The 275,712-nt window shown below is 41.1% G+C and overlaps 4 protein-coding genes and 1 pseudogene across 47 annotated transcripts; 3 read left to right on the forward strand and 2 right to left on the reverse strand.

Annotated features, from left to right (window-relative positions):
- Positions 1–1,658: 1,658 nt before the first annotated feature.
- On the reverse strand, positions 1,659–91,949 carry CAB39L (calcium binding protein 39 like). 9 transcript variants are annotated; one of them, XM_081547566.1, is made up of 10 exons: positions 91,769–91,813; positions 65,556–65,674; positions 51,497–51,637; positions 47,682–47,846; positions 41,874–41,992; positions 32,772–32,940; positions 27,239–27,298; positions 22,423–22,488; positions 12,896–13,039; positions 1,659–3,943 (listed from the first exon to the last, which is right to left on the reverse strand). In XM_081547566.1, exons 3-10 carry the CDS (start codon positions 51,596–51,598, stop codon positions 3,764–3,766), a joined length of 1,005 nt encoding a protein of 334 aa, XP_081403692.1. In that variant the 5' UTR covers positions 51,599–51,637; positions 65,556–65,674; positions 91,769–91,813; the 3' UTR covers positions 1,659–3,763. The 9 variants fall into 9 exon arrangements, with proteins under 9 accessions (XP_081403692.1, XP_081403699.1, XP_081403693.1 ...); XM_081547573.1 differs by lacking the exon at positions 65,556–65,674 and adding an exon at positions 87,453–87,521; XM_081547567.1 differs by having other exon boundaries at positions 65,556–65,693; positions 91,551–91,813.
- Positions 79,614–79,892, forward strand: LOC145528720 (large ribosomal subunit protein eL37-like; annotated as a pseudogene).
- SETDB2 (SET domain bifurcated histone lysine methyltransferase 2) lies at positions 91,923–176,617 on the forward strand. 10 transcript variants are annotated; one of them, XM_081547525.1, is made up of 25 exons: positions 92,050–92,591; positions 93,386–93,493; positions 97,698–98,050; positions 102,620–102,745; positions 103,756–103,821; positions 106,843–106,939; positions 109,130–109,693; positions 116,078–116,194; positions 118,778–118,947; positions 120,441–120,660; positions 121,171–121,270; positions 122,630–122,723; positions 124,859–125,184; positions 128,597–128,685; positions 129,256–129,338; positions 139,994–140,115; positions 158,305–158,412; positions 163,922–164,055; positions 168,644–168,678; positions 170,148–170,215; positions 170,975–171,103; positions 171,559–171,607; positions 172,578–172,709; positions 173,930–174,001; positions 175,934–176,617. In XM_081547525.1, exons 3-25 carry the CDS (start codon positions 98,035–98,037, stop codon positions 176,071–176,073), a joined length of 3,057 nt encoding a protein of 1,018 aa, XP_081403651.1. In that variant the 5' UTR covers positions 92,050–92,591; positions 93,386–93,493; positions 97,698–98,034; the 3' UTR covers positions 176,074–176,617. The 10 variants fall into 10 exon arrangements, with proteins under 10 accessions (XP_081403657.1, XP_081403658.1, XP_081403653.1 ...); XM_081547531.1 differs by lacking the exons at positions 139,994–140,115; positions 158,305–158,412; positions 163,922–164,055; ... (5 more) ...; positions 173,930–174,001; positions 175,934–176,617 and adding exons at positions 100,209–100,415; positions 101,628–101,705 and having other exon boundaries at positions 91,923–92,074; positions 92,444–92,591; positions 129,256–132,675; XM_081547532.1 differs by lacking the exons at positions 139,994–140,115; positions 158,305–158,412; positions 163,922–164,055; ... (5 more) ...; positions 173,930–174,001; positions 175,934–176,617 and adding exons at positions 91,923–91,972; positions 100,209–100,415; positions 101,628–101,705 and having other exon boundaries at positions 92,444–92,591; positions 129,256–132,675.
- Positions 176,618–184,250: 7,633 nt separating this feature from the next.
- On the reverse strand, positions 184,251–236,016 carry RCBTB1 (RCC1 and BTB domain containing protein 1). 22 transcript variants are annotated; one of them, XM_081547554.1, is made up of 16 exons: positions 235,928–236,016; positions 235,294–235,409; positions 231,482–231,684; positions 230,409–230,558; positions 216,999–217,074; positions 216,722–216,888; positions 216,051–216,201; positions 210,368–210,534; positions 206,081–206,239; positions 203,249–203,356; positions 202,623–202,765; positions 201,441–201,631; positions 197,737–197,863; positions 195,904–196,055; positions 193,646–193,776; positions 184,251–186,505 (listed from the first exon to the last, which is right to left on the reverse strand). In XM_081547554.1, exons 6-16 carry the CDS (start codon positions 216,845–216,847, stop codon positions 186,365–186,367), a joined length of 1,596 nt encoding a protein of 531 aa, XP_081403680.1. In that variant the 5' UTR covers positions 216,848–216,888; positions 216,999–217,074; positions 230,409–230,558; positions 231,482–231,684; positions 235,294–235,409; positions 235,928–236,016; the 3' UTR covers positions 184,251–186,364. The 22 variants fall into 22 exon arrangements, with proteins under 22 accessions (XP_081403680.1, XP_081403673.1, XP_081403675.1 ...); XM_081547547.1 differs by having other exon boundaries at positions 216,722–216,891; XM_081547549.1 differs by having other exon boundaries at positions 230,409–230,570.
- Positions 236,017–254,338: 18,322 nt separating this feature from the next.
- On the forward strand, positions 254,339–258,827 carry ARL11 (ARF like GTPase 11). Of its 6 annotated transcripts, none has more exons than XR_014070581.1 (4): positions 254,339–254,464; positions 254,883–254,963; positions 255,266–256,150; positions 258,327–258,827. XR_014070581.1 is itself a non-coding variant. In XM_081547574.1 (2 exons), the coding sequence occupies exon 2, from the start codon at positions 255,284–255,286 to the stop codon at positions 255,860–255,862; it is 579 nt and encodes a 192-aa protein (XP_081403700.1). In that variant the 5' UTR covers positions 254,339–254,464; positions 255,266–255,283; the 3' UTR covers positions 255,863–256,923. The 6 variants fall into 6 exon arrangements, 1 of the variants encoding a protein (XP_081403700.1); XR_014070579.1 differs by having other exon boundaries at positions 255,266–256,124; XR_014070580.1 differs by having other exon boundaries at positions 255,266–256,107.
- The last annotated feature ends 16,885 nt before the right edge of the window (positions 258,828–275,712 follow it).

Here is a 275,712-nt window from a genome sequence, read left to right on the forward strand (position 1 = left end):
CTGGGACTGATACAAAGGGGTGTCTGAAGAGGCTTAGCGCCGGCTAGGCTGCTCATTTTGCTGTACTTTGCTTTAATTAGGTAGTCATATAATGGCACTTTCCTTTCAAAATAATTCTTTTTAGTATTTTTATTTTTTAATTTTTTGGCCACCCCAAATGGCATATGGGATCTTAGTTCCCCAACCAGGGGTCAAACCCACGCCCCCTGCACTGGAAGCACAGTCTTAACCACTGGACCGCCAAGGAAGCCCCATAGCAGCACTTTCTGTACATCAAAAATAAAATCACGAGCTTCCCTGGTGGCTCAGGGCAGTAAAGAATCAGCCTGCCAATGCAGTTGATCCCTGACCTGGGAAGATCCCACATGCCACAGAGCCACTAAGCCCAAGTGCCCCAACTATTGAGCCTGTGGTCCACAAGAGAAGCCCGTGCACTGCAACTAGAGTGACCCCCACTTGCCACAACTAGAGAAAGCCTGCTTGCAGCGATCAAGACCCAGCACAGCCAAAAATAAATAAATAAAATTATGTAAAAAAAAAAACCACCCAAACACCCAAAATACAAAATCACATCCGTGTTCACAGCCATCTTCTGTCTTTTCAATCTTCTTAGGAAGACTAAGTCTAGCTTTTCCAGGTCTCTTTTTGTTTCGGGCTTTATCTAACTATGGGCCCTCATTAAAATAGCCAAAACCTTCCTGAAAGAACAGGCATGAAAAGATGGTGGTGATTCATCCATACGTACAATATTCTTTTGGATAACACAGAAAAAAACAAGTAAAAGATATAAATCTTAAGTGCCTCTAAGACTAGAAAGACCCGTCAAGTTATTTTAAAACAACTATCACTTCATATTTTAAAAATCCTAGTGATTTTTGAATTTCATTTTCCTTCACATGATTCCAGTCACTTTCAGGTCGTATGTCGTGTCCAGATCGCACCGTGGCTCAGAGCAGCTGCGTGTCACACGAACCAGCAAGTGCAGTTGCTGACAGAGGCATTGGGAAGCTCGCTGCCCACCCCTCTCCAGTAGGTACTGCTCCCCAGAGTCCTCCAAAGACGGGCACCCACAGAGGCTGGCAGTCAGAACGATTGCTCAAGGACCGCGTGCCTCTTGGCCTTTCCTCCCACGATAATAATCCTAACATTTGGGCAAACGCCTGGCTTGAGCCAGAGCCCCGTCCAAAAATGATATGCTCTCAATCCATCCTGGCTTCATTCTAGAGCCTTCACCCCTAGGAGCCTACCAGGAGGCAGTGGGGGAGGGCACAGCATGAGTCCAGACCCCCGGGACCACCCCTCCTTCACAGCCCTGGGGATGAAAAGAAGAATAAGAGAAGGAATTAGGCCTCTGGCCACCGTGGCTTTGTTCCCCAGCTCTGGTCCATGTTGTCTGGGATAAACTCCTTAGTGCCTTGGTTTACTCAAATATAAAATGGGAATAGCTCTGGCTGTGGTGAAGCAACTGTGAAATGTCTACTGCCTGACAGGCAGCCCTTGGTCAAGGGCAGTGAGCCTCACGGGGTGGAGGAGCGGGGAATGGGACAGCTGGGGGCTTGGGGCCTCCGGGCGCCTGGTGCTTTCCCTGTTTGGAGCGGTGACAAGAGCACAGGGGCGGGACACGCAGAGAGAAATGAAACCGACCAAGGAGTCTGTGGCACTTTTTCATTTAGTCAGTCTTTATTTAAATGTGTGCTTTTGAAATGGCTTATTAAATACGACCTTTTCGAAACTCAAATCTCACAATATTTACAGTGACTTTTATGCAAACGTACTTTAACAATGAGCTTTTGGCTCCCTCTTTCTCACGTTAATAATTTACAAATTTGTATCCCAGCAAAACCCCAGCTACTTCATTTACTACGAGAGTTTGCTAGGAAAGAGCTAATTCAAGCTCAGAGGAAATAAAATATGTTTTACTGATCAAAAAAAGAATTCTAACAAGGTTTTGCTTTCCACTTGAAAGCACGTGTCCCATGATGTGTGGGACAGTATTTAAGCAAAGAAATAAATTTCCAATAGTCATTGCTGTGCCTTCTTTCTTTCTTTTTTTTTAATATTTACACTCATCTCTTTTAAACAAACAAAACCAGAAAAGTCAGATTCAAAGAGACTCTGGACTGTCAGGGAATGTTATAAAAATAATCTGACCTCAGTGATGCAAGATTGAAGGCCATCAGATGGTCCAGCACTGGTCAGTGCTGCTACAAGAAGCTCCCGCAGATCCGACAGCATCTGCCTCAGAATTCAACGCTGGGGCTGGGGGCGGGGATAAACGTAGCCAAGAAGGATGAAACCACGCCAGGTGATGCTTCAAATGATCTACAAGAGCATGGATCCCGGAGAGAGATCTTCCTCTCTCTGGCTGGAGAAATATCTGGTTCAAGAACATAGCACCCTACATTGTAAAAAGTGAAGATTCCTATGGAAGACACTAATTCATGATCTGGAAACAGAATCATTAAAAAAAATACAGACTAACAATTGTACCTTTAACGTCTTGTAAATATAGCTTTAAAATTCTATTTTGTACACTTGATGTCTGAAAACAAACTGTGACCTTTATTTTAAAAAAACACAAATTAATTCTTAAATCATCCTGGTATGCAAGAGAGTATTTGAGACCAACATTTTTACAGAAACCTTTTCAGTGAAGAATCTGATGTGAAATTACAATGACAGATTAGATATTAGAGTGAAAAATTTTTTTAGTCCTTTGAGGATGTTTCATGCATGTAATCATTTGTCCTTCTAACTGCAGTGTTCCCTTATGTATAAGTGGTCTAAAGCCCTGTGTGACCCTCTGGACCTGTGGTTTTGCACACACTAGGCATCTCGATGCAATGATTCTTACTCTGTAAAACACTTTCACCACAAAACTTCTTTCCCAAGTTAAGAGGTATGAATGAAATAGTCCAAATATTAACTAACGCTATAGAAGTCTGTGAAACAGCAATTACTTCTGCTAGAGCTGCGGTTCTTAAACTGTCTGTTACAAGTTTTCAAGTGAGCAGGTCCTACCCCGGTGGGTCCTCCATGCCTGTGATCCTTGTTAGACCATCCTGTTTATACCTAGTTGGTTCCATGCTAACCTGGTCAGAGTAGGGTGTGTGTGTGTGTGTGTCTGTGTGTTTGTACCATGAGTCAGGTGTGCAGAGGAGATCCATCGAGATGGAATGTGGGGTCATAAGCAGAAAAAAGGTTATCAGTTTCCTAGGAAGCTAAGAATGAATGATTACAGTTAAAAGATATAGGCAGGGAATAGAATATGTAATGGCTGAAAATATGGATCTTATTTTCTTAGTGCCTTAAGAAATTTGTGGGCCCAACTACAGATGGGCAGAACAGTTTTGTGCATCTTGCCCCAACTCCCAATTCTCCTCTGAGAATTTAATCCTCTTTGAGGACTGGGTGACACCCGTCCTTCGGGTTCCCATTACTTGGTGGCTCGTGGTGACTGAGGGCTCATCTGCAAGCCCACAGCCTTGCTGCCTTTCATGAAGAAAGGGTTAAAGTTGCTCTTATCAATTTTCCAATACAATGGCTCTGATTTCATATAAATAATCACAGGTTAAAATGAATATATTATTCTAAATTAATTTTTTTTCATTCAAATGATTATATTCCATCTACCCTGAATGACAGATTGAGAAAAAACAGGCACCACCACAGCCTTCCCAAGAATGGCTAATTTTTGAAATGACACTTTTCATACGAACTGAATAAATGAGACAGTGACGGTGGCAGGAAACTCGGTGGGACTTCAAGGGGCCACTTTCTTCAAGTCACGAATCTGTTTAATCAGGTAGTTCTTCTCATCGGTGAACTGCTCGTCGTCAGTCCTTTCTTTTTGGAAGTTGCTCAGAAACTCGATGAGTTTGGGTTGGTTTTTCAGAAGAATCTCCACAATGGGCTGTGTTTTGTGAGGACTGGCCACAAACACCTGAAACACGAGAAACAAACACCAAGGGCAAGGAATGCACACCTGGAAAACACGAGTCCCTCCTGCGTCTCATTTGTTACTTGAGTTATCAACACAGAAAGCCCCAGAATTTACTCCCTTTTGGAAGAAAATCATGGTGTAAGTGACATGAGAGGCCATGAATCAGATTTTCTCTTTCTTCTTGGGTGGATTGTATGTTCCTTGGGATTTATCCATTTCATCTAGGTTACCTAATTTATTGATGTACAGTTATTTGTAGTATTCTCTTATGATCTTTTATTTCGATAAAGAGGTTGAATCAGGAACCAAAAACCTCTCAACAGAAGTCCAGACAGAACCAGATGATTTCACAGTAAATTCTACACATTTTAAAAGAAAAATTGACACCAATCTATTTCAAATTCTTCCAGAAAATAAAAGAGAAGGGAATAATTCCTAACTCGTTGTATGAGGTTAGTTAGCATTACCCTATTACCAAAGCCAGACAAAACTATCACAAGAAAACTACAGACCAATATCCTTTATGAATGAAGATACAAGAGTCCTCAACAAAAGACAAGCAACTGAAGTCGAGAATAATATTAAAAGGATTACACACTATGACCAAGTGGGATTTATCCCAGAAATACAAGCATGGCTCAACATAATGAAATCAATCAATGTAATGCACCACATGTACTGCACTGAACTGCATCCTCTCAAAAGATGAGTGTTCTACACCATTGCATGTTCGATGCATGAGACAAGGGCTCAGGGCCGGGGCAATGGGATGGCCCAGAGGGATGGGATGGGGAGGGAGGTGGGAGGGGGGTCCAGGAAGGGGAACACATGTAAACCCATGGCTGATTCATGTCAATGTATGGCAAAAACTATTACAATATTGTAAAGTAATTAGCCCCCAACTAAAATAAATAAATTTATTAAAAAAAAAAAAAAAGATGAGTGTTCAAGCCCTAACCCTCGGTACCTGTGAATATGACCTTATTTGGAAGCAGAGATGTAATCAAATTAAGATGAGTTCATACTGGGCTAGGCTGGGCCTGAATCCTGCTATTAATACCAGTATCCTTAGAGGAAGAGGAAATTTTGGACACAGAAACACACAGACATATGCAGAGGAAAATGCCATGTGAAGATGGAGACAGACAGGAATGCTGCAAAATCAGCTTTACTTCAGACACAATGAATAAACTTGAATTAAAAAGAAAAACAAAAAAGATGGAGACAGAGACTGGGGTTATGCCTCTATAAGGCAAGGAGTGCCAAAGACTGTTGGCAACCACCAGAAGCTAGGAGAGAGGCATAGATTTCCCTTGAGAGCCCCAAAAGGAAGCAAGCTTGCTGACCTTGATTTTGGACTTTTAGTCGACAGAATGCAGAGACAATGACTTTCTGTTGTTTTAGGACATTAGCCTATGGTACTTTGTTAAAGCAGCTCTAGGAAGTCAATATGACACATGAGTACATTGAAAGAAAACCATATGATCATTTTAACTCATACAGAAAAAGTATTTGACAAACTCCAATACCTTTTCATGATAATTTAAAAAAAAAGCAAACATTCAACATGGGACAGCTGGAAATCCACATGCAAACAAAAAAAAAAAATAAAGTTGGACCCTTATTTCACACCATAAACAAAAATTAACTCAAAACTGATCAAAGACCTAAATATAAGAGCTAATAAAACTTTTAGAGGAAAATATATGGGTACATCTTCATGACCTTGGATTTAACAGTGGTTTCATAGCTACATCAAAAGCATGAGCAAGAAAAGAAAAAAATGGGCAAAGCGAATTTCATCAAAATTTAAAACATTTGTGCATCAAAGGATACTATCAAGAGAGTGAAAAGACAACACAAAGAATGTTAGAAAATATTTATAAATCATATATATGACCAGTGTGTATTATCTAGAATATATAAAGAATTCTTCCAATGCAACAACAAAAATACACACAACCCTTTTTAAAAAGGGGCAAAGGACTTGAGTGGACATTTCCCCAAAGAAAATATATAAATTATCAATATGCATGTGAAAAAAAAAGTCCAGCATCGTTAGGTCACTAGGAAACACAGATGAAAACCGCAACGAGACTAGTGCTTGCTGTGTGCTCAGTCGCTCAGTCGTCTCCATCTCTTTGCGACTCCATGGACTGTAGTCCGCCAGGCTCTTCTGTCCATAGGATTCTCCGAGCAAGAATACTGGAGTGGGTTGCCACTTATTCCTGCAGAGTATCTCCCCAGCCCAGGGATCGAACCTATGTTCCCTGTATTGACAGGCAGATTCTCTGCTGCTGAGCCACCCGGGAAGCCCATTTTTTCTGTGCATATGGCTAAATGTGATAATTGAGAAAACTGGGCTTCCCAGGTGGTGCTAGTGGTTAAGAACCCATCTGCCAGTGCAGGAAAGCAGGAGACAGGGGTTCAATCCCTGGGTCCACAAGATCCCCTGGAGGAGGGCATGGCAACTCATACCTATATTCTTGCCCGGAGAATCCCATAGACAGAGGAGCCTGGGACTACAGTCCATGGGGTCGCAAAGAGTCAGACACAGCTGAAGCGACTTCTCACTCACACACCACATATGCTCAAGTTCCAGCAGCTCTGAGAGTGGTGAGCCGAAAGGCACTGACCACCCCCACCCTCTACATGGTTTAGTAGAAAGTGGCAGTCTGGTCCTTTGCTATTAAGGAGGCTAACAGGGAAAGGAAAGAAATACCAGCTCATAGTGGATTCCTAAATTTACATTGGGCACATCTCTGGAAGAGGCAGGATCATAGAGACAAAGGTTTCCTGAACCTAGTATCCTGGAATTACACTTAAAACAAAAATACTGCATGTTTATTTATTTTTTCTTGGAGTATAATTGCTTTACAACGTTTTATTTCTGCTGTACAGTAGGATGAATCAGCTCTATGTATAAATACATCCATCCATCCACACCCTCTTGAGCCTCCCTTCCACCTTGTCCAGATTTTTTTCATTTTAATCTAACTGTAACTTTTAAACATTTTTTTATTTTTAGTTATTTATTCGGCTGTGCTGGGTCTTAGTTGTTGCATGTGGTATCTTTGATTTTTGTTGTGGCACGTGGGACCTTTAGTTCTTTAGTTGTGGCATGTGAACTTTTAGTCACAGCATATGGGATCTAGTTCCCCGACCAGGAATTGAACCTGGGCCCAGGGCACTGGGAGCGTGCAGTCTCAGCCACTGGACCACCAGGCAAGTCCCTAACTTTAACTTTTTTAATTTAACATTTTGCAAGTGAAGAAACAGATACGAATTGCCCAAAGTCACTGGTGGCAACTGAGCCACAACAAACACCCAGGTGTCTTGGGTTCCAGCCAGTCCTTTCCCATCATACAATCTTGTTTGTCAATAGCAGAGAAAACATGAAGTGGCATCTCATTCAAGTCCTTGAACGATTCAAGCAAGCTAATGAAAACTGGCCATTAATAATCTGGTGAAGACATTTTTAGGCCACATTTTCTGTATCTTATGGAAGGTACTTGGAGAAAGAGACTATTAATAAAGAACTGTGAAAAAACTGAAAAAAAAAACTGTGAAAAATAACTTGATTTTTCTAAATAACAAAATATTATTTTTGGCAAGTAAACAATTCAGTGTGCACTTCAGTGGAAGGAACAAAGTCACGGTCCAGGGTACGTCCAGTTTATACACATGCAAGTAAACAAGTGGCCAACTATTTTTAAATGTACCTACTCTGTCCAATAATGAGACGATCCAAATTCTGATCTCAGAGGATGGAAGTAGGTTATTTCTATTTTGCCACCCACTGAATACTTCTATAATACTGCATTTTGGGACAAAATTATATGAAGCATGTTTTCATCTAGGATGGCACAGTAAAACTCTGTGGGAGCTGGAATGACAAAACACTGGCAAGCCTTCTGTAATTTCCTCAGTCAAAAAGGAAGGATCTTAGGAGGGTCTATCATTTTATACTGTGCAGGCATTTTCCTGTCCTACAAGAGCCTATTTTTATTCCATGCAATTTGTGCTCGTTCCTTATGAAATAGTACAAACACAGAAAAGAGCACGGCAGTAACATTGCAGATTTCAAGTTCCCACCACCAGCTCCATCATTCTTGCCATATATGCCTTCAGAATTTGAATAAAATAAAACATTACAGATAAAATTAAAGGCCACTAGACACTTCTTGATGTCATTCTCTTTCCTGATGTCTTTCTCCCTCCTGTGAGGTGACTGCTATCCTGAATTTGGTATTTATCATTTCCATGCAGGTTTTTAGACCCTAACTACATACATATGAATCTATACATAGTATAGTTTTTCATGTTTTTAAACTTTAAATCAATAAAATCTTTTTAATATTTGCTTAATTCCACTCAATGTTTCTGAGACTAATCTACATTGATCCCATATAACTCTCTTAATTTTAACCCATTACTGTATGCTATTATATGAATATATCACAATTTATTGTCCTAGATTTCTGCAGATACCCTTTTTTTTTCATTTTGTAACATGCTAAACAATGTGCAATAAACATTTTGGTACATAATTCCTTATGCCTGTGAGCAAGATTGTCCCAGGAAATGAGATTTTAGGAATGAAGAGTATGGACACTTTCAGTACTTCATTTTGCTAAACTGCTCTCCAAAGTGCTTGTATTAATACTAATTTACAGTGTAAAAACCTACTTCCCCCCAAACTTACCACAATTTGATATTGTCAGACCTAAACATTTTTGGCAATATGAAAAATGTAACGTGACATCTCATTGCTATTTTAATGGCCATTTCCATGATTGCCACTGAGATGAGCATCTTTACTTCTTTGTTGGCCAGTCAGGTTTCCCCTGGAGAAGGAAAGGGCAACCCACTCCAGTATTCTTGCCTGGGAAATCCCACGAACACAGGAGCCTGGTGGGCTACAGCCCATGGGGTCATAGTGTCGAACACAACTGAGTGACTAAACAACAAACAACAACAAAGACAGGTTTCCTCATGTGTAAGTTACCAACATGTATCCTTTGCCCGTTTTTCTATTTGATCGTTTGCCTTTTTCTAAATGATTTGTCAACTCTATGTGTCACATGCTGTCCTGTTGTCTCACTTTGTTTATGATGTCTTTTCAAATAAGTGTTAAATTTAAATGTCAAACATGATTTCCTTTTATGCTTTGTGATTTCAAATTCTTTTAAAAAATTCTTCCTTCCCCAACATCATAAAAAGTTTATTTTCTCTTTTAAAAGTTAAAAGATGCTTTGCTTTTCAAGTGTAGATCTCTACTGATAATTTATTTCTGAATATAGTGGATGGGAGTTTTCTATATTAATAATCCCTTATCCTAGAACTATACACAGAAGAACTATACAAAAAAGATCTTCATGACCCAGATAACCATGATAGTGTGATCAGTCACCTAGAGCCAGACATCCTGGAATGCGAAGTCAAGTGGGCCTTAGGAAGCATCACTACGAACAAAGCTAGTGGAGGTGATGGAATTCCAGTTGAGCTATTTCAAATCCTAAAAGATGATGCTGTTAAAGTGCTGCACTCAATATGCCAGCAAATTTGGAAAAATCAGCAGTGGCCACAGGACTGGAAAAGGTCAGTTTTCATTCCAGTCCCTAAGAAAGGCAATGCCAAAGAATGCTCAAACTACAGCACAGTTCACTCATCTCACACGCTAGTAAAGTAATGCTCAATTCTCCAAGTCAGGCTTCAACAGTATGTGAACCGTGAAATTCCAGATATTCAAGCCAGATTTAGAAAAGGCAGAGGAACCAGAGATCAAATTGCCAACATCTGTTGGATCATCAAAAAACCAAGAAAGTTCCAGAAAAGCATCTACTTCTGGTTTATTGACTATGCCAAAGCCTTTGACTGTGTGGATCATAACAAACTGTGGAAAATTCTTAAAGAGATGGGAATACCAAACCACCTGACCTGCCTCCTGAGAAATCTGTATGCAGATCAGGAAGCAACAGTTAGAATTGGACATGGAACAACAGACTGGTTCCAAACAGGAAAAGGAGTACGTCAAGGCTGTATATTGTCAACCTGCTTATTTAACTTATATGCAGTGTACATCATGCGAAATGCCGGGCTGGAGGAAGCCAGGCTGGAATCAAGATTGCCGGGAGAAATATCAATAACCTCAGATATACAGATGACACCACCCTTATGGCAGAAAGGGAAGAAGAACTAAAGAGCCTCTTGATGAAAGTGAAAGAGGAGAGTGAAAAAGTTGGCTTAAAGCTCAACATTCAGAAAACTAAGATCATGGCATCTGGTCCCATCACTTCATTGCAAATAGATGGGGAAACAATGGAAACAGTGACAGACTTTATTTTTTGGGGCTCCAAAATCACTGCAGATGGTGACTGCAGCCATGAAATTAAAAGATGCTTTTTCCCTGGAAGGAAACCTATGATAAACCTAGACAGCATATTAAAAAGCAGAGACATTACTTTGCCAACAAAGGTCCGTCTAGTCAAAGCTATGGCTTTTCCAGTAGTCATGTATGGATGTGAGAGTTGGACTATAAAGAAAGCTGAGCACCGAAGAATTGATGCTTTTGAACTGTGGTGTTGGGGAAGACTCTTGAGAGTCCCTTGGACTGAAAAAAGATCAACCTAGCCAATCATAAGGGAAATCAGTCCTGAATATTCATTGGAAGGATTGATGCTGGAGCTGAAACTCCAATACTTTGGCCACCTCATGTGAAGAGCTGACTCATCGGAAAAGACCCTGATTCTGGGAAAGATTGAAGGCAGGAGGAGAAGGGGACGACAGAGGATGAGATGGTTGGATGGCATCACCTACTCAATGGACATGAGTTTGAGTAAGCTCTAGGAGTTGGTAATGGACAGGGAAGCCTAGCGTGCTGCAGTCCATGGGGTCGCAAAGAGTCAGACATGACTGAGCGACTGAACTGAACTGAGAAACATTTATTAACAGTAAGCCTTTCTTTACTGATTTATAATTTCTCCACTACCAAACATCAAATTTTCATATTTGCACAGGCTCACTTCTGGGCTTTACTCCGTTTTGTTGTTCTATTTATCTATCGCCAATACAATATTATTTCCATTTATGATAAATTCAGAGGAAGTCTTATATATAGTTGGGTGGATTTCTCTACCTTGTTTTCTTTGAAAATTGTCACAGATAATCCCAGGCCATTGCTCTGTCATACAAATAGAATGACCCCATGTCATTGACTTGACTAGAATCAGCTAGTCAAGTTCCAGAAAAAGCCCTGCTAGGATTCTGAATGCAATTAAGTAGAATTTATAAATTAATATGGGATTTGAATGGCTCTAGTGGTGTTTTGCACAATAAAGATCTGCTGGTCTGATAGATGGACTAAAATTTTTTTTTACCTTTCAAAGAAACAATTACACACCTTAAAAACTGCTGTGTCTCTGACTTATCACAGAATATACCTTACAAAGATTAAAAAAAAAAAAGAGGTTGGAACTCTCTCAACCCTTAATTCTACTCTAGATACTGATCCTAAGAAAATAATCCTAAAAATGGAAACAAATTAGCTCAATACATAAAATGCTCATTGTAGCTACAAATCGAAAACAGCCTAACTATAAACAACATGAGAATATTTAAGTAAACTAGAGTAAATATACTCAGTGAAAAACTATGATACCAATAAAACTATTGACTATTTTAAAAAGCTATATATAACAACAATGAATTAGTGTTCACATATGCTATAGCATTAAGTGATAAAATCAGTGTATCAATACTGTGTACAATGTGAATTTGGCTGCAGAAAAAAACCTTTACATACATGCACAGGAAAATAAAATTTACTAAAATCTTTACAAGAGTTAAGCCAGGGTTAGTGGATTATAGATTAGATTTCTCTCACCTACCCTACTTTTTTTTTTAATTTACTTTTAAAAAGATGTGACTTCCCTGGTGGCTCAGATGGTAAAGCATCTGCCTACAATGTGGGAGACCCAGGTTCGATCCCTGGGTTGGGAAGATCCTCTGGAGAAGGAAATGGCACCCCACTCTGATACTCTTGGACAGAGGAGCCTGGTAAGCTACAGTCCATGGGGCCGCAAAGAGTCGGACATGACTGAGTGACGTCAGTTTCTTTTCACTCTTTTAGAAAGATTTCTTTCTTTATTTATTTCAGGGTGTGCTGGGTCTTCATTGCTGCGCCTGGGTTTTCGCAAGCTGCAGTGAGCTGGGGCTCCTCTCTAGTTGCGGCGCATGGACTTCTCATTGCAGTGGCTTCTCCTTGTGTGGAGCATGAGCCCTAGGGCATCCTGGCTTCTGCACTCGTGGCGTGTGGGCTTAGCCTCTCCACGGCATGTGAGATCTTCCCAACCTGGGAGCGAACCCATGTCCCCTGCATTGGCGGGTGGATTCTTAACCACTGCACCACCAGGGGAGTCCCTACTCCACTTTTAAACAAATCTACTGTTTCAAGTTTCTAGGAGATGAGTTTATTACTCTCACATCACGGAAAAAATATTCAAAAAAGCAGGTATTATATAGACTAGTTTTCTTTTAAAATGCATTAAAATATTTCTAAGCAAGGAATAAGAGTAGTACACCTTGTTTCTTTTGGTTTCATTCAAAGTTCAAAGGAACATTTAAGGCAGAAGTGAAACAGTCAAATTCTGACACTCAGGGTTTGGGTTTTAGCTCAATCACTGATTATCTTAGTAACTTCTGGATAACAGTATCCACCTATTTTCTTACTGAAAAAGATGCAAATATTTCAAGATATAGATTCGTCAGCAAATCTTTTTGAAACAGATGGGCAACCACTCAAATAACTCTAGAATTTCACCTAAGTCAGGCAAAACCGACAGACTGCTTAGTTCATGTTCTCTCGAGTCAAAAGGAAGGTCCAAAATAGGGATTTTGCCATTTGAAACTGGAAAAGGAATGTCCACATTATTTCTGCAGGGTGCTGTTTACCTTAAAGACGTGAAAGGCTTCAAACTGGATGTTGGGGCTTTTATCCCGGAGGAGGTTCATCGTCAGTTTGAGGTTCTCTGGCTTGCTGATGTACTTGGTCATGATGGCAAAGTTGTGCCGGTCCAGGATCAGTTCACCTAGCAGCTACAGAAAAACACAAAATCAAAGTAGAATCTGAGAGCCCTGTTATTCAAAATATATCCCACTCCTTCCTCACTAGAAAACAAAATGCAAGTTATGAATGTTGACATGAAAAAAAAATCAGAGTCCTTAAGTGCATCTTAAAGCACAGGCATGGAAGCTGTAGTTATTTTTAAACTTTTCATACAGTCTTGCTAAAGTCAGTGCTTAATGCATTTCTGAGTCTTTTGGTTTTTTTTTTTATGCCAGTCATTGTTGCAGCTTAAAAAAAAAGCTCTTTCAGGCTTCCCTGGTGGTCCAGTGGTTAAGGATCCACCTTGCAGAGCAGGGGACACCGGGTCCATTCTTGGTCCAGGAAGATCCCACATGCGCAGGGGCAACTACATCCTCACACCTTAGAGCCCATGCTCTGCAACAAGAGAAGCCACCGCAATGAGCAGGCCACCTACCACAACTAGAGAGGAGCCCCCACTAGCCACAACTAGAGAAAGCACACGCAGCAACGAAGACCCAGCACAGACAAAAAAAAAAAGCTCTCTCTGCAGCTCTCATCAAGAGTTAGCCAGAAATTAATTTACAATTTTTATCCCTTGCTTTAATGTGATTCTCACTAATGTATTTCTCCTTAGGTACTGAGATAGGATAAGAATAATAAAACTAACTCAACAATGATACCTTCCTTATCTGAATAAATATACTTTGGTAGTTTACTGGAAAAACAGACTATATTAAGTGACTCTTATCTTCTCCCTAAATTTTATGACAAAACTTGATACAGAGCCAGAAAAAAAAAATTCATTGACCCTGAGTCCATATGAAATTTAATACGTACAGCAAGTTTTTATCAAAAAGTAAAACAGAACATTTTCTGGGGACAATAATTCCTAAAATGCAGCATTACTCTATGTTATGAACTGCAGGTTTTTGTCCCTGTAAATCTGTATGTTGAAATCATAATCCTGGTGCACTGGTATTAGGAGGTGCTTTGGCAGGTCAACAGGACATGAGGGTGGAGCCAGCATGCATGGGTTTGGTGCTCCTACACAACAGACCCCAGGGAGCCTTCTTGCTCCTGGCCCCTTGATCTCAGACTTCCTAGCATCCACACTGTGAGAAATAAACGTGTGTTCTTTAAGCCACACAGTCTATGGTATTTTTGTTACAGCAGCCCAAATAGACTACGACACTTCAAAACAAAATAAAAATGCCAAAAGCGAGAATAGTTGAACACTCTCTGGCAGGAAATGGCTGAACTTTTATTTTCACCATAGTGGCAGCAAAAGACTCAGTGCAGCCAAAAAAACAAATAAAAATATTTTTTAAAAACCCAAAACAAAACCCACTGTGACTGGACTCATTGCTACTCCATACTTCCCTCCACTCTCTCACTTATTTTTTCTCATTCTTCTGCTTCTGTGGCATTAACTCCCCTTGCTCCAATTTTCCCCCAGCTTTAGCGAGGTATAATTGACAAAACTGTACACATTTAAAGTGCACATCATGAAGATTTGATATGAGTACATACTGTGAAATATTTACCACAATCAATTTAATTAACACATCCATCATCTCATGTAGTTACCCTTTCCTCTTTTTGTGGTGAGACTAGTTAAGATCTACTCTCAGCAACTTTCAAGCATACACTACAATATTACTATGAATTTTTTTTTTTTTTTGGCTGCAGAGCGTGGCGTGTGAGATCACAGTTCCTCGCCAGGGATGGAATCTGCACCCCTTGCATTGAAAACTTGGGGTCCTAACCACTGGACCATCAGGGAAGTCCTACAGCACAGTACTAATAACTATAGCCATCATGCTGTACATCAGATCTTCAGAATTCATTCATCTTATAACCAGAATCTTGTACCCTTTGACCCACATCTCCCATCCCCCTGCCCCTCACCCTATAACCACCATTCTACCTTCTGTTTCCATAGCTCAACCTCAACTTTTCTCCTCAGCTGAATCTCCTCTCCTGTCTTTGTGCTCTTTGCTTTTTCCTAGTTGTACTTACTCTGCTTTGCAGAATAGAGTTACTAGTAAACTTATTTAGAATAAGCTCCACAAGGGCATGTGTCAAATCCTGCTCATATCAGTAGCCTTGACAACCCGTGTGAGGTATGTGGATACTGTTGGGGAAATAAAGTCCAAACAACACAGAATCCTCTCCACAAAGTGTAGAAAAGAAAGAAAGCAGTTTTATTACTGAATATGTGTATCCAGAGCATGACGCTATAGGTACTCTCATTTATACAGGCAAACAGTTATAATCCAGTACATACATATATTCTCAAGATGAAAGATAACTGGTCACTCCTCTGTAAGAGACCTTTCCTGGCAGCTCAGACAGTACAGAGTCTGCCTGCAATTCAGGAGACCTGAGTTCGATCCCTGGGTCGGGAAGATTCCCCTGGAGAAGGAAATGGCAACCCACTCCAGTATTCTTGCCTGGAAACTCCCATGGACAGAGGAGCCTGGCAGGCTACATATAGTCCATGGGGTTGCAAAGAGTCAGACACGACTGAGCGACTTCACTTTCTTTTCTTTCCCCTACAAGAGGACTTGACAGCACTCTTTCATAGTCCACTCTGAATTCATCCGGCCATGGAAGTAGCCATTTGTTTTACCTACTGCTTTTATCCAACTAATGACGAGGATAATAAATCTTTTCTTGTCGCTCTGACAAGCAAATGGTTACAGCTTGGAGAGCAGGACCAAGGTTAAATTCTCCTGTGATGAAGAGGCGGAAGTGCTATCTTCCTAGATGATCACATTCCAGGGGGATGGCTCCCAGACTCTCAAAAACATTATTCTAGGTTGTAAAACTGACTAGAAGCTTCTAAAGATACATATACAGATATACATATGTATATATTTATCTGCATATATACCCACACATATGGGCTTCCCTGGGGTCTCAGTGGTGAAGAATCTCCCTGCAGTGCAGGAGATGCAGGTTGCATCCCTGGGTTGGGAAGATCCTCTGGAGAGGGCATGGCAACCCACTCCAGTATTCTTGCTGGAGAATCCCATGGACAGAGGAGCCTGGCGGGCTACAGTCTATGGGGTTGCAAAGAGTCAGACACAAATGAAGCCACTGAGTGTACACACACACACACACACACACACACATATGTATATATAGCTTCTGTGTAACTATAGATTCTATGTAGATACATATTTATTTAAATATAATATGTATAATATATACATATATATCATATACTCCTACACATATCAAAAGATCTTTTGACAATAGAGGACTTCCCTGGTGGCTCAGAGGTTAAAGCGTCTGCCTCCAATGCGGGAGACCTGGGTTCGATCCCTGGGTCGGGAAGATCCCCTGGAGAAGGAAATAGCAAACCACTCCAGTATTCTTGCCTGGAGAATCCCATGGACGGAGGAGCCTGGCAGGCTACAGTCCACAGGGTCGCAAAGAGTCGGACACGACTGAGCGACTTTCCTTTGACCATAGAGAAATTTCATTTAAAAAATTTAAAATTAGTGCACACATACATTCAATAAATATTTATTGCAGTGACATTTATGAGTTAAATTCAGATAAAGTCACTTCAATTTTTATTACATGGGGATGCCTACATATAAATTCTATCAATCTATACTCCTTGTATAATTTCACCACTTTTCAGAAGCAAGCAATTGTGTTAAACCACTTGGCCAAAAACACTGAGTCTTTTAGTCATTAGATATTAGTCTATTCATTAACACTGGTAGTAAAAAAGTGTTGCATTTCATAATAATACAAAGTGTTATAAAGAAGTACTATACTAAGTAAATGGCAAAAGATTCATATTTCTGCTTCTTTAAATTTCATGTTACAGGCTTAATAGCACACAGTGAAACCATGTACCATATGTAGAAATAATGAGAGCTTTTAAAAAAAACACTTTATATTTTAATGAAATTGACCAGAGCCTTCCCCAAATTCAAAATTCCACCAAGCTTCTTTTGAATTATAATCTTTCCTGCTAGTAATTAAATACTAGCCTCTGAAGAAGATAAGAAATAAATTCCTAAGCTGTGTCACCTGAGTGAAAGGAATTTCTCTGTTAATTACTTTTTATTGACACCAGGAATCTAAGCACCTCAAGATAGTTCAAAAAATTTAGAATATGATTAACAATAAGCAGCAGGTAGCAAATAGTTTGGAATCAGAAAATAGCCTAGTTTTCAGTCTATTACTTACATGGTACTGTGAGTAAATACACTCTTACAATAATCTAACCTCTCTTGTTTTCTAAAATTACGAAACATCTACATGCAAAATATTACAGAATCCAGAGATATAAACATTGTTACATCAAAACAGGACACACTGCTACCACAGATCTAATTTCTCAAAGGAAAACCCACCAGTGCATGGGGGAATTCTCCAGAACCATGTTCTTCGGCTGAAGAAAAGAGCAAACAATGTTTGAGGAGCTCATTCCTTGAATACAGTGATACAAGACCATCTAAGCAACACCTCTGCCTAGTATTTAGCATTCAAAAAGGCATCTTCAGTAATGACTTGGACAATTTTTGCATTCTTGATATGCCTTATCTGCATTTTACTAGTGCTTTTCAATGTCTAACCAGTGCTTGGTTTTACCACGTTGTAAGTCAAATATTTGTGAGAAAGTCAACTGTAAAGGATTTTAGGCAGGAATAGCAGCTCATGTAGTATGTGTGGATAGACTAACAATGGACAAGAAAGAGGCCTTATGAGTGGGCCAGGGCATCTGTAAATAAGTAGGTAACAGTCAGTTTGAAAGAGAAGAGCTTTCTTTTTTTTTTTAATGCATTTGCTTGCTGTGCCCGGTCTTCTCATGCAGCATGCAGGGTATTTCACTGCAGCGTGCGGGAACCAGTTCTCTGACCCAGGGATCAAACCTGCACCCCCTGCACTGAAAGGCAGAGTCTTACCCACCGGACAGCAAGGGAAGCCCCGAAAAGGGGAGGGTTTAAAGGAGACTTTCTATACCAGATACTGTACAGAGTCAGACGCTCTTTGCCAGTGTCACTGGGAACAGTGCTGAGGTCTCCAGCTCCAGAATCATGTAAAAAGAGGAAGAGAAGCTGGATGATGGAGAGCTGGGTGGTGAGAAATGTGTCTTTCTCACCTTTGCTACCCACCAAATGTGTATTCTGGGTTGTACTAATCATATATTTACTGGGTGAAGAGGCTTAGATTTTTAAATGCAAATGCATCCTGGTAGGAAAAAGTCTAACTCATACATGCGTGTGTGTATGATCAGTCACTCAGTCGTGTCCAATTCTTTGCGGCCCCACAGAGTATAGCCCACCAGGCTCCTCTGTCCATGGAATTTCCCAGGCAAGAACACTGGAGCGGGTTGCCATTTGCTTCTCCAGCGGATCTTCCTGACCCAAGGATCAAACCCAGTTCAGTTCAGTCGCTCAGTCATGTCCAACTCTTTGCGACCCGATGGACTGCAGCACACCAGGCCTCCCTGTCCCTCACCAACTCCCGGAGCTTGCTCAAACTCATGTCCATTGAGTCGGTGACACCATCCAACCATCTCATCCTCCATCATCCCCTTCTTCTCCTGCCTTCAATCTTTCCCAGCATCATGGTCTTTTCCAAGGAGTCAGTTCTTCGCATCAAGTGGCCAAAGTATTGGAGTTTCAGCTTCAGCATCAGTCCTTCCAGTGAATATTCAGCACTGATTTCCTTTAGGATTGATTGGTTTGATCTCCTTGCAGTCCAAGGGGCTCTCAAGAGTCTTCTGCAACAACACAGTTCAAAAGCATCAATTCTTTGGTGCTCAGCTTTCTTTATAGTTCAACTCTCACATCCACACATGACTACTGGCAAAACCATAGCCTTGACTAGATGGACATTTGTTGGCAAAGTAACGTCTCTGCTTTTTAATATGTTGTCTAGGTTGGTCATAGTTTTTCTTCCAAGGAGCAAGCTTCTTTCAATTTCATCTGCAATGATTTTGGAGCCCCCCAAAAATAAAGTCTGCCACTGTTTCCATTGTTTCCCCATCTATTTGCCATGAAATGATGGGACTGGATGCCATGATCTTAGTTTTCTGAATGTTGAGTTTTAAGCCAACTTTTTCACTCTCTTCTTTCACTTTCATTAAGAGGCTCTTTAGTTCTTAGCTTTCTGCCATAAGGGTGGTGTCATCTGTATATCTGAGGTTATTGATATTTCTCCCAGCAATCTTGATTCCAACTTGTGCTTCATCCAGCCCGGCATTTCGCATGATGTACTCTGCATAAGCAGGATGACAATATACAGCCTTGACATACTCCTTTCCCTAGATATTTCTCCCAGCAATCTTGATTCCAACTTGTGCTTCATCCAGCCCGGCATTTCGCATGATGTACTCTGCATAAGCAGGATGACAATATACAGCCTTGACATACTCCTTTCCCTATTTGGAACCAGTCTGTTGTTATATTTCCAGTTCTAACTGTTGCTTCTTGACCTGCATACAGATTTCTCAGGAGGCAGGTAAGTGATCTGGTATTCCTATCTCTTTAAGAATTTTCCAGAGTTTGTTGTGATCCACACAGTCAAAGGCTTTGGCATAGTCAATAAAGCAGAAGTAGATGTTTTTGCTGGAACTCTTTTGCTTTTTCAATGATCTAACGGATATTGGCAATTTGGCCTCTGGTTCCTCTGCCTTTTCTAAATCCAGCTTGAACATCTGGAAGTTCATGGTTCACATACTGTTGAAGCCTGGCTTCGAGAATTTTGAGCATTACTTTGCTAGCTTGTGAGATGAATGCAATTGTGCAGTAGTTTGAACATTCTTTGGCATTGCTCTTCTTTGGGATTGGAATGAAAACTGACCTTTTCCAGTCCTGTGGCCACTGCTGAATTTTTCCAAATTTGCTGGCATATTGAGTGCAGCACTTTCACAGCATCATCTTTTAGAATTTGAAACAGCTCAACTGAAATCCATCACCTCCATTAGCTTTGTTTGTGGTGATGCATATCCTGCTGTGGCAGGCAGAGTCTTTACCACTGAGCCACCTGGGAAGCCCTCTAACTCATACCCTAGTCCCAATTATTTATTTAGAATAGATCCGTGCCTTCCAGAGACTGAACTTTGGGGACAATGATGAAGAATATTTATTAATGAAATTTACTTCAATTTTCTTTAGCAAATATATCCAGTCCGTACCATGTGATGGGTTCTGCTCCAACCATTTTACAAATATTAACAAGGGAACAGGACCAGGTGGGGTTGAGACATCCTGAGAAGAGAATGAGGGCACATGGGTAAGAGGGGATGACAGGACAGTTGGAAAGAAAAGCAGGGAGAAGCCCAAGAAGGGAGATATCTGGGTAAAAAAAATGTCGGCCCTAGAGACCGTCGATCTTAGAAAAATCTGCCGCAAGTTCTCGTCACTGTGGGAAATGGTACGAGGATCAACTCAAAGCCTATGACCCCAGCTTTCTTGATCCAAATTTGTTCAATCATTTTAGTTCACATCAACCTCTCTACTTTGGTCCAGTATCTGACAGATTCCCACTGAAAAGAGGAAGGTCTTGGAAAATTCATGAGCAATTAGCTATACATTGGCCCTTTAGAGCATTCAAAGTCCTCTACTTCTGTAACACAGAGTTTTCCTGGCTTGACTCTTTCAGTACACGACTGTCCCAACAGGATGTGCCCTCGTCTTTGACTGCTATTTTTAATTAATTCATTTATTTGCTGCATAGGGCCTTAGTTATGTCATACAAGATCTTTCACTGTGGCACACTGACTCTAGGTATGGAGTGTGGGCTCAGTACTTGTGGTGTGTGGGCTTAGTTGCTCCATGGCACGTGGGATCTTAGTTCCCTGACCAGGGATTGAACCCATGTCCCCTGAACTTCGAGGTGGATTCTTAACCACTGGACCTGCCAGGGAAGCCCCTTCAACTGCTTTTAACAAGCTTTCTGGACATGGGAGAACACAGCATAGATGGCCTTCGCCTGAAGTTCTGTCTCATTACTTCACCCCCAGTACAGAGAGCAGCATACCCATGGTATTTTTTTCAACGTGGATCACGCTGTACGGGTTTCTCCACAAGGAGAAACTCAATAAAGAGTGCTGAATGACTGGCTGGAAATAGTCCACTGACCTCCCCCTCAACGGGTAAAGCTGGAGCAGCAAGGGCACAGGTACAGGGGAGCGCGGTCAAGGCTGACACAGTCACAGGGAGAGCGAACTGACAAATATGTGGTACAAGACAGATTTAATTTATCGCTCTAGCTTAAAACTGCATCCAATATTTATAAACAAGTGTAATGCTCTATAATGTCAATATGTAAAAATAATATATTTTAGAAATAATATATAGAATATTAATATGTAATAATATATAGATTTAATTTATCTGTTGAGCTTAAAACTGTATCCAATATTTAGAAACAAATGCACTGTTCTATAATGTCAGCATGTAAAAATAATACATTTTAGAAATAATAAATAAAATAATAATATATAATAATATAAAATATTTAGTAAGCTCAAGCATCATACAAATGGCTTGACAAAAATCAGCAAATTATTATCTGCCAAAAACCTTCATTTGAAGCTCTGAGTAGGATCTGAAGGGCAGAGATGCAGCTCCAGCCAATGCCTCACTCCCTCAGGAGCTCTCCCTCTTCATGTGGGCAAAACGGCTGCCTCCAGGCACCTTTTCACTGAGGAAGGGGAGATCCCTCAGGGATGGATGTGGCTCTACTCTGCAGGGTCCCTGTCTGATGAGGAACAGGCATTTCTACAGGTATTTCATCGTAGATAGAATCTAATATCACAAATGCTGTTTGGTTACATATAAACATAGATCCCTCATTCTGTACTTACCCTGTACTTAATACTTTTACTGTTACTTCCAAAAAGTATTTGAAGCAGAGCACTTAGCTTGTTTTGCTACAAAGTACTGTGCCCCGTAGGTAAAGAATCCACCTGCAATGCAGGAGACCAGGGTTCCATCTCTGGGTCGAAGATCCCCTGGAGAAGGAAATGCCTACTCACTCCAGTATTCTTGCCTGGAGAATTTCATGGACAGAGGAGCCTGGCGGGCTACATGGGGTCACAAAGAGTTGGACAAGACTGAGTGACTAACACACACAGTCATAACATAGAAAATACCTCTCAACTTACAAAAAAAGAGAATAATTTTTCTGTATTTACTTGCCCACAATTTTTTGGTTTGTTTTTTTGTGGTGCAAAATGGCTTGAGGGATCTTAGTTCCCTGACCAGAGATCAAACACCTGACCCCTGCAGTGGAAGCTCAGAGTCCTAACCACTGGACCAGCAGAGAATTTCCTACTTGTCCACTATTAAACCAGTCATTTACGAACAAGAATGTCAACTTCTCGAGACTCTAACTTAAAGAAATTTGACATTACCTTCAAAGATTGTCTTTTAGTCACATAATTCTCAGACTGAAGCAGTTTCTCATAGTCTTCAAAAATCTAATGAAAAGAAAAGAAATATTAATAATGTAAACCCAGCAGTGATTTCTCTGTGTTAAGTCTGTTTGCTTCAGAAGTAAATCCGCAGTCCTTCAGCCCAGCCCAGACGTTGTGCTGTGTATGTCCGGGTGGATTGCCTTTGTCCATGGGGAGGTTTCCCCATTTCTCCATCTGCACTTACTCATAGAGATATCGGGGGACGAGGAGGCGGGTGATACCAGAGACATGCTTCCCTCTGTTTTATTTTAGTTCTGCAAAGTAGAAATTGAGTAGAAAAAAGGAGTAATTGAGTCCTCCCAATAAAGCACTTTGACTAAAACATCTATTTTATTTTATTTTTGGCTGTGTTGAGTCTTTGTTGCCATGCGTGGGCTTTCTCTAGTTGCAGTGCGTGGGCTCAGCAGCATTGGTGCCCGGTCTTGATTGCCTCTTAGCATGTGGGATCTTCCCAGACCAAGGATGGAACCCATATTGCCTGCATGGGCAGGCAGATTCCTAACTCTAGACCACCAGGGAAGTCCTGAAGAAAGCATCTATTAACTCATCTAATGAGCTGCAGGATAACTCATTTTATGCCATTTTAAAGAAATGCGTTTACGCAGTCTTGCTGGTAGCTATTAGTCTTTGGATAATTTGAGAAAAGATTGAAGACACTTAGCAACTCATAAAGAATCAAACTGGCAAATTCACAGCATGAGCAGGCAGAGGAATAGGGCCACTTCTGCCACATGATGGCCATGTGAATCCCAACTGGCCTCTCTGGAGCACTTCCACTCTCCCCAGAAGCTGGGAGACACTGGTGATGGGGGCCCGTTTCCTAGTGTGATTGGTCATCAAACACAGTCTAGGCCCTTCGGTTGAACACAGAGTGCCGGCAGCTGGGAAAGTTCAGTGTCAACCTCTGGTCACACATAGGCACACTCAGAGGCCACTTAGGTGGGAGGGCAAGCCTGGAAGAGAGCTGAAAGCAAGAGTTTAGAGTCTGGGGAGGGTAGCAAATGGTCCTCGGAAGACCAAATGCCAGGTATGAGTGATGAAGACAAGCTGTGTACACTGGTGAGAATGCCCAAGAGAGAATTCAGAAACTGAGAAAACAAAATCACGGAGCTCACATTAAAGTCACAGTAATTTTTTTTTCTTTTACTTGAAGGTTTTATTATTTATTCTGATTGTCATGGAACACAAGAAGGATTTTGTGGGTCACTAAAGGCATCAGACAAACATCGTGGTAAATTTTACTTGTAACCATAAAATGTCAATGCATGCATATAAGGTATTATTGACTCCCTAGGCTCCCAGTTTCATTATTTTAGGTCATATACCATGTCCTCCAGCTTCAGGTTTACCACTAAAGAAATAAGAAACTCAACAAGTATGAAATGTTTAAGGAGCATGAGTTCTTGAAGCCAATGTTCAGGTCAGTGAAATAGGCTCAGTATCTGTGAGACTACTAAATTACACAAGATGTGACTATAAAGAAAAAGTTAGGTAAATAAGGGTCAAAGAGAATGAGCTTATGGTCTCTCAAAATTGTTGCTTATTATCCTTGAGTGCAAATTGCACAACACATTATTTCACTCATTCTATAGAAAAGATGAGTAGTTGATATACAGGTTTTGTCATAAGCTATCTTTGTCCTCTTATTTTCATTTATTATAAATATTACATATAATGAATTTGAGAAAACTATGCACTATCTCCATAGTGAAGGACAGGGAAGCCTGGTGTGCTGCAGTCTATGGGGTCACAAAGAGTTGGACATTACTTAGTGACTGAACAACAATGAGTCTTTAACATTCCATCCAGCATCTACAGTTACTGAACAAACTATAATAAGTTTGTTTCCTAAATTCAAAAATACATGAGTCTCTTTTAGTCTTGAAGCTTTTGGATACATCTGGCAGTAATCTTTTTCTCCCTTCATATTTTACACTTTGATCAAAGGTCTCCAATTGATTTCATAGATTTTCTCTTGATAATTTTAGGATATGAAAATCACTTTTGATTTCATGATTACATTGATAATTCTTAATCTCAAAGGAAGAGTAGCAAACAATTTATGAAGAAGAAAGCCATAGTGTGATTTCTATGATTTGGATGTGTAGAAACACAGGATGTGGGCAGGGTGTTCCATAGCTTCCCAGAGTCATCTGTTTCCGTTTATCTTTTTGTGTGGCTAACTACAAAATTTTACATTACACAGTGGCTTGCATTATATTTCAACTGGACAGTACTGGTCTAGAGCAGCTAAACTAACACTGCAACAAGCCATGTAAAGTTTTGTCTCTAAGCCTGTGCTATGTTTTACTTTAATTCATGGCGAATAGATGGGGAAACAGTGGCTGACTTTATTTTTGGGGGCTCCAAAATCACTGCAGATGGTGAGTGCAGCCATGAAATTAAAAGACGCTTACTCCTTGGAAGGAAAGTTATGACCAACCTAGACAGCATATTAAAAAGCAGAGACATTACTTTGCCAACAAAGGTCCGTCTAGTCAAAGCTATGGTTTTTCCAATAGTCATGTATGGATATGAGTGTTGGACTATAAAGAAAGCTGAGCATCGAAGAATTGATGCTTTTGAACTGTGGTGTTGGAGAAGACTCTTGAGAGTTCCTTGGACTCCAAGGAGATCCAACCAGTCCATCCTAAAGGAGATCAGTCCTGGATGTTCATTGGAAGGACTGATATTGAAGCTGAAATTCCAATACTTTGGCCCCCTGATGCGAAGAGCTGACTCATTTGAAAAGACCCTGATGCTGGGAAAGATTGAGGGCAGGAGGAGAAGGGGACGACAGAGGATGAGATGGTTGGATGGCATCACCGACTCAATGGACATGGGTTTGGGTGGACTCCGGCAGTTGGTGATGGACAGGGAGGCCTGGCGTGCTGCGGTTCATGGGGTCGCAAAGAAGCGGACACGACTGAGAGGCTGGACTGAACTGAACTGAATGCTGTTTCTATTGATGGTACACTTAGCAAAAGCATTGTAGCTCTTGGTTGGGTTTGTTTATCCAATGTTCATTTAATACCACCAAATATATGGTACTGAGTTAGGTATTAAGGATGTCTAAGTAATCATGATAAAAATTAATCCATGGTACTATCCTGAAAACCATAAATCTTGTCAACTTCCTACAACAACCCTATGAAGTAGCTATTATTAATATCCTCATTTTTTGGTAGGCACAGTAACTTGTTCAGAATCATATAATTAGTAAGAGACACAGCAGGATTCTGAAGCAAAGCAACTGGACATAAATCTGTACTGCATTCTGAGCCCCTGTGTTTGACAGATAAGGTTCCTGCCTCCCAGGGAGCTTATGAACCAGACAGAAAGATACAAAGACACACCATAATAATATTATACAATGTGGAAAACGTGTGAGAAAGAAGGAGAATGGGAGGAGGGGAGAGAGAGAGAGTGTGTGTGTGTCTGTTTGGGGTGAGGGGGTTAGGGTGTATGTTAGGGAGAGCTTCCTGGAAGAGTCACATGATGAAAGCAAGCAGGACCATGAGGGCGTTCCCAGGGATGTACCCTCCCGAGTCTCCGACTTCTTGTTTCTAGGAAAGGCTTACCCTCCAAGGCCCGGGTTCCAAAGAGCACATTTAATCAGAGAAGTGAGAAAATGCAGAAACCAAGGACAACAGTCAAGCAAGACAAAACAGTAACAGTTGAGCCAAAAACAAAGTCAGGGATCTTTAGGTCCTCCATAAAGTCTATAGATAATATCCTGAGCCATATCCTTGAGTTGTTTAAGAGAGACTGAAATCCCCACCAGGTGGAAGAAGTTAACTGTATACTGAACACAAGTACAGAGACCTCATACTGGTTGAAATGAAGGGGTTGATGATGTTAACCCCTGATATGCCACCTTGTCACCTTACTACCAACCAGTCAGAAGACGGTCCACTCACAACCCTCACCCCTTCCTGGAAAACTATTTGGGATTTGAGTCTTTTGAGCATTAGCTGCCCCACACTCCAAGGAGTGTGGGGCATTTATTGCCTTGCAGTAAATCCTGGACTTTCCTTCACCACAACCCGGTGTCAGCAGACTGGCGTTGCTGCATGCCGGGTAAGTTTGGTTCAGTAACAATGATAGCTGATTATCAAAAGGATGAGATGGATTTACCCTTAGAGAAGGGAGCTGGAAGACAGATGTATATTTTGGTATTTCTACTAGTCAGTGAAACTAGTTATCAACCATGTAAAATGATTCATTTTATTAAAGGTGGGGTGCCCTATATGGCTTAGATGGTAAAGCATCTGGTGCAATGCAGGAGACCTGGATTCAATCCCTGGGTCAGGAAGATTCCCCTGGAGAAGTGAATGGCAACCCACTCCAGTATTCCTGCCTGGAGACTCCCATGGAGAGAGGAGCCTGGTGGGCTATAGTCCATGGGGTCGCACAGAGTCGGACACGACCGAAGGGACTTAGCACGTACATATACACCGCCTCTTAAGGGCCACATGGATGCTCTTAAGTCAAGGTCAAAGTGAGCTGGTGCTGGTTGTTTCCTGGAGCTCCAGAGCACAACAGGAAGAGAAAAGAAAAACAAGGACGCCCTGATCTCCTGCTATCCTCTATTTTTCATAGTTTCTTAATGATCTGACTTCTGGGTAATAAACCAAGCAAGTGGATGGTTGGTTTCAATTTCTCTCATAAATAGAAGTAAGTGCTAAGAGATCTAAGAAGGAGAGAGGGAAAGGAAGAATGAAATAAAGACTTAAAAACGACTTCTACTTACAGTGTCATAATTTTGTTCTAAGAAGTCTGCTACCAACACTTTATGTCTAGTTAGCAAATCCTAGAAAAAGAACAGTCAATGAAACAAAATTATTATAGGTAATAAATTTTACAAATCTATTTTTTCTTCTAAGATTTTCTAAGTCAATTAATTTGAAGCATAACAATTTCAGAATATTTTCATTTACATCTCAGAATTATTTCCATTTCTTAGTTTAAGATGTGAAATACAATTTGTTTCATGCTAAAAACAACAGAGTGCTTTAAATTCGTATCATTGTTAGATAATAGAAATAATTTAACTAGTGAAACAAATGTTACCAAAGAGACAAGCTTATGTTATATTTCTTCAAGCCCATAACTCTACACTGTAAATATTATACAATAAATATTCAAATAAAGCTTATGATGATCTTTTAAAATGTCATTGATAACTATTAAAAACAAAAAACTTTGAACGGACTAAAACCATATCTCACAAGGTAACAGATTTTCAATGATTGACCTTTAGTTTTCTTCTTAATCACTTTTGAAATGGAGGTGTCTAGGATTCTCAGAAGCACAAGAACGACATTTAAAAAACTACATTTATTTTACTTATTTATTTGGCTGCACTGGGTCTTAGTTGTGGCATGTGGGATCTCTAGTTGCAGCATTCAAACTCTTAGTTATGGCATGTGGGATCTATTTCCCTGGCCAGGGATGGAATCTGGGCCCCTGCATTGGGAGCGTGGAGTCTCAGCCACTGGACCGCCAGGGAAGTCCCACAAGAATGACATTTATCTCAGCATTGTCCTAGTCCTGCGCTTAGGTCAGTGGGCTGTGAAGTGTTGTGCAGTTACTAAGTAGCTCAATGCACTCTTTCAAAGTTGAGGACAAGGAGCCTGATCTAATTATAGACATAACTCCCAGGAAACTGAACAAAAGCATAAAGGAACGTTTGATTGAAAATTCACACCTAAATCATAACCTTAAGTCACCTTGAGGTCAAAAGAAAACAAGCCCCAGCTAATCCTCTTAATATGCTTAAAGGCTAAATGCCTTGCCTAGGTGCTATGCAGAATTTAATTAAAAACAACATGAATTTTCAAGTTTTCCAAAATAAATTCTTAGGCTTTAATACATATTTAATTAAAACTTCTAATTTAATTAAAAGTATATACAAGATACACAACATAAACTTACAGAGAAAAAGAAAGCAGCCGCAACGGTAAAACTCACTCCTCTTTAGAAAAATATTTTTAATTGGAGGATAATGGCTTTACAATATTGTGCTGGTTTCTGCCGTACATCAACATGAATCAGTCATATTCATATGACTGATATGAACCTCCCTCCCATTTTCCCATCCCATCCCACTCCTCCAGGTTGCCACGGAGTCCTGGGTTGTAAAACTCACTTATTTTTATTTAAATAAAAGGTTAAATATTTAAAGTAATTTGCACTACTGTTTTCTTTTTTCTTTTTAAAAATTTGTATTGGCATATAATTGATTTACAATGTTGTGTCAGTTTCTGCTGTACAGCAAAGTGAATCAGTTATATATGTACACATACATCCACTCTCTGATTCTTTTCCCACATAGGTCATTACAGAGTATTGAGTAGAATTCCCTGTGATATATGGTAGGTCCTCATCAGTTGGCACTACAATTTTCAAGCCCCCAAATAATGAAACTGGCTATTAACTTCATTTCCTATTACTTATCATCACAACCTGTTTGACCACTGGGCCTATCACTGGAGACATGTACTTGTTTCCCCAGGAGAACGTAACAGTACAGCTCTGGAACTGGGATTTTAAAATGGGAAAACGCTCTAAGGAATTCATCCCAGTCAAAATTCAAACTAGTTGCTACATCAGAGACCCCCTAGTTCCATAGCAACCTTTTGGGGTCCCTAGTCTTTTTCTAAGTGGATATTTGGAATGCCCAGTTTTTACACCCCCAATCTCCTGAGCATTACTGGTGGTTTTCTGAGCTGACTCAGGTTAGAAAGGTCTCTGCATGGGCTACAGCAGGCACTCTCGATGGCTGCACCCATGGAGCTCCACATCTCTTATGCCAGTCATCAGCCTTGACTACAAGGATCACAATCTGCCGTGGCCTCAGGCCCTACACCTGCAACGATGGTGACACCGGAAAGAGTACCTGGCGGATAAGTGCTACCAGCAAAGGTTTTCCATTCACGCTACATTAGTGTTACACCAAAGAAAGAGGAATAAGGAGGGGTTCTGTGAGGAGCAGCTCTTTCAAATTCTAAGGGAAAAAATAACTTTAAAATCCAACAATAGAATATGTAATAGGGTAGGGAAAAATTCCTCCAGCACATATGTGTGTGGATAGACAATAAGTGAGTGTGTACACATTATATATACCTAGATATACCCTCAAATTTATACACATAATAATGCATGCACAAAACTGGAGGGACTGTACCATATCCAGGGGATCTTCCCACCCCAGGGATGGAACCCAGGTCTCCTGCATAGCAGGCAGATTCTTTACCATCTGAGCCACCGGGGGAGCCCCATATACATATATGCGTGCTAAGTCGCTTCGGTTGTGTTCAACTCTGTTTGACCCCATGGACTGCAGCCTGCCTGGCTCCTCTGTCCATGGGATTCTCCAGGCAAGAATACTGGAGTGGGTTGCCATGCCTTCTTCCAGGGTATGTTCCCGACCCAGGGATCAAACCTGTGTCTCTTACATCTCCTGCATTGGCAGGTAGGTACTTTACCACTAGTACCACCTGGGAAGCCCTCATATACATATATAGGGTGGGCCAAAACGTTCACTTGGATTTTTCTATAATATCTTATATATGTGTGTCTGTGTATATATATACACAGTACATAAACAAATACAGTTGTTGCATTATTAAAGATCAAAGAACTGAGCGGGAAAAAAATAGCTAGGATCCCCCCAAAAAAGGAAAAAGCAGGAAATTGCCAAGAAAACTAAAATTCAAATTTAAAAAAATTTTAAAAAGTATTGAAAATAGTGTACTCTTTCATCCCACCTTCTAACAATTCTGTTTTGACAGGACTAGCTTTTGCACGGTCTAAGTCTTCTGCTAAAAATTATTGATATTGGTATTTTAGTGAATTCTGCACAGCCTGGAAGAACTCAGGGTGAAATGACAGAGACACACATTCCATGGCAGGGACCCAAGACCACAACAGCTAGCAGCAGCTGCATTGACAAAGGGTTTACTATGTGCTTGAGAGTGTGCTTCGCACTCTACATAGGTTATTTCTAATCTGCACAACTCTGCAAAAACGGGGATTACGTTCCTCATCTCACAGATGAAGAAAATGAGGCCCAAGGGTTAACTAACTTGCTCAAGGATGTACAGCAAATCAGGTGCAGACAGAGATGGAATTCAAATCACTTTTTAGCATGTCACTTCTTGGGGGGGGGGCGTGGAAGAGACTGTGGTTATAAGGAATCCTTTTGGGGAATGGAAAATTTGCAGACAATGCCATGAAAAAATATAATACAATAATGGTAAAACAACAATAATTAAACTGAACAACAGTCATCCTACAGGTCAAAAAAAAAAAGGCTAAGCCTAGGAAGTTAAAAACAAAAGCCCAAACCAGCCAACCAATCAAGCAAACAAATCCCTCTGAAAGCAGTTACTTAAAAAAAAAAGTGGGACTTCCCTAGTGGCCTAGTGGGTAAGAATCTGCTTGCCAATGCAGGGGACACAGGTTCGATCCCTGGTCCAGGAAGATCCCACATGCCTCGGAGTAACTAAGCCCATGTGCCACAACTACTGAGCCTGTGCTCTAGAAACTGTGCTACTCAACAAGAGAAACCACTCCAATGAGAAGCCCTCACACCGCAAGGAAGAGTAGCGCCCACTAGCTGCAACTACAGAAAGCCTACACAAACAGCAATGAAGACAAAGCACAGCCAAAAATAAAGAAATTAACTGATTTTTAAAAAGTGATTTGCGTTCATTACATTATATTGACCACAGCATTTTGGTAAAATGTAGAAAATTGGCATTTTCAATATCAGTAGCATATTAGGGGGAGAAGGCAATGGCACCCCACTCCAGTACTCTTGCCTGGAAAATCCCATGGACAGAGGAGCCTGGTAGGCTGCCGTCTATGGGATCACACAGAGTCGGACACAACTGAAGCGACTTAGCAGCAGCAGCAGCAGCAGCAGCAGCATATTAGGAAAGTTTTTTTTTAATGTTATTTAGATTCTCAGGGACTTAAGTTCAACAAAAATATGCTCAAGTACAAACTGTCGTAATTTATCTTTGTGCTTCAATATTGTGCTGAAAATTAAATTGGGTTGATCATATGATGTCAAGACATTATTATCATGTTTATTTATCCTATTAAATGAAAAATCTTTGGGGAAATTTTCAGAAATAAATGCTGAATTGAATTTGCTTTTTTCCCCTTCATTAGAGCTGCTGTCGGTGTACAGCTATTTGTGAAGTCTTATCTATGGTTTTTCAAAAAAGGAACTAACTTGTTTCCATGATGGCGAAGGGTCATCAGATAGAAAAGGGAAAAAAAAAATGGCACTACAGTATTTACTACTAGAGAACACCTTCTTAATTGTTTTGGCACAGATATTTGCTAGAAAGGAATGGAATGGTCCTTTGTGTTAAATGTCCTTCTTCATATTTGACACACCAAGGCCCCTCCTACCATGTGTTCTAGGATATACTCTTGGGGGCTTCATCTGTAGCCACTGTACAACTGTTGTTTGGCCAAGTGAGACTTTTTATGTGCCCAGTTGCTTCATGTCATGTGGGATCTTCCCCAACCAGAGGTTGAACCAGAGTCCCCAGCACTGCAAGGTGGGTTGTTAATCACTAGACCACCAGGGAAGCCCCACGACAAGCATGTTGAGTTGCTTTTTCCACAATGTGATAGACGGGTCTAGTAGATTGCATTCTGTTTACTGAACTCTCTTACGATCCACATCATACACGGTTGGCTATGCTCAGGTCTAAGAAATACAATTTTCTGCTTTTTATTTTTTTTTAAATAAATTTATTTATTTTAGTTGGGGGCTAATTACTTTACAATATTTTAATAGTTTTTGCCATAGATTGACATGAATCAGCCATGGGTTTACATGTGTTCCCCTTCCTGGACCCCCCACCCACCTCCCTCCCCATCCCATCCCTCTGGGTCATCCCATTGCCCCGGCCCTGAGCCCTTGTCTCATGCATCGAACATGGAATGGTGTTCTGTTTCACATATGATAATATACATGTTTCAATGCTATTCTCCCAGAACGTCCCACCCTCACCTTCTCCCTCAGAGTCCATAAAATTGTTCTATGCATCTGTGTCTCTTATTCTGTCTCGCATATAGGGTTATCGTTAACCATCTTTCAAATTCCATATATATGCATTAGTATACTGTATTGTTGTTTTTCTTTCTGCTTTTTAAAATTAAACTGCCTCTTAGAGCCAAGTGACTTAAGTACTGAAACTAAATAACCCAGCTGATTCTGGCAGGGGCTGGGGTGGGGTGGGGAAGGGACAGGGAATTACCTTAAAAGTAGCAAAGGCATCTGAAGCGATATCAAATGTTGACAGTTCGACATACTTAAAGAAATCTTGGAATTGGTTAGAAAAGAGGATGATTTTGGCAAGTGGTTCATGTCGAATACATTCTCTCAGCATAATACCACAACGTAAGGCGATCTGTGGAACTTCATAGCTAAAGCACAAACAAGAGAGAAAGAGAGAACTATGTATCAAAAGAACCGTTTCAATACTGCTGTTAATGGAAGTATAGGTACCATTTGTCACAGTTCATTCAAACACCACTCACTGAATATCCACTAAATATCTACAATGTGCCTGGCACTATTTCAGATGCTGGGGATACCTTAAAAGTAGCAAAGGCATCTGAAGCATATCAAATGTTGACAGTTCGATATACTTACAGAAATCTTGGAATTGATTAGAAAAGATATAACAGTATCTTTTGTTGGGGATACAACAGTCAGCAGACAAGGTCACTGCCTTTCTAGAATTCACAATTTAGTGAAAATGTATCTGGTGGGAGAGGAAGCAGACTGTAAACAGTGACCAGATAATTTCATATACTTCAGGGCTATGAAACTGAAGAAAATAAAATACGTATGCTAGAGAGTGTGACTTCTTGATTTGTTTTACTTTAGACTAAGTGGTCCTGGAAGGAGAAAAGCATTCCAGGAAAAGGAACTAAAAGTGCAAAGGGTCCAAGGAAAGAACCAGCAGCTTTGTAAGCCAAGGTAAGTGTGGTAGGAAGCCTTTGGAGAGTTTAACGTAAGCAATTAACACAGCTGATCAGATACTTTAAAAATGATCATTCTGGCTCCCTGTGGAGAATTCTGTAAAACAGGAAAGAATGGGCTGCGGAGCTAAAGGGCAATCAGGGAGACTAGCTAGTGAGGAGGAACAGCAGCCCAGCTAGAGACGCTGGGGGCTTGGGTTGGGCGATGGTGGTAGAATAGAGGACTGTGGGCAGGTCACGGATATTGATCAGAGGAAGAGTCAGCAGAGCTTGTAGATGTTGGGGTAAGTTGAGGAATAAATTTGGGCTGAGGGAAATTGAAGATTCAAGAATAACAAAAGAATATTTACATGAACTTCAGATTCGAGAATAAAATCTCTTTCCCACGATTTAGGAAACAGGCTACTTGGCAACTTCAAATTTATAATTATTTTAAGGAAAACAGCAAAGAAAGGTCTCTGAGAGAAGTCATTAAACCAGGGCGGTATTTATTCATTTTGTCCCATTTTTATGTGGAATAATATTCACAAATATCATCTGAATATTCCCTGAAAAACTCATGTTAACATTAAATGCTAACATATTCAGATAGGTACAATTCTTTGTAGAATATTAAAAAGTGCCAATTTATAGTATTAGCAATTTCTCTTATCAGAAGTATTTGAAAATCAGCCTATTGGCATGCATGGAAGAGTTATAAGGTGGGTTTTATTAAAGATGTCATAAAGAGGGGTACATTTTCTGAAATGTGAAGAAGAACAGTCATTTACTAATAGAGCACTGAAGAAGCAATTGAAAAAAAAAAACTGTTGACTTAGAGAAAAAACGTAAGGGGCACACGATTAAAATCCAGACTTATTAGTAAGATATTTATGGACGTTCATAATTTTGCTTTAAACTTAACCTTTCCATTTCATCTCCCATCACCTCCCTTAATTCTTTGGGGTATGGCCTTCTCTCAACCTAGAATGCCCTGCTCCATAAGTTTTCACCTCTAAGATTCTTTCTCATTTTTCAAAACTTAGTTCAAATGCCACCTCCTCCTTGAAGTGTTTCCAATCACCTACCATTCAGACTCACCCTCCCCTCCTTCAGACTCCTACAATAGCTTGTCTGTAATTCCACTTTAACACATTTCTCATTCTTCAGTATGGCCCATTGCAATAAATTGTCATACATTTGTTTTCTTTACCTCATCACAAACAGCTTAGTTGCTAAGGATACGCTTTACTCATCCTGTTACTTTCTCTCCTCCTCTGTGAATCTCCATGTGGTATCTGTGTCTTATTTACTGGTACCTGCCTCTATCCACACCCTAGTCTCCAAAGAGTGCTTAGTATAATGTCTTTCACAAAGGTGTATAAAGAATTTAGTAAACTTCAAACTCTGATTAAACTTCTTAATACTAGGGGTCTCTAATGAGACACAAACTTTGGCTTATAGGAAAAACTGTATGATCTCTGCTGCTGCTGCTAAGTCACTTCAATCGTGTCCGACTCTGTGCAACCCCATAGATGACAGCCCACCAGGCTCCCCCATCCCTGGGATTCTCCAGGCAAGAACACTGGAGTGGGTTGCCATTTCCTTCTCCAATGCATGAAAGTGAAAAGTAAAAGGGCTCTAGCCATTCTCATTTCTTAATTCATCAAAAGGAAACTATAAAAAAAAGTTTCTACTTGCAACTTCCGTGTATAATTAGTTCCTTTTTTTTTGGTTTCATTTGGTGAAGTTTATCAGAACCATCTGTGATGCACAGACTATTTATTCTTGAGAACCAAGAGAGTATTTTTAAAAATGCTACTCTGGGTCAGAACACTGGTCATTCCATCCTAGTAGTTTGTGCCCAAGAGTGGAATGGTCATTCCTCTGAGCTGACAACTTCTTAAAGTTAGGAATATATTGGGATATATAAAGAAAGTCCTAATTTTTCTCAGTACCCTTTAAGGAACTTGTAATTCACATGTTTAAACCTGACTATCCTCCAGGATACTGACTTTTGATAGTTTATTGCTTGCTATATAAAGAAGTGCTCCATAAGTTAAGTACCTTAAGTTTCAAATCCCAAGAACATTAATATCCTTAGGTTTGGTAAAGAATCAATATTTACCTCATCTATTTTATTCTACTTGTGGATAAGGGTCTCAAGGACAAGGATCATGACAAATCACTATGTTCTCCACAACAACAAACTTAGTGGCAGGTTGCTGATAAAAGTTATTCCAATGAATGTAAATCATTATTTTATAGAACTGAACCATATCTTCCTTCTGATTTGCTGTTTAGATCATATGCACACATGCATGCTCAGTCCCTCAGACATATCCGATTCTTTACAACCCCAAGGACTGTAGCCCACCAGGCTCCTCTCTCCATGGAATTTTCCAGGCAAGAATACCGGAATGGGTTGCCATTTCCTACTCCAGGGGATCTTCCTGACCCAGGGATTGAACTCGAGTCTCCTGCATCTCCTGCATTGGCAGGCAGTTTCTTTACCACTGAGCTATCTGGGAAACCACATGGGAAGTCTGGACCATATAGTTAACTGTGTCAGTGTGGAGAAGGCACGCTATTTTACATGCATGGTTATTCAAATAATAGCACAGAAGATCTGTTTCAAATTTAATAAAAGCCAAAGTGTAAGAGCACTTATCTCATCTGGTGGTGAGCTACAATAAATAAATATTACACATAAAATGACCTGAAGAAAGATCCTGTGCAAGACTATCTCAGTTTAAGAATGCAGATTATATTATGTAAGGAGAAAAATGACTTTTATTGCTCCTGATAGAAGAAACAAGGGCAGCCAGCACTAGGAAAAGCATCAAAACAAAAGTGGCCTTTTCAAGCTGACCCATGTCCTTTTGATATCACTCCCATTAGTTTATGAACATTTCCTTGCTTTCTGGCCATCCTGTACATTTCCTAACACGGACCTGGAATTAGCCATTTCTACAAAGGACTCTGGCTCCTTTGAGTTAGAAATGGTTCTTAGAAACTACAGCCTGAATGCTAGGGATACTCATTAACATTGGGTCATTACTGCTTCTAGGCCTTTTCAATGGACAGTGTTAGCTTGCTATTTTTTAAAGTAAGTACATGTTTCTAGATTAGAAGCAAAACTTCTTGATTATATTGAGGAGGCCAAGTGTTTGCTGAAAGATATTTAATAAAACTTTTCCTAGTGTTTTTTTATACATCCTATGTAGAAGTACTTAAAAAACATTGATGCTTGATTAAAAGTACAATTATATAAGATGTATGAAAACACACTAAGTTCACTAGTTCATAATGATACTACAAAAAAAAACCAGAAAAAATAAGTGGGGGTGGTTGTTGGGAAGATAGAGGAAATAAACACAGCAAAATATCAATGGTCATGAAGGTTGGGACATGGGATTTCTTTGTTCTGTCTTTTGTATATGGTTGAAAAAAGTTTTGCAATAAAATTTTTAAAAATAAGATTATTAGGAGAAATTTATTATTTTAATATTGGACTTGGAACATCTTCCACTGGCAGTGGTTCTTTATGGATCACTGAGAGCAGTTTAGCAACCTCGTTCTCAAATTCTCTCAGTATCCTGGAATGTCATTTGCATGGGCCAGGAGAAAAGTTTGTCTAAAGTGAGAAAGTCCTTTTAAATAACCTTTTCATAAACTTTGGGCTCCAAATCCTTTCACCACATTTTGTATCCCATATCCAAATGATTCTCCTTGATAGACAAGAATCAACTTCTTTCTGTCTCACATTCTTTATGGTTAAACTGAGGTCCAATATAGCATGTTACTACCATATTCCTAAATAACATCATTGTTTGATATATGAATGCACTAGTCAAGTTATGTTCTAAGTTTTCGAGCAACTTTACAAGAGATAATTCAGTAAAAATGCTGACCTTTACCAAACGGCTAACTAAACTTCAGGCATTTCAAGGTAACCTAGAAAATGGTAATGGGGAAAGTTGATTCAGGTGCAGTGGTTCCATTTAAGGCTTCTTTTTGTCTACTCTGTCCTCAGGGTCTTCTATAATTTCCTCGCCCTTCCTATCTGAAGCGCTTCAAGTCTTTTTAAGGATGTATTAATGGTTAAGATAGAATTTAGAATCAGATCTGGACTGAAAAATTGGCTGTCACTCAGTTGTATATATAACCTTGAGCAATAGCCTTACTGTAAGATTCAATTTCCTCATCTGTAAAATAATGAGGATAATACGTAGTCCTCAGAGTATTGATAGAAGGATTAAATGAAATAGCATAAGTAAAGACACTGAATGTAATACCTGGCACACAGCAAACACTCAATAAATGGTATCTATAAAGCAGGACGTGAAGGAATGAGTTTAAAGTTTGAGTTACAAAATAAAGGAAGAATCATTATAATAGAGACAAAAACTAGAGAACTCATCACCAAATTGTTGATAATTGTTTCTTTGGGAGGGAATAGGGTATACACCCCTTTCTATATTATAGATTTCTAAAATGTTTGAAGTTTTAAAAATAATAAATTTTTTAGTTATTTGGCTGTGCTGGGTCTTAGTTGCGGCATGCAGGATCCTTTGTTGCAACATGCAGGATCAGGAGAATCCCATGGACAGAGGAGCCTGGAAGGCATGCAGCCCATGGGGTCGCAAAGAGTCGGGACACGACTGAAGGCCTCAGCATGCACACCCACACGTGGACTCCTTAGTTGCAGCATGTGGGGTCTAATTCCCTGACCAGGGGTCAAACCCGGGCCTGGTGCATCGGGAGTGTGGAGACTTTGCCACTAGACCACCAAGTCCACGAAGTCCCCTCCTCTTCATTAATCTGAATTCCTAAAGCTTAACAATAATAATTTTCATGTGTTTATAGCTTCCTTTGTAAGAAGACACTAAATCCATATCTTTAGCAGAGGCACTCTATCTGGTGCAGCTCTTTCACAAGATAAATACAAGGCAATTGCCATCATCTGACTGCTATTCAGTGACAGCAATTACAGAAAGGAGATCCTCCAAATAAATAATTCCCACTCTGAGAATGCAGTTCGTGGAGTTGTGTGTCTCCTTTCACATAATGACCTCACTGCGGAAGATACCATCTTAAACCGTCCACACCACTTCTCTTCCACATCAGCTGACGTGCTCTCCAATATATTTTTAGGAGGACAACATATTTCAGCATTGTCAAGGGATCACTTATTTACAAGCTAACTCCATTTTATTTTTTTAAAGGAGATGAACTTAAAATAATTTATTTAGTTTTGGCTGCACTGGGTCTTCATTGCTGTGCCTGGGCGTTCTCTAGGTGCGGCAAGCAAGGGCTACTCTCTGCTTGCAGTGCTCAGGCTCCTCATTGCAGTGGCTTCTCTTGCTGTGGAGCACGGGCTCTAGGGCGTGCAGGCTCAGCAGTTGTGCTGCACGGACTTAGTTGCTCCATGGCATGTGGAATCTTTCTGGACCAGGGATCGAACATGGAGGGGTCCCTGCACTGGCAGGCTAATTTAACCACTTGACCACCAGGAAAGTCCTGCAAGCCGACTTCAAATGACTATTAATTTGTCTTCACTTGTTGAAACACAAATCTGATATTTTTCTCCCAAAACAATCCAATGGCTTCCCATTTCCTACAGGATAATGTCAGATGCTTTAGCTTAACACTTTAGAATCTCCAGATGGGGGTACAAATTGACCATTTCAGCCTTTTCCACCAATGACCAGGTGTGCGGATCACATCCCATTAAATCTTGTAGATCCACCTGAGCTGGAAATGAACACTTCCTTTTACAGTATTATTCTGACATTTATGTATGGTCTTAATCATATTTGTTCAAAATTTTACTCAGTGTGAACTGCCGCTCTTAAGAGGGATAGTAATAATAATTTTTTAGACTAGTAGTTACCAAGTAGAGTACCATGTGCTCAGTGCTAAACTCTGCAGAAACTACCTCACTAAAAGACTCACAATGACCTACTGAAGTAGGTATTATTATTGTCTTCATATTGCAATGAGGAAATCAAGACTTAAGGAAGTTAGGTAACTTGCCCAAAGTCTTAGCAAGTAAATAGCAGAACCCTGACTGGACACGCAAATCTGTCTGACAATGCATATAATGTAACATTATTTCGTGCAAAGGTAATATTATGAATTTTACTCTTACTTTACAGATAAGGAAACTGAGACTTGGTGGAAAGCTTCAGAGACTCGCCCAAGGTCACAGAGATAAGAAGTGCAAGAGACCAGAAAGAGGAATAATCAGAGAACAAAAAAGAGTTCTTATAAATTAAAAATAGGGTAGTTGAAAGGAAAATTCAGTTGAGTTTATCTTCAATGGAAGATACAATTAAGAACATCTTCTGACTAGTGAGACAAAAAGACAAACAGAAAACAGAAGAGTTAAGAAATCAGTCCCAGAGATTTTGCTTTGACTAACAGGAGGTCTAGAAGGTAAGGACAGCGAATATGGAAGGGAATAAATTTTCAAAAAAACCCTAAGGGACAGAGAATGTTAGCTGTCTGCAGAAATTCTTTTTCCTCTTCTTCCTGGGCACCAACTACATTTCTCAGGTTCTCGTAAGAATTAAGAGGCCAAGTGACTAAGTGCTCTCAAATGGAATGTGAGTGGGAGTAACACAAGCCATTTCCAGGCCTGGCTCATAAATCCTCCCAAGTATTTTTGCCTTCCTGTGGGCTAAACTGGCAATCAACAAAGTGATCTTAGGAAGCACAGTTTGAAGGAACCCCTGCTGACCTAGAACATCTGTTCTTCTCTATTATGTGAGAAATACATTTATTTTGTAGTGGGGCCACTACATTGTGGGGTCTATTTGTCATAAAGCTTAAGGTTTCTTATAATTCTAAACTACCTTAATACATCATATAAGTATATTGCCCTTTCCAGAATTTAAAGACTTAATTCTCCAGTAAAAACAATATTTTGTATGGAAAAACAAAGTAATAGTACATTACGTAGCTATAATAATATAAACGTGACTTCTTAATAAACAAAAAATTGTGATAAAGGATATTGGGAGGGTGAGGGGAGGGAAAATGGAGTAGTAGTGGTGGTGGAAAAACTAAATTGTCACCTAGTCCATGAGAAATTTAACAGATATTTTTTAAAATTGGCAAATCAAAACTTGGTAAAAGCTCCTAATTCATAATACAGAGGTAAATACCAGATGAACAAATAAAAAAGATGAAAGTGGTTGTCTTTGGTCAATGGGACTGAAGAATGGAGAAGGAAGAGGCAAAGAGCTGCTGTTCGTTGATATCTCCGGTTAATTCATTTGGCTGCACCGGGTCTTAGCTGTGGCATGTGGGATCTGGTTCCCTAACCAGGGATTGAATCTGGGCGCCCTGCATTGGGAAGGTGGAGTCTTAGCCACCGGATCACCAGGGAAGTCCCTATATCTGGTTTTTAAACTATGTGGCACGTATTATTTTGATACAATTAAATGTTTTAAAATGCACAAGGACTTGGGAATTGAAAACAGATGAGATGGACTAGGTATGGAATAGCATGTGAAGTTCAAAACGGTAAAGCAGAAAGCAGAGAAGAGGAGACAAAAGACAAAAGGCTGCTATTCCCAAGCCTTGCTCCATCCATATTTCTGATTGTAGGAGTTAGAGTAGCCTTACAATGCCCAAGAAACCTTTGTAAATGACCAAACATAAAAAGTCATGATCGGGGATTTTATTATCTGACTAGACTTTAGGTTTTTGGCTGCCCTGTGGTCCCATATACATACAGTGATATTTATTCTGTCCCCACATGAAAGCATGTCACCTGAGTAGAAGCTAACCATCGAAAGGATATTGTATGCATGTGTCCGTGTCTGTGTATATTTGTGTAATGAGGGGATTCAATCTTATGTAAAGAGGGTAAAGTGTGAATGTAAAAGTGTTAGTTGCTCAGTTGTGTTCGACTCTTTGCAACCCCATGGACTGTATCCCACCAGGCTCCTCTGTCCATGGAATTCTCCAGACAAGAATACTGGAGTGGGTAGCCATTCCCTTCTCCAGGGGATCTTCCCAATCTGGTGATTGAAGCCGGGGCTCTCGTAGGAAGATTCTTTACCATCTGAGCCACTAGTGAAGCAAAGAGGGTAAGTGGGCAGCCAGAAAGAGGGTGGATTGGGAAGTGTAAACTATTATGTAATAGGTAGAGAAGACAGGAAAGGGGAGGAAAGAGAGGGAGTAGGTGGAAGGAATTTTACCTAGAAAGCATTTTGTTGCAGCCTGAACAATCACAGAGACATAGATTTGGAGGGCTGACTTCAAGCATAGCAAATATGAATCCAAAAGGGAACTGATCATATCTCATATGATGCTAATGCTATCTACTTTTAACAACTTTTCCAAACTCAGACCTACTTTAAAGGAAAGCATGTACCTACCCTTTGAGGAGCATAAACAGGATGTGAGGATGAGCGCTAATGTACTCCACGGTAGGAATCCGAGTGCCTATCTGTCTTCTCAGGATGTTGTTAAATATATGGGTCACATCCTTTTTTCCCTGTTAAAGAAACAAACAACCATTAAGTTGTATATTTTAAATGGGTGAACTGTATGGCATGTACATTATTTCAAAAGCTGTTTATATACAAACACACACACACTCAGTCCATTTAATATGATAGTTTCCCACTTGTGCATTCTTTGACTTCATTTGTCTAAAGATGGGTACAAAAATAAATAAACAACCAGAGTCAAGGCCAAATAAAATCAATGCCCTACACACATAGAAAGCATTTCAAATCATTAAATGCATGAAGTACAGTCAAAGCTTGTGTCTAAAGGCTTTATGATCTCAATTTTTACAGTGATAAAACCAAAGGTTAAGGACTACTTTTTAATCAGGGTTGGGGAACAGAAAAAGATCTCAAGGGGATAGAAAGTTTCAAACACTTAGGACTATAACCTGGCTTATTGAGAAGCTGATTCTAGAGTGCTTTTTTTGCTTTTGTTTTTTTAACATAGCAATAAATAATCATTAGTGATTAAATTATCACAGTAGGAAGTTTTCTGCATTTTGGAGCTGCCTTCTAATTCAACCTGAACAGTTGACTGTATCCACCCTATTTTTGCAAGGCACACCTGCCTTTAAAATGAATGCATGGACTCTTACATACAATATGTTTTCATCCTTTGATCTCTTATCACACTGTGTTTCAAAACATCAAAGATTCTAAGGCTGTGTCTTGAATACTGGCCAAACCTCAAAAACCATAGCTCTGAGTTTGATCCTGAGCCCATAAAGCATAAAGCTTGCAATCTCAGCCATAACTCTTTTTTTTTTTTTCCTTTGGAACTCATAAGAATATGCTGAAGTAATTTTTTTTCCTGTCAGCATCTTTAAGGCTTAAAGGATTAGACAAAAATTTATGGTTATAAAGTAATGAGATTTTCTTTTTAAACAATTTTAACCCAAAGATCTATCTTCTAATGAGCCCTTGTTCACATCACAGCAGGGTCTTCCAGTATTTTCCTCACCCCACTGGACGGACTACTTTCCTCCTGATTTCCAAAGAAGGAAGTGGGTTTGTCACACAGATTGCTAAATTAGTCTCTGCTACTCAATCTAAACCAATGCCTTGGGCCACCATCATTGTTGTCAGCTCTGGATTTTAAATCCCTGCTCCTAGCTCCTCTCAACTTTTGTTCATTGTCTTGTCTTCTACAACCAGTTATTTCCTCAACTAGCTCTTTTATATATGGTTTATCCCAAGTGTAGAAAACTGCCTCTTCTCCTTCATTCAACATATTATTAGTACATAGTTCTTTTATCAAGGCCTTAAGGGTAACGAAGGATAATTGCAGCACACTGCAGAAACAACTTCCAATTGAATCCCACACATCACTATTGTTAAAGATTCCTCAGCATTTCTGATTATTTTTTTCCTTAAGCCCCTTCCTCTGTCATGGTTCTGGAGCCATCAATCTCCCTTATTCCATACCCTTTTCCTATCTCTCTTCTATTTCCTTCTACTATCAAAGTTAGCCAATGAGAGGACATTTCTCAAATTTCTGTTATTTTACTCTGCAAAAGGAATCTAAGCTCTTTTCTTTCAGTCTTTTCCTTCCAAACACTGCCTGGAGACCTCACTTTTCACAGTGAATAAAAAAGCCCATGTAGGTGTCTTCTAAACAAAGGGTCTGTTTTTCTCTGTAAGCAATGCTCCATCTTTTTAGGCTATCTAGCAAAAGCTGCAGCCCATCCCTAAAGAGATAATTTTCCTTTCCTGTTATAAAAATACACCAAAGATTTTACAATCAAATGACTTTACAATCAAAGAGATGTGAGTTTGATCCCTGGGTGGGAAGATTCCCCAGAGAACGGCATGGCAACCCACCCCAGTATTCTTGCCTGGAGAATCCCATGGACAGAGGAGACTGGAGGGCAACAGTCCATGGGGGTCGCACAGAGTCGGACATGATCGAAGTGACTTAACATGCAAAACACACTTTTTAATGTGGATACTTTAAGCTTGAGAAGAAAAGTTGCTGCCTGTGAGCTGATCTTTTACACTTCCAGTCCATAGAAATGGATAGTACATTTCTGCAAGTAGTCTAATAATGCTAGTAATGGTGCATTCTTTCTGAAAATACTGTATGTAATTGGTGGAATACTTAAAACTAGACTGTTTTCATCTTTAACTGTTTTTCATTCATTCATTCAACCAAGAAGCACTTATAAGTATTTATTTTCTGTGGGCTTGATTGAGGAGGACAGCTTCACCTACTGAATATCACAATCATTTATAACTATGTTCTAGGTGACAGTTGAATGAACAAAGTCAAGAGCTGTCTGGTCAACTACACCTCAATAAAGCTGGAAAAAAAAACTGCCTGCAATTATCATGATAGCAAGCCTTCATAGTGATAGTATTGAGTCACCAGGGAAAATTATTACATCTAGTACATCATTTTGGAGGACAGGCACATCTACAATGCATTTTATAAAGAAAATGTAAAGTAAGCCACAAAAGTACTACTTATCTACTTATCTCTCTCCATTTGAAGAGTTAACTTAATCTTCAGCTACACGGAAAATTCAAATATTCAGAAAAATAAATATTTTTCCCCAAGGATTTTAGAGAGTATAATTTTACTCTACTTGATAATGTAGAAGTCCATTTTTAGCCAATTTAATGACTTAATTCCCAAATAATTTTAAAGTAAACTTTCTTACTGTTCCTCTTTTGTTACCTAAGTCAATGCAGCACAAAGATGTGAAACATACAAAGTTTTTCTTTGGTCTACTCCCATCTCCTCAATTCTTGGTGAGCACTTTGAACCTATGCTATTCTGTGGTTGCTCAAGGCTTCACCAGGTCACCGGACCCGACAATATTTCACCCTTGATTCAGTCTTCAAAACATAACCAACCTTGGTCATAGTCCTTCCAGCATCCCACTGCAAATTAGGCTAATCTCATAAACTAACTCAAGCTAAATTAATGATGATAATAGCTTAATACACTGCTGCTTTCAGGGAAACACGCAAAACAATAGGAAATTTATAGAAATCTAACACCATATTCTAAGAGCAGGGGAGTTTCCCATTTACGGTCACTCACCAACCAAATTTAAAACTAAAATAATAAACAAAGAAACAAACATCAAGGGTTATAACAAAAATAAACCAGATTATATTTAACTTAAGTTTGAGAAGGAGAGAAGATGAGAATATACTATTTGGCATCTATATATTTGCATATGTATTTAGTGTTCTTCCATAACACATATATGTATGTATATTTTACTTAGTTTAATATTTAAAAACAATGCTGTAAGTTCATATTATTCCTATGTTATAGATGGTTAAGTTTAGTCTCAAACAGGCTATGTTGCTAACTATCAAATGGCAGAGCAGGGCCTCCATAAACAATCCTAAATCTAAGTCAAGAGTTTCTCCACTATGCGCAGTTCCTTCAAATGTCCTTAATACCTCATTTTAAACTAAATTAAGGAAACATGAAAGTACATAAACACAGTGATAAAACTACACTTTAATTTCACTGCTACTGCTAAGTCGCCTCTGTCGTGCCCGACTCTGTGCGACCCCACAGACAGCAGCCCACCAGGCTCCGCCATCCCTGGGATTCTCCAGGCAAGAACACTGGAGTGGGTTGCCATTTCCTTCTCCAATGCATGAAAGTGAAAAGTGAAAGTGAAGTCGCTCAGTCACATCCGACTCTTCGCGACCCCATGGACTGCAGCCTACCAGGCTCCTCCGTCCATGGGATTTTCCAGGCAAGAGTACTGGAGTGGGGTGCCATTGCCTTCTCCGTTAATTCCACCAAGTCTGGTTTAACAAAAAAAAAAGGAAATGGAGAGGGGCTTCCTAGGCGATCCAGAGGCTAAAACTGCACACTCCCAATGCACAGGGCCCTTGTTTGATCCCTGGTCAGGGAACTAGATCCCACATGCTGCAACTAAGACCCGGTGCAGCCAAAATAAATAACTAAATATAAATATTTTTTTAAAGGGAAATAGGGAGCAAGATGGGGCGGGAGAATGACAAGCCAGGCAAGAAGAAAAAGTAAGAAAGGAGATAATTGAGCAGAAAATGTCAAAGTTAGAGAAACAGATAAGGGAGGGAAGGAAGAAAAAGACACATGTTTCTCCCATCCAAGTATTAACCAGGCCCAACCCTGCTTAGCTTTGGAGATCGGACAAGATTGGGTGCATTCAGAGTGGCATGGCCATAGGCAAGGCAGGGGGCTCTAAAAGGAAGGCTGAGTTGAAATCTGGGCCCTATGGGGCCCTCAGTCAGTGTTGTTCATAGTCAAACACACAGAGCAGTCTTGCCCTGCATTCCTCCTCCTCAGCTCTAGTTGGCCAAAATCTTCTCCCATCTAAGCCATCCAGAGAACTGTGAGCTAGTATTTCCACACATCCGCAGAGCCCCGACCTTATCTTGGTCTATCACTGTAATGAGTTTCCTTTTACTTCCTCGGTGACAAAACTAAAGCAATTTACTTCAGAAATCTCCATTCTCTTCTATCTCTGAGAATTAATGGAGATCCAAGCGCTTGCCTGACAGTATGTAAAGCCTGATAGCAGTTAACAAAACAACAATCAAATCAAAATCAAGATTTCCATCATGAAATGTGTCTCACAACCACACATTTTATTGAGAAGCCACTGTTCTAAGTTAGATATACCATAGATAATAAAATGCTTACACATATTCACCCCTTATGTTTCTAGATCTAAATTGTTTTACATATTACTTAGGTAATTTGGTATAACTCCTTTCAAAAATGAGAGAAATATCCTATATTAGTAGCATTTAACAAAATTCTTAAATCATTGGTATAAATGTTTTAATTAAAGAAACAGGCCTGGGAGATCCTACATTTGAATCTCTGCTTAGGCTCTTAGTGACCTAGTGACTTCGGGGAAATTACTTAATATCTTTAAACTTTAAGGTCTTCATCCATAAATCAAGGCTAATAATTTAGTACTGATCATATACAGGTTGTTTTAAGAATAAAATGAGGGACTTCCCTGGTGGTCAGTGGCTAAGACTCCGTGTTCCCAATGCAGGGGATCTGGGTTCAATCCCTAGTCGGGGTTTGATTCCTGATCAGGGAACTAGATCCCACATGCCCCAATTAAACCTGGCAAGCCAAATAAATAAATATTTTTTAAAACTTAAAAAAAAAGAATTAAACAAGAAGAGTACTTAAAAACTGTACAACGTTCAGTAAGCACTCAACAAGTTATCTTTTATTATCGACCATTAACTTCACTACTTAGCTGCACAAAACTTAACTATGGTATACCTTTTGCTTTTTTTAAAAAAAAAAAGATTAAGGTGATTTTAGAAGTTTTAGTGGGGAAAATGGGATTTTTAAAAAATATATGAATAGTAATAATTTGGCCATGTGATGCAAACAGCCGCCTCATTGGAAAAGACCCTGGTGCTGGGAAAGACTGAAGGCAAAAGGAAAAGAGGGCCGCAGGATGGGATGGTTGGATGGCATCAGCAACTCCATGGACATGAACTTGGGCAAACTCCTGCAGAAAGTGAGGGCCAGGGAGGCCTGGCGTGCTGCAGTCCACGGGGCCGTAAAGAGTCGGACACAACTTAGTGACTGAACAACAACAACAGTAACAAAACATGACAGTCAAATATTGGTAGTCATGTGTATAAAAATTGAAAAGCACAACTGTCATCCTTTGGCAGATAGTGTACCTCAAAGTCTATCAGCTGCAGGTCGGTTATGAGTGTCACCAGCAGCCCGGTGTTGTAGAGCTCCTGTGAGAGCTGGGCCACAGCTTCCATTGGGGGCTCCTTGTCAGTTGTCCCACACAGAATTTCTTTCATCGCTTGCAGTGATTTTGACACTTCTTCTGAAGCCTAGGGACCAAAACATATGCTAATAGTTAAGAGTGAAAAAAAATTTCAGGCTACAAACAAACAAAAAACACTTCTTGAGCCCTGCTTATTTATTTACTTTTAAAATTCTGTATAATTATTATTTTTTATTAATTGAATGATAACTGTTTTACAGTGTTGTGTGAGCTTCTTCTGTACAACACCGTGAATCAGCTATATATCCCCTCCCTCCTGAACCTTCCCTCCACCCACCAACACCCCACCAACCCCATCCCCCGCCACCCTCCAGGTCATCACAGAGCACTCAGCTGAGCCCCCTGTGCTATATAGCAGCTTCCCACTAGTTACCTAAAGATTAAAGAACTCAATACAGTTACAAACAAACAAAAGCCATGTAGTAGGCACTGTATTTGGGTTTTTTTTCTAATATTACTGAAATTAATTTATAAAAGAGAGATCTTTAGTATTTCTACTTGGTTAATATAATTGAAATGATCTTTCTTTAAATCATATTCATAGTGAACTTTGCTAGCAATTAATTATAAATTTAACTCTTGGAAATTAAATTCAATCCATGTTGAAGACTTATCAGTAGCAAGTAGTCTTTTTTAAAGCATTTGTTAATGATTTTCAACAAATCCCTATGATTCTGATTTTTTAAAAATGGAATAGGTACAAAATCGTATATTGTCAAAACCCATAAGCTTTGTCAATCCACTGATCTCTTACACATAACCATTATCTTTTTGTTATCTATGAAGCTTAAAAAAAGAAAAAAGCAAAAAAATCTCACTACATTCTAAAGAAAAATAGGAGACGGACTTCCCTGGTGGTCCAGCGGCTAGTACTCCACCCTTCCAATGCAGGGAACCCAGGTTCGATCCCTGGTCAGGGAACTAGATCCCACATGCTGAAACTAAGAGTTCACATGCCACATCTAAAAACTCCACATGCTGCAACTAAGATTCAGTGCAGCCAAATTAATTAATTAAAAGAATAATAGGAGAACCTATAGAGGAAGAAAGTATATCAGTGAGTAGGGCCTGAGAGAATGAGGTGCTGAAAAGATTCTGAAATTAGATAGTGGTGATGGGTACACAACCTTCTGAATAAACTAATAACCACTGAATTGCACACTTTAAAATGGTAGATTGTATAGTATCTTAATTATACTAAAAAAATTATAGCAAAAAATTTTAAAAAGCAGGTAAGGAAAACGAACAGGCAAATCAGTTAACACTTTGCTGAATATTTTAAAGTAGGTATAGTTTTAGTACTTTCAAGTATTGTACTCTAATCATTATAATTAAAGAAGGAAATAAAGAATAAGGCAAAATAATAAAAAACTAACTCATAGTAGTTATTAATTAAAAAATTAATTTCCAGATACATTTCATGATATGACTGAAGAAATCCTTAATTTATTAAAGGTAAGAAGTTTTCTTAAATTGTGATATATACCTATAGAAGATTACTTTAAACATATATAGACTTTAGAATAATTATAAAGCAAACACTTGTATGGCCAAAACAGAGGTCAAAAAAGAGAACATTTTTAGCATCCCAGAAGCCACCTGAATGCCCTCTTTTCAGTCTAGAAGTAAATCTTTTTTATGTCTTTGATGACAATCACTTATTTACTTTTCTTTACAGGTTTTTTAAAAATCTATGTTTGTTTCCCAAAACAACATAGCTTAGTTCTGCTGATTTGGAATAGTCCCTGTACCCTCTTATGATTTGTTTCTTTCACTCAACACTGTATTTGCAAGGCTCATTCTTTCTGCTGTATGTCGCAGCAGTTCTTTAAATTCACTGTTCTATAGTATTCCATTGATAGCTGGACCGCAACTTCTCAGTTTCACTGTTGATGGACATCGAGGTATTTCCACTGATGGGTTACTATGAACAACAATACTATGAACATTCTTGACAACGCATCCTGGTGCACGCGTGCAAGAACATCTCTAGAGTTTACACAAGGAGGGACTTGCAGGGTCTTAGAGCATGCACGCAGGGCAGTGTGGGGTTGCCGGTGTGATCGGTCGTGTCCGACTCTTTGCGGCCCCATAGACTGCAGCCCGCTAGGCTCCTCTGTCCATGGGATTCTCCAGGCAAGAATGCTGGAGTGGGTTGCCATTTCCTCCCCCAGAGGATCTTCCCCACCCAGAGATCAAACCGCATCTCCTGCGTCTCCTGCATTGCAGGCAGATTCTTTACCGCTGAGATCCCAGGGAAGCCCCAGTCACTTTAGAGACAAACTGAATATGTAGGATTCAATGTCCCTTTGAGGGAATAACTAAGATACTAAAAACAGCTTCCTCTGAGGAAGCGCTGCTCAGTAGGACTTTGAAACAATGTTAAGCAGAGGCTGCACTGGGTGTTCCTGGAGGGCCAGCGGTGACCACTCGATGCTTCCAGTGCAAGGGTCAGTCCCTGCTTGGGGAACTAAGAGCCCGCCTGCCGCTGTGCTGTGGCCAGAAAGAGAGAAAAGGCGGCACCGTAGTAGAAACTGTCAGATGATCTTTAAACACAAACTTTTTACCCTTCATGTATAACATTATACACAGTATAACACGTTAGACGTTTAACCGTAAAACCCTTTAGATGGTTTTTTTTCATGCTGAATTTTTTCCTCCTAGTTTTATTGAAATATAATTGACATATAGCCCTGTATAAGTTTCAGGTGTACAGCATAATGATTTGACTTACATACATCATGAAATGATTATCACAATAAGGTTATCCATCACTGCATACAGATACAAAATTAAAGAAACAGAGGAGAAAAAAGTTTTTTTCATTGTGATGAGAACTCAGGATTCTCTTAACAACTTCCACATATAACATACAGCAGTGTTAATCACATTTATCATGCTGCACCTTATATTCCTAGTACTTTCTTACCTTTCAACCGGAAGATTGCCTACATCCAATTCCTTCTTCCCAACACCCCTGCCTCTGGTAACCACAAATCTGATCTCTTTTTCTGAGTTTGTTTGTTCATATGTTTTTGAAGTATAATTGACCTATAACACTATGTCAGTTTCTGTTACACAACATAGTGATCCTACATTTCTATACATTTCTAAAATGTATAAGTCTAGTTATAATCTGTGGCCATACAAAGACACTACTTAGTTATTAACTATATTCTCCACACTGTCTCTTTCATGCCCACGCAACTGGAAGTCTGTACCTCTTAATCTCCTTCAACAATTCCTTCCCCCAACCCCAACTCCAACCCCACCTCCCCTCTGACAATAATTGTTTTTCCTTAATATTGTTTTGTTTTTTAGATTCCACATATAAGTGAAATTGCACAGTGTTTGTCTTTCTCTGACTTATTTCACTTAGCATAGTGAACCTCTAGGTCTATCCAAGTTGTTGCAAATGGCAAGATGTCCTTTCCTTTTTATGACTGAGTAATATTCTGTTACTCCTTAAGTCTAGAGGATCCAAGGTTGGTCTGAGGCTCTAGAAAATGAATGAAGAGTTCAAGACAACAGATTCAATAATTATCAATGGCATAAGACCTGAAACCAATTTAAACACATTCACAAAGACCCTGCGAGTGCATCATAGACCATGTTTAGGATTCTTCATTAAGCTTTTACATTGGCTTTTGGTCTATTCATGTATTTTAATAATAACATTATTGTTTTAGCTCATACCTTATCTGTCTTTTTGTCTTGCTTTTCCAAAATGGCCAAGTTGTCTCTCAGAATTTTCACGATTTCTGCTGGATTTTTTTGTGATTTACTAAACAGAGGCATTTTTTCATCTGTAGAAATCTCTTCATGTAATATAGAATGCTAAAAACAAGTAAACAAACAAAAATTATGATTCTAATTCTTAACATGATTAAATTGTTATACCAAAATGTCATGTTTTCAACAATCAATTCAGTAATATGGAACATTAAAATCGATCAAACTAAAACAAGTTTTAAGTTTCATGCCAAATTTAAGTTAATGTAAAATATTTCAAGAAAGATATTTTTTAAGGTTTATCTAAAAGTTTTTACTCAGAGTTTAATATCTTTCTTATAAGAGAAATTACAGATTTATGCAAGAATAGGAAAAGGAGTATTCTTAGAGAATAAGCTGATATTTAAAACTAGATATTTTGACTAAAGAGAGTGAAGAAGATGGTGATATTAATGATGATAAATAAAATAGAACATGTAAAACAAAAGTCAGACTAGGATCCACAAGCTCTGGTAAAGCAATATTTTAAAACATTCCACTCCAGAGCAATCACAAAATTACAATGTAAAATTATTTAGGATTTTTTTTTTTTTTTTACTCTTCAAATATTCAGCTGGCCTTACTCACTGATGAAATGAGGATTACCATGATGGGTGGGAGGGGGGAGGTGAGGAAGAGGGGAAAAGAAAAATCAGTTCTTCTTTTTGAGAACGTCTATTTGCATAGAGAAGAAAAAGCCAAATATAGCTGTTATCACCCTATTTATACTAAAAATGTGCTAGGGAAAAAGATCTAAATTAAAGGCTCCAGTTAGGAGAAACATATTTATTTGCTTTACATTTACTAGCAAAAACATGTCAAACATTACAGAAATATGATGTAATTAACCAAAAGCTCCCATTAACCAGTGATCCAGAGGTAACAACTATTATCAGCTTTTATACATATTCCTCCTGAATTTTTCTCTCTATATATAAAAATATATTTTTAAAACCAAAATATAATAATACTAAGAACAGTATTTTTCAGGCTATAGTATTTTTTTAGGCTTTCCCTGATGGAAGAAAGCAAAGAGAAACTAAAGAACCTCTTGGTGCAAGAGAAGAGTGAAAACGTTGGCTTAAAACAACATTCAAAAAACTAAGATCATGCCATCTGGGCCCATCACCTCATGGCAAATAGATGGGGAAGCAATGGAAACAGTGACAGACATTATTTGCTTGGGCTCCAAAATCACTGTAGACGGTGACTGCAGCCATGAAATTAAAAGGTGCTTGCTCCTTGGAAGAAAAGTTATGACAAATCTAGACAGTGTATTAAAAAGCAGAGATACCACGTTGCTGACAAAGTTCTGTCTAGTCAAGGCTGTGGTTTTTCCAGTAGTCATGTATGGATGTGAGAGCTGGACCATAAAGAAGGCTGAGCACCGAAGAATTGATGCTTTTGAACTCTGGTGTTGGAGAAATCTCTTGAGAGTCCCTTGGACTGCAAGGAAATCAAACCAGTCAGTCCTAAAGGAAATCAGCCTTGAATATTCATTGGAAAGACAGATGCTGAAACTGAAGCTCCAATACTTTGGCCACCTGATGCGAAGAGCCAACTCACTGGAAAAGACCCTTATGCTGGGCAAGATTGAGGGAAGGAGAAAGGGACAACAGAGGATGAGATGGTTGGATGGCATTACCAACTCAGAGGACATGAATTTGAGCAAACTCAGGAGATAGTGAAGGACAGGAAAGCCTGGCGTGCTGCAGTCCATGGGTCACAAAGAGTCAGACACAACTGAGCGACGGAACAACAACAACATCCATTATACAGACATATAATTACTAGAAGTATTTGGTAATTTCTTATTCAATTTTATTTAACCAATACCTCTATAGAAAGACTTCTGGGTTAACTTCATTTTTCCTCATATTTTTCTTATTAACAATAATGCAATTAATCAATGAAGAATATTACACACAAATGTATAACAGCAACTGATAGCAATACTCTAACCAGTTATGCATCCAGCATAAGCTTTGTTATGGTTCTAAACACTACATCCCCTAGATTCCTACTTCCCAAATCTGCTTCCCTAGGATTTCTGTCAAATCTCTGTGGTACCTGATATCCCTCCAAAAATTTTGTTCAGTATTTGTTGTTTGTGATCAAGAATTATAATGCTGGCATTCAACGTATCTGCTAAACAAACATGAGGTATTTAAATCCTAATCTAGTTCTGACTTGGTAATGGATCCACTATGATTCAGAAGTTATCATGCTTGTCTACATGTCATTTAAGTTTTTAATAAATGTTTTTTTAAACTAACTGTGAATTCATCTTGTCATAACATTTAACTCATATTTTTTCTATCTCACTCAGGAAGACATCAGGACAAATGTTGCCAAAGGCTCTGAGAAAGCCCACATACATTCTATCTGTTAGTACCAAGTAAGTTACCTTATTTTATTTTTTAATACATCCCCATGACTTACTTAGTTTATGACTGAAAGTTTTTACCTTTTGACCCCCTTCACCCACTTCACCCACACTCCACCCTCTGCCTCTGGCAACCACCAATCCATTCTGTGTAGCTATAAGCTTGGCTTCTGTTTCTTAGTTTTTTAGATTCCACATATAAGTGAGATCATATGGTATTTGTCTTTTTCTGATTTACTTCACTTAGCATAATACCCTCAAAGTTCCATCCTGGTTGTCACAAATGGCAAGATTGCACTCTTTTATGGCTGAATAATATTGTTTTACACACACACACACACACACCTCACACACACAGAACATCTCTTTATCCATTCATCCATAGATGGGCACTTAGGTTGTTTCCATTATCTTGGCTATTGTAAATAATGTTGCAATAAAGATGGGGTGCATAGTTCTTTATGAATTGGTGTTTTCATTTTCTTCAGATAAGTGCCCAGAAGTTGAATTGCTATACCATATGGTCATTCTATTTTTAATTTTTTGAGGAACCTTTATATTGTAAGGTTGATTCTTAAAGAAAGATAAAGCATCATATTTGAAATTAGATAGGCCAAATACAGTGAGCTCTCACTTATTCATCACTGGCCCACACCCATTCTGAGTCTAATTCTTAGCATCTATCAAGGCCAAAGATAAAGAGTGTAAGGTGGAGTTCTGAAAATGGTGCCTCCTTGGGATAATGTGGTACTAGTAATTTTTCCATAAATTCTACCTCAGAGTTTTTAGAACATGCATTATATTTCAGCAACACAAGAAGCAGGAACAAGAGAAGATGCCATGTTAGGTCCAACAGACCGACAATGCCCAGACGAATGCCCGCGGGGCACTGAAAACCAACTTGCCCTCCAGGTTAGTGGTGACAGTGGGCCACGCAGCAACACAGATATCAGATGACCGACACGGGCCCTGTTGTACTTTCCTCATTTACAAAGAAAGTAAACAGAATAAACAACAAATAACACAGGTTCTTTTTTTTTTTTAAAGCAGTACAAGAAAAGGGGATAAGTGTCCTGTGGACTTCAACAGGAAAGGTTACTTCCAGAATTAATTATCTGTAGGAGACAGAACAGAGATAACTGGGGGTGGGGAGGCAGGAAAGGAAAGGACTTAGACAAAAATAGAGGAGAACTGGTCAAGATAAAAGATCAACACATAATATACACACACACATACAGAAACACCCCCAGACGTAGCATGGCAATCCAGATCTGCGCAGGGCAGAAGTGACCCCATAGAACATTGACTGAGGACAACTGAAAGGTACACAATTAGTCCATAACATATTCAGTCAAAAAATATTTACTGAGTTCCTATAAGGTTCAAGGCCTTGCACTACTAAATGCAAAAGTTAATAAGCCTCAGAGAGTTCTCGATGCAGTGGGAGACACAGCCACACAAAAGGGTTTTGCCAGAACACCAGAAAAGCTCAAACTAAAATGATGGAGATAAGATACTCTGTGTGTGTGTATGTGTGTAGTATATCCTGCATTGGAAAAACCTGAATGAACGTTTTGGCCAACCCAGTATTATAGAAATATGGAGAAGATACAGTGTTATATCCTATAAAAACACGTATTACAACAATGAAAAGAAGTGGAGGAAGCCAACAAGTGCAAAAGGAACTAAAACATGGAGTAGAAGCAACAAAGATAAAAGAGCTTAAGCAGAAAAAAAATCTAAATGTGATCATTCAAGGGATTTTTCTGGCTGAGATTAATAAAAGATGAGACCCCCAAACTCAGTGTGCTGCAGCGTGCTGCAGACCATGGGGTCGCAAAGAGTCGGCCATGACTGAGTGACCGAACAACAACAACAGAACTCAGCGTGGCTTTCGGAAGAAACCAATGTTTTTCTCTTAAAGCTCATTCCTACAAAAGGACTGTAACAACAAAAAGGATTGAAATTAAGTTGTCTTTGGACTTTCATAAAACTACATGTCATGAAGCCATGGAGAGAATCTAGAGTTCTGACAGGAAAGTCTATAACCTCATAATTAAATCTCTGGCCAACATACTTATGTGCAAATAGACTGTGTACACTTCATAAAATTTTTACCAAAAGTTGAGATGGAGTCAAACCCACAGCTCAACAAAACCAGAAATAGTTCTTGAAAGGGAGCCTTGGTGTGGGAGGGTGAGAATCTCCAATTCATTCATGTGGGAATAAAAAGAAGAAAGTATTGAACTAAATAAGTCAAAAAGGAAATTGTCTCAAAAATCTCAAAGAAAAAGAAGAATGGAAATAACAATGAAATTAGAAATATTATCAATAACCTCAGATATGCAGATGACACCACCCTTATGGCAGAAAGTGAAGAAGAACTAAAGAGCCTCTTGATGAAAGTGAAAGAAGAGAGTGAAAAAGTTGGCTTAAAGCTCAACATTCAGAAAACTAAGATCATGGCATCTGGTCCCATCACTTCATGGGAAATAGATGGGGAAACAGTGTCAGACTTTATTTTTTTGGGCTCCAAAATCACTGCAGATGGTGAGTGCAGCCATGAAATTAAAAGACGCTTACTCCTTGGAAGAAAAGTTATGACCAACCTAGATAGCATATTTAAAAGCAGAGACATTACTTTGCCAACAAAGGTCCATCTAGTCAAGGCTATGGTTTTTCCAGTGGTCATGTATGGATGTGAGAGTTGGACAGTGAAGAAAGCTGAGCGCCGCAGAATTGATGCTTTTGAACTGTGGTGTTGGAGAAGACTCTTGAGAGCCCCTTGGACTGCAAGAAGATCCAACCAGTCCATCCTAGGGGAGATCAGTCCTGGGTGTTCATTGGAAGGACTGATATTGAAGCTGAAATTCCAATACTTTGGCCACCCCATGTGAAGAGTTGACTCATTGGAAAAGACCCTAATGCTGGGAAGGATTGGGGGCAGGAGGAGAAGGGGACGACAGAGGATAAGATGGTTGGATGGCATCACTGACTCAATGGACATGGGTTTGGGTAGACTCCGGGAGTTGGTGAAGGACAGGGAGGCCTGGCGTGCTGCAATTCATGGGGTCGCAAAGAGTTGGACACGATTGAGCAACTGACTGAACTGAAATGAACTGATCAGAACAGGAAAAGAAAATCTCTGGTACTTTGGGTGCCTGTTTTTTTCTGGTGATAGACCTTTCTGCTCTCCTTCCCATCCCACCTCACACACACCACCACCTCCCCCCAACTCGAGCAAGAGGGTGAGAACGTGACCCAGGCAGGGCCAGAGTATTTCTTCCACTGCCCTGGCTCCAGCAATTGGCTCACAGATGGATTGTGACACCACCAAGCTAATCAAAATATGCTTCAACTCGGCTTTTCCCCCTAGGTGTTTTAATTTAGTTTAAATAAAATATTTGGGGCATCTAGAAGAAGAACTAGAAAACAATGTAACAAGTTCCTGTGTATTTACCACCCAGCTCAAAAATTAAAGCAATGCAAGCTACCACCTTGGTAGCTTCAGTTCTCTGATCCCATTCACCTCTGGCTCATACTGTATTTATCATGTACCCATGCTATACATACTTTCACACTTTTACTAATATTATAGATAATACGTGATATTGTTGTGTGTGCTTTGAAGCATTACAGAAATGGTACTACATGGTCAGTTTCTTCCCCCCACCTCAACATTATGTTTATGAGATTTGTGTATTGACACAAATCTCACATTTATCTTACATGCTATAGCGCATCCCATTGGCTTCCCAGGTGGCACTAGTGGTAAAAAAAAAAAAAACTTGTCTCCCAATGCAGGAGATGCAAGAGATGCAGGTTTGATCCCTGGGTCAGGAAGATCCCCTGGAGAAGGGCATGGCAACCCATTCTAGTATTCTTGCCTGGAGAATCCCATGGACAGAGGAGCCTGGCAGTCCATAGTGTCACAAAGAGCTGGACACAACTGAAGTGACTTAGCATGCACTTAGGACTATACCACAATTTGGGCTTCCCCGGTGGCTCAGTTGGCAAAGAATCTGTCTGCAATGTGGGAGATCTGGGTTCCATCCCTTGGTTGGGAAGATGCCCTGGAGAAGGGAACAGCTACCCACTCCATTATTCTGGCCTACAGAATTCCCTGGACTATGGGGTCGCAGAGTCGGACACAACTGAGCGAATTTCACTCACTCTCTGAGTTCTAATTGTTTATTTTTTAAAAATATTTATTTACTTACTTGGCTACTCCAGGTCTTAGATGTGGCCTGGGGGATGTTTAGTTGTGGCACGTGGGATCTAGTTTACCAACTAGGGATCGAACCTGGGCCCCTGTCTTGGGAGAAAGGAATCTTGGCCACTGGACCACCAGGAAACTCCTTCACCTTTTAAAATAGTGACATATAGTAAGAAACACACTTTATATTGTGACCCAGAGTGAAGGAGTGTATCAATGGTTGTATAGTTGTCTCATGAAACAATACCTGAACTCTGGATAGATTCCATTCTATTCTATCCTACATCATTAAAAAAAAAAGTCCTGATCATTATCCATTAAATTAATTCACTACCTGCTAGTTGGGCTTCCCTGGTGGCTCAGACAGTAAAGAATCTGCCTGCAATGTGGGAGACCTGGGTTCGATCCCTGGGTTGGGAAGATCCCCTGGAGAAGGGAACGGCAACCTACTCCAGTATTCTGGCCTGGAGAATTCCACGAACAGAGGAGCCTGGTGGACTACAGTCCATGCGGTGGCAAAGAGTCGGACATGGCTGAGCGACTTTTACTTCACTTTCACTAACTGCTAATTAGTATGCAAGATGTCATTATGGGTTAAACTAGATGAAAGGTATACAGGATCTCTTGGTATTGTTTCTTATCTATAGTAATCTCAAAATAAAAAGTTAAAAATAAAGAATCTATCACTATGGAAAATTGACAGCAATAATCCAACATAAGGATAGTTACTGTTCCTGAGGTAGAAAACTAACAAATGAAAGATGTACTTAAAGATGTACAAGATGTGTCTATTTATCTATTCAATCCTTCAGCAAGCCACTTTTTCACTGTATACAACCACAGAATCATTTCTGGAATGTGGCTCTATTAACATTAATTCATATTATCTGAATGAGATTTGTCATCTTGATGTTTTTCTGTATTACCTATAATGAGCATATTTCTTCTTTCCTGAAATAATAAACAGATGTGTGAGGGAAAAAAATCCATATTAACTAAGCAAGAAACTCCAATACTTTGGTCACCTCATGCGAAGAGTTGACTCATTGAAAAAGACCCTGATGCCGGGAAGGATTGGGGGCAGGAGGAGAAGGTAGTGACAGAGGATGAGATGGTTGGATGGCATCACTGACTTGATGGACATGAGTTTGGGTAAACTCCGGGAGTTGGTGATGGACAGGGAGGCCTGGCGTGCTGAGATTCATGGGGTTGCAAAAAGTCAGACACAACTGAGCTACTGAACTGAACTGAAGCAAGGAACTGAATAGAAAAACCCATTTTGTTTTTGAATAGAAAAATCAAATATTAAACATTTAAATATCATTAAAATGTCAATTACTCCTAAAGTCCGTAATTTGATACAATTCCAGTCACAAATCCAAGAAAGTTTTTAGTAAATAAATTCAGTCAAGAATATAAAAGAACAAGGATAACAAATTTTAAAATGGAAGATTTCTTATGGGGGAATGAAATTAAAAGTGTTATAAAGTGCTATAAGTAAAACAGTAAGACAAGAAAAACAGACAAATGGAACAAAACAGGTCAGATACAGAAGTGACTGTAAGTGACTTTCAAACTTCTGGATATAAAATAATTTCTCTAATTTTACAAGTGATGAAGTAAATCTCAAAAAAAAAAAAGGACTGACAAATCAGTTAATATAAATATGCTACAAATTTAATTAAAACTTTTTGAATTTTTATGGATAAAATAATAATAATAACATTATAGGCAAACCACAAATAAGAGAATTCTGTGACATGAATATGAAAGACAGAAGGCTAAAATCATTATAAAAGGAGATCTAAAACAAATAAGAAAATCATGAAGAAATAATGTATACATATTAGAAAACCACAAAGGAGGAAATATAGTTAAACACATAGTAAATGTCTATTTTCTATAATGGGAACACTGAAAAGTTAAAAATGAAGGACTATTTTGCTCATGATGTAACATAGTTTCTCTGTTGTTTTGAGAAAATTCTGTCTATTGATGGTGAGATGCAACAGGCTCTCTCTTTTCTTATTGGTGGGATTGGGCAACATGGATCTAGAGCCTTTAAATATCATAACCTCTGACTCAGTAATTCTGTTTCTATCAGTTTGTCCTAAGAAAATAAACTAACAATGGTTATGTTTACAACTCTTTTTTTTTTTCTTTCACATTTCAACATCTCTAAAATGTGCATGTGTCTTAATAATTGATGGAACCTTATACTAACTAGCAGGGGTTTTTTGTTCATTTGTTTGTTTTCTTTCTTAGTGGTACATAAAGTGTATGCCTTACAACCAATGACTTCTTAGATTTGATGGAATACAGTATATGGCTATGAAAATGTTTACGAAGAATGTGAAATAAAATGTACAGGCAGCTAAAAGCACCATCCCGTAATATAGAGTATAATGACAACTATATAAAAACAAGCAAAACTACAAATACACAAAACTTATGCAGAAAGAAATAATTTTTAAAAGTTAACAGTGATTGCCTTTAGGTAGCTGGATTATGAATACTTAATTTTCTTCTTCCTTCAAATTTTCTCTGTTTTTCTTCAAACTTTGTTTAATAGATCATGCAAATGGTTTTACAATGGAAACACCTTCTCATAAATGAAAGTTTTAATGACTAAATAACCATTTCTTAAAGTTCAAACTGTGGAATATCTGATCATCATGTCTTTTCAAAGCATTAGTCAAACAAATGATTTCTGTTACTCTGGCTATGAAATTTCATTTAAGAGTTGTACTTGGCTTAGATCCTGGAGAGAAAGCCAAAAAAAATTATTCAGCTCTGCTCCCCGGCAACTCAGGCCCTGTAGACTTTTAGTAGATTTTGGCAGCATTCCTTTTCCTAAGACACAGTGAAATATTTCATATTCCTAATTTACGTGTGTGTGCCTCTACAGATGACCCAATGTCAGTCACTCCAATGACTCATCTAAACATGTTTATGATGTAAGTGGAGAGGAGTGCATTTGAAGGGGGAAGGAGAAGCTAGGAGAAGAGGTCATTTGGGGCCTTAAATGCCCTCATGGTATCCTTTGAAGTATTTTAAAGGGGAATAAATGGCTAATGTCTGTCTAGTCAAAGCTATAGTTTTTCCAGTAGTCATGTATGGATGTGAGAGTTGGACCATATATAAAGCTGAGCGCCGAAGAATTAATGCTTTTGAACTGTGGTGTTGGAGAAGACTCGTGAAGTACCTTGGACTGCAAGATCAAACCAGTCAATCCTAAAGGAAATCAGTCCTGAATATTCATTGGAAGGACTGATGATGAAACTGAAGCTCCAATACTTTGGCCACCTGATACGAGGAACTGACTCATTTGAAAAGACCCTGACACTGGGAAAGACTGAAGGACAGGAAGAAAAGGGGCCAGCAGAGAATGAGATGATTGGATGGCATCACCGACTCAATGGACATGAGTTTGAGCAAACTCCGGGAGTTGGTGATGGACAGGGAAGCCTGGCATGCTACAGTCCACGGGGTCGCAAGGAGTCAGACATGACTGAACTGAACTGAACTGAAATAGCTAATGAGTATTTCTAGGCTTTTATGTCTAACCTCCAACTGTACTGTTCAATAACAGTTCTAACTTCAAAGGTTTTCCATGAAATCTTAAGGGAGTGGGAAATTTATTTCTGAAGACAAGAAAAGTCTCAGGATGTCCATGGGTAAAACCACATCTTTTGTCCATCAACTGATGAATGAAAAAAGAAGTTGGGGTACCTATATACAATGGAATACTACTCAGACGTAAAAAGGAATGAAACTGATTCAGTTGTAGTGAGGTGGATGAACCCAGAGTCTGTCATGCAGAGTAAAATAAGTCAGAAAAATGAATATCGCATATCGATGCATATATATGGAATCAAGAAAAATGGTACTGATTAACCTATTTGCAGGGCAGGAATAGAGACACAGACATAGAGAACGGACTTGTGGACACAGCAGGGGAAGGAGAGGGTGGGACGGACAGAGAGCAGCACTGACATATGTACACTACCGTGTGTAAACTAGATAGCTAGTAGGAGGCTGCTGCAGAGCACAGGAGCTCAGCCTGGGGGTCTGTGATGACCTACAGGGGTGGGATGGGGGTGTGCGGGAGGGGAGCTCAAGAGGGAGGGGATATATATATATATATATATATATACACACATATATATGGATATAGCTGATTCAAATGGTTGTACAGCAGAACCCAACATAGCACTGTAAAGCAATTATCCTCCAATTAAAAATAATTTTTTAAAAAAATGAGCCTTTTTTTCCTTCATATAGGTTTCTTTTACAATCAGCAATAAGTTAAGAGGGGAACATTTCCAAAAGTCTTCCATAGAGCTTGCTAATTTAAACTTAAGTCACGGTTACCTTCTCTCAACTAAAAAAAAAATTAAACAACCACATTAAATTTCAGGAAAGTTCAGAAATTCCCATTCTTTTACCTCTTATTCCAAATACGACTCACAGATAGAAATAATGCAATGAAAAAGTACATCTATGGGGGAAAACAATTGGGCCAATAAGTTTCATTTTTAAAAATCAGTGGAATGGGGACTTTCCCGGCAGTCCAGTGGTTTAGAATATGCCTTCAAAGGCAAGGGACATGGGTTTGATCCTTGGTCAGGAAACTAAGATCTCACATGTCTCGGGGCAACTAAACCTGCACACTGAGTAGAAAGATGCCGCTTGCCACAGAGAAGATTCCATGCAGAGCAAGTAAGACCCCACAGCCAAAAATAAATAAATAAATATTTTTTAAAAAAATCAATGGGATGGAGATTACAAGAGTATATATATATATCTCAACATTCAGTGAAACAGTCTCTTAAAATGGGTACATTTGAATAAATGTAAATTTTAAAATAAAAAAGTATACATAAAAGTTCTACTGTATTTGTTATATCCCAAATAGGCCTCTCCCTACTGCAGAATCATAACTTAGAATTGCCTTCCCAGATATAATAAATTACAAAGCGTTTCATTATTGTTATTATGCCATTATTTGTTGAGTTGAGGTAAGAGTGATATGTAATATTTATGTAATAAGTAATATGGCTGAAGTTGACACCTTACTTCAGAATGTCCCATGTACTCAAGATACCAAGCTTGTAAACTGACCCCCTCATCACCATCCCTACTCATTCAGGGTTGTCTCTAAGTTACACCATGGTCTTCTCTTCTTTTAACAGTTAGGCCTATTCTGTACTACTATTACTTTGTTTGCTTCTTAAAATTCAATTCTTGACAGGCCATCTCTTTCTCATAATGAAAACTGTGTGCCCCTAACCCCCTTTCCTTTTTGGGGTACCTTGGAAAAACTACTCAGTTCCATTTTTGTAAACCAAAGAAAGAGTTCAGTCCCCATGTGGTAAATATTTATTAGCTACCTACTTATGTGCCACATACTGGGCTACATCTTAGAAATGCCTGATAAGTATAAAAGCAATGGCTAGAAATATTTCTCTAACAAGGAAAAGAAAAATCACTGATTTTAATGTAAGATTAGGTCTCATAAACAGTGCAGTTAATCTTAGAAGCTCTTAAAAGTACATAGAAATGCTATTTATAAACATATTGCTTTTCTTCAAGTATTAATATTTAGGAAAAATAAAAATGTCTTATTCAACCCTTAATTGTTTTTAGATTTAGTTTCATCACTTTTTGTTGCTGTTGTTCAGTTACTAAGTCATGTCCAAATCTTTGCAATAACCGATTTTCTAATATTTTTCAGGTGGCAATGGTTTTTCTATAGCATGAATAAAATGTAATCTTAAACTACAATAAAATCAAGCAATCATTTGTTAAATCATTTCCCAGGGAAGATGGTTCCTAAATTCCCAACAACCCACTCACAAATAAATTTCTAAGTTGGAATCTGTGGATGACTTATTCCCTATTTCTATATATTTACAATCCTCTAGGCTTAAGAAATGGTGCCACTACTAAGATAATATCAATGAGATACTAGTTTAAAATAAAAGCTTATTCTGAAGATTGTGAAGCTATGTGCAATTCTTCCATCAGTCTAAGCACTGAGTGTGGGGAATTCTGTAAAGAAGTAAAACTTGGTTTGTGATATAAATATAATTGCTATTGGATTTACTTTTGACTTCAAGAACAAGATACTAGTTCAGAAAAGGTTTCCACAGACCAGCTAAGTTTCTTCTTATATACAGGCCAACAGGTTTAAAACAAAACAAAACACACACACACATACAAACCCATGAAACAAAACCTGTTCTACAGGCTTCTGAACACATACAGGAAATATTAGGAAAAGTACAGCCAGTTTATATTATACCTAGAGTACAAGCCCTTTTAATTGTTCACTGACACTCTGCTTAAGTTTTCACTTCTGCTAAGTTGTTCTGCTTAAAGGACTCACTTGAATCAATAACTAAGGACATCTTTTTTGAGGCTGGCAGAGTAGATTAGAAACTTTGCTTAGAAAGATGCATCTTTAAGTGATGACTCACTTTAGCACCTAACAATATATACTTCCTTCTTCCCACAGAAGAATGATTACATGCCTTCCATCGATGCCTTTAAAAAGACATGTAAAATTAGCATACAATTTCCCCTGTTAAGATTGTAAAATGAAGTTTATTGGAATGTGAATACATATTTCAAGAGTTTACTCTTTTTTTCTCTGCTCTACTTACATACATAAATGCAACTGGTTAAAATAGTTCTTCACCAGAACAACAATATTGTATGAGAGTTTGGTACCATCTATGAGAACAAAATAACTGTTCTCACTCCTTATTCCTTAATTTGAAAGGTGCATTCATTTTGTATCAAATGGTAAGTTTGAGATGTAAATTATCTAATTTTTATTTTCACTATAGAACTTTGAGTCTAACTGAAGCATTCAACATTCAAATTTCACATCCCTTTAATTAATGGCATCATTAACATTCCTAAGTGAATTATGAGGGAATGCTGCAATTTATAATAATTGACACTATCAAACATCACAATGATCATATTAAATTTACTGACAATAAACAGAAAGAGGTAACTTTGGAATTTTCATTCAGTTGAAAGAGAAACATGAAAAATGGTATCCTGCCACTGTTTTATTTTTGGAAACACTCTGTAAATAAAAACCCATTTCCAAAATAAGATATTCCATGGATACAGAATAGTTGGTAATGATTCAAGTGCCTTAGGCAACAGAGAAGTATTGTTTTGTAGTTGTTGTTTTTTTAAACCTCTCCTAGTAACAGCAGTTCATCATGCACAAAGAAACGAGGTAACAGCTTGGTTTATAAAACAAATTTATAAGCAGTAACTGTAAAACCTCAACTAAATGAAAGTTTATCATATTAATTCCATTTCTGTGAACCAGGATAGGTAACCTGGTTGATACTCACCCAATGTTATAGAAAAGTCCAGGCTTGTCTAAGCAGCGAAAAGTCGACCCATGGTGAGGTGCTGAAGACAGCTCTCTCTGGGGCTCAAAGCGCTTTAGATGAAGTAGCCTTTATCTTCCCTTTAACAGAGGGTGCTTCCTATTACCAAAGCATGGCAGAGAAAAGACCGTCCACGATCTGTCTTGCCTTTCTGTCTCTCTCTTTGAAGAGTAACAGTTAGCACCGGAAAACATTAGCAGAAAATGCTCACTGAACACTCACACGGGGCAGCTGTAAATTTCCACTCTCTTTACTTGCTCTCAGGTTCCCAGCCTTGCTTGTCTCTTAATCTGTCACAGGCAGTTCTGTTTCTGGTCAAACCAGCTTGCTTGTGCTTTCTCCTCTCCTCTAATGCATGCTTTTAGACAGACACATACCACACAGTCACAGCTCCGTCTTTCTCTCCCTCCCTCCCAATCATGCAATGTCACAAGAATGTGTGTAAAGCAATTAAGTTGATGCAAATTTAATTCTTGGCCAAAAAAAAAAAAAAAAGTCTAGGGATAAACAAAATTTTTTTCTCATCACATTTTTTCCCCTCTAAGTACTATACTTGCATGGGGTTTTGTCAACAGATTAAATTGCCCTGACCATCTTGTTTCAAAATGTAAATAACAAAGGCATGTTGATAGTGATAACAGATTTATCTGCCGATATGCTAGTTCCTCTGGGCAGATGCTATTTTCAATCATAATAAGAAAGTGTAGGAAGTAAATACACCAATATTAGCAATTTAATCTTGAGATTTAAAAAGCAAGGGAGATGGAGGGTCAGTGATGCAATGGATAATGCATCTGACTATAGATCAGAAGATTCTTAAAAAAGCAAGGGAGGTGTTAGAATGAGTATTTATAATTTCAATGTAATTTTGTGAAAAAATTTTTTAAAATATGGCAAATTTTGAAATTTAGCATCAATATTAGTTATACAAAGGAAATTACATAGAACATAGAGAAACAACACCAAACACAAAATGGTTTATACCATTTATGTGCAAACCAAACGTAATTATTTGGTGTCGACTGTCTCCCCATTCCTCCCCACCTCATCACACACAAGCACTATTGGTCAGGATATGTAACACCCCTTCAGTGAGAATTTTAAAAGCTAAAGGTTACAAAAAACATTTTTTCATTATTATACATGTATAATTATAGAGCAAACTATCTTCTTTTTTTTTTTTTTTGGCTATGCTGTGTGGCATGTGGGATCCTAGTTCCTTGACCATGGATCAAACCCACGCTCCTTGGAGTGGAAGCATGGAGTCTTAAACACTGGACACCACCAGGAAAGTCCTAATGATCAATTTTGAGAGAAGGAGGCTGGTAATATGCACTTTCAATGGTGGCAAATGAGAGACTGGGTTTTTTTGGTAGGGGAATTCTTTCTCTTCTTTTGACTGTCGCTATTAGGTTCACAAATTTTCATATATTTAATATGCTTCAGTCAATTACAGGCACTATTCTTTTTGGTGCTGTCCTTGTAGCCTGTGTTTCTGCCCCCACCAAAAGAATGGTCTGAAGTAAAAGGCTCATGTAATATTATTTTAACAAGAAATCCAATCACAGTGAGCAGGAATGAGGGGATAGGGAAATAAAGCAAAGAAGGAGGACAGCCAATATGACAATGCCTTATCAAGCTGGCCACCTGTTAAATCTATCAGACTGAGCCTCTTAGAAGCCATATAAAGTGCATTTCAGGATCACCCCTAGGGTTTGGGGGGGGGCGGGGAAAGGAAAGGGATGAATTTACCTATGGCTCTCATCTTTTCTTGATCAAAGGCTTTCCCCAAAGGGCATTAAATCCCCTACCCCTGAGTTTAACTCCTCTGTTCTTCTGGGTTGCACAGTGTGGGTCTGAACACTGAGCAGACCTCATAGCAGTGGCCACAGTGAAGCCTTGGGGCAGGTAGCAAAGGGCTTGCAGAATGACAAGAGATGAAGCTATGAGATTGTGCCTGCATGAGGGCTCGCACAGAGCTGAAATGAGACAAGCAAGTCCCAGAGGATCTGCAATGGTATACGTTGTTGTTGTTTAGTTGCTCAGTTGTGTCAGACTCTTTTGTGACCCCATGGACTGTAGCCTGCCAGGCTCTTCTGTCCGGGGGATTTCCCAGTCGAGAATACTGGAGTGGGTTGGCATTTCCTTCTCCAGGGGATCTTCCCAATCCAGGGACCATGTTTCCTGCCTTGGCAGGCAGATTTTTTTTACCACTGAGCCACCTGGAAAGCCCTGTAACAATATATAAGACAAATCTAAAACAATTGTTCAGGGACTTCTTTAGAAGTCCAGTGATTAAGACTCCTCACTTCCACTGCACGGGGCACAGTTTCGATCCCTGGTCAGGGAACTAAAAACCTGTGTCACTCCGTGTGGCCAAAAATTTAAACACACACACACACACACACACACATAAAACAAATGCTCAAATTTCCCACATGAGTTCATTATCTTTTACTCAAAATCCTTTGACTCAAATTCTACCCAGGTAGAACTCTGCGAAATCACATATTACTCCACTTCAGTGATTATGATCGTTTCATTTACCTGTGACTTTGCTTATTTACAATATCATGAGGAGGGTGGCTTAAAATCTGGCAATTGGAAGTGATATCTGGAAGGTCTTAAATAAGACTTTCTTTCTCTTTTTTTCTATGTTATTTATATCATTGGGTCAGCCAACAAGTTTTACTGCAAGAAGGCAGAAATTTTACAGCCTCCTTTCACCATATCTTGCATGCATTTTCTAAAAGACCTCTTATTACTTAGCTAAATTCCTATTTATTAGTTCTGTACATCACTCCACTTCCCATGGTCCATATCTTTCTGTATTTAACTCTCTATAGAAAGGGGTCAGCCTCTATTTTCCTCACATTCTTCCCTCCTGATCAATAACACTGTAGTTACCTAAATAGATAAGAAACTTTATTTTGTGTTTGCTTTAATTATACTTCTAAGGTTGGTGATGGTAAAATAAAACAAGAACTCTAGTACTTTAACACAGAGTGTAAATTAACATAACTTTTCCCTGTAGGGATATTAATAATAAGTTGCAAAAAGCTTAAAATATTCATATTCCTTTTCATTTAGTAATTCAATGTCTATAAATTCATTCTAAGAATAACAAATATGCAAAGAAGCATATACAGAGATATTTATTACACTGTGTGTGCTCAGTTGCTTCAGTCATGTCCAACTCTTTGTAACCCCATGGACACACAGCCTGCCAGACTCCTCTGTAAACTGGATTTCTCAGGCAAGAATACTGCACTGCGGTGCCACGCCCTTCTCCAGGGGATCTTCCTGACCCAGGGCTCGAAACCTTACCTCCTGCATTGCAGGTGGATTCTTTACCACTGAGCCACTACTACTACGTATAGCAAACACTCCTCCCCCGAAAGTCCAAAACTACATGATTGACTATATTTAATCATTGGGTTCCATGTAGCATGGGTATTGATCAACTGAAGCAAGTGTACAAAAAACTAGCATAGTCGCAGGCCATTCAGCATACCTGCTGAATACTGAGTAGAATTCATTCATTCATATGTAATATCATAGTCAAACTGCTTAAGAATATTTAAAGAAATGGGGATATAGTTAATGCATAATATCAAGTTAAAAAATCCAAGATCCTAAGCTTAATAAAGAATATGAGCTCCCAATTTTTGTTCTATTTTTTCCATAAACATTTCTTTTTATATGGATATGGAAACAATACCAAGTGTTAACGTTAGTTGGAACACTGGTAATTTTTTTAAAAAATATTAAAAAAAAATTTTTTTTTAATATTTATTTTTATTTACTTATTTGTTTATTAACTTGGCTGTGCCAGGTCTTAGTTGCCACATGTGTGATCTTTAGTTGCGGCATGTGGGAATTTTGTTTTTTCAGTTGCAGCAGGTGGAATCTAGTTCCCTGACCAGGGATGGAACTTGGGCCCCCTCGTTTGGGGTGCAAAGTCTTAATCACTGGACCACCAGGGAAGTCCTGGAACACTGGTGATTACATTCATATATTCCAGTGTTTTCCAAATATTCTATAATTAACATGTACAATCAGTTTCACTACAAAACAAGGTAAGTGTTCCTAAAAATCACCACGTTACACAGCTCTGTATCATGCAATAAGAACCACAGAAATTGTGGGGGAAATTCGGTTGGAGCTCAATACTCAAAAATGTCATCAGAAACATACTTTTTTCTCTTAAAGTAGGAACCTAATAAAAATAACACATTTTTTTACAGCAAGTGGTTTAAGAAATACATAAAATAAATATGGCATAAACAAAAGTTGTAACACCAAAGGTGGATGAATGTGACTCACATAACATGAGGTATACAGAGATGGCTGGTATGTGTTTGAGATGTGTGCGTGTCTATGTTTTGTGTATTTCTCCATGGCTTGTTTCAGCTGGATGGTTTTCTGCATTCATGAAACTATACAAAAGCAAATGAGAAATCTGCATTATGTTAAAATGTTTCCTAACACATCAATCATATTGGAACAAATCTGTGTTTTCAAATCGTGTTAAAGCAGAAATGACTGTTACTTTCACCACCATAAAATATATGTATATATATTTGAATATGCTAACAAGTATTGTGAACTTATTGCTATAATTTTGCTAATTTGGGCAAATAAAGATTTTTTTAAGTGGTATTTACCTCTCTCTTTGTTTTTTCCTCCCTCACTTCTCATTTATGCTTTTGTTTCTCTATTTTTCTCTCTTCTTAAAGACCATAGTGTAGATACAAAATATTAATACCACAGCTACACATTCAGGTAGCCTAGGAATAACATTTGACTTATTCTTCAACAGTCTTAAGCCAAAAAGAAAGCCCCAAAGCAAAGAATTCTTTTACTACCTTAGGAGTTTGCCATGCTATCCACGTACCACAGATACCTCAAGTTCTTTTCATAATTCCCGTTTCAGGCAGAATTGTTACCCTGGAACTTGCTTAAAGATATTCAAATTGTTTTCATAAAAGCAGAATATAGAAGAAATGCTAGATGAGAAATGCTTTACAGGTGTCCAAGCTGCACTGAAATGGGGGTTAAGTGATAGAATGAAAACACATTTCCAATTATCCATTAATTGTTAATCCTTGGCTAAATTTGGAAAGCTTTAAAAGATCTTCAGCAAGATAACAAAGCTTCATTAGTCTGTTTTTGTTCTCATACTAACTCTTCCATTTCCTCCTGCTTTTTTTAGGAAGGAGGAAGCTTGGATTACAGAATTTAGGTGACAATCCTGCCCACTGGCTGTATTTCCAAAATGTTGGAGCAATCTTTCAAAGCTGAGAACATCAGACCTTTTCTCAGTTTGGAGCACTACTCTGGCCCCCTGCTGGTACTGTGCTGCGGTGGCTGCTGTAATACTTGGGTCTCAGCAGTAAGCTCTACCATGCCAGTCTAAGGAATGACCACCTTGTTTCCCTAATGCCAAGATAAAATATATCTCTACGTACATCTATTCACTAATAAATGAATATAGATATATAGCCTCTGAAAGCCTTTATGTGATAAACTATTCTGAACATTCTTCTCATATCAAAAGGCTAGTTTCATAGGCCGTAGAATCTTTGGAATTAGGCTGACCCAGAGTTGAATGAAAACAGATTGTATGTAAGCAATATTATCTTTAAATTGGATACAACCGTGTACACTCCAGGGCTAGTTATGAAGATCAAGTGAAATATAATATACATACATGCCTGGCATCCAGTTAACTGTTAAATATTAGACACTGATCCACTCACAAAATTAAAAAAAAGATAACTCATATTCTAAAAGTACATCATCCAACTTGAAGTTTCTCTGTGACTACTCTCAAATGAGGCAGATCCATTGGAGGGGGTCACAGGCAGTTTGCAGTCAACCTCATTCATGAAACACTTAGTAGATGCAAAGTGCTACAGTAAGAGCCCTGGAGATACACATAACCCACACACCAACAAGTCATTAACTCTGTGTTTAAGGACTTTTAAATTTGTCTTGAGACTTCCCTGGTGGTCCAGTGGTTAAGACTCTGTGCTTCCACTGCAGGAAGGGTGGGTTTGACCCCAGATTGAGGTTCTAAGATCCTGTGTGACGCTTCCGTTATTCAGTCTCTCAGGTGGGTCCGACTCTTTGCGACCTGATGAACTGAAGCACACTAAGGCTTCCCTGTCCTTCACTATCTCCTGCAGTTTTCTCAAACTCATGTCCATTGAGTTTGCCATAGCACAGTCCAAAGAAGAAATAAAAGCCTTATACACCAACTAGGCTAAAATAATTCAATTAAGAGAATTCTGAAATAGATCACCAGTCCAGGTTCGATGCATGAGACAGGGTGCTCAGGGCTGGTGCGCTGGGACGACCCTAAGGGATTGGGATGGGGAGGGTGGTGGGAGGGGGGTTCAGGATGGGGAACACATGTATACCCATGGCTGATTCATGTCAATGTATGGCAAAAACAACTATAATATTGTAAATTAATTAGCCTCCAATTAAAACAAATAAATAAAAAAGAATTCTGGATGCAGGTTTTTTTTTTTTTTGCCACACCACATGGCATGTGGGATCTTAGTTCCCCCATCAGGATCTGAACCTGACCTTGGCAGTAAAAGCATGGATTCCTAATCACGGGACTGCCAAGGAATTCCCTGGATGCAGCATTTTAAAAAAGCACAGGACAGGAGTACAGAAACTCTGGAGTCTAGTCTAATTTACTCTAACCAAAAGATAGAGTTAGGCAGGGGAAAGGGAAATGGGACTATGAGCCATTTGATCTAAGTAAAATATTACAAGAAATCTCAAAGGTTCTAGAAGTATCACAAGGGTTCCAGAATATTTATGAATTTGAGATTAATTGCAAATTATCAAGGAGACTGTCTATAACAATGCTTTATTTTACACTTGATTAATCCACATCTTTCATTTCAACAAACAAATCTGAGGTACTTTCTATGTGACACAAAGTAGGGTTTTTTTTATATTTATTTATTTATTTGGCTACACCAGGTCTTAGTTGCAGCATGTGGGATCTTTCATCTTTGTTTCCACATGTGGGATCTAGTTCCTTAACCAGGGATTGAAACTGGGCCCCCAGCATTGCAAGCGGGGAGTCTTAGCCACTGGACCACCAGGGAAGTCCCCAAAGTAGTTTCCATAATGAACTTCAATCAATACTGTCGGTACTTTCAGGGTTGCTACTAGTTTACTTTGGTAAGAGTCAGAAAAAGGGACAGGTGCAGTCAAGCAGGTGCACAGATTAACCAGAAGATAGCATCATCATGCAAAGAACAAGTATTCTTTTCTTCAGGCAGATGCAACCCTCCACCAGCCTGACACATAGTTTGATTGGAGGGAAGGCGGAATGTGAACTGAATTTCAGGCCCTACTCACTTCCCTAGCCAGGAGTTTTGAGCAGTGGACAAACCATACAACTAATATGCAATGGCCCTGAACACAATGGCAAGGCCCTGTTACAACTTTCTTATCATGTCCATATATAGGATTCATTCATCCAACCATCTGAGGAAAATATGCTCTTTGGGGATACAGAGTGAAATAAGGAATTCACATTCTCTTAGGGGGTATAATACATGTACCAAAAATCACTACAGTGTAAGGCAAAAAGTTATGAATCACAAATGAAAAGACTAATGAAGTGCCAAAGAATTCAGGAGAGCCAAAACGTACTTACATCTTGAGGAATCACAGAACGTTTCAGAGAAAAGGTGCGCTGAACCCAGTTCTGAATGATGGGTAGCATTTGGTCACATGGAGACAGAAACAGAGGATTTAGGAAGTGCAAGATGTAAATAACAAACAATAATTTAGTTTATCAGAAGCAAATGCTATTGTGAATGACAGTAAAAAGAAACACAGATTGGGATCAGATTATGAAGAGTTTGTAATACTAGGCTAATGAGTTTAACTGTTAATTTGTGGGGAAAGGGGAGCCATGAGGTAATCAAACTCTTTCATGAATATGAATTTAGCAGAGTAAAAAAAGAATCAAAAAGGTAGAGAAATAGGAGATGAAATTAAAGGCAATTGCACTAGTCTAGGATGACAATGAAACTAACTACACAGTGGGAAGGAGAGGACTACTTGAGTGTCAGAGACAATAGATTTGGCAACTGAATAAATGTAGGTGATAATGGAGAGAACAAACAAGATGATGAGTTTCCATGCCTATGTGAGAGTAGATGGGTAATATCTTCAAAGTAAATAAGGGCCAAAGAAGAGAAAACAAATTTTTACACAATAACAAGTTGCTTTTAGGTAACAAGTTTGAGATGCCAGCATGACTTCTGGGTATAGATGTTTACAGAGGCAGTTGAAGACAAGAACTAGGAGAGAAAATAGAGCCAGAGATCTACACCGGGGTTGCTCATTCTGCCCATGCAATGTGTGCTCAGTCGACTGCTCACTCTTGTGCAATTCTTTGTGACACCATGGACTGCTGGCCGCCAGGGTCCTCTCTCCATGGAATTTTCCAGGCAAGAATACTGGAGTGGGTTGCCATTTCCTACTCCAAGGGATCTTTCTGACCCAGGGATCGAACCCGCATCTCCTATGTCTCCTCCATCGGCAGGCGGATTCTTTACCACTGTGCCACCTGGGAAGTCAGTGCAATATGAGAGACCCACAAGAAAGCCAAGAACAAATCTTTAAAGAACACCTACAGGTGGTGGTAGACAAAACAGTGACTAAAGAAATCGTAGTCAGAGAAGGAAAGGAGAACCAGAAGAGTATACTATCACTATGACCAAACATCAGAGCATCAAGAACATGAAGTGTGCAATAACAGTCCTGAACACCGTAGAGCGGTGATGAGCACCCTGCATATAAGCCTGTAATCTAATTGCCAAGGCTTTCTTTCAATTCTTACAAACCAAAAGTATTAGGGGAAATAGTGATATCCAAAGAAGTAGGAAAAGGAAGGGGACCTTTAAGTATTCATATTCCCCTAAACTCCTGAAATAAAGGCTGATCAGTTCAGTTCAGTTGCTCAGTCATGTCCAACTCTTTCCAATCCCATGGACTGCAGCACGCCAGGCCTCCTGGTCCATCACCAACTTCCAGAGCTTGCTCAAACTCATGGACATTGGGTCAGTGATGCCACCCAACCATCTCATCCTCTGTTGTCCCCTTCTCTTCCTGCCTTCAATCTTTCCCAGCATCAGGGTCTTTTCAAAGGAGTCAGTACTTCCCATCAGGTGGCCAAAGTATTGGAGTTTCAGCTTTAGCATCAGTCCTTCCAATGAATATTCAGGACTGATTTCCTTTATGATTGACTGGTTGGATCTCCTTGCAGTCCTAGGGGCTCTCAAGAGTCTTCTCCAACACCACAGTTCAAAACCATCAATTCTTCGGTGCTCAGCTTTCTTTCTAGACCAATTCTCACATCCATACATGACTACTGGAAAAAACATAGCTTTGACTAAACGGACCTTTGTTGACAAAGTAATGTCTCAGCTTTTTAATATGCTGTCTAGGTTGGTCATAGCTTTTCTTCCAAGGAGCAAGTGTCTTTTAATTTCATGGCTGCAGCCACCAACTGCAGTGATTTTTGGAGCCCCAAACAATAAAGTCTCTCACTATTTCCACTGTTTCCCCATTTATTTGCCATGAAGTGATGGCACCAGATGCCATGATTTTCATTTTCTGAATGTTGAGTTTTAAGCCAACTCTTTCACTCTCCTCTTTCACTTTCATCAAGAGGCTCTTTAGTTCTTCTTTGCTTTTTGCCATAAGGGTGGTGTCATCTGTGTATCTGAGGTTATTGATATTTCTCCTGGCAATCTTGATTCCAGCTTGTGTTTCATCCAGCCCAGTATTTTGCATGATGTATTCTGCATATAAGATAAATAACTAGGGTGACAATATACAGCCTTGATATACTCCTTTCCCTATTTGGAACTAGTCTGTTGTTCCATGTTCAGTTCTAACTGTTGCTTCCTGACCTGCATACAGATTTCTCAAGACGCAGGTCAGGTGGTCTGGTATTCCCGTCTCTTTCAGAATCTTCCACAGTTTATTATGATCCACACAGTCAAAGGCCTTGGTATAGTCAATAAAGCAGAAATAGATGTTTTGCTGGAACTCCCTTGTTTTTTTGATCATCCAACAGATGTTGGCAATTTGATCTCTGGTTCCTCTGCCTTTTCTAAATCCAGCTTGAACATCTGGAAGTTCATGGTTCATGTTCTGTTGAAGCCTGGCTTGGAGAATTTTGAGCATTACTTTACTAGCATGTGAGATGAGTGCAATTGTGTAGTAGTTTGAGCATTCTTTGGCATTGCCTTTCTTTGGGACTGGAATGAAAACTGACCTTTTCCAGTCCTCTGGCCATTGCTGAGTTTTCCAAATTTGCTGGCATATTGAGTGCAGCACTTTAACAGCATCATCTTTTAGGATTTGAAATAGCTCAACTGGAACTCCATCACGTCCACTAGCTTTGTTCGTAGTGATGCTTCCTAAGGCCCACTTGACTTCACATTCTAGGATGTCTGGCTCTAGGTTACTGATCACACCATCATGGTTATCTGGGTCATGAAGATCTCTTTTGTACAGTTCTTCTGTGTATTCTTGCCACCTCTTCTTAATATCTTCTGCTTGTCTTAGGTCCATACCATTTCTGTCCTTTATTGTGCCCATCTTTGCATGCAATATTCCCTTGGTATCTCTAATTTTCTTGAAGAGATCTCTAGTCTTTTCCATTCTTTTGTTTTCCTCTATTTCTTTGTGATGATCACTGAGGAAGGCTTTCTTATCTTTCCTTGCTATTCTTTGGAACTCTGCATTCAAATGGGTATATCTTTCCTTTTCTACTTTGCCTTTAGCTTCTCTTCTTTTCTCAGCTATTTGTAAGGTCTCCTCAGGCAACCATTTTGCCTTTTTGTGTTTCTTTTTCTTGATAGAGAGGTCAAAGCCAGGTTGCGATCAGCAGATCATATGGCACTATGCATGCATGCGTGCTAAGTCACTTCAATCGTGTCCAACTCTTTGCGAGTCCATGGACTGTAGCCCACCAGGCTCCTCAGTCCATGGGATTCTCTAGGCAAGAATACTGGAGTGGGTTGCCATGTCCTCCTCCAGGGGATCCTCCCCACCTAGGGCTTGAACCTGCATCTCTTAGGTCTCCTGCATTGGCAGGCAGGTTCTTTACCACTAGTGTCACCTGGGAAGCCCCATATGGGCACTATAGCAAAGCATAAAGCAGGAAGAGGACTCCAAGGCAGTCCTTCTGAGAAACTGGTGATCTTGGTTCAGATCTAGGTAGCATGGCTCAGCTGCCTCACCTAGAACACTGAATGAAAGGTCAGAGTCTTCACAGTACCTGACACACAAGAAGTCCAGGGCAAAAGTAGGATTGTAAGAGGTTAAGGAGGAGGTGATGAAGGCACTAGCATATAACACTGTTTCCAAGCATTTGATAAGGAACAGAAGCAGAGCTTGAAGGGATTTTTGTTGCTTTTTTGTTGTTAACTTTGAACTCTCAGTAGACTGAGTGGGTGGAACAGAGAGGAGGAAGATGCAAGATAAGAAGAGGACAGTTAATTAGGCAAGAGTCTTAAGCCCACAACAGAAGATGGAATCAAGACCGTAAGTGGAAAGTTTAACCCCCACGAAGAATTATATATATTTTTCTAAAATGAAAAAGGAAGAGAAAGAATGAGTAAAGAAACTGTCCACGTAAAGAGGAATGAAGTTACAAAGCACATGATTGCTTCCATTTTCTCAGAAGAGAAGGACTCAAAATCATCTCAAGAGAGTAAGAGTGAAGTAACAGAATGTGCCCTGGAGCAGAGTGAAAAGTGAGCTTACAAAAACACATAAATGTAGTAAGAAGAAAAGCTAAAGGCTATAATTCATGTACATCAAATTCTACATCCAATGGTTATAATTTCACTTACAATTGCACCACAAAGACTAACTAGGTGAGAAACATGCTATGGTATTCCTCCAACTTCCCAATTTAAGGAATAACAGAGAATGACATAAGAAAGAAGTCATGGAATCCTCAGATATAATACACAATAGCATCATAGCCAACAAAGATGGGCCTAGTGCTATAACTAGAGTCAGATGGTGATGAGTCTCATGTTTCTCTGCCCTTCTTTGCTGGAGCTATTTTCTACTTTTTCCACAGTCGATACTTTTATGAAAAGTTCTTTCTTGAATCAGTTAGGAACACAACATAGCTTTTAAACAACTCTCATCCCATGTTTGCTCTCTTTTTATAAAGTATGTCATCTTCTAATTTTCCAGGTTTTTACAAACTTTCACTTTGCTACAAATTATTGAAATCAGAGCTACATGAAAAATTTCATGTTGGAAAATCATATTATTTCTATTATAAATCTTTAAAAGTACAATTTGTAAGCTGGTGCTCTAGAGACAAGGAGAAAACAGGATTTAAAAAGAACACAGCAAGGACAAAGAAAGATAAGGCTGAGTGAAGAGAAAGAAAACCTTGAGTTATAAATTACTCAGTTTAAAATGTCAAGGGAAACTTGTCTCAAAGTATCCCTTTCTATGTTTTGAAGCTTGTTAATAATGGAAAGCCCTTTTAAACAAGATATTTAATTTTCAGATTCCAACAAATCCATTGACAGCAAACAAATACATAGAACTTATAATAAAACATACACACTGAATGGAAAAATCTCTATGGAATTAGTTCAGTAACTATAGTTGGATTCCATTTTCTTTATAAAACACATTTTATCATAACTCTAAAGACTTATAAAACATTACCTAGAATAGGAGAAATAATTACAGTCTATTAATAACTACTGACCACAGGAAAAAAAATCTGTAATAAATATAAACACACAATGGTATCTTGTTTTACAAAGAAAATGTGAACTAATTCTTGTGCCAACTACTAAAAGATGGACAATTTCTCCATTTCAGTACAGAATCAAAAGTGTAGATGAAAGTTTTCACCTTAGTAAAAGAAGCACAACTGTTATAAGAAACAGAATCTTCCTAAGAAATAGAAGAAAGATTTTTTAAAACATAAACTACCACTATGTGGTGAGACAAAATCTCATATGCTGCTGTGAAGAATAAAATCACTAAAAATATTTCTAGGAAGCAATTTTTCAGAATGTTTATGCTCTTTAACATACCATTTCTACTAACAGAAAGCTAGTCTGAGAAAGTAATCAGAAATATGACCAGATAGTCAATGATGTTATACAATGTTATTTATAATAGGAAAGCCTGGAATAGCTACAAAAAAGAAATGGTTAAATAAATTATGCTACGCTACCATTTTATTATAGAATTTAATAGACTGTCAAAATAACATTTGAAAGGGTCATCTATTCATATAAGAAAAATATGCTAAATAAAAATTAAAAAATTAAATATGAGTATTTCAAATTCATTTTTTATTGGAATATAACTGTTTTACAATATGGTATCAGTTTCTGCTGTACAATGAAGTGAATCAGCTATCATATACGTATGGTGGTGGTGATGGTTTACTCACTAAGTTGTGGCTGACTCTTGCGACCCCATGGGCTAGAGCCCGCCAGACTCCTCTGTACATGGGGTTCTCCAGGCAAGAATACTGGAGTGGGTTGCCATTTCCTTCTCCAGGGGATCTTCCGGACCCAGGAATTGAACCTGGGTCTCCTGCACTGCAGGCAGTTTCTTTACCAGTTGAGCTATCAGGGAAGCCCATATACATATATCAAATTCACTTTTAATTACATATATATATACAACCTGGAGAAGGAAATGGCAACTGACTCCAATAGTCTTTCTTGGAGAACTCCATGGACAGAAAAGCCTGGCAGGCTGCAGTCCATGGGTCGCAAAGAATTGGACACAACTTAGTGACTGAACAATAACAACCACAATACACACAGCCATTTGCATGCCCATATACACATATAATTTTTGTGCAGATAAAATTAGAAGGAAATACAACGAAATTTTTAAAGTAATTTTCCTTGTTTTTAGGGTCACTTTTTTTCTCTGTTCTTCTCTGTAATAACCAGAAGAGAGATGAGGAAGGGAACGTCGTTGTTTGGAAAATGTCACAATAAGACACGTTGTGCCACTGTCGTAGCTCTAAGTCCTATCACTGACATAAATCGATCTGTGGCAAATGTGACTACCCTGCCAAGTGCAAGAGAAAACATAACTGGACTGCCAAGGCTAAAAGAAATGCCACTGGCACTACTTGAATAAGGCACCTTAAAGTTGTATACAGCAGAATCAGGCTTGAATTCCTGAATAATATCACCCAATCCCAAAAGAGCAGCTGTGGCAGCATCCAGTTGATCTGAAGGGTTTCGATAATTCGTTGCTCAATAAATGTTCTAGTTTGAAAAGAAAACCACTGAGTTTTCTACCATAGCATTTGTAAGTAGAAAGTTTCATTTTTAAAAAAGTAGCAGCTATGTTTCTCTTTAAATAGGCATTTTTTTAAAAAATGTAGGCTCTGATACATATAATGTACACACTCTACACTATTGTATCCTCTGAATATGATCAAGTCTGCAGACTCGTGGATTTCCATTATAATCCCATGCTGAGGAAAGTTATGAATGAAAAGGAAAGGAAAAAGCATGCTGTTGTCTTGATGTTTACTTTCTAACTGACAACTTTAAGGACACTAGAACACACGTTAATGTGAAGGGAGGGAGTTTGTGTGTTTTGTTCACTGCTTTATCCTGCTTTATTCTCAGCAAATATTTGTGAATAAATCTACAACTGATTTTTTAAAATTATGAATCACTTCCCTGTTCTACTATGTTCTTTGTCTTGAATTAAAAAGTAAGACAAGGAGGAAGTGGTGACTTTTATGTGATGAGTTGGGGAATTCACTAAATGAAATTAGTTCTGCTTTTTTTTTTTCCTGCCCTTACAAAGGGAATGATGCTTTCTCTCTAGAGAAGTTCATCTTTTCTACTTTAGTATTAACTTTCTTGCACAAATTGTATCCTGCTATTCTGATTAAACTCATCTCACAATTCCTTTTATTTTTTCTATATCTTTTTTCTCTGTGTATGGCCTTCTCTGCACAGTTGACCCTGGAACAAATTGAGGGTTAGGGGTAATAACCACCATGCAGTCAAAAATCTATGTTTAACTTTATAATTAGCTTTCCGTAATTGCAGTAACCACATTTGTGGGTTCAGCCAACCACAGATCATGTAGTACTGTAGTAGGTACTTTTTGAAAAAAATTCACAAGGTCAACTATAGTTTCTTTCTCTTTTTAACTGTGCCTTATATGCTGGGTTTACCATCTTTACTTCTTAGTTTTATGATGTGGTTTATCATTTCTGATAGCCTAATTTGTTCTTATTTGAGTGTGCCTGGCCATTTTTATAGTCTGTTACTTTTTATATTTTAGAATCTCTCTTTTATTTATTAAATATATTTATCTTATATATTGGATATTTCTAATAGCTGAAATATCTGTAGCTAAGTTTTAGTCCTGGTTTCTGCTGACTCTAGCTCAACGTATTTTTATTTTTTCTCCCTTGTCATGTTTTGTGATTTAAAAAAAATGTGTATGAGCTTATGTTTTAGAATTTTAACAATGATTATTTGATAACTAGGTTGATAGTCCTCTCTATGGAGGATTTGTGATGGTTTCTGAAAACTGTTACAGGCCCAAGTCTATTATAAATTAAAACTCTCTACTTGTAGAGTTTAGAGACCATGAAAATAGTATAAAACAAGACTTCAAATCCAAGTAAATGTGAGCTGGTAAGCAGAATTGCTCAGGGAGATTTTAACTCCACCTAGAGTTGTATGCCTCTCCAGGATGGTCTCTGACAGGCCCCCTACACTTTGCAGAATGTAAGGGATTTTCCCAAGTCTCCATTTTTCTCCCTGTACAGGTTTCTAGGCCAGCAGAAATTGATGGATGCCACCAAAATATTCAGTGATTTCAGCACTTGTTTACCTCACAGAATAGACTTGCTTGGTTTCTAGCCCCAGAAAGTTTCCTTTGTTTTCTTATAGGTTCATCCATTTATTTTATAGGATTTTTTAATATGGAATCTACTATTTTACATATTTTATGGACGTCTTCTCTATCATGATCTTCCCTGGTGGCTCAGACAGTAAAGCGTCTGCCTGCAATTCAGGAGACCTGGGTTTGATCCCTTGGTTGGGAAGATTTCCCTGGAGAAGGAAATGGCAACCCACTCCAGTATTCTTGCCTGGAAAATCCCATGGGCAGAGGAGCCTGGCAGGCTGCATACAGTCCATGGGGTCACAAAGAGTTGGACATGACTAAGCAACTTCACTTGCTTTTCTCTATCATATTCTCAGAAATGGAAATCTATTTAATTCTTCTGCAATTGCTTTGTACAATTTAAATTGGGATATTATAATTATTCGTGATAAATCTTGTTTTAGTGTGTTAGGGTAGTCTACAAATCTGTCAAGGGCACCTATAATCTTGACTGAGTTATTATTGGTTTGGCCAAAGAGTTCATTCAGGTTTTTCTGTTAGATGATATGGAGAAACCCAAATGAACTTTTTGGCCAATCCATTATGTTAGCTTACCTTAGAAGTTTGTATCACCTGCAAATTTGCTTCAACTTTCTCAGCCTTCACCACAGTCACTGATCAACACAGCTTCTGACAAAAAGAAAAGCTAAAATCTTAATTTAAAAAATCTTTATAGAAATTTTAACATTTTTTTCTTATTGTTATCAGGTACATAGGATTATAAATTGAATTTTCATCATCACCATATATCAATACAGATAAATCAAATTAAAATAGCCTACCCCGATTACTTTAACTGGTAGACGTTTTAAAAAGTAGTATTGAACCAAATAAAAATATTTCAACATTGGGGAAAATAAGTAGAAATGTGAAAGGGTGGTATGGATGAGAGGAACTCTAACACGGCTGAAATCCCTATCAGCCCTCACCTTACACAGGAAGAAACCACCTTATCTGAACTAGTATTTTCTAAACTACACATCTTCAATATGTACAATAAGGCTGTGCAAAGCTTAGAAGAGCTCTGAAATATCACAAAGGGAAGCTTTGAAAGGTTTTTTGCTGATAAAAGCACCATGAAAACCCATGACTACTAGATTCTTTTTTCCTTTCTGCTTTGCCATAGCTTTAGTTCATATCTTTCACTAATTTCAGTCATCAGTGGCAACTTTTATAAAATTTTTCTCTCTCAATATCCATATGATGGTGTACACGTGTACATGTGTGTATGTTTACATTTTCCCATTAGAAATAAGAGAAAACTTACACTCTCTCCTTCAGTATAATGCGCTTGCATGAAGAACATATAAACCACTGACTCTGGGTCTGCATCTTTATTGTCTGAGCAGCAACTACTGGTTTAAATAGAACATTTAGCTCTTGATAGTCTTTCTTCTCAATACTTGATGTATATATCCTGCAATAATGTAGTAGAAAAAACACAGGCTTTGGAATCACATAGATCTGGGTTTAAATCCCAACATCTCTGACCCTCTTATGAAAATAGTACCACAAATCTCAAAGGACACCTGTTAAGAGTCAAATTATATATATATAGTGCCTAGCACAAAGCCTGCCATGTGACCTGGGCTCTGTTATGTTAGCTGTATTTCTGTGTAATTTTGTATTTCATTTCCACTTTGCTCAATCTAGCAAAGGACTTTCCAGGTAAATTTTCTAAGTCATAGCCCTGATAAACTACTGTGGCTCTGTTCAAGAATTGACATTTTGCAACACTTATTTTACCCAACAATAGACATAAAATACTTTAAAAATAGCAATGCAACAACAATTATACTACTGAATATATCCCACTAAGGTACAGTCATCTCTTGTTATCCATGGGGAACTGCTTCCAGCCCAATCCCCTCATGGACAACAAAATCCATGGATGTTTAAATCCCTTATATAAAATGGTATAGTGTTTGTGAATATCATATGCACATTACACAAATACTTTAAATCATCTCTATATTATTTAACAATGTACATGCTCTATAAATTGGGGCAAATTCAAGTTTTGCTTTTGGAACTTTCTCGAATTTTTTTTTTTCCCGGAACATGCTCGATCTTTGGTTGGTTGACACTGCAGATGCAGAGGGCCAAGGTACAGTCCAGAATTTATGTTCTAAAGTCACTAAAATTAGGGCTTCCCTGGTGGTCCAGTGGTTAAACATCTGCCTGCTAATGCAGGGGATATCAGTTCAATCCCTGGTTTGGGAAGATCCCACATGCTGTGGGACAACTAAGCCCATGAGCTGCAACTACTCAGCTTGCACACCCTAGAGCCCATCCCTGCAACAAGAGAAGCCACTGCAATGAGAAGCTTGAGCACTGCAACTAGAGAAAGCCTTTGAGCATCAACAAAGACCCAATGCAGCCATAAATAAATTTCAAAGATAAAATAAAGTTATTAAAATTGTTCCTTTTCTTGAGTGGCTATGTCATCAAAATTCTTTATAGTTACGTAAATTTATTTCCTTTCTAGATTTCTCTTTCTACCTCTTTATTTTATTTTTGAATATGTAAACATACATGGGAGAAGGCAATGGCACCCCACTCTAGTACTCTTGCCTGGAGAATCCCAGGGACGGCGGAGCCTGGTGGGCTGCCGTCTATGAGGTCGCACAGAGTCAGACACGACTGAGGTGACTTAGCAGCAAACATACATGATTCTAAGATCAAAACTATATAAACATTTGTTATAGAGAAATCTCTCCATCACTTGCACCATCTCTTCTACTTATAGATTAATCTATAGACTCTTCTGGGCTTTTGTTTTTTCCATTTCAAAATATACTCTGCAGATCACCCTATATTGGTGCATGGAGACTTTCTACCTTCTCTTTACGCCTTCTGGGGAAAAGGGTGGCTTGGAAGGGACCATCAACCTGGAGATTATTTCATTGTTACCAATCTGTTGCTAATACAAGTAATTCTGTTTGACTAAATTTATACAAATGCCAGTTTATATTTTATGCCAATGTGTCCTTAGAACAGATTCCTAAAAGTGAGATGTCTGGGTCAAAAGATACATGCATATGTAATTCTATGAGATATTGTCAAATTCCCTCCTGGGCTTTGCACTTCTGTATTCTTACCAGAGAGGCATCAAAGTGCTGGTCTCCCACAGTCCATAGACTATATTATATAACTTTGGATTTGGGTGAGAAAGGCTTTTTTAAGATAATCATTTATGGCTGTTTTTAAATTTTTATTTATTTTTAATTGAACAGAAATTGCTTTACAATATTGTGTTGGTGCTGCCTTATGTCAACATGAACCATTTTTGGCTGTTTTTGCAATATGCATATGTACTCAGTTGTGTCCGACTCTTTGCGACTCCATGGACTGTATAGCCCACTAGGCTCCTCTTTCCACCGAATTTTCCAGGCAAGAATACTGGAATGGATTGCCATTTCCTTTTCCAGGGGATCTTCCTGACCTAGGGGTTGAACCCGTGTCTCTTGCATCTCCCGCATTGGCAGGTGGATTTTCTATCACTAGTGCCACCTGGGAAGCCCAGGTGAACTCTTTACTGACTGAGCCACCAAGGATTTTCCTCTTGAGGGTAGGCTTTTCTCTTCTACTTGCATTCTGCTGACCCTAGGTCCTGTTTCCTTTTCCTCTGTTCTGAAGTCTCAACTTCACTTGTCATCTGAGCACAGGAACCTTGAGCCTACAGAACCTACAGAAACCTTGAGCCAGGTTTTATTTTTTTAATTTTTGTATTATTTTCTTGACTTACTATGTGTGATCAAAATTTTGACTTTTTTGTATTCTGGAACCAAGATATTCTTTGTGGTCTAATATAAAATAGATTTTTATAACTGTTCTATGTGCACTTGAGAAGATGTATTCTCTATTAATGGATTCAGACTTTGATACAAATCCGTAAGAGCGACCTTACTGATTTTTTTGGTCCACTTAACCTGACCTACGTCGAGACACATATTCAAGTCTTCTATTATTAGCAGGTTTCTGTTCTTTCTTACATCTCTAGCAGTTTCTACTTTATGATATCTACTGATGTGTCATTTGGTAAATAGATATTTTTTAAAATCTTTATTGTAAATATAGCCCTTAGCTTTATAAGGGCTATTTTATAATGTCCTTCATCTTAATGCTTTTTCAATTAATTTCTGCCTTGTCTAATACAAAGAAGATGAACCCTGCTTTCTAAAAAATTTGCATTTATTTGATATGTCTTACATTCTTATTATTTTTAAATTATTTATTTATTAACTCCCTTTATTTATACTTTTTACAACTGTATCTTTCATATACAACAATCATTAAGTCGAGCCATACACATTTATTAATACATCTGATATATTTTGTGGTGAGGTAATGCTTCACTTTCTATTCATTTTGTGTGTGTACAGATAAAAATATATAGAATATGTGTTCACATCATTATATGGTCTGTTCTTTTTGCTCTTTTTAGGGTAGGTATTTCTTTTAACATTTAGGGGAGTGTTGTGTATTTTGTTATCGGGGGTTAACTCTATAGTAATAGCTTTATACGATACTCTTTATTTTCCCTTGCCCTTTTTAAGATACCTAGTTCCCTGCTATTGGCAGTAACAAAATTAGTAACTTCCTCTTCTCCCCTACCTGGTATTGTAACACTTTTATGAGTGCTTTACATCTAAGTATGTATACTTATTTATAATATGTTTCTGTTCATCAGTCAGCTTCAAGCGTTGTCCTTTTCCTTATAGTTAATTCCTTTGAAGCAAGTGACCACTATTCTACTTTGCACTTCCACTCTCCTCCTTTTTTCTGTAGGTTGTATTATTTCAACATCAGATTATATAACATTTACATACCATTCTATCACTATATTATCATTCCTATCACTATTATGTCTGAAATTCTTCAGTATATTCTTCAAGAAGGATTCCTAGGAACCACATTCCTTGAGTTGTTTCATGTTTATAAATGCTTGTTGATGTCCTGAATTCTTAATAGTTTGGTGAGAAATGGAATATTTATTTCCTTGAATTTTTAAAACATGTTGGGCTATTGTTGTTTAGTAGCTAAGTTGTATCCAACTCTTTTGCAACCCTGTGAACTGCAGCCCACCAGGCTCCTTTGTCAATGGGACTTCCCAGGCAAGAATACTGGAGTGGGTTACCATTTCCTTTTCCAGGAGATCTTCCCAATCCAGGGATCGAATCTGCATCTCCTGAATTGGCAGGAGGATTCTTTACCACTGAGCTACCACCATGCTTTGTTAACATCTGGCATAAAATGTCACTGCTAAAAAAAGTCTAATCCTATCTGATTTTCTTTCCAAGTTTACTTGGTCTTTTCTCCATGGGTGCAGTCATGGAAGTCAAACTTATGTCTTAACTAACACAAATTTAAAGTTAAGGAGTATGGGCTTTGTCAATACTACCGTGGCATATGAAATGTTAAGAAAAAGAAAAGGAAGACCTAAAATAAATCAGGACAGTGGCAGTGATAGTAGAAAATGAAGAAAGCCATTTGGAGGCTGAAGTTATAGATTATAAAATTGGGCAAAAGGGAGACATAAGAATTTTGTTCTACATCTAAGCCACTGAAAAGCCACTAATCAAGATAGGAAACATGAAAGAGGGTGACTAGTAAATAAATTGAGTAGATCTAATTGTCAAAAGGCTGTGAGACATGTGTGTTAAGTGCTTAAGAGAGCAGAACTTTAGGATTAGGGCTCATTTACACAAAAATGAACAGCAGGAACAAGTGAGATTTCAAAGGAAGAAGTCAAAGTAAAGGCAAAATCTTAGTGTTTCAATTCCCCTATGCTTTAAAAAAAAAACCTAAATATATGATAATTCAAACATTTCCTCGTTTAAGTGAAATATAAGTGTACCATATGTTTACCTCAGAAGCATTTTCAGTAGTTAATGGACATTCTCATGATTCAGACATCCAATCAATTCCATTGGTTAGCTGAAAAGCACAAACTGCAGTAGTCATTTTGATTTTTATACAGTTTTTATTTTGTCTTTTTTTAAATTGAAATAGTTAATTTACAATGATGTATCTTTTTCTGTCATACAGAAAATTGATTCAGCTATACATGTATACATTTTTTATGTTCTTTTCCAATACAGTTTACATCAGGATATTGAATATAGCTCTCTGAGCTATACAATAGAATGATCTTTATAAGTTTTAAATAATTTTTTATTTTTAGTCACATTGTTTTATTCCCATAATGGACCTTATTGAATATCAGAAAAATAATGGTGAAACACATCAAATTAATGAAGAATATAGGAATATTTCTGAAAATTTCAAAATGTTCCCCCTAAAGTGACATCTACATGGTCAAAACTAATTACAAAGGATAGCAAAGTATTTCTGGTACTTCAAAATAAATTTTAAAAGGATGATTATATGCAATTTAGTTACAGAGAGAAAAATCTATCACATTTTAATGTGTTGTTTTTTTTTTTAAATAAAGAAGTGCTTGTATTTTCACTTATATATGAAATCTAAAAAATAAAACAAATGTAACAAGGCAGAAACTGACTCACAGATACTATACAAAGAACAAACTAGTGGTTACCAAAGAGGAGAGGTATAGGTAAGGGGCAAAACTGGTGAAGGGGATTAAGAAGTACAAACTGCTAGGTATAAAACTAAAAAGTTACAAAAATATAATGTATAGCACAGGGAATATGAAACTGAGTGCCCCTAAAACTTAGTTCCTCTAAGTTTATGATTAACCTCTCCAACCAGAACTTTACTCCCTTTCTTGTCCCCACCTGTTCCCCTCAAGATTAAGCAATATCAAAAAAAAAAGGAGATACTGAAACAAAGCAGGTTCCTGGGGGCCCTCCTTAGTACAAAAGCCCCCTCTGTGTTCCCCATTTCTTTGTTTGTAGAAAAAGGCTTTAGTCTTCTAGGCTTTCCCTAAGTTCCAAAGAGCAGGCACAGGCAGTTACTAATTATGGAAATGAGGGAATGCAGAAACAAAGGAAAAGCAGTTAAACAAGAAAAGTAATGACAATAATTCAGTGATAAAGCAGAGTCTTAGTTCCTCCTCAAGGGATAGACATAACAATCTGACGGATATCTTTATTGGGAACTAAGTCTCCCACCCAAGTCCTCACCCAGGTGGAGGATGGTGACTACATCCTCAAGCACTAGACCCCAGATGAGCTAGGGCCAGAAGGTTGATGATTGAGACTTCTGAAGCATCACTCTGTTATCTCACTACCAACCAATCATAAGAAAGTCATGAATTCTGCAGCCCTCACCCTGAAATGTTGTCTTTAAAACCGATCCCCTGAAAACCACCCAGGAGTTTGGCTCTTTTTAACATGAGCTGCCCATACTTCTTATTAGGGCCTGCAATAATCGCTGTACTTTCGTTTACCATAGGCACTGTCAATAAATTGGCTTTGCTGTATGGCAGGTGAGCAGACTCATGTTTGGTTCAGTAAAAGATATAGTCAATATTTGATATTAACTTTGTATGAAGTATTATATATAAAAATATTGAATTGCAATGAACACCTGAAACTATATAATATTTAAGTCAACTCTACTTTAATAGTAATACAAAAGAAATGCTTAGCATCACTCTAAAACCTTCACTCATAAAACCTTTTTGTAATTTTTAAGTACCAAATGCAAGAATTCCAAACAGGTTCTGAAAGCAATTTTTATTGACTTTTTAAAATGCTGTGTTAGATAGATTCTAATCTACAAAACATATTTAAAAGGTGTCATCAAATTTTTTCTTTTATAAACTATGTATCGCTTGATAATGGGAAAAAATCTAAATTTGTATATATGAGATTGTGTTAAAAATATAATCTCTAACATCAAAGTTAAATCACTTTTACTTAACATCACTTAACATAGTTCATGCAAAAGTGTTATTTTAAAACATTTCTATGGATCTTCAGATTATATATTATGAAATCTAGAGAATTATATTCTTCAAACGAAAGTCTGCATATACTCACCTAATTTGTTATTTTAAAATTACTTATATACATAACATATTTATGCAATACAGTAAATGTAAACAGTATTTTGACTTTAAGTTGTGTTAAAAAGAAAATAGAAGAGTAATAAATTTTCTTCAGCAGAAGAGACTGAAAGCCATAAGTTTGGCATCATTTACTGAGACTGGATACTTTCAAGAAAAAATTGGCAAACAGAGCATTATTACTTAAGGGTTCATTTTCATTATCTCTACTGTAGGATCTCATAAACCTCAGAAAAAAAGGATTATGAACCTGTCCTTAGTATTATTCTAATATATAAATTGGATGAAGGTCAAGTTTTCTGGAAAGCAGATTAAAAAGTTGTTTTTCAGTTAGGCTAAAAAAAAAATGGACATGAGTTTGAATAAACTCAATGGACATGAGTTTGAGTTGGTGATGGACAGGGAGGTCTGGCGAGCTGCAGTCCATGGGGCCGCAGTGTCAGACAGGACTGAGAGACTGAACTTAACTGAAAAAAAAAAGTATATCCATACCTCCCAATTGCTGTATTTTTTAAAAATTTATTCATTCAACAATTATATTTTTGAATATATGCCGAGAACTATTACGTGTTATTGTTATCCAAAGGCTTTCACAAACATTTACTGAGCAGCTACTTTGTGTTATTGGTGTTTGTTAGCCACCGATCCCTTTGATAGCCTATACAGTTCTCCCGAGCCAAAGACTGGTTCCAAAACTCCCCATAGATACCAAAATTCTTTAGGCACCTAGTACCTAAACCATCAACTCCATAATAAATTACCGATATTTGAACTCTTACAACTTAAGTTTTTAAGATTCATGGATAAAAAGTAAAATTTTTAAAGAAAATTAATTTTCAATTGTCTAATTATTTTACTGCTGTTCTCCTTGATACTCCTGCCACAAAATATATGGTACTGTTGACTTGATTGGGTTACCAGTTAACTTTGATAAATGATTTCTAAATTAACGGCAGTATCTTCACTTCTTCTCATGAGTATCAAAACTGCTAACGTTAATCACAAAACATTAGGCTTTTAGCTAGGTTTTCAGATCTGAGATAATTTCCCCTTCAAATGAATAACCAAGTGAGCTTTCTACTTTGATTTTTAAAAGTAATGAAGAGGAGAAGGAGGTAATTCCTGCCTCCGTCCTCCCATCTCAAAGACTCGGGAGTTAAAAATGCTTTCTTTTACACAAACCTCTGCCTACCCCTGGTGGCTCAGAGAGTAAAGCGTCCGCTCGCAATGCGGGAGAAGTGGGTTCGATCCCTGGGTCAGGAAGCTCCCCTGGAGAAGGAAACGGCAACCCACTCCAGTACTCTTGCCTGGAAAATCCCACGGCCAGAGAAGCCTGATAAGGCTACAGTCCATGGGGTCGCAAAGAGCCGGACACGACTGAGCGACCTCACATTCTGCATTTCTGCATTCTGCCTACCCAGGACGAAGCCACCAAGCATACCAAGGCAAACCCTGAGATTCCCAAATCTTCAGCAGATCATAATCAGGAAAACCAAGATTTGAGAAAATTCTTTCTTCCTTCGCTGCCACTGTTTCTGCAAAGGCCATCCACGTTCTAGCTTTAAAAAAAGAAACAAACAACAACACTGCAGGAGTGCCGGCTGTACACCAATGAATAAAACTGCCCTAACGCAGACCCTGGGGCTCACGGCTTCCAAAGGATGGCCTTAGAGGTTAAGCAAAACACATGAGTGGTAACTCCCCCGCAAACGACAGAAAACGAAGACGTCTCTTTCGACTCGTAAAGATAGTCATATCTCCCTCTCTCCTTTTCAGTTACCAGTCTTGTTCCTTTCTCAATCAGGCAATCCACCAGACAACCTTCCTTGTCAGTAAAGACGGTTGATGGTCAGAGTATTTTCCAGACAACGATTACTAGAACAGTTGCCTGGAACCCAAGGGATCACTGTTAAAGCATCAGAGTCCACGCCAAGCCCCGACAATAACAAACCAAAGCTTGTGATCCCAATCACCTCCATCATTTATCTCTCTTTCCAGCCAGGGCTGAGACTCAGACCAGGAAAACTTTTCCCTTTCAGGGAGGTAAGAAGCTTCCAGGTCTGTTTCCTCAGGCCCCTTCTTTCCTCCACTGCTTCTTCAGGACATCTCTACAGCTTGAGCCGCTAAGTAACGTTCCAAAGGCCCAGCAGCCCAGTTCCAGCCACACACAAAATGGCAGCCAAACACCTACCAGAGGAAACAGACGAACCACCAGCGATGCCGGCCTCTCGACTGTGGATATCCGCATTGGTCCAGGTGGAGAGCGCGAGACAACCTGAGAACTCTGACAGCCAATAGGAAGACGGCGCGCTGAAGCGCCGCCGCGTAGCAGGCTGTACGCGCTCGGAACCTCTGAGGCGTGGACCCGGTGTGCAACCAATGGGCTAGGGGCTGGGTGAGCGGTCGGTGTCCTACTCCTCCCATTTCGGGTTCGCGGAGCTTAGAAAAATGGGCGGTCCTCCCGCCCCAGTTGAGGCGAGGCGGGACTGTTGCTGAGGTGAGGGCTGGTCAACGGTGAAGTACTTCCCGGCCAGGGGGCACCTGAGGCCGCGGGTTTTCGGCGGCGTGGAGTGGGAGAGGAGCCCGACCCGCGGGGAACTCAGCCTCGCCGGCGGGGCGGGCGGAGCGCAGCTCTCGGCTGTGGCGGGCTGCGTGGAAAGCGCAGCTGAGCCAGGGTAACGGAGGCACGGCCGTAGGTGGCCCTCCCGAAGGCTCTTTGGATCCAGGACCCGGGAACGCGGCGGAGCTCTCTGCCGCCTGGATCCCAGCCCTTGCGACCCCCCTTCTCCCTTCACCCGCGTACAGTCCTGGGCTGGAGAGGGGGACCGCGGGCGCCCTGAGTTCTCACCCCCACCCCCCATTTCAGTCTCTTGTCATCCGGTTGCACACGTTCTTGAGAGGTGCTTCCTAAAGCAGCTGGGAACCTGAAGCTGTAAAAGGGGCTGCGGAAAATAAACTGCAGTCCAAAATCCAGAACCAGAACTTGACGGTTTAACCACTGACCCATTTCACAGGTAAGACTACAGAAACCCTGAAGAAGTAAAATCTTCCCCCAAGATCACGGAGTTGAGAGCAGATGCTCAGAGCTCCTGACTCTCATTAACCACAACCCAATAAGTAGTTATCCCCAATAGGTAGGAAATAAAATTAGAAACAGTACGTAATTGTGCTCATCAGCAAGTGGAACCCCGCAGTGAGTTCTGTGTGTGTTAAGAATGAGACGGTAGATTAGAAGGATCAAAAAACGGGCTCAGAAACCAGGCTGCTTGGTTCTTAATTTGTCTTTGCTGTTTACAGTGTAACATGCTTTAGCTTCTTTGTGAGAAAAACCAGGCATGCTACAATTTGTCCCTCGTGATTGTTATGCAGGTTAATAAGAACACGGGAAGTGTTTAGAAGCCTGCCTGACACATGGTTTATAGTCAATAAATGTTCATTACTGTCATCTCTGTTAAAACATAACATAAGAAATGGTCACAGTTTCACAAAAGCCTATTGGTGAAAACGAACCATAAATCGAAGCGAAACAGTATTTTTCTGCCAAAATGAAAAAATGAGAAGGGGGAAAATATGAACAAATTTTTAAATACTGTTACATTCTAAAGTTAAATTGGTAGTCTCTGGATGATGAGATTATGAATGATTTAAATTTTCTTCTCTATGCTTTACAATATTCTGCAAATTTTCTTCAGTAACATGTTTTAATTTTGTAAGTTCAATTACTTTTATATTTTCAGAAAGTATGAACAACATTAGTGAGAGCTTTCTTTAAGAAGACTCTTATTACAAGTGTGCTTTTTTGCTACAGGTGGAAGTGTAAATTGGTAGAACATTTCTGAAAGGTAATTTGGCAATATGCTCCAGAAGGCTTTAACATGGACAATCCGTTTTTGAAAATTACACTCTTAGGTTTTAAGTGAGTACATTTTTACATTTTCCTTTTAGAAAATTAGAACCTTACAGATAAAGAGCACAATCCACAAACTGTGAATTACCCGCTTCTCCCCCCATACTGCACTCAAGAGCTTGGTGCAGCGCCTTCAAGTTCTTTGTAACACTTACCCATTCTCTATAGGTGCATATATGCATTTGTAATTCTTAAAAATGGAAATAGTATCATAGTATAAAATTTTGTAACTTTATTCATTTGACAGTGTTTTTGCAGTTTAGATGTGTTATAGCTTGTCGTGGCTGAATTGTTCTGTTGATGTAAAATATCTTTGTCTCATCAGTTTTCATAGAAATTATATTTTGCTAAGTATGTACTATTTGGCACATTGTATTTACCATTCTCCTCTGGATGGACGTTAGGTTGTTCCCAGTTTTTCACCTTAGCAATAGTGCTGCAGGATATGCTTGTATTTGCTTTCTTATGCACATGGGTTGTTTCTCAAGAATATATACCTAATTTTTAATTTTAATAGGTCTTGCCAAATTTGCCTGGAAAATATTCCTAATAATTTATATATCCCACAAAGTAGTCTATGACAGTTCAATTTCCCTACAACCTAGATCAATTTGAGATACTGTCTTCATATTTTTTGCCCATCTAGTGAATGAAAATTATACTCATTAAAAAGTTTTTTCATTCTCTGATTAGTGGTCTCCATTTATTTATTGGCCTATAATACATGTAAATTTCTAGAATTTATTTTTTAAAATTACACATTTTTCTGTTGAATTATCTTAATGATTTAGGGAGTTCTTTATGCTTCCTGGTTACTGTGTACCCTGTATGTTTTAAATTTCTTTTAGTGTCTATGGCTGTGTCCACTTTTATTACTAATATGCTCCAAGCATTTTGTCCTGACTCTTTGGTTGGCTTTTAACTTTAAATTAAAATTTTAAGTTCATTAGTTTTTGCTTATTTATTCTAGAGATAAATTCTTCTCTCCTTTACAATCTTTGGGTCTCGCTTTATTTTAGTTATTCTCTAAGACTTCCATTACAAAATTTCCAGTGGTGGCATGTATCCCCATCCAGTACCTGATTTTAATGAAAATGCTTCTCATGTTTCCTCGTTAAGTATGATATTTGCTGCTTAGTCTTGGTAGATAGCCTTTATCAGGTTAAAGAAGTTCTGTTTTCGTCCTGTTGTGCTGTACTCCCTCCTTTTCCCCCTCCTGCACCGGAATAGTTGTTGACTTTTATTGATTTTTTTTTTTGTCTTTCTGTATTTAAGATAATAGTTTTTCTCTATCTGTTTATGTAGATTTACATTGATCAAACTTTCCAGTGTTGAACTTTTTGGGTTTTCCCGCTATAGACTATACTTTGGTAGCATACTTTTCTGCTGCATATTTTTGCTTTCTGTTTTGTTTCTATACCAAGAAGTGCTTTTAGTCTTGTTTCTTTTCTTACGTGTCAAAGTTATACTAATCTCAAGCTGTTGAGTAGCTTCCCATATTTTTTCCTGCTCTGAAACAGTAAACTATAGAAATTATCCTTGAAAGTTTAGTGGAGTTCCGTCCATGTATAGACACTTTTCGGATCTGGTATCCTGGGAATTGAGAGATGGGGATGTGTGACATGCATCTCTGGTAAGATCTTTAACTGTTGTTTTAATTTCTTCTCTATATACTAATCTAATTGGTTGGGGGTCTTATTGTTGTTTTTAACTTCTTGAGCCTATTTGCTATTTAGTTAATAATTTTAATTAGATATTCGTGGTGAATTGTTCTGTCAGTGTAAAATATTTGTCTCTTTTGTTTTCATATTAACTTCTATTTTGTTTGATATGAATGTTTCTTCTTGTATTTGCCAGTAGGTCTTTTTTTCACATCCCTTCAATTCAACTTTTTGATGACATTTTGTGTGATTGAAATGGATCTCTTATACTGTCATAGCTAGGTTTTGCTTGTAATTTAATTTGGGAGTCTGTTCTTTAAGAAGTAAGACAACACATTCACCTTTTTTGTGATTAGTAGCATAATTGGCCTTTTTCTTGTCCTCTTATTTACCATGTTTCTGTTCGTATCTTGTGTATCTTGTAGTTTTCCATTTTTCTTTTTAAACGAGCTTAGCCCCAAGTTTTCTTTGTTCTGTTTTCTTTTTCGTACTGTACTTTCACATTTTTTAAAATTAATTTTTATTGGAGGATAGTTGCTTTACAATGTGTTACCTTTATATTTTTAATGCAATTCATAAATTTAGTTCGTATTGATATCCTCTCTACAAAGAACTTAATATGATTTACTTTACTTTCTGTAATCTTACAACAATTCCCTTCCGTCCCTCCTCCAAAAAAGAACGTTAATTTCCTGTGGTTTTATCTTCTAGCATTATTTCATTTGTCATTAAAACCCACTTTTAATCTGTTTTTATATAGCATTAATGTGTTTTATTTATGTATTTGCTCACTTTTGCTTCTTTTACCTCGGTACTTCCTTCTAGGTTAGTTTTTATTAATGAAGTACTTCTTCATTTCTTTCAGTCTCTGAATGGCTCTTTGAGTGTCTGTAAGAGTTTTTTTTTTAAACTCTTACTATTGAAACATAACGTGGCTGAAATAGTATTGTGGATTCAGACTTATTTTCCCTTTAACATTTTGCATCGACATTTCAGATGAGAAGTCTGATTACCAGTTTGATAACTGTTTGTTTTAGATCATCTAGATTTTCTGAAAGTTTCTGAGACTTTGTCTTTATTCTTGATATTCTGAAGTTTATCCATGGTTTGTCTAGTGGTGTGTATTGATAAGTTTATTTTGTTACTCAATGGACCCTTAGTGGCCTATGTGTTTTCCAGTTATAAAATTTTCTGGTCATTATTGCCTTGTCTTCTTTCTACTTACCCTTCTTTTTGTCAGTTTTGCTCTGTATTCTGAGTGAATTACTCAACTTCATCTCCTAGCTAACTGGCTCTTCATCTGAATCTATGTTACTATGACTGTTAATTTTTGAGTTTACGTAACAACTACTTTTATATCCAAGATATCCAGTTAATTATTTTTCAGAATTGTTTGTTATTTCATAGATGAGGCTTCCTTCTTTAGCTCTTTGATATTAAATACAGTAATATTTGTTTTAAAGTTATTTCCAGGTTGCTCTGTTAATTCTCTTGAATTCAATTCATCAATTTGGTGGGCTTGTTAAGTCTCTTCCATGGTGTAACTTTTTTCAGATAGTTGATGACTCTTGGTTGTATATACTCATCTCCTCTGAGAGGATCTGATCTTTATATTGCCATGATATGTTTGTGGTTGCCATTATCTTTGCAACTTCCCATCTGTTTCTTTTCCACAGAGAGGTCCCACAGACTCAGTCTATAGCTAATTTCCTTTTTATTTTCAGCATGATTCTATATTTTTAATTTAAAGAATTAAGATTTCTGTGAATTTGATATGGGAGTAGAAGAATTTATCATGTGGTGACTAACATCCTGAGACTGAAATTGCTGACCTCTTTTGACCTTTAGTTCCACCTCTAGGTGTATATCTTAAGGAAATAATCAGATAGGCATAAAGTATATTCTATCATTATTTATTGTATTGGAAAAATAGAAATAATCTAACTGTCTGATATAGAGGTTTACTTAATAACTTACTACATTTTAATTGTTAAAATTCTTTAGTATAATTTAAGTTATGGATTACTGACCAAAGTGTATTGTACAATCACTTAAAAGGTCATTTAATAGGAAAACATTAATGATGAGAGAAAGTGCAAGATATATTATCAATGAAAGATTATAAAAATTCATATATACTAAAATTCAAATTTTGTTTGTAAAGTATACATACTGAAAGAATAATAATAACTGTTGGCATTTACTGAGTCCTTTGTAATGTGCCGGCTATTATTCTAAGGGATTAAGTCAGCCTCACAACAGTCTTTTGAAGTAGTTAACATTATTAGCCCCATTTAAAAGTTTTTAAAGGTTTATGAAATGGCGATCATTTATATTAATTAACATATATTTTAAATAGATAATTTTGAATTTTTCTATAATTTTCCTAATATTGATATTTTACATGTTTTTCCAGTTAATATGTATTCTTTTCTCGTAATAGTTCATGCTATTTTAAAAGATAGAGCTATTGTTACAACAACCCTTTTTTTCTGATATATTTTAGTATTTTCAAATATGCCATTTACCATTCCTTATTGTTTTCCTTACAGAATGTTTCATGTATTCATGGACCAAAAGATGGAGCTGATTTTTGGTTTTAAAAAGATATTGTTGATGATCTGATACAACTGTATGTATTCACTTGATAAAGATTCATGGAGTGATCATTAAGTTGGACTAGTAATTATTTCTGAAAGTTTCAAGCACAGTTTAAAATTCAAGTGTCAAAACTATTCGGTTTAAAACAGTATAATGATATATTTTCTCTGAGTACTGGAAATTTCAGAGACCACAGTTGGATTCCAGTTATATTCTACAATCAAAGTGATTCAGTTCTTTGATAAAGTTAATTTCGAAGAATTTTATGTTTGTAAACAGCACCAAAAGATGGGAGAAAAAAATGGTAGGTTGAAAAACCATTGTTAAACTTTATGTTTAAAAGTATATAGACTACTTAATGAAGTTGAATTGTTGAATTTTCAAGTTTTTTCATTGCACACAACTTTCCTGAATTACAATTAAGGATTTATTCTCATGGAACAACAGTTTTGACTCTTTATAATTAATTGTGTGTCTGTAATGCTTAGTCAGTACTTTAATGCACTTTTAAAAAAATATACTTATTTTTTTTAGAAAACTTTCAGCTTTACAGAAAAATTGAAGGCTGGCACAGAGTTCCCTGCACCCAGTTCTGCCTATGATTAAAATCTAACATTTGGCTGATACATTTGTTACAGTTATTGTTACTGACACATTATTGTTAACTAAAGTCCATAGTTTATTCTTATTTCCTTACATGATGTCTTTTTCTATTCCAGGGTCCCACTCAGGATACCACATTACATTTACTAGTCATGTCTCCTTAGGGTCCTCTTGGATATGACAGTTTCTCAGACATTTCTTGTTTTTGTAAGATTTTGTATCCAAGTGTCTTATAAGATGGCCCTCTATAGGAATTATTGAGTGGTATATTTTTTTTCTCATGATTAGACCTGGGGTTGTTTATTTGGGGGAGGAAGACCATAGAGGTAAAGTGTCATTTTTTACCAAATGATGTCAAGGGTACATGTTATCAACATGATTTCTCACTTGTTGATACTGAGCTTGATCACCTGGCTGACAACGTGTTCAGTGATTTCTCCACTGTAAATTACTGCTCTCTTTTTCCCTCTGTTTCCCTACTTACTCTTTGACAGGAAATCACTATGTGCACCCCATACTTAAGCAGTGGAAAGTCATGCTCCTCCTCTTTGAGAGCAGGGTACTCACACTATTACTCAAAATTCTTCTGCAAGGGAGATTGGTCTCCCCCCAATATATGTATTTATTTAGTCATGTATTTATATCAGTATAGATTCATGGATACATATTTTATATTTTGGGTTATAATCCAGTACTTTTTTATTTTGTTACTCAAATTATCCCAGGATTGGGCATTTGACACTCTTTCAGTCAGTCTCCTGTCCCTTTGACATACCCCATCAATGCAGGTATTTTTTGTTTTGTTCTTCATTTTTGGTTTTTAGCACTTTCTTGTTTTCTGGTACTAAACGATGCTCCAAGTTCATCTCATGTATTTCCTGCCATCCTCCTAGAATGAGCCTACCTGGTTCCTTTTATTGGAGAATGGTATTATAAACCAAAATCTGGGCAGTAGGTATGTTTGTTGCTCTTGGGGTGTTTTGATTATAGGCCCTCTCAGCTGACAGAGCAAGGTATATATAAATTGTATTTACATGTATCTACAAATATTTCTGTATGTAACCGTCTTTAACTATATTAAGTTAAACATGAGTTTATACTCATGTTTCTGGCTCTAATCCATTACCACATGGGTATGCTAACCTAGTCTCCTTGCTTATCTGTAAATTCCCATTATCTGTTATCCATTTATTTATTTGCTTAATTCCAATATATATGTATAGCAGTATCAGAAGTATAAACTCATTCCGAGGTGGGATACCTCAGTGCTTGTGCAAGTTCCTTTTGCCTGTAGTTTTACAGAGTCCACTTATTTCCAAAGTTATTTCAATCAGCATCTTTTCCACCCAGCCCTTCAGCAAAGTTGTGTATACATTCCTTCCTGGGATCCCTGATCTCTTAAATGATATTGCGTACATTAAGCTTCCCTCTTTGTGCTTTCAAGTACTGTGGGTTTTGATGAATGCATAATGTCATGTATACACCATTACAGTATAATACAGAATAGTTTCACCACCCTTTAACGTATGTGTAATAGGTGAATTGTTATACAGATTGTAGTACCTATTTCACTGGACAGTTATCTGGGCCAGTGGTTTCAAGCCTTCTTTTGGTTTCAGGGCTAATTTATATTCTTAAAAGTATTTAAAACTCCCAATAGCTTTTGTTTATGTGGTTAATACGTGTTCATATTTACTATATTAAGAAACTGAGAAGCTTCAAGAATGGTAATTGACATATATTTTTAAAATAATAAACCCAACATGTTAATATAAATTACATGAGAGAGAACTATTTTCTGAAACAAAAAAATTAGTGAGAAAACCACTGTTTTTTATTTGTACAAATCTCTTTGATAGTTGGCTTAATAGAAGAGAGATTCTCATATCTGCTTCTGCCTTCAGTCTGTTGTGATATGAGGCTTCGGTGTAAATGTATAAAGAAAATGAAGCTTCACACAGACAAGAAGTTGGAAAAAGGAAGAGAATTTTAATAGCCTCTCAGATAATCGTGGAAATTTTTCTTTGATATAACTACAAAACTCAACAGGTAGTCATTCCTTCAAGGTTAGTTCTAGTGTGGAATCTGAATTCATATCAGTGAACTTTCTTTACACTGCTACATTAAAATCTGTTGATTTGTCTTGCACTTTGAATGGGTCTCTTACACATGTATGATTTTATAACATCATGCATTGGCCACTTGGAAAACATTGGTGCAATGAATTATGCAGTTTCCAAATGTTGACACATTTAATCACAATATTTTAAAATTACATTTGTTGATATTGCTGCTTGAATTTCTCACTTGTCACTCTACCTTTATTCCCTATTGCAAATAATACCAGTATTATACATATGTTTGACCAGGTCACAAACGTAGAAATAAGTCTTGACTCCCTTTTCCCACTGCCCTGTGAGTGATATTTTTAAAACAAATTAATGACATAACAATAAGATACTTAAACCTCTTAAGTGGCTCCCCATTGCCTTTATATAAAAATAAGGTTGCTTAGCATGGCACACAAGGCCCTCCATGTCACAGCCCCTACCTTTGTCTAAAACATCATTTCTCATCCCTTTTGCCTTTTCACATTGTTCTTTTTTTTCAAGTGTTGAAACCTTTGTCTGAACTGTGCTTTGGGGAATTAAAAGTAGGCTTAGTCTTGTGTAGTACCCAACAGGCCAGAGAGTTAACAGGGAAGCAATGCACCTCCCAAGGCTGCTGGAGAGCAGCGGCCCTCATTAGCCAGAGGTCCCCTGTGGGTGAGTGGCTGCCAGGGAGAGTTGGGGCTTTGAGGTCTAAGCCTCTTTTGAAGAATTCCCCTCCGTTACTAACCTGAAGGTTCTGGGTTTAATTTTTGTGAAGGAAAAGGTATTTTTTGGTGAACTTACTGTGCTGTCTTCTCATTAATACTCCCAGTGGCTTCTCAAGTGACCTGTCTACAGTGTAGTTATTGTTATGTTCCTCCTTTGCTTAAGGCCCTATTCATTTTAAGCATTTTATACATTAATGTTATCTATTTTAGAAATAATTTGTGTTTAACATTTTAGGTATTTTTGTTACTTTTAAACATGGTGTGAGATTTGACTTTTGTCAATTTATTTTCATTGCATTTCTCATTTCTGTTTTCAACTGTGAAAGGATGGAAATTTTTGATTACAGTGTTAGTTTGCTGAGCATCTGAAATGTTGGTTTATCTATATAACTTTATAAAAGCTTTAAATATTATTTTGCCTCATGTCACTGTGAACAAAAAATGTTGCCTGCCATTTCAGAAAACAGTGAGTGCTGCCTGCCATCAAGCCAATATCTGCATCTGCCCCCAGTGGCACTCCCTGAGGAGAATTCAGAAGGTAGAAAAACTAGATACTGATTGTAGATAGTTAAGATGCATATCTGAAGAATAATTTCAATGAGCCCAGACTCTTGTATCTCCCTAGACATAAAAAAGCACTAACATCATTAAATTGAGACGTCTGTTCTTTGTGATTAGCTGTAATCATTCAATGTTTAATTACATATTTTATTTTTTCCTCTCAGCAAAAACTGTTTATCCTGACTCTTCGCTTACCTCTTGGGAGCCGTTTCTCATAGCTATCTCAGAGGCTCTCTCCCAGACTGTAGTCCTCAGTAGGTCTCCAAATAAAACATAATTCGCAGCTTTAGATTGTTCGTTTTTCTTTAGTCAACATAACTATTAAAAAGTTGATAGCAAAGATATTTTTAAAAGCATTAGTGTTAGACATTTCGTTATTTCAACAGTTGTTGAGATGTTTCATTCTGAAACCATCCACTTGCATACTCATTGGAGGTTATGTCCTTGAAAAATTTTAAATGTATAGTTGTCTATAAGTATGCCCGCTTCCACCCTAGAATGAAGTCATTCCTTCTGTTTTCCAGTCAAGAATAGTTTCACTAAAGTTTTCAACACTGTTTTTTTAATTAGCAGAAATAAGGGAGATGCCAAGGTCATCTTCTTTGTTTTTCATTCTTTCTAAAGAGACAGTGACCAAGGACTCTAGTGACTAGGCCTCCACACTTCCACTGCCAAGGACCCGGGTTCAGCCCCTCATCAGGGAACTAAGATCATGTGCCCAAAAGAGAAAAGAAGAAACAGTGATGAAAATCTTTTTCCTGAAGGAAGTAATAGCCCAATTAAATCTTGATTTTATTTAGAAACCAAGTGGATTTTTAATAGCATGTGCCTTAGGAAAGTTACAGTCTATGTCTTTTGAGCTCTTTGGCTATCCACTTATTTTTTCTTCAGGTGATGCAAAAACTTTCTGGATGGAGCTGGAAGATGATGGGAAAGTGGATTTCATATTTGAACAAATGCAGAATGTGCTGCAGTCACTGAAACAAAAGATCAAAGATGGATCTGCCACAAATAAAGGTATGAAGCAATAAAAGCTTTCAATACATTTAATGCTAAATGTTACCCACTGGCAATACAGTTTAGTTCTATTTGCAGTGTTGCTATTTGTCTTCAAAGTCAAAATATTTTCTTTGTTTTCTAAGAACCTGACATCAGTTCTGTTTGCTTTTTTTGTGTATATGCTCTGCTTCTATAAAAACTCATTTTTATCATACTCTGAACATTTGTAAAAGTGGATGAAGATGATTATTTTGAAAAATAAATTATAAATAAATAAATAAATCTCTCTCTATCTCAGGCTACTTTTCTCTCCCTTATTTTATCTTTATGTGGGGGTAGAGGGGGTATATTGCAAAACTAGTATGTGCTCCTTGTAGAACATTTGGTACATACAGAAAAATATAACAGATTATCCATCACCCAATCTTTCAGAGACAACTTAGACATATATGGATATGTTTTGCCTGCTTTAAACAGAGCTTGCCTTAGTAGTCTTCAGAAAGCAGACCTTGTGTTTTACATAGGCAGTCAGTTCAGTCATCCAGGTTTTTATTTTTGTTTCTTTGTCTTCAGCCCAGGTAGTTGTAGAATATAGACTTTTATATGGAAACTTCCTTCATTCCATTAGAATATATGATTTTCAAGCAAAATTCCCCCCCTCCTATTCTTTATTTTCCCCAGGATATTCTTAATTCTTTTTGGATATTCTATGACATTAATCTGTTGTGTGTTTGTCTACAAAATTAATACTGTCTTTCATTTTAATATTCTCATTCCTTCATGAATCTGATATATCTAGGTTTGAATACAGTTCTACCTTCCTATCTAACCTGAAGTAAACAGCTTAACCTCTAAGCTTCAATTTCTTTGTCTTTAAAGTAGATACTCATAAAAACCTCTCAGAGGAGTTACGGAGATTGAATGACATGAAGTGTGTGTTAGTGAATTGCATAGCACAGTAGCTGACATCTTGAATAAAGGTGATCCTGCTGCTAATAGTTTTCATTCTTTTTTCCCTTCCTTAACAGAATACATCCAAGCAATGATTCTAGTGAAAGAAGCAACTATAAACCACAATTCAACATTGATAAAGGGTATGTACATTTCTAATCCTAACCTAGAATATTCTCTGCTGTTTTCTTGCTTTGAAGCAAGCCAGCCTTAATTATGTCGAGTTAACCGAAGACAGTTTAAAATAAAACTGTAAGATCCATATAGGTAAGTTATGGAAATCAGTGTTCCTGGTCAATGAAAAGTCCTGCCCATCCAGAGATAGGAAATGCACACTCTATTAAACCTCTCAGGAAGAACAAATGTATCTCTTCTTCAAAAAAACTTCTCCTATAAGAAGCACAAACAGAATTCCAAGACTCCAAACCACTGTAAACCTGCTTTGTGTAAAGAACAATGGTAGACAGATACATTTTGGCATAGATAAATTGATGGAAACTTTTTTCATTTCTAGATTGTTACTAGAACATCAGTGTATCAACTTTAAAATAATTGAATAAAGATAATGTACTAGGATTAGAAAAAGAAAAATTGAGAAGTTATTTTAGGTAAACACCAAGGTCTGACTGTATAGTACAGGGAACTATATTCAATATGCTATAATAGTCCATAATGGAAAAGAATATGAAGAAGAATATATATGTGTGTGTGTATATATATATAACTGAATCACATTGCTATATAACAAACACAGCATTGTTGATGAATTATCCTTCAATTAAAAAACTTTTTTAAATTAAAGTTATCAGAATCACTATCCTATAAATCTTAGACTATCACCAATTTGCTAAAGTGTTGAGGAAGTACATTTACTAAATTTTAATTAATACTGCTAAATATTTTCAACAGATTGTAATCATTTTAACTGTCATAATTTGGAGCCTTAGAGTTTTAAATCTCTGAAAATATGGTTTAACATCATCAGTTTATTTTAAAGAAAGGTTTTGTTATTCAGAAATATTTTCAATTTCAGTCGCTAATATAAAGTTTTAGAAGAGAGTACATTTTTTCAAGAAAACAGTCTTTTTCCCAGTAGCCTACAGGAGCAGTTGAAATCACCACACCCTTAAGGGGTTAGATTAGTTTTCCAAGAGAGAAGCCTGTAAGTGCAAGAGGTGCTAAGAAGAACTAATTCTAAACAGCTTTTTTCTTTCTAAATAATCTTTCCCAGTAAAAGAAAATAAGTTGGGTTTTTGTCTTGGTTCCTTTAAAGTAATGCTTTCATGAGTAGAAATGCAGAGTATTCTAGTTTCATATTTTTACATAGTTCATCTGAAGTATAATAAATTTATCAAAATAGAAGTATATGTTTGCTAGTGGTAGAGCTAGCGAATGTTTTTAAAGTAATCAGGGAATTATGTAGTGACATTGCTAGCAAATGTAGGGATTAACACTTCATAGTAATAAAAATTCATATTAGTATTTATTTTAAAAGGAATACTGAGACTGGGAGAAACAAAAGGACTTGGTGTTAAGGTCAAAACAAGCCATCCCAGATCTAGCCTGAATTCCCCAAACCACTAATTTACGTTTGATTTTTCTTTGCTTGTGTATAATTCTATAAGTATCTGCTGCATCCCCATACAAAGAATTGGATACTGTTTTCTTGAAAGAAATTATTATTTCTCCTCTCCTCTTATCTAATGGTTAATATAAAATCTCCATGTTCTTTAGTAAAGCTTGTTTCTAACTATGCTTATATACCTTTGTTATATTTGTATTTGTTAGTATGGCATTATATGGCTCATTCAAAGAAATTTGCTGGGAAAAATCAGAAATTCTTAATTTGTAAAACAATTTTTTTTTAAGGGCTGTGCCATGTGGCATGTGGGTTATTACTTCCCCAACCAGGGAATGAACTTTTGCCCCCTACATTGGAAGTGCAGAGTCTTAACCACTGGCCAAAACTTTTTTACTAATCAGTTATTGTAGCTCTCTTCATCTATCAGATTTTAAATCTTCTTTCTTTACCTCAATAACTAAAGAGGGATATTTGCTTTCCAAGCCAAGGATGACCTTGGATTAGGGCTTCCCATGTGGCACTAGTGGTAAAGAACCTGCTTCCCAAAGCAGGAGACATGAGATGCAGGTTCGATCCCTGGGGCAGGAAGGTCCCCTGGAGTAGAGCATGGCAAGTGTTCTTGTATTCATCTCCAGTATTCTTGCCTGGAGAATCCCATGGACAGAGGAGCCTGGTGGCCTAAGGTCACAAAGAGCTGGACATGACAAGCAATGCATGCATCCACACACATGACCCTGGATTATAACTTAAACTATTCTTTTATTTTCTTAAACTTTTTTTTTTCTGTTTAATAAGACTGGTCTACACTAAAGGACCAATGCAAGTTAATAATAAGGCAGGAAGAGAATCACTTTTTTATTAAGGTCCACCACTGCATAGGAAAAAGCATGATTAAAAACAATTTTTTTAAAAACAAACATAGACTATTCTGTATATTCACTTTTTTTTTTTTCAAAATAAGAGCAGGAAATCTATAAGTTTTTTTCATTACCTACATAGTTGATTTGTATAGTGAGGTCATGTTAGAGAGTAAAAATACGTGAAGTTGAAAAACACAGAGACAAGAATGAACCAGGGACATCCTGGCTCATGGTGAAATTAAGTGCAGAAAGATATAGGGGAAGCTAAGAGAACTGTGAATGAACAAATGAAAAGACAAAAAGAGCAATCCAGATACTTTCCCCTCCTCTGCAAAAATAGAAAGTAATAGAATAATGAGAAAACAAGAGATACATAAAGGCTTCACATTTTGCGACCTTAATAGAGTCTCTGAGAGTTACACTATTTTTTTCTGTAAAATACAAGCAGAAATAGGGATACTTGATGTTTGCTTTAAAGGATGATTAAAATTCAGATCAAATTTGGGCCAAATTAGAATTTCTGCAGTAGAAATTTCTTCTACGTCTTATTTTATCCTCTTATTTTCTTAATATTTTTGAAAATGTTGGCATCTAATTTTTGCCTCAATTTTGAAACCTTAATGTTTTCAGATTTAAAGGCTCCTTATATCTCTAGTCAATAAAGATATTATTTAGATATTATAGTGACTCATTTTTAACTCGTTTGTAATTTTTTCATGTAGATCATACATCTGTGACCCAGAATGCAGAGGAAAACAAATCAAGTTCATTGCCCTCGACATCATATGAAAACTTCTTTCCAAAAGACTGCACCTCTCTGTATGTATAGAAGTTAAATTTATTTATGTTGTTAGTGCTTTTGCTCCCAGAAAGAGATTTCCTGTTGCTAATCATTTGACATAAGAGTAGATAAAATATATAAAAAAAGGATTCTTTCCCATGAAAAGTTTTTTTAAAAAAACCTTCTTTATTTTGTATTGGAGTATAGCCGATTCACAATGCTGTGATAGTTTCAGGTGGACGGCAAAGGCACTCAGCCATACATATACATGTGTCCATTCTCCCCCAAACTCCCTGCCATCCAGGCTTCCACATAACATTGAGCAGAGTTCCCTGTGCTCTACAGTAGGTCCTTGTTGGTTATCCATTTTAAATATAGCAGCGTATACCTGTCTATCCCAAACTCTCTTACTATCCATTTCCCCTACCCTTCCTGAAAAGTTTTAAAAGTTGTGTATTTTATGTAGGTTCATAATTCTCTGCATAGGTTATTTGTTAAATCCGTAAGTAATAAAATCTTTAATAAACTTTAGAACTAAGGACACCCCAGATACAATTTTTTCTCTTGCATATATGCTGAGTTAATCTCTTCATAACAAAGAACTTCTTGAATCATCAATATTTCATATTCCCCTTCCCCAAAAATAGGGGAAATAAACTGATGACATTTTGCAGAAAAGAATGCCACAGAACCCAGCTTGAAACAGAATCTATTTGTTTGAAAGTTCAACTCAAGCTGAAAAGGGAGATGAAATGCTCAGTCACCGGCTGTGCTCTGTCTCTGTGAGCCGCTCGGGAGCGAACAGCTCCAGGGCGGGAAATCCCAGGGTCCAAACTAGGCTGCAGAACGGCTCCAGCAGCTAGAAAATGAGAAGGCATATATTTTTCATTAAAGAATTTGGTATTGAGGGAATTCCCTGATCATCCAGTGATTATTAAGACTCCATGCTCCCAGTTCAGGGGACGTGGGTTCTTTCCCTGATCAGGGAACTGAGATCCTACATGCCATACAGCACGGCCAAAAGAAAAAAAAATTCTATTGAAAGGCAGAATGAGTCTAGAAAATATGAGAACATTTTTATGTATTTAGAAGAACTTGAGATATATTAAGCTAGTAATTTAAAGTCAGGTGAAAGGACTCTTTACAGTATTCAGTAAAAGACTGTAGAACAATTGGATATCATTTGGAGAATTTAAGTTAGATACTCATGTTACATCAATATAAACTACACATGAAATTGAACTCTCAAACCTAGAAAAATTAATTATAAAATTAGAACCCTTAAAATCAGGAAAATAAAGATTAGATGTCTTTCCATAACATTATATAACATGGCATTATTCATAATATCATTTATACTTTATTATAAATACTTAATTCTCTGCCTCGAATGTAAGTTCCTTGAGATTACAGACCTCTCATCTTTGTTTTCATAGCACCTGGCACATAGCAGTCAGTCAAGAAATCTTTGATGCCCTTGCAGCCCTACCTCCCAGCCTCCAGGGAGGGGAGAAAGGCTGCAGGTAGAGATAACCACCACTCGCCAGTGATTTAATCTTTCATGCTTAAGCAGTTAAACCACTACAGAAAACAGCAGGGGTCCTGGAGCTTCCTGGTTGGCAGACACTTTGAGGTGCTGTGAGGGGGGTACATGTGGACAGGGCATATGGAAACTCCATGCCCCTTCTTACCTACCTTGCCCCATGCCTCTCTCCCATTTGGCTGTTCCTGAGTGCATCTTTTATTATAAACTGGTAATAGTAGTTAAAGCGCTTTCTTGAATTCTGTGAGTCTTTCCAGCCCATTAACAAAGAGGAGGAGGTTGTGGGAACTTGTGGATTGGTCAGAAGTGAGGGTGACCTGGAAATTGCATTTCTCATCTGGATTGGGGGCAGTTTTGTGGGACTGAACCCTTTAATTTGTGGAATCTGATGCTGACTTCAGGTAGATAATGCCAGAATTGAACTGAATTATTGAACACTCATTGAACAAGTGGTGCTGGAAAAAAACACCACATATTTGGTGCTCAGAAGAAGATTGAAAAAAAACACTTACATAACTTTGTATAACTGCAGATAGATGTTTTACTTCAGAGTCTGGCTTATTTTCATGTTGTCTGAGAAGAAACTTAATATAGGAATTAAATATCATCTTAGTGTTTTTTTTTTTTTAATGTGGAGAATTGTGCTATAAATTTGAGATTCTAATAAATAATTAATTTTAAACAGATCTACAGAAAACCAGGAAATTCCCCCTATGGAAAATAAAGTTGCAGACTTTAGAGAAAAAGAATCTTCTTTAAATTTATCTTACCAAAAGCATGAGTGCTCTGGCACCTGTCTGATGAAAATGCCACTTACCTTCAAGGGGGAAAACCCACTGCAGCTACCAATCCAATGCCATTTCCAAAGACGACACGGGAAGACAAACACTCATTCTTCAGCACTCCACGTGAGTTATAAAACCCCTTGTGGAAGGAGTCTACGAAACATGGAGGAAGTTTTTCGTTACCTGCTTGAGACAGAGTGTAACTTTCTATTTACAGATAACTTTTCTTTCAATACCTATGTTCAATTGACTCGGAATTACCCAAAGGAAGAAGAAATTGTTTCTGATGTGGATATTAGCAATGGAGTGGAATCAGTGCCCATTTCTTTCTGTAATGAAATTGACAATAGAAAGCTTCCACAGTTTAAGTACAGAAAGACTGTGTGGCCACGAGCATATTATCTAAACAGCTTTTCCAACATGTTTACTGATTCATGTGACTGTTCTGAGGGCTGCGTAGACATGTAAGTAGAAGAAAATGACATTTCAAAAAAATCTTCTGAGTGTAGGGGTACTTGTCAAGAAATCCTGCTGTGTATCAGTTTGTCTGTCTGTCTTATCTAAAACCAGTTCATCAAGAATTGAAAATAGAAAGATGCATTCTCTCTTTAGCAATAGGAAGGTAATTCGGGAATTATTTCTTGCAAAGATAAGTTTTTCCCTTAATCTGTTACCGTAACTCTTCATAGCAACAATTGGAGCTAATGCCATGTAACTGTGCCAAACATTGTGACAAGTGCTTTCCGTATATTTTCTTGTTTAGTTCTCACAAAGTCTTATGGGGTAGTTAATATTATTTCCATGTTACAAATGAGGAAGTTGAGAAACCAAGTGTAAGGTCAACAAATTTAAGCACCAGGATTTGAACCTGTACTTTTAACTGTTATATGTCATGTTTTACTTTCACATATCTTTTCCTTGCTCCTTTTTTAGAAAGTTAATGGTGCCTCTCCTGATCCTAAAATTGACATTCCATAAAAAAATGAAAATATGTTCTAAAATACTAAGACTTTGAAAACCATTTTGTTCTAAAGGTGTATAATTTACTGTTATTTGTAGGTTTGCTTTGGTAGAGCAGGGTTGCATTATATGTACATTTAGCTTAATGCAAATTTAGCTGCCTATACTAGGAAAAAGAAAATGCTTGAGACAGATAAAGAGAATTAATTTAAATTGTATAGATAGTAGTTTTTAACCATCCTGTCAGTTAGGAGTGTGAGATGAGATACATAAATCTAGTTTGGCCCAGTTTCTATAGGTTTGTCATAGAGGAAACCTCTCACTGTGCCAAGTTTTTTTCTGTTTAAATATAAGTTTTTAAGCATTGCTCCTAACCTGTCCTCATCTGGCCAAGCCCAATCTCCTTCAGTGCTAGAGGAAAAAACTAACTGTTGGGTTGGACATTGTTTACTGTACTTTATGGTTAGTTTAACAAGGTTTTTTTAAAGAATAATTTTCACGGTGTATGATTTTTGCCTTAGACTATAGAAACTAATCCCCATGTAACGTGCACCACCAGCATACATATGTTCGTTTTTTGGTCACAAATTAAAAGAGAAGTCACAAAATAAGCAGAAGCTGAGGCTCACAGGGATCTGGAATTGGACACGAGCACTGTGGCCAGGGATTCTAATCCTGACAGGAATGGGAATTAAACGTGTCCCATGCATGGTGGAGAGTGGGCACTGAGCTCTCAGGGAAGGAGGGCAGAAACAGGGACCTACCCAAGACTAGGAGGTTGGCTGATAACTTACAGGGCCTGCAATTGTACTGTCGTATTAATAACAGCCGGGCTGAGAGCTGTGAAACCTGTAGGTCAGAGCCAGAGCAGCCAGTGTAGAGGAGCACCCAGGAGTAACCTCTGCAGAAGTATAATCGAGCACAGTCAGAGCACACAGAGGCATTCAGGACCGTGAAGGCAGCGTTCAGTTCAGTTCAGTTCAGTCGCTCAGTCGTGTCCGACTCTCTGTGACCCCATGAATTGCAGCATGCCAGGCCTCTCTGTCCATCACCAACTCCCAGAGTCCACCCAAACCCATGTTCATCGAGTCGGTGATGCCATCCAACCATCTCATCCTCTGTCGTCCCCTTCTCCTCCCGCCCCCAATCCTACCCAGCATTAGGGTCTTTTCCAATGAGTCAACCCTTCGCATGAGGTGCCCAAAGTATTGGAGCTTCAGCTTCAACATCAGACCTTCCAATGAACATCCAGGATTGATCTCTTTTAGGATGGATTGATTGGATCTCCTTGCAGTCCAAGGGACTCTCAAGAGTCTTCTCCAACACCACAGTTCAAAAGCATCAATTCTTCGGCGCTCAGCTTTCTTCACCGTCCAACTCTCACATCCATACATGACCACTGGAAAAACCATAGCCTTGACTAGACGGACTTTTGTTGGCAAAGTAATGTCTCTGCTTTTAAATATGCTATCTAGGTCGGTCATAACCTTCCTTCCAAGGAGTAAGCGTCTTTTAATTTCATGGCTGCAGTCACCATCAGCAGTGATTTTGGAGCCCAAAAAAGTAAAGTCTGACACTGTTTCCACTGTTTCCCCATCTATTTCCCATGGAGTGATGGGACCAGATGCCATGATCTTGGTTTTCTGAACGTTGAGCTTTAAGCCAACCTTTTCACTCTCCTCCTTCACCTTCATCAAGAGGCTCTTTAGTTCTTCTTCACTCTCCGCCATAAGGGTGGTGTCATCTGCATATCTGAGGTTATTGATATTTCTCCCGGCAATCTTGATTCCAGCTTGTGTTTCTTCCAGCCCAGCGTTTCTCATGATGTACTCTGCATATAAGTTAAATAAGCAGGGTGACGATATACAGCCTTGACGTACTCCTTTTCCTATTTGGAACCAGTCTCTTGTTCCATGTCCAGTTGTAACTGTTGCTTCCTGACCTGCATACAGGTTTCTCAAGAGACAGGTCAGATGGTCTGGTATTCCCGTCTCTTTCAGAATTTTCCACAGTTTATTGTGATCCACACAGTCAAAGGCTTTGGCATAGTCAATAAAGCAGAAATAGATGTTTTTCTGGAACTCTCTTGCAGCGAACTAAGATGGACTGGAATGGGTGAATTTAACTCAGATGACCATTATATCTACTACTGTGGGCAAGAATCCCTTAGAAGAAATGGAGTAGCCATCATGGTCAACAAAAGAGTCCGAAATGCAGTACTTGGATGCAATCTCAGAAACGACAGAATGATCTCTGTTCGTTTCCAAGGCAAACCATTCAATATCACGGTAATCCAAGTCTATGCCCCGACCAGTAACGCCGAAGAAGCTGAAGTTGAACGGTTCTATGAAGACCTACAAGACCTTCTAGAACTAACACCCAAAAAAGATGTCCTTTTCATTATAGGGGACTGGAATGCAAAAGTAGGAAGTCAAGAAACACCTGGCGTAACAGGCAAGTTTGGCCTTGGAGTACAGAATGAAGCAGGGCAAAGGCTAATAGAGTTTTGCCACGAGAACGCACTGGTAATAACAAACACCTTATTCCAACAACACAAGAGAAGACTCTACACGTGGACATCACCAGATGGTCAACACCGAAATCAGATTGATTATATTCTTTGCAGCCAAAGATGGAGAAGCTCTATACAGTCAGCAAAAACAAGACCGGGAGCAGACTGTGGCTCGGATCATGAACTGCTTATTGCCAAATTCAGACTTAAATTGAAGAAAGTAGGGAAAACCACTAGACCATTCAGGTATGACCTAGATCAGATCCCTTATGAGTATACAGTAGAAGTGACAAATAGATTTAAGGGACTAGACCTGATAGACAGAGTGCCTGATGAACTATGGACAGAGGTTCGTGACATTGTACAGGAGACAGGGATCAAGAAAATCCCCATGGAAAAGAAATGCAAAAAAGCAAAATGGCTGTCTGAGGAGGCCTTACAGATAGCTGGGAAGAGAAGAGAAGCGAAAAGCAAAGGAGAAAAGGAAAGATATTCTCATCTGAATGCAGAATTCCAAAGAATAGCAAGGAGAGATAAGAAAGCCTTCCTCAGCGATCAGTGCAAACAAATAGAGGAAAACAACAGATTGGGAAAGACTAGAGACCTCTTCAAGAAAATTAGAGATACCAAAGGAACATTTCATGCAAAGATAGGCTCGATAAAGGACAGAAATGGTATGGACCTAACAGAAGCAGAAGGCAGCGTAAGTCCCAACAAATGGCAGAATTCACACCTGAGGAATCAGAGATAAATGTAGAATACGACTGAAGGAGACTTTAAAATAGGTATGTTTAAAATGTCCAAAGAGATAAAATATTAATATCCATGAAACGAGGAGATTATTTTTATACTAAATAAGTAAAAGAGCCATTTGGAAATACAGGAAATAAAACATATGGTTATGGAAATAAAAAACTAAATAGATGGACGAGATGGTACCGTCGGTGTAGCTGGAGAAACAATCAGTGAGTAGTAAAGCAAAACCAAAGGGTTCTCCCAGAATGCAAAGAGATAAAGATGCGAGGAAAAAAATTTACAGGTTGAAAAATATGAAAGGTCAATGAGAAATTCCAACATACCTCTGAGACGAGAGCTTCATTCAAAGAGATAATAGCTGAGAATTTTCCAGAACTGAAGAAAGACAGGAGTCCTCAGAGTGAAAAAACCTACTGTGTACTAGAAAGGGAAAATAAGATAACTGTACATCTAAATATATCATGATGCAACTTTACAAGTATCTAGGGCAAAGAATAAATATGCTAGCAGATGGAAAAGAGAAAAAATATATTGACAAGGCAGTTTTCATCAAAAATAATAGAAGACAAAAAGGCATATTAACTTAAAATGCTGAAGGAAAATAAATAGAACACTAGAATTCTGTACCAAGGCAGACAGTTTTTTGGTGGGGGGTGAGGGTGTTAAGAGGGTGTTCAAACAATTACACAGCAGTTGAAGATATGCATTCCTACTTTTCAGCAATAGTATTTTTAAGTATGCCTAGAGCCTTGTTTTCCAAGCTCTAAGTTTAGTAGGGTGTAAAATCACTTAAAGAGTTGTAAATAGAATCTTCAAAATTAAATTGTATAGAAAGTACCATGTGTGCAGAAAGTACAGTGATAAGGTACTTACATGCGACTGCTATTTCTTACGTTACATACACACACACATATAAATATGCATGCCTCTGTAGGATCTTATCTTAGAAATGTAAGACATTTCTTGCTGTGAGTCATAGTCAAAAATATTTGAAAGCTGCTACCCAAGAGATGCTTAGACAGGGACATAAGAATAAGGATGTTGCAGCATTGTTGTATTGAAAACTAGAAGCAGTTTAATTGTGTATCTAAAAAGGTGGATCTCAAAAGCATTATATTGAATGAAAAGACCAGTTGTAGGATAATAACTATGGTAATTTTTTAAAACAATACATTGTATTGTTTGTAGGTAAATTATATATGTAAAAGTATAAAGGATGCCTCACCAAACCTCTTGAGAGCTTAGTTTTATCTTTTTTTTTTTTTAAGGGAGATCATATATACAGTATATATGTTGTAAATTATAGTTGACCCTTGAACAACGCAGGGATTAGGGGTGCCAGCCCTCAAAAATATAACATATAATATAATTGGCCCTCCACATAAGCGGTTCCACATCCATAATTCCACATCCAAGTTTTCATCCAACTGTAGATTATGTTGCCATTGCCTTCTCCAATGCATGAAAGTAAAAAGTGAAAGTGAAGTTGCTCAGTCGTGCCTGACTCTTAGCGACCCCATGGACTGCAGCCTACCAGGCTCCTCCGTCCACGGGATTTTCCAGGCAAGAGTATTGGAGTGGGGTGCCATTGCCTTCTCCGTAGATTATGTAGTACTGTGTTATTTACTATTGAAAAATATCCACATATAAGTGGACCTGCGTAGTTCAAACCCATGCTGATCAAGGGTCAGCTGTATATACATAGGAGGACTAAACAAAATGATGACAGCTGATTCCGTGTGGTCAAAATGAGTGTTTGTTATTGTTTGTGTTGTGTGTACTTTGTAAACTTTGCAAACAAACTCATATTGAAAAAGCAACAATAGATTTCTACATCTCTAAATAGAATCCAAATCAATCAATTTATTGCTAATTTTTTCTGTTGCAAACAGTAGTTACCACTCTGACATGTATTGTATATATACAGAAAAATACTGAAGTGAATTATAGAGGAAACGATCTTAAAGTCACTTACCATTTAACAAAGGAGATGAGATTCGGAGTTTTTAACCAGTAGTCACGTATCTGGTTTATAGCTGAGATACCCAGGTTCCTTACTCCTATCGAGTGTTAAGTCCCTGTCATGTTAGATAGTCATCTCAGTAGTTAGAGAGTTAATTTTTTTTTAGGTTTTCACGTTTACTGCTTAGCAGTGCTATGAAAAGCAGATTGTAGTAGCCAGATACATGGCATCAGTCTCCCCGATATATTTTTATGTCATTGGAGAGAGAGGTAATATAAAACATAAACAAAACTATATAAGTTCTTTTGAGCTTGACATGTTTAAGTTTATCCATTGTAGGAGAGCAAACCTGGGAGAATTCTCACAATGAAGCTTCTGCTGAATAGGAAATGAAAGGAATTAATTTTGAAATGTTAAAACTCATATAGTTAACTATTTCATGAGCAAGTCGAGGTACAGGGCAGTTTATAATTATTTATAAACTTTTGGTAAATATTGTCTTTCAAAGAGGTCTATTTTATTTAGGGAAGAAGTCTTACAGTTCATGAGCCAATCAACTGTTTTAAATACGATTATATTCTTTACACTTTTGTCAAGAGAGTCTCTTAACTTGATGCTTTTTTATTCTGACTTCTCCGTCCATTGTCTTCCTTTTAGAACAAAATGTGCATGTCTTCAACTGACAGCAAGGAATGCCAAGACTTGCCCCTTGTCAAGTAATAAAATAACCACTGGATATAAATATAAAAGATTAGAGAGACAGATACCTACTGGGTAAGATACACTGTGGATTTGTTGCAGGGTGTTTATACCTTTGAAGGAGGGTACTTTATCATTGTGGCCTATTTAGTCTTATAAATGTTGTTAATGCTTAATTATTTGTCGTTTTTGTTTAGTTGCTAAGTCGTGTCCGACTCTGCAACTCCATGGACTGCAGCACACTAGGCTCTCCTGTCCTTCACTGTCTCCCTGAGTTTGCTCAAATTCATATCCATTGAGTCGGTGACGCCATCTAACCATCTCATCCTCTGCTGCCCCCTTCTTTTGCTTTCAATCTTTCTCAGCATCAGGGTCTTTTCCATTGAGTTGGCTCTTCGCATTAGGTGGCCAAAGTATTGGAGCTTCAGCTTCAGCATTAGTCCTTCCATTGAATATTGAAGGTTGATTTCCTTTAGGATTTGACTGGTTTGGTCTCCTTGCTGTCCAAAGGACTCTCAAGTCTTCTCCAGCACCACAATTCAAAGGCATCAATTCTTTGGCCCTCAGGTGAGGTCCACCTCTCACATCCATTCATAGACTACTGGAAAAACCATAGCTTTGACTATACAGACTTTGTCGGCAAAGTGATGTCTCTGCTTTTTGATACACTGTCTAGGTTTTTCACAGCTTTCTTTTGAAGGAGCAAGCATCTTTTAATTTCATGACTGCAGTCACCATCCACAGTGGTTTTGGAGCCCAAGAAAATAAAGCCTGTCACTGTTCCCACTTTTTCCCCATCTATTTGCCATGAAGTGATGGGACCAGATGCCATGATTTTTGTTGGATTTTGAGTTTCAAGACAGCTTTTTCACTCTCCTCTTTCACTCTCATCAAGAGGCTCTTTAATTCTTCTTTGCTTTCTGCTTTTAAAGTTGTATCATCTGAATATCTGAGGTTGTTGGTATTTCTCCTGGAAATCTTAATTTCTGCTGGTGATTCATGCAGCCTGGCACTTCTCATGATATACTTTGCATATAAGTTAAATAAACAGGGTGAAAATATACAGCCTTGACATACTCCTTTCCCAATTTGAAACTAGTCCATTGTTGCATGTCTGGTTCTAACTGTTGCTTCTTGATCTGCGTACAGGTTTCTCAGGAGTCAGGTCAGGTGGTCTGGTATTCCCATCTCTTTAAGAATTTTCCACAGTTTGTTGTGATCCACACAGTCAAAGGCTTTGGTACAGTCAATGAAGCAGAAGTAGATGTTTTTCTGGAATTCTCTTGCTTTCTGACAACAGATGTTGGCAGTTTGATCTCTGGTTCATCTGCCTTTTCTAGATCCAGCTTGTACATCTGAAAGTTCTCGGTTCCTGTACTGCTGAAGCCTGGCTTGAAGGATTCTGAGCATTACCATACTAGCATGTGAAATGAGGACAATTGTACAGTAGTTTGAACATTCTTTGGTACTGGCCTTTTTTGGGATTGGAATGAAAGCTGACCGTTTCTAGTCCTGTGGCACTGGCGAGTTTCCAAATTTGCTAACTTATTGAGGGCAGCACTTTAACAGCATCATCTTTTAGGATTTTAAATAGTTCAGCTGGAATTAATTTCTTATACCAGAAATCTAAATTAAAGAATTTTTTAAAAAGCCTGTATATCATTTTTGGAAATGGAGGTCAGAGTGCACACATGTAACATGCAGACTGTACTTGACACTCATCTGCTTTGCTTCTGACTCTTAGCCCTGTTGGGTTAGCTTACTTTGGGTAGACGTTTCCCCATTAAGACAAATACTGTGCAGAGGTCGTCTTGAGAGTTGGGAATTTTCAATTTTTCAAGGTTGTTATTATTAAAAGACAAAGAGAAAAGTATTCTTCCTAGACTTTCACTTCTTAGACGTTGGTAGACATTTTAAAAGAGCTAACTAACCCTTATTCTGTGCCAGGCATTGTCTCAAGCACCTTGTAAATACTGACTTATTTAATCTTTTTTTAAAATTAAACTTTATTGTAATGTAGTTGATTTCCATGTTGTATTAGTTGCGGCTATACAGCAATGTGATTCAGTTATACATCTATCCACTTGTTTTTAGATTCTATTCCCATATAGGTCATTACGGAGTATTGAGTAGAGTTCCCGTGAGTAAGTCCTTATTAGTTGTCTATTTTATATATAGTAGTGTGTATATGTCAACCCCAATCTCCTGATTTATCCCCCCCCATCAACTTTCCCCTCTGGTAACCATAAGTTTGTTTTCTACATCTCTCACTCTATTTCTACTTTGTAAATAAGTTCATTTATACCATTTTCTTAGATTCCACGTATAAACGATATCATATGATATTTGTCTTTCTCTGTCTGACTTATCCAATTCATTAATCTTCACAAAACCACCCTATGCCATATAATCCATATTATATGGTAGTACCATATAATCCCCATTTTAAAAATGGAAAATTGAAGCACAAAGAGATTAAATCCATGGTCACGCAGCTAGTGAGTGCTGGAGCTGTGATGGAACTAGGCAGTCTAGCCCTGGGAGCCTTCACACTTAGTCTCTTTCCCTCGGTAATTATTAGTGAGGTAGCAATAGAAAGTGCTTTTGCTTTTAATTTAAGATGTCTAATTGATTTTCTCTTGTATATTTTATTGACAGCATTTATGAATGCAGCCTGTTATGCAAGTGTGATCGACGAATATGTCAAAACCGAGTTGTCCAGCACGGACCTCAAGTGAGGCTACAAGTGTTCAAAACTGAGAAGAAGGGATGGGGAGTGCGCTGCCTAGATGACATTGACAGAGGGACGTTTGTTTGCATTTATTCAGGTAAAGCAAAGGTTTACTTTCACATTACGCTATGGTAAGGTCTACATTTCTGAATCTCCATTTTACTAGTCAGGGCCACCGAGATCGTATAGCAAGGACAAGAGCGACAATGTAGGAGCAGTATCGAGGAGGACAAGTGACTGGGAAATTGAGCCCTGAAGGGATGACATGCGTTAGGAGGTACCAGGTGTTCCAGAAAAGAAAGGCTAAAGGATAAAACTTGGGTTACTGCGTGAGGTGTGTTTCTTGGTCTCTGTGGCTGCAGACGCTTCGGGGTAAAGTAAGAAAACTTTTAAATAGAAAAATGACTAATTTACTAAGGTAAAGATTATTGGTCAAAGACTGTCTTCGTCAACATCTTGAGCTATTAGAATTTAACAAGTTAATGTTATGATGAATACCTTTAGGTGATGATTCAGTCAAGGAGGGAGTTCACTCCATTTCAGGGATTCTGTAGAGAGTTGCCCATGTTCTGAGCAAAGCCTCCCCCCGGTGTGTTACGGTCGTGCAATCACTGATCCTTTTAGGCCATAGCCCACAGGCCAGACACATCCATCTCTAGTAGTTTCTTCCTTTTACCCCAGAGTGTCACTTTCTTTGTGTACCACAAAGTGTGAAAGGTTGGTGAAACGTGGCTCTCAAGGCAGTCTAAAGGAAATGTACCAGGCAGCAGGGACCGGAGCAATCCTCCTCATCTGGAATTCCAGGTTCACTTCCGTGAGGGCAAGAATCCTCAGAGTTCAGAACAGTCACAGCTGGATCCCTGCCACATCCCACTTACAGACACAAATACTGCACAACTTGCCTGGACATTTGTCTCTCATATTTTTCAAAATAACTCTTTGATAAAAGTTAGCTTACCATAAAATGCCAGATAGTGTCCAGGAAGTATCATTTACTGACTTTATCTGCATTGCTAGAAAATGCACCTAAGGGTATCTCTCTCTAATCTAGCTGTTAATTTTGACTTGTTAACTGTAATTTTAAGTTCCTGGAAAGAAAATGCGTAAACTTCAGAATGACATTTTGATTATATTAAGGTTTAAGATGAAAATGGGCACATATCACCACAGATTTAAATACATCACTTTATAAATAAAGTTTTTAAATGATAAAGCATTCATAACTAGACACAAAATCTATAATTGGAAGACTAGAGTTCACCTCTCTAATCTTCTAGAGGGCTTTCTGATCTGTATTTTTGTTTTATATTATTGTAGCTGAATCTCTTGTTTTCTGTGTTTTTCCACAATAAACAAATATTTGTTCCTATGTTTTTTCATGTACTGGAAGATACAAAATCTCTTCTTGGTCTTTTTTTTTAAATTTTTTTATTTCTCACAGTAGTTTCCTGGGATGAATTAATGTTTATCTTCATTGTAGAAATGAGGTACACCATACACGGTTCTAATAGAGCAGAAGAGATGCCCTTTTGTTGCTTAGTAATTATATTACTTTTTGTCATATTTATCTCTTTTACTTTTTTCTTTTAGGAAGATTACTAAGCAGATCTAACACTGAGAAACCTGATGCTATTGATGAAAATGGAAAAGAAGAGAATATTATGAAAAATATTTTTTCCAAAAAGAGGAAAATAGAAGTTGCAGATTGTGAGGTTGAAGTTATCCCAGTAGAACTGGAAGCACATCCTAGAAGTATGGTGACTCAGGAGTGTCCACCTAAGCTCCATAATAATACCAAAGAGCCTATTATGTGAGTGAAATTGTAGGAACCCAGTCAAGATTGATCTGTACTGTTTACTACCAATTAAGAGTAGTTCTTTCTTTTTCTTCTTTCTTTCTTTCCACTCCAACTTCTATATCTCCTATATATCAATTTGCTTTACAGTTGTAAGTTTAACACTGAGAAATCTAGGGCACTTAATTTAAAAATCTAACCAACATACTGTATTTCCTCAGTTTCCATCTGTGGAACTTCATCTTTAAAAACTTTGACTTTAATCAGATTGTTTATGGATGTCATGACTTTGGCAGTTCTTTTTATCTTATATCACCGTTTTATTTGCAAAGGTTTTCTTAGATTTTCTTCATTTTAGAATGATTGACTTGAAAATATGATTATTCTAGTGAGGAGTAGGCATAGGTGTTATAACTTAGATTAATTTCTAATGAATATTTACATAACAGTGATGCTATCTATATTTCAGGGCACAGTAAAGAGCATTTTTAGTGATTTACAGAATAACTTTGTTTTCCTTTTCAGAGGAATGAAATATAACAGGATTTCAAGAATTCGGTATCATTCAGTCATTAGAAGTCCTACAACCAAGACGGTCATTATTCAACACAATGGGAAAAATATGGTAAAAAGTGCAAAACATAGATGGTGCCCTTCTGAGAACATTAACTACTACTTAATTCAAATTGTTTGTGTTACTTAATAATGTGTAGGATTTCTTCTATTATTTTGTAACGTGGCGCTGTTGAAGTGTTAGGACTATGTTTTTTCCCTGACTTTGTATCCTAAGTAAGGGTTGGCATGTTCCCAACTTAGATGTAGAAGGAGAATGTTGATCATGATCTGATGATGTATTCTACTGAGACTGAGAGCTATACAGTGGAAGAATTCATAGAAGAAGCTAAAGTGATAGTATTACATAAGAAGGAAGGATGGAGTAATTTAGGTTGAGGAGATATGGTTGTGAGATGTAGGGGAAAGAAGCAGTTTAATGAGAGAATCATCCAGAAAGCAGCACTTTACAGATAGCCTCTGAAGATAGACTTTTCAGTCTGTCCTGAGAAGAATAACTAGTCAGAGACTGTAACTTAAGAGAATGGTGCAAGAAATAAAACAGGCAGACACTATGGTAGTTCATGGCTTGCTGGTGAAAAATAAAAATTCTAACGTAGGTGGTACACAAATATTTGCCCTCTGCCTAGTAACATACAGAAGATGACTCTTTAATACCACATCATTGTACAAAGATTGGGCCAGGAGATCACATAGACCTGGTTTGCCCTCCAACACTGCACCTTAACTAGCTGGTTAACATCTTCTGTCTACATTTCTTTTTCTGTAAAATTAGAATAATAGTATCTATCTCAGAATTAAGAGGGTTAAATGAGATAACGTCAGAAACTTAGTGTAGCACAATGCTTGACACCCAGCTAAGTGCTCAACACATGTTGACCCTTGAAGTACATGAATAAGAATAATAATGGTCAAATGTATTGCATGCCAAGCATTGTGCTAAACCTAATACCCCTTTTTGAAAGCTATCATTACTATATGAAGTGATTGCAGTGTCCTCAACTTATGGAGATACACAGCTCCTTTAACCTTTTCTTTCAAGTAACTAGCCAAAGAGTGTTTTTAATCTTTGCACATCTTATAGTGGAAGCCAAATTTATCATCTGGTATCAGAATTGAGGGATACAGACAGATATATTTGAATTTTATTTTGAATTTCTAGTGCCTTAAGAATGTCTTGACAGTCCTTATAATTTTCATAGCTGTGGCTCACTGAAGTGCCTGGGAGTAGAAACAGCTAAAAGGGCTCCATCGTGTCAGAGATTCCTCAGGCTATCAGCTTTGAGTCTTTGAAAACTAATCTAATAGCTGTAGCCTATGGAGATTGATACTTGATGAAAGAGGCCTTATTGCTAACAAATTCTTTTTCCTAACCTAGAAAGTAAAGGCATCTTCCTTGTTTTCTTTTAAGGGATTTACTTCCTCAGAGTCTGTCACCTCAGAAGATAATGGGGAACTTACTCCAGCTCAAGTACATCTGAACTCTAAAGCCAAGGAAATGAGAAGTAGGCTTTGTTTCATTCTGTGGTTGCCTGCCTCTTCTGCCTTTTTGTCTCTCATGCTTAATACTTGTAGCTCATTTTTTCAGACACCATTACAAAAATGCTGCATTCATCACAAAGCTTTCTATATGTCTAGATCAGAGGTTGACAAACTGTGATCTGTGGGCCCCATCCAGCCCACCACTGGTTTATGTATGGCCTGTAAGCTAAGATAATTTTTACAGTTGAAAATAACTGAGAAGAGATGAGAAGATAAATAATACTTTGTGACACTTGAAACTTACAGGAAATTATAATTTCAGTGTTGCTGAATAAATTGTATTGAAAGATAGCCACACTCTTTCATTTACATATTGTCTCTCCTTTCACACTATAGTAGCAGAGCTGAATACTCACAACAGAGATGTACACCATCTCTGTATAATACCCACAGTATTTACTGTTTGGCCCCTTACAGAAGTTTTGCTGACCCCTGGTCTAGATGCCAACCGTGACCTGCTGCCGGGCAGGAGAATAGCATGGACAACTCACAGTCCCATCTCCAGCTTTGGAAGCCCTGCCCAGCGCATCCATTTCCTGACTCTTTGTTTAGGCTCCTTTAAAAATAAAGACATGACATTCTCCTGCAGTATTCCAGCCAGTGCTGCCCTAGAAGATGCTTAGCAAAAAGTGAAAATATTGCTACCCTGAGTGCTCATCTTTTAGTGTGACCAGTCTTGCCATGGTATGGACAATACAGTCCATGGAATTCTCCAAGCCAGAATACTGGAGTGGGTAGCCTTTCCCTTCTCCAGGGATCTTCCCAACCCAGGGATTGAACTCAGGTCTCCTGCACTGTAGGCGTATTCTTTACCAGCTGAGCCACAAAGGAACCCCAATTTAATATTAAAACCTGACAAAACTGGACTTTAGCCTATTTGCTTTTCAGTATATCCCTCAGTGGAGAGATGTTGCTGAGACATGACCCTTTGTGAAGAACTCACTGACCGTGGCCTCTTCTCCCTTTCGGCTTCCTTGGCATCTGCACCCCCAGCTCCCCACCTTCCTAGTATTAATAGAAAGAGGGACACCTTTGTAAATTTATATCCTGTTTTTAGACAGGGGAGAGGGCTGAGAGCTTTTCCTATATTACTGTTTAACTCAGATTGCCCTTAGCTCAAAATAGTTCTTATGTCAAAGATGTGTATTTTGGGACAACATTCTGATATGTCACCATTTAGTGCATGAAAGTCATCTGAGTACTATTGCTCTTGGTTCTTTTGTTGTTTTCATTGACTGCTACAGTACATATACTGTACATATACATATACAGGCACTACAAAATTAGTTATATACTATTAATATTACTGCAAGTAACCCATGATAGGAAATAGCAGCCAGAAACAGTGTTGATAACATCAAAAACATTAATTTTAGGAAAGTATAATTTCTTTCTGCCACTGAATTAGGCAGCACAAATGACTTTTTAACAATAAATAATTTTACTTATTCCATTTGGCATGCATTCATACTTCTGAATATTTTGGAAAATTATTTGCATTATTGGATAAGAAAAATAAGCAGTTCATCTTCTAAAGTATTGTTTGTAAAAGTGTAATTACTGAATGATCATCTAGCAAAAACACATATACAAAACCCATAGCGGTAGTTATTGTTACTGGGCCTTAGAGTGGGTGACTCTTATCAGGGTCTCTCCAGCCTTTCATTGGTATCATAAAGGCCTAAAGTGCTCCCTAAACCCTCTCTGTTACAGCTGTTTAGAATATACTTAAATGCAGAGTCCAAAGTTGAAGAGAAGTCAGTTTGTAAGGAGTAGAGCTTAACTATAGTAACAAGAAGCAACATGTATACAGATTCATAAAAAGGCATTGTTAGGTAGTAGAAAGAATATCTTCAGAATCAGATATTTCTGGGTTTCTTACCCCACTTCTCATTATTATTGCTAGTTATTTGAGTAAATCCCTTAAGCCTTCAGAAGCTCAATGTTTTCATGTGTAAAATTGAAGTACTGTGTACCTTAAAACATTGTACAGATTAGCAATAATTAACACAACTTGCACTTAATTAGTATTGTTACTCTCGGCAGTATCGCTCAGCCAATTATATTCCCTGACAATTCCTTCCAAAATGTTTATTAGAGGACTCAAGTTCAAACCAAGTTGAAGATTCTGAAGACAACCCTGTGATTGAATCTGATGTGATAGATATAACCAAGTGTAGAGAAGAAACTCCACCAGGGGGCACATGTCACCAAGCAGTCACACTGGATCACAAGAATGAGGTTCAAATACAAAAGCCCCAAGAGGAACAATCTCCAGCATGTCAAAACCGGCAGGTCTTTTGTGGTAAAGAGTTACCAAATGAAACCAAGAATGCTTCATCTGATTCTCTAGAGAAGTTCAGCAAAGGGAATGTGTTCTTATTGGATGCCACAAAAGAAGGAAATGTGGGCCGCTTCCTTAACGTGAGTATGTGGGCTGAGATTCCTGTATCTAAACACATTTTTTTCCTAGGCTTCTTCACAAACTCATGAGGAAAATATGACTAACAGATCCCAAAGCCACACTACCTGGATTAGAAAGCCAGTCCTCTACTTATATGACCTTGGACATCTTACTTGACCTCTCTGTGCTGTATTTCCCACTTCTATAATATGGAGATAATAACTGTCTAGAATGTTGTGAAGATTAAATGTATTATATATAAAGTGCTTAAACGGTATCTAGCACACAGTAAACATTTGCTTAAAGAAACTATAAGAAATGATAAGTAAGTAAATCATGTATATTTATTGAAAGGCTTTTAAGATTCATTCCTTCAAAAAAACAATGGGGCACATAGAACAGGTTTTTCTTTTGTGTCTCATATGGTAGAGACACAGTATTCAGAAATGCCTCTGTTTAAAAAAATTAGTTGGGAGCACTTATGTTTTACTTACTCTCACTAAATTTTGAGTGATTTAGCGGCTTAGTACAGAAAACCAATGCATTTATCAGAATATTGCATTTTACTATCTTACTCTTTTTTTATTCCTAAGCCATAGTCATTTGCTGTTTCTGTTTGAGATATATGTAATGAGACTTATTTTCAGTTATATAGAGAAATATTGATGATTTCTCTGATTTAAGGTTCATTGGGCTTCCCTGATAGCTCAGTTGGTAAAGAATCCACCTGCAGTGCAAGAAGCCCTGGTTCGATTCCTGGGTCGAGAAGATCCGCTGGAGAAGGGATAGGCCACCCACCCCAGCATTCTTGGGCTTCCCTTGTGGCTCAGCTGGTAAAGAATCTGCCCGCAATGTGGGAGACCTGGGCTCAATCCCTGGGTTGGGAAGATCCCCTGGAGAAGGGAAAGGCTACCCATTTTGGTATTTTGGCCTGGAGAATTCCATGAACTGTATAGTCCATGGGGTTGCCAAGAGTCAGACACAACTGAGCGACTTTCATTTCACAAGGTTCATTGATGCTTAAAGACTCCTGGCATCTTCATGATGAGAGGGATACTTTGTGTTATTGGCCATAACTACTGTGTAGGGTGGAATTGAAGTTAGCTTTTCCCATCAGACTGCCAGTCTATCCTGCCTCCTACCATCATACATGCTTTTCAAAGAATTTCAAACAAATTTTCCAGGGGGAAAAAGAAAAAGACCTTCACCACTAGTCCCAGTGTCTGTATAGACTGTCTTGTCTTTGGCCAGCCAGACCGTGCAGAAGCCACCTGCATTCCTCCTACTCTCTGGGCTCCATTTTGTTCTGACTTATCCTACCCAGGAGGGTGACGAGGAGTCGTGGAAGCAGGACAGGAACTTTATGACAGCCTCCACACATCCTTTGGAAAGGTCCACTCAGGTTCACTGATCTCTGGATATGGCCTTAATTTTTCTCTCTGTTCTGTATCAGAGCTCTACTTCCTCTCCGTGGGGTTCAGTTAGTGGGATGGGCTGCTTTGACTTTTCCTTTAAAATAATGGGAAGCATGCATAGCCCAAGATTCTTTTATGTATTTCCTTTGCTAAACTCAAGACCTATTTATTTATTTATTTGTGGCTGTACTCCTTGGCTCACAGTATCTTAGTTCACTGACCAGGGATCAAACCTGTGCCCTCTGCAGTGAAAGTAGAGTCTTAAGAACTGAACCACCAGGGAATTCCCTCAACACCTCTTTAAAATGTGACATTTGAATGGTTTGAAATTGATGTTTAGTGATAATTTTACATGTAATTCATGTGCCATTAGAAGAAAAAGAACTCTCAAGTCAGAAAATCTTTGAAACCAAAGAACTTTTTTTCCTTGCTGGAGAAATCTGTTTGGCCTTTTTCTTTTCTTCTCTCTCCTAGTTAGAAGGATACTTGGTTAACAAGAGAATCCTCTCTGAATACTGGAGTGGGTTGCCATTCCTTTCTGCATGGGATCTTCCTGACCAGGGATCGACCCTGGGTCTCCTGCACTTTCACTACTTCTACACTATTGCCAGACATGCTGGAAGCTACCAAATGTGCCAGGAGAGCCAGGAGATTAGTAAAGAATGATCCCTAGCGAAGGACTGTCGTGGCTTTCTTTCCAATCAGTTACGTTGAATAGTGGCTGCACTGGAATTATATGGTTGGTCTCACTAGCTGGATCCCCCCTTGTTTATAGGAGAAGAAAAACAAGGCTTTTCTTGTCTTTTTAAATTTAATTTTCTACATAGATAATCCATTCTCATGATTTAAAAACTTAAATAAAACAAAACACCTTAGAGAATACATACAAACAGAATTGTTTCATGGCAGCTCTGACCCTGCCAAGTAGGTACCCTGAGTAAAGCTCACCAGGCTCAAACTGAAAAAAAATGTATGGATGATAGAAAGTTATCATTGAAATCTAACAGTGGTAAATGTGTCTGAGGAATATTGCTGGGATTCAGTCCTTTTATGAATCTGGTGATAGATGACTATGTAGCAATGACAGCTCGTGTGCAGCAAAATAACACTGGAATGGTGGTGATAGGAAATAGTTATCACCATGTTAGAAGCCTTGGAAAAACAATAAATAATGGTTGTGTTCAGCAGAGAAATCAATTACTTACATAGGTACCCTTTCCAAAGGATCTGTTCAACTATGATATAAAATTCAGGTCATAACATATTCTTCATATTAAACTTTTTGTTTTGTTTTAAAAATAATGTATTCTGCCCCTGTTCACCCTGCCTCCAATCCACCCTCTATAGTAAAATCATTTTTTATTACTTTTTGGTATATTCTTATAGTGTTTCTTTATGCAAATACAAGTAAATGTAAAGATGTGTTCTTATTCCTACCCCTTACCTAAAAGATGGCATATTACATTCAGTGTCCTACACCTTGTGTTTTAAGTTAACAATATACACTGGAGATCTTTCTGTATGAGTATACAGAGCTCCTCTTTTTTTTTTCTTTTTGTTTATAGGTGCATATGAGTCCAATGTGTGGCTATCCCAAAGTTTAAATAATCCTCTTTAGATAGACATTTGGTTTGCTTCCAAACCTCTAATATTGAAAACAATGTTCAGTAAATAATCTTACGCGGATCCATATGCAGATATATCTGTCAAATACACTCCCAGATACTGGATTGTTGAATCAAAAGATAAATGCATTTATAATAATGATAAATAGGAGTTTTTACTATTTTGCCTTTCTACTGGCAAGATGTAAGAATGTCAAAACAGGGCTTTCTGAATGAATTCCTACCATCAACAAAATTGTAATGAGCTATGATATTCTGCATACTAGTCAGAAAAAAAAAAGAAAAATAAGTAAGATGTGTTGGAAACAGAATGGTATTCTAATGCTTCAAAGAACAATGTATCCGACTTTATGCTATATCTAACTTATGTGTTTGTCTATTTTTGTTAACAGCATAGTTGTTGCCCAAATCTTTTGGTGCAGAATGTTTTTGTAGAAACACATGACAGAAATTTTCCCTTGGTGGCGTTCTTCACCAACAGGTTTGAAAATTTTTAATATGATTAATTTTGAAATTGTGACTTTAAAAATAACAGTACAAAAATATTAAAAGAAGATATATGCTATAGCCCCAACTCTCTGGTACCCTAGAATACTCAGTCATCCCAAACTGTTCAGAGGTGATAAAATTTTAAATAGTTGAAATTTTAATTCTTATTTCCTCTTAGAATTAATGTCCAAAAAGGCTAAGAATGGGAGGTCTCAGCCAGTTCCGTTCAGAGAATAAATGATGCAGAATGCTACATCTTTTAAGTCAAAACTACCCCCGATTACCACCCCAGGCCTCATCGCATTGCTGGGGCCCACTCTTTTTAAAAACACACTTCCTCCCTTGTGGATATTGACAAGTTTCTTCTTCTTTGGGATTTTAGTAGATTTGAAATAAAACTCAAATGATTATCCTTAATAAAAGAGCATTCCTAAGTAGTGGATGTTGGAGAGAGAAAACCATATTGTTGAGGAGGGTTAACGATGTTAATATGAAAATTGATTATAATCAAATTTGGTTCATTCAGGATAATTTGATTATTTTTAAAATTTCTACTTTCTAGGTATGTGAAAGCAAGAACAGAACTAACATGGGATTATGGTTATGAAGCTGGGACTATGCCTGAGAAAGAAATCCTCTGCCAGTGTGGGGTTAATAAGTGTAGAAAAAAAATATTATAAATCTGTAGTTAATGCCTGCTCATGAAATCAGCTGATCAAGCTGAAACTAGGGCCATGCAAAAGAAACCCTGGTGGTCAGTTGAATTAATTTAAATTACGATCTGTCAAGAGAATTCCTCTCAGTTTATCCTTATTGGGAGAGTATATTTGCATTACTTAGAAATGCTTGGAACAAAATATGGACATTTTCATATGCATAGTCTATCTCTTTATTCTTACTGCTGTTCAACTATACATGAGTAGAATGAATGTGTATATTTTATATGAAATACCACTATATAATTTGTAACTTATTTGTAAATTATATATTCAGAAGAACAAATGTCACGATTTCAGCAGTTCTTACAGCTTTTGTAATTATTATCTTTGACTTTCAGGGCCCCACAGGGCCAAATTTCACCTCTTTACTTACAAAATTTATTTATGTTCAATTCCTGGCAAATAACTTACTGTTGTGAGCCATAAGATGGTCATCAGAGCCTGAAGAATATTAATATTGTGTATATTACTTCCAAGTATTTTAAGTTAATTGGAGAAACTCCATGAAATAGTGTCCCGTCAGTCCACTTGAATGAGAAAGAAGAGAAACTCTCCTGGGGGAAAGTTTTGGCACATTTTTTGAAATGAAACTTCTTTTCCACAGATTCTCTTCACTCCTTCTATTCAAACACAGGAAAAGAGGGAATAGAAACTTGGAGGAGCTGAAATATTTTTGTTCTAGACAGAGTAGAACCGTAAGAAAAGGAACTAAGAGAATAGTCAGACGTGGCTTATTTATTGCCAGAAGAGATGGTGCTGTTACCCAGCACCAATTTCTCTTAAAACAATTCTGTTGAAAGAGTCTGAAACAGACTGTTGGACTTTCCTGGGCATGATGTGCAAATTATTTTCCTAGAGAAAAAGGGAAAGATTTACTCGGCTGTAGGTTTCATAATCATGATCATCTAGTGAAAAGGGGGTGAGAGTCTCCAAGAGTTAAAACTAACTTATAACAAAGATGTACATTTGGCTGTCAGGAAAATTCTCCCTGCCCTTAGAACCAGCATGGGAATACTGTCTCAAAAAGGAGTAATTGAAGTAGTGCTGTTTTTTTTAGGGTTTTTTTTTTTTTCTTTTTTCTCAGCCTGCTCCTGGGTTTAATTACCTTTGGTTACCTTTCAAACATGGAGAAGGAAATGGCAACCCACTACAGTATTCTTGCCTGGAGAATCCCATGGACAGGGGAGCCTGTTGGGCTGCTGTCCATAGGGTCGCACAGAGTCGGACATGACTGAGGCGACTTAGCATGCATACATGCGTGCATTGGAGAAGGAAATGGCAACCCGCTCCAGTATTCTGGCTTGGAGAATCCCAGGGACAGAGGAGCCTGGTGGGCTGCCGTCTGTGGGGTCGCACAGAGTTGGACACGACTGATGCGACTTAGCAGCAGCAGCACCTTTCAAACAAGAATCTAAATTTGTACCAGATTTACTTAAAAATATTGAACTAAATAAAAATTTAACTTGCAGGTGTTTTAGAGAGTGGGAAACCAAAGAGCTAGGAAAGGGAACAAGAAATTGTAACCCAACAGCCATAGACAAATGGGGAAAGCTGAGAAGTTCATTTATTCACAGTAAAGATGCAGGAATTTTAGGCAACGCACTGAAATAAAATGAAGACACTTGAAAAGTATGGGAAATTTGTACAGAAATCTGACATCTTGATCTTCATCTGTACTGGTTCCCAGTTGTCATCTCCCATCAGCGTCCTAGAGATTCCCTTTGTCTCTCCGACATCAGGTCTATTTCTAGTTAAATCCCCTTATTTCTCCTTTCATCGATTTACTGCCACATATGGGCATGGGGTCACAAAGAGTTAGACACAACGGAGTGACTTTCACTTTATGGGTGAAGCACATCCTCCAGTATCTTTTGAAAGGGAAAAAATGAGAGGTAAATGAGACTTTATATGTTTGAACGTGTTATTTTGCCCTTATACTTGATTGCTGTTTTGGCAGGGCAGAGAGTTCATGAGTAGCTTTCATACCCAGTTTTGAACATACCTGCTGCATTCCAGTGTTGCTGCTGAAATGTTCTGAAAATGTTCTTGCCTCTGGCTTTCAGAGTGACTGTTGGAAGTCAGAGGCCATTCTTTATCTTTTATAGTCGTGACCAGTCTTTATCTCTCTTGAACCTTATAGCAATCTCTTTGACCCAGTGTTCTGTTCCCAGTAAAGGTCTATTATTATACCTCATAATAGGTGCTTGGTGGGATCTTTCAATCTGAAAACTTTGTTCTTCGGTTCAGAGAACTTTTCTTGAAGTGTTTCTTTAATGATATCTTATCTGTTCTTTCTAGAATTCCTGTTACCCAGACATTAGACCTCCGAGATTGGTTCTCTGATTTTCTTATCTTCTGTGTTAATTTCCAGCTTTGTCTTCTTGCTCTACTTTCTGGGAGATTTCCTCAACTTAATCTTCCAGTTTGTCTATTGTGGTGGGTTTTTTGTGGGTTTTTTTTCGGGGGGGTTGTCTCATTTTTTTAATTTCTAGAGCTCTCTGAACATTTTGTTTTTCTTCGATAGTATCCTATTTTTGGTTCATGGTTGCAGTATCTTATCTCTTGGAAAATACTGTTTATATAGGTACATCACACACAGGCATTCATGTCTATATTTTCTTCCTGAATATTCTATGACGTGCAAGGTTTCTGTTTTCTTTGTATGTTTCCTTTGGTCTTTGTCTTACAGGTTTTAGGCTTTCCTCAGCAATCTTGGCAGTCTGCTCCTCCTTAAGAGTGGAACACTGAAAAGCTGAGAATATGATCTGAGAGTGGGGATAGGGGGCCCTTCACCTGCTTCACTTGGCCCAGCTGAGCTATTCAATCTCTTGTTCGGTCTCTTTAGGACTTTCTTTTTGGCCTGGCAAGGAGTCAGTCTTATTGGTTGAAGGCAAAAAACTGCTGTCAGAGCCTGCCCTTTTCTCATTTTGCTGCTCCACACACCTGCTTCTGTAATTCCCATGTGTTGGTCAAGACTAAGTTATCCTTTTTAACACTGTTTCTCTTTTCTATCCCCAATTTGCCTCCTTTTCTCTCTTCGAAACCTGCTCAAAAAGCAAGACTTCCAGAAGTTTTTCCTTTGAATGCCTCAGCAAACCACCAGTTATTATGTTTCTTTTTCACAGAGCAACTTATTTTGTAACTGCGATTTAATTACCCGCGTTTATGTTCTTTGCTTGTGTATTTGTTCCGTGCGCCAGAAACCTCGTCTAGTATGGTGCTGTGTACCCTATGGGTGCTAAATAAAGGCTTACCACTGGAAACTGGCATTGCACTCAGTTAATTCTGCCTCCGCTTATGATTTACCTATTCAGCTCAAACTTGGTGTGATGTGTGTTGAGTGTTTTATTAATTTTGATTGTGCCGCATGGCATGTGGGATTTTAGTTCCCCAATCAGGGATTGAATCCGGGCCCCCTGCAGTGAAAGTGTGGAGTCTCAATCACTGGACCGCCAGGGAAGCCCCACGGGATAACGGCTTTTTGAAAATAACGGGTAAGCCCTCAGGAAGTCCCATCACTTCTCCAGCTGAGTCCAGGGGCTTCGGCCACCGTTCCTCCCACCATCGGATAAGTGGGCGCAGGGTGGGGAGCGTCTGGCGTGATTCATTTTTTTTTTTAAAGCAGTTCGAATTCACACTCCGAGGTGGAGAAGCCGTCTGCAAAGCCTCGGTACGCTTCCCCGGAAGGGGAAATCCATCATCTTGATTTCGCCAAAGTGGACTTCCGGCGGCGGGTCGCACCGCGCAGACATGGACACGGCGGAGCCTTCCGCGCCCGAGTCGACCCGCGGCGCTAGCTGGTCCGAGGACCAGGCCGCGCGGGACATAGTCCCGCTCCCGACCGGTGAGTACCGCGTCGGGGGCGGTCGGGTGGGGTCGGTGGGGGCCCAGGGCCGTTCTCTGTTCGCCGCCTTGTGGGGGTCGCCGGCCCCGCCTCCGAGACCGCGCTGAAGTCTTGGCCCCGCGCCCAGACCACTACCCGGGGCCTCTCGGAGGGGCGAGTTTGCCTCCATTTACCGTGTGCCGTGCCTCCCCCACTGCTGATGAGACTGCCCGTTGCTGCGGTCTTACAGCGCTAGGAATGCAGGCAGCAGGGGAAAGCGAAAGAAACGCCTGTGGGTTTCCTCTCCCAGCGCGGCTCCACCCGCTTCTAAAACATTGCGGTCGGAGAAGTGCCCCGGGGAGAGGGGAGCTAGGTTGGAGGTGGACCCCTTTTGAAGAGAACTGGTCAGTTGGGTCTCAGGATCAGTTGTTTAGTCGCTAAATTGTGTCCGACTCTTTGTGACCCCATGGACTGTAGCCTGCCGGGCTCCTCTGTCTAAGGGATTCCCCAGGCAGGAATACTGGAGTGGGTTGCCGTGCCCTCCTCCAGGGGATCTTCTGGACCCAGGAATCGAACCCCAGTCTCCTGCATTGGCAGGCGGATTTTTTTTTTTTAACCACTGAGCCACCGGGGAAGCCTGTCGGGGAGCAGGGTGGGGGCGAGCTGGCCGGGTTTAAGGAAGCAGTTGGGAAACTTGCCACAGAGAATGTAACGTTTTGGAACCATGCCCTCCTTTCCATTTAATAGTTCAAGTCTGTGGCCCTGTCTTTGAGACAGCAGGCTTTTGAGGGGACACCTTTCTTGCAGCTCAACAGGTGTGGATCTTCTAACCCGTGTAGACCTTCTTCCCAGTGCAGGCTCAGGGCCAGGTGCCAGGAATACAGAGATGAGCTAGGCAGACCCTGCCCTAGAGAATCTAATAGGCAACTCGTGTGTGAGCTGCTGAGAACCACAGAGGCACAAATGAGGGGCTCCTTCAGCTCAGCCTGGTGTTCAGGGGACACCCTGTCTTCGTTTTAAAAGGCAAGAGTCAGTCACCCAGGGGTAGAAAGGTTGAAAGGACAATCCAGAGATGAAGACTCGAATAAAGGCACCAGCCACAAAACATCAGATGTGGCAACCACAAGTGAAGCAACATGTTGACTGTTTCATTTTAGCCAGCGAGCATTTAGCTAGTGGGCTTTCCTGGTGGCTCAAATGGTAAAGACTCTGCCAGCAATGCAGGAGACCTGGGTTTGATCCCTGGTTGGGAAGATCCTCTGGAGAAGGGAATGGCAACCCATTCCAGTATTCTTGCCTGGAGAATCCCATAGACAGAGGAGCTTGGTGGGCTACAGTCCATGAGGTCGCAAAGAGCTGGACTCAGCTGAGCGACTTAACACTAGCACTAGTGATCGTACAGAATGCAGGATGAGTTACTGGAGATGAGGTTGCTTCCCGACCTTTTCCCCAAACTCTAGACTCCTATAACCAATTTAATCAATGCCTGGAATGATCTCTAACTCTTGTTTGCCTGCGCACACCCACATTCTCCAAACCTGCTCAACCGCCAGCAGCTTTCCCCATTCCATGCACCCTTGTGCTCAGACCAAAACCCTAGTGCCCCACTTGGTGCCGCTCTTTCCTCCTTACTTCCCATCTAACATGTTAGTCAGACCAGTCAGTTCTGTCTCCAAAATATATCTCAAGCCTGACCTCTTCTTGCCGCTTCTATCCCTACCATCCAAGCCAACATCATCTCAGGCCTCGATTGTGGGTTTCCTGGCTTCTACTCTAGCCTCTCATACAGACAGGACTGCACAGTAGCCAAAATGACCTTATAAAGCAAAAAGCAAATCTGATTCTCCTGCTCAAAGCCCTCCAGTAGTCTCTCATTGCTTTCAAAATAATCTTACTGTGGCTACCATGTACCCTGTGTGCTGATCTGATGCAGTCCCTACCCATCTTGATGACTGCTACCCCTCACTGCCTTGTGAGTCCCACCATATTCAATCTCTGCTCAGAGGTAACCTCCACAGACAGCCTTGCCTGCCCACCCTGTTTAGAAGAGCCCTCCCCCTACCCTCATCAATCTCTCCCTCTTTCCCTTGCTTGGTTTTTCTTTATACCACTTACTACTACCTGAAAATAATATGTGTTTGAGGGTCAGTCTCTACTACTAGGATGTAAGTTTCATGAGTGTTGAAATTCACATCTTTTTCCCTGCTTTATTTCTAGTGCCTAAAAAGATACAGGAGAAGGCAATGGCAACCCACTCCAGTACTCTTGCCAGGAAAATCCCATGGATGGAGGAGCCTGGTAGGCTGCAGTCCATGGGGTCACGAAGAGTCAGACACGACTGAGCGACTTCACTTTCACTTTCCACTTTCATGCATTGGAGAAGGAAATGGCAACCCACTCCAGTGTTCTTGCCTTGAGAATCCCAGGAACGGGGAGCCTGGTGGGCTGCCGTCTATGGGGTCGCATAGAGTCGGACACGACTGAAGCAACTTAGCAGCAGCAGTAGCAAAAGGATACGTGATAGCTTCTCATTAAGTATTGAAGAAAGGAATGAGTATGCATGTAAAGAGCTTGGCTTCTATCCTTCAGGTGATAGAGAAGGGTTTTTAGCAGGAGAGAAATACGGACAGTGGACATTTTAGATAGCTCACTCTGGCAGCAATGTGAAGAAGGAAGTAGAGGCGTGACAAGGGAAGGCAGGAGGAAGGAGATGAGATTATCAGAATGGACCAGATAAAAGACAGTGAGGGAAAGGCAGTCCACGTTTCCACACTGCTGCCAGAACTCACTCTCAGGTGCACATGTGCCTACACACAGAGATCAGGTCATGGTCGTTTCCAGTGTTAATTAGGACCTATTGGCTAGAAATAGTGCAAAATCAACCTGATACCATTTACGGAAAGGGGATGCTTGTTACTGGAAAGCAGGGAGACCAGACTCATCCCAGGAGCATGGATGCTGTTGCGTTTTCCAGAAAGAGCCAGGAACCAGGGCCTGAAAAGTCTTCATAAACTTCGACAGCACTCAGCATATCTGCTTTGTTCTTCTCTTTCTTTGGTCCAGTTTTCCTGCTAATGGGATAGAAGATGGCCACCCTCACAGCTTCTCAGTTTTTTACATCTCCTTCTTCAAGAAACCAGCCCAGTCTGAACTAAAATCTTCTATTCTGAATTCTGTATATCTGGGACGGGCAGGTAGGTCCTCTAGGACTGTCAGCTGTGCATAGGGAAAGAGTCATATAGTACAAACATGTCTGCCGGGGGTCATTCCTGTCTGTAATGGTGAGCTTGGATAAATCAGGAAATAGTGAATAACCCAGTAGAAAAATGGGCTAAGGATGTCAGTGCCAGAGAAGAAATGCAAATGTCACCTTGTGATATCCTGTATTCATATTAGAGATGATGATTCATTTCTCTCCGCACTTTATATTGTTTTTCGACTCAGTCATCTAACTTTCTGTCCCAGCTGTACCTTTATAGTATGTTTTAAAATCAGACAGACACCCTCTCGTTTTTTTCTAAGTTTTGTTCACTCACTGCCCATAACCATTTATTCTTCCAAATAATATATTTTTCAACTTCTTTAAAATAACCTTCTTGAGATTTAACTTGAAATAGCATTAAATCTAAAACTTACTTCAACCAAAAAAAACCACAACCTAAAAATTGCAAGTTTTGTTTCATGTGGGGGAGCTTACTCAGGACTGTAGCCTGGGAGCCAGACTCTGAGGAACTGCTCTGAAGAGGTGAGGGAGGAGCCAGGATATATAGTTTTTGCTGAAAACAAACATGTGGTTGAACATCAGAAGACTACTGCTAATAACATAATCTCAAGTTAATGATTTTAGAGCTTTTCTAAGTATGGAAAGATGCAAGAATCTGGGCTCATGGAAATTTTTCCTTAGAAATGCATGTAAGTATTTAGAGCAAGTATTCTGTTTTCACCATCCTGAACTCCCCTGAGGGCACACCATTTTTGGGGGCTGGGGTTTGCTGCAGTGGCTGATGGCTTGATGGCAGGCAGCATGTTTTTGTCTGCCCTTATTTGAGATAGAACAGACAGCATTATGACATCCAGCCTTCTGTCCAGGTGCACCGTATTTCTCTCCTTGTACTGAAATGGAGCTTAAAACAACTCTTTTCATCATGTTATTCCCCTTCTCAAAAATCCTTCCTGGCAGCCTTTCACCATCTGTTCCTCAAATTCTTTTCCAGCTTCCTTTGCACGAACTCTCCTCTTCAGTCCCGTTGATTGGCTGTCTCCCCGTCACATCTCTTGGCCTCTTCCCCCGTCTCTCCTTCTGTCTGCAGCGTCCCTCCCACCTTGACTCCCCTTTCCATCCCCAGGTTGTACTGGCTCAAATCCGTGTCCTTGACAGTACCCCATCCCACAGGGAGCTCTTCCGCCTCTGACCATAGCGTGTATTTTATTTCCTACTCAGCAGTTACATGTCTCTGTGCCATGTATTCTGTTATTTTACTTTCCTAGTTGCTACTTTGTCTCCTTGTTTACCTTGTAAGCTTGCAGGCAACAGTTCTGTCTCATGTTTCTTTTATATCCTCTGTCGTACCTTCTTCCACCTGTACCATATCTTCCATATGGTAGCCACCGTCTACCTGTGCCTCTTGAGCATTGAAAATGTGGATTGTCCAGTTGAGACGTGCAGTAAGCCCTAAACACACTGGACTTCAAAACTCAGTACAAAGGATGAATTAATTGTTTTATTGATTAAATGTTGAAAGGTAGTATTTTGGATATATTTGATGGAATAAAGCCTATTAAAATTAATTTCATCAACTTCCTTTTGAGGGGAACCTGCCGTGCAGCGTGTGGAATCTTAGATCCTCGATGGGATCAAACTCATGCCCCTGCATGGAGAGCACCGAGTGTTAACCACTGGACCACCAGGGAGGTCCTTCCTTTGCTTTTTTAAATGAGGCTTCTAGAAATTCTTCATCTGCACCTGTGGCTCACATGGTGTTTCTACGGACAGTGCTGGCCTAGAGCCCTCAACACAGTGACTCTTGTACAAAAGAGGCGCTCCCAACTCGGTGGTAGTTTGAGAGGAATGAAAAGCAGCAGTTCGCCTGTTCCATTTCATCTGAGGCATTTTCTCTCAGTCTCCCCCACTCCCGTTTTCTTGGTTGATAGGAGCAGGAGGATCACTCATTTGTAGCTCCACTAAGCAGGACTCCAGTCCAGGAAACAGACGATAATTAAAGAAGAAACTCATCTGAATGTGAAACAAGTGCTAGCTCCAAAGGGAGGTCTTCGGACAGTGTGAGATGCAAAATCTAATTTAAGAGAGATGCTGAGAGATCTTACACTTTGGAGTAACCAAAAAGACTTTTAAGAAGCACTTAAGCAGGCTGCTGCTGCTGCTAAGTCGCATCAGTCATGTCCAACTCTGTGCGACTCCATAGACAGCAGCCCACCAGACTCCCCCGTCCCTGGGATTCTCCAGGCAAGAACACTGGAGTGGGTTGCCACTCCCTTCTCCAGCACATGAAAAGTGAAAGTGAAGTCGCTCTGTCGTGTCCGACTCTTCGAGACTCCATGGACTGCAGCCTACCAGGCTCCTCCGTCCATGGGATTTCCCAGGCAAGAGTACTGGAGTGGGTTGCCATTAACCTCATCTAAATTAAACCCTTTCAATCGTTAAATGAAGTTTTGTTTCAGAACTAAAATTTGAAGGTAGAATTGAAAGCGCTTTCTGCTATGGAAAAACAGATGAATAAAAAGGATGAGCATTGGAAAGGGCAAAGAAATATTACATGGATGCTTGTGGCCAAATTGACAGCAAACTAATAGATTAGAGAGTAAAGGTTGTCTCCCACTGGTGCATCCAAGTGACATGTTGGGAACAGCTGGCTTTTTTCTCCGTCTCTGACTCTTCCCTGTTCTTCCTAGCTCTCCTCTGTTTCTTTCCTTTCTTCATTCTTCTCTTTAAAAAAAAAATCTGCTTCTTACCTTCATGTATCTTTCTCTCCTAATTTATTATAATGCTAGATTACATCACATTTAAGTACGTTATTCATTTACTTCTTTAATTCACCCCAAATTTATTTTTGAATATAGTATAGTATAAGGATCTAAATTCTTTTTTATAGGTAGTTAATCAGAGCATTATTTCTTGAATACATATAATTGAGAGCTTACTGTGGGCAGGGCAGTGTTGTGAGAACTTTGTATTTAAATTCCTCCTTATGTTCCCTAGGCAAAGGTTTTCCTCCTGTCTGTGTGTGCTCAGTCTCTTCAGTCGTGTGTGACTGTGACCCTGTGGACTGTTAGTTCACCAGGCTCCTCTGTCTGTGGGATTCTCCAGGCAGGAAGACTGGAGTGGGTTGTCGTTTCCTCCTCCATGGGAATCTTTCTGATCCAGGGGTCAAACCGTGTCTCTTACATCTCCTGCATTGGCAGGCAGGTTCTTCACCACTAGTGCCATCTGGAAAGCCCATTGTTCCTCATGTTTCAATATTTTATTTATTTATTTACTTTATTTTTTTTTTAGAAAATCCCTGGACATTTTAAATAAAAACATTTTCTTTTTTTTTCTTCATTAAACTATTAAAAAATGCAAAAGTAAAATTTAAAAAATTGCAAAGGTGCTTTTCTACTTGGGTCCCGATTTTTTCTCCCTGGGAGTTGAAACTCTCTTCTAAAAACAAGTGCCCGGCCCTCTCCTTTAAGATGGGTGGAGGAGTTACAGACCAAGAAATTCCACTTTTCCATTTCTCATCAGGGATGTTACTTTGTAGGTGTCTTCCAGGTTGCAGAAAGGTTGCAAAAAAGGATATGCGCGCTCTGCCCCAAAGACCTCGAGTGTAGTGTCCTGTACTTTGCACAGTCAGAGAATATAGCTGCTCATGAAAACTGTTTGGTAAGTTTGAAAACACATGAGTCCTTTCAGAGAAGGACATCCCGAAATAGATAAATGTACTTTGGATACAACAAAGAACAACACGTTGGCTGCCCATGGTTTGGGCTTTTAAGTGGGGATTTGGGGAGCATATTTTTTTCTTTTTCAAGTTCAGATAGTAATACTTTATGATTAGTTTTGGGTTTATTTATAACTGATCAAATACAAGGAATTATGGTGAAAAAGCTTCTTTAAAGATATTTTAATTAAATATTTCAAATATAACAGATACCCATAGACATTTATAAAATGTCTACCCCAGATTTATAAAATGATATTATATGATACTTCAGCTTTTTTTTGTAAAGAGAAAACAACATAGTTAAGGACTCGCCCTTCTCTGTCCCATTCGCGGCATTCCTTCACCAACACAAATTTGGTACTTATTATTATCTTGTGTTTTTAATTTTATGCTTCCACCACATATTTAAGTATTTCTAAACAATAATATGATATTGTTTTACCTGTTCTTGAACTTTACAGAATTTCCATCAAATTCTGTGGGTTATTGAGATTTATCCATGTTGATAATAGCTCTAATCTTTAATTTTAAATGCTAGAGTATTCCATTTTATGACTATAATTACTGTCTTTTAAAAGTGATTTTGTTTTTCTTTCTTTAGTGTCTGTTTATCTTTGGACTGTGCTGGGTCCCCATTGCTGCTCCTGGGCTCTCTAGTTGCAGCAAGCAGGGGCTGCTGTCTGGTTGTGGTGCGTGGGCTTCTCTTGTTGCGGAGCAGAGGCTCCGGACGGCGCAGGCTGAGCAGCAGTGGTGCACGGGCTTAGTTGCAAGACATGTGGGATCTTCCGGGATCAGGGATCGAGCCCGAGTCCCCTATATTGGCAGGCAGATTCTTAGTCACTGGACCCCCAGGGAAGTCCCTATAATCACTATTAAAGTGAATGATCATTTGGGGTTTTCCAGTTTTTTGTGTGACTGCCCAGCTGCCATGAATATCCTTGGATTGGTCTCCTAATTCATGGGAGCTTTCCTCTGATCCGGGGCACTTAGCAAAAAGCAGAACTGCTGGGCATCTCACGAAATGTGCCAAACTGCTCTCCAAAGGGATTGCACCAAGTTTGACTTCCACTGTTCTTACTTTGTCAGCACTTAATTCTGTGTGATTTATTTATTTATTTTGGTCTGGTAAAAGTGTGCTGAATTATGTAGAAAATTGCCAAACTGTCCTCCACTGTGGCTGTACCATTTTACATTCCCACCCAAAATGAGTGAGAGTTCATGTTGTTTGTGTTTTAATCAGTAATGGCCTGATGACATGAGATTTTGAACATCTTTTCATGTATTTATTTGCCATCTGTATATCTTCTTTGGTGTTGTCTGTTCAGATCTTTTGTCCAGTTTTTAATTAGCTTGTTATTGTTAAGTTTTAAGAGTTCTTTATATCTTGGATAGAAGTCCTTTGACAGATGTATTTTATGTATTTTCTCCAACCCGTAGCTTTTCTTTCTCTTCACAGTTCCTCCTTGGGTCTATGGTTTGGTGTCTGTCATGATACTATGAAATTTAATGTTTTCCTTTCAGATTGGTGTGAGATAGTCTCTTGTTTGTATTTGCAGTTCCTGGATGACTTAGTGGGCTTGCACCTCCCTTGCTGTGCTTCTGTGTGGCTCTGTTTTGCTTTCTTTTTGCAGTTCTGTTTGTTGATTCTATGACTTCTTTTCAGAGACTACATTTTATTTTTGAGATCTTAATTTCACTTGTATATGTTTATTTACATAAAAATACATTCAATGCTTTATCATATATTTGGCTTTTGATTTTATTTTTGGTACTTCCTGTTGCATGGAAGCTTGTAACGTAATTAACATGAATCATTTTCCTTTATAATTTGTAGGATTTTCACCCAAGAATTTCTTTTCCATATTAAGGTTCTGTCTCCCAAAAAGTTTAAAAATTGTGTTGTTCTCATTTAGTTTCTTTTTTAAATTATGCTAATCAATTTATTGTTGATAATAAGAATGTCTTTGGGTTTAGAAACAGCTCATTTAGGACTGAGGTAAATTAGAAAGCTATGGGCTTCCCAGGTGGCTCAGTGGGAAAGAATCCATCTGACATTGCAGGAGATGTGGGTTTGATCCCTATTTGGGAAGATCCTCTGGAGAAGGAAATGGCAACCCCCTCTAGTATTCTTGCCTGGGAAACCCCATGGACTGAGGAGCCTGTTGGTTTCCTCAAACGAGGTGGATACAACTTAGCTACTAAACAACAACACAGTAGAAAGCTAAAGGAAAGATTGAAATAATTAAGGGAAGTGATATTTTTGATGCAACTGAATTTATCTGGATTGCCATATAAAGCGGGGATCTACTTTTGACAGCTTATGGTGAACGATGTCGGATTCATGATATCCGAAGAAGATAATTTAGCTTTGGGACCAGGGGCCAGGCTTGATCACTCAAGAACTTTTGTGAAGCAGAGTTTTATTAAAGTGAAAAAGGGACGGAGAAAGCTTCTGACACAGACATCAGAAGGCGGGTGGAGAGTGCCCCACTCACTGGTCTTTGCAAGGACACTATATACCTTACTATAGTGAAGGGTCTTACCAGACCCACTCCCACAACATACATCTTAAGATAACAAGATTAGTCAGAAGGTTCTTGTTAAGGAGAACATGTCTTTGAGCAAGATTCACTGTTATGTTGACTAAGACAAAGCAATGTAGAAAAAATGTCCTTTTCTCCTCTTTGAGAACTCCAGACCCTTCTCTTCTCCTTGAATACCCTGGACTTCTTATCAACCTACCTAGGAACTGACTCTCACTTTTTTTTTTTTCATGTAATTAACTGCTTCTCTGAGCTCTATCTTGCCTGCAGTGCAGGGGACCTAGGTTTGATCCCTGAGTTGGGAAGATCCCCTGGAGAAGGGAATGGCTACCCACTCCAGTATTCTTGCCTGGAAAATCCCATGGACAGAGTGAAAGGTTGTTGCTGAACCCACGAAAAGGCGCCGGGATTCTTGGCCTCCGGAGGAGGAGAATTCAATCCAGGGTCAGAGACGAGGCTTGATCGCTCAGAGCTTTTGTGCAATAGAGTTTATTAAAGTGTAAAAGGGATAGAGAAAGCTTCTGACATAGACATCAGAAGGGGGCAGAAAGAGTACCCCCTTGCTAGCGTTAGCAATGGAGTTATATACTCTCAAATTAGTTATTACAGTGAATCAAAAGAATGTCTGGAGGTTGTAAAGACCTCACCAGACCTACTCCCATAATTTACATTTTAAGATAACAGAATTAGCCAGAAGGTTTTTTCCAGAGACTGTCCTCAAGCAAGATACATTATTGTTATATAATCCTAAGGAATGTTGAGGGAAAAAAAGTTTGTCCTTTCTTCCTCCTTGAGAATTCCAGACCCCTCTCTCCTTGGGGACCCCTAGACTTCTTATCAACCTGCCTAGGAAATGACTCTCATTCCCCCCTTTTCTTTTAGGAGAATTATGTTGCCAAGGGAAAGGGGCGTCGTTTTCGTTCTATAACTACTTCCTGCCGTTAGGGGCGTGGTCCCTAGGTTGTTGAGGCAACATATTCTCCTAACCTTCATATTGAGGGTCTCTGATCCAGGGGCCCCAAGTAATAGTTGGAGGAGGCTGTGGCACTCGTAGGAGCTCGGACGACCATTTGTAACTTAAAAGCTTTTAGACGCTTAGAAAACCCCATTATACAGTTACAGATGTAAGGCAAAATAGTCATTAAACCAAGTTAAAATCAAAATGAAAAGTCACATATGTCCATAGTTAGATCATTCCATTTTAGGGTTGTTAGATGTCATCAGATGAAGAAGAGGCATCACATATGATTGTTGTTGAAGGTATTTGCAGACTTGGAGAAAGTCTTTTCCCTGAAGTGGAGATGTCCACCGTGGGAAGCCTTCCACTGATGAAGAGGGGAGTGCTCCATAGACCCAGCAGTTAGACTGATTGTGAAATGCTGCGTAGGAGTGAGCCCAGGACAGGAAGGTATTGTCTTGAGGATCAGACGGCAGACTCAGGATCTTTGGAGTCAGCAGAAGTAGGCTCACATAGATTATCAGGCCCATCTGAAAAGTACAAAGTCAGAACATAGAAAGTAAAGACATAAAATGAAGTCACTTAGTTCTGGTCAGGGTGCCACCTCTTAACTCAAGTGTGATGTACCCATGAATCAATTCCTGGCACTTTGACAGCTGTGGGAGAAGAAAGAATAACCTGGTAAGAGCCTTGCCAGAGGGGCTCAAGGAATTGGCCGCCAGACCCCAATGTTTTTATGAGGACCTCGGTTCCTGACTCAAATAGAGGCCTGCTTGACTCAGAGGCTGGGTCAGGAGTCGTCTCCCGGAGTTCTGTTAATGCCTGTTGAAAAGCTGAGAGCTTTTCAACATAATTAGTTAATTCCAAGGCTTCAGGGTCTATAACAATGTCTGTGCATAGGAGAGGCCTTCCATAAATACATTCAAAGGGGGACAGTCCCTCCTTTTTTGGGGCAGTTTGAGCCCTCATTAAAGCTATGGGTAGGACTTTAATCCAATTGTCCTGCGTCTCTTGAGTTAATTTGTGCAGATGTCTTTTGATAATGTCATTAGCTTTTTCAACCTTTCCTGAGGATTGGGGTCTCCAGGAACAGTGTAAGTGATATTCTGTTCCTAGAGCTTTAGACACCCCCTGAGTTACAGCACCTTTAAAGGCGGAGCCATTATAACTCTGAAGGCTCTGTGGCAACCCAAACCTGGGGATAATTTCATGGATTACTATCTTTATAACCTCCTTAGCCTGTTCACTATGACAGGGGAAAGCCTCAATCCATCCAGTAAAAGTATCCCCCCAAACTTGTAAGCAAGAATACCCATTAGCTTTTGGCATATGAGTAAAATCAATTTCCCAGTCCTCTCCAGGATACTTTCCACTTCTTTGTAATCCAGATTTTGCTAGCTTTTCAGTCTTTGGGTTAGTTTTCTGACAAACCTCACACCTTTTGATAGTGTTCTTTAAAGTTTTCATTACATTTTTACCTTCAAACAAATGAGAAGCCATCTGCTAAGTACTCTCTGCACCCAAATGAAAACTCTGGTGTAAACCCTGAAGAATTTTCCATTGAGCATTTTCAGGAATTATTAATCGTCCATTGTCGGATTGTAACCATCCTTTATCAGTAATCTTTGCTCCTCTTTTCTCATATCTTTCTAATTCTTCCTCAGTATATTCTTCCTCAGTGGTTTATCCTGTTCCACAGGACCTGTCCAGATCAAAGGCATCTGCAGTGAAGGGGTTTCCTAAAGTGCTGCTTTCCTGACTTGACAATCAGCCAGCTGATTACCTTTGGGTACTTTACTCCCATCCCTGCTGTGCCCTTTGCAATGCATAACAGCTGCTTTCCTTAGGACGATAGATAGCAGTTAAAAGTCTCTCGATCTCTCTGAAATGCTTAATAGGTTCTCCTGTTGCTGTTTTAGACTGTCTTTCTTTCCATATTGCAGCATGAGCATGTAAAGTCAAATAAGCATACTTAGAATCAGTGTAGATATTTACCCGCTGCCCTTTGCTTAACTCTAGAGCTTGGGTCAGAGCCACGAGCTCCGCTAACTGAGCACTGGTTCCCTGGGGGAGAGATTTTGCTTCTGAAACCGGTTCAGCAGTCACCACGGCCGTAACCTGCTTTACGCTTTCCATCCCGAACAAAAGAACTGCCATCTGTAAATATTTCCATGCCAGGATTGTCTAATGGGGTATCCACTAGATCTTCCCGAGCTGCATGGTTTAAAGTTAGAAATTGGGAACAATCGTGATCAAGTGTTTCATTTTCCTTCTCAGGAAGGAAAATGGTAGGATTCAAATTTCTACAAACTTCAAGTTTAGTTACTGGTCCTTCTAACAACAGTGACTGATACTTAAGAAGCCTACTGTCTGTCATCCAAATATTAACCTTGAATTTAAGATTCCACTCACATCATGAGAAGTCAGTACAGTAAGGTTTCGTCCATTAATTATTTTTAAAGCTTCTGATGCTAATAAAGCCGCTGCCCCAATTACTCTTAGGCTGTGGGGCCACCCACGTGAAATTATGTCTAATTCTCGGCTTAGATAAGCAGTAGGTTGCTGGTGAGGCCCTCGGGGTTGTGTCAAAACTCCCAAGGCCATACCTTTTCTTTCAGTGACAAATTCTGACCCTGTGGGCAAGCTCAAAGCGGGAGCTTGCAGGAGAACAGTCTGAAGAACCTTAAAAGCCTTTTGAGTATCTGGAGACCAAACCAGTTTGTCGTTTGGGCCTGCTGAGTTTCAGCTATAAGTTTATGTAAAGGCCAGGCAAGTTCCCCATAACCCGGAATCCAAATGCGACAGTAGCCTGTGATTCCCCAAAATCCTCTCAGTTGTCTTAAAGTCATAGGTAGGGGATGATTTAGTATAGGTTTAATTCTCTCGGGGCCTATGGCCCTAGTCCCTTCTGATATGATTAGGCCCAGATATCTAACAGATTGTTGACAAAGCTGAGTCTTTTCTCTTGATGCCTTGTAACCTCAGCCTGCCAGAAAGTTTAAGAAATCTTCTGAGGCTCATGAACAAGCTTCCTCTGTCTCAGCACAGAGCAAAATATCATCTACATACTGTAACACCACCGCTTTGGAGCTGTTAAAAGTTTTGTAGATCCTGTGACAAACTTTGTCCAAATAAGTGAGGGCTGTCACAAAATCCCTGGGGCAAAACGGTCCAGGTTAACTGAGAAGCTGGCTGCATAGGGTCTTCAAAGTCAAATAGAAATTGACTTTCCTCCGCCGAAGGCACTGAATAGAAGACATCTTTCAAATCAGTTACTGAGAAATATTTGGCTCGTTCAGGAATTTCAGACAATAGAGTATAAGGATTAGGAACCACAGGGTGTAAAGGAACTACAGCCTCATTTATTATTTGTAAATCTAGAACTAGTCTCCATTTACCATTTGATTTCTTTATACCCAAAATAAGAGTGTTGCATGGACTGTTACAGGGAATTAATAGTCCCTGCTCCTTTAAATTCTCAATGATGGGTTTTAACCCTTCCTTAACCTCAGGCTTCAGTGGATACTGCTTCTTATGTGGAAATAAGTGCGGGTCTTTGAGCTTGACAACTACGGGAATAGCATTTTGTGCTCAACCCACGGATTTTCCATCTGCCCATACTCTAAGATTTACATTTTGTTCAATTAAAGGGAGAGAAAGGGAAGGCTCCATATTCATGAAAACAGAGGCATGGACCTTGCTCAGTATATCCCTCCCCAAAAGGGATGAGGGAGATTCTGGCACAGTCAGAAACTCGTGTGAAAATAGCACAGAATCCCAGTCACAACTGACAGAAACACTGAAGTAATACCTTTTGGCTCGTCCAGACAGTCCCGTTACGGAAGCGGATCGGGAAGAAAGTGGGCCAGGGGCTTCAGTAAGCACTGAGTAAGTTGCCCCAGTGTCTAAGAGGAAATTGACGGATTGGCCCCCCACAGTTATTAATACCCGGGGTTCCTCAGGTGTAATTAGGACGGGAGCTTGTGTGGGGACCCCCCAGGCGCCTCCAGCCCTGATTGTCTTGAGAGTCCGACCCCTGAAACCTACGCCTCTGGGGGCAGTCTCTGTTCCAGTGTGGTCCTTTGCAGACTTGACATGGAGCTGGGGGCGGCTTGGATGTCTGAGGGCAATCCCGCTTGAGGTGCCCCTCCTTTCCATAGTAATAGCAGTTAAGTTCAGTTCAGTCGCTCAGTCGTGTCCGACTCTTTGCAACCCCATGAATTGCAGCACACCAGGCCTCTCTGTCCATCACCAACTCCCAGAGTCCACCCAAACCCATGTCCATCAAGTCAGTGATGCCATCCAACCATCTCATCCTCTGTCGTCCCCTTCTCCTCCCGCCCCCAATCCTACCCAGCATTAGGGTCTTTTCCAATGAGTCAACTCTTCGCATGAGGTGGCCAAAGTATTGAAGTTTCAGCTTCAACATCAGACCTTCCAATGAACATCCAGGATTGATCTCCTTTAGGATGGATTGATTGGATCTCCTTGCAGTCCAAGGGACTCTCAAGAGTCTTCTCCAACCCCACAGTTCAAAAGCATCAATTCTTCGGCGCTCAGCTTTCTTCACCATCCAACTCTCACATCCATACATGACTACTGGAAAAACCATAGCCTTGACTAGATGGACTTTTGTTGGCAAAGTAATGTCTCTGCTTTTAAATATGCTGTCTAGGTTGGCCATAACCTTCCTTCCAAGGAATAAGCGTCTTTTAATTTCATGGCTGCAGTCACCATCAGCAGTGATTTTGGAGCCCAAAAAAATAAAGTCTGACACTGTTTCCACTGTTTCCCCATCTATTTGCCATGAAGTGATGGGACCAGATGCCATGATCTTAGTTTTCTGAACGTTGAGCTTTAAGCCAACTTTTTCACTCTCCTCTTTCACTTTCATCAAGAGGCTCTTTGGTTCTTCTTCGCTTTCTGCCATAAGGGTGGTGTCATCTGCATATCTGAGGTTATTGGTATTTCTCCCAGCAATCTTGATTCCAGCTTGTGTTTCTTCCAGCCCAGCATTTCTCATGATGTACTCTGCATATAAGTTAAATAAGCAGTGTGACAATGTACAGCCTTGACATACTCCTTTTCCTATTTGGAACCAGTCTGTTGTTCCATGTCCAGTTGTAACTGTTGCTTCCTGACCTGCATACAGGTTTCTCAAGAGACAGGTCAGATGGTCTGGTATTCTCATCTCTTTCAAAATTTTCCACAGTTTATTGTGATCCACACAGTCAAAGGCTTTGGCATAGTCAATAAAGCAGAAACAGATGTTTTTCTGGAACTCTCTTGCTTTTTTGATGAGCCAGTGGATATTGGCAGTTTGATCTCTGGCTCCTCTGCCTTTTCTAAAACCAGCTTGAACACCTGGAAGTTCACGGTTCACGTATTGCTGAAGCCTGGCTTGGAGAATTTTGAGCATTACTTTACTAGCGTGTGAGATGAGTGCAATTGTGCGGTAGTTTGAGCATTCTTTGGCATTGCCTTTCTTTGGAATTGGAATGAAAACTGACCTTTTCCAGTCCTGTGGCCACTGCTGAGTTTTCCAAATTTGCTGGCATATCGAGTGCAGCACTTTCACAGCATCATCTTTCAGTATTTGAAATAGCTCAACTGGAATTCCATCACCTCCACTAGCTTTGTTCGTAGTGATGCTTTCTGAGGCCCACTTGACTTCACATTCCAGGATGTCTGGCTCTAGATGAGTGATCACACCATCATGATTATCTGGGTCTTGAAGATCTTTTTTGTACGGTTCTTCTGTGTATTCCTGCCACCTCTTCTTAATATCTTCTGCTTCTGTTAGGTCCATACCATTTCTGTCCTTTATCGAGCCTATCTTTGCATGAAATGTTCCTTCGGTATCTCTAATTTTCTTGAAGAGATCTCTGGTCTTTCCCAACTTATTGTTTTCCTCTATTTCTTTGCACTGATCGCTGAGGAAGGCTTTCTTATCTCTCCTGGCTATTCTTTGGAACTTTGCATTCAGATGGGAATATCTTTCCTTTTCTCCTTTGCTTTTCGCGTCTCTTCTCTTCCCAGCTATTTGTAAGGCCTCCTCAGACAGCCATTTTGCTTTTTTGTATTTCTTTTCCATGGGGATTGTCTTGATCCCTGTCTCCTGTACAATGTCACGAACCTCTGTCCATAGTTCATCAGGCACTCTGTCTATCAGGTCTAGTCCCTTAAATCTATTTGTCACTTCTATTGTATACTCATAAGGGATTTGATCTAGGTCATACCTGAATGGACTAGTGGTTTTCCCTACTTTCTTCAATTTAAGTCTGAATTTGGCAATAAGCAGTTCATGATCTGAGCCACAGTCTGCTCCTGGTCTTGTTTTTGCTGACTGTATAGAGCTTCTCCATCTTTGGCTGCAAAGAATATAATCAATCTGATTTCGGTGTTGACCATCTGGTGATGTCCACGTGTAGAGTCTTCTCTTGTGTTGTTGGAAGAGGGTGTTTGCTATGACCAGTGCGTTCTCTTGGCAAAACTCTATTAGCCTTTGCCCTGCTTCATTCTGTACTCCAAGGCCAAACTTGCCTGTTACACCAGGTGTTTCTTGACTTCCTACTTTTGCATTCCAGTCCCCTATAATGAAAAGGACATCTTTTTCGGGTGTTAGTTCTAAAAGGTCTTGTAGGTCTTCATAGAACCGTTCAACTTCAGCTTCTTCGGCATTACTGGTCGGGGCATAGACTTGGATTACTGTGATATTGAATGGTTTGCCTTGGAAACGAACAGAGATCATTCTGTCGTTTTTTAGATTGCATCCAAGTACTGCCTTTTGGACTCTTTTGTTGACCATGATGGCTACTCCATTTCTTCTAAGGGGTCCTTGCCCACAGTAGTAGATATAATGGTCATCTGAGTTAAATTCACCCATTCCAGTCCATCTTAGTTCGCTGATTCCTAGAATGTCGATGTTCACTCTTGCCATCTCCTGTTTGACCACTTCCAATTTGCCTTGATTCGTGGACCTAACATTCCAGTTTCCTATGCAATATTTCTCTTTACAGAGCAATATAGTAATAGCAAGCCCATCCCTTTTCACCTGGGTCCCTCTGGGCATTTTTCTTGGGCTGTTTAATAGCCAGGTTTTCATAGCCATTGTGAATGCTTCGGCCTGTTCCTTTGTCTTTTTCTGCCTTTCTTTCTTTTCCTCATATTCCCTACCATAATAGACTGAGCCAGTTGTAACAGATTATCTAAAGACTGGTTAAGTCTATACCTCCGTTTTAATAGCTTATGGCGGATATCTGGAGCCGACTGAGTGAGAAATCTATCTTTTAACATCACTTTTCCCTCTTCACTTTTGGGATCAATCTCAGTGAATCTGCGAAGGGCTTCTCTCAGTCTATCTAGGAATTGACCAGGAGCTTCCTTCTCCTGTTCTATGCTTGCCAATTTGCCATAGTTTAAAGGCTTAGCATGCGCCTGCCTGAGTCCTTCAAGAATACATCTGACAAAATGACTCTGATCCCATCTTCCTTTAGCTGTGTTATAGTCCCAATCTGGTTCTATAGTTGGGACTGCCTGATTCCCAGTGGGGAGGGCGGTTATCTCGTCCTCCCTCTTCCCTACTGATTCATTACCAAGCCATTCATCTCCATAAGCATCTGGCATATTTCGCAGAGAGAAAAAGGGTAACACATATGCTACTTCTACCCATTTCCCTTGTTTTCTACTGAGCTGGTCTAATTGTAAAACCGTGTTATACTTAAGAGACCCTCCAACTGGCCACCGTTCGCCGTCCTCCAGTGGATACCGTGGCCATGCAGTATCACATAGGAAGACCAGGTGTGTCTTCTTTAAGCCCTGGGGATCAAATCTATCCCAGTTTTTCAGGATACAGTTCAAAGGAGTGAGGCTGGAATTGTTAGCTCCCATCTGTAAGAGAGAAAAAAAGCGACCAGCGCCATCTTTCTACTGGAGGCGTCCCTCCCTGCTCTAGATGGGGGTGTAGACAGACTTTACACCAAAGCTTTTCTTTCCTGGTCGGACTTAATCCGTCCCTTACTGATGCAGGCGACATACTCGTCCCTCCCGGTTCTACCACCGAGACGGGGTGGGGATGCACCAGGGGTAGACCTAATGGCATCCCTGACTGCCGTCCAGCTCCTCACCATCAAAACCTTGCTTGCCTCTGATGCCACTCGGGGTGCGATCAGAGTAACCTTCCGGAATGCCTCCCAGGCTAAGACCGCTGGGGGCACTATTCGTCACCCGAGTGCCTGTGCACGACCCTGAGTATATTCCTGACCACAATAAGACGTATACAAACATAAAACTGACATGTTCCTTCCAAGCGTCACCACACCAGTATGTGAGCCTCCTCTGGTCCACTAAGAGCCAGCGTTACCAAAGGGGAAAAAAAAACCCATTGTAGTTCCAATCTGAGTAACCTTTAACCTCAGAGATGCTCTTGTAGCTAGAACTCCATCTAACTTCTGAACTTTTGATTCCTAGCGAGGCTAGGCGCTTCCTGACTACCAATCCAAGTTTGGGACCTAAGTAACAGTACACAGTAGCAGCATAGATTACAAGTCCCTTGAAAGTCTATGATCCGATAGATTAGGTTCATACTTCTAATTTCCAAGGAGTTATGAAATGGTGAAAGAGACTGAAAAGTTTGACTGAGAAAAGAAAGTTTGGTCCACACGCTTTGCCCATTTCTGGTCGGTCCGCAAAGGAGACATTGGGAGCCTCTTGGCCTTGGCAGGTGGTATAAACCCCCGACACGTTTCTGCCGTGAGCCGTCTGAGGTCACCGCGGAACCGCAGGGCAGGGCTCCTCACTGCTTCGCGCAGGGCGTGTCATTCATTCACACAAGCACACCATAGAGTTAGTAAAGTACAGCAGAAAACGTGTTCACTAGGAGAACAAAGAACTAGAGCTCCAAGCACCCTTACTTTGTCCTGAAGAATCTCGGACGAGTCCCCAAGATGAAAGGTTGTTGCTGAACCCACGAAAAGGCGCCGGGATTCTTGGCCACCGGAGGAGAAAAATTCAATCCAGGGCCAGAGACGCGGGGCTTGATCGCTCAGGGCTTTTGTGCAATAGAGTTTATTAAAGTATAAAAGGGATAGAGAAAGCTTCTGACATAGACATCAGAAGGGGGCAGAAAGAGTACCCTCTTGCTAGCGTTAGCAATGGAGTTATATACTCTCAAATTAGTTATTACAGTGAATCAAAAGAATGTCTGGAAGTTGTAAAGACCTCACCAGACCTACTCCCATAATTTACATTTTAAGAAAACAGAATTAGCCAGAAGGTTTTTTCCAGAGACTGTCCTCAAGCAGGATTCATTATTGTTATATAATAAGGAATGTAGAGGGGGAAAAAAAATTTGTCCTCTCTTCCTCCTTGAGAATTCCAGACCCCTCTCTCCTTGGGGACCCCTAGACTTCTTATCAACCTGCCTAGGAAATGACTCTCTCAAGAGGAGCCTGGTGGGCTACAGTCTGTGGGATTGCAAAGAGTCAGACACAGTTGGGCAACTAACACTTTCACTTTCCTGCACTGTTGTTAAAAAAACAAACTATCCTTTCCTTACTGATTTGTAGTGATAATAATGGTAACTATTGTTATTATTATCTGGTGTCCACTGTGTGTAAGGTAATACTCTGAGAGCTTAACCTTATTTAACTATTCATCCTTACAATTACCCTAAGATGGGGGTTTTATAATTAGGCCCAAACTAAAGGTGGAGCAGCTGAGGCACAGAGAAATTAAGTGACTTGCCCAAGGTCACAGGGCTGTAAGTGACTGAGACATCTCACCTAGATGTCTAGTTCTTGAACCTTCATCCTTACCTGTTGCTCTTAACAGTATTGTCATATGAGCACAGATATCTTTCTGGCTGTCCATTCTGTTCCATTGGTCACTTGTGTATCCCTGAGCTGGTACAATGCTCTTAACTACTATGATTTTACAATAAGCCTTGGCTATTTTTTTTTGCACTTTGAATTTTGAGATCAGCTCATCAGGTTTCACAGAAATTTCTATTGGAATTTTAGCTGGAATTCCACGAAATTTATAGATAAATTTGGGGAAAAATAGACACCCTCACAATATGTCCTTCCATTAACAGGGGTGTCTCTCCAATTAGCCAAGTCTTTTATGAATTTCAAAAATTTCCAACAGTTTTTGTCTATAGAGGTCTAGAACTTTGGGTTAGGTCTATTCCTGCATTGGTTTTTGTTTTGTTTTTGTTAATACATATTTAAAATGGACTATTATTGGTATACAGGCTTCCCAGGTGGCTCAGTGGTAAAGAACCCACGTGCCAATACAGCAGACGAAGGTTCAATCTGTATATAAAAAATACACACTTTGACTTTCTTAAATCTCAGACTTATAGAGAAGTGGCACATACAGTAGAAAGAATCTTTTTTGTTGGAACTGATCGAAGAAATATCCGCATATTGAGATACAGGAAAGTCATTCTGGCTTATACATGAGTTAACTTGAATTTTATGCTAACTAAAATAGTCTGTCTGTGACCTATCAAATATACACTGTACATCTGCTTTATTTGTTAGAGAAAAGGGCACATTGACCAGAAGTAAAGAATGTCCATGTTAAAAATAAAGATTAAATGCCTCTCTTCCTGGCATGCCAGTGCTGGTCCTCCTTTGATGATAAACCTCCGTTCCCAGGTACCAAGGTCATACTGACTCACTGCGTACATGCTAGTCTGTTCTTTTTCTTCTTTTTTTAATAATTTTGAAGAAATGTAATGCTGGCTTGTTTAACGTTCTTTGTTCTGACAAGGTATAAAACTGTACTGGAAACAGTGCTTCTGCAGCACAGTTTCTTAGAGTAATCTGGGAAATGGACTTCTGGGCTAGGCCTTCATTTGGCTCAAATCCATGCTTATTATAGATTGTTTATTGATTATTTTCATTGACAGAACCATTGGAAATTAAATTGAGACACGATGTATTATCTTTGCTGAACACTTGGTGTGTCTTTTCTACAAACAAGGATATTTACATAGTCACAGTGTAACCGTCAAAATCAGGGATTCAGCGTTAATATATCACTATCGCCAACCCTCAGACCGCTCAGGTTTCAGCTTCAAGTGTCCTAATGCCGTTCTTTATAACAGAAGATTCTGATATGTTTGGTTTTCATGTCTCAAGTTTTCCCCTTTTGTTACTATAAGATATGTGCTTGTTTATTTTCTGCTGTTAAGTCATTCTGAGGATAACACTATTTGATTGTTATGTTTATCCTAATATACTCTTAATGTTAATTTTCTATTTTTAGTTAACTTTGTTGGTATAATTTACATTAAAAAGCATTCATTTTAAGTGTACAGTTCAGAGTATTAATTCACGTATTTGCCAATGTAACTGCTACCACCATCAAGGTGTAGAACATTTCTATTACCTCAGAAGGTTCTCTCTCATGCCTCCTTGTAACCAATTCCCCCCCAACCCCAGCACCTCTAGGTTGAGCCTGTCTTTCTCATCTCGTATGAAAGGAAGCAATATGTATGCTTTGTGTCTGGCATCTTTTGCTCATTAACAGTCTTTGGAGATTCTTCCGTGGTGTTTCTTGTATCTGTATTTTGTTCCTTTTTATTTCTGCATAGTATTCCATTGTATGGATCTATCATAATTTGCTTATTCATCTGTCTGTTGACAGACATATGTATTATTTCCATCGTGGGGCTGTGCTGTGTGCTGTGCTGAGTCGCTTCAGTCATGTCCGTCTCTTTGTGACCCTATGGACTGAAGCCCGCCAGGCTCCTCTGTCCATGGGATTCTCCAGGCAAGAATCCTGGAGTGGGTTGCCATGCCCTCCTCAGGGGATCTTACCAACCCAGGGGTGGTACCTGCTTCTCTTGTGTCTCCTTCATTAGCAGGTGGGTCCTTTACCACCAGCGCCTCCTGGGGATTTTAAGATAACTTTGCTGTGAGTATCTGAATATGTGTCTTCATGTAGACATGCTTTTTGTGTATATTATATCACTAGTTTATTTTTTTTAGATTCCACATATAAGTGATGACATGTACTGTCTGTCTTTGACTTATCTCACTAAAGCATAATACTCTCCACATCCATCCATGTTGTTGCAAATGGCAAAATTTCATTCTTTTTATGGCTGAATAGTATTCCATTGTGTGTGTGTGTGTATACATACTAAATATACACATACATACATATGTACGTGTGTGTGTGTGTGTGTGTATGTGTGTGTGTGTAGGAGCTTCCCTGATGGCTTAGACAGTAAAGAATCTGCCTGCAGTGTGAGAGACTCAAGTTTGATCCATGGATCTGGAAGATCCCCTGGAGAAGGGATCTTCTGAAGTGGCTACCCACTCCAGTATTCTTGCTTGGAGAATTCCACGGACAGAGAAGCCTGGTGGGCTACAGTCCATGGGATCACAAAGAGTCACACACTGCACATATTTATTATCTGTTCATTTGTTGATGGACACGTAGTCTGCTTCCATACTTTGGCTATTGTAAATAATACTGTTATGAACATTGTGGTACATATATCTTTTGAATTAGTGTTTTCATTTTCTTTGGATGCATAGCCAGGAGTGGAATTGCTAGATCATATGATAGTTCTATTTTTAGTTTTTTTTTTGAGGAACCTCTATATTGTTTTCTATACCAGCTGCACCAGCTTACATTCCCGCCATCTCTGTACAGGGTTCCCTTTTCTCAACATCCTCACCACCATTTGTGTGCAGTCTTGATGACAGCCATTCTGACAGGTGTGAGGTGATGTCTCTTTCTGGTTTTCATCTGCACTTCTCTGATGATCAGTGATATTGAGCATCTTTTCATGTGCCTTTTGGCCATCTGCATGTCTTCTTTGGAAAAAATGTCCATTCAGATCTTCTGCCCATCTTTTAATCAGGTTGTTTTTTGATATTCAGTTTTATGAGCTGTTTGTATATTAACCCCTTACTGGTCATATCATATGCAAATATTTTCTCCCACTCAGTAGGTTGCCTTTCTGTTGGTGGTTTGTTGATACAAAAGCTCTTAAGTGTAATTAGGTCCCATTTGTTTATTTTTGCTTATATTTTCCTTGCATTTGGAGATAAAGTATATTGCTTTTTGTCAAAGAGTGTCCTGCCTGTGTTTTCTTCTAGGAATTTTATGGTGCCCCATCTTACACTTGGGTCTTTTATCCATTTGAATTTATTTTTGTGTATGATGAGAAGATGTTCAAATTTCATTTTTTAACATGTTGCTGTCCAGTTTTCTCATCACTGCTTATTGAAGAGACTATCGTTTCTCCATTGTATATTCTTGCCTTCTTTAAATGTGGACATACGCTTTTATTTCTTGGGTGAATACCTAGAAGAGGAATGCTGGGTCATAAAGTAAGTGTATGTTTAACTTTAAAGGTGACTGCATTATTTTACACTTCTACCAACAATGTGTAAGCATTTCATTTCCTCCATACCTGCATTGACACTTGGTTATTTTTCAGTCTTTAATTCTAACCAATCTGGTCAGTGTGTATTGGTATCTCATTGTGGCTGTGTCTGTGGGTTACTGATTTTGAGCGTATTTCCATGTGCTTATTCACCATTTGTAACTCTTCTTCTCTGAAGTGTCTGTCCAGATTTTTTGCCCATTTTTAATTGTATTGTCTTACTGAGTGGCAACAGTTTTTCCTATATTCTAGATGTAAGTTTTTTGTCAGGTATATGAATTGCAAATATTTTCTCCCAATTTCTGGCTTGCCTTTCTGTTTTCTTAGCAATGTCTTTCAAAGAGCAAAAACTTTTAATTTTGATGAATTCCAACTTGATAACTTTTTAAAATATTTATCTATTTATTTGGCTGTGTTGAGTCTTGGTTGCAACACGTGGAGTCTTTTTTGCAGTGCACAGGCTTAGTTGCTCCATGGCATGTGGTATCTTAATTCCCTGACCAGGGATCGAACTCATGTCCTCTGCATTGGAAGGCGGATTCTTAACCACTGGACCATGAGGGAAGTCCCAACCAACTTGACAACTTTTTTATAGTTTCTGCTTGTATTAGAAATCTTTGCCTATGTCAGGGTCAGAATTTTTTTCTCTTATGTTTTTCACACGCTTTATAATTTAAGTATACTGTAATGTTGGTCTTTCATTAGTAAGTAGTTTGGATTCTTTTGGTCTCAAGAAGCTCTTAGAAACTCAAGCCAACCTGAACACAGAAGAGGGCCATTCTGTGGCTCCTGAAGGTAGGCCCAGAGGCGGGGCCAAGAAACAGGAGCTGAGAAGCCCTTAGGAACCTGGAATGTCCTATCTAGCCCTCATTCTTCGTTTTCCTCTCTCTGTGGACTGACTTTCTCTTCTCTGACCGTGTGCCTCAGAGCCTATTTAACTTTCCTAGAATAGGAACTTTGATTGGCCCAGCTTGGGATCTGGGCCTTAACCAAGTCCAGTTAGCCACTGAGGGTCAGGGTTAGGCAGTGTGAAACATGCCTGGGGATCAGGACTATTCCCAAAGAAAAGCTGGGTGGCTTGAGGTCTGCTCACACACTCCAAAAGGTTGTTATCTTCCATTCCTGATGAATACTTTTTTGGTACCGTCTTCTGACTTGTAGCTCTCAACATTTCTTTGTACATAATCTGGATTGTTTTTCTTTTCCCAATCTGCAGCTGTATTCCTCAGCACTTGTGGAATGTGAGGACCATGATACACATAATAATGATAGAAATTTTGACGTGGAATCAGTAAAGAAAGAAATCAAGAGAGGAAGGAAGTTGGTAAGTATGAAGATTTTCTTACAAAGATGAACAGACCCTTGGGGATGCCTTCAAAAGAAAGTCTATTTGATTAATAAACCAGGGATAGAGATGTATCTTGGAGAGCTGAAAGAAGGAGGACCTGTATTGGAAACTTTAGATTCAACTGAATATATTAATATTTTTAAATAAGCTACAGTGTGTTTCATCAGCAAAGTGTCAATAGATAATGAGTCAGAATGCTTTGGCTAAAAGTAAAAGGAACTCCAGCTGAGACTGACTTTAAAAAAAAAAAAAGAATGCTCATTTTCTCATTTAGCCAGAGGAAAAACTGGCTTTAGAGTTGGTTGATTCAGGGGCTCAATGACGTCATCAAGGGCCCATCATCCTTTCCACCCTGCTGTCCACAGCATCAGCTGGTCCTTTTGTGATCCTAGGGTGGCCACAGGCAGCTGCTGAAGCATCAGGCTTTCCTCTGTCTATAAAAAGTTCTTCCCCAGGCATGGCCTAAGAGCCCTCCTGAAAGCTGAGTTAGGCCACACTTCTCTTTCTGCACCAGTTGCTAAAGGCAACCATATGTAATCAGGATCTACCCTTGGAGCTGGGGTCAGCTCCCTGGGAAGGAAGCACCCTGGGTAGTTACCCTCCTGGGGCTGCTGCAGGAGATTCCCCCGGGGACAGCAGCCTTCACAGCTTCGTCAGCAGTTCAGCAAGCGTAAGCACTGACACGCTCAGCACCACCACAACCCACAGTCAGGTTAGCAATCCAGAGCAAACGTAGTTGTAGTCTTTGTGCGATGTCAGCATGTACGGGGGCAGTTTGCACAGCACCCGATGCACTTTGAGTTGTGCCTGCTCTGGGCGCTCAGTGAGCAGGCAGCTCAGCACAGCTGGGGCTCAGGAAGCCTTCCGCGCTGGGGGTGGAGGTGAAAATGAAGACGGGGAATTCCAGAGAGAGGGTTCAGGGTGTGCAAAAGCTTATGGAAGGCCGGAAAGAAGATGCAATGTGTTCATAGAACCACAAGCATAGGACTGTCCCTGGCACTCTCTTTACTGACCTCACGGAATTATATAGGATGTAATAGAAGGTGTGAGGCCATTTCCTTGCCCTTAGATAGTGAGTTGACTCTGGGTTTCACTGGAACAGCAAAGCTGCAGTAAACGTCTTTGTGCATTACCCTTATGCGCTGGTGTGAGCGGTGCTGTATGACAGTCCTAGAAACAGCTGAGTCAGAATTCCCTTTAAAATCTTTGAAACATGCTGACAAAATGACCCCCAGGAAGACTATACCACTTTATACGTCTGTTCTTATTGGATGAAAGAGCGCTTCTCCCAGCCCTAGACAAAAATGGGAATCACAGACCTTGTTGATTTTTGCCAGTCTCACCAAGTTCTACATTGCATTTCCCTGACCCCAGGAGAGGTTGACCATTTCCCCTCCTCAGTCATCGTACTGGCCTCCCGGCTCGCCCAGCTGCAGCAGCTCCTCCGTGATCTCTGGCCGCGGTCCAGCACAGCCGTCACTCCCCTGCAGCCCTCCCCGCCCCCTTGGACGCCCTCCGTGCTCACGGAGCAGAACCCCTCCCTGGGGAAGCACGTCTGTATGACGTCTCCAGGAGCTCAGTAGCTCTGGCAGCCGAGCAGTTAACCCAAGATCTTAGATTCAGGGCCGTAAACCTCACACAGACCATCAGCACTTCACCGTCCACACAAATGATTCATGTCCTCTCATCTGTCTTTGAAGTCTCGCCCTCCCCCCAACTTCTCATTCCCAAGATGATGACGCTGCCTGTTGCTTTTTTTTAATATTTATTACTTATTCATTTATTTGGCTGCACCAGGTCTTAGTTGCGCGGAGCAAACTGTTAGAGCATGTGGGATCTAGTTCCCCAGCCAGAGATCAAACTAGGGCCCCCTGCACCGGGAGCTTGGAGTCTTAGCCTCCGGACCACCAGGGAAGTCCTGGTTCTGTTTTTCTTTTTGATAAGACTTTATTTTTTAGAGCAGTTTTAGGTTCACAAGAAAAACTGAGGGGACAGTACAGAGAGTTCCCATATCCCCCCCCCCATCAACACTGCCCCCTCCAGAGGGACATTTGTTACAACTGATGAACAACGCTGACACATCAGAAACACCCAGAGGCCATCACTGAAGTTTGAGTTCCCTCCTGGTGGTGTGCATTGCTTTGCCTGATTCTTACCAAGAAGATGGAAGCGATTAGACAGAAATTCCTCCTGAATATTCCACCTGCCTGTCCCCAGACCTCCAGCCTGTCAAAGCTACCCTTGCACCTGGGCTTTGGAGCTGCTGCCGCCTGCCCCCTCACCAAGGACTAGGCTCTTGCATTTTCCTCCCCCCGACTTCATATCAGTGTCCCCTCTTTCTACTTGATTATTCCTGTCAGCATATAAACATGATCAACTGATCATGTCATCTTTTTAAAAAAATCCTCCCTCATACACCAAAAGCTGGTCAGTTACAGGGTCACTTGTCTGACTTAGGTGACCTTCCGTCAGGACCCTGACACAGTGGTCCCTGCCCTGCATCTTGCAGCACTTCCTTCTTCTCACATCCCGGACACACTCTGCTGGGATGTCTCTTACCTTTCGCGCTGCTTCTTCCCAGGTGCCTGGGCTGTTTTTCCTCCTCTGCTCACCCTCTGTGGTTTGGAGTGCCCGAGGCCCTGTCCTAGGCTCCTTCATCAATCTGAACATCCTTCCTCCATGACCTCATCCAGTTCCCGTGGCTTCAGGACCATTCTTATCCCTGGACTCTTTTATCTCCAGCCCTGAAGACCAGCCTGACATACTTACCTGGATGTCTAATGGCATCTCCCGTTAAACTGGCCCAGAAGAAACTAGTTTCATCCCCTGCACATACCTGCACACGGTCCGTCCACACCTGTCCACTCCTCCTCAGCAAACAGGACATCACTTGTCCGCCATCATCTGCTCCGCAGCCCCAGCCCAGCATCAAGCCCATCAGCGTCACCATATAGACCTTGCACCCTCTTCTTCTCTCTCGCCACCACCCATCCACCAAGGTGGGGTCTGACCCCACTCTCTCAGACGGTTGCTGAACACTGTGGATACCTGTCCGGCTTTTCTCTGCTGCCCACCCCTCCCAGCCCATTCTCCACACAGCTGCCAGAACAGTGTCTTTACGGGTCAGTTTATGCTCCCCTTGCACAAAGGTAAAACCCCAGCTCATCACTGTGGTTCATAAGGCCCGTATGTCCAAGCCCTCAGTTACCCCCTGCATCTTAGCTCAGACTCTCCCCCTTGCCTCCCCTCTGTTCCAGCAACACTACCCATCCCTCTTGTCCTTCTTGTAAGCTGGCCAGTATGGAAGCTCATTCCTGTCACAAGAACACAAGGCGTTCTGCTGACTATGTCCTTACTTCCTTTGATGTAGACTAGGAGCCCTTATTAAAATCGAAGCTTCTGTGTCACCCCTTTAGGGAGGCCTTGTGTATCACTGACCACCCAGTCTGAAGTAGGGAGCCAGAGACACTCTGTCCCTTGGCCTTAATTCTCTACAGAGCATATGTCATTGTTTTCAAGTTGGCTTTATTTGATCATTGTCTGTCTCCACCACAAAGTTTACTTCATGATGGCAGGTACCTGATCCACTCCTGTTTCCCCTGTCCTAGAAGAGAGCCTGCCAGGTCAACAGCTACCCTGTGGTCTTTCAGTGAGTCAGTGTTTATTGTTGCTGTTCAGTTGCTAAGACATGTCTGACTCTGTGACCCCATGAATTGCACACCAGGCTTCTCTGTCCTCCACTATCTCCTGGAGTTTGCTCAAATTCATGTCCATTAAGTTGGTGATGCCATTCAACCATCTCATCCTCTGTCGCCCCCTTCTCCTCCTGCCTTCAGTCTTTCCCAGCATCAGGGTCTTTTCCAGTGAGTCGGCTCTTTGCATCAGGTGGCCAAAGTATTGGAGCTTCAGCATCAGTCCTTCCAATGAATGTTCAGGGTTGATTTCCTTTAGATGGTCTGGTTTGATCTCCTTGCTGTCCCAGGGACTCTCAAGAATCTTCTCCAGCACCACAATTCGAAATCATCAGTTCTTCAGCACTCAGCCTTCTTTATGGTCCAACTGTCACATCCGTACATGACTACTGGAAAAACCATGGTTTTTGACTATATGGACCTTTGTTGGCAAAGTGACATCTCTGCTTTTTAATATACTGTCTAGGTTTTCATAGCTTTCCTTCCAAGGAGCAAGCGTCTTCTAATTTGATGTTTGTTAGCTGTTTGTATTTCTGGTGCGATTTGCCTCTTCCGATTTTTCTGTGGGTTAGTAGAGTCTTAACCCTTTATCAACTATGCAGCAAACAGTCTTTCTTTTTTCTTTTTATGGTATCTTTTATCACCTTAAGGGTGGAGTTACATTTTCTTATGTATTCAGATCAGTCTTTTTCTTTGTGGCTTCTGAGTTTCCTGCCTTGCTTAGACAGCCTTCCTCACCTCAGTACTATACTTTTTTTTTCTTTCTCATATTTTCCAGATTTCTGTAGGTTTTTAAAAATAACCTATTTTTTATATAAAGCCTTATTCCACATGAAATTTATTGGGAAATACATTGTGAGGTAGGGATCTTACTCTTACTTCTTTTCTATGCATCTGGTTAGATGCCCCCCCCCCAGCCAACATTAAATGATCATTCTTGATCATTCTTTGTGCTTTGACTTCACATCCTGCCTTCTGCACAATCTAATTGCTCTCCCATATTTGCATTTTATTTTTTAGAGAGTTGTTTGTGCTGCTCTTGGGATGCTGTGTGAGCTTTCTCCTGTTTTGCTAGGTGGTTACCTTGAGCTTGCACTTCATGCAGCTGGAGTGTGATATAACCAGCCTTGGTCATGGCTTGGACTCCCCCAAACAGTTAGGTTTCTGTCCTCCTCGCCATCTCTACCCCACCTTCCTATCAGGCCAGTAGACTAACACAGAGAAGCAAGATATCAAATGAATTGAAGCAAGGAAAAAACTTACTTTTCAGAAGCTTTTTCTGTTTGTTTTTTTACATTTTTGGCCTTTCTGCATAGATGCCAAAGAGGTTTCCTTTCTCTCCCATCTCCTCAGTCAAGCATCTGTAAGACACGCGCTGTTATCCCCAGGGAAGAACGCAGGTCTAGGAGAGGGGAAGGGGCTGCTCGAGATCACACAGCTGTTAGCACCCCCTGGAGCCGCCCTTGGCCACAGGCTCAGTGTCACCCACAGAACCTCTTGCCTAGAGCCAGGCAGTGTTGCCAGCCCTGCTTTTTAGAAATCTCTTAAAGAGAGGGGACAGGAGTTGGAAACAAGAGTTTTCTGCTTTTAATCAGATCATTACAAACATTCCAGTTAGTTGAGGTTGTGCTGAAATTCCAAAATGAGCAGCCAGATGTCACGACCCAGTGTTTGTAACTGAGGACATGAGGGCAGCTAGCTTAAAAATAGCACTTGATGACCTCTTGCCTTTTAATTTTTTAAAAAAACTCTGAAAAAGCAGGTGCTTACTCAGTAAATCTCCTCTTCTGTAGAAATGCACGTTTTGTGGGAAAAAAGGAGCCACCGTGGGATGTGACTTAAAATCCTGTGCCAAGAATTACCACTTTTTCTGTGCCAAGAATGACCACGCAGTTCTACAAGCTGATGGACGTTCAGGAATTTATAAGTATGTAATAAAACTGTTTTAGAGCCACATTTGGGGGAGGGGTGGATTGGAATATGGAATGTTAGATTAAGAGAAGATTTTTTTAAAGCTGGTTTTATACAAATTGTTTCCAAGTAGGAATGTGGTTTGGGAGATGCCCAGTTAGGAACCTGACTTCAAAAGACCATCCCTGGCTTCCCAGGTGGCTCAGTGGTAAAGAACCTGGCTGCCAGGGCATGAATGTGGGTTCAGTCTCTGGGTCAGAAAGATCCCCTGAAGGAGGGCATGGCAACCACTCCAGTATTCTTGCCTGGAGAAAGAATCCCACAGACAAGAGGGCCTGGTGGGCTACAGTCCATGGAGTCACAAAGAGTTGAACACAACTTAGCGACGAAACAGCAACAACAATTGTCATAGGAAGAAAAGAAGCAGGGTTGGTTTCGTCTGGAGTTTTACTCTCCCTGCATCGTTTCTTTCCTGGTAGAAAGTGCTGCTTGTCATAGGGGCGCTAGTGACCTAATAGGTGGTCACGAGGCTGGGAACCAGTTCACACTCGCTCTTTTCTGCAAACAGGAAAGGAGGCTGACTTCTTAGTCACAGGTCCTCGCTATACCCATCTTGTCTCCAAATGGATGCATTTTCCCCCTAATGTCACCACCCTCTTCACTATAAATAGCCTCTGAAAATGATAAACTAGGCAGCAAGTACAGTTATCAGTCATCAAGTCCTTGAAGAAAAACTTGTTTGTTTTGGCTTTGAAATCCTGCTCCTTGTCTTTCAGTAATTCTATCATGTTAATTTTTACGCAGTGAGGTATATTTCAAGTCTACTACAAGTGTATTTGTTTTACCCAGAGAAATTTGATCTTCCTTCTGATGAAAGATGTCAGTTAAGTGATTATACAGTTTAGTCAGAGGAAATCAGTAAGCCAGTTGTTAATTGATTCAGGTAATTTTAAGTGAACTCTTTCATACATAGATGCAGTCTAGAATATGTTATATAAAGGTGAAGAAAGTTATATAATGGTCTTAACAGTTTTGACCTTTTTAATGTTGAGATGGAGTAAAACAGAGACTGATGGTCTAGCATGGACAAGCCAGGCAGACACTTGTCACTTCTTCGGGGCATGTGACTAGATTCTGATCTACCTTTTCGCTGTGCTGGGTCTTTGTTGCCGCGCACGGGCTTTCTCCAGTTGAGACGCTGGGGGCCAGTCTCGAGTTGCTGAGGGCTTCTTTGCGGCAGCCTCTTGGTGCAGAGCTCCGGCCCCGGGTGCGCGGGCTCTGGAGCACAGGCTCAGTAGCTGTGGAGCCCTGGCTTGGTAGCTGTGGCGCACATGTTCAGCTGCCCCTCCGCATGTGGACTCTTCCCAGACCAGGGATCGAACCTGTGTTCCCTGCACTGGCAAGTGAATTCTTTATCACTGGGCCACCAAGGAAGTCCTGGACATTTTAAAGTTCAGTGAAATATAGACATTTTTTTCAGTCATAGTATCTGAATAATAGGATTAGTGTTGAGAGGATTATTATAATTGGAGTATAGTTGATTTACAGTGTTGTGTTAGTTTCAGGTGTACAGCAAAGTGATTCAGCTCAGACTTGCTCAGATTCTTTTCCCTTACAGGTTGTTACATAATTCTGAGCAGAGTTCCCTGTGCTATACAGTAGGTCCTTGCTGGTTATCTGTTTTATATATAGTAGTATATATATGCTAATCCCAAACTCCTAATTTATCCCTCCCAGAGGGTTGCTTTTAATACGATTTTTATAAGATCTGTTACATTCCTAGATGATATTGTAAAATTCCATATGGAGGGTAGACTTTCCCCCCCAATTTTATCAAAGTCTTCCAACACTATTTTATTACTTTATTAACCACTTACTTTATGCCAGGAATACTTCAAAGTACTTTGCAAAGGTTAATTCATTTAAAACTCATATAATACCCCAGTAAGGTAGATACTGTTATTCTCATACTATTATGAGAAAACTGAGGCCCTGAGGGACAGTAATTTGTACCCAGGCCACACTTTTGGTAAGTGGCAGAGCTGGGCTAAAGGGCTGCAGTCTTTGCTACCACATCCTCTTTAAGCTTAGCGGCCGTATATGCTAAAATATGGGCAAACCTAACATTCCAAGAAGTTTAAAATAATTTATAAAATAATTTAACATCTGATTTTACAAGTTTAGACAGGAAATGTATGACTATGTTAATTTTATATTCTTTTTATATTTGATTTACAGAGAAACCCATGGGTTGTAATATTCAATTTCACTTTCATTACTTACCTTCCCAAAGAGCTTGTTTTATTGTGACTTCTCCAAAGACCTGAAACACCCACTGAGAAAGACTATTATTAGCAGAGCTACAAGGTCAAACAGAAAGAAGTTCCTGCTATAACCTCAAGTCTGAAAAAATACTGATCATATATTAGAACCACTGAAGAGAGACTCCATAAAATAATTCTTTTTTGTCATAGTTTTTTTATCAAGTATTGGGCTTCCCTGGTGGCTCAGACAGTAAAGAATCACCTGCAGTGCAGGAGACCCAGGTTTGATCCCTGGGTCGGGAAGATCCCCTGATGAAGGGAATGGCAACCCACTCCAGTATTCTTGCCTGGAGAATTCCATGGACAGAGGAGCCTGGCGGGCTATGGTCCATGGGGTCGCAAAGAGTCAGACATGACTAAGCAACTAACACTATCAAGTATCAGGTGAACTTTCATAGATATTTTTCATTGAATTGAAGCATTCAGAGTGCCTGTCATGCACAAGACCCCTTGTTAGGTGCCGTGATATAAAGAGGAACAAGACATGGACTAAACTTGTCACCTCATGGGAGGACCAGAAGGTCAGAACTATTAGCCTGTGGCAGGATGGGAGCAGGAGGGGGCTTACATGAAGCTGGCTTGGCCTTCAGTTGATTTTTGAAAATGGGTGGGGGCATGGGAGTTTATCACATCTCCTCCACGTCTCTATGTTTGAAATTTTTCATAAAAAAATTAAGTATACTGGCAAACAAAAGTGCTCGGAGATAGCAGAACCCAAAGGATGAGGAGATTAATACTGATTGGGGATGGGGGTTGGTTTGCTGGGAGAACTGCATGGAGGCGGCGGGCACTGGTACAAGATGGGAAGAATTCATAGGTTCTCCTAAGTGCGGGGGACCCTGTATCCGGGGGTCAGCACCTTAAGGACAAAGATACGGGGGCTGAGGAGGAACAGAGGCTGCAGAGAATACGGGGCCAGAGCAGCTGCTTCACTCAGTGCACGCCTCTGCTGCAGCTACACTTCTTCCTTCTCTTCTATGGCTGATCAATTCCAGGCTTGTGCAGCTCAAATCAAAGATCTGGGGGCAATGCCTGTGGAGTTAGAAAACTACTCACCCCGCAGATTAATGCATGCAATTTGTGGTTACAATTTCTTCTTCCTTTTTGGCTGCGCCTGGTCTTTGTTGCTGCATAGGCTTTTCTCTGGTTGTGGAGAGCAGGGGTCGCTCATTGCAGTGCACGGGCTTCTCATCGCTGTGACTCCTCTTGTTGCGGAGCACGGGCTCTGGGCGTGTGGGCTTGGCAGTTGGAGCATGTGGCCTGGGGGAGCACAGGGACAGTAGTTGTGGCATATGCTGGCTTAGATGTCCTGCAGCACGTGGGATCTTCCTGGACCAGGAATTAAACCCGTGTCCCCTGCAACGGCAGGTGGGTTCTTAAACACCGGACCACCAGGGAAGTGCAATTTTGTGCTTATTGTGGAAAAGCAGCAGAACTTTGTATAGTCAGATGAAAATTTGTGCCTTAGCTGTTGAACTGCTAGGGATCTTTATACAGTAAAATCCCACTGACCCCTATGTAATAAACATTGTTTAAAATATGTCATCAGCACTCACCCCTGCAGAGAACATGTTGACCATCCACGTGGTTCAGGGGCACCAGGGACGCTGGTATGGGCTCCACCTGCCCTTGATGTGCGTCAGTAACGAACGCGGGCTTGAGCAGCAATATTTTGTTTGGGGTTTTTTTTTCTTGGCTGTGCTGTGTAGCATGCGGAATCTGAATTTCCTGACCAAGGATCAAACCCTCACCTCCTGCATTGGGAGCACAGAGTCCAAACCACTTGACACCCAGGGAAATCCCAGAAATTTTGTTTTTAATGATTTTATTTATTTTTGGCCATGCTGCATCGTCGTGGCTGCAAGGGCTTTTCTCTAGTTGTGGCGAGCAGGGGCTCCTCACTGTGATGACTTCTCTCGTTGCAGAGCACAGGCTGTAGGGCAAGCCGGCTTCAGCAGTTGGGGCACGTGGGCCCGGTAACTGCGGCTCCCAGGCTCTATAGCACAGGCTTAGTAGTTGTGATGCACACAGGCTTAGTTGTTCCAAGGCCATGTGGGATCTTCCCGGATCAGGAATCGAACTGTGTCTCTTGGATTGGTGGGCGGATTCTTTACCACCGAGTCACCAGGGAAGCCCAGCAATTTTGTGTTTCAAATAAATACTTAGGGTTAAGCCCTCATGAAAAACAGGTTAGTTCCCTTTTAAGTTACAAAGCAATAGGCATAATACTTGAAAAGTGTAAATCAAAATATCTGACTCTCTGAAATTTCATGTTTTCAGAGTGTTTTGCCAACAACATGCTGACTCTCAAAATGGTAAGTATCTAAAATTCAGTGTTGTGGGTTTAAAAAAGGTAGACATTTAGGTAAGACATGGAATAATCTGATTTATTGGCTTCGGTAAGTTAAAGTACAAGTTTTTGAGTTAAAATGTTAAATACTTTAAAAATTAAGTCCCTGTGCCGGGTGCAGTATACAATGGACTGAACTTCTCTTTGTGACTAGATCTACACTCGGTGAAGCCTTTGTCTGCTGTCTTCCATTCTCACTACAGTGAGCAGACCAAACCAAGACACGGTAAAAAGCTGTGACTTTTGTGACTATTCGTCTTCTAAAATGAGTACAGTTTTCAGTAGATAAAATTGACAAAGTGCTGTATGTTCCCTGAATGCAATTTCCCTAAGAATGCATGATTAGCATTTCTGTTCCAAGGACAGTTGGGTCCAGACTGCCTAGTTATGTAGCCTTTGTGTCCTCTTGGAACAGCCCTCTCGGGTAAAGGCTTAGTTCCTTGTCCTGCTAGCTGCATTGTGGGGTGTTAAACAATGCTCTTTAAACCAAAGAGTTACCCTCATTCTTCAGCCATTAGCCTTTCAACTTATCAGATATACTATAAAAAATATTGCTGTCAATCAATGATATTGACAGGAAAAGATGACCATAATGTTTCAAAAAGCAAATTGTAACACCATTTGTGATGAATCCTTTCCCTGGATGAAACCATCTTTTTTTTTTTAATTCTTGCAAAAGTGTTCTGTGTATACAAACATATGTACTACTGTACTTTGCTTTTTTCACTTAGTGTATCTTAGAGATTCTTCTCTGTCAGTGGCTCTAAGTCGATCTTACCTCATTTTTTAAAAAAGGCTTCATAGTCTTCCACTGTATATCTTACTCAGCTGAATAGCTGAACCAGTTGTTTCCAGCTTTTTCTATCACATTAAATATTGTAGTTAATATTCTTCTGCATTCATCCTTGTGCCTGTATGTAACAATACTATTCAACTTCCTGTAAGTAGATAGCTGGGTCAAAGCATATGGACAGTGAAACTCCGGGTTAACTGTTGGCTAGTTATCTTCTAGAGGCCACACCAGCAGTACACACAAATGGCCCAAATCCTTGCAAACTTTATATATTAAACCTCTTCATCTTAATCTGACCAGTGAAACATTCTGTTTTCCTCTGCATATCTTTACTTTGGGTGAAATTGAGTGTATTTCCCTATCTTTTGATCAGTTACATCTGTTGTCCTGTGACCTAATTTGTTTTTCTCTTTAATGAACCCTCTTCTCCAGAGCTCCCCATTTGCCCATTTTTCTACCTAAGCTGCCTTTTTCATATTGATTTAGTCTTTTTATATTTTAAAATTTGGCCTTTTGTCATTTGTTTTGCAAACATTTAGTCTTAAGTCTGACATATCTAAGTTTGACTTCGTACACTTTATGCAGTCAAGCATTAGTCTTTTCCTTTATGAATTCGTGTCTACATAATTTGTATTTTTCAGCCTGCTTTTCAGGAGTGAAAAGAAACAGAGGAAGGAGTAAACGTCTCTCAACAGGCAATCATGTACAGGTAATTTGACTTCATTTTATTATAGCTTTAATTTTCTCCATGCAGTCTTGTTTTTAAATCATTCTGAATTTTGGGTGACACAATGACAGATGATAAGATGAATATAAAAGAGAAGTTGGATGTGTCTTGGGTGTCCAAGCACATAACCTCCAGGAGGTGACCATCCCGTGGCTCCTGTAATACGTGCCCTGGTACCAAATCAGTGAGAGGATCTGAGCCCATGTGGTATTTATGGTCTTAAAACAGGCTCAGGTACAGTGGAACATCCTTACCTAGCCAAGTATTTCCCAGCTACAGGATCCATATTTGCCCTAATACGTGACTCATAATTTTCTGGATTCCTGTTATGTGTAAAGCATATGAAAATGTTTTGGGGATTTGCAGTAGCTCATGTAAGCTAAATTAATATGAGCCAGCAGCCTTCGCCTCTCACCCTTTATACAAGAGGGGCTTGTTATACCTCTTAGGGTTTTGTTAGACAATACAAAAATGCGTTTGATGTTTATACCTACAGACATGACTTTCACTATCGGCATATCCCTGAATTTGATAAAATTTCTCATTTTATGCAATACAGTAAGTCCCCTACATATGAACTTTCAAGTTGCAACCTTTCAAAGACGTGAACGTGTGTTCGCATGTCCAGTCACATAAGCTGGTTTACTTGTCTGGTGTACAGTGTTACCTGTGTGCATCCTCTACAGGTGGCTGTTCTTTTGCAGTGACTACAGTAGTACAGTATCTTTATTTCAAGCACAGGACGCGAACACAGAACGGCACACGAAGGCTGCAGCAGCTGTCCAGAGTGCAGTCCAGTGCTGCCCTGCCATCTGTGATGAGAAAAAGAGAGCTCCTACCCAGACAACACTGGATCGCTTTTTCAAGAGGGTAGGATAGAATTGAATCTGGCAAGGAACCAGAACCTGTGCCACTGAGTAAAGCTGCAGCTTGCCCTCCATCTCCTACTGCTATTCAACTCTAGACCATCTCCCACCTCCTCTCCCTTCTCCAGTCAGTAACTCTTCCTGCCTTTCCCTCAGTGCCAGCCCCTGTATGCCAGCTGTTATACTGTACTACTGTACTTTTCAAGGTACTGTACTGTAATGCTAAAAGTGTTTTTTGGTGTGTTATGTATTATTTTTGTGAAAAGTATTATAAACCTATTACAGTACTGTATAGCTGATTGTGTTAGTTGGATACCTAGGCTAACAGTTGGAATCACAAACAAACTGGACTTACGAATGCACTCTCAGACTGGAACTTGTTCATATGTAGAGGACTTACTGTATTAAATGTCAACAGCGAAAAATCAGTGTAAAGTAATCTTGATTCTTCTCTCCTAGCCACCTGAGAGAATGGCACTGAAGAAGGAAAAGGACGACAGACACACAGGTTTGCTAAAAGTTTTGTCAGTAACAAACATGACTTACAGTACTTATTACTGTGAATTTTAGAGTTGGTATCCCACTTTATTCTTCTGGAATTGTAGTAGTGAACTGTGAGAGTAGAAATCTTCTGTCATGACTATCCACTCCATCAAAATCTCAACAGATCAAGGTAACAGGATGGGATGGTCCACTGCTCTTCAGTATTAAGAAAGGATACAGTTCTTGATATAGAAGTCAGGGTTGCTGGAGTTCAGAGTCCAATGACATGCCGCCCCTCACCCTGTGATCCCCTCCCCTGACCCCAGGAGGCTGAAGCCAGTCATTTTACCTTTCTGTTAAGGAAATGGACTTCCCTTGGGGCTCAGCTGGTAAAGAATCCACCTGCAATGTGGGAGACCTGGGTTTGATCCCTGGGTTGGGAAGATCCCCTGGAGAAGGGAAAAGCTGCCCACTCCAGTATCCAGTTAAGGAAATAGATATTCCATAATGTGAAATGTGTAAAGTATGTAAAAAATGTAAAGTCAACTGTGACAGAAAAAAAATGAGGGAGATAAGCTAAATTTTAGAAAATTCTATTTACATCATTATTCTAAGCAGAGAAGTTGTCTTCCCTTTTCATAACATTCCATTGTTTCAGCTTGAAAAAAAAAGAGGTATGGTGAAATTAATAGAAAAGATAAAGGTGCTGTGCTGTGCTCAGTCGCTCAGTCATGTCCGACTCTTTGTGACACCATGGACTGTAGCCCTCCAGGCTCTTCTGTCCATGGGGATTCTCCAGGCAAGAATACTGGAGTGAGTTGCCATGCCCTTCTCCAGGGGGTTTTCCCAACCCAGGGATCGAACCCAGGTCTCCCGCATTGCAGGCGAATTCTTTACCAGCTGAGCCATCAGGGAAAGTTTGAAGAAGGGAGTGTATATAGGATGGCTGCCCTGAGACATACCATGTCCTTCTAAAATTTTTTTCTTATTCTTAGATGCAATTGTGAAAGCTGCTTTTCTCAAGAAATGTAAAGAAGCAGGGCTTCTTGATGCTTTATTTGAAGAACTATTAGACAAACTTCATTTGCTTCAGGAAAGACTCATGGATGAGACCACTGCAGAATCAGGTACTGAAATAACCAAAGTTTCTACATATAGAGATGTCTCAGAGACCTACATCATGAACCAAACCAACACCCCCCCAAAGTACACATTTTCTTTCTGTTCATTTTTTCTTTTCCTTATCTCATTCTTTATAATTAAGTTTATTGGTCCAGATCTCTCTTTATAAGTCAACAGCATATAAGTAATTCACAAACTCATTAATGTAGTAAAAGAAAAAAAAAAATAGCCTGACGCCCTGGAAGTTTTCATGTTTTTTTCCCCGAGGTTCATAACTGAGAGTGACCAGCAAGAGCTCAGAACTAGATTCACTCACATCCCTGCCTCCACCCCCCAACTGAGCATGTTTACTACTAAGATCTGAGAATGGCATTCGTTATGTTTTGATTTGACTCAGATTCTGTTCATTAAAAAGCTAGTTGCCCTTTTTTTTGAAACTATAAAACATAGAAGAAATTTTAACATTTTTGTTGATTTTGGTTTCAAGATGCCTTTCAGAAAGAGCTCTTTTGGCAGCTTAAGTGCCATCTGTATATGCAGGTATATAGCCACGTACCCTTCTTATAAGCTGTGTTAGGAGCTTAAAAGCTATATTATAAATAAAGCTGACACTTAAATAACAGGTTTGTGCTTTACAGGCCCACTTATACCTGGATTTTTTTCAGTAAATACTACACGATAAAATACTACCCAATCTGTGGATTCAAAACCACAGATCGAGGAACCGCATATTTGGGGGGCTGGCTATAAAGTTTAGCCTGGATTTTTGATGGTACGGGAGGTCAGCAGCATAGCTGTCTTAAAAGGAAAAGCCTGACAGTCTGTATTTTGAGGAACAATGTAAAATATATGATTATTTGAAAGGGATTTTTTTTTCTATAGGACAAAACCAAAAAGTGAAGTTATAAGCAGACATTTGCCAAAGATCACTCATTACATTCTTTTGTTTATTCTTGTCTCTAGATCAAGCACATGTGAATTTGAGCATGCCCCTCAGGACCACCTGGGGGGCTTGTTTAACACAGTGGCCCCTTCCCAGGAGAGGCCAGGGACCTTTTCGATCCAGTAAAGGTGCTAGGAATTTTCATTTCCAACAGGTTCCCTGGGGAGGCTGCTGCTACTGCAGTCTACAGGGGGTGCCCACTCCCTGTGCTGCTCCTTATTTGGGGTTACTTTGTGAGGTGTTTCCGTCTATATAAAACTGAAAATGTTTTTCTCCCTCCAGACTATGAAGAAATCGGGACTTCACTTTTTGACTGTAGATTGTTTGAAGACACACTTGTAAACTTTCAAGCAGGTATGTAAGTTATAACTGAGCAGCAAAGTTCATGAATACTTCCATATTGAAATAATATAACACTAGTCAGGTGATAAAAGTCCTTTTTTAGAAGAATGTTCAATTCAGTTTCATTCAGTTAAAAAGCCCATTACAAACATGAGCCCTCACACCCAGAACGAACACATACACACATAAAGACACACGTGCACGCAGAAAAGCTGCACATGGTGGAACGTAGGTACCTGTAAGTGGCTGGACAAACTTCTTTTGTCTTAGTGCTCATTGTATTTTCCACATTTAATACAGACACAAAATACTTTTCTAATCAGAAAAAAACTCATTTAAAAAAGCAGAAACAACAAAAAAATTGACTGCAAAATGGACGTATTGGGGCACTATGTTTGAACATAAGCAGGAATGGGTGAGGCTGTGATAAATCACGATGCCACTGTCTCCCTCTCACTTGGTGTGATGTGTATAAATTTCAATTCTGCCAACATTAATCTTCAAATCTAATGGAGAGGGAAAGTTGTGATCGATTCTAAAGTTCATCATCAAAAAAGAACCACCAAGAAATTTTTGGAAAAACCTGCTGGAGACAGAGACGTAATTTTTCCATAAAACATTGAGCAGTGGTCCTTTCACCACTGTTTCAGATGCCTTTGAAAGAGGCTAAGTTTCCACACTGATGGGTCTTACCTGACTTCTCCACCAAGGCTGCCACACACAGCTGGCCAGGCTGTGCACTGCATATGCCAGGCAGGAACAGAGGGCACAGGGTTTGGGGCAAAGGGCTCCCCCTGAAGTTGAAAACAAACAATGGCCTACATTCTGTTCTTTTCCAGAGATGTATTTGTCTTTCCAGCAAATGTATTAAGAAAATACTTTCCCTGTGAAGAAAATATTAGTTCATATTCCTCTCTCAGTATGCACAAGCTTTTCTCATTTTTGTTTTCATAACACACATTTGTTTGAATTTTGTCTTACATTTATAATCGGCAGGAAAATGTTGTTTTTAATTTACCAACAATAGTATGGTGTTTTTTTTTACCAGTCTCTTGAGAATGTCTGCATACTTCTAATGGGAGTACTTTTTTTTTTAAAGCACCCGCTTTATTTTGTATTTTGACTTTCATGTGTGTTTATTTTTCTTTCATATAAAAGTGACATGTTTGGAACATGTCGGTACCTGGGTGAATCAGCTGGGAGTACATTACAGTGTTATTGTTGGCAGGGTGTGAGTGCCAGGAAGAGCCACTGTTAGAAGGAGCTACTGTTTTGGAATTGCATGAGAACCACTTAGAAGATTGAACTTCTGACACTCCTAAGTGATAACTCTCGTGCTTAATTCAGCCTTTCCAATGTTCCAGAAAGTTAACTACAGATATACAGATACTCTAAGAAATGATTATGTATGTATGTATTTTAATATTCTTCCATTTACAGGTTTTTAAAAAAAGGACATTGCCATTGAGTAATATAAATTCATAAAACCTAACTAAAGTAGCTTCTAAGCTGCCACAATAAAAGCACTCCTATTTCTAAATAAAGCCAGAAGCTTTTATGTAACATTAAAACTAGGATGCATTTGTCTGAAAGATTTGCCTTACCCTCAGTAGTCTAATCACATCCTCTCTCAATAAATGGGTAATGTGCAGCATGAAGGTTATAGAGTTGCTGCTTTCAAGTCCTCAAAGATAGATATACAGAAGCTACCTTTTCTAATTGTATGCAAAATTTTAATGATTTATGGACCCGCCTTAAATGTGATAAATACTAGAATTCGATCCTGAACTAGAAGAGGAAGCAAAGGCATGAAATCTCACAAGACACCGGCTCCTTTTCATTTGGGGCACAGTGCTGTTGTACTATGCACTTTTCAAAGGAGGCTAGAAATAGTACCTTTTGTATAGAACTACCGAATAACCTGAAATAACTTCCTTCCCACAGCAATAGAGAATCAAATTCATGAATCTGAAGAGAGCCGACAGCAGCTGAAGGAAGAGATTGAGCTACTCCAGGACTTAAAACAAACCTTGTGCTCTGGGCTTCAGTCAAGTTCCACTTCAGATTCTTCTGTGTCTTCTTAAGGACCATTTCCTAAGCCAGGAATTGAGCACAGTTGCAGACAGGGTGAAAGCTGGAGACTGGCCTGTGAAAGCCACACACCTTGAGCACCAGGCCCCTGGGATGCCTCTGGTCCTTGCCCGCTCTTACCTGTTCTTGCTGATGGGCATCTGAAGCCTGTTTACTGCCTCCCCCTCCTTAGTGTCATCTCACTTCTACCTCTCTCCCACTAGTAAAATATTCCTCAGAGTCTACTTGAGTAAATTAGACCATGCTTCCCATGGCTCTTAAAAATCTTTTAGTGGCCTCCTCCCCTCCCCTGAGCTGAGTGGATGCCAGGTGCTCCCGCCCCAGGGCCTTTGCACGTTCTGCTGTGAGGTCTTCACCGAGATTGTCGTTCTCCTCACGTCTCTTCTTGGTGTAAGCCACTGTATCGCACATCAAACCACTAGAGTATAAGCAGCCTGTGGGCAGAAACTCCCATTCCTATGTTTTTATCTTTTGAGACTAGTTCCAGCCCATAATACCTCTTTGATATAATAAATTTTAATATTATACATTACCAAACCTGTCTGCTTTTGAAATTTCTCTTCATCCACAGTCATCACATGGGTACAATATCATCTTCAAAATAAACATTTAAAGCTGGCCTCTTTGGAGGTTTTTCTCAGCCTAACAATATACAGTTCAGATGTTATGTCCTATGCATGTCTGACCTCTGAAAACTTCATATCCACGTTTCTACCTTCTTACCACACTATCTGATCCACAGTAGTGTTACATTTCAGCATGAGTTTGATCTGAGTCCCCAACATGGTATCTGGCATATAATACACTCAAAAAATATCTGTTGAAGAATACAATGTAAATGAAGAACACGTCCATCCCTGCTGTAATGGCAGCCTCAGCCCAAGTCACTAATACCTGGGGGCAAGATCTCAGTGGTTTTCAAATTTGGCTACACATCAGAATCATCTGAGGACAAACTACAGAAGCCAAAAAAATACACATATACTTGAGAAGATGGCAGAGTAGAAAGACGCTTGCGCTCACTTTATCTCACAGGCATACCAAAATTACAACTTGCTTCCCAGGTGGTACAGTGGTAAAGAATCTGCCTGCCAATGCTGGAGAAACGAGATGTGGGTTCGATCCCTGGGTTGGGAAGAACCCCTAGAGAAGGAAATCACAATCCACTCCAGTATTCTTGCCTGGGAAATTCCATGGACAGGAGCCTGGAGGGTACAGTCCATGGGGTCACAAAGAGTTGGACATGACTGAGCATGTGTGCACACGCACACACACAAAAGAACTACTATGTATCAAAGAGACTATGCCTGAGTGAACACACACAGAAGTACTATGGATCAAAGAGACTGAGTGAACACATGAACACACACACACACACACACACACACACCACTACTGTGGATCAAAGAGACTGAAGGGACCTAACAGCCTTTTCTAAAACTAAAGATAAAAACCATAACCAGACATGTGGTGGTGGAAAAACAATATAGTCAAGACTCACACTTGGGGGTGAGTGACCCACAGATAGAATAATTAAAACTACAGAGAGGTTCTCCCCAAAGGACAATGGGTCTGAGCCTCACATCAGCATCCCCAAACCGAAGGGTCTTGTGCCAGGAAGACGAGCCTCCAGAACATTTGGCTTTGAAGTGGGGCTTACCTTTGGGAGTCCCAGAGAGCAGGGGGAAATAGAGACTTCACTCTGAAAGGGCACACACAGAAAGTCATGCTCCAGGGCGCAAGCAGTAATTTGAAGAGTGCCTGGGACAGACCTACCTGCTGATCGTGGACCGTCTCCCCGAGAGGTAGGAGGCAATTGGAGCTCACCTGGGAACACAGAGACTGGCTGTTTCTGGAAGCTCATTCTACCACGTGGACACTGGTGGTGGACCAGGGGCAAACACCATTCTGCAATCCTCCCTCTAGCTTTAGCCTCAGGATGAGCTGTGCCCCGGCTCACTAGCCTATAGGTACCAGTACTGGGAGACCTTGGGCTTCCCAGGTGGCATGGTGGTGAAGAATCCACCTGCCAGTGCAGGAGATATGGGTTTAATCCCTGGGTCAAGAGGATCCCCTGGAGGAGGGCATGGCAACCCACACCAGTATTCTTGCCTTGAGAATTCCACAGACAGGAGCCTGGCAGGCTACAAGTCCATGGAGTTGTAAGAGTTGGACACAACTTAGCAACTAAACAGCAGCAGCAGCTGGTATACCTCAGGCAGAACGACTGGGGTGGGGACAGAGCCCCACACACCAGCAGACCTGCTGCCTTAAGACCCCTGAGCCCAGAGCCACCCCTGGACACAGCCCTGCCCTCCAGAGGGCCAGGCCCCAGTGCAGAGACAGTACACCTGACCACGCTGGGACCCAGCTCTATCCACCAGTGGGCAGACATCAGCCCCAGACTCCCCGGAGCCCCAGCCCACTCCCCAGTGAGCCTGCTCCAGCCTGGAGACCAGCCTCACCCCCTCAGGACAACCACAGCCCGCCCCCAGCACGCCGGTGCCAGTCCTGGGACCAGCTGGGCCCAAGCCCTGCCCACCAGGAGAAAACCCAGTTTTAAGACACCCCTGACCCAGGACTTCCCAGGTGGTCCAGTGGCTAGGACTCTGCACTCCCAATACAGGGGGCCTGGATTCAATCCCTGGTCAGAGAAGTAGAGCCCGCATGGTGCGATGAAGAGTTCGCATGCCACAGCTAAGATGCTTCATGCTGTAACTAAGACCCAGCACAGCTTTAAAAAAAGGCACCCCAGACTCTGTAGCCAGCTGTGTCAGGAATTGACCATACCCACCAGCGGTCTGACACCAGTTCTGGGACCCCAGGATCCTGAAGAGAGACCCCAGGACCTGGCTTCGGCCACCAGGGGGCAGAAACCAGCTCCAGAATCTCCTGGACCCAACTCCTGGTTCCAATGAGCCAGCACCAGCCCCTGGGCAAGCCTCGCAGGGTTCCACAGCCTCGTGATCCACCTGCCAACAGTGGTCAGCTGCCTCTGTACAAGGCAGTGCCTGGCAACCCATTAGACCAGAGGCCAGCCACACCTTCCAGACTGCCCACAGTGGTCAGCCTGCCACAACAAAAAGACCCACACAGCCCACACAGAAGGGCACCCCTAGAGCATGCAGCTCTGGTGAAGAGGGCGGGGTGCACTGCTGGGACAGAGAAGACACCTCCTACCACAGGCCACTTCTCCAAAGTCAGGAAACATAACCAGCCTCCCCGATACATAGAAATAAACACAGTAAGTTCAATAAAATGAGGTGACAGAGGAACACTTCATCCCAGATGAAAGATACGATCCGAGAGCTGAGCAGAGGCAGGGTTCCAAGTCATGATCATAAAGATGACTAAAGAGCTGAGAATCAGAGTGAATGAGCAGAGGGAGAGATCAGAAGTTCTTAAAAAAGAGTTAGAAAACATAAACCACCACCAAACAGATGGAGACAATAACTGAAATGAAAAACACACTAGAAGGAATCAATGGCAGACTACAATGACACAGATGGACAGGTCCATGAGCTGGAAGACAGAGTAGTGGGCATCACTGAACAGAAAAGAAGACTAGAAAGAGGGCAGCTGAAGAGATCACTGAGACAGTAACAATCACACTAACGTCCATATTATAGAGAATCCAGAAGGAGAAGAGAGAAAGGGCCTGAGAACACATCTGAAGACACAGAAGCTAAAGACTTGCCTAACCTGGGAAAGAAAACAGTCGCCCAAGTCTAGGAAGCAGAGTCCCAAACGGGACCAACCCAAAGAGGCCACACCAGGACATACCGTAATTACAATCCAAAAACGGGAGATGAAGACAGAACATTAAAAGCAACAGGGAAAAGCAACAGGTTACTTATAAGGAAACTCCCATAAGGATATCAGCTGACTTTTCAGCAGAAACTCCGCAGACCAGAAGGGAGTAGCATGACAGTATTTAAAGCGATGACAGGGAAAAACCTACAACCAAGAATACTCCACCTGACATGGCTCTCGTTCAGATCTGATGAAAATCAGAAGTTTCACAGACTAGCAAAAGCTAAAAATGTTCAGTGCCACCAAACCAACTTTACGACAAATGTTAGAGGAAGCTTTTTAGTGGGAAAGAAAAGGCCACACAACTAGAAACATGAAAATTATAAAAGGAAAAAACTCACTGGTAAAGGCAAACATACGGCAAAGAGAGTAAGTCATTCATGAACAACGTTAGCAGGAAGGATAAAAGACAAAAAGTCAAAGTGTTAGTGCTTAGTTGCTCATTCCTGTCTGACTCTGTGACACATAGACTGCAGCCCACCAGGCTCCTCTGTCCATGGGATTCTCCAGGCAAGAGTACTGGAGTGGGTTGCCATTCCCTTCTCCAGAAAAGATAAAAGTAAGAATAAAATCATTTATGCCTACAGAAAGAAGGGATAGACAAGACAAAGAGATTTAAAATATATGTCAAAAACAGTCATCATGAGGGAAGGAGAGTACAATTGTAGGGCTGTTAAGATGTACCTGAAATTAAGAGATCAACAATTTAAAATAATCACATATACATAGACTGCTATACAAAAACCTCATGGTAACCACAAAACAAAAAACTGTAATAGAAAGAGGAATTCAAACATAACATTAAAAATAGTCATCAAATCACAAGGGAAAGAGAACAAAAGAAGGAAAAAAAACAAAAGAAATACAAAAACAATCTACAAATAGAACTACAAAACAATTAATGAATGGCAATAACTGCATACATACCAATAGTCACAAATGTAAATGGATTAAATGCTCTCATCAAAAGACAGACTGGCTGAATGGACACAGAAACAAAACTCAGATACATGCTTCCTACAGGAAGATACATGCTTCCTTCACTTCAGATCTAAAGACACATGTAGACAAAGTTAGAAGGAGGAGAGGCATTCCATGCAAGGGGAAACCAAAAGAAAATACTGCACCAAAGATTGTTAAAGAGGTAAAGAAAGACATTACATAACAATCAAGGGGTCAAAGAAGATATAACAATTGAAATATACAGACACCCAACATGGGGCCACCTAAATTTATAAAGCAAATATTAACAGACATAAAGGGAAAAACTGACAGCAACGCAATATTAGTGGAGAACTTTAACAGCCCAATTACATCAATGGACAGATTATCCAGACAGAAAATCTATAAGGAAACACTGATCTTAAATGACACATTAACCATCTACAGAACAAAAAGACAACCTGCTGAATGGGAGAAAATATTTGCAAATGATATGAGTGACAAAGGGTTAATATCCAAACCATGTAAATGGCTCATATAATTCAACATCAAAAAACCCCACAAAAACCCAACTTGATTAAAAAATAGAAGACCAAAAGGGACATCCCTTTAAAAAGGACATAGGGGACCTTCCTGGCAGCCCAGTGGTAAAGACCTCATGCTTCCACTGCAGGGGTCTTGGGTTTGATCCCTGGCCAGGGGAGCAGGGTGGGGGAAGGTCCCACATGCCAGGTGGTACAGCAAAAAAAAAAAAAATTATAAAAAAAAATAAAAAAATAAAAAGGACATAGAGATAGATGGCCAACAGGCACATGAAAAGATGCTCAACACTGCTAACTCATCAGGGAAGTGCACAAGGTATGAGGTATCACCTCACACCTGTCGGAATGGCTATCCTCAAAAAGACTATAACTAGGGGAGTTCCCTGGTGATCCAGCAGTTAGGACTTGGTGCTTTCACCGCCATGGCCTGGGTTCGATCCCCTAATATTCATAGCAGCATTATTTACAATAGCCATGATATGGAAGAAACCTAAGTGTCCATCAACAGATAAATGAATGAAGACAACGTGGAGGGGTGTGTGTGCGCGCGCGCGCACGTGTGTGTAGTAGTCAGCCATCAAAAAGAATGAAATTCTGACATTTGCAACAACATGGATAGACCTGGAGGATATTATGCTAAGTGAAATAAGTTAGAGAAAAAGACAAATACTGGATGTTTTCACTTACACATGGAACTTAAAAATTAAAACAAACTAGTGAATATAACAGAAAAGAAAGACACTCACAAGTACAGAGAACAAACTAGTGGTTACAAGTGGGGCGAGGGAAGGGGCTGGAGGCAACACAGGGTTAGGGGATTAAGAGCTACAAGCTATTATGTTTATAATGAATAAGCTATTAGGATACACTGTACCACAATGTAGCCAAGATTTTATAATAACTATAAATGGAGTATAAACTATAAAAACGTTGAATTACTGTTATATATCTAAAACTAATATTAAAATCAACTATACCTCAATAAAAAACCCAAGACTCCATCTTAGACCTGCTGAAGAAAGATTTCCCTTGGTCTAGATGATGCTGGAACTTTAGCTTCCCTCCCTGATGTTACATCCTATAGCAAAGCTTATCTGAGTTAACAGTTCTCAAGTCATGACATTTATTTCTAACAAGCCCTCTGGCCTCCACTTTGCTTTCAGATTTCACTGGTCATTCACAGTCGTAACTCAGCACAACAGAGCAACAAGAATCAGGCAGCCGTCAGGTGGCAGACGTTGGACAGGTGAAAATACAACCTGGGTTTGTACTTGCGCAGAGTCACTTACTGCTGAAAAAATTATTTAATCTGAGCCTAATTCTGCCTACTTTATGGTACAAAAATGTGGGCATTAAAAAAGAAAATGTAGCGGCCTTCTCTGGTAGTGCAGCGGATAAGAATCTGCCTGCCAGTTCAGGGGACACAGGTTCAATCCCTGGCCAGGGAAGATTCCACACACCGGATTAAGCCAGCGTCGCAACTACTGAGCCTGCACGCCTGGAGCCCGTGCTCTGCAACAAGAGAAACCCGTGCAACCGCAACCAAGAATAACGGCTCCAGCTGGCCACAGCTAGAGAAGGCCCGCCAACAGCAATGAAGACTCGGCACAGCCAGAAAACAAAAACAAAATATTTGTGAAGCACAGGGCACAATGCCTGGCATCGTGGGAAATAACTGTTCTCATCCACATCACACACACACAAACACCACACGTATCCACACGCCCTCCTCTTGCCAACATTTCTGCCTGAGGAGCCCTGGTTTATTTTCTCCATTCTGACCAAACAAGCTTGCTTATGGTAAAGTTCTGGAAGGCGTGTTAGTCCCCACCTCTAAGCCGTTGCTTGGGCCACTCACCTGTTTTGGAAATGAGCTAAAAGGACACTTTGTGCGTCCCCCCATGCTGCACAAACAGGACCTTCAGAACGATTACTTCTCACACTAACACGATTGGGTTTCTTCTCAATGACTTATGAAAAGCTGTTTATAAATGTTGTTATGGTGTTTACTCCTAAACCTCGCTCCTCTCTCCTAACAACTTTTGCATTCCTCGAGGACAGGGACTATGTCTCACCCCTCATTTATTAGTCCCCCAAAGGATCCAGATATATTAATAGTTTTCTGCTGTGATGGTTCAACTGTAGTGTCTTTCAGCAGGAATAAAACTAGAGCCTATTTTCTGGGGTCAGGGGATAGCTGAGAAACAGCATGCTCATGGGGAACTCAAAATGAAAGTCGCTCAGTTGTGTCCGACTCTTTGCGACCCCATGGACTGTAGCCCAACCAGATTCCTCTGTCCATGGGAATTTTCCAGGCAAGAATACTGGAGTGGGTTGCAATTTCCTTCTCCAAGGGATCTTCCTGACCCAGGGATTGAACCCGGGTCTCCTGCACTGCGGGCAAATGCTTTACCATTTGAGCCACTAGGGAAATGCTCGTGGTAGTACCTGCTTTTAGCCTAATATCCAAGAATCAGAGTACTGCTTTTTTTTTTTTTTTAGTTTTTCATTGCAAAATACACATTACCATATTAACCATGGTTAAGTTCAGTAGCATTAAGTCCATCCACATTGTTGTGTACCATCTGTGCACAGGACATTTTTTACCTTACAAAACTGCAACTCTGAACCTATTACATAATAACCCCTCGGACCCCTTCCCCCAGCCCCTGGCAACAACCATCTGCCTTGACTGCTCGAGGGATCTTATGTAAGTGGGATCATACAGGGCTTGTCATTTTGTGACTGGCTTATTTCAATGAGCGTAACACCCTCAAAGTTCATCCAAGCGGCAGCATGTGTCAGAATTTCTTTCCTTTTTAAGGCTGCATATTATTGATTTTTGAGAGGGAAAAGATAACTCTACATGCCCATTTTAACAGATTGCTTTATTTATTAACATGTCACTCTAAACACTGCATAAATACAACCTGTATAACTAGAGTATCAAATGTTGTTCCAGTAAGAAGTTCAAGAGTACATTTTAGGGCTATTTTAAGAAATACGAATACTTCGGCTTTCATTATTAGATCAGATGAAGAAAACAACTCAAAGAATAGTTTTCGTCTCCTGCTGTGATTAACAAAACCAGGTAGAAAAACAAGAGAGCATATTTAAAAAAAAACACACACACACAAGTACTTTCTGAAGGACTTTTTCCTGTTCTCGTCACTGAATACATACTCATACAAATAACTCAGTAATCTGAGAAGTGGTTCTTCACCTATTAGGAACTCAGCAAATATTTGTTGAATGAATGAACTATCTACAGAAATGGATATACATTAATTTGTGCTTTTGTTAAAGTGTTTTTTTTTTCAAGTAAGAGCAATAGTAAACATACTGAAGTTCTTGTTTTGCCCGGATCATAAGCCTATGACAGTGATTGTTACAAATACTATCCATCATAGCTAATAATCAAATTAATGTACATTTCTCAACCTAGTAAGAAAATTGTATCATGCTGCAGTAATAATCCTAATGTAGTAACTCACTGGGCTTCGATCACTTGCAACACGGTCAAGAAAAGGGGGCTGGGATTTCTGGGCTTGTGTTTATTGCCCCCATCAATGAATTTCCATCTTTGGGCCCTCCCCGGCCAATACACACATAGAAACTTTGCTAAAAACAGTAGCTGCAGCATCTCTTCACCCTCTTGTTCATCTGAGTCTGAAAATGTATCTAGTCTCAATTCAGATGGGAGACCTTCCAAACAGGAAACAGTTCACCAAGAGAGCCTCCACAGATAGAAATGAGTCTGTTGGCCAGAGAGAAGAACAAAGCCTTGTTCCTGAAGCAAGCTCAACAGACACACATTGAACACTCCTACTCCCAAAACCACATTTCATAACAAGACCATCCGCCCCGTAATTTAGATCCTTCTTCAAAGTTAAGTTGTGCTAAATATTATACCTAACACAACCAAAAGGAAAGTCAAATGTGAAAGCTGGTGAAATTTCAAATAAGCAAAATGTATGATGGTATTTGGCACAGATAAAAACCAATAAAAACAAACTCTGTTAAGTCCTGTAAGAAACTTGGGTTTAAGAACTACTTATTTGAGTCAGACAAAGCAAATCCGATGATTCAGCAACCATGATTTAGGAAGGCAAGAGAATGCTGAATGTATCACTATTATCCTCATATGATTAGCATTTATAGGGGAAAAGGTGAGGGCATTTAAATTTGGGTTCTTAAATTTAACCTTAATAAAACACTGTTAGATAGAAGTGGAGACTCTGATTTATAAAATATTCACCTTCAGCCAAGTGAAGTTTCTTCCATTATTAATTTTTCAGATAGTTCTACGTTACTACTCTTTAATGTACTTAAGAGAAATCCTGACTGACCGAGCAATTCATCTTCACGTAATTATCATTTCAATAGGTTTATATTAAATTGAATGTCATTTTGAAGTTTAAAAAAGTCATCAATGATGCAAAAACACAAACAAAAGCCTCAAACGACCTTAATTATCCCTTCAAATGGAGGCTACAGACCTAGAAACTAATGCAGCTCTTCAGCCAAGTCCCAAGTCAGCACCTTTCATTCCGGCGGTGGGGGGTGGGGTGGGGGTGGTGCGCCCTCTACGCCTCTCACAATTCATGCACTATCCCAACTCCTGGGATCAAAAGGGCTGCTGACACATGAGCCAGAAGAGTTGCCACAAACATCCGCTTTCCAACTTTAGAAATTCCTCTAATCAAAAACAAAAAACAACCAACCACCTAAACTTTTACCCCTTTACAAAGTCGCAGCCAAATGTTAAGGTCACATTTAAAATACACACATCTGGAAATAGTTTAAAATGGGTTCAGGAAGAGCCGTGCACTCTTCACATATCCCTACACAGAGAACTGTATCCCCATGTGAGCAAGACATGTGATGGTTTTTTGTTTTTACCTGCAGAATTACATCCCCCATAGAGCACAAACGACCGCCTTTACCAGCCCCAGAGCACTCACACAAAACCCAGCAGTCTTGGGCTTCAGTTCTTAAAGGCTCCACATTTACTGGCTTTAGCAATGAATTCCTTTAGCAGAGGGCCATCCATTTGCCAAAATGCTGCAGTCTGTGTGACTTCTGTCAAATGATTGATGCAAAACTTAAAGCAGAATTCTTCTAAATCCTGGACACACACAACAAAAATAAAAACAAGAAGAGGCCTTTTTTTAATTAACTTTGATTGAACTACTTCTCTGCAGAACCCTTACCCCAAAGCTCTCACCCTCCCCTAGAAGAGATTTGAGGCCAGAAACCTCAACCTAGGTGACCACGTGACCACCAGGCAGAAAAAATACAAACTATTTTCTCATCACACAGTAAAAGCCAATGGTTCCCTTACTCAGGTCTGACTCTTCAAAACACACACAACAGAGTTGTGGGATGTAGGGGGGCAGTTTCTTCACAATTATCACATAATCCAGTCACTCAAAGACATGGTTTTAAAAAGCTGAAAGCAACTTAAGTCCATATCATATGTTTTACTACATTCAAGCATCAGAGAAAAGCATTAAGATGTGGGTCATTTGGTTCAAGGGAAGAAAAGACTTTAAGAAACAGAAAAGTGATGAAGAGAAACGGTCAACCTAAAGCGACATATTAAAAATAAAAATTCTAAAAAAACAATTTTAAAAAATTTTAAATAAAAATTCCAAAGACCTTAAAATCACTTTCATGCTCTCCTATATAAAAATATCTTCATTTTTAAAGCCACAAGGAGTAATACACTGTAATTTCTACCACACTAATTTCTCAGATAGTCAATCAGAGGAGAATAGTCACCAGCTACCAACATTCACAGGTGAAGTCTCATACACAAGTGGCAAACCAACAGTTTAAGAGTCTATTTTCGCCTGTGCTAAGACATGCTTTCATCCCCATCAAAATGCTACTGTGACCTTTGTTTCTTCAGATGTTGGAACATACATTTATTAAATCAGTTAGGTAACCTGGAATGTACACAAAGGTGAAGTCTAACAGCTCGGTTTCTGTAACTTGGCCAGCAATATTGAAGGTCAATATTCAGGGTTCTACCAGACCAGGATCTCGACAACAGTGAACTGTAGGGTCTTGGCTTCATGCGTCCCAGCTTCCACCAAATATCAGACGGGGTGGGGAAGGGCCGCTTCCCACACAGAAATGCCCCTTTCAGGCCCCTGCAAACAAATGCTTCCTCGTTCGTTCTAGGAGTCTCTCTGTCCCTTGCTGAAAGAAGCACGCCCTCCAGTCATATAACCAGGAAGAGAGAAACCACATCTGAAATCTCTCAGGCAGCTGCTGCCAGTTTTATTCCCAGATAACTGAAAATGCATTTAGGCGGTTAGCACAATCTCTGGATCCATGGCTTTGGTTTTTTTTTTTAAAGTAAGAGATTCCTGGTGAGCTAAATGGACAGCTGAACACCCTACAATATAAAACATTCTCTCTCACATTGTTATTCAGGAAAAAGCACTACTCCTGGTATTATAACTCAATGGTTAATAAACAGCTCTAGGGACTAAATGATATTCCATAGAAAGATGAAAGTCACATTTTAATTTATCGAAAATATGTAACTACTTTATCTACATATAACTGAGAAAGAAGGACCCAGTCACAGCGTAAAAAGTTCTTCAAACCATGTCACGTATCAGATACGGATCTTTAGGTATTTAAATTTTAATTACATAATTTCAGATTCAAAGGAGAAATTAAATTCTGACACTGCAAAACCTTACCACTTCTCAGCCTGGATAGGAGGGGAGTTTGGGGGAGAATGGATACATGTATATGTATGATGGCTGAGTCCCTTCACTGTTCACCTGAAACTATCACAACATTGCTTATTAATCGGCTATCTGTTGTTCAGTCACTAAGTTGTGTCCAACTCTTTGCAACCCCATGGACTGCAGCACGCTAGGCTATTCTGTTCTTCATATCTCCTGGAGTTTGCTCAAATTCATATCCATTGAGTCAGTGATGCTATCTAACCATCTCATCCTCTGCCACCCCCTTCTGCTATAACCCCATACAAAATAAAAAGCACACACAAAAAAACTTACCACTTCTGTATCTGCTCATTTGGAATTAAAGATCTTTGTAGTATTAATGAAAAAGTGAGTTTATTCAGTTTATTAATTGTATATATTACCTGAGGTATAAACTTTTAAGAACTTTTTTATATACAAAGTGAAAAGTGTTAGTTGCTCAGTCATGTCTAACTCTTTGCAACCCCATGAACTGTAGCCGACCAGGCTCTTCTGCCCATGGAATTCTCCAGGCCAGAATACTGGAGTGGGTAGCCAATCCCTTCTCCAGGGGATCTTCCCGACCCAGGGATCAAACCTGGGTCTCCCACATTGCAGGCATTCTTTACCATCTGAGCCACCAGGGAAGCCCCAGGTATACAAATGGGGCTTCTAAATTATCAGTTCACAACTCTATGAAAATAGTTTTATCAAATTGCTTTGTCTTCCCCTCCATTTAGTTTGGTGAGATTTCTCAGTGCAGTTGATCCTTGAACGACATGGGGGTTAACCTAAGTATAATTTATAGTTGGCCCTCCATATTTGCAGGTTCAGCCAACCATGGATCTAACAGTACTGCAGTATTTACTACTGAAAAATATCCATGTATAAGTGGACCCGTGCAGTTCAAACCCGTGTTGATCAAGGGTCAACTGTATTCAACAAATGTTTAATAGTTTTAAACACTAAAAGGCTAACTAAAGAATACTGAAAGTAATCTAAATCTGAGTTGTCTAAATAACTAATTAAACTGTGGTTAAGGCAGATCTTTGGAAAAGGAAGCACTGAATGCACTTGAAGAGAGGAATTAAAATCTGCACAGTCACTTCCATGAACCAGAGAGCTACACAGTCAAGCAGATTCAATCAGCAACCTGAGCCCATGTGCTGCTGATGTTGATATGTGAATTAAAAAAATGCCCTTCTGAGAATTGTTAAATAGTATAAGAACCTACATGATTTGTTCAGCTCAATATGCAAATGATCAGATCTTCAATTACCTAGGAAAAAAAATGCAACTCTTACTGAACTAATAAGTCAACTATAATAGGATTGCTGGACTTAAAAAAAAAAAAATTCTAAGAAGGACGAGGAGTATTTGGCCAGGAGGTAAAAAAAGTTTCTAAGCGCCTTCTCAAGGCTATGGAATATGAAAGTGGGCAAGGGTGTAAATTCAAGGAATCTCATAATATGGTATTCTTGGCGTTTCAGAAAGCAAAGCCCATGTTTATGACATTCTGTGGTGGAATTATTATTAAGTGATTCTGAAGCAGATCAAATAGCAGATTTGTTGTAATTAGGAAGGAAGATCAAAATACAATATTGCTATTCTACATTTATAAATTCATTCTCAATCTTTAAACATCGCGTTATTCCACTGTACATACTCTGAAAATAACTTGGTTTTTCTTTACACAGATTTTCTTTAGCAACAAAACCTGGAAGATTGACAGTCTTAAAACCCACATGTTAAAATGATGTTGCAGCTTTCAATGGAGTTCTTATCCAGTCTTAAAAGCCCAAGGCTAAAATACATGAGTGCTAAGACATTTTGTAGAAGGACTACTCGGCCATGGTGATATTTTTCAACAGCACACACTAACTGCACTACAGGGTCCGAGGTTGACTGACTCCAGGGATTTGGACAAACCACAGATATGGAGCGTTGACTGTAAATTATACACCTTTAACCCCTGCACTGTTCAAGGATCAACTACTGTACATCAAGTACAAAAACATTCCATATCAAAGTGGGTTTTTTTGTTTTTAGAAAGTATTTCAGTGTCTCACCATATTGGAAAAAATTTTTAAAAAGCAGAGACATCACTTTGCTGACAAGGGTCCGTAGAGTCAAAGCTACGGTTTTGCCAAGTAGTCATGTATGGATGTTAGAGTTGGACCATAAAGAAGGCCGAGGGCCGAAGAATTGATGCTTTCAAACCATGGTGTTGGAGAAGACTCTTGAGAGTCTCTTGGACTGCAAGGAGATCAAACCAGTCAATCCTAAAGAAAATCAGTCCTGAATATTCATTGGAAGGACTGATGCTGAAGCTGAAGCTCCAATACTTTGGGCACCTGATGAGAAGAGCCAACTCACTGGAGAAGACCCTGATGCTGGGAAAGACTGAGGGCAAGAGGAGAAGGGGATGACAAAGGATGAGATGGCTGGATGGCATCACTGACTCCATGGACATGAGTTTGAGCAAACTCTGAGAGACAGTGAAGGACAGGGAAGGCTGGCAAGCTGTAGTCCACGAGGTCACCAAGAGTCGGACATGACTGAGTGACTGAACATACACTCAAAAAATATTCTGTGGTCTACTGATCACAAAAAATGTTTAATTAACCCCCTAAGAAAAAAGTAAATGCTGACCATCTGGCATTAGCACTAAGTTTTCGAACAATCATATCCCACAATCAATTCTGTAATTAGATTCTTGGCTCATATTTATTTCTACCCACCAAAAGCAAAATTTTAAGACATAGCTGCTCAGAAAGTAGTATTTTCTGGAAAGTTCTCTATTCTGATTAAACAAACAAAAAAACTCCCCAATTGTTTCTTCTAATGTTCAACCAGACACAGAAAACAAAAATTTCCTGAAAAGAAACAGTTTAAATAGAAGCATTTCAAAACGTTTAAACCTATAGCACGATCAGAACTATCATGAGACAATGTTTTATTCACATTTTCTCCCCTGATATCAATACTTATTCAGGTTTGTACTATAGGAATATTTAAGTGTTCTTTCTCTAAGTCCTTCTTTACTTGTTAAAAACTTGCAGAAAGTTTGACAATGCATCTATAATATAAGGGTTCCACAACTATTAGCTTACTTTCAAAAATCTTCACAACTACTGAGTCAATACATTTTTGTTCTTTTAATGTATGTACATTTGCTTCAAAATTCTCTTATCAAAAGGAAGCATGGAGGAACCACAGTAATTTTTATAGAAAAAAGCAGAAACATGGGAGGCAGGGAGTCCCCACCCTCCTAGCATTTTCACAGAATGAAAGAAAAGTCATGCAGGGTCCCTAAGCGGAATGGCTGAAAATAACAGACTTTGCAGCTAATTTCCAATCTGCCTTAGCAGCAGCTTCCCATCAACTAACAGACATAGTAAGTGGGCTTTATTTTCATATTCCAAAGCTTTATTTCCTTTCTACATTCTACAGTATTAAGGAAATAAAAAGTAAAGGTACATTAGTCAATTATAAACTCCCAACAGAATCAAAAATAATACAACCTAAAAAGAAGGCTTTTTGCCTTCTACTTTCTAATTTCTCTACATTGAATACATAAAATTTACAGGATTATGAGTTATTGTTTAACAAATTTTTTAAATGTACAACTTTATGGTGACATGTTTCAAATACATTCACTCATTCATTTAACTCAGCATGTATTTCTGAGTGCCAACTATACGCCTGCACTGGGACAGACTCTGTCGATACACATTTGTGGTCTCAAACAAGGGATAGCTTTTAATGTATTTGATATCAGAAAAGTGAAAACTAGTAAAGGAAATGACCTGGCCTGGGTAGGCATAAGGCATCTTCCGTAAACTTTCTGGGGTAGATTTTAGCTGAAGGTGAGAAAGAACTTTCCAGCAACTAGAGTCGAGTTGCTGCCCCAGTGGTCCTGGCTCCCAGGTGGTGCTAGTGGTAAAGAACCTGCCTGCTAATGCAGGTTAGACAAAAGATAGGCAGGTTTGATTCTTGGGTGGGGAAGATCCCCTGGAGGAGGGCACGGCAACCCACTCCAGTATTCTTGCCTGGAGAATCCCATGGACAGAGGAGCCTGGGGCTACAGTCCATGGGGCCACAAAGAGACGGACACAACTGAAGCGACTTAGCACAGCACAGGTGGTCCTGACTGGTTTTGGTCAGCAAGATCCTTATCCCAAGAACACAGACCGCATCGGCACTGAGGAGTATGGAGAGACGCAGAAGGTTCAAAGTCAATCGCCAAATGAAGTGAAAAGTCATGGACCAATTTAAAATTATATCACTGGGAGGAAATAAAATCTGAAGAAACAGCATTGCTAATAGAGATGTTCACGATGACAAAAAAAGGGTAGGAGAAAACTAGACACCCATTTCCTATTAGAAATGATTTACTTTGATCATCATCCCATCTGTTGAAAAGACCGCAGAGAAAATCAGCCATATCTAACCTTATCAAATATTTATAATCATAATATAACCTGAAATAAAAACAGGATCCATTTTCAAAATGCAAGACATAATGGTCCATTTTGATCCCCAAATGTGGCAAAGATGCAGTCTGTCCTCCAACACATCTCCAAGGCCATGGCTGCAGATCTTTGCAGGCGTCTGGTAAATTCTCTGATACCAGGTGATCTGCCTGGGGGTCACGTGATGATAAAATGAAAGACTAACCGTGTCATTTCAGGTGCAAACCTTAGCTAGACACCTCAAACGCCAAAGCTATTGCTCTTTGACTTTTATTCTCCATGAATATGTAAAACCAACCATACCAGCCTTTAGTTCCCTAATTATCCCTAACGCATCCTTCCCGTGGTACCACCTTCACTCAGCTCAACAAACACTGGTCACCCATGTGCTGGGGACAAGGCACACAGATGAACAGGATACAGTTCCTGCTCAGAAGGAGCTTACACTCTGATGGTACCGTGGCTCTTCACTTCCAGAAAATGCACATAAACACAGAGCTCCCGGCTCCCAACGGCCCATTCACTCAGGGACTCTCTAGAGATCCATGAATCAATCCAGTATAAAAAACAACCGAACAAAAAGGAGTCCAGAGCAGGCTCTGCACCCATGAATAACCGGGAGTGATAATCAGATGGTGACAGAGCTTCAGAGCAGCCAGGTATAAATCACAGGGCAGCCCTGGCTTATGACAGGGCAAAGAGGGGGCGAAAGCACGGCGGGTCCTGCGAAAAAATACATTACGCTCGCCTGGAGAAATACTTGACAGTGTCATAGGCCGTCTGGTAGTCCCATTAGCTGTGGCTCTTTATATTCCAACCTGCAGTGGAGCTGCTGGGACTTCAGTTTCCTATCTTAGGTAGAAATAGGAGAAACAACCATTTTCGAAAACGTGAACAGAGAATAAAGCAAGCCGGATTTCATTTTTTTAGGGGTCAGTCCGTTCAGTGATTCCCTAAACAGAAGCGAAGTCACTCATCATGTTCCTTGTCCCATGAGAAAAAAAGGGGGAAAGGTGTCCCCGGGGGGTTACGGGCGGTGTGTTTCTGTGTGCTGGTTTACATTACCTCTGCATCGTATCTGACCGCAGCAGAGAACAGAGAGAAGGCATTCTCCACGGTGATTCCTCGCTTGATGATATGCTGACAAAGTTTCTTCAGTCTGTTTTCACAGTAAGACGTCGCCAAGTCCAAAAGACCTAAAAGTAAAGTATGGGGTGCTTAATGGAGCTTAAAATCGTTTCCAGTCATCTATAAACATATATATTTCATTTTGGGGAAGAGAGTTATACAGATAAGTCAGCAGGAGCTTCTTAGGGAATAGGACTCTGAATTAAATAAATTCTCTGTTTTAGTTTGTCCTTTCCCCACCTCCCAAACACACCTCTCCTATACCCCCTTTATACGGTTTCTTCTATAGTACAAACGAAGACGAAAAATTGAATTCTCCCCTATATTCCACATGTGTCCAAAATGATATGCTCAATTCATTAGCAACTTACACTTCAGGGTTAAAAGAGTAAAATAAGATCACAGTCATAAACTGTGTCTGTAATTATTAACCCTGATATCTACATAATACTTTCTAAATTTTTTAAAATTGAAGTATAGTTGATTTACAATGTTGTGTTAATTTCTGCTGTACAGGAAAGGGACTCAGTTATACACTTATATATTCTATCATGTTGCCGTTCAGTTGCTCAGTTGTGTCTGACTCTTCACGACCTCATGGACTGCAGCATGCGAGGCTTCCCTGTCCTTCACCATCTCCTGGAGCATATCATGAGACAAATACATATTCTCTGTGAGGGTCAGGGAAGCTTGGCATGCTGCAGTCCATGGGGTTATGAACAGTCCGACACGACTTGGTGACTCAACAACATATTCTCTTTTACAGTCTTTTCCATTATGGTTTATCCCAGGACATCGATCATGGTTCCCTGTGCTATACAGTAGGACCTTGTTGCTTATCCAACCTGTATGTTACAGTTTGCATCTACTAACCCCAAACTGGAAGTTTATCTCTCACCCAAATACAATACTATTTCTAAAGGCATTTACCTTAAATTGTTCTTAAAAACCACATAGAAAACCAATAAACCTGAAACTTGTTACCCTTCAATACTATCAGAAAACTTCATGGCAAATAGATGGGGAAACAATGGAAACACAGAGAATGCAATGGCACCCCACTCCAGTACTCTTGCCCAGAAAATCCCATGGACAGAGGAGCCTTGCAGGCTGCAGTCCATGGGGTCGCTAGGAGTTGGACACAACCGAGTGACTTCACTTTCACTTTTCACTTTCATGCATTGGAGAAGGAAATGGCAACCCACTCCAGCATTCTTGCCTGGAGAATCCCAGGGATGGGGGAGCCTGGTGGGTGGGCTGCCGTGTATGGGGTCGAACAGAGTCGGACACAACTGAAGCGACTTAGCAGCAGCAGCAATGGAAACAGTGACTGACTTTATTTTTTTGGGCTCCAAAATCACTGCAGATGGTGACTCCAGCCATGAAATTAAAAGACACTTGCTCCTTGGAAGATAAGTTATGACCAACCTAGACAGCATATTAAAAAGCAGAGACATTACTTTGTCAACAAAGATCCATCTAGTCAAAGTTATGGTTTTTCCAGTAGTCATGTATGGATGTGAGAGTTGGACTATAAAGAAAGCTGAGGACAGAAGAATTGTTGCTTTTGAACTGTGGTGTTGGAGGAGACTCTTGAGAGTCCCTTGGACTGCAAGGAGATCCAACCAGTCCATCCTAAAGGAAATCACTCCTGAATATTCATTGGAAGGACTGATGCTGAATCTGAAGCTCCAATACTTAACATGAAGAACTAACTCATTGGAAAAGACCCTGATGCTGGGAAAGACTGAAGGTGGGAGGAGAAGGGGACGACAGAGGATGAGATGATTGGATGGCATCCACCAACTCAATGGACATGAGTTTGAGTAAACTCGGGGAGTTGGAGATGGACAGGGAGGCCTGCTGTGCTGCAGTCCATGGGGTTGCAAAGAGTCGGACATGCCTGAGAGACTAACTGAACTGAACTATAAGAGTATGGGAAAGTTGCTCAGTTGTGTCCGACTCTTTGCAACCCCATGAACTATACAGTCCATGGAATTCTCCAGGCCAGAATACCCAAGTGGGTAGCCTTTCCCTTCTCCAGAGGATCTTCCCAACCCAGGGATCGAACCCAGGTCTCCCACATTGCAGGCCAGTTCTGCAATGACCAGCTGAGTCACAAGGTGAGCCCAATAAGAGTATGAGGAGACACATTTTTGACCCTGTGTCTTGGCCACTCCCAACATGGCTGGTACCTATAGCGTCCTCAGGTGGCAGATCCACTGTGTCTGTGTAGAGGTACTGGAGAAAGGCACGGTATACGGGGTAGGAGAACTGATCTATTTCTATCACCTCCTTCATGTCCTCATTCCAGTAAGACTGGAACATGGATCGAAAGTGCTCACACCTGAAACAGAACAGCAAAACTTACCTGCTTAAGTTGATGGAAGCAGGGATAAATAAGTATTACAGGTATGTTTACTCTATTTGAGTAGTATATTCATTCCACGTACAAGAAGCAAAATATATTCCACATGCAAGGGTTTTTATATTCACCTATTACGTACACTCCCTTTGGTTTTTTAAGGTACTGCCTATTAAACAGTAAGGATTATCCATAGCCTCAAAGTAACCACCGCTTCAACAAGTACCACTGTTTGCATCTGACAGACCTCATTCAGATTAAGGTTTATGTTTACCTGTTTTGTTTAAAAGATGTTATTCAGAAGGGCACTTCAAACAATGAAATTGAAAAGAAATTCAAAAGTGACTGTTCAAACTTTTGATATATATTAATATCACCCATGATTCAATTTTTGTATGTCATCAGCACATTCTTGTAATCAGCACATTCTTAAAATGGTTTTAAAAGTTAACTGGATTATGTTTAAAAGGGTTTTTATCCCATTACTGTAAATGACAACTTTCCTTCTTTCCTGACTCATCCTCAAAACAGCCACCATCCCAACTTCCCAACTTTGTTCCTTTTCTTTCATCCGCTCCGCTTCTTCTCCTCCCAGGCCTGTTACCAATTTATTTGTAAAACACACTCACTAGGATAGTCACATATTTGAAGAAAACCTAAATAGGTCTTTTTGTATTGTATTTACATGTACAGATATACCTAAATGAGGAAATGATTTCTGAATATTTGATTTTCTTAAAGCATAACATACTTCATAATATTTTTCAAAAAATCATCTTTTCAAATCCTTTTTAAAATGAGTTACAGTAGAAAAACACAAAAATATTTTCAATATCCATTCAGAATACTGAAAGAATGGCTCCACTTACAAAGGAAATTACCTCATCTGGGAGGGAAAAGTTATAGTTGTCGAAGCAAGGGTTAATAGATAAACTCAGTCAGAACACTATGCAGGAAAGGGACCGATGGATTGACCACAGGTCTTCGGACAGAAACAATTCCCATTCACCTTTTCAATTACTACTTTGGTGTAGACACTTACTTCCTTAAAGTAATGAATAAATTTTGAAAAAAGACTCATAAATGGCCAATTTAACTCTCAATGGTCAGATTTTATGTGCCTCTCTCTCTCGAATGGCAGCCTCAGTGAGCAATCATCCAGTTATTAATAAATACAAAGTTCCCTCACATTTATACAAAGAACTCCTGCCATGCACCATATTTAGAGAACACTTCTTCAACTGGGAATTAGATGTCTCTCAGGACCAGAAAGCCCAGTATTCCTAAGTTTTCTGCTTGTGAAAAATGAAGTTTTAATTAAAAGAAGACATATACACTTTTCACAGATGGGCCTTTGTATTTTCTTAAACCTGTATACAATTTTTTTGATGGAAATAATTATGTACGAGCTACTTCATTTAACAAACAATACAGAAAAATACACCCACATTATGCTTTTTCTAAAAGGCACATGAGTCCGCGCACATACACACAAAACTCTTCAATAATGAGTGGACTGATACTACGTGCAAAATTATTAAGTGTGCTGTTTCACTCTACTCCCAAGATTAGTTCTTACTAGTCTCCATTGTGTGGAATAACAAAGAAATGGAGACTGCAAAAGAGTAAGGTTACTGATGACTCTAAACTCATGAGAAAATACCTGATTTTCAAAACAGCTTTATGGACATGGATGTATTTCCCATCAATTCGAAACTTCAGATCGGCAGTTTCTGGACTGTCAAATTCTTTCTTCAGTGACTCTGCAACTGTTAGAAAGTCTTCATGCTCTGAAGGAAGCAAGCACATTAACACAGGTGCTCAAGCTTTGAAAGACTTCAGAAAGACAGTGACTAGCATGATGGATAATTCCACTAGATTTTTCTCAGAAGAGTTCACACCTTACTCGGACAGATAAACTTTCCAGTATTAAAATCAACATCACAGAAATTAAGTTAAATTTCACGGGCTAACAGGGAGACAAAAAATTTCCAGGGACCGTCGTCGGCACTGAATGAAGGTACTACGGACTCAGGAGATAGTTTTTGATGTCCCTGAGAAGGTGATTCTCAGCAGCTGGTGATACCTAAATGTTGCCAAGTGTATAAACTATAAGAAAAAAATGTATATTTGGATTCTGTAAAGCAATTACCCTTCAATAAAAAATAAATAAATTTAAAAAAATGTATATTTGGAAAGGCCAAAAACTGGTCTTCCATGCTAAGCTAGACATTAAAAATGTGTATTCTGGGGACTTCCCTGATCGTCCAGTAGTTAAGACTTCACCTTCTAGCTCAGGGGGTGTGGGTCTGATCCCTGGTTGGGAAGCTAAAATCCAAAAACACCAAAACATAAAACTGAAACACTGTTGTAACAAATTCAATCAAGACTTTAAAAACATGGTCCACATCAAAAGAGAAAAAATCTTTTTGAAAAGAAAAAGTCATAGATTGTCATTTTACATAAATTCATCTCTCAAAAGTTTGAGCAGTGTTCATCTAAGGCTGAGAATTGATCCGTTTTCCTCCACTGAAGCACTTAGGACACCTTTGCTCTGCTTTTAGGGTAGTTGCAAGGAGTTGGTAAATTCAATTCAAGGAGTCCTAAGAAACACACTCCTCTTTTGAGTGGTCACACTAGAGTGGTCTTCTTTCCCAGGGTGACCCTTTTCCCTCCGTATCTGGCATCTAAGCATCCTTCTTAACCTTAAAAATTAATGCAGCACAAACAGTAATCCTTACACACTATCTAAAAGCAGAGCAAATTTACTTAGTAGGAATGTGTACTTAAGAGGAGTAGCTTTACAAAACTGTGGTCACATTGCCTGATAAAAAGGTGCAAGGACACATGATTCTTACATATAGGTAGAACTGTGTTATCATGAAGAAAAGTATAGGCGTGTGTACAAACTCATGCAACACTTTCTTGTGCTTTACATGTGTGAACAAAGAAAAAGAGGCAGAAAGTGGCTAATGGGGAAACTTAAAAATTCCAGAGACCCTCACTGGCACTGAATGAAGGTACTATTGACACAGGAGACCCATTTCCAAGTCCCCCAACATGAGGACTTCCCCCAAGACTCGCAGCAGCTGTTACCAGGGCAACTCTTACAGAGGGACAACTGCTAAAAGTGAGGCTAAAACCTAACAACGAGCTTTCCATGAGCTTTATTATCAGACTCTCCTAAGGAAATACCATTTGCCTAAGCCCTGTTACTCTAACCTATAGCCTCCCCTCCGACCCTGACGATGCAGAGCTCTCTTGGCTGTGGAGGAAACGTGGATATGCTCTCAAAAACCTGACCCCGTAATCTGAATCCCCAGTGAATGAAAAGACGGGAAATAACTAAGATGGGCAAAGAGTCCAAGAGTCTAGGTTGTTACCCACCCTCCCCACCCAAAACACAGCTCTTTCTCAGTGCCTCAACTCCTGTATCTCGTCCTAAGGGCTGGACCACCTTGGTTTCTGGCAACAAGTATAGACCACCCTCCAGAAGAAACTGTTCCTCCGAGGTACGCATTCACGCTCTGACTTTCTTCCCAGCACTCTGCTGAGATCAGAAACTGCGAGGAAACAAACACTTCTGACGTTTAGAGGGTGGACAGGAAAAGAGGTCACCTGGGAGATATACTTAGTGACTGTACTTTTTCCAAACTTAATAGTAGAAAATGGTAAGACATTTGGTCTGAAAAGAATGTCTTTTCAAGATAAGGATTTTAAGATGCAAGAAACTGAGGGAAGCCTTTTATAAACAGGTCCAGGTTAGGCAGGTATATGCGACTTTGAAGATGTGCTCAGGTCTATACATATGTGTGAGTACAGCCAAGGGGTCCCGCCTTTGAACTAAATTTTCTCTATCACAACATTCACTGCAACAATCACTGTATGACAGTTAAAGAACCTGGAAAGGTTCCATTTCTTTAAGTTGAGTAGCAGCTTTACTTTTCCTAAACATACTCTTGCCTCCATGACCACAAAGACTGGTCACCTGTTGATGGGACAGCCCCAGCCGCCTGACACACCTGAGCTGGACGTGTATTACCAGACCTTCAGTATCAACTGCTGAGCAACCCAAACCCCATGCTGTCACAGCTGTATTAATTTTTAAGCACAGGGTATCGTGACTCACTTTATTCCCTCTGCATTATAAACGAAAGAACAATTTAGAAGAAATACATTGGCTTAAAGTACAAACAAGAAATAGAGAGACTAAGATTATCTTGTTAATGGCCACTCAGCTTGATGACAGCTTCAGATTTTCAACCAACAACAGGCCCATGAAGGAACACAGTATTCAGAAAAGGGACAGATGATGTAACCAAAGATCACCCTGAATTCCACTATCCTTTTATTCCTTTTCAGGCCACACCGTGCAGCAGGTGGGATCTTAATTCCCTGACTAGGGATCGAACCCAGGCCCCCTGCAGTGGGGGCACAGAGTCTTAACCAGCAGGGAAGTCCCCCATTGTCCTTCATAATACCACTCTTCAGCTCTCCTCCAAGAAAAAAAAAACTTTTGAGATTAGTTGAAAGGAAAAAAGGAGGAAAAAAAAGTTGAATTAACTCCACAAAGTTAAAAAGTTCTTCATTTTTTTAAGTTCACTTTCGGTTCATATTAAATTATGTAATAAATTTAGTATAACAAAAGCACTTGAGAATATTTGTACACACTCAAAAATCTGTACATGAATGTTCATAACAACGGTACTCCAACAGCCAAAATGTGGAACTATCCAAATGTCTATCAACAAAGAGATGACAAACTGTGGTCTATATATATATAATACAACACTACTCAGTCATAAAAAGAAGTACTGACACGTATTATATTACAACCTGGATGGATCTCAAAAGCACTGAGTAAAACAAGTCAGACACAAAAGGTTGTTCATGGTAGGATTCCACTTAAGGGAAACATCCAGCACCGGTAAATCCACAGAAACAAAACAAAACAAACAAATTGGCAGTTGCCACTGGTTGGGGGAAAGAGAGAATGGGGAGTGACTGCGTAATGGGTATAGGGCTTTCTTCTAAGGTGATGAAATGCTTTAAGGTGATGTAAATGCTGGCTGCACAACACGGTGAAGGCAGTACGTGCCTCTGAATTGTATACTTTAAAAATGGTTAACTTTCGTATGTGAGTTTCACCTTAATTAAACCAAAAACACTGAAAGGGAGACAATAATAAATTCATATAATACTCCACAGCATATTAATACACAGTATCACGCAAATCTAACTCGGGGAAGGGTATTAAAGCTAAAGGAGGGTAAAGCACGCTGAACCGGACGGAGCCCAGGGCCAGCAGGCGCGCAGGCAGCGCTGGGCTGACGGGGCCCGCGTCCGGGCGCGGCCGGGAGCGCTCACCCGCAGACAGGAGGCGCCAGGTGACGGCGGGCGTGGCGAAGCAGGCGAACACGTCGTCGGTGGAGGAGAAGTGCGTGAGGTGCGGCAGCGTCACCGACTGGCCCCGGCACTGGCCCCACATGTACACGTGGCCGCCCTGCGTCTTGGCGGCCGACGTGTGGGCCGAGTGGCAGGCCGCAATCTCTATCACCCTGGAGAGTGTGAAGAAAAACGCTCGTTACGTTTTCTTCGCAGAAGCCCAAGTGCACCACACAAGGTAAATAAAAAGTTTTGTGCTCCAAACACCTCAAAGAGCCCAAGATCCAGGAACGTTAGCTGCCAGGTCATACGGACAAAACCAAAAGACGGGAGCAACAGCTCCGGGATACGCTCATCCTGGGTGGCCCCCTTCTCACCCTAAACTCATTCTGAGTTAGGACGGGTAATGCATACTGTTGAGAAAAACCTGGGAAAACGGACTAGCAACCAAAGTAAATGAGGAAAGTAGACACGGAAAAAAATGTCCTGGCAGTTCTGGGGGCTTAACCAGTAGCAAAAAATACTGTATTCAATAAACCATTTCCTTACAAATACAACTTTCTCTCTTACCCCCAATCAGAGCTCAGAACGCTCATTAGGCTGATTAAGCTGTGGTCCAGGGGTCATAGACTCTGAATATCCCAATAAAAACGGACATCAAGCCAAACTTACATTTCTCTGCATGCTTCTTAGGCGGTGTCCCAGAATTAGAAGTCAACATCCTAAAGCTTAGTGGGTAAGACCTCACAATATGGCTCAACAAACATTAAGCATCTGTTCCAGTAACACACATTAAATCAAATCAATATTTAAACAGATAATGGCCTTTCAAGGGCAGACTTTATTTATTTAAAAGTTTAGTTGGCTCAAAGGAAAATATTATGCTTTAAATTTCAACATGGTGACAGACCCTACTAGGAAGTCTGCAGGCAATACACCAAAACGCATGAATGCCTATCGCTGGTTATTTCGGGTGGTCATTTGAGAAAGCTGCATGAGAATCACGTCAACTTCACATTCACTCTGACTGGTACAGCAGTCTTTTGTTCACAATGAGAATGTTAATGAACAGAAGAGCTACAAAGCCAAACACCAGCGCTCCAGCATACACAGGCCCAAGTCCCCATGCACACACAATCCCAAGACATGGTACCGCCAAGTTACCTTTCTTTCTCCACCATGATGTGTGCTGGGCTTAGCAGGTTATTTTTATTGCCAGTTCCCAGCTGCCCATACGTGTTAGCTCCCCAGGCATAGAGCAAGCCCTCATCGGTTAGTGCTAGAGTATGTGCATAGCCGCAGACAATCTGCAAGTAAATTTACATGGTTACCATCAACAGGAGAACAGGAAGGGCAGGGGAAACATCTACTTAAAGATTACAGCCAGCTCCTGCAGAATGCCAATTCATCATCAGGTGTGGACTGACATTCTCTGAAACATTAAAAAAGCATTAGAAAAGCCTATACCTGAGACTACTGGATATTTCCCAGTAGCTTTTCAAATTATCAAGACCAATGTGCCAGCGCCATGGTCTTGCTTCTCATGATAGGAATTTAGGGAGGACATAATATTAAATGTGGCAGATGAAGGCATGGGGTACTGTTCAAAAAATCTTATTAAAGAGTAAATCTCTGGGACTTCCCTATTGGCCCAATGATTAGGACTCCATGCTTCTACTGCAGGAAGAACAAGTTCAATTTCTGGTGTGGGAGCTAAAATCCCACAGATATTCCAAGTCAGAGCAGGGAAGATAGACGGGGAGCAGCGGCTAGGAACCCAGCACACATACCTGGTTCACACACACGCTGTGCAAAGCTGCCACTCTCACGGGGGTCAGCTGATTGCCATTGTTACCCAAGCCGAGCTGACCATTGCCGTTGTAGCCCCAGCCATACACCTTAGAGAAAGCGGGAGAAGAGGGTTTTAAAACTGCTGGTAAGAGGAAAGAGAGAAAAATGAAATCCATCTAAACAAATGAGAGATTTCTTTCACTTCCAACACTCATATTCTACTGAATGAGGTCCTACAACTGATCTCCAAACAGAAGATGTTTCAGGCGTGGGGATGACAGAATCCGGCAGCTTCTACTCCAGAGCTTAGGATAGCCTTGGGCGAGTCATTAATTCTTGCTTGCTACAAGAGGAACCTGAGGCTCACTAACAATTAATCACCTGCTGTATTTCAGGATTTTTTGAAAAGTACTAGGAATTAAGTCTTTGGAAGCTGTTGAACAGGGGAGATAGACATACGCAATTTTTCTGCAGCCAGACGGCAAGTGCTGGGGTAGGGATACAATCAAGGCACTACAGGTAGAGAGGAGAAAGGACTTAGCCATAGGAAGAAAGTTAAGGAAAGATTTTTTCAGACAGAAGAAACCTGAGCAGGGTAGATGCTCAGATTTGGCTGAAGGGTAGATGGGGATGAAGGTATCCCAGGGAGAGGCAGGTTCAGGCGACAAGCAGGTGGGCTGGCTGGACCCACCTTGGGTGGTGGTAGGGAAAAGACCAGAAGGAAAATTAAGGGCCAAGGGATGAAGTGCCCAAACACAGACCAAGGAATGTGAAATGCATCCATGGATCAGCCACTGAAATATTCCAAAGCAGAGATTAACATGATTAAAGTTGTATTCTGGAGCGATCTTGCAGGCAGCAACATGAAGGGTGACTGTGGTTAGCAAGACCAGAGGCAGGAAGACCTCAAATACATAAACTCATCTCCCATTGGCAGATAGGTGAACTCTGATGGGGGTCCGGCGAAGGCAGTGACGGCAGGACCACAAGAGAGGGAACAGAGGAAAGAGGTGAAAGAGGGTGAATGTGGGGCCCCTCAGACACCTGCAGCAAGAGGGGTCATCACTCAAAACAGCAGACCTGGGCACAGGTCTGACAGCAAGTGCTGAAGGCTGAGAACAGCCAGCGTGGGACAGGGACAGGAACAGACAGAAGGCCTGGCTCAGATCAGAAACACACGGTGTGGGTGGCAACATACCCCAGGGCAACACAGGGCAAAAGGGCGTGGGTGGGGGCCTTCCATGTCCGTGTGACAAGGGGAAAAGGGGACAAGGAGTTCCAGGTGCTAGCAAGGGACGGTTAAAAGCACGTTCAGTGTCGGAAGTCTAACAGGTTTGAACCTTCTGGGGAGAAATTTGGCAAGAGCTACTAAAAAATTTAATGGTATATTCCCTGACCCAGAAACTTTATTTCTGGAAAATTATTCTATAGAAATACTCGTATGTGTGTACAAAGATATACACACAAACAGTAACACAGAGAATCAGTGCAACAGTGTTTTTAATAGCCAAATATGAAGAAAAAAAAAAAGCTGAAATGCCCATCAGAAGAGTTCTGGATATGGGTCATGGAAAACGAACATCTATACAAAGAAAATTAAGCAGCTGTTACAATGCAAGCAACTATAAATGGTCTGCCAATGGATCCAGGTAAAACATCTATGCTGTTAAGCAGAAAAGGTGCAGACTGGCAGAGAAAAGCAGTGGGTAATTATACTCACCCATATATAACTATTTATAGAGAAAGGTCCAAAAGGATATACATCAAACCATTAAAAAACTGAGGGAAAGGTATTCACTTCTTATTTCATGTGTCTTATTTATTTTCTTTTGTTGAAATAATCACACAATAATAATTTTTAAATTAAATTTACTTTTAAAAATAAAAAAAGTGTTTCAAAAAAGAAAAAAAAATAAAGAAGTGGAAAATACAGGGATGGAGGATGTTAGATGACTAGCCCAAGGAATTCGGAAGTCATCCAGCATAGTATCAGGCTTGATTCAGAAAGTCAGCTAACAGAGCTGAGTACTCAGTAAACTCTACAGCACCCTCACACCCCGATGCAGGATGCCATACGTTCGCGTTCAAAGAAGTATCTTGGAGTAACGTTTGTGCACTGGGACATGTACAAGTGGTAACACGTCCACTTAAGTAGAAGCTGCAACCAGAATAATTTTATAGAAATAACCATCAGCTCAAAGGTGACCATGGTCGAGGATCACTGAAAGGGGGGTTTTTTAAGAGTAGCTAATAACCATCAGGATGAAAAATTCTGCATTTGCAAGTTGCTTCTTCCTGGGGGCAAGCATAGCAGACATAGGCAGGCACAGAGCCTTCATGCCCATCAGCATCAGTGCTTATAAACACCATCAGCTAACTTTAAAGAGCACATAGGGCCTCTCACCTTCTGAGATGGCCCACACTGTCTGCGGAGTATTTCTCTAAGGGCTGGTCTCATCTTCTGAGACAGGCTGTATTCTGTCTATGGAATGTGTATCTCTCTAAATAAACCAGCTTTCACTTAAAAAAAAAAAAAAATCCTCTTTCATTAGAAGAAAGAGGTAACATCAAATTCTTTCATCTACTACATTAAATCACAAACAAATGCCTGTAAGCATTGGGCTATGTGGATCTGGCAAAAACACATTCGAACTTCTACAGATAAACCTTGGAACTTAAAAATTCATAATGAGGAGCGAACAGCCTGTGGTTACACCTCCATCAGTTAACTATCCATGGAGCTATCAAATCAGAGCACTGTTCCTTCCATGATCTAAGCCCGTACCTCATAAAGAAAGGACAGGAGACTAGGGGGTGCAAAGACCGCTCACCTCACCATTGTCCAGAACAGCCATGGACGAGGTCTGACCACAGGCGATGCCAACCACTCTCTTAATATGTAAACAGTTTGTCACTTTCCGAGGAGTTGGTTGATTTGCGGTGGACCCTGACCCCACCTGGCCACAGTTGTTATAGCCCCAAGCAAATACCTACACAACAGAAGGAGAAAAGAGGAAGAAAGAAGAGTAAGGGTGAAAATTCTCACACACAATAATCATCATAAAACAAAAATAAACCCACTGAATGAGTCCTTACAGTGTGCTAATGGTCCTAAGTGCTTCACACACATGAACCTATCTAATCCTCACACTAAGCCTGAAAGATGACCCTGGGGTAGGTATTAATACTATTATCATCCCCATTTTATACGTGTAAATGAGAACACAGAGAGGTTAAGTGACTTGCTTGAGATTCCACAGCTAGTAAATACGACTGACTACTAATATGAACTGAAGCGTATGAACTGAAGCAGTCTAGCGGTGCTCTCCACACTGTGTTACACCGCCACTGTAATTTTAGTAGCTCTTTATGGTTTTTTTTTTTTTCACATTTTTCAAAAGACTTTATTAAGAAACAGGAAAAAAAAAAAAGATATAAAGTACACAATCAAAGGAATGCAAGAGTTTACAACATAGCTTCTTCAGGCCAGTGGCAACTAAGAAATATTTGCTGGGCCGACGCCAAGGGTACAGAGGCCCCAATTCCATTTTCAATCCCATTTCTCTTGGCTGCTAACCCAACCAGTTCAAAACTTCCTCCAAAGAGAAGTCAGATTGCCTTCCAAAACCTCCCCAAACTACTTCCCAATTGCCTTTATGGCCCTTCTCTGCCTGGTCCCAGACTCCTCCCCTAGGCTTCGGGTGAGGTCAGCCAGACCCTGCTGAGCCTTCTCCACTCTACCAGTCACTCTGTGGTTCCCAAATCTATTTCTGTTCCCATCCGGATTCATTTAACTAAACTACATTCATGAACCAGTTGGGCTGGCTTGTTCTGTTGCCTTTGGTCAAGTTACCTATTTTTCTAAGCCTACATCTGAACTTGATCTTTCTCCTGTTGGGAACAACTTCTTGAGCAGTGTCTCTGGCAGCTCCCTGCCCATTAGTCCAAGGCTACTTTCTCTCCCAGACAGAACTCTGCAGCCCTGTCCAACCTCCACTTAACTTCCAGGTGGGTCTAGTTATCAGCTAACCCATCTGGGTGGTGGTTTAGTTGCTAAGTTGTGTCTTGACTCTTGAGGCCTCATGGTCTGTAGCCCACCAGGCTCCTCTGTCCATGGGATTCTCTGGGCAAGAATACTGGAGTGGGTTGCCATTGCCTTCTCCTCTTTATGGTTTTTAAATCTGGCATCCAAAGGAAATGAGGTATGTGCCACGAAAGTATCAGTGATATGAAAAAAAAATCAGCCTAACTCTTTGGGTGTGGTCTTTTTTTTCCTCCCTGTGAAAATCCTTCAAAACAATACTTACTTTCCTCTATCTCATTAATCACCAGTGGGAGATACTATATACCCTTCCTGATGACACAAGCCCACCATCATTATAATTATTAATCACAGTTCCACTTCCTAACACAGTCACACTCACAAGTATTAAGAGGATGCTTGTCCCTACAGGAATGACATGAGGTTGTTAAGAAATCCTTTTTTATTATTATTATTTTTAACTGTAGGACTACCGCTTTAGAATGCTGAGCTGCTCTTGATAATGTTTTCTGAGTCCTCATTTGCTTTCATCTCCAAGCAGCTCCCCTCGCAACTGCATCCTGTTTACTTTTGGCTTGTGATCGATCAGCCACAGCCTGAAAACCATATTTCTAATGGAGAGAGATGCAAATGGATCTCTAAGCTAAAGATGAAAAACAAAATGAAAAATCTCTTCAAGTTATTAACTGAGCCTGTCAAACAAAAGTGTGGCCAGAGAGAAGAATCAGGCAAGGGCAGATGCTGGCAGCAGAGGAGATAAATTCCTCCATCATCAGGAAGATCTGTGAGGACCCCTCTCACCCCATCCTCACACATCCTGAGTTCTGGCTTCCACGAGTCTCTGTTCTCTCTCCTCTGTCAGCATTTTCTACCTAAGATCACATGTCTGAGGCTGCCCATGTACTGTCTTGAAACTCACGGCTGATGTCTTAAAAAGTACATGTGGTCCAGGTTCATTTCACAGGCACAAAAAGAAATAACCCTGAAAGTAATTACTTCCTGTTAAGTGGATTCACAGGGACAGCTAGTGTAAATATTTATATTTACCAGTTACGCAGAGTAGCATATGCTTAAGGTTATGATAAACCAGGAATGCAGGCTGCACAATTAGCCAAGTTCTAATTTCAACCGTCATTCTTCTGCACTTCTTTTCAAATAGCCCAAGTTCTCTTCCAATGCAGTTGCCTTTTGTTTTTAAAAAATGGGGACTGGGGTTCCACTGACCAAGAAGCAGACAGGGAACAGTGGATTCTGCGCACCAGGGCTGTGTGTGAGGCCTGGCTCCTGCGCGTTCCAGCCACGAACCCTTTACTGCACCAAGCTGCTCTGGCTTCCTCAGCTGTGACCTGCTCCACTTAGTGAAATTACTCTAACGCCTCTGAAGGACTAGACGGAACAACAGGATCTGACTTTTATTTCAGAAGACACAGTGGGCAGAGAAGTTAATACTGCACAGTTTAGATCCCAGGGACGGGGGAGCCCGGTGGGCTGCCGTCTATGGGGTCGCACCGAGTCGGACACGACTGAAGCGACTTAGCAGCAGCAGCAGCAGCAAAAAGCTATGGGATAGGGACTTCCTGGTGGGCCAGCGGTGAAGACTCTGCACTCCCAGTACAGGGGGCCTGAGTTTGATCCCTGGTCAGGCAACTAGATCCCACATCCCACAGCTAAAGTTCTCACATGCTGCAACTAAGATCTGGCATAGCCAAGTAAATAAATAAATATTTAAAAAAAGAAAAAAAGCTATGAAACAGAAGAGACCATGGCAACGGTCCAGGAGATGGCAAAGCCCAACCTAAGGTGATAAGAGATGGAGAGGAACGAAATGACACAAGAGACTAGAAGACAGAACCAACGGGATGAGTAACATTTAAGATATGCATGGAACTTCGTGGGGGAGGGGCAGGAAATCAAGCTGTACAGAACCTACTGGAACGGTTGGGAGTGATGCTATGACATCACTACATTTACTGAAAAACAAAATAGGCCTTGGGGGGAGGGGGTAAAGGTCATTAAAAAAACGACAGGACAGAACACTGTCACACACATCTGATTTGTAATCTGAGCAAAAAGCAAGAGACTCAACTGCCTGAAGAATTCAGCCTACTGTCTTCAAAAGAGTGCTCCAGATCACACAACACAGGCTGTGTTAGAGAAGGAGCTTGTTCTCACGGTGGTTTTAGCTATGCACCCTGGGCAGCTATGTTCACACCATATTCAATTCAAGTACAAATATGGTCTTTTTAAAAAAAAAAAAAAAAAAGCAAGGCACTTTCACATGGCCAAAGGTAGAAATGATCCAAATGTTCATCAACAGACAAATGGATAAACAAAATAGATAAACAATGAAACACTGTCAGTCTTTAAAAGGGATGAAAATCCACCACATGCTGCCACATGGATGAACCTTGAGGACATTAAGTGAAATAAAGTGGTCACAGTGGACAAATACTGTGTGATTCCACTCGTATGAGGTACCCAGAGGGGTCAAATTCTTAGAAAGCAGACTAGGGGTTGCCAGGGGCTGGGACTAAAAGAAAGGAGTGAGTTAATGTTTAATGGGCACAGAGGTCAGTTCTGCAAGATGGAAAGAGTGCTGTGGATGGATGCTGGTGATGGTTGCAAAACAACATGAATGTACTTAATGTCACTGAACTGAGCACTTAGAAATGGTGAAGACGGTAACTTTTATGTGTCTTATGTGTGTGTTAGTTGCTCAGTCGTGTCCAGCTTTCTGCAACCCCGTGGACTGTAGCCCACCAGGCTCCTCTGTCTATGGATTCTCCAGGCAAGGATACTGGAATGGGTTGCCATTTCCTTCTCCAGAGGATCTTCCCAGTCCAGGGATCGAACCCAGGTCTCCTGCATTGCAGGCAGATTCTTGATCGTTTGAGCTACAGGGAAGTAAACGAGGGACTTCCCTGGCAGTCCAGTGGTTGAGACTTCGCACCTCCATTACAGGGAGCACGAGTTCCATCCCCAGTCAGGGAACTAAGATCTCCCATACCTTGAGGAATGGCCCCCCCAAAATTAAATAAACAAAAGTTCAAATAAAGCATAAGAGCAGGGCACTTACCTCTCCATCAGCTGCCAGAGCCATTGAATGATGCGAGCCACAAGCTACTTCAACCACTTGCTTGATCAGGAGGTTGGTGCAGACCTGGATGGGTGCCAGGCCTTGGTTGGTTGTCCCATTCCCAAGCTGGCTGTAGCCATTGTGGCCCCAGGCATACACGACTCCATCTACACAAGGGGGGCCACATACACAATCAGCTCAGAGGAGAGACAGCCAACCCGGAACTTTCCTCCCAGACTCTGTACAAATCGTGTTCCAACCTTTATTTCTTTTAGTGACATTGTAATTTGTAAGAAAGATATATTTGGTCATCCAGATTACAAAAATACATTGCTCTTGTATATTTGGTCATCATCCACAGTGCCTGGCTCACAGCTCCCAAAACCAGAGGAATCTCCTTAAGAGTTGACAATGATGAGGGCGTCTTTTGATAATGAGAACATTATCTCCTGGCATCTCTGTTGCCAGGAGAACCAACCACAAGGTAAGTGGGTTGGAGGGGAGAGGGCTGGAAGCTGAATCAACTACCAATGCCGATGGCTTAGCCATCATGACTACATAAGGAAGCCTCCATAAGAACCTCAGGGGACAGTTTTCTGGCCCCTTTTCAGTGTTTCCATGTCGGAGAACCAGAACACTTACACGCGCCACTGTGTCAGGCACCAAGCCTGACAAGGATGGAGGCTCCTTTATTCAGGCTGTTGATTCATATCCTTTTATAATAATCAGTCATCTAGTGAGTACATCGATTTTCTGGAGTTCCTTGAGTCATTCCAGCAAATTAATCCAATCCAAAGCACGAATTCCCTGGTGGTCCAGTGGTTAGGACTCTGCGCTTCCACTGCAGGGGGCCTGAGTTTGATTCCTGGGTCAGGGACTAAGATCCCACATGCCACATGGCACGGTGAAAAAAAACAAAAACAAAAACCCACAAAGCCCAAGGAGAGGTGGTGGGAACCTGGGATTTGTAGCAGGTTAATCAGAGGCACAGGTAACAACGTAGGCTTGAGACCAGCGTATCAAGTGGAGGGTGGTGTCATGGGACTGAGCCTCTTACCTGTGTAATCTGATTCTATCTCTAAATAGATAGTATCAGAATTGTGTGCAATTCCTGGACACCCTGATAATATCCAAGCATTACTTCTTGGTGTGGGAATGCCTATACACACACAACACACGCACACACAGATTGGGTCTAGGAATTACCTAACACTTTGTCTCTCTATCTCTGTCTCTCTCTCTCACACACACACACACACTGCAACCAAGAACTCTCTATTTAGTTGATGTCAGGAATGGGATTTGCAGAACAGCCTGTAAATGACTCACAGACATTTGTTTTTTGAAGACAAAGAGATTAAAGAGCAAAGAATGAGGAAACTTTGACTCCCGGAGAACTACCTAGTCACCGTGGTACGAAAGTGCAGCCGTGCTGTGATCAGTTACTAAAGGTCAAAGTTACCAATGCATTTAGAAATGGGAGTAGAGCCAACTCCTAAGGGACTGGCTCAACAGATACATAAGGAAATGCAAAAGCAGCAGCCCGCCAAATGAACAATTCCCTGCTTATTTCACATATAACAGCCAAAATGAAAATAAAAGTAAGCGCTGGGTTGGGCCCTTGATGTTGATTCGAGCTCAGATTTGGGTCAATCTGAGCTTCAGCCATTTGCCTCAAAGCTGCCGAGAAAATTATGCAGGAGCAACGGAAAGTACCTCTAACACCTCTGAGTCAACTGAGAAAATAGTTAACGTAGGGGAAGGGGAAACCAAGAAACAACTGAAAGCAGGGGGTACAGTGTGCAGGAACTGGCTCATTCTGAGGGCTGATGTCACTGGCTTCCTGAGGAACCATTACTGACACGGACTGTGCGTGTAACTGACATAAGGGCTCTGTCTGTGGTTTTCAAGGCTGCAGGCTGGAGGGGCATGTGTGGGTTGAGGCAGGACCCACCACTCTCTACTGAACCATCACACGTGGCTGTGCATGACCCAGGAGGTTGTTCCCAAGGAGACTGCCAGGGTGGTGGACTGGATAAAAGCCATGGTAGTGTGTTTACCCTGAGAAGACGGATTTCCCAACTCCCCCGATTAATGGCAAATGGAACATCCCAGATGAAGCAGCTGAGATGCAAGCCGTGTGGGACTGGCTTTACTATACCTGGGGTATTCACCTCTGAATACAAAATCAAATAGTTTGAGATGCCTTATCCAATATGCTATCTCAACTTCCTCATATGGATCTTACAGAGAACATAAATTATGAAAATGGAGAAAGACAAAGGGGAGAATCAAGGGACCTGACCCAGCAGAATAAATGTCTTCAATTACAGAGTGGGATCAATAAAAGGGATGTTGATGGAACCGAAACCAAGGGATGACTATGGCACTGTCTCAGTCTGGTGGACCAAAGGGACCCCACGTTGGTCTCCAACACTGAAGGGCCCCAAACAAGTCGACTCCATTTATCCCAGTTTTAAAGGCATTTAAAAAGCTAGAAGGGCTTCCCTGGTGGCTCAGACGGTGAAGAATCGGCCTATAATACAGGAGACACCTGTATTCAATCCCAATGGGTTCAATCCCTGGGTCAGGAAGATCCCCTGGAGAAGGATATGGCAACCCGCTCCAGTATTCTTGCCTGGAGAATCCCATGGACAGAGGAGCCTGGAGGGCTACAGTCCATGGGGTCACAAAGAGTCAGACACAACTGAGCAACTTTTCACTTTTCAAAAAGCTAGAAGGTAACGATTAAGATAAGAAAATTGATCAGGAATGCCCTGGGGCAAGGCTAAGATGAATCAAGATAAAGGCTGACCTAAAGGCCAGGATCTTCTGGCCCCACAGCTGGCCAGGCACCCAAAGGCATAAGCACCTGTGTGAGTGAAACAGCCGGGAGCAGAGTTAAAACCAGTGGATGGCAAGACTGACTGAAGGAGGCAAGAACATTCAGCTCAGCGGCTGAACAGCAGGCTGTTTCCCTGGAAGTGACGTAAGAACTGAGCAACTGGAAAAGACTGTGGTTGGGTCAACTCACCGGCTACAGCCAATGGCCTGGCTGTGTGGTCAGGTGGATGGGCAATGGAAACTGGACTGTAAAAGGGATCCCCACATGGGGCACGGCCAGATGCGATCACTCTGGGAATTAAAGAGGCGCATTAAAGTAGGACATGTCGATGCCCATCACAAGAAGGTGATGGAAACCACCAAGTGACCGTCTGGTGCACTCTCTTGGGGTGGTCTCCTGGGTCCATGAAATGAGTGGGTGTGGGGGGCTGCAGAGATGGGCTGAATCTAGACATCTTCCTCTTGCACCTGAGAGGCACAAAATGCAGGCACAAGAACCATTCTGTCAACAAGAGAGAATGCAGGGCTATGGGGAAAATGCCCTTGAACAGACCTGGCAAGGGGATTACGCTGGCACAATGCCAGTGGCCTCGGGGGCTATAAATAGGTCCTACCAGGAAGAGATCCTTTACTCTGGACTGAGCTCTGCCTACCAGGTAGTACAGGCAAATGCTCAAAATACTATTAAAGGACTGGAACGGAAAATGCTGTTTTGTTGTCGTTTTGTCTTTTTTGTGCAGACAAGTCACGGATCAATTGCCTGGGGAAGATTAAGGCGTTTTAAGACGTGTCTCAAAGACTTCTCTCATATCCCTTCCTTGGGAAGCTACTAGAAAATGTGTCTCACCCACATGAAGGTATAATCCAAGGAGGAAGACACGGGACACAAAATGTAGGTGATCTGGAAAGGACAAAGGTGAAGGGACTTCCGAGGATGATGGTGAAATGAAGATCTAGGACGACAGGTGTGCAGCAGCTTAGAGTGACCAGTCCAGGCTGGAGCCGGGGACAGGGTGACCTGAGACAGCCTGATGGGCTCAGAGGTGCCCAGAGCAACACTGCGATACAGAGGGGTTCCAGCTCATGTTAATGATAGATGGGGAGAAAAGTAAGCCCGGGGAAGCAAACAGCTGTGTAAGAAAGGAGAGTGGCTCAGCTATGAATAACACTTTTCGAGTTCTAGGAACGTGAAAACTGAACGTGCTGATGTGGTTACATCACTATGATGACGGGATAAGCAGAGGGAAGGCTAATTAGGCTAATTAGAGTGCTAATTCTATCTGCTGTTACAAAAAGTCAAAGGATAAGGTCTAAAATTAAAAATTCAAAACCAACAGCATAAGCATACTAATTTAAAAACATGATATTAAAAGTCAGAAAAAAACACCTGAAGGAGTTAAAAAGGAGTGGTTTTTAAGAGTAAGGATGGATGAAACTGAGTGCTGGTTTTTACTAAAAGTCATACACTGATGGTTTAGTGTTAAATTGTTTTTGAACTATATGACTACTTGAAATAGATACAAAATACACACAAATATATATATTATACATACATTAAACATGCTATATATCACATATCATATATATGTTATGTAAAATGTATTATAACAATCAAAACTGAATTAAAAACAAAAAGATTACTCCCACAAGAAAATCAGTTTCTTATATTTGTGTTTTCTGCTTATTTATATCTTAAGTATAACATTCAAGATATTTAAAACTATAGGATCTGAACTCCAAAAATAATCCAAAGGTTAATAGTCTCCCAAGATCATGCATACATTTTAATATGCTTGCTCTTGAAAAAAAAAAAAAACCGCTTCAGTATTTTATGGTAGGAAGTCAATTGCCGCATTAAAAAATTAATGCGTTAGGAAAACATTAAACCATTAGGTCACAATGGATGACAAGCTGAGCCAGCCAGCAAAGAAGCAGCTGCTTGAAAGGGCCCATGTGATGCCAGAAGGCAGGATCACACAACTCAGAGGCAGAATAATCACCTCATTATGCTCCACGCCGGTTACACCCTTACTAGACAGTCATGCTCCTATCTGGACCTCACAGCCTGAGGAAGATGCCAAGAACCCGGCTGGATTCCAATGGGGGGTCAAAGGCAACTAAAAAGCTCAATACTAAGACCAGTGGTTACATCCAAGGAAGCCGTGATTCCCCAGGCTAGAGACAGAAAGGCAGAGACGCAAATGCTCCCACATGCACCTACAGTTTACCCAACAAAAAGAGAGCAAGAACTCATGGGCCTAAAACGCGAAAGGAAGAAGCCGGATTATGTATGACGGGCTCAGGGAGTTCCGGGCGCCCACGGTGCAGATCAACAGCCTGGGAAGAACGCAGAGGCCTCTCTGGTGATCTCAGGGAGGCAGGAAGAATCTACCCCACCTTTTTTTCTATATGGTGGCCACATGAATGCCAGGACTGAGCTTTCTTGAATTCAAGATTCAGAAATGACACTAGTAAAGCAAAACTAGTATCACCTGTGTTTTTAAAAACGTACCAAGTAAAACCTGGACGTTGCCATGCTACAACAAACTCACTGAAAAACTGGGCTGAAGGACCACTTCGTCTGCTGCAGTTCACCTTCCACAACTTTACAGAAGCCATCTAAAACCTCAGAAGTTTGCTTAAAATGAAAGTCATCGGACAGCTGTTCCAAGGGGAGCCTGAAGTGTTTAGTAACTTTCACCTGCTTTATGTACTTCTGCTCGGAAATTAAGAAACAAATCATTTGAAACTCAGTATGTGGCACAGCCCTACCTTTTAGCTTAGAATTAACCACTCCATTTCCCACAAACAGAAGAAGCTGAACTTGTTGCCACTTTACCTTCAGTGCTGAGAAGAACATGGGGTCCACTCCCATAACTAAGACTCTTAATCTTCTTTCCACATAAGGCTTCCAGCTTTTTGGGTACAAGTGTACTCTGGTTATCTCCAGTTCCTAGACAGTTACTGTAGTTCAGTCCAAACACAAAGACCTGGGAGACAAACAGTTCTGAGTCACTTGGCCTACAGCTACACAAAGGGTCCCTTCTCCACCCTGAACATAAGACGCACTTCAGCTCAGCTTGACCGCTCAGCAGATAGGTAGAGACTGATGACGGCTGTTAAAATTCAACCTCTGCTGCCTACTTAAGTTTTATAATGTTTGGCTGTACCGTGAAACTCAATGGTTGGTTGGCATCACTGACTCAACAGAGATGAGTGTGAGCAAACTCCGGGAGATGGTGAAGGACAGGGAAACCTGGCGTGCGGCAGTCCAGGGGATCAGACACGACTAAGCTGCTGAGCAACAACAAGCAATGAAACTCGAAGGGCAGCAGGGATGAGGGGTATTCAATCAAGAAACTGAAGGAAAAGACAAATTACATCAAAAACACACCATCTTTTTGGATTTCAGGTTCTCTTTCTGCCCTACTTTTTTCTCAGACTACACACGGCAGACTCAACCTCCCGGAAAGCCCTAGAACAAGGCTCTGGGGTTCGGGAGAGGCCCACCTCATCGCTGTCAGTGACGTAGAGCGCTTCGTTGGCTGAGGTGCCGAAGACACAAGCTTTCCGGATGGATGCGATCTCCTGAGGCGACAGCAGAGTGAAGATGGGCCACTTTCCCACGTCCACCATGACTCTGGCGTCAAGTTATTCCTACAAAGGAGCCGACATCTCTGCTGTAACAAACAAAGAGGGTTCCAGAAGAGATTGGTCACTCACTGAAACAGAAAAAGACCACGTTGATAAAGAGGAAACAGAAGCTATTTCGGAATAAACCACCTACTTTCGGTTAAATGGATGCCTCACGTTCCCCAGCACAGTGTCCAACCCTTCCTCCACCTTCAAAGATGTGCCTTTTCCTGTAACGAGAAGAACCACAGGCTAGAACCGGCTCTCTGTCTTGACTGCTTACAAGTCAGGGCTCATCAGTCGCGAACATGTTTTATGTGCAATCTGACAGCGGATAAATGGAGAAAAGACATGCCAACTAGTGAAATCAAGGTCTCATCAGGTATTTCTGCCTCCAGGGTAATGAGATAAAGTTAAAGGTTACAATATTCATTTGTCTAAGAGAGTTAATTCTCAACTAGGAGTGTGAGTGCGTGTATGTGTGTTATAAAAATCAGAATCATTTATCTTTACCTTCCCACTCTCCACTACTGCCCCCTGCTGCTGCTAAGTCGCTTCAGTCGTGTCCGACTCTGTGCGACCCCACAGACGGCAGCCCACCAGGCTCCGCCGTCCCTGGGATTCTCCAGGCAAGAACACTGGAGTGGGTTGCCATTTCCTTCTCCAGTGCATGAAAGGGAAAAGTGAAAGTGAAGTCGCTCAGTCGTGTCCGACTCTTAGCGACCCCATGGACTGTAGCCTACCAGGCTCCTCCGTCCACGGGATTTTCCAGGCAAGAGTACTGGAGTGGGGTGCCATTGCCTTCTCCGCTACTGCCCCCAGGATACCCTTAAAGACCCCTGGGTCCCTTGTAGAAAATCACTGCCCAGATGAGTCACTGTTTACTGATAGAAATGGAACATCCCTCAACAGCCTGGAGTGGCAAAAATATTAAAAAGCAGTAGCCTAAGATTTACTGGATGAAACCATAAAAGAAAGTACCATATTCAATGCATAATTTATATGACTATTTTTTCTACATATACACAGACCACATTGCATTTCACACTGAGATATGTTACATGCAGTTCAGCTCAGTTCAGTCGCTCAGTCGTGTCTGACTCTTTGCGACCCCATGAATTGCAGCAAGCCAGGCCTTTCTGTCCATCACCAACTCCCGGAGTCTACCCAAACCCATGTCCATCGAGTCGGTGATGCCATCCAACCATCTCATCCTCTGTCGCCCCCTTCTCCTCCCGCCTCCAATCCTACCCAGCATTAGGGTCTTTTCCAATGAGTCAACCCTTCGCATGAGGTGGCCAAAGTATTGGAGTTTCACCTTCAACATCAGACCTTCCGATGAACACCCAGGATTGATCTCTTTTAGGATGGACTGATTGGAGCTCCTTGCAGTCCAAGGGACTCTCAAGAGTCTTCTCCAACACCACAGTTCAAAAGCATCAATTCTGCGGCGCTCAGCTTTCTTCACCGTCCAACTCTCACATCCATACATGACCACTGGAAAAACCATAGCCTTGACTAGACGGACTTTTGTTGGCAGAGTAATGTCTCTGCTTTTAAATATGCTATCTAGGTTGGCCATAACCTTCCTTCCAAGGAGTAAGCGTCTTTTAATTTCATGGCTGCAGTCACCATCAGCAGTGATTCTGGAGCCCAAAAAAATAAAGTCTGACACTGTTTCCACTGTTTACCCATCTATTTCCCAGGAAGTGATGGGACCAGATGCCATGATCTTAGTTTTCTGAACGTTGAGGTTTAAGCCACCTTTTTCACTCTCCTCTTTCACCTTCATCAAGAGGCTCTTTAGTTCTTCTTCACTTTCTGCCATAAGGGTGGTGTCATCCGCATATCTGAGGTTATTGATATTTCTCCCGGCAATCTTGATTCCAGATTGTGTTTCTTCCAGCCCAGCGTTTCTCATGATGTACTCTGCATACAAGTTAAATAAGCAGGGTGACAATATACAGCCTTGACGTACTCCTTTTCCTATTTGGAACCAGTCTGTTGTTCCATGTCCAGTTCTAACTGTTGCTTCCTGACCTGTATACAGGTTTCTCAAGAGACAGGTCAGATGGTCTGGTATTCCCATCTCTTTCAGAATTTTCCACAGTTTATTGTGATCCACACAGTCAAAGGCTTTGGCATAGTCAATAAAGCAGAAATAGATGTTTTTCTGGAACTCTCTTGCTTTTTCGATGATCCAGCGGATGTTGGCAATTTGATCTCTGGTTCCTCTGCCTTTTCTAAAACCAGCTTGAACATCTGGAAGTTCACGGTTCACGTATTGCTGAAGCCTGGCTTGGAGAATTTTGAGCATTACTTTACTAGCATGTGAGATGAGTGCAATTGTGTGGTAGTTTGAGCATTCTTTGGCATTGCCTTTCTTTGGGATTGGAACGAAAACTGACCTCTTCCAGTCCTGTGGCCACTGCTGAGTTTTCCAAATTTGCTGGCATATCGAGTGCAGCACTTTCACAGCATCACCTTTGAGGATTTGAAATAGCTCAACTGGAATTCCATTACCTCCACTAGCTTTGTTCGTAGTGATGCTTTCTAAGGCCCACTTGACTTCACATTCTAGGATGTCTGGCTCTAGGTGAGTGATCACACCATCATGAGTATCTGGGTCGTGAAGATCTTTTTTGTACATGCACAAGGATAAGCCAATTCACCCTCATCATGGTGTCAGAGTTGATAATTACAGCCTTCAGGCAAGTAGCAATCAGCTTAAAGAGCATCCTATACAAGGTAGAGATGTGTACCAATTTCCCTAAAACTCTACATTTGATCCGTTCAAGAAGTTTCACACAAAGAATCTTGGTGATAGCTCCAATTCTCTGAGGGTTCAAAAGTATTTCTAGAAATTCCAGGGGGCTGCACGAAGCACACAAATCTATCAAGCCACGTGAGTTTCCACTCTGGCTCTCACCTCTGGAAACTGAAATAGAATCAAAGAGTTGATAGACACAACCAGGGTTTCCTAATGAGGCACAGAACTCTTGAGGGTCCTTCCAACTCACTCTCTTCTCAGATCTCTAAAAACAGACACACGAGTCAAGGTCTTTTTGGCCGCAGCACCTCTGCCAGCAACTATAGGAGAGCCCTGGGTCTTGGGCTTACTTAGCCAGGGCCTCAGTTTCCACCACCCAGGGAGGCTTTTCTCATCAGCACCTGCTTGGATGAGAAGGGTAAGATGCTTGCAATGCCCCAAGGATCACAGTGCATATTCAGTAAGCATTAACCACCACCAGCCCAGGCTGGTTCGTATCATTGCACAGTCGGACCCCTGGACTAACATTTGAATGTTCTGAAAAGCGTGCATGAGGGTATATGTACGTGCACACACACATCTGTGTATGTGTATTGGTGAGAGCACATAAAGGACTTCAGGGAGAGGAAAAACTAACACTTAGGCATGTTAACATTTTTCTGTTTCAGATGGTACAAAAGGATACAGGAAAGTAAGTCTCCCTACCACCCCTCCCTGACCCTCTCTCCAAAGGCAACCGCTACCACAGTTGATTCTAATTCCTTCCAGAGACAGTGCAGACTTAACGGGGCAGGTGTGTGGGTGTGGGTGAGTGGGTGTGAAAGCTTCCCCCTTCCCCTTAATAGTACATCTTTGGAATCATTAACACATGTACATCATCTCTCTTCAGTGGTTCTACAGCACATTTCATTACATGAATTTAACGATTTAAATGTCTCCCACCAGAAATAGATAAGTCACTACCAGTCTGTTGCTAACATGAACAATACTGAAACTACTGCTTGCATACATTACATACATGTCTTTTTAATACATGTTTCTAAGATAAATTCCTACAAGTGGAACAGCAGGGTCAAAATCTAATAGCTCTTTTACCTTTAACAGCTATTTTAAATTGTCCTCTGCTAAAGCAGTACCAATATATTAATATAAAAGAATCATCCACGTACGGCACCACCCTTCACCTGCACCCTTGCTCACAGTGTATTTTCACGTGTCTCAGCTTTGTTTAAACTTGAATTTCTCTTAGGATGAGTGAGGTTGGGAAAATTTTTTAAAAAATAATCACAATCATAGCAACAGCTAACACTTGAATATTGTGTGCCAAATACTGTCCCAAATTATTTTACATTTATTAATTCATTTAATCCTCACTTGACAGACAAGGAAATGGAGACAAAGGGATTTTAAGAGTTTGTTCAAACTAGTAAGTGGAAGATTCGGGACCTGAAGTCATACCACGCAGCCAGCGTGTGCACCCTTCACCTCTTGGTCTCACGTGATTAAGAGACCAGGTGTCATCCTATTATGGTAAAGTCACTATTTTTTCTACTGGACTGTCATTCTTTTCTTAGTTCCTGATTTAGAAGTGTTCTTTGCATGCTAAGAAGACAGTCTTAAAGGCTTTTAGAAGTAACAGAAAAGATGCCCCCCAAATGGTCTGCCTTGTGCCTCTTACAAAACAAGGGGCGAAAAACACAGGAAACAGTGTAGATATCTACAAGCAGGTACATAAATTCCAATAAAATCCAGACACCATTCTTCTAGAACATGAACTAAATCAAAGCCTATATCAAACTGTGTCAAAATTTAATACTTCATGGTAATATACAATTACATTTTAAATGGGGGGGAATAATTATATCAGCCAAAAATGTGATTCACCACCTTTAAAAATTATAACACAAAAGGATATTACCATTCAAAGTCATACAATTTCCTGACAGCCACGCAATTATTCTGAAGTCATTAATCAGTTTACAGGCAGCTCTGCCCTAAGGGTTTGGTAATCTGCTTAAAAAAAAAAAAAAAAAAAAATCAAGCTAACGTGCATAATGATAGCTCATTATACGAACTGAGTTTATGCATGCTAAATTACTTGAAGCTTTATGAGATACTGCTCCAAATGCTGGTAACTTTCGAGTCAATAAAAAAGTCAAAACATATATCTTCCATGCCCACACTCCTCAGAAAAGCAGAAAGCATGACCAATAACCCTAGCCTGGTGGAAAGGACTGGAGTCCTGAGGCCTGGGTTTTAGTCCCAGGTTTATTTTTAATCAATCCATGGGATGTGATAACCTTCCTGAGCCTGGGTTTTCCAAAAGGCTGTTCTGCAAAAATCAACAGTTCAAGATGAAAAGAAGAAGCTTCAGGGATTTCTGAACACACGAGAAAACAAAGGCAGTGACACTAGCCAAGCAAGCAATTTACTCCTGGTAATGAAACCAGCAAGAGCAGGAAGTCAGAAACTAATAAGGATCAAGAACCTGCTGTGCCAGGTAGCTTCACAGACATTATTTCATTTAATCTTCACAATATCCTCACAAGGAAGAGACCATAATCCACACTTACCAGGTAATGGAAGAGGTTCAAAGGTGAAATGACTTCCCAAGGTCACGGGGCAGTCAGGGGCAGTCAGGATTCAACCCCCCACTCCTGAGATTCTTCTTACAGAGAACATCAGTCCTTCAAAGGCTGAACTGCTCCCAACATGGCTTCCTTCCGACTTAACCTTGTCTCAGACATGTACACCAGCATGTTTTCAAAATGCCTCAAATATAAAAGAAATTTACCTCCAAAAAAAAAAAAAATCCATTCCCCAATTCCCCAAAACGCCTCTGTCTGGATTTACCTGGTTAAACCTTGGGAATGTCATTGGTACCTTCATTCTCCCAAAAACCACTGAGAAGGCAGGCCCTGAAGACTACACGTGTCCTTCATCCTCAGAGAGGTCACAAGAGCACGTGACACAAAGGATACCCTTGGGCTGTGGACTAAGGCATCCTGGCCAACTGACAACATGGACAGGGAATCTTCAGAACCGAAACAAGGTTCTCTAAGAGCTCTGTGGAGCTATCAAAACCTAGGACTTGTCCTGTGCTGCCCATGACACAAATCAGTCCTGAGCTTGGGCCAGTGGTGTGTCTTTACTTTGGCAGCACGATGCAAATGTAAATACCACCAGAATTTTCTGATTAGCTCAGAATGACCACCATCATCATGAGTTAGATTACTGTGGTGAGACATTTAATTACTCTTCTTCCTGGGGGCAGTGGTATGTTTGCTGGTTATTAAGAAAATCATACTAAGAAGCGTAATTCTATCAACTTGAAAGACTTAACAATCCACCCTCTATCACAAAATTATAAAGTGCTAATCCAAAAAGTCAAAGCAGGCAGAATCACTAAAAATTAACCACTTAACCTTTTATGAAATCTGTATCAGACATACCAGGTGGCGCTAGTGGTAAAGAACCTGCCTGCCAATGCAGGAGACTAAGAGACACGGGTTCGATCCCTGGGTCAGAAGATCTCCTGGAGGAGGGCAAGGCAAACCACTCCAGGATTCTTGCCTGGAGAATCTCACGGACAGAGGAGCCTGATGGGCTACAATCCATAGGGTCGCAAACAGTCAGACACGACTGAAGCAACTTAGCATACATGCCGAAGAACCCTGTGACTTTCAATGACTGGGAAATACAAGGATCCATCACAGGAAGAGTGGAATTAGTTAGGACAATGCTAATGTCCTATGACATCTACTAACTGTGCCTAAATGTGAAGTAGAAGTATTAACAGTTTTTATCTAACTGTATGGATTTCACTGTAGAGGAACATAAACATAGTTTAACTATGTTTCATTTAAATCATCACTCCAGAGTTTTCAAAAAACAAATCATATGCTTCAAATAGCAACTTGTGAAGTTATTTTACCAATGAATGTATTGAAGATGTGTAACTAATAGGGAAGAATCTTCACACCTATTAGGTTCACTAGATCCACTCAACCTAAGCCACCCTGGATAGGTATCTACCTTGGTAAGTATTCAGCAGTGATTAACCAGGCTGTCTTTTTTGCCTTTTCATACTGTCCATGGGATTCTCCAGGCAAGAATACTGGAGTGGGTTGCCATTACCCCATTACCTCCTCCTTGTCTATGACAAACCTAGACAGCATATTAAAAAGCAGAACTATCACTTTGCTGACAAAGGTCCATCTAATCAAAGCTATCGTTTTTCCAGTAATCATGTACAGATGTGAGAGTTGGACCATAAAGAAGGCTGAGCTCCGACGAATTGACGCTTTCGAACTGTGGTGCTAGAGAAGACTCTTGAGTCCCTTGGACAGCAAGGAGAGCAAACCAGTCAATCCTAAAGGAAATCAACCCTGAGTATTCATTGGAAGGACTGATGCCGAAGTGCCAATACTTTGGCCACCTGATGCGTAAAGAGCTGACTCATTGGAAAAGACCCTGATGTTGGGAAAGATTGAAGGCAAAAGGAGAAGGGGATGACAGGATGAGATGGTTAGATAGCATCACTGACTCAATGGACATGAATCTGGGCAAACTCTGGGACAATGGAGGAGCCTGGCATGCTGCAGTCCATGAGGTCTCAAAAGAGTTGGACACAACTTAGCAACTGAACAACAACCATGACAACCAAGCATCTTAAGGGTGATAGTCCAGTGCTTTTCCACCCTACGTTAGTGTGCACTGCAACGGAGTGAGTGAGTGAGGCCGCTCAGTCGTGTCCGACTCTTTGCGACCCCATGGACTGTAGCCTACCACCATCCATGGGATTTTACAGGCAAGAGTACTGGAGTGGGTTGCCATTTCCTTCCCCAGGAGATAGTCCCAACCTAAGGATCGAACCCGGGTCTCCCACATTGTAGGTAGATGCTTTACTGTCTGAGCCACCAGGGAAGACGCTAACAAAAAGCTAAACTATGTGCTTATTTCCAAGAGAAAAACAAAAATAAACCAAGAAACCCACAAAAACCAAAAGTACTCTGGAAGACTTAGGTATGTAATAAAACAGTATGTACTATGTGAATACAATTTTAAGTATAATGTATACAGAAAAAGAATACAATTTTTTAAGTATCATGTATAATGTACTTCCCTGGAAAGATAGAGGTGATTTTTCTTTTTTTGCTTAACTATATTCCAAATTTCTGTAATACATATTTTGTGATCAAAAATAAGTATTTTAAATGAAAATAAAAGTTTAGTTATCTTAACTATGTTTATCCCCCTAACCTGTTGCAAGTTTTAAGAGGTATTCAATTCACTACCTAGGGAGACAGAATGTTTCCGGCAAATCTGTAAAATGAATTTTTAATATAAACTTAAGTGTAGAAGGTGTGAATGTGAAATGGTACAGCCAACGTGAGTTTGAGTAGGCTCCAGCAGTTGGTGATGGACAGGGAGGCCTGGCGTGCTGCAGTCCATGGGGTTGCAAAGAGTCAGACACAAATGAGCAACTGAACTGAACAGCCAACACGGAAAACATTACGGAAGTTCCTCAAAAAGTCAAACACAGAACTACTATATGATCTAGCAACCCCACTTCTAGGGTATACCCCAAAGATTTGAAAGCAGGGTCTCAGGCAGCTGTACACTAATGTTCAAAGCAACATTATTCACAACAGGATGGAAAATTCAAATGTCTATCAACAGATGAACGGACAGACAAAATATGTATCCACTGGAATGAATAAACATGGATACAATGGAATGTTATGCAGCCTTGAAATGAAATACTAACACACAATAGAATGAACCCTTAAGACATTATGCTAAGTAAAATATGCTAGACACAAAAGAATAGATACTGTATGTGCCCACTTACATGAGCTACCTAGAGTACTCAAATTCAGAGACAGAAAGCAGAAGAGGTTGCCAGGGCCTGGGGGAGGTAGGTATGGGGCGTTAGCAAATAGGATACAGGATTTCGGTAGAGGTGATGAGAAAATTCTGGAGATTGAGAGCGGTGACACTGGCATAACCGTGTGAATGGACTTAATGTCATTAAACTGTATACTCAGAAATGGCCTTAAAATGGTAAATTTAATGTTATGCATAGGAGTCAGACATGACTGAGCGTCTTCACTTTCACGCACTGGAGAAGGAAATGGCAACCTACTCCAGTGTTCTTGCCTGGAGAATCCCAGGGACGAGGGAGCCTGGTGGGATGCCGTCTATAGGGTCGCACAGAGTCGGACACGACTGAAGCGACTTAGCAGCATATTTTAACCACAATTTTTAAAAATCAAAGAAAGGTCCCATGGGCTTCTATCAAGCCTATATTAATAAACTCAAGCATGTATTTTTAAAAGTTTAATGTAGCAGAGTTTCAGAACTAAAAAATAATTTAGGAAAAGTATAGTCATAATTCTGTCTTGGGAAGGCAAGCTCAGATTAGGGAAATTCTGAATGGAACATTTCTACTCATAAAAGAAATATAACCTTCTTAGAACTTTCCAGTACATAAAGAAACTCAAACTAGACCAAACTAATTGCTGTGATAAACAGGTCTTTCCAGGACTTGATTGATAATCATAAAAAATGAGTTGTAATTAGCATGCCCATTATGATAAACAGTTACTTGTGAAGTTCAACAAGATAGTGATTTTTTTTACATTATTTTTAGCAATTATTTTATTTAGGAAATACTTTCTCATAAATAGCACTGATATGTTCAGAATGAAGTACCATTCATTGTACATTAATAGGTGAATCAAATTTTTTTGGCTATATGGATATAAAATAAGCATGAAAGAACAAGACAAATGGAAGCAGATACTAGAAGAGTTTAACCCTCTCAAGGGCTTCCTTTATGGTTTAGCTGGTAAAGAATCTGCCTGCAATGCAGAAGACCTGGGTTTGATCCCTGGGTTGAGAAGATCCCCTGGAGAAGGGAAAGGCTACCCACTCCAGTATTCTGGCCTGGAGAATTCCAAGGACTGTATAGTCCCTGGGGTCACAAAGAATCAGACACGACTGAGCGACTTTCACTTTCATGCTTTCAAAGGATAATATGCCAACCTACTCAGATCTCTGTATTATCTCTGCCACTAGAAAATATGTCCTAAAAAAAAAAAGAATATACATCCTGTGTTGCCACAGACTGACTCTGTATGCATTAGTATCACAGATCTGTATCACATTCCCTTGGGCTGGTTTTTCCTAGCGACTGGCACTGTCCCTCAGAGTTGGTGGCATGGGCAAGAAAAGGTTGTTTCATTGTATGCTCTGAAAGCAAATTAAATCAAGAGGACAGACACAGACCTTCCAATTATAGAAACCTGCATTAGACCTGGAGACTGAGGAGTACGCAGCAGCCAATCTTCTGATCCCTCTGAGAGCATGTCTGTTTTCCTTTCCCCTAAGAACCAAGTGTTAAGGGAGGGTGAGGGGAAGGTGTTGTTTTACTGATCTAGCAGAAATATATTTGAAAATGTTTATAGAGTTTTTTTAAAAAACAGGAAATGGAGGAAAATAATACAGGAAAACTTTCATACTGAAAGTTTCTGATGAAATAATGGTCTCAATACTAAACGATACCAGAAATTTAGGGTTGCCTTGTAAGCCAGCCCTTGGCTTCCACAAAGACCTCAACCCCCGAACTCTGCCCAGATATATTTGGCACAAAAGAGACTGATGTCACCCATGGGACTTCACACCCCGCCCCCCCCAACCCGTCTTCTGCTCACCTGAAAGCTTGCTAAGGAAAAGAGATTATAACAGAGTGAGAAACCCAGAACTGGTTAGCTCCAAGACTCTGACTTCTCTGGCTGGTGTTATCCTCGGGGCATGAAGTGAGATTGTATCACCCTTTATCAGGGAAGCTGATATCCTCACAGGAAACAGGAAGGACTCTGAGTGTTGGAACAATCCATCTAAAATGGCCTATGTGTTCCTCAGCATACCAGCCATAGCCAGGTTTAGACGACATCCAGAAACAGTCATGGCAAATATGAAAAATGATTTTTTTAATTGAAAAAAATTCAGAGCACTTATATATAAACTGAAGATCCCTAGTAAAGGTTTCTCTATTTTCATAAACTGGATGGGTGATGATTTTAATTATCAGTTTAGTTGCTAGGCCATCTTAAAGTAGGGCTTTATTTATAGTTAATGAGCTACTGATAAAGTCTATGATGTCTTACAAGAAAGCACTACCATCTGATAATGTCAACAAAATGATAATATATATTCATTCTTCTGACCCCACATACCAATAATGCTGGGGAAAATCATAAAGCAGTACAATCATGACCCCTGCCTCCGAGAAACTTTAGGACTAATGGAAAGCCAATCCTAGTTAAGTGAAAAACTAAAACGCAAATACAAGTGGAAAAACTAAGTAAGCAATGAGACAAACACGCCAACACACAGGCCAGGTGATACCTGTAAATGGAAAAAATCATGTGCACATGTTATAACTATTATAAAAATTACATCTCCCAGAAACCGGTTATATGAAGTTTCAGAAGTCAAATTCTCTCCAGCATATGACAAAATGAAAGCATTTCCTCAGTGAAGCCCATCCAGGTTTCCTGCAGGAACGAGTGTTTTTTTATAGCCTCCTTTTGTCACCAGTGTAACTTCCCATTTGAACATTAAGGAATGTTCAATTGAAGATTTAGGGCGTGGCCATCTTTCCCCATTTTTGAGTACATTATATTTCAATTCTAAGAAGACTTTCAAACAGAGGAATTCTAGGGCTGGGGGTAAACTTTTCTGAAGCACAATTTTATAACTTGTTGTGTCTTGTATCTATGCTACAATACAAGCAATTCAAAAAACCTCTGAAGTTACAGAAGAGCCACATGTTACGATTTTCTTCCACACTTATTCTGACGAGCTTTCTGAGACCCAGCAGATGCTACAACACTGATCTTGACACCAAATGTGTTTCCCAGGTCCAGACAAGCCTCCAGAGAATGAGCCCAAAAATCTTTTAAATAAAAAAACACTTTTGTCATGTAATTATTTTATACTGTTAGGTTAATCATGTTTCCATCATGGCTTGCAATTGTAATTATCTTTTACTTTTTGGTCTGGTTATTAATTGATGAAAATTGGTAAATATCTCTTATACTGTGAAAAAAAAGTTACTTAAAATCATTTAACCCAGATTTTCACAAATTCACTTGCACACAGAACCCTTATACAACAAGATAATACACATAAGAAATGGTAATAATTACCTTTCCCAGGTGCCTTTATCCTGGGAAAGAAAGGGCAGTGGCTAAAAAATTCAAGTCAAATTAGTAAGAAATTAAAAACAACTATAAAATAATAAATTGGTATTCTTTTTACTACTTCACCCTTTAAAAAAATACACTTTAAAACTATTTCATCTATTCTCTGATATAAGTCTTGCAAAGAAGCAAAGTTTCAGAGACTGGCTGAGACACTGATATTGAAACAGCTGGAACAACTGTCGTTCACTTCTCTTTTCTGCAATATTACTGTACAGCAAGAATGAAAACAGGAGACAGAAATGGCAACCTACTCCAGTATCCTTGGCTGGGAAAGCCCATGGACAGAGGAGCGTGGTGGGCTGCAGTCCATGGGGTCTCAGAGTCGGACACAACTGAGTGACTCTCACTCAAGAATGAAAGAGTGAGAAAGAATGCCCCGAATACTTGACAAATTCCACAAAGACTATGGGACCCTAAGAATGAAGTGTTCTCCAAAGGAGTTTCTGCCATCCCTCACCAAGGCCTCTGTGCAGGTGACAAGGTAATCCTCCTACCTTCATTGAAAGGCTGCGTGACTGCTCTCTTCCAATTTCCTAACGCTTACTGCTATTCCCTTTGGCCTCATCAGCTTCATTCAAGTCCAGTACTCATTGAAGAAGACAACTGTTAGTTCTCACCCACCAACAGGTTAGCTGATTCGAAGTTCAATGTGCAATAATGGCCTCAGGAAGCGATTCTTAAGCCTCATCCTCCAAGAGGTTGCACTCATGTCATTGCACAGAAGCTTGAGGCAATTCTAGGACGCCTGGGAATCTGACAGCCCATTCATTTTAAGTGAGGAAATCATTTTACAGAAGCCACATGCTCAGGTCAGCAAAGCAAACCAGCCAAGTGGACACAGTACTAGCAACAAAAGAGGGTAACGTTCAGGGCTGTGAAGCCATGCTGCTTTCACGACATACTTTTATTTTCAAAAGGAAACCAGAAATCTCCATGACTACAAATAATTTTTTTCTACGCTTCTATTCTTTGTTGCATCAAGCATGCAGACTTAGCAAAATAGGCTGCATAAAAATAGACGAGTGAATAGTTAAAAAAATGGATGGGCCAAGTTCAAATCTATTTCTGGTGTCATGAACCTCTCCTCCAGGGACATCTCTAAAATGATTTCACCTACTACTCTCCACTGCATGAAGAGTATCCCTGAGCCCTGTGATGGCCTAAAGCCAAACTACAATTCCAGCAATGGATGGGCAGAAGCACACTATATTCACTCTGTAAGTGTTTACTGGACATCCTCTAGGTAAACAAGACACAGAGCCAATCTCACCCCCAGCAGAACTTCATGGAATCGGGGCGGCGGTTTCAAGGCACAGAAATAGATGCTAACCACAGCATGACCACGCTTGCTGCAAAGAGCTTGTTGCTATTCAGCCACTCAGTCGTGTCCGACTCTTTGCGACCCCATGGGCTGCAGCAGGCCAGGCTTCCCTGTCCTTCACCATCTCCCAGAGCTTGCCTGAACTCACACCCATCGAGTCCGTGATGCCATCTAACGGTCTCACCCTCGGTCACCCACCTCTCCTCCTGCTCTCAATCTTTCCAGGCATCAGCGTCTTTTCCAGTGAGTCGGCTCTTCGCATCAGGTGGCCACAAAGCTTAGTCCATCCCAAAGAGCAATGAGTAACCACCAAAGGAACTTAAGCACGGAAGCGGCGTGATCAGATGTCTGTGGAGGAAACTTCGAGAGAATGTCAAGACTAGATGGGGATGACGGAGAAGACACACCCAGGGCCTAAGGTGGCTGCGGTAACCAGGGAACAAAGAATGGAAGTCTATGCCGGGGAAACAGAAGTGGAGAAAACAACCCAGAGACAGATTCAAACGCATTCTGTAACTGACTGAATGGGAGGAGGAAGCTCCGTAAGGGAAAGGCAGAGCCAAGGCTCACACTCAGATGCTCGGCTCAGGCAATGAGGGATCTGCAACAACCACTCGCGACGGGAGAGAACGGGAGAGAATGCAGCAAGTTTCAGGGGGAGATGAGGAATTCTACTCTGGGCATTTTAGCTACCTGTGGGATATCAAAGTGGGTATGTAGAATAGACAGATTTATAAATCTGAAGATCAAGAAAGAGATCTGTATAGATATGCACACATATGTATAACCAAATCACTTTGCTGTACACCTGAAACTAACACTGCAAATCAACTCTACTTCAAAAAAATAATAATAATAATTTTAAAAAGAAAGAGATCTGGATTGGAGACTTGGAAATTTGGCATGAGATCACTCAGGAAAAAGCATGTGGAGTAAGAAGAGAAGAGGGTTTTGGACGGAACTCAAAGGAACTCCAACAGCAAAGGGAAAGCCAGGGCTTCACGACAGAGGCGGGAGGAAGAGGCAGGGCAGCAAGAAAACCAGGAGGGTGTCACAGAAGCCCAGGGACACAAAGGAGGCAGTGTCCGGGTCGAATGCTGCTGAGAGGCCAAACAAGGTGAGGACTGAGAACGGTCTGTTGGATTTACCAAAAATTATTGGCAACTGTAAGAATAAGTCTCCTCAGGGAGGCCGTGGGTGAATAAGGCCAGGTTGCAATGGTTTGAGAGCATGTGAAAGGTGATGAAAAGGAATTTAAAAGGTCGGAGAACCTGAGGTTGGAGGTAATTTCCTTCTTGATTGCTCTCTCTTGGCTACTGAGAGTTTGCATTTTTCAGTTCCACCAGCAATGTAGAGGGTTCCAGCTTCTCCATCTGATTGTCTGTCTTTGTCATTATAATCACCCTAGTGGGTGTGAGGTGGTATCTCCTGGGTTTGATTTGCACCTGAGCGCATTCTCTTTCATCAATTCTCCCTGTGAACGAAGAGGGAAGGCTTTCTGTTGAGAGTAAGAAGGGAGGTAGCAGCGAAAGACGGAGCGAACCAATAAGGGCAGGACGTCCCTGGAGGTCACCTTCCAATGCAGGGGGTGCAGCTTTGATCCCTGGTCGGGGACCTAAGATCCCACATGCCTCATGGCCAAAAAACCAAAACATAAAACAGAATCGATATTGAACAAATTCAATAAAGACTTTAAAAAAAAAAGGTATACATCAAAAAATCTTAAAAAGGGGGGGGGCGGGGGTGGAACTGTCTGAAGCAGCCACCAGGGATGACGGGAAAGAACACTGACCAGGGAACCCTAAAAAGATGCTACACGGAGTCCAGTGGGAGGTGGGGACTGTAAGTCTATACAAGCACTCATCTGATCTCCAATGAGATTTTCTTCTCCAGAAAAGAGGGTTTTTTAGATTTTTTTTGTTTTTAACTGAACCAGAATTGGAATGAAAAGCTGCTCAGATGATTTTTTTCATTTAAAGACAATAAGGGGACTTCCCTGGTGGTCCAGTGGCTAAGACTTCCCAATCCCAGTGCAGAGGGCTGGGGTTCCATCCCTGGTCAGAGGACTATTAACAGATTCCACGTGCCACAACTAAGATCCTGTAGGCCAAGACTAAGAACCTGCATAGCCAAATAAATAAATAATTTTTTTAAAAGGCAATAAGAACTGCCCCTGAAAAATCCATCAGTGGTTTTTTGAAGTCCTATATCATATTCATTAGAAATGACAGCTTGCATACAATTCATTCTCCTTGACCCTTGAAAGCAAAGCACTTCCCAGACTTGTGTTCACTGCAGCAGATCTTGCATCTGTACTTAGGACTACAATCATAATGATGATGCTACATTCATCAAGTGGTAAACTTCAAGGAACACCACACATCCAACATCTCAACAATGGGCAATTCCTCTAAAACATGTCAGACACCGCTATCACCAAGTGTTAACTTAGGACTGATAATAACAATCACATATACAAATAATAACCAATTACATAAAAGAAACTGTCTTTTGACTTAACCATCATCTAGTGGAGTACAAGATATAGCCAGCCATGTGCTGTGCCGTGCTTAGCGGCTCAGTCGTGTCCGACTCTTTTCGACCCCATGGACTGTAGACCACCAGGCTCCTCTGTCCATGGGAATTCTCCAGGCAAGAATACTGGAGGGGGTAGCCTATCCCTTCTCCAGGGGGTCTTCCCAACCCAGGAATTGAACCGGGTCTCCTGCACTGCAGGCAGATTCTTTACCAGCTGCGCAACCAGGGAAGCTCAGACATAGCCATAGTCTTCATTAAACTGTTCTTAATTCAATTAGTGCATCCCTATATAATAAAGATGTAATTAACTGAGAGACTTATCTTTAAAGTGTGCCACTGAGTATGTTGACCACAATCTTGTGCTCATGGATCCTATCTTGGGATCCCTTACACGTGAACCAGATTCATACCCAGGGCTTCACTGCACAAGGCGCTATGCTGTTTCAGTTATCTGTGGCTGAGTAACATGCCATCCCAAAACTCGGTGGCTTAAAACAACAGCAATTTGTTATTTCACTCAATTCTGTGTTTTAAGCGGGCTCAGCTGGGATCGCAGGCACTGGGCGCTTCAATGGGGTTGAAACAGGCCAGGCCTTGTTCACATAAACTCTCTCAGATGGTCTTTCTCCACCTAGTCTAGCTCAAGCCTCTATACCAGCTGTCGGCCCCCAAGAGAGCAAATGCTCAAGCTGCCAGGCTCTTAAAGACTGTGTCCAGAATTGACACATAGCACTTCCACCACATTTACAGGTCAAAGCAAGTGACGTGGAAAGCCTAGGTTCAGAGGGAGAAAAAACAGACTCCATCTCTTGAGGGGAGGAGGGGCGGTAGTGGAGGGATGGGAGAAATTGCTGGCAGTCACCTCTGGAACACTCTTCCACTGCTGTAGACAGCTATTACTGACTGTTTTCAAGATACCACTTGAGTTCAGGATCGAAGCACTAGAGAGGGTATAGACTTTGTCTATTTCCAAAACCCAAACTTTTTCTTAAGCATCAAAAAGAATATTTGGGGAAAAATATTCTTTTTCCCCCTTGGGATGCTAAGCTCACAAAAGCCACGGAATCTTCTCTTCTGGGACTGTGGGATGGAGATAGACCATCAGACTTCAGGAATGGTCTGAGTATAATCTTCCCTAGATGGGATTCATCATTTTCTGAAGTCATTTCACAACGTACAATATATAACATATGCATGGATATGATCTCATTTTTTAAAATGTATCTGTACTAAATAAACATATAAAGAGAGGTCTCCCCAGCTATTTTAACTCTTTCTATACAAACTCAAAAATCAAATAGATTTGGCTAAGTACTTCAATACTCGAACTTGCTACTGGCTCTCCTAGGCTCAGGAGTGGACTAAATTTGAGTATCACAGTACCTTTTACAATATGAAATCTCATTATCTGAACAGGGTAACATCCAGTATATCTGTTCTGTAAAAAGAACTTATAAGGGGATATATGTATACATATAGCTGATTCACTTTGTTGTATGGTAGAAACTAATGCCACATTGTAAAGTAACTATACTCCAAAAAAAGTTTGTTTTTTAAAAGGACTTACACCCAAAATATTAACTTGTTCTCTTTAGATGATATAAATTACAGATGATGTACATTCTTCTTTAAGTGTCTGCCTGCACTCGACATTCCTTGAGGGTCCAAACCTTGTTATCCATGCCTGTCTTACTGTTTAATGCAGTACACACAGAAGGAACAGCGTAATAATGAAAATAAAGGTCTTTCACTTCCCTTCTGTTTCATCTTCCCCACTCTGACTTTCAGATAAAGGAGGACACTGTCTCAGACTTCCCAGCTTGAACTGTTGATTATTAAGATGAAGCCAAGCTTTTGTTGGACATAGAACATAGAGGCAACTCTTTAATTTTAAAGAATTTTTTTTAAGAGGCAAACTTGGTAGCACTGATTTTTATAGCTACCTGGTTTCTGAAGTTCTCAGAACTTGATCGTTTGGATCACATAAAAATCACTGCAGAAGAAATCTCTTTAAAGATGAATACCCTTCCTCTTCAACAGAAACGCCGGGAGGGCAGGAAAAAAGGACTAGTCTAGAAGTATTAATAAATGGACTGGTATTTGCACAATGGATTAAAAGATATCCATTCCACAGATTAACTGCCATATTAATAGACTCTAAATATACCTAGTCAATCCTGAAGGCAGTCTAAAGAGGTGAAATTCACCAGTGCTCACTACAAATAGATACTTGCTAAAATTTAAAGCACACCACACACTGCTGTCAGGGTTAAATGATTTTCCCCATTCCTTTCAGCATTATATACCTTGATACTTTCATGTTACCAGCCCACAACACACACCAGCTTCAGAAACTCAGTTTTTGCCTCCAAGAGCTATAATCCTCCCTACAAAAAGAATAGGCCAAAACCAAATAAGACTATGAATCTGGGTTTGCTTAAGTGTTATGATACTGCTTTATAAAACTGTAATCCCCAGATGCAGAGTTCTGCAGCAGATGATTTCGGAGTGTCTTACGTGCAAATAAACATAAAAAGTCACTTACAAGAGCAGAGTAGAGCGTGCCTAGACGGTCATCTTAAATAGAGCAGACAGGTTAACCGAGGCAGGACTAGAGAAATGTCTTTTCATTCGGTTCATCGCACTCCTGGACCAAAGTCCCTATTAAATAAAACCCCTGTGGTGGACTCCGCGTTGTGGGGGAAAGGGAGACGGTGCCGAGTATGGCGACCTACTGAGGCTTAGGAGCAGATGCGAAGATCTTGGCAAGGGCCGAGGGAGGACCGGGAGAGTCGGAGGAAGTCTCCTCTCGCCCAGACAAGCGCCCAGAGCAGTGCAAGACTTCAGCTCCAAGCAAAACCTCGTCTCCGCAGCTCCCGAAAGAGAGGGAGCCGGGAAAACTTTCCAGAGCTGCTCCCCCACCCTGTCCCTCCACCTCCTCCTCGGATGAAACGCTAGCAGAGGCGCTAACGGTGCGGGGCCGACCGCCCCATCACCCGCCTGGCCGCAGCGCCGGGTGGACCGGGGGCCCGGGGGCCCGGGGACCCGGGGACCCGGGTCGGGGGGAGCGCGCAGGAGGAACGGGGCGCGCCGGCCGGGCCCGCGGGGAAGGCGGAGCAAGGGGAAGGGGCCTCCGTGCGCTCGAGCCCGCACCCAGCCTCCCCGTCCCGCCGGGGTACCTCAGAGGCCAGCCGCGGCCGCGCACCTTCCCACCAGGCCCAGCCGCCGGGACCTCAGAGGCGTCGGGGCCCGAGAACCTCCGGCGAGTGGCGGCCGAAGGGGCGGAGCTGGAGGGGGCGCCGGGGGCCGGGCCGCCGGGTCACGCGGGCCGGGCCGCCTCACGTGACGCCGCCGCCCGCCCGCCCGCCGGCCCCGGGCAAATCCGCGCTCCGGGCGGGCTGGGAGCCCGGAGGCTCTCGGCCCCGGGCCAGCGGGCGCGGGGCTCCCCGAGAAGCCGAGTGGCCGTCCGAGGCCAGCCCCCAGGCTCTGCAGAGAGTCCGGGTCGCGCTCGGTGACTGCCGGCACTCGCAGCGGCTTTGTCCTGCCTTTCTGCTCCCGCCGCCCTCGCTCTGGATGATTGGCCGTGGGGAGGGGGCCGTCCAGCCACCCGAAAGGGACCTAAGAAGGACATATTCGGCTGGAAACCCTTCTCCCGGCCCCAAAGCGCGCCTGCCCACGAGGCCGTTACTTAGGGGGTGCTGCCAGGGGCAAAAGGCCAGAGATGTCTCTCCCCCGCACCCCCCAACTCCCAAGCATCGTCTCATTTAATCTACCGGTGGACAAGCACCTAAGGCCCAGGAATGGAGACAGTGGTCCCTCCACCAAGATCAGAAGGAAGCAGGGAGGGAGGTACAGGGCCCCGGGAATGGAAGGAAGGCAGTGGTACCTCGGATGCAGGTTGTCAGGATGGAAAGGGACCTAAGACGGCAAATGACCCTTTATTTGTTTATTTTTGTTATAAATGAAAAAAACTGAGGCCGGGAGTGGGTATGCGACCTGCTGCTCCATCCAGCCTGTCATCTGTTGCGACCACGTGTGTGGTGTGCGTGCGCGTGTGCATGCTCAGTAGTTCAGACTGTCTGACTCTTTGTGACCCCATCGACCCCCAACCCTGCCACGTCCATGGAATTTTCCACGCAAGAATACTGGAGTGGGTTGCCATTTCCTTCTCCAGGGGATCTTTCCCACCCAGGTATCCGAAACTCGTATCTCCTACATTGGCACGCGGATTCTTGACCACTGAGCTACCTGGGAAGGCATTGAGTGCAGTCACCTTTATAAAGTACTGCGCAGCTCTGGGGATACTCTCTGGCTCCACAATATAAAGTCCCAACTTCTTGGCATAACATAAGTTTCCAAGCAATTTTGTTCAAACTTACTTTTCCCGTTTAAATAGGAAGACACACCATTTTTTAAGCATCACCTTGGAGAAGGCAATGGCACCCCACTCCAGTACTCTTGCCTGGAAAATCCCATGGACAGAGGAGCCTGGTGGCCTACAGTCCATGGGGTCGCGAAGAGTCGGACACGACTGAGCGACTTCACTTTTCACTTTTCCCTTTCATACATTGGAGAAGGAAATGGCAACCCACTCCAGTGTTCTTGCCTGGAGAATCCCAGGGATGGTGGAGCCTGGTGGGCTGCCATCTATGGGGTCGCACAGAGTCGGACATGACTGAAGCGACTTAGCAGCAAACAGCTCAGCTAATCTACTAAAAGATGCCTACTCTTCCTCATCTTCCAGGGCTAACAACACTACTCCATGCTCTGGCTGCAGAGAATTCCCGCTTTCCTTGACTGCTCAATTTTCTTTGGATTACTTATTTTTTTCCCCAAGTTGCTTTACTCCTCTTTATGTTTGTTCATTTTTTGGCCTCAGTCTGAGATGCCCTGAATGCCCTCTCCTCCCATAAAGAAAACCAGAGCCCAACAGTAGTTAAAGAAGTAAAAACAGATTTTGATCACAAGCTATTGCCGCAAGGGAATTGAGTCCAGTTCTATAGTGAGGTTTGTTTTCCCCTATTGCAATAGTTGCTGAATAAACTCTTGTTTTTACTGCCTTAACCACTGTCGAGTTCTTGTTATCTTTAACACCCCATATCAGAACATATCAGTCTCCTACTCATCTTTCAAAATCCAGGTCAAAACCCACTCTTGTCCTCCTGCCCTGCATCCTCCACCTGATGAAACAGCAACTGAAGTTCATGCAGAGGTGTCAGCTGTAGTTTTCAGAACCGTGTACCTATTCGGATACATAAATCTCACATTGCTCAAAAAGGTTCCATTCAGTTCTGGTAAGAAGTAAATTATCTATCCCTATCTTCTTTCCTAGATTATAAACTCTTTAAAACAAGACTTCTGGGCTTATTTTGATGCCCTCAGTATCCACTGAGTGATGATCAGTGTGGTAGATCCTCAATACCACTGAGTGAAGGTTTATATAAAGACTCTCAATCTGCACTGAATGAAGTGGCTTGACCCCAAGGTAGCAGCCACTCAGTGAATGTTCTAAAAGAGGTCTACTTTTCTCAAAGACACTGAAGTCAGTTTCTCCTGTAAAAATGTGTTTGAGAAAAAAATGGGAGTTTGAGGTTTGAGTAATCAATATTTCCTGAGCACTCACTGCTTATCATGGGCCAGGTGCTGTGCTTGCAGAATCTTGGAGAATGAAGTTTAGTGAGACATGCTTGTGGATTTCAAGGAAAGTGTAGTTTGGTTATTCCAGTCCAAGATGAAAGTGTGATACAGAATGCTAAATGAATGCAAATGAGCCACCAAAAATTAGACAGGGGGTTAAGAAAAAAGTTCCACCAAATTCAGGTGGACAAGAAGTAGTTAAATGAAGAAGGGAAGGAAAGCCCTTCCAGAAGAGAGAGCAATGTGTTCAAAGATAGGGAGGTCTTAAACAGTGTTATTTATTTAGGAAAAGCGAGTCACCCTGCATAGCTGGACTTGATGACCTTGTTTACACCTGGAACAAAGGACACCTAATCAGGTTAACATTAAGGTACTTGAAAGAATCATATATTTATTAGGACTGTTTACTGAATCAAGTAACTTTCAATCAGACAAATTATAGTTTCACCTAAAATCGGCCTGGGCATTTTTGCTGGGTGATTTCTGTTTTTTCCAGCTCCAAAAGCTCTCTGTAACTGTTATCTAAAAACAGCAAAATTACTTGTTCCAAAGGAGATTATCTTAGGGCCCTCTAAATTTGCCTACAGGGCAAAAGAACTCCATTTACTAGTAGTTCTTTAAGGAAGAAACTGGGCTCCTATCTCCAGAGGTGGGGGCAGGGGGAATACCCCGTCCTGGTGTTCATAGGACTATGCAGGTAAGAAGTGTCTGTCAATAAACTAATTAAATACAGTTCATGCAAGGTTTAAGGTGGGATAGGATGTAGGAGAGCCATTCTAATCACTCTTGGAGGCTTCACAATATCGTTTCAAAAGTTAATCTCTCAGTAAATGGAAACTCGGAACATTATCTTTTGTTTACTCCCTTCCCCTCCACTGTGCTCTATCTATGCCGAGTGGCACTGGGGTCAGGCGTGGGTCAGCCAAACCAGCCCCACTTCCTTCAGCTGGGCTATCTAACGCTTGACTGAATGCACCCCTTACACAATTTTCTTGGCCCAGAAAATCTTCTCAAGGTTCCCTGGGCGGACACGTGTCTTTCACAGGTCACTGGGAAGTTCTTGATATTCAGTGAGCAAAATTAAAAGGGGTTTCACTTACTTCCTTAAACACCTGCATATTATTTCTCCTGAGAGAATGAAAACAGCTGGGAGCACTCAGATTATCTCCTCCTTTTCTTCTCTGCCCCTCTCTCCTGGTTAGTCAAGATTCAGAGAAGTAAACCAGAGAACCACCAACTCTTATTATGGTTAACTAGGGAACATTTAGGTCACTATATAAGATTGCTTACCTGTTTATGTAATACACAATCAGGAAATCTGTCTGGCATTCTCCAAAACAACATCATTCTTTTTGAGACTTGAGATGACATAACTTCTAGGATTGTGCAAATATAATAAAACATAGAATTTATCTAGAGGGAGATTCTTCAATGAGCTTAACCCAGCAGGTGAATGTGATCAGTGACAACAAGCTCTACAACCTCAGTCCTTATTGATCAAACTACCTTGGGGATAATTTCTGCTCTTACAGTTGGGATGAGTAAACATGGCATAAAATGGGAGAAAAGCTTGAGAGAAGCGGTAATGGAGACCTGGAAAAGAATTTTAATTCTAATTCCCTTTCGCCCTCACGCCAGGAACCAGATGAATTCCCTGTGCTCCTCATGCAAACACGTTAAATAAACAAACAAGCACCTTAGCTCTGGCTGAAGGAGATGGCTCCTCTGACTCATATCTTCCCCTGCGCTGAAGCACATGCTTTGCTGAACAGGTGGCATAAAAAGATAAAAGCTGCTTCACTCCCTGGACCAGCCATGAGACCGGGCGTGAGACTGCTGGTGTCAACACCACTCCCACACAAGATCAACTTTGCGTGTACAAGTGATCCAACACACTCGGTTTAGAATTGCTTCCTTGTCCCTGGTCAGATGAAGTGAAGTGAAGTTGCTCAGTCGTGTCCGACTCCTTGTATCCCCATGGACTGTAGCCCACCAGGCTCCTCCATCCATGGAATTTTCTAGGCAAGAGTACTGGAGTGGGTTGCCATTGCCTTCTCCAGGGGATCTTCCTGACCCAGGGATCAAACCTGGGTCTCCCGCGTTGCAGGTAGACGCTTTACTGTCTGAGCCACCAGGGAATCCCGTGGTCAGATGAAAGAGGTTCTTAAATATGAAATCCAATCCAGGAACCACTTTATAGCCAAGGAGGTGGACCAGTGGGCACATGGGCATGGAATCCAGTGGGCCTATCCCATGGTATAGCACCCAGAAGCAACTGGCCTGCTAAACAATAGAACAGCCGGTTGAAAGCTTGGCTGAATTGCCATCTTGGAGACGATACCCTATGAGGACAAGGTGCTACACCCTCCAGGATGCAAAATGCTCTAAATCAATCACCATTATATGGTGCTGTTATCCTCAGTAGGAAACCTGGAAATGAGATCCAACTTGTGGAAGCGGGAGTGTCCCTATTTACCATCAATTCTGGTGACCCACGTGGGGAATTTCTGCTTTCTCATCCTCACAGCTGTAACCACAGGTTTGAAGGTCTTGGTTCCCAGTGGGGGAACATTTCTACCAGGGAACACAGCAAGAGTCTTCATTGATCTTTAAGCTACACCACCGCTCAGGCTCTTTGGGCCTGTGTCAGGGACCAGCAGGCAACAGTAAGGTCCTGGTGACGGTAACTGACTTATCACCAAGAGGCAATGGAGCTAGTGTGCTGTTCCACAATGTGCTGTGCTGTGCTTAGTCGCTCAGTTGTGAGGGACTCTTGGCGACCCATGGACTGCATCCTGCCAGGCTTCTCCAGGCAAGAATACTGGAGTGGGTTGCCTTTCCCTTTTCCAGGGGATCTTCCCGACCCAGGGATCGAACCCAGGTGTCCCGCATTGCAGGCGGATTCTTAACTGTCTGAGCCACCAGGGAAGCCCAATGGAGGCAGGGAAGCCTGTGTTAGGGCACCCAGATAATCAAATTGAACTTCTCTTAGTACTGTCCTGGGCAATTTTGATGACAAATGAACAAGAGCAGTGGGCACAGTCTGAGAAGGGCATGATAAACAGTAACTGGAATTCACGAGTTTCGAGAATCTGAGTCCCTCCACTGGGTAAGTCACCTAAACCTTCAGAGGTGATCATTGATGGGGGGGTGGGTACAGGTTGCAGCCTTAAGCTGGTTGCAGAAGCAGAGGGGTCAGTCCATCTCAATAACCTTCCTTCTATGTTTCCCCAGGAAAAAAACGCCACTCCAGGGACTTCCCTGGCGGTCCAGGAGTTAAGACTCCACGATTCCACTATAAGGAATGGGGGTTTGATCCCTGGTCAGGGAACTAAGATCTGACATGCCTTGCAGCCCAGCCTAAAAATAAAGATAAAAAACTACAGACATTTTCAAATTAAGACTAAGCAAATTTTCCACTCACAGACCCTTGCAAAAAGAAGAAAAATACACCAAGGAGGAAGGATTTGAATACAAGAATCAATAATGAGCAAAGAAATTAGTAGATTACATTGGTAAATCTAAGTAAACAATACTTGTAGAAAATTACTAATTTTTAGAGGATAAAACACAGGGTGAAACTAGGATATTACATAGCAATCAAATTGAGGATGAAAGGCAAATTCAGAGTTAAATATTCTAAGTTCTTTATGATGCATATGCAATGTTAAATTCACCTATAACTTTTAAAATTTTTAAGGAAAACATTTTAAGCAAATATGAAAAAAAGAAAAAATGACCAAAAAAAACCCCCCACACACAAAAAATAAGTTTCACTGGTAGTATATATAAAATCATCCTTGTTTCAAAATGGAAAATCAGGCACCAATCTGTTCTTTTTAAATTTCCTCTACCAAAACCACTGACCATAAAATACCCACATCTGCCACTATTGTCCCCCAATGATGAATTAGTGCTCAGCTGTTGTTCTTCATTCTTATAAAACTCCATGAAATATACATACTAAAATGCTGGGGAGGTGTACTTCCATAGTGGTCCAGTGGTTAAGACTCTGTGCTTCCAATGCAGCCCTGGCACAGGTTCCATCCCTGGTCCAGGAACTAAGATCCCACATGCTGCACAGTGGCCAGAAGAAAAAAATAATGCTAGAGGGAATCTCATATACTACTTGGGGCTTTTTTTTTACCAATGAGTCAAGTATCAATAACTATTTGCACAATACTCTTTTCTGGTAGCAATACAAAATAAAAAAAAAGAAAAACACAGTCTCTCTTACCAGGTAGTTTATAGTCTAATTAGGGAGAAGCAAGCTATATACACTCACCTGAAAATAAACTCTACTGTGGTGGTGGAGGTTCTTTGTGCGACCCCATGGACTGTAGCCCACCAGGCTTCTGTCCATGGGATTTCCTAGGCAAGAATACTGGAGTGGGTTGCCATTTCCTTCCCCAGGGGATCTTCCCGACCCAAAGATCGAACCCATGTTTCCAGCATTGGCAGGTGGATTCTTTACCTACAGGGCCACCAGGGATGCCAGACCCTACTGTTCAGTTCAGTCACTCAGTCGTGTCCAACTCTTTGCAACCCCATGGACTGCAGCACGCCAGGCCTCCCTGTCTATAACCAACTCCAGAGCTTGCTCAAACTCATGTCCATCAAGTCGGTGATGCCATCCAACCATCTCATCCTCTGTTGTCCGCTTCTCTTCCCACCTTCAATCTTTCCCAACATCAGGGTCTTTTCCAATGAGTCAGTTCTTTGTATCAGGTGGCCAAAGTTTTGGAGCTTCAGCTTCAGCATCAGTCCTTCCAATGAATATTAAGGACTGATTTCCTTTAGGATTGACAGGTTTGATCTCCTTGCAGTCCAAGGGACTCTCAACAGTCTTCTCCAACACCACAGTTCAAAAGTATCAATTCTTCGGCATTCAGCTTTCTTTATGTTCCAACTCTCACATCCATACATGACTACTCGAAAAACCATAGCTTTGACTAGACGGACCTTTGTTGGCAAAGTAATGTCTCTGCTTTTTAATATGCTGTCTAGGATGGTCATAGCTTTTCTTCCAAGGAGCAAGCATCTTTTAATTTCATGGCTACAGTCACCATCTGCAGTGATTTTGGAGCCCAAGAAAAGAAAGTCTGTCACTGTTTCCAGAATGGCAGACTACTTCAGTATTCTTGCCTTGAGAACCCCGTGAACAGTATAAATGACAAACTCAAATTCAAATCTAGGCAATCTAACTGAAAAGCTATATTCCTTATCAAGTTAACTGCAATATGGATGAAACTAAGAATGTTTAGGCTTTTAGTTTTAAGAGAGGTTATAAAAGGGCAGACATTTCCCTGCCCTCTCCTTGCGTTTATCAAAATAAAAAAGGTATCTAAATTTGTTTAAAAGGCAATTGATTAGAACTTCCCTAGTGGTCCTGCAGTTAAGACTTTGCCTTCCAAGGGGGTGCAGGTTGGATCCCTGGTCATGGAGCTAAGATTCTACATGCCTAGTGGCCAAAAAAAAAACCCCAAAACATTAAACAGAAGCAATATTGTAATAAATCCAATGAAGGCTTTAAAAAAAAAAAAAGGATAATTTTAGAACTGTAAGTAATCCAAACCCATACTTTTAGTGATGAAGAAACTGATCTAGAGGCAGAATGTCCTGTTGAAGGTTGTAAAGAACATTTTATAAGAAAACAGTCTTGACAAACCAATAACTTATGCCATTTTTTCTAAAAGTTAACTTCCTGAAAGATGTGGTTTCCTGTAGTTAAATCCAAACATTGAGATTTGCTTCATGAACAGGAAGCATAACACAGAGTAAGCCTGCCACCATGTGGTGTGGGCCAAAACTCAACATTTGTTAAATGCTTTATTCCCACTTACAGTGTTTGCTTCTAGTTTATTTAACCAACCTAGATTTGATGATGCTTTTGATAAGAAATTCACACTCAGCTCTGTCAATGTTATAGGTTTAAGTACTTTTTAATTTCAGGATATATTTCTTCATCCAATTCTAAAAACCACTGCAATATTTCTGATCCTGCTACAGGGGTGACCAACTTTTAAAACGTGGCCTAGACATTTTCACAAGAGGATTACTTACTTTGGTGTTCACAAACAAAGAAACAAATTTAACAACTAGGAAGATTTATCTCAGTCTACTCCACCTGAGGCAAAGAGCCAACTCATTGGAAAAGACCCTGATTCTGGGAAAGAGTGAAGGCAGGAGGAGAAGGGGACGACAGAGGATGAGATGGTTGGATGGCATCACCAACTCAATGGACTTGAGTTTGAGCAAACTCTGGGAGATGATGAAGGACAGGGAAGCCAGGTGTGCTACAGTCCATGGGGTCGCAAAGAGTCAGACACGATTTAGCAAGCGAACAACAACTCAGAAGTGAATCGATAAGCCAGATTAGAAGACAGAATTCCCGATCATGCAGTGGGGATTTCTAAAGACTCTTTGAATATGGATAAAACATCCCTAGGAAGAAGGAGTGTCAGAATTTAGACAGAGTTCACCATATCCTAGAGTTTTGGCAATATACAAGCTTTATATGTTGTAACTCGCCAGGCAGACATTTCCCTGCCCTCTCCCTGCATTTATCAAAATAAAAGTGATATCTAAAAAAATGATATCTAAAGTTGTTTAGGACTTTCTTGGTGGTAGAGTGGGTAAGAATTGGGCTGCCAATGCAGGGTTTGATCCCTGGTCTGGGAAGATCCCACATGCCTCGGAGCAACTAAGCATCACAAATACTGGAGCCTGCACACCCTTGAGCCAGTGAGCAACAACTACTGAGCCCACCAGCTGCAACTTCTGAAGCCTGTGTTCCTAGAGCACATGCTCCACAACAAAAGAAGCCACCGAAACGAGAAGCCTGAGCACTAGAGTTGGCGAGTAGCCCCCACGTGCCACAACTAGAGAAAGACCCAGCACAGCTAAAAGTGGATAAATAAATAAGATTATTTTTAAAAAAACCTATTCCCTGTGAATTACGCTAACTTCTCTATGAGAAAAACAAATGATAACCACTTTTATGTATATATTTGAGCATAATTTAATCTGAGAGGTCCTCAATTTTTTACTAAAAGGATATCTGTGCAAAACTGAAAATTTGTGCAAAACAGAAAATATTATACTGAATGAAAACATTAGATGTATTACCACTAAAGATAGCATGGATTAAAAAAAAAAATAGCCACAAATTTTTTTGTACCTCTCCTATGGACAGATGGAGTTTGTGTATCCTCCCTTGGAAACTGGGTAGGCTTATGATTTGCTTGTAACCAATAAAAAGCAGAAGTGGCCTAGTGTGACTTCGCAGGCTGGGTTAGAAAGAGTGATGCAGCTGCCTACTTGTTCCCTAGAACTCTGGCTCTTGGAACAAATCAAATGATGGAAAGGAATACAGAAGGTAGAAACATTCAAACCCTTACATGCAATATATGAATTAGAATACAGTAGAGGTGATATTTCCCTGATATCTGATGTTGAAGCTGAAACTCCAATACTTTGGCCACCTCATGCGAAGGGCTGACTCATTGGAAAAGACCCTAATGCTGGGTAGGATTGGGGGTGGGAGGAGAAGGGGACAACAGAGGATGAGATGGTTGGATGGCATCACCGACTCGATGGACATGGGTTTGGGTAGACTCTGGGAGTTAGTGATGGACAGAGAGGCCTGGCGTGCTGCAATTCATGGGGTCGCAAAGAGTCGGACACGACTGAGCGACTGAACTGAACTGAGAGGTGATATTTAAGTTAGCCAGGAAAAAAAGATAGCTTATTCATTAAATAGTATTTACTCAACTCATCTAAGTTGTTGATTTTATTGGCATAAGGTTGTCCATAATATTTCCCTCCTCAAAGCATTTAAGTCAGTTCTAATGAGGTGGATGCACCAAGAGCCTATTATACAGGGTGAAGTAAGTCAGAAGAGAAAGACAAATGTATATTAACACAGATATATGGAATCCAGAAAGATGAACCCATTTGCAGGGCAGCAATAGAGACGCAGACACAGACAACAGACTTGTGGACACACAGCAGGGAAGGAGAGAGTGAGACGGGTGGAGAAAGAAGCATGGAAACATATACAGTACCACGTGTAAATAGATAGTCAGTGGGAATTTGCTCTATGACTCAGGGAACTCAAACCAGGGCTCTGTAACAACCTAGAGGGGTGGAATGGGGTGGGAGGGAGGCTCAAGAGGGAAGGGACATATGTATACCTATGGCCGCTTCATGTTGATGTGTGGCAGAAACCAACGCAACATTGTAAAGCAATTATCCTTCAATTTAAAATAAATTTAAAAAAATTCTCATCAGTCCTCTTAATGTCTAAAATCTACAGTGATGTCTCTTTTTTCATTCCTCATAATTTTGTTTTTCCTTCATCAGTCTTATCAGCAATTTATTGACTTTATTAATCTTTTCAACTTTCTCAATTTTCTATTTTTTCCACTTAATTGATTTCCATTCTTATTTTATTACTTCTCCTACTTATTTTGTATTTAGCTTGCTTTTCTTTTTTTCTCTCTAGATCGGCACTCAGATCACTGATTTGTACATCTTTCTTTCTTTTCTAATATAACCATTTAAGTGTAAGAGTTTTCCCAGGCTTTTGCTGCAACGCACAGATCCTGATATACTGAATTTCATTCGGCTCAAAACATTGTCTAATTTCTTTTGCAATTTCTTAGGTGGTCCATGGGTTTTTTAGAAGTATGTTATTTATTTATTTTCCATTTTTAAAAATTCATTTATTTATTTTTGGCTGCACTGGGTCTTCATTGCTGCGCGGGCTTTGCTCTAGTTGCAGCAAGCAGGGGCTCGCTTCCTCGTAGCGCATGGGCTTCTCTTGTTGCTGAGCACAGGCTCTGGGGTTCATGGCCTTCTGTAGTTGTGGCTTGCAGGCTCACAAGCACAGGCCCAGAAGTTGTGGCGCTGGGGCTTAGTTGCTCCTCGGCATGTGGGAACTTCCTAGATCAGGGATCAGACTCATGCCTCCTGCACTGGCAGGCAGATTCCTATCCACTGCACTACCAGGGAAGTCCCAGCAGTGTGTTATTTAATTTCCAAAAATGTGGGGGGGGTGCTTTTCTATGTATCGGCCCATTACTTTCTTATTGTTGTTCAATTGCTATGTTGCGTCCAACTCTTCTGTGGCCCCATGGACAGTAGCCCGCCAGGCTCCTCTGTCCATGGGGTTTCCCAGGTAAGAATACTGCGGTGGGTTACCATTTCCTTCTCCAGGGGATCTTCCCGACCCAGGGATCAAACGATGGCTGGTGGATTCTTTACCACTAAGCCACCTGGGATGCCACCTTATTTCCCCTGTGGTCACACTAAGGAGTATACTCAGTGCGATCTCAATTCTTTCATCATCTTTTTCTTGGCCACAAGGCACAGCCTGTGGGATCTTAGGTCCCAGACCAGGGACTGAACCCAGGCCCTCAGCAGTGAAAGTGCAGAGTTCTAACCACTGGACCGCCAGGGAAGCCCCCAATTCTTTTATAATTATTGAGACTTTTCTAATAGCCCACCATATGGGCTACGTTGGTGAGTGTTCTGTGCTCCTTCACTTGGTCCCCATGTAATTATTGTGCACACTGACAAGACAGCATTCTGCTCCAAAGTGGCAAACAGGATCCAGGTAGAAGCAGGCTCCCTGCTAGGAAACAGACTGCATGCTACCTTGAAGGAATCAGACCCCAACTCAAAAAATAAGAACATGACCCCTCTGGTTGTTACCACATTTGTCTTCTGTTTCAGGGTCTCCTGTTGTCATTCTGCTTGGTTCCATGGAAACTCAGAAAGATGATGCAAAATAAGCACGCTATTTTTAAAAATTCAGAGAACAAAAAATGAGCCCTTGAAAATATCATAGATGAAAAATTCATCTATTATAGATTTAAAAAATCATATATGAAACCAAAAAATATAACAGAAGGGTTAAAAGATAATGTTGAAGAAATCTTTCAGGAAGTAGAGTGGAAAGGTAAAGGTGTAAGGGACTGTCCTGGTGGTCCAGGGATTAAGACTCCAAGCTTCCCCTTCAGGGAGCATGGGTTCCATCCCTGGTGAACTAAGATTCCCAATGCCACGTGGTGTGGCCAAAAAAAAGCAAAGGTGTAGAAAAGGAAATATTTTTTTAAATTAGAGAATAAGTCAGAGCTCAACAACTAAATAACAGGATTTCTAGCAAGAGACATAAAAACTGGAGAGGAGAATCAAGATGTCCCAAAACTGAGAGTAACTTACTTCTAGGAGTAGGTAGCAGAGTGAAGGACCTGCTAAGTTTCCAACGTAACGGATGAAAAGAGACTCATATCAAGACACATGATTATGAAATCTTAGAATTCCTGGATCAAAGAGAAGATTTTATGAATCTCGAGAGAGAAAAAAAGTCACACTTAATGGATCAAGGTCACACTTAATGGATCAAGAGTCAGTCTTGTTTCAGATTCTCAACAGTGACAGTGCATGCTGGAACACAGAGAAGCAACGCCTTCAAAGTTCTAAGAGGGGGACTTCCCTGGTGGTCTAGTGGTTAAGACTCTGCTTCCAATGCAAGGGGCACAGGTTTGATCCCTCGTCAGGGAACTAAGATTTCACATGCCATACAATGTGGCAAAAAAAAAAAAAAACAACAACCAAAAAACAAAGTCCTGAGAGGAAATAATTCCATCCTAGACTTTCATACCCATCGACACACTGTCAAATCAGTTGCTAGAGTAAAATAAAGACAGTTTCAGAGATTCAAGATCTCATAAAATGGTACCTCCCATGCATCCAAGAAAATGTGCTCCATCAAGACAACAGAGTGACCCAAGAAAGGGGAAAACCCAGAATCCAAAGCAGAGGATCAACACAGGAGTGAGGTCAAGGGGATTTCACAGAGGATGTGCGGACCATGTGGAGAGCGACCAGTTTCAACCGAGGTGGCGTTACTTAAGAGGGTCAGTGAGGGCTGGTCCCATCAAGCTCTCTGCAGCCATCACACTCTCTTTACCTGGAGGAAAATGCTCCCAGGCCACCCTGGCTCAGATTCGCATCTGTATCTGCTAGGCCTTGAATGTGTACTGATAAAGTCTCTCCCTTCTTCTCTCCATGCCCCGCAGCCAGGATCAGCTGAGGACACTCCCTGAGGACACACTCCACGAGGTATTCTGATTCGCCAGCTCCTGAGAACTAAAACTACAGAGTAGTCCATTCCTAGTGACCATGGATAACCAGTACTGGCCCACACTTATGGCCTGCCAGCTACCCCAACCACAGTGAGCCGTATGCTTCCCAAGAAGGGCTGTGCCCACCAGTTGCCCCAGAAGGGGCTCTTACAAAACTCCCAAGGGGGCTAAAGTCAGGTTCAGAAACTCCATAGCTCATCTTTCCCTGGGGGCCCTCATCTATGTTCCTTCTTAGTGAGATCTGCGCTTGTTTCATAAACTAATGTAGATATCATGTATGATACAGGCAAGAGTGATAACTCTTTTTTAAAAAAACCTCAGTTTAGGAAGATGTTTCCTTTGAGGTGTGAGTACGTACATGAGTAAATATGCTGTGTGTGTTCAGCCTTGTACATACAAAGCACAGTGAGGGTAAAGCAAGGGCAATTTGCATCTGCCCAGGTAACAGAGGCTACTAGAGAGGGCAACTTTCAAATTCTTGCAGAAAAAACTGTGAGACATGACAAGGTCCCATAAGCTTCTGAGCTATAGCAGAACCAGAGGTTTTATATCTCTTTTATAATTTTATATATAATTTATACTTCTATTTTTTTATATTTTACTATGGAAAAGTTCAAATGTATGCAAAATGCAAAGACTAACACTGTATACCCCCAATCTACCTAGCTTCAACAATTTTCAATTTATGGCCAATCTTGTTATATTTATATTCCAAGCCACTTCTTCTCCTTTGATAAGCAAATCTCAGAGTCACATAATATCTCCTGCATTTTATTATTATACTTCTTACAGCCTTCTCAGTATTTAATAAATTATTTAAAATAATAACAGAAGATAAATAGGTAGACAACTAGGTATATGGACTAACTAGTAGATAATTAGGTATATGTACCAATATGGAGAAATCACAGAAACACTGTTAGATGAAATAAATAAGTTGCAGACATCACAATTACATTAAAAAAAAGACCCAACCAAACAAAAATAAATAATAAAATAGATGTGTGCTCCAAAATACATAAGCACATCATAGAAAGATAACTGCAAAAATGTACATTGAACTGTGGATTCTAATGATCTCTGAGAAGGGGAGTAGTGATTTGGGGGTTGAACTTAGGAACTATACCTTGTAGACTTATATACTGTTTGACTCTCATACAGAAGAATATATTCATCATCACTTATGTAATGCTTTTTAATAAAAAGAAGAAAATCGAAGTAAACACTTTGCTGCTTGCTGCCCAGAGTGACAGGAAGTCATTTGGGAAATGGAGAAAAGTCTCAAGTGCTGATTGGAGTTTCTGAGAAGTGACCTTCCATACTCCTTCCTAATCAAGTGATTTTTTTCCTGCCAACTAAAAATACACTCTCCAGTTCAGGAAATGTGGCTGATTGAATAGCAGCTGCTGTGAACGACCTACTTTGCATATTAAAACAAGCTTGGAAGAAAAGTAGCAAAACCTCCCTGTCATCAGTTCCTGTTTGGACCACGGTTCAAGCTCATCACAGACGTCTCTCTTGGCCTCCACGTTAGCCTTCCTGCATATTTTCACAAGACAGCCTCTGGCCACTGTGTCTTTTTCCCTCGTTAGTGTCAGGAAACTTCCTGCAAATATTGTAAAAGCAGAAGCTGAAGGAGCTTGAGTGCGAAGCTAACATTCTTCAGATCTTTCTCACAGCTTCAAAAAGCAGATCACCCACTGCTGTTTCCTTTTCCTGTGTGTTTTTTAAGCGACAAAGATCCACTGCCAAGCTACTATTTCTGTTCGGAGCCAGTGAGAGAGAGCAAAGAGTGGCACAAAAATTTCCTCAGCTCCACCATGGTCGAGAGATGGTGTTTTCAGTAAAATGGAAACTAGAAACATGGAAAAGGTCTGGAAGATGAGCTGTGCTGTAAATGTAAAACACAAGTCAGCCAAAGTGATAATAACTCAAAGTACAATTTGTAATGCTAAATACAGACATTTAAAGAGTCTACAATATTATACTCTATACCTAATTCTATTATATGATATCCTAGTCTCCATAAGCATGAGTAATGTTGACCTCTCCCATTCATAAAGCATGCAGATGCATTTTGAAAGATTTACTTTTTTTAATTGGGGAATTCTCTGGCAAACCAATGGCTAGGATGCTTTTACTCCCAAGGGCCCAGATTCGATCCCTGGTCAGGAAACCAAGATTCCACATGCTGAGCAGTGCAGCCAAAAACAAAAAACAAAAAACCTGATAGACTATACAGAGCACTGCTCATAGCTGCTCAATAAAGTGTTGGATTGACTCTGTTATGCAGCAGCCGGGATGGGAGAGGAATTTGGGGGAGAATGGATACATGTATATATATGGCTGAGTTCCTTTGCTGTCCACCTGAAAATATCACAACATTGTTAACCACCTACACACCAATGTAAAATAAAAAGTTTTAAAAATCGCATTGAATTTACAGAATATTGGAGCAGAATGAAATTTAGAGATGTAGTGCTGCTGTGCATAAGTTCATCTTTGTTTGCATTTGGGCATGGATTTTTCAAAGCAGTTTCTTAAATACTGGAAATAGCAATTGTTGGATCCCAAGGTGAGGTTTGTTTAGCTTCAGAGAAAACTGCCCAACTGTGTTACAAAGTGGCTGTGCATGTGTCCCACCAGCAGTGAGGGGGCATTCCTGCTGTTCCTCAGCCTCCACTAATTGGTATGACGGGGTCCTAATAATATGGGTGATGTGATATCTGACCTAGTCCTACCTTTTTGCTTTACAGATTAGAAAACTGGGGTTCAGAAAGATTAAATAACTGACCCAAGGCAACACAGATAGGAAGCAGCAGACCTGGGGCTCGAATTCAGATCTCTAGTTCGTCAGCTGCCTTCTTCCTACTATACGATGGTGCCTCACGATTCCAGGCTCACTCTTCTGCTCTCTCTCATTTGCTAGACAGCAAGCAAGAATTTACTGCAGCATTTCCTCTGATTTCTTATCTTTGGACTTGACAACCGAGCCACCTAAGCAACCAAGTATGAGCACTTCGGACATGCTCACAGCACTGTGTGCACGCGTGCGCGCGCGCACACACACACTGTTAATTCTCGTTAAAGACAATCTTGGAAGAAAGCATGTGCTGTAAGAAGACAACTTTCTACCATGGAATGCTGGGGAAATATAGTAGACACTGCTGCTCACGAACACTATTCTCACTTCCTTCTTGCTTAGAATAGTGCAACTTTATTCAGCTATTGAGAAACTGGGACAGTATATTCAGAGCTGAACCCTGCCTGGCCAAACCAAGTCATTTCATTCTCTCGGACAATGAGATATTGGAGAGAACTGACTGGGAGGCTTTGGGGGACTATTTCCTTCCTGATAAAAGGAAGGTGTGGTACCTCTCACCACATACATACACAGCCCATGCAAGACCACTGTAGCCACAACCACAGACTCACAAAAGCACAAAACAACAGTAACCTCAACAACACAGTGCTGCCTAGGTTTCTGATTTTTTCCAGTTGCTTCCTCCTATTAAATATAGCAGCCTGATGATACCAGTCATTACAATAAGATGCTTGCCATTTACAAAGCACTTCCTCGGTGAGTAACACGATGTGACAAAAGAGAAAGAGATGAATTATAAACCTCAGCAAGATCATGAGCGAATTATTTATCCCATCTGAGCCTGTTTCTTCGTTGGTAAGATAAGAGAATCACAACCCCCAGCTTGGTTCCTGACATTTTAATGAAAGAATGTGCCGGAAAGCAGAGTTGTCACCCGTTATGAGAGCCAAATCACTGACGCTCCAGATCCAAATCAGAATCTGCTACAGAAGCAAGGGCTTCTGACTGGCAAATGCTTTGAAAACTCTATTTTCCGGGGGCATCATTTCTACTGGGAAAAATATAGTGACACTGTTCAGGAAAACAAATTAAGAAAGCTGCTTAACTGTCCTTAATTTTAACTACATTAACACAGCTTTATAATTTTTTAACAAAATGTTACACTTCTAATTTTAATATAGTAGTAGTAGTTCAGTCACTGAATCATGTCTGACTCTTTGCGACCCTATGGACTGCAGCAAGCCAGGCTTCCCTGTCCATCACCAACTTCTGGAGCTTGCTCAAACTCATTTTTATATATATGCATATATATATGGTGGCTCAGATGGTAAAGAATCTGCCCCCAATGCAGGAGACTTGGGTTTAACCCCTGGGTTAAACCTGGAGAAGGGAATGGCAACCCACTCCAAGATTTTTGCCTGGAGAATTCCATGGACAGAGGAGCCTGAGGGGCTACAGTCCATGGGGTTGCACTCAGAGGCAACTGAGTGACTAAACACTTTCACATATAAGGTAAACCATAAAATTATATATATATAATTATATATAACCTTATTTAAATATATATATTATATATATATTGGGTTTACTTTCAACACTTTAGACCCATTTTTTAAGACTGTTTTAATCCTACTTAGGTAATTCTTAAGCACGTATGGTTCCAAGCAAACGAAAGGATCTCTAGGCACCAGAAACAGCATGAGCTGAAAGAAAAGGCCCAGTTCTCAGCCTTCTGCGTGGAGGGGATCTGAGATCCTGAGAGGAAGAGCAGGAGAGCAGCAGCTGAACACGACCCGGTTCCGAGCCGGGCGCCCGCCTTCCTGCCTACAGAGTCTGAGCTGCAGAGACCCGGGAGCTCCGCCGGCCCCGAGCGCAGAGCTGAAGGGCGGCGGGAATCTGCCGGCACCGCCCGGGCAGGGTGCCGCGCCCCGGGAGCCCCGGCGCCGGGGGAGGGGCTCAGAGCCGGCGCCGCCCCCGGCCCCCCGGGGAAGGAAGCCGAAAAAGGGGAACGGGCCCCATCCTCTCAAACTATACTAGCTTCTCAGGACTGAAAGCCGCTGGCCGGGGAGGACTACACAGAGGGGCAGCCTAGTAACTCTGAGGTAATTGTCACTTTCACGCTTCTACCCCTGGCCTGAGGATTGAACAGAGGGCGTCCCATTCTCCACGGGGCAGCTGAAATCTATTCCTGGGCCTGAGATGTCTCTTCCCCTGTTCCAGCCAAAGGTTCCTGGGACTTTAGGTGGGGACAGGTCTTAATCTTAACACTTGAGATTCTTCAAAAACGTGTGTAATGTCTGGAGGTGATTTACCTCCGGAAGCCACTGGAGGAAACCACTTTGCTCTGAGCGGTTCCTTTGTCCGCAGTCAGCAGGACTTATAAATAGGCACGGTTAACAGGGTGGCCGCCTGGTCCTGGGGGCGGGGCAGAGCGGTTCCAAAGGCTGCAGAAGTCACCACCAGCCCCCTGCCCACTTCTCCCAGTGCACTGACCCCTAGGTAACTTCCCCTGGGGTTTAGGCTTCCAGGTGGACACCAGAGGCTCAAAGCCACGGACCAGCAAGAATCGAAGACATCCTTCAGTCACTTCTACTCAACTAGGTTTGTCTAAGGGAAGTCGGTTGTGCCTCTTTGCTTTAACTACCAAGGAATGGGAGCTGACCTTCCATGTCTTCAGGGGGAGACCCTGGTCTCTTCTCTGCAGCAAGCACCCCCCGCCCACCCACCCAGAGATAGGTCACTGATGCTGACTCACACAGCCCTACTTCCCTGCCCTTTCAAAGCCCAGACCTGGGTTTGAAAGATGACACTGTGGACATTACCTTGGGTGTAGAAGCCCTTCTCCCGTGGCCCACATGGATTTGTGTTCCTTCCGACGAGTGCACCTTGCCTTTCTCCCCTAGGGTCTGGCAGTGGCCCCCATGGGGTCTGTGAGTTCCCGAAGTCACAAGGCGGAAGCCCAGGTGGTGATGATGGGCCTGGACTCAGCCGGCAAGACCACGCTCCTGTACAAACTGAAGGGCCACCAGCTGGTGGAGACCTTGCCCACCGTGGGCTTCAACGTGGAGCCCCTCGAGGCCCCCGGGCAGGTGTGCCTCACCCTCTGGGATGTTGGGGGGCAGAGCCCGCTCAGGGCCAGCTGGAAGGACTACCTAGAGGGCACGGCTGTCCTCGTGTTCGTGCTGGACAGCACGGATAAGGCCCGCTTGCCCGAGGCGGTGGCTGAGCTCACAGACGTCCTGGAGGACCCTCACCTGGATGGTGTCCCCCTCCTGGTGCTGGCCAACAAGCAGGAGGCACCCCACGCCCTGCCGCTGCCTGAGATCCGAGAAAGGCTGGGCCTGCAGAGGTTCCCGGGGCTCTGCTGGGAGCTGCGAGCCTGCAGTGCCCTCACTGGTGAGGGGCTGCCCGAGGCCCTGGGAAGCCTGAGGCGTCTCCTGAGCTACCGCAGCCCCCCGAGTCTCCAGGTGAGTGCAGGAGGCGGCCGTCGGGAGACCTGAGAGCCTCGATCTGGACAGAGCAGCCTGTCTTCTCTGCTCTTACAGACTGGAACACCAGCTAATCCTGGAGGGAACCTCAAGTTGTTTTTCAAACAAGGAACCCTCCTAGGCTCAGACACAGTATTTAAGTCTTGGGACTTTTTGTCACCGGTGTTTATGTTGCAAATCAGCTACTCTTGGAATAATGATACTCCAAGTATTCCAGGTGGTTCAGCAGCAAAGAATCTGCCTGCAATGCAGGAGACGTGGGTTTGATCCCTGGGTTATGAAGATACCCTGGAGAAGGGAGTGGCAACCCACTCCAGTATTCTTGCCTGGAGAATCCCATGGACAGAGGAGCCTGGCGGGCTACAGTCCATGGGCTCACAAGAGAATCGGACATGACTTACTGACTAAACAACAACAAAGGAAAAAAAAATACCTCAACATAATTCGTTTAGTAACTCATCATTACCATGTGTGAACTGAGAAACTGTAATAACAGAACAAGTGGCTGCAGAATAATTAAGACCTAAATTCACAGAGGGAAAGAGGTTTCAAAATCAGATCAAAATATCAGACTTGGACATGGTCCCATTCTTATGAATGATTGTCCTTAGTAGCCCCCTAAATCATCCCTAGTGCCACCACCCTCTGAGGGCAAGCAGTCAGGGACAGCAGGGTCAAGTCTGCTTCCAAAGGATCTTGGGTTAGAAGTTGGCTGGGGCACTCAGCCCCGGACAGAGGCCGGGAGTTTGGACCTTCCAAAATCAATCACCTTCTCTGACCCTGACTAGTCATTCTCTGGAGGAGGGCGTGACAACCCACTCCAGTATTCTCGCCTGGAGAATCCCATGGACAGAGAAGCCTGACAGGCTACAGTCCATAGCGTCACAAAGAGTCAGACATGACTGAAGCGACTGAGCAAGAATGCACGAATGTACAGCTCTTCTCCAACTTTTTGTTATCCTGTGCTGGTCTTTTTCCAGCTGAAGGTCTTTTTCCTTCATTGTTTTCTTTCTGTTCTCTTTCTTCTCCTTGTAGTGTATAGATTCCCTTAAAGATCAGATTCATCAGTTTCATTCATCCATTTATTCATTCACTTAATCAAAAATATGTCGAGCATGGAATTTGTGGCAAAGGGCAATGAGTTTTAGATATGAAGCAGGGCCTCCAGATGGGAGGCATGAATTCTGAAGATATGTATAGCAGCAACGTACCTCTCACTATTTACAGTGAAAGAGAAAGCTGAACATAGCATCCTAGAAGAGTTTTCAGGTGATCTTTACCTAGGATTCATGAAGCTCCTGAAATTATTTGCAGAAAGATCAGTAACTTTCATTAGATTTTCAAAGGCACCTGTGACTCCCTAAGGTAAGAAGCACCAACCTGGTCTTATCCTTCATCCAACCCAGGAATACTTCCTATAATCTTGAGTTTTTTAATAGCAAGCTGCTTCCATTTGGTACCTGTTCTCGTGTTAAACAGCTCTAAATGTTGGATATTCTTTCCCTCTTGGGCTTCCATCAGCCTCCTAAGAGCTCCTGATGGTGGCTCTGCCCTCTGTGGAGTGACACGTGACAACTAGCCCTCGACACCGCTCTGATGTCTGAGAGGTCCCTCTACCCAAAGTCTCCCCTTCTAACATCAGCTTAGATGTGCCTGGTTTTTTCCACCTCTTGCCAGTTGATGTGTTTCAGGACTTCCTGTGTTGGGCACAGGAAAGTACAAAGATGCAAAGACAAAGGAAACAAGGCCTCCAGGCTTAGGGAGCTCTGGGTGGGGAAGCAGAGGACATGATTCCCATGAAAAGGTGAGGATGGGAGTTTACTGCGCATGTACTGGGGCCGGTTCTGTGCTCAGTCCCTTACAAGAGATGATCTCTAAATCTCCCAATTGTGCCAGGTAGGTATCCTTCCCATTTTATAGAATTAGACACTGAGGCTCAGAAAGGTGGTGACTTCCTTGAGGCACTGCTCTTAAGTGACACTTCTGGAATTTGAATCAGATGTTCTAGCCCTTGATGATTCCTGCATTCTTCCACGACATCATGCTTCTAGGAGGTTTAAGCCAAGGTTGACATTTGACTGGCAGATGAGATGGGGGAGCAGTCTAATCAGAGGAAAGAGATTGTTTGGAGGCATGAGGGACAGTGTAGGAAGGACAAATAAGCAAAAAAAAAACAAAACTGAAACAGGAGGTTGGGGGTGAGAGGTGGTATATATTATGCTGCTGCTGCTGCTGCTAAGTTGCTTCAGTCGTGTCTGACTCTGTGCGACCCCATAGACGGCAGCCCACCAGGCTCTGCCGTCCCTGGGATTCTCCAGGCAAGAACACTGGAGTGGGTTGCCATTTCCTTCTCCAATGTATGAAAGGGAAAAGTGAAAGTGAAGTCGCTCAGTCATGTCCAACTCTTCGCGACCCCATGGACTGCAGCCTACCAGGCTCCTCCGTCCATGGGATTTTCCAGGCAAGAGTACTGGAGTGGGTTGCCATTGCCTTCTCCGGGTATGTATTATAACAGGAAACAAAACCAAAAGGAGGGACTTTCCTGGTGGTCTGGAGGCTAAGAGTCTACACTCCCAATGCAGGGGGCCTGTCAGGCAACGTTTAACAGGAGGCTTCCTGTGTGCTGTTTTTGATCTGTCATGAATCCTCCGTTCCTTATCAGTTCCTGACTTGCGGAGCAGCAAGCTGCTCCCAGGACTGAGGAATGCACGCATTTCCTCCATTTGCTTTTCCATACGGTGAAAGTGATTATTTACGACCCTCTTCCTTTCGATATGGACCATACGGTAAAACTGATTATTTACAATCCTCTTTCTTTTGATATGGCTTGTCTTCTAGCTTTATGACCCCATTTACTCCTTGTTTCCTTGGTAATTTGTAAGTCTGGTCTTTTGATCTTTACCTTTGCTGAAAAAGCTACCTTGCACAACAGTATATATACTCACACAATGTTGAATAAAGCATCCTTGTTCCATCAGAGCGTGAGTCCCCGTGTCTTTCTCTCTTTCTCTCTGTCTTTTTGCCGGCTAGTTCTCTGGAGCATGGAAACCCGCTGAGCTCACTTTCTTGCCCTGGCTTTCAAGACCTCCTCGAGAGGGTGCCCTGTGCCTTCCTGAGTAGTGCAAGCCCTGTGTCAAGGGCTTTATTGGTTCTCTGCGTAAATCAAGGAATTTTAGCTTCTTTCTCTCTTTTACTTTCTTATCGTCGACTCTGGACCACCAGGTTCCGGTCCATTAAAGGACCCCAACAGGGGCCCAGGTTCGATCCCTGATCAGGGAACTAGATTCCACATGCTGAAACTATGACCTGGCACAGCCAAATAAATGAATAAATGTTACATTTTTTTTTTTTAATGGAGAGAAATTTTAGATCCAAGTTGAGAAGGCTTTCCTGGTAGTTCAGAAAGTAAAGAATCTACCTGCAATGTGGGAGAGCCGGGTTCCATCCCTGGGTCGGGAAAATCCCATGGAGAAGGAAATGGCAACCCACTCCAGTATTCTTGCCTGGAGAATCCCATGGACAGAGGAGCCTGGTGGGCTACAGTCCAGGGAGTCGCCAAGAGTCAGACGTGACTGAGTGACTAACACACACACATGAGAAGGCTTAGACTCTCATAATCAGGAGTTGGTCTCAGAGAAGTGAAACTGTCTGGCTTCCATTTAAGAGGCTAATTTAGTGGCAGGGTAGGGGTGAAATAGAAGCGGGAACACGGGGAATGGAGAGGCAGGGGACCCCCGTGGATGCCCGCCACGGTCACAGAGGAGAGGAAGACAAGAACACTGAGAGCCATTTCTAAGAGAAAAGGCTGCCAGAGGAAGAACTTGAAGACACTCAAGGTTTTGAGCCTGTGTGGCAGGTGGGATTGGAATGAACTGAGAAGGTGGACACGGGAGGAGCAGGTTGCGAAGGGGTCAGAACCACTGGGCTCTGCTGGGTCTGAATGTGTTTATAGCTCTGTTCACATTGTGTCATTATCTGCAGACCCTGGGGCACCTGGGACCCCCTGGAGGTATCTGCTAGTTTCTGTTCGTGGAAGCTCATTTCCTCACGTGATCTGTCCTGTTTTTATTGTGAGCTCATCTTCAGCGGGGTGTGCTTTTCCTGTGTGACTGCCTTGTGCTCTGGGTTGTGACAGGGTTTCTACACAGAGGGGTTTCCCATTAGCTGTCTACTAGATGCCGGGGCTTTCGATTGTTTTAGACCAGATATTATGTTAGTTTCTCTGCTTGGGGTTCACAGACCTCCCAGGCAGTAGAAATCTGAACTCTGCACTCATTCACAGCTCAGGCCCCAGAGATGCAGTTTCTGACAAGCGACTGTTTTTCTTTGCATTCATATCCCAAGATAGACCATTTGCTTCCACACGCCTGGCTGAGCTGGTGGGCAGACTTTCCCAATCCCCTTTTAAGAGAGGGGTGCCACTTTAATGCTCTTGCTTTTCTGTTGAGCTCAGAGCAAAAATTTCTCCCCTCCAAACAAGAGTGAGGCCACATCTCCCATCCCCATGCAGATGCTATGACTGCAGCCTGGTCCCTAGAATCTAGGTTTGGCTTCTCTAAGATGCTCTTGGACTCCAGGCTTCACTTAACTGCTTTGGCTATGATTTTCCCCTTCATTTCTGCCACTTGAATTTCCCTTTTTTTTTATTTAATGTTCAATGATAGCCTACATTAAAACATTTTTCTGACTATAGTTTACCCAATACTTATGACTGCATAGTGGAAAAGGGTTCATCTGCCATGTTGCTAGGCACCTGCCAGGGTCCCAGGAAAGGCTGAGAGGAGACCACAATGGCCTAGGGCACACAGGTGGTGGCTGGCTTTGCCTTCTCCAGGTCTCCCATTTTTCCCCCTGCTTCCACTCCAACCATGGCGTGTCTGGAGGAAGGGTGGAACCCCATCTTCCTTTAGAATCTTCCCTGAAGACCATAGGGTAGCTGGCCTTGCCCACCGGAAGCAAGAGTGGCAAAAGGTCAATGCTGGCCGGTAGGACTGGGGATTCCACTCTCCTGGCTGCTGGCAGCTGGCAGCTGGCTGTTGGGGCAGTCTGTGGCCAGTAGGATGGCCTCAGCCTTTGTCTCCCCTCCTGAGGCAGGCCGGAGCCCACCAGGAACGTGGAGGGGGCAGACAGAGGGGCTTCCCTCCTGCTCTTCTGCTCAGAGATGCACATATGGAAGTATACGTGTACTTAGTCACAGAGCTACAACACAGGGGAACTTACGAAAAAACAAATTGTGCCTTCTGTTTTATTTTGTTGTTTAAAAGGTGTTCTCCTTATGGGAGCAGTATTTTGCGTGTTTCAAATCACCCACATCTTTCAGATCCACCAGCCTTCCATTAACCCATGAGCAGGAGTGAGGAGGTGCAGGAGCTGATGTGGAGGAAAAGCACATGTCTACTGCCTTCTTATATATAAATGAATTTTTTTTTTCTGCAAACACTGTATACAGTGAGATTTATTTCACGTTGGAGAGCTGATTACCCCTTTGAATATGGGTTGAGTTTCTCCCTTTCTGACTCACTGATTCTTATTTTATTTATTTAACTTATGGCTGTGCTGGGTCTTCGTTGCTGCGCAGGCTTCTCTCCAGTTGTGGTGAGCGGGGGCCACTCTCTAGTTGCGGTGCGTGGGCTTCTCATTGCAGTGGCTTCTCTAGGTATAGAACACGGGCTCTAGAGCACAGGCTCAACAGTTGTGGCTTCGTTGCTCCAAGACAGGTGGGATCTTCCCAGATCAGGGGCCAAATCCGTGTCTCCTGCACTGGCAGGCGGATTCTTTACCAGTGAGCCGTCAGGGGAGCCCCTCTGACTCACTGATCTTGAAGATGTTTCACCTTCCCCTCTTGGACAGAAGCGATCCTTCGATGAAAGTTACAAACCACGGGAGTTGGGTTTTGGTTTGGTTCTGCTGAGTTTGGGGTTGCGGCTGTCCATCCTCACGGATCTCCTCACTCGCCTCCTCCCGCTGGGGCTGGGGGCAGCTGTGTCCTCTAAAGTGGGCCAGGCCTCCCTCCAGAGCACATGGGTGAGCCGGGACCTTGTCTTCCTTCTCATCCTCCGCCACCCCCAACGTACCAGCTGCAACCTCAGGTCATACGGTGCAGTTGCCCCTATAAAGACTCATCTTCCTTCAGAGCCCACCTGATGTAACTCAAGACCAGTGGGGCCTCACCCGCTTCCAGAAACCCCCGCCCACAGACAGATGCAAGTCAGACAGCAGGAATGATGAGACTGTTCAGGCCACGCCTCTCGCTGCAGAGGCTGAGCCAAGATGGGAGAGTCCCTGAGTGAGTGGGGAGGAAGACCCCCTAGAAGACGGCATGGCAACCCACTCCAGTGTTCTTGCCTGGAGAATCCCAAGGACAGAGGAGCCTGGCGGGCTATAGTCCAGAGGGTCACAAAGAGTCAGACACGACTGAAGCGACTTAGCACATCATGCACTTTGAGCGGGGCTTCTGCGTGTAAAAGGACAACGTCATGACCCAAGCAGAAAAAGATCAAAATTCTGTGGGCCTAACCCTTTGGCCACCTGATGAGCAGAGCCAACTCATTTGAAAAGTCCTTGAGGCTGGGAAAGATCGAAGGCAGGAGAAGAAGGGGGTGATAGAGGATGAGATGGTTAGGTAACATCACTGACTCAATGGACATGAGTTTGAGCAAACTCCAGGAGACAGTGAAGGACAGGGAAGCCTGGTGTGCTGCAGTCCATGGGGTCGCAAAGAGTCGGATACAACTTAGTGACTTAACAACAACTATCCTGCCTGGGGAGAAAGTCTATTAAACCAGCATTCCAAACTCTTCAAGGAAGTCGTGTGCAGAGGTGCCCCATTCTACCACTTTGAAGACAAGATCGAGTTCTCTGGGTTGATCAGGTGATCCCTAGGAATCAAGGGCTCTGGGCGGCGGGGCCGAGAAGCCGGCTGGCTGTTAGGTTCCGTCACAGCCACGGGTCACGAGGTTTTTACACAAGCTTCGGGGAGGGCCCATCACACACCCTTCCTTCCCCTCAGTCAGTGTCGGTGACTCAGGGGATTTCAGAAAGGAGCTCATGGGACATGCAACCAGCGGGTTCATCCCGAGGCGCTTCTCAGCGTTTTCTAGACAGAACTTTACGAGCTGGATCCACACCTGAGTCAGAAGCCTGGCATTTGCTCCCACAGCTCTGCCTGCTACACTCTGAACTCAGGCCAGACCGTGACGAATGTACTACCTGGGGGGCTGCTCAGGCCAGACCACGATGAATGTACTACCTGGGGGGCTGCTTCAGGGCACACAAAGAAAGCAAGCAAGCTGTTGAGACCTGTGGTTCCACGTTGTGAAATGCACAGACACGTGACTCTACTGTCTCCCCATGCCTGACAGGAGGGACAATAAAGGGATTTTCTTTTTTTAAAAAAAGGCCAAAGCCCACAGGGACAAAGAAAGCGGAAGTGAATCTGGCAGGCTTGAGATAGCACTAAGATTACAGAAGATAGAAAGTGACTCACAGACCAAAGAAAGTGGAAATATAAGTTGCTGGGGGTTGGGATGTATGTACATATGTGTGTGTGTATGTTCAGTTGAAGGACTCACTCTGTGCTGGGCGCTGGTCTAAGTGTTGAAGGTGTATTAACCTACATAATCCCCAACAATGGGAGAGTTTCTAACCTGATCTGGGGGATGAGGCACAGAGAGGTTAAACAGCTTGTCCCAGATCACACAGCAGAATTTGAACCTCTGCAGAAGTGTGGCCCAGAAACCTTGGTCTACACAGCCTCACACAAGCAAGTCCTTCTGACACAAACCCCAGGACATCTCAGGACTTGGGCTCTCATGAAGCAACAAAGGAAACATGACTTGTGGAAAGTCTGTACGAAGAGACATATCTTCAGACTCCTTTGATATTTTATTCAGTCTGGACAACTGGATGCTTTCAGTTTATTCTCTGGAGGTGTTACCCAGCTGAGGATGAGATGAGACATCTATTAAAAAATTCCTTGAAAGTGTGTGAAGTGACTGGTGAGGCTGCCTGGACCCTCCCGCTTCCAGCTCCCAGGGGCTGGCAGTGAGGTTTACACAGGGAGGTGGGAATTGGGAGCCCCTCTTTGGAGAGAAGATACAACACTGACATCTGAAGGTTCCCGAATGAACCAGCTGGCTCACCAGCTGATGAACCCTGCCTGCCCATGAGCCAGGACTCACATGAGCTTCTAGAAGCTTTCTGGTATCTTCCTCTTTCCTCTACCTACATTTTTATTATGGAAAATGTAAACATATAGAAAAGCTGAAAAAAAGTACTATAATGAACACCCATATGCCCACCTCTTAAGTACTACAATTGCTAACACCTTGGCATATTTGTTTTATCTTTAGATATAGGTATGTACATATAGTATTTTTCTGAACCATTTGAAAATGACTGCAGACATTGTATTTCACCTCTACATATTTCAGTATCTCTATTCAAAGAATTAGGATCTCATCAGCTCTAACCCACATCCATTATCACACCTGAGAAAATTTCAAATAGTTCCCAAATACATTCCAATATTCAATCCATATTCAAATTTCCTGCAATGTCCCTAGAATGTCATTGCATCTGGTTATTATGTCTCTTTATTCTCCTTCCTAGAACAGTCCTCCTCCCTTTTGTTTGCCCCACGATGTTGATATTTTGAAGGGACCAGGCCATTCATTGAAGAAGCATCTAAGAGCTGATGTGTCTGACTGGGTCGTGTGTCATTTAACCGGTCCCCGTATCACTTGTAAATGCTGTCAAGTGGAAGTCAGGTCTAAGGTGCTATGAGACTCAGATCAGATGTTTTTGGTGAGACAGGGAGGTGACATTCTCTACTTCATGCTGCATCTCATCAGGAGACAACATTTGATTATCTCACTAGTGGGGAAGCAAAGCTTCATCTCTTGCTGAAGGCAGTGAGTGATGGATCGCTCCAGTGTGCAGAAGTGATGATGCCTTACTCAAATAGTCAACAGATAATAAAGGACGACAGGACATCTGAGAAAAAGTCTCCAATATGAAAGAGAGAAAGGAAAAAACTACTCAGAGGAAAGAAGAGAAAGAGATCATTGCAGGAAGCAAAAGAAAACTTCCCCCAAATGATAAATCTCCTTAGAAATAAGAGAAGATCTCACATCCATGAAGCAAGATGGCTATAAACAAAATTTAGAAACCAAGAAAGCGCTCTTGGAAATCTACACTGAAAATCCAGTACCAAGTTGGAAGACAGAGTAGAAGTAAAATCTCCTAAAAGATAGAACAAAAAGATAAAGGAGGAAAAATTAGGAATTAAAACATAAGAAAACTAGAGGATTAGTCTCAAAGTTTAGCATCGGGATAATAGTGTCCCAGAAAAATCAGAAAGAATGAAAAAGTAGAGGGGGTGAATTATCGGATAAATAAATAAAACAAGAACATTTTTCAGAATACATGAGTTTCCAGCTTGAAAGTCTACGGAGTTGCCCAATACAAATGCAGGTTATAGACATGAGCACAATACTGTACAATTTCAGAACATCCTAAAAAAGACAGGTCACATACTAAAGGTCAAGAACCAGAATAGCATTAAACTTAACAGCAATACTGAAATCTAAAGGATAATGGAACAAAGCCTTCAATATTCAGAGGGCAATTTGAACAATAAAATTGTACGATAACACCTAGGATAAAAGAAATATCAAGGAGTGCATGCTGATACAAATAACTAAATGAATGACCAGATACATGGAGGAGAAGGAACAGCTTCATCTTACAAAAGAATTTCATTAATGACTGCAAAAGAAATGAGGCAAACAGAAAATTACTAAAAGTACAATACTTTGGCCACCTGATGTGAAGAGCTGACTCATTTGAAAAGACCCTGATGCTGAGAAAGATTGAAGGCAGGAGGAGAAGGGGACAACAGAGGATGAGCTAGTTGGATGGCATCACTGACTCAACAGACATGAATTTGAGTAAACTCTGGGAGTTGGTGATGGACAGGAAGGCCTGGAATGCTGCGGTTCGTGGGGATGCAAAGAGTCAGATGTGACTGAGCAACTGAACTGAACTGAACATTATATTAATAACTGTTTATAGGAAGATTCACCAACGGATGCTAAAATTTGGTAAGTGGAAGTCTGAGGATAAACAAGATATTTGTGTTATCTTAGAGTATGTCTACCAATATTTTTACTGATTATAAAAGGGAAAATAATAATGAGAGTGAGAAGCCTAGCATGAACTGCTTAGCCAAGTGAGGAAGGAGGACATCCTGAGTAGTTAGTACAGCATCAACATGGAGCCCGGGTACGAGGCTGGCAGACAGGCACATCATCTCAGTGGTATTCTCACCCCAAAATCCATAAGCTCAACCAAATCATGATAAAACATCAGAAAAATCCAAATCGAGGGACATTGTACAAAATAATTGACCAGTATTCTTCAAAATTGCTAAGATCATGAAAGACAGAGACAGACTGAGGACCGGTTCAGATGGAGGATACTAAGAAGATTCAGCAACTCAGTAATAATGTGAGGTCCTAGATTGGATCCTGGAAAATAAAATGACATTACTGGAAAGACTGGTGAGATCCAAAGTCTGGGATCTGCCACTTTGCTAACAGTAGTGTACTGAAGTTAATTGCTGAGTTGCCTCCTTTTTTTTTTTTTTTTGATGTACACTTCTCCATGCACCCCAGCTATGTAAGATGTTAGCATTAGGGGAAGCTGGGTAAAGGCATCAGATAGAACTCTGTAATGTTTACGCAGTTTTCTATAAGTCAAAAATTATTTCAAAATGGACAGTTAAGAGAAAATATTCTGAGGGAAAATTATTTACCCTTAGAATTTTACACCCAATCAAGCTATCAACCATTTATGAGGACAGAATGTCATTCTCAGATGAACGAGAACGTGTGCATTTTTTATTAGAAGGCTACTGGTCGTCACGTTCCTTCAAGAGAATAAACTGAAATGAAGATCAGGGATGCAGGCACTGTGAGGTTCTCCACCAGGGGGAAGCAGAGGAGTTTTGAGAACACCAGCTCTGTGACGGCCTCCAGAGCAATGAGTACAGAAGGGAACAAGAGAACGTGTGGTTCCCAGAAGGATGTTGCAGGTAAACCTACCAAAAAACCCAATGGTTTACTCTTATCTGTTCGACTGCATCAGTGATATCTGCAGTTTTGATATTGTAGGGCTGTATTATTGATAGGCATTTATCAAGAGAAAACCAAGCAAACAGACCAAAAAAAAAAACAAGAAAAAAAACTCTTGGGGAAACAAAAGTTGCACCAAAAGGAAATATAATCATAGTATACTACATGGCTCAGTTGTGGAAAGCTTTTACATACATCATAATAACCAAAACGTCTCTACTAGGAGGATGGAGGAAGGGAAATATGTGTGTGGGTGGAGCATGGGGGAGAGTGTGAGAGGGTTAAATTCTTATCTTCCAAGGTAGGAAAACAGATGCTGTGTAAGGCTGAAAAATCAAGGAACAGCAACACAAATTTGGGGGAATATAGAGAAAATATGAGAAGACACAGCTAAAACAGTTGCTTCTGGGGAGAAGCAATTAAGACTTGGTAGGGGTGGAGACTATGTGTGTGTTAGTGGCTTAGTCGTGTCTGACTCCCTGCGACCCCATGGGACTGTAGCCCGCCAGGCTCCTCTGTCCATGGGATTCTCCAGGCAAGAAGACTGGAGTGGGCTGCCATGCCCTCCTCCAGGGGATCTTCCCAACCCAGGGACTGAACCCTGGTCTCCTGCACTGCAGGCAGATTCTTTACCGTCTGAGCCAGACTTCTTAAACTAGACAACTGTATGATTTTTATAAAAATGAGAACTACATTTTAAATAATAAATAAGGCAAGAGAAACCAGAACATCATGGACAACTTTGCTTCAGTTCAGTCGCTCAGTCGTGTCTGACTCTTTGCGACCCCATGAACCACAGCACGCCAGGCCTCCCTGTCCATCACAACTCCTGGAGTCCACCCAAACTCATGTCCATTGAGTCGGTGATGCCATCCAACCATCTCATCCTCTGTCGTCCCCTTCTCCTCCTGCTCTCAATCTTTCCCAGCATCAGGGTCTTTTTAAATGAGTCAGCTCTTCGCATGAGGTGGCCAAAGTATTGCAGTTTCAGCTTCAACATCAGTCCTTCCAATGAACACCCAGGACTGATCTCTTTTAGGATGGACTGGTTGGATCTCCTTGCAGTCCAAGGGACTCTCAAGAGTCTTCTCCAACACCACAGTTCAAAAGCATCAATTCTTCGGCACTCAGCTTTCTTTATAGTCCAACTCTCACATCCATACATGACCACTGGAAAAACCATAGCCTTGACTAGATGGACCTTTGTTGACAAACTAATGTCTCTGCTTTTTAATATACTGTCTAGGTTGGTCATAATTTTCCTTCCAAGGAGTAAGCGTCTTTTAATTTCATGGCTGCAATCACCATCTGCAGTGATTTTGGAACCCCCCAAAATAAAGTCAGCCACTTAATTTAAGCATCTAAACCCAACTAACTGTAGGGGTCAAGTCAGGGTCTCCACCTTGCCTATTTGGTATTCCTTCCTGTCCAGATTTCGGCTAGCACTGGCCTTCACCTGGCTGGCCCAGAGGCTCTGCCCTCTGCTTTCCTTGGCAGCTATGCCTCAGAGCACAGAGGTTCGCACCCTTGAGCCGTGGAAGAGTTCTTTGGTTGACTACTCCGTTCTCCACACCTCTGCTGACTGCTCCCTCCTCATCTGGCCTCCCAGGCTGCCCACCCCCACCAGAAGCTGACTTGGATTAAGCAGGGGGGTCACCTGGTTCTCTGGCCACATGGAGCCTGTGAGCTGTTTAACCTTCAGAAGTTTCCCAGGACTGGCTGGGCTCCTTGAAGCACCTTTGCAAACAAAACGCTGCTAATAGCAACTGGCCGAAGAAACCCTTTATGGTTTTCTTGTGTGCCTCCAGTGAGCATGGTGGTATTATTGGCCCCGATTCTTCACTGCTTTCTCCATCCACACATTTGCTATGGCTTCATCGTGGATGGAATGTCCTTTTGTCTACACTGGGGTTGGCCATGTGACTTTCTTTGGCCAATGGGCTGTTGGCAGAGAGACACAAGCAGGGGGTTGAATAGTGTTTGCACATGGGGGTCTCCCTCTGCTGACTCTGCCATCAGAAGAACAAGCTTCAGCTTGAGTGCTGTCCGAGGAGGAGACGATGAGAGGCATGGAGAGCAAAACCGCCAAGGACTTCCCTGGTGGTTAAGAGTCCGCCTGCCAACGCAGGGGACGTGGGTTCGATCCCTGCTCCGGGAGGATCCCACATGACAAGGGGCAGCTAAGCCCATGAAACACAACTCCTAAGCCTGCACCCTAGAGCTCATGCTCTGCATCAAGAGCAGCCACTGCAAAGAGAAACCCTCGCACCACAGCTAGAGTAGCCCCCGCTCACTGCAACTGGAAAAAAGCCTGAGCATAGCAACAAAGACCCAGCACAGTCAAAGATAAAATACTTTAAAAACAAACAAAAATCTACTAAGCAGTCCAGAGACCTGAAGCCACTTCAGCCCAAGCAGAGATGGCCAGCTGAGGCCAGCTGGGATCAGCCAGATCCCAGGTGACCCACAGGGCTCCAAAGACAAATGCTTACCCATGCATGCCACTAAGAAGACTGTTGTGTGTTTTTCCCCCGTGGTTCTGGGTGACTAATACAGGCACTAAATGTTGGAAACCACCTATCTATAGTTTTATACCATGATTCCACTGGTTTATAAAATAATGCTCAAGGGTGGTATCCCAAGGTCGAATCATAAAAAGAGCTTGAGTCTTGAATCATTTATGAGCTAAGAAAAGAACTAACCTCGGACAGGGGTGGTGGATGACAAATGTCCTACAAACTTGGCGTGTGCTTTGACATTTTTACTGAGGACTGTCTGACATAAATGTGGTCATGCCAGGGGCATATGGATGTTGAGGGGGAAGATACAGTGACAATGGCTACTTCTCAGTTTTGGGTGAAACTGCTTTTTGGAATTCTTAAGATTCCTTGGTTTTCCGATTTCACATGCTCCTAGGAGTCCCTGGCCATAAAACTCTCTTCCATCTTGTGGGTGTTCAGTTGATTCTAACTTAATGTGAACATACGGATTAGGTGCTATGCTGAGAGCAGGCTTTAGTTAAGAATGGAGAGCAGGCAATGGGTTCTGGAAGCCAGAGATCCCGGAACGGACAAAACAGAGATTCCTATACAATGTTGATCAAAGCAGAGAGGAGGAAGACAGCACGCAGCAGAGGGGGACTACACCTCAGCTGGCAGGACCCCTGGGATTTAATCACACCCAGTCCTGTAACAAACCGCCTTCGCTCTTCCTGCAGAACCAGCTCTGCTTGGAATGGGGCTGCCAAGTGGGAGGGACTCAACCAAAGATGTGGGGGTCTGGGGATGTGAAGAGGAGGAAAACCAGGGATGAAGGACCAGTTCACAGATTCAAATGCTGTGGTTCACATCTTGCTTGGATTTAATGGGGAAAAAAAAAAAAAGGGTAATACATTCTCAGAATGCCAGCCAGGGTAGCCAGGGCTGAAGTCTTCCAAGTCAGGACTGTGGGACTGATTCACTTAATAAAAGGCTCCTCCCAGGCCCAGGGGCTTCCCTGGTGGCTCAGACAGTAAAGAATCTGCCCGCAATGCGGGAGACCTAGGTTGGATCCCTGGGTGGGGAAGATCCCTTGGAGAAGGGAATGGTAACCCACCCCAGTATTCTTGCCTGGAAAATCCCCATGGACAGAAGAGCCTGGCTGGCTACAGTCCGTGGGGTCACAAAGAGTCAGATGTGACTTAGCGACTAACACTTTCACTTTCTTTCCCAGGCCCAGGGCATTCCAAGCAGATGTCGGGGAACACAGCATGAGGACTCAGAAGGCAGAAAGCAAGAAAAAGCAAGAAGATTGCTGTCTGAGGGGCTCCTGGCCTCAAAGCAAGCGGCACCCTCTGGGTGCTGATCTGGGGCGGGGGCCAGGGAGGTGGGCACGAGGAAGAGGATTGCAACAGATGTGGAGGCGTGGGGGGCTCCTCTCTCCCCGCTGCCTTCCAATGGTTCAGCTACCAGGCGAGCTGGGAGGTGGTGGAGAGCCAGGGTGGAGAGGGATTAGGACTGGGGCAATGGTCCAGGCGGGGCTGACTCACGATGAGCTCAGGTTCACTTTCGGGAGCAACTGGCGTCCAAGGAGATGCCATCTGGGGTGTGGATGCAGCCACGAGTCAAGGCAGCTGACAGCTCTCATGACGTGGCTGTGGCATGTGGGCCAGCGCTCCCCAAGCTGGGATATGTGAACCACCGGTTATGAAGTTTGTGAAGGGCTGTTGGCCTGAAAAGAGGGTTCTGTGGTCCAACAAGCTTGGGAGGTGCTAGGTTTAATGGAATTACACAGGTTTCTCCACTGCAGGACATCTCAAAGCCCTTAATATGATGACGGGAATAGCCAGGCTCTAATGCAAGAACTGTGGTATTGGAGAAGACTCTTGAGAGTTCCTTGGACTGCACAGAGATCAAACCAGTCTATCCTTAAGGAAATCAATCCTGAATATTCATTGGAAGGACTGATGCCAAAGCTCCAATACTTTGGCCACCTGACTCGAAGAGCCAACTCATTGGAAAAGACCCCGATGCTGGGTGAGATTGAAGGCAGGAGGAGAAGGGGACAACAGAGGATGAGATGGTTGGATGGCATCACTGACTCAATGAACATGAGCTTGAGCAAGCTCCAGGAGATAGTGAAGGACAGGGAAGCCTGGCGTGCTGCAGTCCATGGGGTCGCAAAGAATTGGACACGACTGAGCGACTGAACGACAGCAAAAGCAAGGCAGGCAGGATTCGAGTATACAGCTTTTGATCATGATCACAGAACCCTTTCTACACAGAACAGAAGTTCGGGCTAGTGAACTACTGACACTTTCCAGAGTGGGACACTAAAAATACCCCAGCCACCTGATGCCCAAGCAGGCAGTAAATCACTGGCCTTCACGCACCAGAATGCAGGCCAGGGCTGGGCTACCATGGCCGCTGGCGGCTGACCCTTGCCAGATGGCACAAGTCCACTTCTTCACACCCAGGCAGCCAGTGGGTCTGGGAGGAGAGGGCCCCCAGGAGGCAGGAAGCTGCTGCAGGTGCTTCCTGGGTGTGGGGTGGTTAGAGGTGGGCGTGTCATGGGAGGAAACGGGCTTCCTGGGGAAAGGGCAGTGGCTTCCACAGGGACAAGCAATTGCTTTACTATTAATAAATAGAATCAGGGCATCCCGTCAGAACCCACAGATCAGCCTTTCAAATTACCCCACGGCCGCCAGATGTCGCTGTTGCAGGCAGCATGAATTTGCGGTCCCATCTCCCTACAGGCAATGACTTTACCGAGACAGTTTAAACTGTGGGCGCTCAGAAGTACATGGCACCCCACTCCAGTACTCTTGCCTGGAAAATCCCATGGATGGAGGAGCCTGGTAGGCTGCAGTCCATGGAGTCGCTAAGAGTCAGACACGACTGAGCGACTTCACTTTCACTTTTATGCATTGGAGAAGGAAATGGCAACCCACTCCAGTGTTCTTGCCTGGAGAATCCCAGGGACGGGGGAGCCTGCTGGGCTGCCATCTATGGGGTCGCACAGAGTTGGACACGACTGAGGTGACTTAGCAGTAGCAGTAGCAGCAGAAGCACATGAGACCCACCCAATTCCTGCTTCCAGTTCGTAGTGATTAGATCGCACCAACCCCACCTCCAGCACCCCGGGACCAAAAGCAGTCTGACTCCCAGAATGTAACCAAGAAATGCCAAAAATCTGTGCACGGTTCCTTTCAGCACAAAACAGCAAATCAGAAATGAGAGGCCAAGACAGAATATTTATTTTTTTAACTAAAATGCATCATCACCAAACACAGAACAATGAAATTGAGAGGCTCCTCAAGTATAATGAATAGACTCAGATGATCAAAAATGTACTGAGGTTGAATTTTTTTTGCAGGCTTCTAGGAACATGTCTAACACCCTTGGACTTAAAAAAGTACTTATTTGATGTGGACCATCTTTTAAGTCTTTGCTGAACTTGCTACAAAATTGCTTCATTTTATGTTTTTTAGTGGAGGCCCATGGAATCTTAGCTCCAGGCCAGGGATAAAACCTGCATCAGAAGGTGAAGACTTAACCAATGGACTGCCAGGAAGTCCCTAAAAGTACTTTTAAGTGAACCAGGTTCTAGTTCACTAAAAAGCTATGTGGACTTGGGCAGGTTATCCAACCTCTCTGAGCCTTAGTCTCCTTATGTGTGAACTGAACCTACCCAGGCCCCAACCCCCTTTGAAAACATCTTTATTGAAGTATAGCTGCTTTACCATGTTCGTTAGTTTCTGCTGTACAACAAAGTGATTCAGTTATACACACACACACACACACACACATCCATTTTTTAGATCTCCTTCCCATTTAGGTGACCACAGAACATTGAGTTGCCCATGCTATACCGCAGGTTCTCATCAGTTATCTATTTTATATATAGAAGAGTATATATGTCAATCCCAACTTCCCCATTCATCCTCCCCTAGTCCCCACCCAAGGCCCCTTTAAACAATATATGATTCTAGGATTCTAAGTGTGGCCTTGAAGGGCCCATGTGCAGCTTGGAAGGTGGATATCAAAAATAACAAAACAATACGAGGCCACTTAAGTGACGCAGACAAGGGCTCCAAGAATGCAGCGTCCTCTTCTTCTGACTCGGGGACGAGAGGCTTCCAGAGGGGAAGGGATTCAACACCTAAAACATCACTGCAGCACGCTCAGCACACTTGATCCCTCCCTTGAAGAGCTGGGAGGTGGCCAATCCAATATTTTAAGATGTCAACTTGATCTGTGTGGACATAAACATCTAAGGAAACTGGTTTCCAAAAATAAATGATAACTGCTACCTATCAGCCTCTGTGAGCACATGAATTTCTCAAGGATGGGGGCATGTTCTGTAATTCTATCCAGTTGGTTCTGTGTGGACAAGTATAACTGCTACTTCTTGGATGATAAATCTGGGGCAAGGGAGAGAGAGGAAGGGAGCGGGGAGGTTAAAACCCTTCTTCACATGTTAAAAGTATCCTCTCCCACCTATGTTAATACATGCACAGGCAACAGCTTGAGAAATGGAAACTGAATTTGTAATAGCGATTCTGTCTGATGATACTGGGGTTAATTATTTTTCTTTTTGCTTATCTGGATTTTCCATTTTTAGCAACGGGCACGAATCAATTGTGTTTTTCAAAAGCAAATACATCTGGGAAGGATGATACATCCAACCATTATCAGTTACTAGCACCTTAATATGAACTAATGGATGTGATCTGCATCCTACAGTGAAGCAGTGGTTTTGTTATGTCAGGTCGGCCGGAGTGTCAAGGCAGCGGAAAGAGAGAGAAGATGTAGAGTTTCTAAAAAGACAGTGGGTAGAGGAGGCCTGCCAGGGTGTTTATTGACCTCAAGGGAGTTTTACAAGAGTAAGGACAGCAACAGTTAACCTTTCTCATTCAAGGCTTTGTCCAATTATTCTCATTATAAATTATTTTTAGAGCCAAACTCCAGCTTTCATAACAGACAACGGTACATGGATTTTAAGAATACTTTGAAAAGAAAGAAAACAAAGGATTCTTCTCCAAACTTTGTGCATTTTGGTTTCCGTCACACCTTTTTTGGACAGTTTTATGAAATGGTTAGATAGCGTTTTTGCGACCCCATGGTGTGCTGCAGTCCAAGGGGTCGCAAAGAGTCAGACATGACTGAGCAACTGAACTGAACTGAGACAGCATCACCGACACGATGGACATGCATTTGAGCAATCTCTGAGAGACAGCGGATAACAGGAGCCTGGTGGGCTACAGTCCATGGGGTTGCAAAGAGTCGAACATGATTCAGTGACTGAACAACACTGCAGCCTGGAGACCTTCCCTAAAGCCTCAGTACTAGCGCTGCAGGATTGTAGAGCCGACATAATACAAGAAAACGTCATCATTTAGACTCTGATTTTGGATGGATTATGCTGATATTTGCCTCAACATTACTTGGAAAGGAAGAGTGTGCAGAGGAAATTTATGGTGTAAACAACACTGAGAAAGGATGGACAGTTTGCAGGAATCTAGCTGCCTTTCATATAAGCAATTCATAACTCATTGCAGATCATTTGATAGGCAAATCATCAAAATATGCCTTCTACAGCCAGCTCCTAGGAAACAAATGTGATGGAATGGGGGTGCGGGGGTGGGGCAGATATTGGAGTAAATGATTCCTAAGGTCCCAAGTAAAATTTAGACTTAAGACATCTGAATCCAAGTAGTTGGAGATATTCACACTTGAAGAGAGGAACAATATTGAAGGTAGTGACTAATTTAATTGACTCTAAGATGTCATAGGGCTTCCCTGGTGGCTCAGCTGATAAAGAATCCACCTGCAATATGGGAGACCTGGGTTCGATCCCTGGGTTGAGAAGATCCCTTGGAGAAGGAAATGGCTACCCACTCCAGTATTCTAGCCTGGAGAATTCCATGGACTGAATAGTCCATGGGATCGCAAAGAGTAGAAACACGACTAAGCGACTTTTACTTTCAAGATGCCATCAATTCTAGATTATATTTTTGAAACAAAAAACACGGCCAACTCAATTATGACACATCAGATGTAAAATGCATTCTAATTTTTAAAAGGTTAAAATGTGGGTGGAAAATATCTATCTTAATGAAATACAGTATTACCTGTGTCACCTTGCCCCTACCTCTCTGTCACAGGGAGACAGGCTTTTTGTTCAGTGACCTGTTAGACTTCATATGGGGACATCAATCCTTCCCATTCATTGAAGGGTTAAAACATT

Source organism: Giraffa tippelskirchi, chromosome 12, assembly GCF_054371585.1.
Source record: "Giraffa tippelskirchi isolate mGirTip1 chromosome 12, T2T-mGirTip1v1.2.pri, whole genome shotgun sequence".
Lineage (NCBI taxonomy): Eukaryota > Metazoa > Chordata > Mammalia > Artiodactyla > Giraffidae > Giraffa > Giraffa tippelskirchi.

Bases quoted from the DNA above. Each gene is read 5' to 3' on its own strand.
- CAB39L (XM_081547564.1), bottom strand. From the start codon at position 91,825: ATGCGGATATCCACAGTCGAGAGGCCGGCATCGCTGGTGGTTCGTCTG. The intron at 41,993-47,681 runs GTACACTATCTG...TTTCTTTAACAG, and splicing joins TGCAGCTGATAGACTTTGAG to GGAAAAAAGGATGTGACCCA. The intron at 3,944-12,895 runs GTAAACAGCACC...CTCGTGTTTCAG, and splicing joins AAGCCTTTCACGTCTTTAAG to GTGTTTGTGGCCAGTCCTCA.
- ARL11 (XM_081547574.1), top strand. From the start codon at position 255,284: ATGGGGTCTGTGAGTTCCCGAAGTCACAAGGCGGAAGCCCAGGTGGTG.
- SETDB2 (XM_081547525.1), top strand. The intron at 116,195-118,777 runs GTAAGATACACT...TTTTATTGACAG, and splicing joins GAGAGACAGATACCTACTGG to CATTTATGAATGCAGCCTGT. The intron at 128,686-129,255 runs GTTTGAAAATTT...TCTACTTTCTAG, and splicing joins GTGGCGTTCTTCACCAACAG to GTATGTGAAAGCAAGAACAG.
- RCBTB1 (XM_081547539.1), bottom strand. From the start codon at position 216,847: ATGGTGGACGTGGGAAAGTGGCCCATCTTCACTCTGCTGTCGCCTCAG. The intron at 196,056-197,736 runs GTATTTTCTCAT...GTTCTGTTTCAG, and splicing joins AAAGCTGTTTTGAAAATCAG to GTGTGAGCACTTTCGATCCA. The intron at 186,506-193,645 runs GTAATGTAAACC...GTGTGTGTCCAG, and splicing joins CGGTCAGATACGATGCAGAG to GATTTAGAAGAATTCTGCTT.